General features: G+C 41.8%; 14 protein-coding genes and 2 long non-coding RNA genes across 17 annotated transcripts; 4 read left to right on the top strand and 12 right to left on the bottom strand.

Annotated features, from left to right (window-relative positions):
- The first annotated feature begins 13,782 nt into the window (after positions 1–13,782).
- gata2b (GATA binding protein 2b) lies at positions 13,783–23,685 on the top strand. Its single transcript, XM_070959664.1, has 6 exons — positions 13,783–13,924; positions 14,181–14,598; positions 15,239–15,826; positions 17,480–17,625; positions 20,429–20,554; positions 21,522–23,685. Exons 2-6 carry the CDS (start codon positions 14,373–14,375, stop codon positions 21,804–21,806), a joined length of 1,371 nt encoding a protein of 456 aa, XP_070815765.1. The 5' UTR covers positions 13,783–13,924; positions 14,181–14,372; the 3' UTR covers positions 21,807–23,685.
- Positions 23,686–78,010: 54,325 nt separating this feature from the next.
- eefsec (eukaryotic elongation factor, selenocysteine-tRNA-specific) lies at positions 78,011–89,151 on the bottom strand. Its single transcript, XM_070959922.1, has 7 exons — positions 88,343–89,151; positions 85,846–86,053; positions 85,477–85,573; positions 84,523–84,687; positions 82,656–83,291; positions 80,933–81,089; positions 78,011–78,872 (listed from the first exon to the last, which is right to left on the bottom strand). Exons 1-7 carry the CDS (start codon positions 88,644–88,646, stop codon positions 78,691–78,693), a joined length of 1,749 nt encoding a protein of 582 aa, XP_070816023.1. The 5' UTR covers positions 88,647–89,151; the 3' UTR covers positions 78,011–78,690.
- A 153-nt stretch (positions 89,152–89,304) lies between these two features.
- ruvbl1 (RuvB-like AAA ATPase 1) lies at positions 89,305–94,507 on the top strand. The gene is made up of 11 exons (XM_070959014.1): positions 89,305–89,594; positions 90,279–90,365; positions 90,457–90,589; positions 91,578–91,729; positions 91,882–91,971; positions 92,750–92,899; positions 93,008–93,071; positions 93,164–93,362; positions 93,474–93,576; positions 93,663–93,754; positions 94,122–94,507. The coding sequence occupies exons 1-11, from the start codon at positions 89,454–89,456 to the stop codon at positions 94,279–94,281; spliced, it is 1,371 nt and encodes a 456-aa protein (XP_070815115.1). The 5' UTR covers positions 89,305–89,453; the 3' UTR covers positions 94,282–94,507.
- A 1,046-nt stretch (positions 94,508–95,553) lies between these two features.
- On the bottom strand, positions 95,554–95,936 carry LOC139328931 (uncharacterized). Its single transcript, XR_011602047.1, has 2 exons — positions 95,810–95,936; positions 95,554–95,683 (listed from the first exon to the last, which is right to left on the bottom strand). It is a non-coding gene; the product is annotated as an uncharacterized lncRNA (long non-coding RNA).
- An 812-nt stretch (positions 95,937–96,748) lies between these two features.
- On the bottom strand, positions 96,749–100,216 carry rft1 (RFT1 homolog). Its single transcript, XM_070959015.1, has 10 exons — positions 99,870–100,216; positions 99,689–99,774; positions 99,425–99,547; positions 99,050–99,341; positions 98,828–98,962; positions 98,449–98,709; positions 98,209–98,353; positions 98,014–98,119; positions 97,671–97,920; positions 96,749–97,546 (listed from the first exon to the last, which is right to left on the bottom strand). The coding sequence occupies exons 1-10, from the start codon at positions 99,930–99,932 to the stop codon at positions 97,382–97,384; spliced, it is 1,626 nt and encodes a 541-aa protein (XP_070815116.1). The 5' UTR covers positions 99,933–100,216; the 3' UTR covers positions 96,749–97,381.
- Positions 100,217–100,631: 415 nt separating this feature from the next.
- Positions 100,632–116,571, bottom strand: prkcda (protein kinase C, delta a). The gene is made up of 18 exons (XM_070992578.1): positions 116,092–116,571; positions 112,733–112,862; positions 112,423–112,622; positions 112,266–112,332; positions 110,814–110,970; positions 110,308–110,339; positions 110,064–110,149; positions 109,375–109,504; positions 109,189–109,289; positions 108,065–108,161; positions 107,759–107,889; positions 107,407–107,580; positions 107,215–107,306; positions 103,548–103,610; positions 102,465–102,603; positions 102,151–102,339; positions 101,933–102,061; positions 100,632–101,823 (listed from the first exon to the last, which is right to left on the bottom strand). The coding sequence occupies exons 2-18, from the start codon at positions 112,839–112,841 to the stop codon at positions 101,665–101,667; spliced, it is 2,055 nt and encodes a 684-aa protein (XP_070848679.1). The 5' UTR covers positions 112,842–112,862; positions 116,092–116,571; the 3' UTR covers positions 100,632–101,664.
- Positions 116,572–120,659: 4,088 nt separating this feature from the next.
- On the bottom strand, positions 120,660–140,087 carry fgd5b (FYVE, RhoGEF and PH domain containing 5b). Of its 2 annotated transcripts, none has more exons than XM_070959819.1 (21): positions 139,869–140,087; positions 136,235–138,809; positions 132,274–132,427; positions 131,673–131,731; positions 131,529–131,559; positions 130,671–130,822; positions 130,337–130,493; positions 128,902–128,989; positions 128,748–128,798; positions 128,228–128,286; positions 127,263–127,334; positions 126,995–127,063; positions 124,933–125,016; positions 124,553–124,632; positions 124,272–124,368; positions 124,007–124,144; positions 123,753–123,855; positions 122,902–123,038; positions 122,632–122,757; positions 122,303–122,460; positions 120,660–121,735 (listed from the first exon to the last, which is right to left on the bottom strand). In XM_070959819.1, the coding sequence occupies exons 1-21, from the start codon at positions 139,876–139,878 to the stop codon at positions 121,699–121,701; spliced, it is 4,437 nt and encodes a 1,478-aa protein (XP_070815920.1). In that variant the 5' UTR covers positions 139,879–140,087; the 3' UTR covers positions 120,660–121,698. The 2 variants fall into 2 exon arrangements, with proteins under 2 accessions (XP_070815920.1, XP_070815921.1); XM_070959820.1 differs by having other exon boundaries at positions 121,563–121,735; positions 122,659–122,757.
- A 14,695-nt stretch (positions 140,088–154,782) lies between these two features.
- Positions 154,783–159,002, bottom strand: ccdc174 (coiled-coil domain containing 174). Its single transcript, XM_070958800.1, has 11 exons — positions 158,887–159,002; positions 158,568–158,675; positions 158,367–158,467; positions 158,213–158,271; positions 157,975–158,122; positions 157,603–157,698; positions 157,352–157,488; positions 157,163–157,257; positions 156,758–156,905; positions 156,446–156,598; positions 154,783–156,092 (listed from the first exon to the last, which is right to left on the bottom strand). Exons 1-11 carry the CDS (start codon positions 158,926–158,928, stop codon positions 155,512–155,514), a joined length of 1,668 nt encoding a protein of 555 aa, XP_070814901.1. The 5' UTR covers positions 158,929–159,002; the 3' UTR covers positions 154,783–155,511.
- Positions 159,003–160,400: 1,398 nt separating this feature from the next.
- ghrl (ghrelin/obestatin prepropeptide) lies at positions 160,401–161,493 on the top strand. The gene is given in 3 exon segments (XM_070957835.1): positions 160,401–160,514; positions 161,086–161,353; positions 161,474–161,493. Coding segments are annotated over 3 exon segments (402 nt in total).
- A 1,973-nt stretch (positions 161,494–163,466) lies between these two features.
- tatdn2 (TatD DNase domain containing 2) lies at positions 163,467–167,157 on the bottom strand. Its single transcript, XM_070959951.1, has 6 exons — positions 166,861–167,157; positions 166,305–166,730; positions 165,083–166,057; positions 164,780–164,907; positions 164,225–164,408; positions 163,467–163,607 (listed from the first exon to the last, which is right to left on the bottom strand). Exons 1-6 carry the CDS (start codon positions 167,155–167,157, stop codon positions 163,467–163,469), a joined length of 2,151 nt encoding a protein of 716 aa, XP_070816052.1.
- Positions 167,158–171,277: 4,120 nt separating this feature from the next.
- vhl (von Hippel-Lindau tumor suppressor) lies at positions 171,278–174,028 on the bottom strand. The gene is made up of 3 exons (XM_070959406.1): positions 173,842–174,028; positions 173,317–173,439; positions 171,278–172,400 (listed from the first exon to the last, which is right to left on the bottom strand). Exons 1-3 carry the CDS (start codon positions 174,026–174,028, stop codon positions 172,207–172,209), a joined length of 504 nt encoding a protein of 167 aa, XP_070815507.1. The 3' UTR covers positions 171,278–172,206.
- Positions 173,819–177,732, top strand: LOC139329216 (vasopressin V2 receptor-like). The gene is made up of 3 exons (XM_070959405.1): positions 173,819–175,437; positions 175,656–176,535; positions 176,708–177,732. Exons 2-3 carry the CDS (start codon positions 175,692–175,694, stop codon positions 176,914–176,916), a joined length of 1,053 nt encoding a protein of 350 aa, XP_070815506.1. The 5' UTR covers positions 173,819–175,437; positions 175,656–175,691; the 3' UTR covers positions 176,917–177,732.
- Positions 177,733–180,934: 3,202 nt separating this feature from the next.
- crbn (cereblon) lies at positions 180,935–194,236 on the bottom strand. The gene is made up of 11 exons (XM_070959731.1): positions 194,108–194,236; positions 193,710–193,822; positions 193,343–193,545; positions 192,647–192,796; positions 190,717–190,879; positions 189,409–189,471; positions 189,217–189,301; positions 188,964–189,079; positions 186,840–186,904; positions 184,511–184,642; positions 180,935–183,574 (listed from the first exon to the last, which is right to left on the bottom strand). The coding sequence occupies exons 1-11, from the start codon at positions 194,178–194,180 to the stop codon at positions 183,391–183,393; spliced, it is 1,347 nt and encodes a 448-aa protein (XP_070815832.1). The 5' UTR covers positions 194,181–194,236; the 3' UTR covers positions 180,935–183,390.
- Positions 194,237–196,009: 1,773 nt separating this feature from the next.
- Positions 196,010–197,919, bottom strand: LOC139329057 (uncharacterized). Its single transcript, XR_011602051.1, has 3 exons — positions 197,783–197,919; positions 197,270–197,292; positions 196,010–196,351 (listed from the first exon to the last, which is right to left on the bottom strand). It is a non-coding gene; the product is annotated as an uncharacterized lncRNA (long non-coding RNA).
- A 1,091-nt stretch (positions 197,920–199,010) lies between these two features.
- Positions 199,011–205,987, bottom strand: pa2g4a (proliferation-associated 2G4, a). Its single transcript, XM_070958359.1, has 13 exons — positions 205,784–205,987; positions 204,343–204,471; positions 203,957–204,062; positions 202,992–203,061; positions 202,796–202,888; positions 202,558–202,621; positions 202,257–202,335; positions 201,308–201,386; positions 201,062–201,195; positions 200,828–200,922; positions 200,603–200,730; positions 200,440–200,493; positions 199,011–200,339 (listed from the first exon to the last, which is right to left on the bottom strand). The coding sequence occupies exons 1-13, from the start codon at positions 205,863–205,865 to the stop codon at positions 200,277–200,279; spliced, it is 1,176 nt and encodes a 391-aa protein (XP_070814460.1). The 5' UTR covers positions 205,866–205,987; the 3' UTR covers positions 199,011–200,276.
- Positions 205,988–207,052: 1,065 nt separating this feature from the next.
- erbb3a (erb-b2 receptor tyrosine kinase 3a) lies at positions 207,053–224,037 on the bottom strand. The gene is made up of 28 exons (XM_070958358.1): positions 223,694–224,037; positions 217,420–217,577; positions 216,856–217,042; positions 216,374–216,499; positions 216,191–216,256; positions 215,911–216,029; positions 215,445–215,586; positions 215,165–215,278; positions 214,520–214,637; positions 214,309–214,382; positions 214,125–214,215; positions 213,093–213,310; positions 212,862–212,994; positions 212,623–212,716; positions 212,308–212,462; positions 212,170–212,223; positions 211,922–212,063; positions 211,722–211,841; positions 211,523–211,621; positions 210,796–210,981; positions 210,523–210,678; positions 210,140–210,215; positions 209,861–210,007; positions 209,459–209,556; positions 209,140–209,331; positions 208,977–209,045; positions 208,626–208,890; positions 207,053–208,186 (listed from the first exon to the last, which is right to left on the bottom strand). The coding sequence occupies exons 1-28, from the start codon at positions 223,782–223,784 to the stop codon at positions 207,408–207,410; spliced, it is 4,269 nt and encodes a 1,422-aa protein (XP_070814459.1). The 5' UTR covers positions 223,785–224,037; the 3' UTR covers positions 207,053–207,407.
- Between the last annotated feature and the right edge of the window lie 913 nt (positions 224,038–224,950).

Below are 224,950 nucleotides of genomic sequence, written 5' to 3' on the forward strand. Positions count from 1 at the left end.
ACAGAGAGCTGCTGGGGACTTTTTAAACCCCATTTCTGTCAACCCACAGTCCTGCAACTGTATTAATATAGAGCCAAAGCCAAAGCTCACAGTTTGACACCAACCAGACAGAGGTCCAGTTTTTGGAGAAACCATTTTTCTCACCTTACCTTGGTCATACTTTTCCAAGGTCTAAGCCTGACACACTGATGCTGACCGTTAGGTGTCTTCATACCACCAAACCACCCTCCGCCCACTACTATCAAGTCAAACACAGAAACACACACTCAGCCTCACCTGCTCTTTGGAGCTGGCGTCAGGCGGGCGGTGCCCTCTCTGGCTCTGCTTCACAAAGACTTTTCTGGGAGTTTAGAGTTGGTGTGTGAGGGCTGAGTTTGGCCGTGCAAGTGTGATGCTTGTCTGTGTGTGTGTGTGTGTGTGTGTGTGTGTGTGTGTGTGTGTGTGTGTGTGTGTGTGTGTGTGTGCGTGTGTTGATGTTCAGTGAGTGTGTGTGTCTCACTGTGTGTGTAAATGGCCTGCATCTATTTTAGCAGTGTTCACAATGAGCTGTCAGTCTCTTCAACAAGCAGTGTGTCTAATATTAACTAGTGAGGCGGGTGAACACACGGACACACCGCGGGCAGACTCTAGACCAGCCACGGTATTTCACATACACTACTTATACGCACTCTGGGACGAGCCTGTATCACGCAGAAACACACACACACACACACAGACACACACACACACACACACACACACACACACACACACACACACACACACACACACACACACACAGGTGACTTAGAGGTTCTCTCGGCAGAAAGGGAGGTGCAAGATGTGCTTGACTTCATTAAAACAAGTGCACGTAAGAAATAAAGTGGCTTCCATTAAAGACAGTTTGATCATGCCGCCTTAATTATTGTTATTCAGCCACAAGCTTCTTTTCCCTTCGTCTCTGTCTTATGCATATGCTTACACACACACAGGAGACAGTTAACCATAAGCAATCAAGACCAAGCACCCATATAAGCTATTATCCATATCAGCTTTCTCATTTGATTCTCTGTGTGTGTGTGTGTGTGTGTGTGTGTGTGTGTGTGTGTGTGTGTGTGTGTGTGTGTGTGTGTGTGTGTGTGTGTGTGTGTGTGTGTTATAATACTGGAGTGAACAAGGTTGAAAGCTAAAAGGCTCCATATTCTGCCCCCTGGTGGCTCCTGGTCATGTTGGAGATTCTGAGGAAATCTTTCCTTCAGCTGAAGATAACTGGTAAAATCTGCAGTGGGTCTATTTAGACACACTGAACACTGAGAGCACTGAACGCTGAACGTACTGGATAAAGTTTATGTTTCTGGATAATGACGAACATCTCAAATGCATCTCAATACCTAAGACAGAGATAATTCATTACTGATAGAAAAATAAATCACTAGTACTGACTCTGTCATTTTCTACTCATTTAGACCTTCATTTTTTTCTCTCATTCTGTCCCTCATTCTCAAATGATCCCCTCCCAAATAACATCAGAAATTCCATTCTTAATATTCTGAGCTGCTGCAAATTTAAATATCAACATGTCCTCTCTCTTTTCTCCTCTCCTCCTCTTTGCATCCATCAGTCTTGTTGACAAGGGAGGAACAGAGGCCCACGGTTGTGTCACCACAGTATCCTGGCACAGTGTCTGGAGTGGGGTGATAGTGGTGGTGCTGCAGGGTGTGAGGGGTACCGGCAGGCTCTGCTGCCCCAGGGCCGGAAGCCCAGCCTGGGCAGCGGTTAGCCAGCACATCCCTCTGAGAAACACCGCACTCCTCTGAGGGAAGTTCCTCTGTGACCTGTGAGTGTCATTCATAACCGTGTGCCACATCAGATTGAAAACAGAAGCCTAATTCATCCTTATACCTCCTGCCTGACCCTTATAGAGCACACTGAAAGCACCGTCCACACAGCTCGGCTATCATTTGATGCATGAGCTGATGCGAATAGTCACAATGGTCACAGAAACGTTAGAGATAACATGATCAAATCCCAGAATGGTCACATTTCCTGGACAAATCATCTATTTAATCAGGCGATACCCATTCAGACTTTAATGATGATACGCTTTACTGATCATCAAGCAATCAGTCTCACTTCAGTGACAATATCATGTCTGACTTCTCTGCATACTTAACATTTTCACTTAAGTAATTATTAAGGTCAAGTCCTTCCTCTGATTTAGTTCAGTAACAGAAAGAGCCTGTGTGGATCAAAAAAGGTAATCAGCTATTTCATATTGAGCAAGAATATGATCAGCTCTTATAGATCAATTATGACTATACTTTGAAACCCATCAGCTCTCATTTAGCCTCCTTTCACGCTGTGAACTGTATAAGTCTGTTTCTGTTTAACACCAGGTGGCAATGTTGCTTAGCGAAGGGAAAATCTGGAAAATGATTTTCCCTCTGTGTCTTCTGCACTTTCACATGAGAAACTCGGTCACAGGCACACCGAGGCAGAGATGTTCTGTGTATACAAAGAACAATACATATTGTGCTCTATATGAAAACAGTCTGAAACAATAACTCGGTCAAACATAATACGTTTATGTGAAAACTGCTGACATGTCTGTATTAAAGCTCTACATATATTGTAGTAAAAATCAGGGTGGTTGATGTCTTGGACTGATAAGTGCTGTAGAACTGCTGAAAAACAAGAGAGCTTTGACTTGCAAAATGTTCAAATTCAATTGTTTTGGTTTGAGGTTCAACTCAGAACCCAAATAAACCTCTTGGCATTGCATGTTTCTCAGCACTAGGGGCACTATAACTGCGATTGGAGGTCAAAGGACAAAACCAGGCAACAGTGACAAACGTCTGAGATAAAAAATTTGCTTATAACTTCATGATGCCGTTTTAAGTGCAATATCTACATTAGTGATGACGCAGGCTCAACATCAGTGTGTCTGCTGCAGAAAAGGAATCAGCGATGTGGAGAGAGCGTGAACGAGGCGGGAAGAGGAGACCAACTTTGTGGCCCGCAGTGGAAGCAACTTCTCATTCTTAAATCTGCTCTCATGGTGATAAGGGTGTGCATGTTTGCTGTCAGGGGTGAGGAGGATAGAAAGGCTCAGGGGGAGGAAGCAGGAGCGGGTGAGGTTTCAAAGGTGTGTGAGTATAACAGGCCGTTAGAGGCTCCCCCTCCCTGACCACAGGGCCACTGAGAGACAGCATGTGCCTGCTTTTAATACTGGTCCTGCAGAAAACCAGAGAAAGGCAGCGTTCCGTTTGAAACCGGAATTCACTAGAACAAGTGTATCCTGATGTGGTGAGGAGCTGGGGTGAGGAGGGGAGAGGAGGGAGGGGAGGACACAGAGGGCGCCATGTGGCAGGCCTCACTCCATCTCATGTCATTTCTAGATCTGCACATGAAAGTGGAGGCAAAAAGGTTTTTCAAGGAGGGGAAATAGACACTGGAGGCTGGGCTGTGTCTGTGAACTGAAAAAAAAAAGTAACAGAGAAACACTTAAATGAACTAAAATATCTGTGTGAGTAACAGTCAGCATGTGCAGCATCTGCTTGTTGTTGGCTTGATGCTGATACATTACATTAACTTTAATGGTGGCTGTCACACACTCCTGTGACACTGCAGAGACAGAGCTGGATTATTTGACTGATCAGTGCTTTGATACCGGACTGATGAGAATGAAAATAAATAATGAAAATAAAATAATAAGACTGGGGTATTGGACGCCCTCACCCATGACAGTGAATGACAGCACGGCAGATTGTCTGAAAGTGCAGGTCACATAAAATGTCATTTTTCAGTGTCTTTATTCCAGTCTGCTTGTCTCACAGCTTTTCTTTTAGGTGAACACTGAAGCTTTGTGTAGTCATCAAACTTTGAAGTCCAGATAATGAAGTTTTAAACTATCTTTTAATAAGTTTCTCTGGAGCAGAGAGAGCCCACTTACCTCAGAGAGAGCCCACTTACCTCGAGGCTTTCAGCACTTCATGGTGCAACAACTGTTCATTTTTAAATGAAAAATGTGATCATTTTCTACACTTTGTAAAAACAATCCACGTTCAGATTATCTTATCATGTCAGTTATGCTTTAAGAAATCACAGAGCTCTCATAGTTGTGTAAAAAGCACGACACAGTTAGATTAATTAGAGTTCCGGTTTAATAAGAGAGCTCTAATTGATTTATTTGTTCAAAGACTATTTGAAGCAGCTGTAATTAATATGTTTGTGTTAACAATGGATCACATGACTACTTGTCCGAAAAAGTCGCTCATTGTGATGAACCCACAGATAATCATCATCTGACTGCAGCTCCTCTCAGCACCATGTTACAGCATCTTTCAGCTCCTCGTTTAGCTGTCCGACACATAGTGGAGCATACGAGACAGGTATTTCACTCAGGAGTTGGTGGAGACCAAAAAAGGAGCTAAAAGAGACTGACTACTGGGCCAGCATCCATCAGGTGGATACAAACAAGACTAACGGCTTGCTAAGTTCAACACATCAGCTTAAAAGACGGTTATGTCAGTGTTGTGCTCACAGCTTGTTTCTGCTGCCCCCATGCTGTCAAACACTGAGTTATTGTAGTTTAAGTCAATCTTTTGTTCACTGTGAGGGAAGCTGACTCGCAAAGTAAATTTGTTACTACTCAAAATAATTTTGTGGCCAATTAAATTAAAGAAAAAAAATGTGTTTGTTTCCAGAAATACTGATTTAAACATTCATGCCAAAGACATTATGTGGTGATAATGCTGCACAGCAGCTTCCCTCTTTAATCCCCTTTTGTATCACAGTTTCTGGTGTTGACTGTCTCCATTATAATCCTCCAAACTGGAGAAAATACTGTAGCAAAAGGAAAGGTGAAGACATTGAGAATGCTGATCAGGCAGACTCTATTTCTGAAATCAAAGGGTTATCTAATCTGATAATGCAGACTGACACAAACACATGTGGAAGGAAACCACCAGCAGGTCAGAAGCAGCTCATCATAATCCATCCGAAACACCACGAGGACGTTTGACAATTAATAAAGCAACAGACATGCACGCTGTGCCTGTCAAAAATTATGAAACATGAACGGTGTGTGTGTGTGTGTGTGTGTGTGTGTGTGTGTGCGTGTGTGTGCTGGGGAAGAAGTGAAGTACAGTATGAAGGATGTGGTAAAGCAGCTTAATGGTCAGCTGTGTTTCTCTTCTTGTCTCTGTCGCATTCTCTCTTGCACCTGCAGAAAGCTGTGGCAGAGCGACAAAACATACACGAACACACATGCACGCACGCACGGGCACACACGCACGCACACAGTCATATTTCCATCACTTTAGGGGACATTACACAGACTAACATTCATTTCCTGGAGACGTACTCTCCATAACCACTTGCTTAACTCTCACCTTAACCCAAGTCAAGGAAGGTTGAGTACACACAATGTGACTGTAGAACAGACTGAAGAAGACAGAGGAGTGGTTGAGACGGATCAGATGTTGTTTATCTGCTGTGTGTGTGTGTGTGTGTGTGTGTGTGTGTGTGTGTGTGTGTGTGTGTGTGTGTGTGTGTGACAGGCAGGATGGGTTAGCTCTGGAGAATCAGCTTAAGCAAAGCAGCAGCAGTTTCTTCACAGGAGGATCAGAAACACACATCAGAACGAACAGAGAGGTGCACACAAAAACATAAAACAATGCACACACACACACACACACACTCACACACACACACACACACACACACACACACACACACACACACACACACACACACACACACACTCACACACACACACACACACACACACACACACACACACACACACACTCATTGTGCTGAAACTGCAAACACTCATTCTGCAGAAACTCGACCTTCAGACATTATAAAGCACACAGATGCTCTTATGTGCTGCAATGACGTCTTTGAAGGTGTGGACACGTGATTTTCCTTCAGCTGGAGGTCAATGTCAAAGCTGTCACGCACGCACGCACGCACGCATGCACATACACACACACAGTCTGTCTGACTGAGAGGAAACATGAGGAAAAACAAGAGACATCACTGGTCAGTCTGAACTCATTTTCATCTTTAGCCATGCTAACATGGACATGTGTCAGTCAGCCAGTCAGTTTGTCAGTCATCGGATGGACGCTATGAAATGTGGTACAAACATTCATGTTCTCTGGACAGTGAATCCTATTAACATCAGTGATTCCCTGTCTTTTCCTCTCATGCCACCTGTAAAGCTCATAGAGATGCCACCCTCTATTCATGGGTTCCCACACACTCCACGACTCCACTTGGCCCTGTTCATCCCCACACAATCGACCCCCTTTTCACCCTCTCTACGACCCCTTATCATCCCTGCAAACACATCCCCAATCCCATCATTCATGAACCCTCTGGTCATTCCAATTAAAATGACTTTTACACTGTTCAAATGCTGTGGTCTTTGTTAGTGCATTAGTGTTTATTCATCCTTGCCATTATTAATGGATTGTGTTTGAAACCATTAAATACAAATCACTGAACAAGTTACATCCCTCTTAAAGCCAAAGATGTTACATTTAAGTCTATATATAACGCCAAAATGCAAATGCATATAAAATATTGCACAGTAATGATAAACTATCTAGGAAGTGTAATACAACTTTTAGGAGGCCTTGGAAAAGGATGTAAACTCTGCAAATACTGCTACTAAAGTCACACTTTAGGAAAAACATGAGAATTCAAGTCACTACATGCAGCTTAAAAAGTTCTCTGGTCAGTTAGCACATATTTCCTAACCAGTATCCTTATAACGTGCATTTGAACATGTACACTTGCTCACCGGCGCACACACACACACACACACACACACACACACACACACACACACACACACACACAGGACCTGGATTCACGTGAAGACAAAACAAAGGCACAATGTCTGAGATTGATGAACACTCACAGGTTGAAAAAAAAAAAGGTGTTTTGAATTCTGCAACTCCCCGGACAGCTCCAGTGAAGCAGAGTTTGATTGACAGGTTGTTAGTGACAAGGTGTTGTAAACTTTCACTTCCTGCTGCTCTCTGGGCAGGAAGTGAAGTCGTGAACCTCTGACCTCTAATGACTTAGTAAAGATTCCTCTCACACAGTGAAATAAGAGATTGAGCAGGGACATTAAAAAGACACCAGAGAGACAGCAAATAAGTCTTTTAAACTTTCAGTGAGATGTGTGTGAGGCAGCTGTAACAGGAGAGTGTACTGTATGAGTCCAGTTTGGAAGAATGTGCAAATACTGTATAATTTAAGCTTTTGCAGTCATGGTAATCATGGTAAACCCTTCTTCCTCAAGAGTAAACACAGTATTTTTATCCCAGAGTGCGGACCTCTCTCTCTCTGTCTCTGACTGAATCCTACAAATTATCAGGTGGAACAAGTGCTCAGATCTTAGTATCAGCACCGCAGCATAGAAATACTCTGTTGCTAGTAAAACTCCTGCATTAAAATTCTAATGGACACGGCCTCCTCCACTGAAACTGCAGACGGATCACAAATTCAAACTGAAGCCAACATTAAGCGTCTCAGTGAGCGTGGTGAGAGTTAAGTCACCCAGAGTCAAAAGGAAACTAGAGGAATTTCTTCCAGCTGCTCCACGTTGTCACTTTTTCTATCAGTGCAGCAGCGCTGGAAACATGGACATGGCCATGGAGCAGCCGTTATCCAGTCAGTTGTTAAAATGTTCTGTTCCTCTTCTTCACATTCGGTGTTTAGATCAGTGCGCTGTCAAACATGCCGCTCCAAAATCTCCATAAATCTCTCATTTGAGTTGAACTCTGGTGACTGTGGTCATCATCATTATCATCATCATCATCATCATCGTCATCATTTTCATACTCAACCATTCAGTGACCTGTATATTGAGCCAGTCATTTATTCAGGTTTTCCATTCAGGTTTTTAATCTGTCTGTTTGGAATCTGGAGCAAAAAGCAGGAAGAAGAGCGAGAGCGCATCATCTCTACATATCATCGAGTGTCCGCATAGTGTCACGTCAAGTGCCAGGATGTAAAATTTAATAAATCAAAGATGGATTATTTGTAGTGCTGCGATTTGCTTGGAGTCAACACTTTGGGTAAATTCAGTGAGGAGGCAGCTGCATCTTCCACAGGGGTGTGTGAGGATGAAGAGAGCAGCTCCTCTCCTCTAGGTGTCACTGTCCGCCTGATTATTCAACATGCAGCACAGTCACAAAGTGTCCTCTGTTGGCATCAGGAATAAAAGTTTAGAGCAAGGAGTTTCCTTTTAAGAGCTTTCCACAAAGCAGCTGGGAGCAGCTCCTACGCCTGAAGGAGGGAGCTGATCCTGCTGATATGATGCTTCTGAATGAATTTACTCATCAAATCAAACTCAAAGAAAAAGAATGCAAAAGCAATAATGAAACATAAAATCAAACAAAACAGTTTAATTGAAATGAATGTGAATTATATCAATGAAAGTTATTTAAGACATAATATGAGTTTTAAATAAAAAATCACATTAAAAGCTACATTAAATCAAATAAAAAAATTAATTCCATTTTTAACAACAAATAAGTTGTTAAATAACAATTTTACTAAATAAGTAAAAAATGTATATTTAATGAAAATGTCAATTAACTGAAACTTTCAATCAAATCAATCAATTTTTAGTTCAGTTGAATTTCATCTGCTCGTTTGTGGACTGAACAAATCTTCCTCCTTTGATGGCGTAATTCCAAATTTATTCTAATCTATCACTGGCCATGAAATCAGTTTTATTTATGTCATTTGGTTATTATTTTCAGCGTATAAATGTCAAACAAATGTGGCTGTGAAGGACACGTGTTTGCTTTGAGGAGTCACTGTCACAGGCAGCTGAGTTCAGACGGTGCAGAGTGATGCAAACCGTCACCTCTGCTGCTTTTTGGATTGCTCTGATTTGTCTGTGCGTTGATTTGATGAACTCACAGCCATCTAAATAGACTTGAAAGAGTTCACTGTTGTACGTTTCTTCACCTCAGCACTAACTGTGAGCAGGTTTTGGTGACTCTGTGGTGCCTCCAGCTTCTCTCCACAGCCAAAATGCCTCGTCAATGACTCAGACCAGAAACTCACAGTGGGACTCTGAGAGTTAGGAATGACACGCCCCTCATTTTTAGGACTTTCTCCTGCCAGTTAGCTGATGTGAATACAGATTATAAGGCTGCTCCACCAGATATTCTCCAATCTTTGGATATGCAGCAACGATTACAGTGCTGCACGTACCTGCATATCACTGATGAGGTATTTTCTCATCTCATCTTTGTTTTTGTCTCTTGAGTCAAGAGAAAACAATGTCTGGCTCACCCTGAATAAAATGAGCTCTGCTTTTAGATGCATACGACTCAAGTGTAAGAGAAGAATATGATTATAGTGTGCAGAGATGGTTAAATCACTGTTCCCCACAAACGCATAGGCCTCTTACCAGAATATTAAAGGCAAATTCAGGGAGGTTTGTCGTATGCTGTGGGAGGTGTGCATCTATCAAAGCATGTCAGCAAAGGTCATCGCACTGGTTTAACTATAGATAGTATGAAAAAATGGGAAATGCTCTGTCACCGTAGGGGAAAGGAGGAGGAAGAGGAGGAGGAGCACTCCTGGTTGGCTTGACTTTATGTTTGACCTTTTCGGGAAGGAGAACTAATCCTTGAATATAATAGACTGTAAGATATGGAAAATGACTGTGCCGTTATCTGCGTTACCCTGGAGACCATCAGCAGCACCCAGGGCTGCTGCAGCTGCCAAGTTATTAAGCATCCAGTTTGTATATAATGGAAAAATACCTTTTCTGCCATCACTGGTCACTCCCCGCACACTCATGCACAATGCTTCAACACTACGTTATATAGGCTCCTCTTCATGCTTTGTGCCGAAGAGGACGCTGACTTCATTTGTGTTTTATCTTTGTGTGAGGCGTGCAATTACAGCTTTGGTGTTTGGGCAAAAAGTATTTCTTTTTTTTCTTTTCTTTTTTTCCAAAACTGTTTTCCTCTTATTCAGACATTTATTTCTAATGTGTGCCCACTGTTCACTTGAACTTGGAAAATAAAGGTTTACCAGTTTTCTTTTCCCCTTTCCTTTATTGAAATCTGGATAATAGGTGTTTTGGAGGAAATAATTACATAATAGTCAAAATAAGAGGCAGTTTATAGGGTTATAACACGACTAATTAATTGACTTTGGACAAAGCCTGAATCAAATCATCTTCATTCTTTTCATTATTTAAAAAAACACAATGCAATAAAGCACTGTAAGACCTAGACCATGATAAAACCAAAACCAAAACAAACAAACACAAAATAAAACAAACAAACAAACAAACAAACAAACAAACAGAAGAACTCGTGGCGTGTGAGTTTCAAATATCCAGTAAACCTTTCATGGCCTGTCAGTAAACAAACCGTTTTATTCCCGTGGCTTAATACCGTTTACTCGCATTTGCTATTTGCAAAATTTCCAACACATGAAAATATTATTCAAATAGTTTTTTCTCCCCGCGTGGAAGCGGCTGCGTCTGTTTAACTCTTATCCAGCAAAATCCAACATGAAAGAAATGAGATACCACAACAAAGAACCGGAACCTCAGATGGCTCCTGCAGATAACCTAAAAATAATGGAAAAGCGAGCTGTATTTATGCTGTCTAAATACACCGAATAAAGACTTTGCACATGCAGAACATTAAACTTGTAAATAATAGCCAACACCACGCTGCCCCCTCCTACGCAGCTCCCCTCTCTATCTATCTATCTATCATTTACACAGATCTGGTCCAGTAAATGATGCATTCCCTGCATTAGATGTATTTGTTGTGCGAGTTTGAAAAGGCGGCGATAATCTGGGAGAGAGAGATAAGAAATGCCATTTATTCCGCGGCACTTTGGAGCCTATTTCCCGGGCCGATCAGCCCCATTCTCCCCGACACCTCCAGCAGCTCGCTGATAACGATTAGGCTATTTATTATCTTCACAAAGAACAAAGATTAGCCAGCACCGATGAAAAATTACCCCGGGATGGGTTATAATCAGTGGATCCTAGCAGCATTGGATTTCTCTTTCTCTCTCTTTCAATCTGAACACGCGCGCGCGCACGCACGTGTCAATATAACGAACTCTTAGTGCAGAAAATAATTGTTTTAATGTGTTTAAAAGAGCAGCAAAAATAATACTGCTAGAAAAATGTAAAAAAAAAATAAAATGAAAAATTACTTCATACTAATAATAATAACAACAATAACAACCAATCATACTCCAAATTAATTGGGCTTTTAATTAAGATTATTGGGCTATTAACACAAATAATACGCGTAGATTTCTTGTTATTTTCTGTAGAATATAGTGACATTTCATTTTTATTTATCCTAACTGTGAGGTAAAACCACTTCCTTTCAATGGGAGTCCTATAATGAGATTCTCAGAGCTGACTCGGGCTGCGACCTCTTTCTCCTGTGCTCCTGTGAGAAAAAGAGCAATAAAAAAAGGGGGCGGATTGAATTAATGTCAAATCCTAAAATGGAAGTGGATGTTCGCCGCCGATAAGGTTTTATCGCCACGCCAGATCAAAAGGGCTCACACTCAAAGCATGTGTATTTCCACATTATCATGCTGATGAGCTCTAATACTGCCACACTTGTCCCTCCGGTATGTTCTGCTTTCTTCAGTCTGAACGGTGGATTTCCTCTTAATGCTGCTTGAAAAGAATCGCTGTCTCTGTAGAAATAATGACATTCAGTTCTCAACACTGCAGCCTGATTTCTCCATCTGAAGGTGCTGCTTGTGAAGTAGGACCGTGGAGGGCAGCTGATATTTAATAATTATTTCAGTAAATATGAGATAGATAGATAGATAGATAGATAGATAGATAGATAGATAGATAGATAGATAGATAGATAGATAGATAGATAGATAGATAGATAGATAGATAGATAGATAGATAGATAGATAGATAGATTTTGTTTGCACAGTGCAGCACCTGCACAGGAATTTGCGCCAACTAAGGCAAACGCAAATACTGCTTGCTTGCTTGGTGTAAATTTGGATTGTACATAATTTCACACTCCTTTCATGCGCTTCCTACATGATTTTTTCTGAGACCACTTCCATCACTCTGTCATCTGTGTCCGTCTGTCACATATTGCAAGTTCAGCTGCAAGTTCATTAACGAGAATAATTCGAGTCAGATGAAGCTATGCGTGAGCCGCAAAGGCCTCATATGTTTTGTTTTTGTACTTCGCAAACTGGGCATCATTTTTGACCATCAAACGTTTTATTAGTGTGGTATTAACATCGGTACTTAGCCTAATATTGAGAAAGGTGTCGAACGTGCCAGTGCACTTTTGCCACTTTTGCAAATCAGTCTGTCTGGACCTGTTGGATTTCCAAATTTACAGCACTCGTGAGCTACAAAATCCAACCCCCCCAAAAAGGGTCGTACCCGGTGGACAGCCTCTCTGTCTCTTTCTTTTTTCATGCATAAATTGCACTGACTGCAGGCTGCTTTACGGCAATGCTTTTTCTTGGGAGTTGAAAAAGAATTTCCTCATTGATGACTTTTGATTCGTCTAATCTAATCTAATCTAATCTAATCTAATCTAATCTGCAGTCTGTAGTCCACATTGGCGATAGTTCGCCATGCAGCGCGTGTTGGCCTGTTCTTCGAAATCACAGCAGGTCAGGAGGATGTACTTGATGTATTATTAATGTTGCCACAGTGTAAATATCAGTTGCAGTGTCCTTCCTAGAGTTCATCCGCTGGGACTGCAGCAGACTCCGGGCAACCCCCCCGCTCTTTGTGTGTGTGTGTGTGTGTGTGTGTGTGTGTGTGTGTGTGTGTGTGTGTGTGTGTGTGTGTGTGTGTGTGTGTGTGTGTGTGTGTTAGAAAAAAGTTCATGTCCTGATTCTGTTTTTTTCTTCTTCACTAAGATGCACTGACGTCAGGAAACGGCGTCAAGCAGGCGGCAGTGTCGGCCGACCGGGGCTGCACGCGCTCCCTCTCCAATTATTGTCTGTCAATCATGCGCGCGCGAGAGAGCGAGAGCGAGAGCGAGAGCGAGAGAGAGAGAGCGAGAGCGAGAGAGAGAGAGAGAGAGAGAGAGAGAGAGAGAGAGAGAGAGAGAGAGAGTGAGAGAGAGAGAGATTTCTACAAATGTAGCCTGAACTTTTATCCATTAAACGACCAGTAACAGACAATGAATCGGGTTTCTTCATTCAAATATGAAATTAATTTGTGAATAATTAAACATCTGGCGGTGAATTTATCTGATCACATTTCTTAAAACCGAACACGTCTGTGCACATTAAAACTCTTACATATGAGCGTTTTATGAGGACTGCACATCTCAAAGACACTGTGTCACATCTGTTTCACTGCTCAAGGTTTCCTGTAAGCACGAGATGAACGGCAGTGAGTCTGACTGTCCATACACTCTGTATTCCCAGCTCCACTTCTCTCTACTGGTGTGTCAGGAACAATTTTATTAAAAATGTTACCTGATGAAATCATTATTCATCGTTCGTCTGCATGCTGAGTCCTTATTAAAAGGCTGTCACAGACTAAAAGGCTTAAAAATAATGTGCACTCATTTTAAATTGCTATATTAAACATAAACTAGCAGCCAGACTGTACCTCTCCATATGAACGTTATAATAATATCTTAGTGATTTTCTGGTCTGGAGAACCGCCTCTGAGCTTTTGTTGAGGTGCTGTGCAATTGGCTGAGTCAAAGCTTTCATGGAGACTCCGCCTCTGAGGCTGACAAGCCTGGCCCCGCGCTGTCAGCCACAGTTAGACGTGTTGCTTTAAGTCCCGGTGGACAGAGTTTATTCTGACAGACACCAGCCAACCTGGAGAGGACCCACAGCAGCTGAAAGGGACACTTTTCCAAAGAGATGATCGGACGCTGTGGATAAAATAATACTGGCAGAGGTACGGCGTGTTTATTTTATTGTCATGTTGACTAAAGCATCGCCCGAGTTATGAGTGAAAATGCGTATTGGGCTGTGGGTATGTAATGAGAGAGTGATGTGGTAGTGAATATGGTGGGTGGAGATGATTTTTTTTTTTTTTAAGTTGCATCACTGCATGCACCACAGGAGATCTGCATTTAGAGAACTGATGAAAGCACAGGCTGCATAACACCCCCACCTTTAAAATATTAACATCTGATGTTCGCTGGTTGCAGGTTTCCAGAGTCAAACTCGACTCGCTCTCCAGGGGAAGAGAGGAATTTAAGTCAGAGGAAGAAAAGCAGAGCATTAGTCCTCCACTGTGAATGGACTCAGTGAGGATCTCGTGAAGGACAAGTATTTCAGAGCACCCCGTGCACCCTCCTTGGATATTCCTTGACTCTATAAAGCGCTCCAGAGTCACAGAGATGGATGTGGCGGCTGATCAGCCCCGCTGGATGCATCACCACGCCGTGCTGAACGGACAACACCCGGACTCTCACCACCCCGGGCTGGGGCACAACTACATGGAGCCCACGGCGCAGCTCCTGCCCCCGGATGAGGTGGATGTTTTCTTTAATCACCTGGACTCGCAGGGAAACCCGTACTACCACAACTCTGCCAGGGCCAGAGTGTCGTACAGCCAAGCGCACGGTAAGATGGAGCGACGCACACTGCGGTGCAACTTTAGCCGATGCATTCAAGACAGAAACTCATGACTGACTGTATGCTATGAGTAAAGGATGTGTTTTCTCTGGAAAAAAATGCATACAGGGTTTACTTTTATTTCTTACGATAACATTCAGGCTGTTATATCTACTTTATCAAAATCCTAAACACCAAACGTGCGTGTGACAGTTTCTGCTGTGTGAAAGGTTTTTTAAAAAAATGTGAATTATTTTCTGGCTTGATGCATACATACTTTGCTGGTTTATGAGTCTGATAAACTGTGGTTAGCTGTCACATTACATGAGCCTACAATGTTTGTGATTTTAAAATTTAAGTAAGACGAACAAGCAAGTAAAAAATATCTCAAGATTAAAATAGTAACAAAACTCAGGAAATGTATGTTTTTTTAAATGCATATTTTAGTCCTGGAAATACAGTTTTAATTGGATGAATTTAGGCTGCTTTGTTTACACGTTGAAATCAGGCCAGTGTGTCCAGTGAATCAACAAGTCTTATTTTTGCAAGCAACCTTTGGTGCCACAGGAATCACCGCAGCCCCACTAAACGCCCAACCAGCCTGTCACCATTTCTATAATTAATATTGTATTTCTGTGTTATTTCACAGCTCGTCTCACGGGGACTCAGGTCTGCCGGCCTCATCTCATCCACAGCCCGGGGATTTCATGGCTGGACGGAGGGAAAGCAGCCCTGTCGGCTCACCACCACAACGCCTGGGCCGTCAGCCCCTTCAGCAAGCCCAGCCTGCACCATCACGGCTCCGCGTCTCCCGGCGGCCTCTCCGCCGTCTACCCGTGCAGCAGCAACTCAAACACGGTCTCCGCGTCCTCGTTAACGCCGCCGTCCCACTCCAGCCCGCATCTGTACACTTTCCCCCCTACGCCACCAAAGGACGTATCACCGGACCCGGGGGCCGTGTCTCCCTCCGCCACCAGAATGGACGAGAAGGAATCTATCAAATACCAAGTGTCGTTACCGGAGGGCATGAAGATGGAGGGCTCCAGTCCGCTGAGGAGCAGCCTGGCCTCCATGAGCGCGCAGACCCCTTCCACCCACCATCCCATACCGACGTATCCAACATACTCGCTCCCAGCGGCGCATGAGTACGGCGGCAGTCTGTTTCACCCGGGCAGCCTGCTGGGAACATCATCCAGCTTCACCCACAAGAACAAAGGCAAGACACGGTCCTGTACCGGTGAGTCCACCGCAGACACAGACCAGGCCCAGAATAAAACAACAGACATGAAGCGTGAAAATATTCAGAGTGTTTGGGTAAAGGCACTTACTTCCACAGTAACTGAATACACATTCACACTGTCCTGTAGCGCTCTGCTGTGGATAATATGTGTTTATCTGTGCTACAAGGACATGTTTGGTTTTTTTTACCTGTGCAGCTTTGAAGCGGTTTTTTAATGCCACATTTATAATCCATATATTACTCTGTTAATATTCCTGTAAGAGGATTATTTCACGATCATCTGTTACATAACGTAAACACACACAATTATTAAAATCGAAGTCGTTTATGAATCCCAGCTGTAAGATTAATATCACACGACCTCAAATAATCAAAGAAAATAATTTAAAAAGCAACAACATTAACCACGAAAAACAAAAAACCTTGACGAGAAACTTATTATTTTACAAATGCAGCCTGCAGGACAGATATTTTCCTGTTAAATTAACAGATATGGTGTTCAAAATGACAGCAGCTTGTAAAACCCATTGAATACCATCCAAATGTAACCAGATGAACGTCTTTTGATTTACTCTGGGTGACTTTAAACGCGTCCAGCCCGCTGAAATGTGCAGACTGTGATTTGAGCATCAGGATTGTTTATAATTCCGGAAATGATCAGAGTGATAACAAATAATAAAACATTTTTTCGGTGAATGCTTTTAGAGGCCTGAGCCCGCACTCGACAGTCCTCCAACAACAGAGCGATTTTGATAATCCCCTTTTGTTAACCGTGACTCTGTAATTAGGCCTGATCTGGCTGCAGCAGCGCACTGAACTGGATCCAGCCCAGAGGTGTGAAAGGGAGATCCGCGGGCGCACAGAGCCAAAACCTCAGCATTTAGGCTGGGAGTCGCCTCTCTGTTACATATGACATTAATACGTTGTCCTGATTGTTATTTGATTACAGAGCAGGAGACTTCCAGCTGGAGCCTGATTGTGTTCGTTAACAGTGGAGGGTGACCTAAATGAATAACTTGTTATCTAATAAAGCTTAATGGCTGCAAAATGTATTCTAATGACTTTATCACAGCCCTAGGTTATATGACACTGGCTTTTATGATGATGTTGAAACTTTAAATTACATTTTTATGTAAAATTTAACCTAAACTTTGCTTTCTTTAATGATTGTTGTTTGCCTCATGAGCATGGATGGTTCAATTTATTTTGTGAAGTGGGATTAAAAAAATAAAATATTCTTCACCATCAGGCTGCTTAACGGGAAACTAAATCATTGGTGCTGAAGTGATGGAACAAAGGGAATTATATTTACTAAAGACTTGCTGTTTAGTCACTTTATATGCTGCTGCTGCTGCATGCACACAGTTTCTTTCTCTTCACCCTCACAAACTAAAGAGGCAATGGGTGAAATTGTGAAGCAGAACATGCACTTTAATCAGTAATTGAAGGTGTTTTTTGTGGAAAGGCATCGCTCACAGCTTGACAGAAAAAAAAAACTCTGACATGGGCACACAGATTAATCCAGAAAAGCACCAGAATATTTACAAATTCTGCAGTTTGGTGACCAGAAACATCATAGATCAATAAGCAGGGGGGATTTGTATTTCAGCTATATGAATTTCACAGATATGACTGTGTGTTCTTCATCAGAGGGCCGTGAGTGTGTAAACTGTGGTGCCACCTCCACACCTCTGTGGAGACGCGACAGCACCGGACACTACCTGTGCAACGCCTGCGGCCTGTACCACAAGATGAACGGCCAGAACAGACCACTCATCAAACCCAAACGCAGGCTGGTGAGTCCCCTCGGTGTATATAAGAGAAGTGTGTGTGAGTGTGTGTGTGTGGAGGAGGCAGTAAATAAAATGAGTGTAAGATGGAGGGAGAGAGGGGGAGGAGGTACAATTCCAGGAAAGTTATATTTTCCCAATCAGTTTCCGGGAATTGTGTTTCTCGCTCACCTCTGGCTCCTTCAGCTCAGGCTGTTAGCAGAGTGGAACTATCTGTGTTGTTTCTCTTATCATTATTACTACTTGTGATACTGTCATGGATAGCAGGCCACAACCTCATCCCTCATGACAGCACAGGGCCTCGCTGACACTGTATGGCTCATAATGCTGCTGTGTTTTTTGAAAAATTTCGGGCTGGGTTTGTTTTTATTTTGACATGTGGGCAGCAGAGCATCACCGTCCGGCGAAAAACACTTGTCTCCGAGTTTGGTGATTTTGAATTGTTCAAGTGAACTGAAGGATTAAGTGTCCCTTTGTGGGTTGAGAAAACTCTGCTTCATCTTAAGCTATAATAAGCCATTACAAAAGCAATTGGATTATGGGAAAATGCTTTGTCACAAAGCTGGAAACAGGGCTGTTTTCATAACTCATGAAAAGCTGACATTTTGGAGATAACACGGCATTCAAAGGACAGTGAGAATCTGTCTCTGTGTAAAGGGACACAGCAGCTTTGGAGCTGGTTTAAGTCAGATATTTCCCATCATGGCCTGCTTCAAACATCAGTGTTTCCGAGTGGATCAGATAGCCCAGTCAGCCCCAACTTCATGTCACGCTCATCCTGCAAAGAACTTTTAAACTGTTTAAAAACATGAGCCATTGTTCAGAAATGCAATACAGTCAGGGGAGTCACAATTTTAAAGGCTGAGATTTAATTTTAATAAAATATACTTGAAAGCCAAGCATCAAGTTTACTATAAACTCCTTAAATTGCACGATCATTTTGACATTTTTCCAACTTTGGCTGCTAAAATAATAATTTTGAAAATAATTATTCCTATTAAATAATAATTCTCCTAATAATTTCTAAATAAAGCAACGTATTTGCAGCCTCGGTGTATTCATGTGGCACCAGCTGTGTGTGCTGTGCTGTGCTGTGGTGCAGCAGGAGGCAGCTCTGAAATGAAGACAGTATTTGCAGAGTCAGCAGACTCTGCTCATTAAGTCAGCAGCAGCCTCATCAACAGCCAGTCAGATTAAAACCAGCGCTGGTGCAAACGGCTTCAAATTGTTTTAATTTGAAGGAACTCTGGACGAAGACGACAGGCCTAAAAGTAGAATTTGTTCCAATGAAAGCAGCATTTCTGCAACCAAAGAATCATCATTTATACTCATATGAAAAACGGAACAAAAGTGCGCAAGTTCACGCTCAATGAATGAAAAAAAAGGTAAATCGAGAAAAGGCACAGGTGAGCAAAGTAGGACTAGTTTATTCCTAAAGAATTTAGAGTCAACCATATTGATTAGTTTCAGATAAAAAGTATTTTCTATTCACCTGATCAGGTCTCTTGTTGACGCGTGTTGCAAGTCTACATCGCAGCGACCAGCAGGTCTAAATCTACCCGATACTGACCCGCATAGCACGTCCGCAAACATCTGTCTGCTTCACACAAAATATACGAGCAGTCGTGTCTGCGTCTCTCGGCTGTAACAGCGCACAGAGCCGTATGTCAGGCCTGGTTTCCGCACGGCTCGGCCGGGGATCGCAGCGCTCCGGAGCGCCTGTGTTCAGCGGCAGCAGCAGCCTTCCAGTTGTTTCCTATCCGGATATCTGACCGCTCCAGATAAAGCAGCGGGGCCAGCGCCTGTTTCCTCCCGCGGCCTCCTAACTATAGGACTAAGACCTCATTTCATAGTGGTCAAGCTCTCCGGCCATGAGAGAGAAAGTAAAACAGATGTGATCGCTGAAAAAAACGAGGATTGGGAAAGTTATGGAAGCTGAACAGGGCACGGACCACGGGCACTGCTGTCCTGACCTTTAGAGAATTAATATAAAAAATATAGAAAACAGTTCATGTTTTGTCAGATAACACATTTATTAGAACATTGTGTAGAGTAATGCATGGACTTCCTGTAGTGGAATTAGATTTTACTGAGTGAAAAGCATGAAAAAGTGAGGTGTGAGGTGTCCATCAGGATGAGACTCCGGCTGTCAGGACATCATTATCAGCTACAGACACAGACACAGACAGGGCACATGGGAACTGACCGTTTCTAATAACACCTTTACTGAATACAAATGACTTTCCCCATGTGACATCTTGTTTATGAATTTTATTTGAAAGCTGCTGTGAGAGCATGGAGGAGGTAACTCCCACAAACTGAATGTCTACAAATATGTCACCTAGAGCTCAATGATTGGTTGATTTGATCGATTTGCCACTGGACAGAAAATTAATGGGCAACAACTGTGACAATCGATTATGTGTTTAAGTCAGGTTTTAAACAAAAATGACAAATATTTAATGGTTCCAGCCTGTCAAATGTGAATATTTTCTGTTTTTCTTATTCTTCTTTGACGGTAAACTGAATATTGAGGTTTTGAACTGTGCAGGACATTTGAAACTGTCCTCATGGCCTCTGGGAACATGATGTGCATGTTCTATGAAGTGAATCATTAATCTATTGATGAGAAAATAATCTGTAGATTAATCAATAATGAAAGTAATCGGCAGTTGTGGCCATTGTGTCATGAAACTGTTCAGCCAACTCTAAAATATATTCTGAAATACATTCTTAAACTGACCCGTGTCGTCTGTCTGTGCTGTTAAGCTCTAATTAGATCCTAATTAATTTATATTTTTTCCCACAGTCTGCTGCCAGACGAGCAGGCACCTGTTGTGCTAACTGCCAGACGACCACCACCACACTCTGGCGACGCAATGCGAACGGAGACCCAGTGTGCAACGCCTGCGGCCTCTACTATAAATTGCATAACGTAAGTCTTTGGCTGCTGGGCCTGCACAAAGCCGGCAGGGTCAAGTAGACGGGAAGTAGGCAGGCGAGTTACACTGATTCTTGAGGGATAAGAGAAGCAGAAAAGAGAGCAAGGAGAGAGAGAGTGAAGGTTGTTTTACTCTCAGACACTGTTGGACTCATTGCTGTTTTCTTTCTTTGTGCTTTATTGTTTCCATGGTAGGCGTAATCCTCTTGAGAGACACAATGGTGGGACTGTTGTTGAGTGGGACTGCCATAAGGCCAGTCTCCTTATGAATAGCATTAAGACTGGAGACAACATAGGGATGTGTATTTTAAAGGGTCAGTCCGATGATATTCTATATTTCCTTATTGTCAACAAATCCTTTGAAAGGACAAAAACCAACAATTAATTGATCAACAAGTACTGTCTGTTTAGCCACAGCCTGATACAGCTCATTCCTCTGTGCCATAGAGCTCCATTGTTTTCCAAAAGCAGTTAAAAACACATCAGGGAGCCACACAATTCCACATCCACTGCTAAGAAATACTGACCAGAACACAAAGCGTATTAATCCGCAGCTGAAAATAGTCCCCAACAAAAGCATTATTCACTCCTCTTTGAATAACCTTTGCTCCAAACTACAGTGCCCGGCTGCTTTAGGAAACTATCGTCCTTTTTTTTAAAATTCATTACTAAAGTTTTACATTCTTAGACAGAAGCAGTGAGCTTGGGGCTGAGTGCAGTGAGTGACAGGATGAGGAAGTAGGAAAGTATTACGGGATGGATGAATGCATAGTTGGGTTTGGTCTTTCTTGGCAACAAAAATATCGAATATTTCTCGTCACAACCTTGAAGGACTTGCCAAACTCAACAAAAGATATCCCATGTTTAAAAATGTTTTTGTTCACATTTTCCTAAAATACACAACTTTCCCTCCAAACTTAAACCAAATCAGTCACCTCCTCCCTTCTCCCTCTCCACACAGGTGAATCGACCTCTGACCATGAAAAAGGAGGGAATACAGACCCGCAACCGAAAAATGTCCAACAAATCTAAAAAGAGCAAGCGGTGCAGCGATAGCTACGAGGAGTTTTCCAAAAGCCTGCACGACAAGACCTCTCCCTTCAGTGCCGCCTCTCTGGCTGGACCTATGTCCATGGGCCACTTGGGGCCTTTCAGCCATGCCGGACACATGCTTCCCACACCCACCCCCATACACCCTTCCTTTGGGCACCCGCACCATTCTAACATGGTGACGGCCATGGGCTGAGAGGGAGAGGAGAGGGGTTAACATGTAGGAATGCTGGGGAACCTGAGAGGGTTGCATTGAGCAGGGATGAGGGTCTCATAGAGGACAGTGTGTACAATGTTACAGACACAGTTTGTGGTGTCTTCATCTTTGATTGTCTCTTGATTGATTGCGCCAACATTACGTTGGAGAACAGATGTATTGTGGGAGGAAAGGACATTTTTTACTGCTAATCTATAGGTACATATTTTGATGGAGGAAGATATCCCGCTTCCTGCCGGCCAGGCACACACATGTAAACACAAAAATGTCATTGCACCTCATAGTTTTATCCCCGCTGACAGCCTGACTGACCGCCGTGTGGGTCAGTATGTGCCGAACAGGTTTAGAGTAACTGTGAATATTGTAAATGTATGAGACTGAGGGGGACAAGCCTTCAACAACATTAAATGAAATTATGCTGGATTCTTTTTTTTTTTTTTTTTCGTTGCTCATGGACAATTTTAAAGGAATTTTCACAAAAGAAACAAGCCAACAAAAAAGGTTTATGAATCCTAATTTGACACTGTTTATTATGATTATTGTTATTATAATTATTATTGTTATTCAGATAATTTATTTTCACTGCCTTGTCTTCTTTTACTATATCACCTGAATCATAATATGGATACTGTTATCCCAGTTATGAATATATTTTTAGCTGAAGCGCTTTCTCTGAGCTGGTCAACATTTATACTCGTAAGAAATAAAGAGATCAAGTTCATTATCGCATCTGCTCCTTCTATTCAATATCCACTGCTGAATGTTTAAGCCGTCATAATAGGAACAGATGAATACGGCTAATCGTGCTGTTCTCTGAGCCATACAGGGACAGGGTACCATGTTGAACTTGAGAAACAAAAAATTGTATGTCTTATAGATACAAATGTCTGTCTTCATTAAAGCACTATTAAACATTTAATTAATACAATTAAAAGCTGCAATGTCAGTCACACCTATTTGTTTATTTGTAACATTAAAACGGCTATCTTCTGTGCATCAAATGCTCTGTAGCTTTCTATACGTCCCTGTTCGTGTGACAGATTAAAGGAATAGTTCAACATTTTGGGAAATATTCTTACACACTCTCTTACCAAAAGTTAGACGAAAAGATAGTTTGACATCACTCTCGTGTCTGTTCATTAATATGAAGCTACAGCCACGAGCTTGTTAGCTTAGCTTAGTACAGAGACTGGAAACAGGGAAACAGAAAGTCCGGCTGTGTCTAAAAGTAACAAAATCCAACAACCAAGATAACTTCCTTCCAGTAAATTCCTGAAGACCCAGGCGTTACAGCACCAGGCCAAGAAATAAAACCACATTGTGTCATTTTCATTTCTTACATTGTTTTTTGTGTGGATGAAACCAACAAGCATTTCCTCATCTTTGGAAAGAGGCCAGCTGTGCCCTGGCTAGCTGTTTCCAGTTGTTGTGCTGAGCCAAGCTAAGCGTCTGCTGGCTGTAGCTCCAAACTTACACGAGCGTAGCGTCGAGCCTTTCATTGAAATCTCGGCAAGAAAGAAAGTGCACTTTCCAAAATGTCATACTACTCCTTTAATAGTTTTGTTTATTTGTTTGTTTGTTCTTTTTGGGGGGGTATCAGCAACTTTACTTTCCCAAACCTGCTCCAAAGGTGGTGCCATTGTCAGCATGTAAGGAACATCCTTACAGCTGAAGAAATGGTAAAATACTATGTATAGTACAACTTTCTATTAGCCTCTATATCACGACTTTTGATCAACATGTTTAACATCCTGCCAGTGTCAGAGAATCCATGCTTACTATTTACCACCTGTCACAAACAGCTGGAAATCCAGCAGCCATTGCAAACTGTTGATAATAAAGAAATCATATAAACTTGCAGTGATGATTGAGAAAAATTATTTCCTTTGGGATTCTGCAAAATTAAACATTGATAAGACAAAGAAAAACACTATAACATCTTCCCCAGCTGCCGTGGTAGTCATAGTATATATTAAACTTGATCTGACCAGGGAAAGGAGGAGCTTTAAAACACTTATCAAAACCTTCTTGAGCTGCACAAGAAGTCATCTCCTTCCAGGACAACCTTTTCAGTCATTCTCAACAGTAAGGTATCGATGCATTCAAGTCATCCCTCTAACCCTTGTTGACATGAACGACCACTTTCTAATAAACAGGTTACTCCACTGAGCAGTGGAGATAAGTGCTGTTGACAGAAATTGAGCAGGCTGAGCCATATGCTCCCACAATTACTTAACCAGTTACATCTGCTCATTGGATAATACTCTTACAAAACTGGCCTTCTCATTATCAGTCTTTTACATGATGCTATTACAGTGATGTAAGACATTTCCTTTTACACACTCAACCTTTGACTCTAAATGATTATGTACATTTTACATCATTGCTAACCATGATTCATATTTTTGAATGGGGGGGTCCCTTGTCTACAAGCGGCAGAGCTTCAGTCACTCTTTTAAATTATGAAAATTAACCCTTAAGCTAGCTTGAAAAGGTAGTTAATCACAGTGAACATCACATCTGCTTTAGGTTCAAAGAAACACCATCACTGAGTGGTAGTGCAGTGTAAAACCATTTAAATATCACATTTTTAAATGTACTACAACACAACAACACCTGCAACTGTCACACTACACACACACTGAGAAATATTACCTGTCTCAGGCAGGTTTAGAGCCTGTAAGTGACGGTTGAAAACCAGGATAAAATGCATGGAAATCACTGGAAACCAGCATGGCAACCCTTTAAAGAAGCACGACATAATTTGGGAATTGATAAGCAGTAATGTAAACCACACAGTCGATGAGAAATGAGGTAAACACATGCAACAACAATGTCAAATTGTTTCAGTCTGGTCTCATGATGCATATTTGAGGAGGATGCTGCTGTCCTGAGGCCATGGTGGGGAGCCTTGAGATGACACACAGTTAAAGGTCAACCCAAGTGCAGCATGCAGCCTCCTCAAGACTTCCCTGACCTCTCACCCTGGAAGCACTTAGTCTGCCATTCTTCCAGGCCCTCCCATACTGCACTCAGACTTATTCACAGATGCTTTTAAAATGTCACATCCTCGCCGAAAATATGAGCAAAAGAAACAAGACTTTGCTCATAAAGAGGAGATAAAAAGCAGTCAAGCGGTAAGAGTGAAGTCCTCTGGAGGTGAGCCTCTCTGAGGACCGTTGTGGAGGAGCAGTTTGGGGACTGGGTGGGCATCCTAAATCAGCTCACCAGTGAGATTTTTACTGTAGATCCCACCTCCTTAGACCATTTGTTTTTCTACCAAACTCAATTAGTGGAGTCAAAAACAAGGCCAGAAGTGACTTCAGAGGAGTGAGTTAGCAGAGAGATGGTGATAAAGGAGATGAAAGAGGAAGGAGCAGAGCTTTATCCAGTTCAGAGCTCTAATAATGATGAAGGGAGGGGGCACGTTGACCGAAAAACAACTCATCCACATGACATCTGGATCCTCAGATGGCAACATTAAGAGCTTCTACCCAACTAAAAGACAGCAGGTGGCGAAAACACAACTGAAAACAAGTGAAGAAGTTGTATTTTAGCACCGTTTTAGATTCTCTGCCTGGCCTCAGTTGTAGAAAACAAAAAAAATGCGGAAAATCAGATCCCTGTAAATTGGAATAAAACATGCGAGATACAAATGATCTTACTGCAGAGATCCTTGTTTCCCATGTATCACAGCAGTCATTCTATTGGGCAATCAAATCCACACGTGAGAGTACTCTGTGTTGATTAACTATTTCCTGTTGATGGTTGTGCAATAAAGGCCTGACTCTGCTAAGAGTGTGAAAATGTCATGAATCACTTTCAGTGCAGGCTGTTGTGTCATCATTTTAGAACCAGAGATTGAGTCATGCCTGAGGTTCTGGGAGGGTAATTTGCTAAACTGTCCCTTCATAAAAAAAATTGGAATAATCCATTTTTCTGTGTTGCTGTGATCATGAGCTGCTGATCAAATGCAGAATAAATTACAGGAGTGATGACGAGTGATACATGTAAATGTACACTGACATCTTCTCATCCAGAGCAAAAACATTTTCTCAGTCAACAGTGACCATGATTTTCTGAGTAACTTCAATTACTGAAGAACCTCAACTCTTTCTTTAAAAAAAGAGATATGTTTCAAAGGTGACCAATTGGAAAATTTTAGGAAATTGATTGTGAAGACATAAGATGATGTATATTGACTGTGACTTTTAGTTCATTATAATTGAAATTAATTCCTTCAACATACCTTTATGAGGCTTCTTAACTGTTATGGAAACCCCAGGCCTCTATTCAGTTCAATAACAAGTCTGCTGTATCATTAAAAAATGCTTAAAAAATTGCTGATATAACAATCAGACTGTTGTCCCGCACTGTATTTTACATACTTTTGCTGAAACAAAACTGTCATCCCTATATTAACCTGAAATGACCTTTTATAATCATCACATTTTCAACAGCATGGTCCCTCACTGGACTCTTAGAGGACCAGGGGATGTGAGACGTGTCCAGTCTGCCACAGTGGGACTTTGCTGCAATCTGGGATGAGTGTCAGTAAGATCTGGGTTTGACACGGAAAGGTATGGTCTCTGTTGGGATCTCAAGAGGATCGAAATGCTCAAAAACCAGAAAAAGGCAGAAAAAAAAGAAATCATGCTCAGAATTACATGACAGAATCTTTCCCAGAGGAGAAATAAAAGATACATCACTGACAAAACATTCATATCAGAGACACAATGTCACTGAGTCTCAACATGAGTGTGGATATGGAGAGTTCTAGTTTCCATCAAGGTACAGCACAGAGACTCTTATGAGGATATCATTACATAGACCTTACAAAGTCAGATAAAGCTTCCTCCAGACAGGAACTAAACAAAACGGGAAGAGGAAGATTTTCAGGAAAAATTAAGAAATAGGGGAGCAATCTGGTCGCATGTATCCCCATGTTACTACACCGGAAGAAGGATGCACATCACAGACACACACAGATGTGCACACTAACACTATACAGACACACACACTGTCAGTGCAGACTGGGCTCCACAGAAAAAGGTAAAACATGCTGACACACAGTGCATTCTCTCTGAAAAGTGGGACACCCTCCAACCACTCGATCCACAACCACTGACAAGTCCCTTTCAAACTGCTTTTCTTCTCCTGTCTGAGGCAGACAAATTCATCCCTCTTGTCTCCAAACAATCACCTCTTTTCTTCAGTCGGTTGCACCAATGAAAGAAGGAGGGAGGGTCCAGGAGAGAGGGAGAGAGAAATGCATCTGCCCCACAGAGCTGCACTGTAGGCACTAACCTAATGTCCTGTGTGTTAGGGCCCCTGGGACTGGGCGTCTGGGCCCCACTATCTTATGACACAGTTGACAAAAAGCCCAGGGCTCAACCCTCAGGAAATCTGAGAGGCGGGGTATGTAGGCCGGGAGGGCAGGAAAGAGGGAGGGTGGGACAAAACATCTCAGGTACGTTGCACCTACGCTGGCCCATATATGTCTGAACACCAGGGTTTGCCTGAAACAAACTAGTTTGTACAACGTGTCAAGACCACGTCAGGAGGCCACGGTGTTTGTACTTGATCCAAACAGCCATTTGAAGTCAGGGCTGAAAGCCTGCTACCACAAGTTTCCATCCAAATATAGGGCAACTTTTAATCAAATTTCCAAAGAAAATGGGACTGTATGCACTGCCATCCACTACTCTTAAGCAAACGTTAGGAGTCGGTGGCGCTAATTCTCCAGTCGGGTGTAATCAAACCATTGCAGAAGAAGAGGAAGCAAGGAGATGATGTAATTGAAAGAACATAAACAACATGATGGAAATATAGCAATATGGCCGTTTGTGGATGTTTCCACAGACGTAGCGAACTGTGCTGCATTTTGATTTTATTAATGCACAGACCTGCCGTTATGGGCGGACGCTGGGGGGCCCGGGCCACACTAAGAGAATCAGCTACATTTAGCAGTTTTGCAGATTCCAGTAATGGAACCAGACTAGCATTGATGTTGCCATCAAACTAGCAATTACAGAAGGGACATGTGCACTCACCATTAATTTCTTTTATCATCTCCTCTCCACTCGCCTCCACCACTACCGGGGCCTCAGTCGTCATTTTTGCCACCAGCGTTGGCTCTTCAAAGGGAAGAAAATGCACTTTTGCATTTCCAGTGGTACCAGTCCATGGTACCACAGTCATATTAGTCATATAATTTTTGTGTAAGTTGTTTTCCTGAATTTTCTTCCAGCTTTTAGGTGGTTGCATTTGCCAGTATAAAGTAATAGATATTTGAGAGTAGAGTAAAATGTTGCCTGAGCTGCATGCTGTCATAACATTGTTTATGCATAATATGCATTTAATGCATGCTTCATAGAGGTAACAGTAGTTATGTGAAGGATGAACAAGACTAAGCATCTAAAGCCATGCCAGCAGATCTGTGAGGCTGTGCAAGCACAACAGTTATTTGAGATCAATGCTACCATTAACATGCTAACATGCTCACAACGACAATGCTAACAGAGTGATTTTCAGCAGGTGTAATGTTTACCATGTTCACCATCTTAGTTAAGGGTGTTAGCATGCTAGCATGTTAATTAGCACCAAGCACAAAGCAAAAAAACTAAATAACAATGTGATTAACTGATTAGTCTATCGAAAGAAAATTACTCTGTACCAGTTATAATTAACTGTTTAATCATTTTTTAAGCAAAAATGCAAAAGTCCCATCTTCACAAATGTGAAGATTTTCTATTTTTGTATGTCTTCTGTGATTAAAAAAAAAAATGTATATATTTGGATTTTAGACTGTTGGTCAGAATTAACACACAAATTGAAAATGTCACTTTGGGCGTTGGGCATCTGTTAACCATTTTACAAACCAAAAGATGAATTGACTAATCAAGACAATGATTGGCAGATTACTTGTTGAGGAAAAGAATCGTTAGTTGCAGCCCACTTCACTGAAATGAAAAAATATCAACCTCACAGTGGTGCGAGATGAAAAGTTAGGCGACCGCCATCAGCATCATTGTTACACAAGCGCTTCTTTTGAAGCATACTGATACCTGTGACAAATGTGCCCAAATTCATTGTGGGTGAATCCAAAGAAGGAGACAAAATGATATATAATATTTTACAGGGAAGGGATAATGTGACAACCTTGTGACTGCAAAACACCTCAGCGCTCAGATCAGCTCCTGATCAGCACCTCAGCTGGCAGGCATTCACTCCAGCAGAGAGGAATCTGTGTGTCACTGCACACATGTAGACACACACACCAACAATGCACTCACTGTGGACTTTGCTCATTTCCCTCATTGTGTTTCATGTGTGTGCGAGGAGATGTGACAGAGGCAACAATGTGCCGCTGGTGTGCACGCATGCATACACACACACACACACACACACACACACACACACACACACACACACACACACACACACACACACACACACACACACACACACGCGCGCACGCGCGCGCGCAGCTACCTCAGGGTCTCTGGACACCATTGTTCCCTCAAGTCGAGGGATTTAATTGCTTTATTTACCTGTTTTACCCCACTACTATGTCACCATTTAACAGTTATTTTTCACTTTCACTTGCAGCATCCAACAGAAACAGCTTCCCTTGCTGTAAACTCTGACTTCAGCTCAGAGAGTGGAGATAATCATTGCTGGGGATTTATGCTGGAGGCCAAGTGTCTGCTGTTAATGTTGTCTCTCAGCTGACCTCCCAGTGACCTGCTGAGCACACAACAGCTCAGAGCAGAGGCCCCCTCTTTGCCTCGGGACCAATTATTGGACAGAAACATAGAAAGAGAGAACAAGACAAAAACAAAAAACATGTTCTGCCAAGAGAGTTGTCGTGGCGCAAAATAACGATAAAACAGTTGGAAAAAGGAAGACGCGTTGAAAGCCGAACAAGGGAAGCTGTGAGAGGAATAACAGCGAGTTTGTAAAAGAAGGAAGTGTGTGCTGGGGCTTGTGTTTGATGATTTAAGTGATGGGGATGTCTTGAGCAGGGCTGAACAGCATTAGAGGCTCAGTATTGAACTCACAGCATACAGCTCATATGTTGCAACCCAAGCGATTTTTTCAGCACTCACCTCCCCCCAGCAGATCACAGCTCTGATATCTCACTCTGCACTGGAAGTGACTGCAGTCAGAACTGATAATGAGCTAAATATGCAAAACTGGACATGCATACACCTACCCACCCACACACACACACACACACACACACACACACAAACACACACACATAAATCCATAAAGCTTTGATTCTTCTTCATAAGACTTTGATTGCAAAGGTATCCCGATGTGCCATGCATGCTGTTATCTCTTTCTTGTTCCTCACATCTCTTTCGTCTCACTTCTCTTCTTCACTTTTTTTTTAATTTGAGCTGATTGCCTTTTTGACAAGTGCACATCCTATCAACCTCCACCATCAAGCTGCTTTTCATTTCCTCTCCTTTTTATTGCTTTTCTCTTATTTTTTCTAATTTGTGTGGTGGGCCTTTTTAACCCCTCCACCACCCTGCTGAGCCCCGGTGCGTCTGGCATGAGTCAACTCATTTATCTTGTTTATTCTTTGCTCTTTCATACAGAATTGCAAAAGCCATACACATTATTTCATCTCACACGTTTTATCATCAAAAACATGCAGGTGGCCCTGTGTCGTCTGTGAAGAGGAGACAAAACTTTCACACACTTAGGTGGGGCGAGGGAGGGAAATCGGGCCAAGAGAAACTGGAGACATGGAGAAACAGAGGCAGTGAAAAAAGGAAAGAGAGTGACAGACATGGATCCGCCTCACCTGTGGCTTCTGCTGCTGCTTGAGTGTCGTATATAGCCCAGCAGACCCCCCCTCCTCTCCTCCTGCACTACCCCACCACAACTCTCTGTCACCGTTTCCACGCGGCCTCCAAAAGCTCCTTCACATCTTTGATTTCACTGCTATTGTTGCGGTGGCCAAAACACCCTGTTGCATTGTCCTTTATACAGCCCTGATAAAATGAGGCTGTTTTGTCCCCTGCAGAAAAGCCATTTTCTGCAGCTGCTACAACTTAATGAGTCCGTAGACAATGTGTGTTTCCTAAACAGTTTAACACCATTAACAAGTCACTCTCTCATACACAGACCTGCACACACACACGCACATACACCCCCCCCCCCACACACACACAGACAACTACATGCATAGGCATCTGAGATCTAATGAGACCATGTGAGAATATAAAGATGGATCATGCACAGCAAAACATCTGCATCTTAACCAGATCATTTAGTCTGTTATTGATTGACTCGATTAAACAAATAAGAGTCTATTAAATTATATGTGTCTCAGTCCACACTGGGACATTATGAGTACACACTCAGTACACAGGCAGTACACACTGATTGTCACACTAAGATGAATTCAATTTGAGCAAATAAAAATCTCCTCTGTTCTCAATAAATGTACTTCTGTGCCAGTGTCCCATCACTCACTCAGATTAGAGACACAAATATAATAAAATAACACCACAAAAGAATCTGCGGCAACGTATTTTGGAACAAATCAACTTGATTTTTCCAAATCTTCTGCCCTCACTATGCCTGCAGGTGCACAGCAATGCAGCGAGCTAAACACACTTGCAATAACGGTAGAAAACAGCAGTTGGTCAAAGTACAACTTGATTTATGTTCACTCAGAACGTTTTTTGTTCATACGAAGAGAAGTGCTAGTTCTTTAGTGAAAGGAAGAGCGCAAGACTTTGACATCTTAGATATGCACAATTTTACCTGAACTTTAATCTTAGACGCTGTCAGTACCTAAACGTCCTCCTTAATCATGTTTCCATGAGTAGCTAGCTTGCACAACACTGAATTGTTTCCTTGTTATGCTGATAAAAAAGTGTTACTCATGGGATTATGCCTCTCTCAAAATGCTTATTTGCTGCTAATTAGAGGTATATAAACCTAATTTCTTAGAGACAGGTGTGGAGCGGGAGAATAAAGAGCTGGAGTTGGGGGATACGACCTCCTGCAACATTCAGATATCAGGAAGTTTTACCCTTTCTTCCTCAATCTATCAAGCTCTCAGTGCAACTGAAGCCTTTTCACATTCCTCTCCATTCAAGTCCCTCTTCGGGTTTGTTCTCCTGACCTGCTGATGAGCGAGTTAGATAGCATCCAAGCGGCCTCCCTCCATGCTGTGCCACCACACCATGACCAGAGGCGGGTGGGGGTTAGGAGACTGGTTTTAGTACAATGTTTTTACTGTGTTGTGGGCAGACCTTGACCATTGTGAGGGTCCCGCAGTTACTGTGGGCTCAGGCTTCAGCAGTTACATCAGTCTGAGCTTGGAGTCTTTGACCTTTGCAATTAGACAATCACACGCACAAAATCTAATGTCAAACTCTGACAGGACAATATACCCTCCACAGCTGTGTGCAGAGGCACTGTGTGAGTTATAGCCACACGTCTATCATGTGAGCACAGATATTCATTTGGAGATTTTCACACAGTCATCCTGCTCATACTTCAGTGTAAGGAAATCCACCTCTCTCCTCTAAACTGGATCTTTTGTGAAACAAACATGATCAAACTGCTCGCTTACACCCTCTTATTGTGCTTTTTATTGTCATTTAAGAAAATACTTCCTTCATGAACCACTGCCCTGGGCCACATATGAGGACAATGCTGCTCAGATTGCTGTGACAACGCACCCAAGGAGCTCCGGCACAATCGCTGTGGATTGAGTGACGCTGTGAGGTTATTAGTCCATGTTCTGAAACCTCACCCTACTCACCTTCTCCGCTCATCTCCACCTATAAATTACACCTTGTACTGTGCTGTACTCCCGTTACACCTGCATATGAGTGCCTCAGATACCCTGTAAACTAGTGCGACTGCACATTAGACTGTCAGGACATCAAGTTTCCTGCTTTTCATTCAAATTAAAGGATGTATTCATCTTAAACTCAATTTACATTTAATACAATACATTAGCTGGAAAACATAAAATGCAGAACTGTCCAAAACCACCCTTATGGAGTCAAAAACAAGTTAGTTATGGACCTATGCTTACTGTAATTACTGTAATTCTGCAGCTTTTTCATGCATCTCAGATGCAAAATGCAGTACTTCATCTTTTATTTAAGAAAACGAGGAGAATAGAAGCAGTATTCATTATTTGAGAGCAGAGAGGAACTGATTGGAAGGTGTATTCATATTAAAATAGGCACAGTTAGGATAAGTTAGGTCCTTTCAAAGTGACCAAAATTTTGACCTCGCATAGCTTTTAAAACACCAACACTTACACTCTTACTTCAATAATTTTCAACACAATGTCACTTACACTTGAATGATATTCAAAGCATCCTTAATTCAGGCTGAAGGTTGTAAACACCAACATCTGGCATATTATCAACTGGTAAAGCTGGGATGGTGAGTGTATCAGCAAACAGTTGCTTATTATCCAGCAGACACGGAGAAACATGAAGATTTGTTTGAAACTGTGTTTGTGTCCACCTGAGGAATTTAGGTCCTGCTTTTAAGCTCTTCAGCTTTTGAGCTAGTTTTTGGCCTCCACCATCTCTGGAGGGAAATATCTGTATGAATTTAGTTGATCAATTCTCGAGCTTGTTCACCAGCTAGTTGCTAACTTTCTCTGTGTGCCCTTTGGTGCTGCTGGGTGGGTTTATCAAAGCTCTTTCTCTGAAACCAGCTGCCCGCTAGTCGGTGTCAGTGGTGGTGAGAGTAAACCAAGTTGTGTGCCGGAAAACCAAAACAATGAGCTGAAAGACAATGATCTGTAAAGCTGATGGGAACTGCAGAGTTGAGTGATAATTATGATAATAATTTGATCCACTGTGAATATGAAACATTGATTACTGCAGCTCTGTCACTAGCTGGGTTTCCATCCAAACATATTGCACTTCTGACAAAATTGGCAAAAGAAAATGCGAATGAATGCTTGTTTCCATCTACTTGATTCCATGTGATTATAAGGAGTCGGTTCAATGAGATGAGCAGTAGGTGGTGCCAATGATTTTATGGGTTTAGAAACCCATAATATCATTACAGAAGAAGAGATAATTAAAAGAGCGCCAGTCAAACTTCAAATAGAAAAAACACGATGACAGTCCTGTTTGTTTCATGTATTAATGTGAGGAAGTTCACATCAGATCTGTGAGAAACGACGAGGGGACGTTTTAATCTGCGGAAGCAGCTGAAGAGTCACGTGAGTTAAATATTCAAAGCATCAGAACTTATTCAGAGTGGATAAAAAAAACCTGCCTCACGCGAGTGTAAAAAACTTCATTATTTTTATTTTTTTCAAATTTTGCCTTTTCTAATGCGATAAAAAGTGTATGGAAACACGGCTACTGTCAGAGCTTCACTGTTTACTTTTTGACTTTTGGTATTCATGTGGAGTTACAAGGCTTGTAAACATAAATTTTAAACATTTGCGGCGTGTCACATGACACTATTCTTTGTGTTACGGCGATATCTTTGAGCCAGCACCTTGTGCGTGCGGGTCTGACATTACTCCACCCGTTCACCTTTCCCTCTCCATTTTGGCCAGTCCTGTTCTTTCTTGCATGTGGACTCTATTGTGTGAGCAAGCAGCGCACATACAGTATATCACATTCACAGACACACACACACACACACACACACACACACACACACACACACACACACACACACACACACACACACACACACACACACACTCACCTACAGATGGCTGCAGGGCTGCTGAGGGTGTGTGTGTCTGTGTGTGTGGGGAACGTGGTTCCGCGAATTTCTATAACAGGAAGCCGGCCTGGAGTCAGCCCACACACCAAGGATGCTGGGAGGCTGGAGGCCCTGGGCCCCAACCGTGGGAGAGAGAGAAGAGGTGAGAGGAAGTCAGCCTCAGCCCACTTAGTTCACCGTATATTAACTTATATCAGCCAGTCAGGGAAATCATGATTTGAAAAATAAAATACTGCAGAGGACTTTGATTCCAGCTGGGAGGAAAAGGAAGCAGTGACATGATTGACAGAAGGCGCATGTCCTCTATTAACACAAAACCCAGCTGCACCTCAGGCCACCTCATCCATCTCTCACCCCACTAATCCCTAAATGACAAACCAGTGAGAGGGAGAGTCAGCAGACAGCAGGAAAGAGAAGAGAGTGAAGACAACAGGAGTAAAGAAAAAAAAAAAACTGTGGTGAAGAGGCATAAAAGTTGACAGCAGTTGGACATCGGGACACCTACAGACGAGGCTGCGGAGGAACCATCAAATAAAGACGTTCACAGAAAAACGCATGTCAAACGTTGATTATTCTCCATATTGTTACAGCTGACCAGCTGCACTTGGAGACAAAGAAAGCGTTTGTGTGTCATTTGTGAGCACAAAGTCTGTGTGACTGTGTTTCAGTTGCATGTGTATGTGTATGTGTATGTGTATGTGTATGTGTATGTGTATGTGTATGTGTATGTGTATGTGTATGTGTATGTGTATGTGTATGTGTTGTTCACATTAATACTCCATTGTGAATGGAGAGGGAGGGCAGCAGGGGATCATGTGACAAGAGTCAGACTGAACCCCGGCGCCTACACGCTTCTCAGGGGTCACGCAGGGGTCGTCATGTGGCTACTGTGCCCGCTGCCACACACACACACACACACACACACACACACACACACACACACAAAGACATAAACCATAAGTGTGCACAGATGCACAAAAATACACGAGAGGCAAGAACAGAAATGAAATTTTAGAAGAGCGTGAGGCTAATTCTGACGACTGTGAGTACATTAATACATAAGACACATGTTCTTTTATTACCATGACATGTTTAACTGTTATTTTCTCAACTAGTCTTTATTTAATAAAATCATTTTCATTCATTTCCCCTCGTACCAATATCACATGACTAACGTATACCCCCCTTTCTCTCATGTCTTCTTCTGCTTCTACTGTGTTGGTCTCCCTTCTCTCCTGTTTTCCCCTCCTCATGTAACTCGAGATTCCCATGTTCTGTCCTTTCTGCATGTTACACCAAGCCATTAGTGACATCAACTCAGTTCAGATGTTGGCACACGGAAATCATGGGAAGGAGACACAGGGGAAATGATGGAGAAAGAGCGAGACGGAAGAAAAATATTCCACAGAGTAGAGAGAGACATCATTAAGATAGAAAGGAGAGAGCAGGGGAGAGGTGGTAGATCAGGTTTCAGTGTGTTTTCATGTTCTCTCCCCATTACAGTAATGTGCCGGGGCCACTTAACTAATGCATAAAAGCACTGTGATACCCACAATAAACAGCATTACACAACGAATTAGAGTGTGAGAGGCAGAGAGAGCCACTGAAAAATGTAGACTGTGCATACTTAACCCCCCCACCCCACCCACCACCACCCTTCCTCTCTCTAAACACACACAGTAAGATGACTAACTTCATTACCCTCCCCATTCCTCTTAGTGAGCGCAGCGAATTGAAACCTAATTACCACACCAGAGCCAAATTAAAAGCTTTTCCTCTCAATGGCTGCAATCCATCTCCTGACAAATGAACAGCGCCACTTCCACTGTGTTAATGCTCGCTTTCTCCCTCCCCGCATTCAGACATCTTCATTCATGCCAGCACACTTCCTTTCAAACAACACTGAAGCAACAGCTTTGATACCAGCGCCACATTATCTCACTTATACTAATATCAATCAAAGTTCTGAGACACAATATTGGGAATAAAAACCAAATCTGCCAGATCACATTTGTTATTCCATAGACTTCATGTAGTTGTTTGTAAAGCTTCCCTCCAGACCCTCAGTGAGAGATTACAGTCGCCCATTCTTAAGTCAGCTGTCATGTTGACATTTTCCTTTTCTCTCCTTACATTCATTTTGATCAATCATCCACTGGTGTCTGTTCATTGTATGTCGCTGCCCATCTCCAGTCCGACATACATCTGGCACTGAGGCAGCTAGCTCACTTTTTTGAATAGACTAACAGCCACTGTATACAGCTGTAGAGGCTAATGAGCAATCCTACAGATAAACAGGATTAGCAATACTTTCAAAAATGCAGAATTAGATTCAAATACACACAATAAACTAAACAATCCTCTGAACAATTGTTGACATTTGATGTTTGGATTGGATTCTTTCATCTTATTATGTTTAGCCATGCTTGCAGTGTGGCTGTAGGGAGGGAACTGTTGACCAGTCTGTCGCTCAGACTGGTCCAGGCTGAATTATCCCAACAAGTATTAAATGGATATGCAATTATGCAGTGAAATTTGGTGCAAACATGACTTTCCCTCTAGCACCATCATTTTTTGGTTCACATTTTTTTAGTTACTTATCTTTTCATTATCCATTTTACTTGTATGCCTCTCCTCGCAGCAAAATACGACTTTGATAATATGAACATCTCTCCACGAGGTTGCTGCATGTGTGAGCTTTGATCACACCTGCCATCAGACTCTTAAGGTGTGTTGGTTTTTTACAGCATCAAATTGTCCCAAGTGACAAGGATAGAAGTATTGGTTGACTGTGCAGACAGCACTCAGTGGAATAAATAAATAAATATAAAAACAACTCCACTCATATTCCCACTTTGTTACACATGATCAGTCATCTACATGTGATGAATAACTGCCACAGCCGTCAAATCATCCATGAATGTCCATCACAGCAATCAGATTCACAGAACTGTATGAAAAGTATTTGCACACGGCCTTCTGCCATTTCCAAAAGAATCCTTTGAAAAGCATAATGGTATCTAGAAAACGAGTATAAAGGTGCAGGTTACTGTAAAACCTTAAAATGTGCCTGGGATGAAGTGTAATCACCATTTTACCATCTGTCTAGCTGTAATTGCACTTCGTAATTAATAATGGCATGTATCAGTTAGAGATCAGATGTTTTGGGTTGTGGGAGGGTCTACTTAATCCAATGATGTCTTCTTTGAACAGATAGTGCAGGCTCCCAGACAGCAAGGTTATCAGACTGGCTCTCTGCTCACTGCCACTTAATGGAGATCTCAGGAGATTGCGTCTCACAAATTCACTATTACCGTTACATTCTGCTATCTTTTCTTGTCTCTGGTATTTCTACTTTCTACAGGGGGATTTCTGGCTGACTTATAGGAAACAGCCACCAGCCCCAGTTATTCTGGGAACAAAGCATGCTCCATGCTGAACACAATCCAGTCCGTCACTCCTCATTGCGCTGCTCAAAGCAAAGATGGTCAATGGAAAGCTGGTTAATGATGAGATTCCATCTGATTGATCTGCAGTGACCCAAACCTTTAAAAACAACCAATGCTAATACATGCAAAGAGTACTCTTTCCATCAGATCGTGAACGCTCCGCCTTAAAAATGTATGGTTATCACATGGAGGGCAAAGTGCTCTTCATTTGAAAGTCTTTATCACTAGTCAATCATGGCCGAATGGGTTTGGATTGACAACGGATCACTAGTGCTCAGTCTGCAGGTACTAATGCCATTATTTTCCTGCTGGTTCCATCTCCGTCTGTCCATCCTAATCCAGTTAGACACAATGAAACAGACCCAGAGGGGCACAGCAGAGGACCCATCCAAAACACATTACTACAGTTGCCCTCGTTTAAGCCACCGAAAGCTCTCTATTTCTTTATGGTATGTGCTATGTGGGCGATGTAATGATTTAAGAAACAAACAAAAAACTGACTGTGCCAGATCAACAAGTCATATTTTCTACAAGGCTTGGGGTTGATTGACACAGAAATCTCATCTTCCACAGACCCTGTGCATCCCATTACCCCGCCTTCATGCTGAATTCTGCCCTCCTATTTATTCGCTCCCCTGGGAGCTGCTTGTAACGGCATTTTGTAGCATCTGTCACATAGTGAATGAGTGATTGTGGTCACATTTAAATTACTCCAGCGACCTTAAACAGTCCCCAGGATTGTGTTTGTTTGTGGTTGTTCCGCTAAACACCACAGGCTTCATCTCATAGTTTTGACATCGTACGACATAATAACGGGTAAAAACCTACTGACGAAAAGAAAAAATACACATCAAATCAAGCCCACCTACATGGTTTCCAAATCTTCTATATAAGCTACAAAAACAATGAGATAAGAAGAAGATGCAGCACAGCGAGGAAGATGATGGTCGAGTAGGAGGAGAGAAGGAGCTGGAGAAGGTAGCAGGTGATGGGGGGGGGGGGTGTGAAACAACAAACGAAGAAGAAAAAGAGTGAAACAGCGCGTCCGGAACAAAGGGAAGGATATAGTGGGCACATTACACGACCGCCTGTTTTTTGTGCTTGCATATAGGGGTGCTTGATTTATGCAACTCCATGGTTTGTCATTTGAGTGCTCGCTCCGCTCTTTGTCATGCCAACAAAGCTCCTGGTGTATGCTGGGTAATCTTAGACTGGGCTGCTTGTTAAGACTGCCTACAGGTGGGGAGTAAAGGGGGGACAGGAGGATGCTTTTACTCACTATATGATTAACTGCGTGGCATTTAGCAAAGAATTACACTAGTAATGTAGAGCAGATGACAGATAAATGCAGGCTGATGAGTCCACTTTCCATGGCCATCCTTATCATGGAGATGGATCCACTGACATGCAAGTTCAGTTGTTTTAATTTCACTCATAATACTTTTAAGACTTCTCATCATTTAAGATAAACACGAAAGTTCACTCGACTTTGAAAATTATAGTTTGCCAAAAGAATCCCACTTCAAGGTTCATTTATTGGCTCCTTAAAGTTCATTTGGGCAAACTCTACAGCTTTCGATGGAGACTGCGTGATGTGGCTGAAAGCCTTGGACAAAGCTGACAAGTGGACCTTGAGCTGGGATTATTTTGAATACTTTAATATTTTGAAATATTTTGGAACTTGCCCTCATTCATGCTAAAGGAAGAGTTGAACATGTGGAAAATATGCTTCTTCATTCATGTCCAAGAGTCAGATGAGAAGCGCCAGCAGCTGGTTATTTCAGCACGTAGACTGGGAATGGAGAAACAGCTCGCCTGTCCAATGGTAATAAAATCCACCCAGCAGTTCTTCTAAAGCTCACTAATTACCATGCTATATTTAGTTTGTTTAACAAACAAACAAGTGTAACGTCAGACCAAAGTATTGAAACTACATATTGTGGTTTTATGGGGGCTTATGTACCAGACTATTTCTTGGTCGGATGCAGTAATTTTCTCATGTTGGCATAAAAGCTTCCTTTTATTTTGATTGGTACTGATACACTTTTTTCTGGCTACCAACTATGAATCAGTGGATTAGCATTAAATTTAGGACGTGATTTTGGCCTGCTTGCACAGCACAGGTGGTTTCCCGCCGTCTGCAGCAGGTTTTTTTCACAGTGTACTCTGCTCTGCTGTCACATACAGCCTCCTCTCTCCGAGAGGGTTGGAGGGTGGAGGGGAGGAGATGGGGAGAGATGAAAGACAGTTATATTTCATCTCCATGCAGCGTCTCTCCATGGGCAGCTCAGACACCAGCAGAGGTCCACGTCTTATATGGAGCTGCAGTCATCATCTCCTGTGTGTTGACCAACTAGCCCAAAACACTGAACCGCTCTCCCTCCTTCTCTCTGCTCTCGTCACTATAACCTTCTTTCACTTTGAGATAAGCGCTGTGAGTAATCTCCTGCTTTCCTTTCTCCTATTGCACCCTCTCATTTTCAGCTCTCCATTTTCACTTTTTATCTCAGTCATTCTCTTACTTCATCCATCCTGCTCCCCCGCTGAGACCTGCACAGCTCACACTCCACCTTAAACCCTCCAGCTGTCACAGTCGGAGACCAGCCTCGGCGGTGCCGCTGGGCGCAGAGCGGTAAACAGTAAACACTCAAAGTGAGGGAAGAGTGCATGGAAGGTGTGTGAATCAGGTCTTTGTGTCTGGCTATAGAAAGAGGTGTAAAAGGAGGAGGGATCTGCAGGGCTTTGTCCTGGCAACATGATACAGCCAGCGGAGTAAAAAGGAAAGTGGCCTCAATTCAGAAATTTATACCGTAGTATGCGTTTGCTGAGGCCATGACGGAGGATTTCATGACAGAAATCATTTCATTTGAAACTATCAGTGATTGTTTTTGAGGCTGTTTAAGTGGAAGCAAAAGCACAATGCAGCGAGTGAAACTGTAGACCCTGGTTTTGTGTTTATCAACAGAGCACCTCTGATCAGCTGATGTTAAAAGTCCAGGTGGAGGCCCAAGGCTCCGCTTCATGAACGTCCACCAGAGACGCCTGACAGAGGAGCTTTCACGCTGTAAAAAGTCTTGTAAACTCACCCTCTGATTTTATTATTCTAATCATTTAAAATTTAAATCCCGTGAAGTTGATTTACATGTAAACACATTTAGATCATTTCATCTTGAAGTTGCATTACTGTTCCACAAATTAAAAATTTAAAGCATTTATTAAATTCTATTTTAATTTTATTGAAAAAAAAAAAAAAGATTTAAAACCAGGTTTCGAGGCAGTTATGAAAAAGTAAAAATCAAGACTTTCATCTTGACAGAGGTCAGAACAGGGAGTGAGGACCATCAGTTTAGATCCTGTTTATCCTTCTCAAACACCAGTTGAAGAAAAACAAACATCTAAATTGACTGGAAATACTACCACACTGTTTGACCAGTTAAATTTAATAGCCTGATATTTTTCAAAACTAGTTATCATATTCAGGTGCTTCAGGGATAGAGGTGGCAGGTTTGCAAAGGTACTGTAGATAACAAATCACCCGTGTACAAAGATCACACGTCTGCTCTACAGCCACCGTTCAAGCTGCTCCTTATTGCTATGGCCAGGGGCTCAAGCTCTAGTTGTATCAAGAGAGGGACAGAGTGGACGCTGGTCTGGTGCCTTAGCAATCAGAAACAAGTTTGTCCATAAATATGGACTAATAATTCAATAAAATCTAACTTCATTTCACTTGTGTACAACAAAACATGTTTTTTCCACTTCTAAATGAAATAACAGAAAAGATGTTATAAGAAACAGAGCTGCACAATGAGGAGTCTCTTATTCAGCTAAAATATGAATCTTAACCTAAACTCCCACATTGTGTTTTGATCAGGTTTTGGTTGAGTTTTTTTTTATTGTTGTTGTTGTTGTTGTTGTTGTTTTACATTTTTTTTTAATTTTGGACAAACTAACTACTGATGTGCTGGTAAGCAATGAGTGGTGAAGCTACACCATTTTTTTTTATATAATAGTTTATTTATCTAAATTGAGAAACCAAAAGCTTTGATTAAATAAATTAAACTATTTCTTTAAAAGCAGGAGAAATGACAGACACTACAAATACTAATCTGATCCTTTTGTTAGAGAACTCATTGCTGACTTTTCTTTTATGATGCAGTTCAGCTGGATATTTTGAGCTTATGAGTTGGTCTCATTTTTAACAGTGCGCTTCACCTCGTCTCGGTTAACCGCACACGATCTGGAACAAATCCTCACCGCACACACAACACTTAACACTTGACCTCTAAGTCAGCGAGCAGTGCCACACACTGCGAGTCACAGGCTATTAGACAGGGATAAAAATAGTGAGAAGCAAAAGAGAACAGAGAGAAAGACGCAAGGCGTGAGAGGAGCGCATATGTCTTTCCACTTAATTCCCCTCACATTCAATCAGGGCTCTCTCTCCATTATCACACTATGGTAATTATGACTGTGATTATCTGTCAAAGATTGTACCTGCCTTTGTATTCTCTGTTCACCTGTGCCAACTGCGTGCACGTTTTCATTACAGATGTTCTGAATCAGATCATAAATTGGCATTAGTGCCTATAAAAGCCTCACTAGAGGAAAGATGAAAGCTTCTTCCACTCTTCCTTGTCCTCTCATTCATGCTCTGTCTTTGTCAAGTGACGGCCCAACTCTATTCATGGAGCTGTGACCTCTCTGCTGTGTGACAGAGGAGTAACAAGTTGTCAATACAAATGAACTGAGAGAGGGGGGAAAAGCAATTACAATCTCCTTTTAATCCCTAGCAGTTCCAAAAGTCAAAGATTTAGCCTGTCTTTGCTCACCTCACCTCCTCAGTGTGTGTGTGTGTGTGTGTGTGTGTGTGTGTGTGTGTGTGTGTGTGTGTGTGTGTGTGTGTGTGTGTGCATGTAGGTACTAATCAGGATATAGTGAACGGCGATCAAGTCTCTCTTTCACTGATCAGGATAACATGTCCAATTAATTCAATCTCAGGCTCTTGAATCTCCATTCAAACTGAAGGTGAGAAAGATGAACCTTTGAAAAGCCCCAATTCTTTTAAAAAGGGGACAAAACAGGTAGAAAGTGATTCAGCTGGTGTGAGACGGAGGTGGTGGGCGGATGTGTGGAGCAGGTCTGGATTAGTTTCTACCTATTCCCCACCCTCAGTCAGAGGAATTAGACAGGGGGGACGGGGAAGGAGGCTGATAGTTTTAACAGTCTGAAAGGAGCCCAGATAAGGAGCAGAGAGAGGCTGGGCGTGGAGGGGATCGAGACGGGAGGGAGAAGTTAATTACCTGAGCAGAGGGCATGGAGGGAGAGGTGATTGGAATGAGGGAGAGAGAGATATCTCACACAGCTACCCCTCCAGAGTCTCTGATGCATACAGAAACAGATTTAAGGGGGAGGAGAGGGAAGAGGCGCTTGTTTAAGTGGCATCATGGTCCTTCCAAGACCACAGACAACATTGGAATATTAAACAAGAATCAAAGGGAGACACTCATCTTTGGGCTATCTCCCGCCGAGCCACAGACCTGCAGCAATAAAAAGCATGAAGGAATGTTTTAAGTAAAGGTTGTTAAGGCTTGCTGTGAGGCACTAATGCAAAATAGATGCACTTTATACACTTGAATGGACTTTTTTTAATGCCTAGGAATATATCAAATATTTCTGACACATTTGTTCTGGGCGTATGAACCTCTATATAAACAGTGTGATCTCTTAAAGACTGTGCCTGGCAGAACAAAAGAGTTTCACCAGACATAAGGAGGAATGCAGGGATGGGGAGAATTAAAGGATATGAGAGGAAAAAGGAAAAGCAGAGTCCCATTAATAGAGCCAAACTTCAGAGCCAAATTACTGAGGCGCCGCAGAGATAGTGATCAGAGTGCGGCCCTGCACCCAGGGTCTGTTAACACAGCACTCAGTGCATTTACATCACCATCATTACCATCCCTATCATTAACATCGGTCAAAGCTACACATGAAGCCCATATAAAAGCCGTAATGGAGAACATTAGTCCACTTTGTGAGAGGTGAGCTCTTGGTCGGGTCCAAAGTCATCTCACAGAGAGGGGGAATACAAAAAAGTCAGCATTTTGGAGCCGCCAGTCCCCTTTTCTCCTTTCAAAGGAGGAAGTGGTAGAGCCGAGGCTCTCTATGATTGGTCCCTGCAGACCAGCCCCGCGGCTCATTCGCTGGCTGAGCCGTAATTTTGTTAAGGGCATGGGTTGCTTCCTGTGCTGGCTAAACATATCTGTGTAAATGAGGTTTGGGATGCCTGAGGGGAGCCGAGGAGGGGGGGGGGGGTCCCAGTTATGGAGCCAGTTGAACAGAACACCACTGGGAGACAGAAGGTGGGGAGGGGGGGGTTGAGGAGGGAGGACAGGGACATGGAATGAGGAAGCAAGGCCGAGGTAATGGGGGTTAAATGAAGTGGAGATAGAGGGAGAAATACAGCTGCATCAAACTTGCATTAGCTTTGATTAACAGGCCTGGTTTGAGTTACCGCTCTAACATTTCCAGACGTCAAACAAAGTTGACCCAGCAAGCTGAGAGCTGTGTTCTCGCTGACCTCCAGGGTCACAACCACCCTAATGTCTGTCACAAAGCAGAACAAAAACAAACACGCCACGGTCTTCAACGGCTCAAACTGCACTGACTCTTGCCTGTCCTTAACCTCAATAAAACCGTCAATCATCCGAAGAGTTTCAGTTCAACAAAACCTTCTCTCACTCTTAAATGGAAATATGTTAAAACTCTATGCAGAGCTGCGCAGGAAGTGCTATTGAAAGACTTGGAGTAATTGTTCTAACAGTTTAAGAGATACAAAGAAAGACTGAGCTCTGAGCTGAGCAGCTGTTTTATGTTTGCCAATAAAGACTGATCAGATCACGTCTCCTGCTCGAAGTCTGGATGGCAGGGACAACTCTGCCCCATGGTCCACTCCAAATGCAATTACAGCTGAGCAGTGACAGTTAGCGGCCCACGAGCCAGGTACCCTCCACTCCCCCATCCCCTGAGGCCGACACGCCCCTCTCTCCATCCCATCCGTCCCTCCCCGGGCTCCATTGAGCCCCTCGCAGGACCATAATTGGATTGGTCACCAGTTAACTCCATTACAGCCGAGGCAGTCAGGCACTTGATATTTCCAAGTTGTTGGCAGTAATTTGCTCCTATTAGCAGCTTTTACTGAGAATAAGAGTCACCGCGTAAACAATAAACTAAGTTTCAATGTCCAGTTTATGCGTGTTTGTGTGTATGCTCATGTGCGTAAAAGGGTGTTTGTTTCAGAGGGAGATTCAATTTGAGGAGTCAAATCTAATCAGAGGCCACAGAAGTCTTACAGGACAGCCTGTGTTGAAGTGGGTGTCAGAGGGACCTGTAGGCTCTGGTTACCCCAGAAGTGATGCAGTAATGGGGCTGAGAGGCTGGCGGAAGGTGCACTGTACTGTAGTCAGGCTGTAGACGGAGACGAGGATGTAGACGTGATATTTGAATAGTGTGTGTGCAACTGTGTGTAGGAAAATTAAAATCACAATGCAAATATGCTCAAAAGATGCTTCAAGGCAATATTTCATTGTCAGTGTCTTTGCCATAATATAGAGTGAAATGATGGGTTTATGTTTGAATATGAAAAGATTGGATAAAAAAATGAATAATATATTTGTTACATTTAATGTTTAAAAATGGCTATGATTTATCTTCTTTTTCTTTAACCGGGCTTTCATAACCAGGGGTGCACAAAGCTTTTTTAGTCCGGTACTCATATGAGTACCAGGATATGGTGTTTGGTGCTCACCTCATACATCTACAGTCTTAATAAACTCAATCTTGCTGATGGTCCTCCTCTTCTTTCATGGTAGATGATGAAGGTGCACTCCCTGGTCCCTGGTTGGGTCTGTATTCACCATCTCCATCCACAGGTCAGCAGCTGGTCTTGGGTCAAACGTCTCTGTGGTCATCTTTGACAGGTGAACGTGCATCAGGGGCGAGTGTGTGACAGATGAGATCTGTACTTGGTTTTTATTATGTTGAGATGTGAGAATCTTCTTAGCACATCTTGGACCCACAATCCAGAAAAAAGACTTTTCATCTGCTCCAGTTCAGTTCTTTGTAGGTGATGGAACACCAGAGTAGCCGATTACTGCCTATTATTTTTGACGTCACAATAGGTTACTTCATTGTTACTTCACTGACGAGAAACATGTGTAGACAGGAAATGTGTATTGATGACCAATGACAGTTGCTGCCTGACACACAAAGGCACATTTTGCAACAACATATTTTGGACTTTTGTACCTGCATATCAGTTGTGTGCACCCCTGGTCATAGTCACCGAGTATGTTGTTGGCTTCAAGGTATTTAAGCAGGATTTTAACTTAGAAAAGCAGGTACAGTATCGCGTAAGAGCAAAAATCACAGAGACAATTCTGACTTGTAACTAAAATCCCCAGTTACTGGAATACATAGAAGCCTGGATAAATAAATAGGACAACATGTTTGCCAAAGTCCATCAATGCTGTAATTAATTTTGTTATTGCAGCTAAAGAAGCCAAAGACTTAAATGTAAATGAAATATATAGGTGCTGCCTTTAAAATATTTAAGATATTTAGTGTTCTGTTCTGCCATTTAATACATTTAATTTGGGTTAGAATTCCTTTATTATATCCATCAATATCTGATATCTGTTATATGATATCTGTTATCTGATCAATTTAAAAAAGCTGATTGCCATTAATAGGCGCGGTATGCTGCATTTCATTCCTGTTGAGTGTCATTTATTTGTCATTATTTTATTGTGCAGGTTGTTTGTATTCATGTTAACAGATTTGTGGTTTATGGTTTTGAGTTAATACAACATGGATTTGATCTTGGAAGGCCACCATGAAATCCTTCATTAATTTACAGTACAACATACAGTAAGATAATGTAGAAAGAGGGGAATTGTACATATATATACTGAACGAATAAGGAAATGAGGAAACAATTTGACTCACAGTCTCAATGAGTGGCTATTTACCCATTTTAGCATATTAGACTGTTTACACTAATGTTGTAAACTGGATCTATTGTTGGGTTCATTGTGTGTGGATAGTAATAATTTGGCCTTATGCTTCATTCAGGAGCATTAGGAACATAAAACTGAGAGCAGAGGCAGCTCCAGGTCTCTACAGGAAGCAATAATCTAACTGACGATAACAATCTGAGTGAAGGAAAGAGGGTGGTGGGTGGATGGGGGATGAGGGAAGCTGACAGTAGAGGGTTTTTTTTTTTTTTTTTTTTTATCCAGCTCTACTTGAGACAGGTTATTTCTCCAGTTTAACCTGGAGAAATACCTGTCTAACTTCTTGCTGAGGCAGATTGAATGAATCGGTGCTGGGGACGGGAGGCCGGGTTTTTTTTCCTGAAACACCCTGACAGTCCATCTGCAGAAGAATGGGAATATCTCTATGTGTGGTGACAATGGTGTCCAAGCCCAATCCATCAGACGGAGGAAGAAAATTGCCAAGAGGAAGAAAATAAAAGGAAATGCCTGGACTCTTGTTCTCATGTTAAATCAACCTTTTCTCTCCAGTTTGTCTACCTCCCTTTCTCATCTGCTCACCATGTGCCGAGAGAAAAGAGGAGAGCAGTTTCCTGACATTCGTTTTTCAGACACAGAGTGAGGGGAAACTTGAAAGAGTGGGAACAGGCAGGGTGTAGTGTGGTGGCGGAAAGACTAGTTGAGGGAGGGAGACAGGTTGACGAGGGGGGTTTGGGGTTGTGTCTGGGTGTCTGTCTCTGAGGAGGACCTCTCCACCTGTCCGAGCCCACATTCCTGCACATTCCAGGCATCCCATAGACAAAGCGTGGTGAGAGGGCCAGGAACTGACCTTGGCTCTGCCTGTCAACAGCAGATCTCTCTGATAGAAATTGCAAGGGACCCATACTCTCATGTGCATGATACAAGAATACATAAGAAAAACACATGCATGGCCAGGCGTGTGCACATAATGCACACACACACACACACACACACACACACACACACACACACACACACACACACACACACACACACACACACACACCCCAACACATAAAGAAAAAAAATACACTTTCCACTTTTGATTTCAGTTAGATTTTTGGAAGCAAATTACAGATTTTTCATTGGAAGCCTGGATGATGAGTTGCCAAATGAATAGTCTGACATTTTGGCAAATGCACTTATTGGCTTTCTTGCACAGAGCAAGATGAAAAGATCAATAGCACTCTAATGTCCGCATGAACCTACAGCCTGAAACTGGTTAGCTTAACAAAAAGACTGAAACTGGTCCACAACACATCGTTTTCACACTTCAGATTAAACAAACAAGATATGGCACGTTAATTAGTGAGCTTTAGAGGTGCTGGTCGGCAGATTTGTTAGCTTTGAGCAGGACAAGGCTAGCTGTTCATTCTTAATGCTGAGCTAATCCACATATTTACTGTACAAACATGAGAGTGGTGTTAAACTTTTCATCTCATTCTTTGCAAGAAAAAAGCGCATTCAAAAATGTCAAAATATTGCTTTAAAATATGAGTTGTATGGCTTTTAAAATTCAAGTTGAGGTTGAAGTCAATTGAGGTTTCCAGTCATGAAGCAAAACTGACAAGTGACAAAGTCATCCTAGAGGTTCAGCGTGAGCAAAACTTGAATTATGTGCAGTATTTTTTTAGAGCTGAGACAATTTTGACAATACATTCTTATAATTATTCTGATATTCAATGTTTTTTAATGAAAAATGCTATATATTTACTAGCTCCAGTCTTTCAAATCGAGGATTTGTTACTTTTCTTTGTTGCTTAACTTTTTTCTGATGTTTTATAAAAACAAATAATTCATGGATTAGTTGATAAAATAATCAGTAGTGAAAAAAATGAATTGCAGCTTCAATATGTTTATGATGACTATAACATGGTGGTGTGATCAACTACTAAATCCACTGGTGAATGTCAACAGTATCCAGGGTTAGGGATGGTCAGATCTTCACACACTGTGCGGCATATTCAAATCAGGAGAGCAGGAAAGTAAAGCCACAGAAGGCTGCAGCTCCACACGGATGGAGAATATCCTGAGGCTGTCTATCATATTGCTGTCTGTCCACCTCACTTTCATACCACTATGAGCTCTGAGCAGTGTAGCGTTTCAGCTGTTAACAGAGTGGAGGGATAGCAGTGAGAGGTGGGGCCAGGAGTGTGGAGGGTGCAGAAGCTTATGAATGGAGTTCATTCTCCCTGAGAGGACTTCAAACAGGCCCGCATCAATCAGCCAGGTGGAGCACCGGTGGCTGAGCCATGCCTGCCGGCCGTCAGCCCGGAGGTTTCAGATGCACCGAGCATGCCCTCTCACACGACAGACTGACTGACACACTGACCGGGAGAGAGCCAACTGGACTGCAGTCACACACAAACACAGCAGAGGCTCCAACACACACACATACACACCTCCACCCAAATCCTCAGGTCCTCTGGGACCCTGGCAGCAGCTTGGACGTGCCAAGGATGGCTCAATGTCACATCTCACCCCCATCACTTGTATGTTTTTCCTAACGCTACTGTCAGACAATAGCGCTGATATTGGACAATGTGGCAATTTTTTTTTAAATTCTTGCTTTCTACAATATCTGCACATTTCACTAAGGGAGACATTTAAGTTAGGGAGAGATTGTGGTAATGGTCAATTTAAAAGGTGAGCCTTTGTTACAGGTCTGTGACGGAAGGCAAACTCCTGTTTCAACCACACCCTCGCATTACAGTGACAGATAAATGTTGGAATACACATACGGGCACGTCAATATCATTGGGTTAGGGTTAGACACACCTGAAGAAACCTGAACCTATCTTTTAATGCTAGCCCCTATATCATTGCTTCAGAGGTGCCTGCATGAACCACAATTATCCTTCATCTATATTCATCTATCTATCCATCTATCTATCTTTTTTTAACTTTCCAACAGGTATCTGTGCTTCCTTCTTCCTTCTATGGAAAACAGTGCTACAACTTCCTTTGCCTCCAGGCTTTAACCAGCCAACAATAGATAATAGATCAAACAAACACAACGGACAGACACACTACTGTACAGCTTCTCGAAGGTCGAACTGCCACAACGGCTGGGCCTCTCAGTGGGCTCGTCTTTGTGTTTGTGCTGCAATTATGCGCTCTCTCTCATCCACCCTGCTCCCTGTGTGACCTCTGGGTAAGGGGTCAACATCCAAGACGTCCCCTCCAACATACACAATGGACCTCCATTCACAAGCCAGGGGAGGACAGAGAGAAGGAGGAGAAGAATGTTCTCTCAGACATCAGACTCCCTATCGCTCCATCTCTCCATCACTTCCCCTCATCTGTCTGAGCGGAGCGGGCCGCACAGACTCTACCCACATCCTCCTGCAGCTACGAGACCCCCTGTCTGCCGCCCCTTCTCTCAAATAAACCCACTCAGCCCATATCCCTCTGCTCTACAAGACCAGGCTGTAGGCTGTGAGTGAACCCGTGCCAAAGCACACTGGGAACGGCCTGCAGCACAGAGCTCATCGAACAAACTCCACCATGGTAGCTTGCGTTGTAAAAACACACAATCCGTCTTTTTTCCTGAACAGCAGCTGATTCCAAAGCATCCATGTGTCACCTGCTGCCCTGTGTGAATTCAGCCTGATGCCACCGTCACAGTCAGACTGGGGTGGTGGGGGGTGGTGGTGGAGGGGTGAGGGAGGAGAGAGTGGACCCTCAGGGCCGGGGAGGGGGGCATCAGTGGAGGGTGGTGGTGGGTGTACAGGGCTGGTGTTGATGGGTGGGCGGGGAGGCAGCAAGGATTTAAATGGAGATTGACGCCCCAGGGGTAACCTGGCAACAGGCAGGAGCTGCTGTCAGATTAGGATCTGAAAGAGAGAGATAACCACTTTACTGCCCCCTGGACTGAGGAGAGCTGGAGGGCTGCAGCGTGTGTGTGTGTGTGTGTGTGTGTGTGTGTGTGTGTGTGTGTGTGTGTGTGTGTGTGTGTGTGTGCCTGCCTGTGTGTGTGTGCTTAACCCACAGTGCCATGTAGCAGGAGGCAGCTGCAGAGTTGTTTCTAAAGACCTGGTTAAAATGCCACACAGCAACGCATATCCATCCATCACTGACTGCATCACTTCAATCTCTGAGACATAATATATGGACACACACACACACACACACACACACACACACACACACACACACACACACACACACACACACACACACACACACACACACACACACACAAAACATTAAATATCTAATGTACAACCTGCGTCAGAGTTAGAGCAAGAGTGTACATATCAGATACTTCATGTGTGTGATATTTAAACATGTAAGAACATGAAGTTAAATGAATCCTGTCTTGATTTGAGTTTCATCACAGACAGCAGACCACCAGCAGCCTGTGTTTACATGACAATAGACTACCAGCACGGTTTTATAACGTCCTAACAACGGCAAAGACAAACAGCAACCTCGCTACATAGTGTGAAAGGGGAAAGGTCATGCATGAAAAGCCTGTTGAAACCTGGGATTCTGAATAGAGATGAGCCTCTAAGCAAAATGATATGCAGTTGCATTATTGATGAAAATAATTGTACGACAGTGCCTGAATATTTCAACAAACATCTGATCGATTTTAATTAAACTTTATGCAGACATTCATGCTCCCCTGTGGATGAATCCTACTGACTTTGGTGACCCCGATTTTACCGTAAGCACCACTTTGACCTTAACATCTGTGGTTTTGAAATATGTGAACAATTATTGGATGGATTGACATGAAATTTGGTTCAGAGATTCATGTTCTTGTTTATTGGTTTTTGACTAAATGCCTGCTGAACTGATGGCATTTCCATCGGCCTCTGCTACACTTTGTTCAGCGCTAATTAGCAAAAGTCAGTATGCTAACATGCTAAACTAAGATGCTGAACATGGTAAACATTATATGAACTAAGTTAGCAGTCATTCTGAGCATACAGACATTAGCATTCAGCTCCAAGCACTGCTGTGCCTACATACAGCCTTACAGAGGCTCCTTTTCTGCTTGAGTTAGCAATAAATGCTGCAACATATCGAATTTTACAAAGGGGGAATTTTAACCTAATCTACTAAATAGATATTAGTCTTTGGTGAAACTTTTTTTTTTTTGACTAAAAAAAGAGATAAGATGGATTTATAGTAAGACTGATCCACGTGATAGACATAATGATTGATGAAGATTGACAAACTGATCAGACAGAGGATTGATGAACGCAACAAGCTGGCTCAAAACAAACTTGAGTCTAATGTTCAATACATTGACTAGGTCTCTAAGTCAATCAATTGAGTGTGTGACTCTTTTTAAAAGCAGTAATCAATGAATTCTCCTCTTGATCCAAAGGACAAACAGCATTAAAATAACCATGAATAATTATTGAAGTAGCTATGAAGAAAAGCTGAAATAGACCCAACATTCAGGCTGCATGACAGATCCACATACACACAAATGCAAAAACTGGAAAATATAGTGACACGCACACACGCACACACGCACACACGCACACACGCACACACGCACACACACACTCCAAAACTGAGGACAGTTTCAAAGACACACACAAGCCCACTCGGGGCCTGCTGGCTGGCGGATTGAGAGGGATTTGTTGGACGGCACGCGACTGTGTCATGGCAGCGCCTCCACCTCCTGTCAGCTGTGTTTGTGCAGTGACTGGGGTTGGGGGGGGTTGGGGTGGGTCTACAGAGGAGGACAGTCTATGCATGAAGAGCCAGAAAAAAAGGAGCATGTAAATCTTCTCGACAAGGAAGAGGGCCGGAGAGAGAGAAAAGAGGGGCCACGGGTGAAAGTTGAAACAATCACTTGTTCTTTTGTGCAGGTGTTTTTGTGTGTGCACGAGTGTAAAAGAGAGAGAGAGAAAAGACGGGCTGTGTGGAGCGTGGATGACACACACAGACTTAATGGCATTAACCAAATAAGCCGAGTTCAGACGTCCTTTAACTTCGTGATGATTTGCATTTGCCCTTTAGCAACTGCAAACATTGAATATGTGTATGTTTGTGTGAGCGACTGTGTGTGGAAAGTAGATAAATGAGATGCATCTTTGTTTAGGTTTGATAAAAACAACTGTTTGATAAAATAAGGCTGCAATCTATGACATGTTCATAAAACAGCCAAATGAACCCACAAATGGAAGCAAAGAAGAATTACAACTGAAAACCAAACGAAGACCAATAAAGCAGCAGAGGCACATCTAAATGAAGATGAGTGTTTTATAGTGGAGCTATAAAACCTAATTTATCCCCAGACTATAAACCTAATCTACCATCAGAGCCACAAGTGTGGTCCGAGAATCTTCAAAGTACATTCAGCAGATATGAATGTTTTAGTTTAGTGAGTGCCTGTTGCTTTGTAATGTTGTAACCAATCAAGCTTTCTTTACCAAGATATGTGTGTTCAAATCTGTATTATGCAAAAGGTGGATCTGTCCAGACAATGCAATGAATCAACCAGGTGTTCAAGTCTAAAAAGGCACAGAAGAATCTTCTTTATTGACTATGATGTTGCCAAATGTTTGAAAAGCCTGCACTTATGGATGGATCATAGCCGTGATCACAGTAAGTAATGGACCCTCTCTCTGGTATCTTTGCTGTAATCACACACTTTTACAACTTACTGTAAAACGTACAGGTAAAGAAGATAGCTGTGCAGATCTGCTGGCCTACAGCTGATTTGCCTGTAACAGATGTAGTCGTGACTACAGACAGATTTGCATTGACAAAGGATCTGAAAATAAGGCTTCATCATGTAGAAACTCTTTCGTTTTAACTTGACTTTTTGTTTCTGAGTGTAGATAAATGGAAAAACAACAAAAAAAAACCCTACGAAAACATCTCAGTGCAAATTAAGTTGTCTTTAAATATTAGATATGAATAATTTATTTAGTGGTGTAAAGTAACAAATTACATTTACTCAAGTACTGTATTTAAGGACAGATCCTAGGTACTGTTACGTTACTTTACACTACTATATACTTGTACAACTCAGAGGGAAATATTTTGTTTTACTCGACTCCATATATCCAACATATATCTACATATATCCTATATAGCCAATTGCCAATTAAGATTTCAGAAACCTATAATGAGCATATGAGGCATAATGCATTTTAATACAATAAATTATGTAACCAAAGGTACATTGAAGAGGTAGAATTAGCTCCACTGCAGCCAGTTGCAACAGCAAAATGCATGTTATTGCATCAGTAATAATAATCCCATAGCATACTGTAGTATATAAAATGCAACCCTGGCGAGGCCAATCCACAGCACAATGTGAACCTTTATGTTTATACTAAGTATCGCATACATTTTGATGAAAACACTTGTATAGTTACACTTAGGCAACATTTTGATTGTAAGACCTTTACTTGTATATTTGCTCTCTGGTAATGCTACTTTTACTTAAAGGACCAGTGTTTAGGATTTAGGGGCACCTTGCAGTGAGGTTCCAGATTGCAACTGACTGAACACCCTTCGCCTCACCCTCCCTTTCCAAGCATAGGAGAACCTATGGTGGCCAAGAAACACTGTGAAAGGCGCTCTCTAGAGTCATTGCTTGGTTGTCGGTTCTGGGCTACTGTAGAAACATTGCAGTGCAATATTTTCGTCATTAAGAAAGAAAAATAACTCCATGTACCCTTCTGCAGCTCCTCTGCACAGCGTCTGCAGCTGAAAGAAGAAAGCAGAAAGGATTTTGACAACGTCACAAATACAGTAAATAACGTGTAGCATTCATTATTTGATCATCAATATTCAACATAAAGCAGGGATGGAAGGAGGCTGTAAAGATGAGGGGATAAAAGAACGAGAGGCCTCTCTGGTTCTCATTTCCAGTCTGTGGACATTACCGCTTCATTAGCAGGCAGCATGTGCTAAATATTATTCTGACTCTGATGGCTATCACACTCCTATGTAATGAGATACAGGCCCTCTGAACACACACATCTTAGACATTTTCCCTTCCCCTCTAACACCTCCTGACCCTCCTTTTACCTCTGAGCAAGTGCACATGTTAATGTGTCTGTGTGAGTACATGAACATACAGTACACTTACGAAGGCTGTGGTGCAAACACCAGAGATATACAAGTGGAAGGAGAAGGAAAAAGAGAGTGAAACGAATGATGCAGATCCCTAAACTCTAATCCATATCATAGGCTACTACTGTACGTCTCCCTCCCTGTGATACCCTGATCTCATTTCAGTTCCAGGACTTTAGGACCTCACTCTCCACTCTGATATCTCCCTCTGGCCGATTTAGGAGAATTATTCAAATGAAGGAGAAACTTTGTCCGATAAAGACCCTCAGATGTTCTTTTAAGGACCTTTGAAGGTTGCAGATGGAAAAGGGATTCCTCTAGAGTCGTTCCCTCATTAAGAATGATAATTGAGATCTGGATGTGTTTGATATACACCATTAAACTAAAGGTCTGAGCTGGTTACTGAGGGAGAGAATAGTCGAGTTCGGGGCAAAGGAAAATTTTCCACTGTGGAAAACCTCATGAGCATTGTAAATGATTTGTCATACAGCTCAGTTCAACTCTGTTCAACATTTGCAACTATAGTCCACAAATTTGCGATATTAAATGAAAAGCTCTAAAAAAAAAAGAGAGAGATTTAAAGGCAAATAACAAAACAGATGTGGCTGATCTAGTGTGCAATCACATATTACTGAATTAATTATAATGTACAGCTGTGTTAGCTCTAGTAAATTCATATATAGGATGAGGAAAGACACATTTTCTTCTCATTAAACCTTTTAAGAACATTTGTGACTGCTCACTCAATGTGAATTTGTTATATGTGGGAAGTCAGTATCAAATGTGCTCCATCCTAAGTGAAAAGCCTGCATTCCTGATTTTACTTAAGTAAAAGTACATAAATATTCGCAAAGACATTACAGTATAAAAGATATTCATTATGCAGAATGGCTCCTGTCTGTTTTATATTATTGAATGATTATTATTGATGCAGTGACATTTAAGCACTCCACTTTAGTGGAAGGGAAGGGAACTACTTTATGTCCTTTGGTAATTCAAACTCATAATCAGCGACTCTAAGTTGATGTTTTTTATGTAAAATCAAATCTGAAAAGCAACTGAACTACAGCTGTGAAAACAAACACTACATTTTGAAGAGAACATTTTTAAACAGTGCTCAGTGGACTGAGCGGGCAGGGGAGGACTCATCCTCAGCACAGGCTACATACATTCACTATGTCCACAGTCATTTATGGTCATTTAAATTACCAGTAAACAGGATGCACAATTACAGCAAACAGAATCACTGATCATTAATCTGTCTAAGCTCTCTGACAGTAAAAACAATAATTTCCAGAGCAGCATTTGGAGAATAAGAGTGTCTGTGTTTGATGTGGATGCACGGCATCCACTGAAAAAATTCAGCTGGTCCTTTTTTTCTCCTCATTTACATCTTCTCTTTTTATTTTCTCTCTTTACAGAAAAGCACACACACACACACACACACACACACACACACACACACACACACACACACACACACACACACACACACACACACTAATCAGTCACTTCACTAACCATTCTTGATTACTACTACCCCCTAGAGGTACATATTTCAGTACAGGAATATCTTGAGGACAAAAGAGGGACCTGCTGAAGGAAACTTTATTTCCTTTAGGAAACAATATTTCCCAAAGAACAATTAAACAACACTTGGATTCACATCAGACACAAAAATGGTTTCAGAGCTGAGAATTTCAAATTTGGTGGGTTGAGATTTTCAATCCTAAATCTGTGTTCACTCACTGGCTAATATATGAAACATACCAATTCTGGCAAGATGCAACCAGAAATGTGAGCTGTTATAATGACAGAATGGAGTGAATTTATACATGTATAACTCATATCAGCTGAAAATCAGCATATCACATAACACTGGAATAATCAAATGTGCCACTGTCAGCAAGTAGTGGAGGAGGAAGTACTCAGATTCTTTCTTTACTAAAAGTACTGCAATATAAAAATACTCTATGCAAGTAAAAGTCCTGCATTGTCAGTTCTAAGTGAAGGTACATGAGTATAATTAGCAAAATAAATGTAGTAAGTGTTATACTACTGTATATAATGTTATTCAATCATTATTACTGATTCATTATTGTGTAAGTAACATTTTACAGCTGTAGGTGGAGTTAACTGTAACTCATATACTGTTTAATACTGAGCTTAATCTATATGCATCACACTGTAAAAGTTTATCATTATGTTTCGTGTGTAAAATCAAAATCTGTAAATTCACCAGTAACTAAAGCTAAAGCAGGAGTGAAAAGTAAAATATTTCCATTTGAAATGTAGTGGAGAAGTATAAAGTACCACAACATGAAAATATATGAGTAAAGTACATGAACTCCATAATCTAACCAGGTGTACTCACATTTATCGATCTACTCCAGAAAAAAAGTGCATTAGTCTTAATTAAAAGCTACATTCAGTTCATATACTGAACTCGTTAAATGACACGTTACGTAACATTAAAAGCAAAGTGGGACTGTGTGTGGATGGAGAGGACGAGGACCTGGAGGAAACAGGATGAGGGTCACAATATAATGCTGAGCATTATCAGTGTGTTGGGGCTGAACTCTGCTATCAGTGTGTTATCGGGCTATTTATGCTCCATTGCAATAAAGCATATGACCTCCCAATCAGAGCTGTGCTCAGAGATAAAGGCCAATCAGAGCTCAGAGGGCTGATAAAAGCCAATCAGAGAAGTACAAAGTGATAAGAAAGCAGACCTGGCCCTGCAGGTGATGAGCTCCAGCCTGAGAGCCACGCAAACCACATGCAAATCCACACACACACACACACACGCACGCACGCACGCACGCACGCACGCACGCACGCACGCACACACACACACACACACACACACACACACGCTAGTCAACTATACAGTGAGCACTTTTCTTCTACTGTGCATAGTATTGTAGGTGAAGTTTGTATTTAATAGTTGGTTCGATGAAAACTGGTCTTATTACAGTAAAATACAGTCCAGAATGAAGACTTTTTAACAGCAAAATATTCTGTTTTAATTAGTCATAGCTATTAAATTGGAACTTATAACAATTCCCACAAATCTGCTGTTTATATTCAGTGTATTTAAAACATGAGCAAACCTCTAAAACTCTGACCACATAAATACGCTTGTTATGAAAAGGACTCTTTGTGTCAGCCCAAGCTTATCAGACCAGCTGTATTTTAATCTTGAAGTCTGATTAAAGGCCACTCAATGCAAAATATTGATGCGCTTAGCTTTAAACAGATATGTAACCCATAGAAGAGAGTGCAGAATATAAAATTATGATCATTTAAAACACCGATTTTCTCTTTGGTCTGAGATTTAAATGTTTGTGAACACTGTATGAAGCAGTGACAAAACACAGGTCATACTTAAACCACACCTTAGCTCCATATCTCATACATTTTGTATTCCGCTGCCTCACGCCAGTACAAACTTACAACAAAGCATGTTTTGTTTTGAAAGCTCCGAGTCTATAATATATTCAAATGATCTCAAATTACTCCCCTCCCCCTCTCGCCCAGAGCAGCAGTCGACAAAGTACAGAAATGTCAAGTAGAATACAACAGGAATCAAACATTATCGAGACTGATTCACTGCTTGGTTTGTCAGTGTTTACAATAAATCACAAATGTAGTGCAAACACAGGCCCTGCACTGCTCAGTTAGTGCTCTCTCAAGGAACACCCTGATTTTCTTTTCAAGTATGTGAAGTGAAGGGGTTGAAGGGTGTCAACAGGCTGAAGGAGAACATTTGAAAGACCTTAAAAAAAAAAAAGAAAGCTCAGCCAGAAAGAGATCACAGGCTGCAATTACAATAGCCCGCTGCAGCGATGGAGGTGATAACACGCACTCTGGGCCGAACACAAAGCTGGCCCTCTGAACCTCAGCTCACCCCGTCTTCCTCCACCTCGAGCCCAAAGCGGCTGAGCAGAAGTCCTTGACTTCTTTCAAAGGGGTCTCCCGGAGGTCAGGCAAAGGTCTCGTACAGGAAGGAGCAGGGAAGTGCACGATGCAATCAGAACTCCTCATCTGATGGTGAGTCTACTCCATTTTTTCTGTGTTTTTTGTCTTTTCCATTTTGGTTGATTTTTCTGTGTTTTTTGTGGCTGACACTTGCTGGCAGAAGTTTCCTTGCAGGCGTGTACTGCACGGTGAGTCACCCTCTTACGGCGAACACTGAGGACTATATCTGCTGCTTTAAAATGCAGTCAAAGCGAAGATCAGAAAAAAAATAGCTGTTGCAGAAAGCAGATTTTGAATTAAAACTCTTCTGTTAAAGGGGCTCTAAGTGTGTGTGTGTAAAAATTTAAAACAAAAAAGGATGAGAGGAAGCGGACAGTCTGGTCTGCTGCCATGGCAACCTCCTCTCCAGTTTGTCTGTATTTCAAGTTGCAAAATGCACAATACTAAATATGAATTAAGGACGTCCTGTGGAGTTTTCATGCAAACTTATGTATATTTTCAGCGTTACTCATTATACTTGTAGTGTGCATCCCTGAGGCCTGTTGAATACATGTCCTCATGCATGTGTATGACACAAACTAAAACGGGATGCACCCCTAGTACTACTAGCAGTCAAAAATGCCACAGGGTACCTTCAAATACTGCATTTCACCCTGTACATCACAGCACAAACTGTATGTACTGTATGCCTGCATGTGCACACACAAGCAAACCCTCACATCCATGTGCACGCACTCACAATTCACCTCCCTCTCACCCCTCTTCCCTGGGTGGGAGTCCATTTCCGTCTCCTGATACATAAATAAATAAAGGGGTATATAGTGCCCCAGGACTGAGATGGAAGAGAAGGAGTGTTAAAGCGAGAGAGAGAAAGAAAAGAATAGTGGTGGACAGACGGAGGAGAAATGAGGAGGAGGAGGGAGGAGGAGGGTTGTAATTGTTTCCCAGCTCAGGGAAGTTCAGTCCCGATGCGACCGGGCCGTCTCTCCCCGCGGAGCCCACCTCCCCTCTCTCCCAGACATGAGAGGGAGGCCTCAATCAAACATACGAGCCACAGAACATGACCTGGCAAGTTCAGCAGGAAAAGAGGGGAGGAGGAGAGAGTTAGTGTGAATTGATTGAATTACACTTGGCCAAAAACACCATGTGTGGGGCTGAAAGTGGAGAGACTGACAGGCTGCGGTTAGTAACGACTCTTTACGCTGCTTAAGACTGTTGTTACAACTGCTTATTTAACATTAATGCTAGACTATTACCAGCACAGTCACAGCGTCTGAGCCAGGTACACATGTCTGTGTGTGTATGCTTTGAGGGAGTCCTCTAGAAATCAAGAATTAAGAGGGAGAAATAAGGTTAATTGAGTTTGTTTTGTTTGGAGCCAATCTAATGACGGGTGAAAGAAATAAAGCTATGCCTATCGGGGACTGAAGGAGAAACAGAAGAAGTGAAAAAAAAAGTGAGATTTTGAGCAAATACATCTGCATTTGTCTTCTAGGGATCATATATCATTTCCCGTTTTCTCATCTCATCCCTCACTTTCCCATAGAGGAGAATAATAGCTCAAAGCGCCAAAAATAATTAAGCTTCCAAATTTATTCATCTAATTTAAAATGGCCATCCGCACAGAAGCATTGTACACGGTAGAAAGGGGTTTCCTTACACTAATTCTTGCTGTAAGTGTTGTTTGTTGTCGTATCTCTCGCGGTCGTATCAGTGTGGGCAACAGAGGCAAACTTCACCTGCCAATCATAAACAACCCGTCAGCTACATTCATTACAGAGGACACAGGCTGCATCACAACACAGTCACTGCATCCATGTCAACACCACGACTGCAAAGTATCTGCAGTCTACCAAAATTAGTCAAACTGCAATTATAATTCATGTGTGTTAAGAAATCATTATCCTTAATACTGAACACAGCACTGCATGTGCAGGGGCCTGACACTAGCACACTATCAGGGGTTGAAATAACTTCCAGGAAAAGTAATGTCTGGAGGGAATCAGTACTAACATGAGCAAGCTAGGTTAACTAGCATGCTAGCGTCCACTTTCAAAGGTCCACCCAAACGCTAACTGTTGTAAAAGGGCTTAAATTGCCTGTGGCACATAAACAGACTTACATGAGGGGGGTCAACTTTAAACTTTACATTTAAAACATTTGACCTTTGCAACAGAATATTGTCTTGCGAAACAGAGGTCCATTCAGGGGTGGGGGGTGGGATATGATGCAAGTCCACCAGTTGGGCCAGTTCTAATTACAGCCTGCAAGAGCCAACAGATAGCACATTGTTGCTGTATTTGCTTAGATTTGCATGGGCCTTATTTTTGGCCTGGGACATCCAGACCACATGAAGTCGCCATTGTTCGTAATTGCTGCATTAAACACCTCAGAACATTTAAGCGTAAGCAGAAACTCCCCTCAGGCGCTCTCCGTGGAACAGAACAGAATTAAAATCCAAGATCATGGAGTCTGACTGACCAAAGAAAGGACTAACTTGGCCACAGAGTGTTAAATCTCCACTACAGCGCAAAATTAGTGACAGCGAGCACCAGCCTTGTCAAAAACTGGGCCATACAAACATTTTTTGTCCTGTGAGACTCTAGAAAATCCAGTGCAGCAGTCATCTCCAAATCTCCAGCATCAGTGGGGATATTGGGGTTTGAATGTAATTACTCTATGACCACTTAGTTCAGGCTGTCACTGCTAAGGTCACATGAATAAGCCTCCATATTTGTCTCTAATCGAGCCACTAATCTGAAAGATCTAAGAGCCTGAATCAATCCTCCATTCTGCCTTTATTGATCTCATCTCCTCCGTCTACCAGTTTCACTCCGGCTTTTCCGTCTCTGTCTCCTCCCCAGCATGCTCTTTGCAGTAATGGATACTGAAGATGTCAGGCAGATTTAACATTTATTGCTTATTTAAAACGGCCTCTGACCCACACACAATACCCTCCACCACATCCCTGCAGACATGCCTAAAAAAGAGAAAGCAGTGCATCTCAGTGGGTGCAGTTAACATTAAGGGGCTGTCACTCTTATTGTTGCAGTAGCCATGAAATGAACGAGCTTGGCTAATGGCTGCCTTATCTCTGCAGCAGGCTTAATAATGGCTGTTCAAATCCTGCTTCTCCAGGTGGGAGTTATGTCATTTAGCCTCAATATTACACTTAGACCCAACCACAATAACCATATGGTCTGAGCTTAGAGCGAGATACCGCAAGGTTTTCAAAGCCTGGAGGTCTGGACTGATGGATCAAAGTAGGGAAACCTGATTGTAAATGTCTACATGTGTCTGTTGCTCCTGTGTTAGCAATTATGTGCATGCCTATTTATGTGTGTACAGTTACACTCATGTCGCTTCATACCTTGCCTGCAGTGTTTTCACAGGCTGCTGAAGTGATTGAAATTACCTTCGTTTTTTCAACATGTTCAAATTAATCCACTTGCACACAATCCAACTGCGTTGTTTCATTCAAATTTATACAAAAGAAACAGTCATTTAAAAAAACCCTGGGGGGAGGGGGAATCATCCATGCTACACACTAACAAAATACAGCAGAGGGATGGTGAATGGAGGCTCAAGGCACTCCAAGATTGAGTGACAGAGTGAGGGATGCAAGGGTTAAGACTCGGAAAAGGGTAAGAATTGATGTTAAAGAGTGTTTGAGCAGGAGACGAGGGTGGACAGAGGACAGAAAAGAATAAAGTGGATGGATAAAGATGGAGAGCGCTGTTTGTTTTTCAGAGCTGTGTCATCTGTCAGTGAACAGCATGGACTCCTCTTTCATCCCTCCATCCAAACTGGAGTAGGAGGGCAGGAGCTGAAGCAGAAAATGCTGTGGGTGGGTGGGTGTGTGTATGTGGGTGGGTGCGTGAGTGTTTGGTGAACTTACATTGCACGCCCTCTGTAATCTATAGTCTCTCCACAGAATAATACAAACAGGGCACACTAAGTCTAAGTTGTCTCACTTTAAGTATGCAGCTCACATGCACATACAGCATACACACACACACACACACACACACACACACACACACACACACACACACACACACACACTGATGCAATTCGGAGTGAGAAAAACATGTTTAGAAGTACTAGTGCCACTTTAGATTTTTCATAACCAAGATATATGTATATGTGTTTATATAATCAATATAAGTTCAGTTAGTTCAGCCTCAGCAAACACAAACAGCCATGTTCTGCATCAGCTTCAGGCTGTTCATGTCCTTAACTCCTAACCTAGCAGAGTGTGGATATCACTTTTGTCCATAAGACACAGTAATAGCTTAGAACTATAGTTTACATTATATGTGTTTTGTGGAGCTGATACCCTCCCAATGGGAATTTTTTTTATTTATTCAGTATTTTATTATTGTTTTTATTAGTGTTTTATGCTGATTTTTTTAGGGGTGACTCTCGTCATTAAATGTTTTTAGTACTGGTTTCATGTCTTGGTGTAGTTTTTATTGATTTGAATTTTATGTGGGGTGACCAAAGCAAAGCATTACATCTGCAGTACTTCCATTTCTAATCTATGTGTTACTGTTAATGTCAATTACTTCTATTCCAACATGTCACCAACAACTCTCTGCTGGTGTTATTTTATAACTGTTATGTCGCTCTGTCGTGCATTGTAATTGTGAATCAGGATTGACTTTACTGGACATGTACGCTAACACATAAGAAGAATTTGGATTCAGTTTGTTAGTTCTCAATAAACTTATACACAATATAGTGTAATAAATGCACAGGAAGATATATAAGCAACTAGAACGAGCTAACAAAGATGAGATAAATATAAACATACAAAGGTATCAAAATATATGCATACATAATGTGTTGAATAATTTGTAAATACAGGGTTGTGGTGTGGTTAGTAACGTTCAAGTAGAGCAAAAGCATAAAGTATATAACTCATACTGTGTGTACAAGACTGATTACATGTTTAGATTTATTGTTATCCTGGTGATTGCATGACTGTAATGTGTCTTTAAATAGCATTAACAACAATAGTGTGAGGAGAAATGCATAAATACAGTTGCCTTTAGAACTGATGTTTGACGGAGGTTAGTGTCAGAGACGACTGGGCTAAATTTGACTTCAGGGTTGACAGCGACTCACAAAAAGACAAATGTTTCATTGCTGAACATCTACTTTTTGTCGCTGATAGTTAAGAATCAGCACAGGACTATCAAAATAAAGTGTTACCAAAAAATGTGAGGAGAAGCAGAGAAGGAGGAGAGAGAGTGGAGGAACGCCTCCGCTGACAGAAGGAGAAAGAAGAGAGGAGCAGAGCAGCCATGTTTGAGTTTGAAAACAGTTTTGCTTCATTAGGATGAAAAGGAAAGAAAAGATCAGCAAAAGGAAGAAAATGAATGAGTGAATCAAGATGTGTCTTCCATAAGTCAAAACTACAACCAGATGAGCAGGTCAGTGAGCCAACCCGCTCCATGTGAAATGATCCCAGTGTGTACTCTGCCCTCCGAGTTCACCGAGGCTTCAAATCAACTGCACGTTTTATTAAACAGATCCGGAGAGAACGGGGATCAATGCACAGAGAGAGCGGTGGATGGAGCGCGATCAGACCAGACAACGACCAGCATGGCTGGGGTTGAGTGTGGTATTTACATGAAGTCTGGGTAAAGCCAAATCACTGCTGCAAAAACATACACTGCAAAACCAAAACATACAGTGCTGCAGTGCTAAATATGAATGTGTCAGCTTCTAGTCTCTGCGATGGTGGATGAGGGACATTCCTCAGTGTTTCATTACTGGTGTTTACATAAAACACAATCAGTAACAAAACCCGTGTACAGCAGCTGTTTTACAGTTTGTATTCATCACGTCAGCAACCTGAGAGGGAGGTTTGTCAGATCTACAAGTGACAGTTTACTTCTGCATTCTTACTTTGTTTGGCCTGAAAACACGTTCTCTCTTCCTCCTACACCATCACTTCCTACCATAGGTTGCCTCAGATCATCATTTCAAAGATATAGAGATATAGAGTTATTAATAAGAACTATACATATTATTTACAGCATTTTATTTCACCATTGGATGTTTCGCATATTCTTTCTAGGGCTGCAACTAGCCAACAACTGATTATTTTGATTATTGATTCATCTGTCCATCACTTTTCAAATTAGCCATGAAACATTTCATACCTCAAGTGTCACATAATAATAATCACCGTCATAATTTTTACAGAGAAAAAGGTGACTTCCTCTTTTGTCTCTTGTAGTTTTGTACAACAGTCCTAACCCCAAAGATGCTGAATTTAAAGCTGAATTTGAGCCAGAAACCGGAAAATCTACTTTTTTTTTATCAGTGGATTCCAAAAATTGTTGGCCATTAATTATTGTAGTATTTCCACCATCTTTGATTAAGCTCAGCAAACTAAGTTAAGACAGCGTGAAGAACTAATGACTAATGGCCTTTACTGTGCTACGGTAAAACAATATATCCAAAGGAAAACCAGAACATGTCGTCTCTTTCTCGACTTTCTGCAGCTGTGATTCACAGCAGAGCTTCTTGTTGTGGGTTGAGTTTGTTTTGGTGATTCTGTGCTACTGAGCTGTGTCTAAACAAGGCCTCCACTCTTCATCACCCCTCATCTATGCTGTGCGATTGCTCACCTCCTCGCTGTCTGGATCACAACTCACATCAAAGGCCTGCTCGGCGCACCAATCCGTGCCCCGTGCTGGCTGATAAAGCAACACCTCATCCGTAACTTCAACCACATCCCTCACTTCTGTGCAATCTTGCTATCTTCTCGAAACCAGCCTATACTTGTACGGCTGGGGCTTATTTTCAAGAACACAAAACAAAAACCGCAGATGAGTGCTGGAAGGTGGAAAGCGATGGCAGAAGAGAGAAGGCGACTGCGTAACTTCACTGTCTGTCTGTGACAAGAAGAGATCCAGTTACATGCTTGAACTACTGTCTGGACAAATCGGGAGCATTCACGACAACGAACCCCCTCCCAAATATTGCTGATTAAATAACGAAGCCATGATAATTGAAGCAGCATTGCTGTTTATGAAATGTAACTCACAGGCTGGTCCACCACAGGGGCTGTCATCCTGCCCCCCTAAATCATTCCCAAACAGTCTGCCTGACTTCTGCACCCCATACCAAATGCAGAGAAGGAAAAGGGGAAGGAGAAAAATAAATAAATCCTCAATTTTAATGGCTCATTTCCGTGGGACACTACCCTGAAGCATCGGGCCCGACATCAGTAAAGAGACAACCCCTCAACCCCAATCCTCAATTAAATCTCTCTGTCCACACACACTGTGAGCACGCACAAGAGTCGGGGTATGTCTAATCTGATTTTTCAGTTTGGTCCTCCTCTCCAGAGAGCAGACAGACAGTTGGAGCCACTGGTGGCATGATTACTTATTTATATGCTTGCTCGTGTTTGTTTGTTTGTTTGTTTGTGTCTGGGCAAATTGGCTGTAAAAGTATACAAACTGAGTTTCTTGGAACATACAAAAAGAGATAAGAAGTGTGTGAGTAATGGTTCATTTGTAAAAGTAGTATTTTCCGAACTTTTATTTTTGGCAATATAAATGATGCTGTTGGTAAATACAGGGATGAATAACTGAGGAGTTTGAGAAACATGTTGCTTGTCTGTTTGTTAACTTGATCAGAATTAATAAAATAAAAAAAATAATAGAGCAACAAAGGAAAAAAGGAGGGAATAAACAACATTTACAGAAATAAATGAGCCATTGCCATGTTCACATATTCAGGAGAAAATGTGAGCTGATTGAGCTCAGTGAAAGAGATTTTAACAATGAAAACGGTCTGTCATTTCATCTTTTTAAAAAGATAAGAACTACAGAAAAATGCTTAATGCCATTTCCAAAACATAATGATAGCTGAGGAAAAGCACTGCTGTATTTCAGAATAAACCTCTGTGATAATTTGATAATGATTCTGTAACTGTGAGATTAAATGTCTAGGTATTTTAGGTTATCTCACTGTATCATCTGCAGAAGCTGACTTTGCTGCTGACGTGGGCTTAAAGTCCACTGAAACATTATACATGTGATACTGGAGTGGACCAACAAACCTGACCTCATACAGCTGTCAAAATATAAAATATCACAAATTACTTTATCACTAGCATTTATAAGCAGTTAAACATTAATAAATGCTAATAAATTGTAGCGTCATCGGAAGCAGTGCTACTGAAAATTTGAAAGGTCCAGTGTGTGTGGCTTTTAGGGGATCTATGGGCAGAAATGCAATATAATATTCATAAGTATGTTTTCTTTAGTGTATAATCACTCGAAAATAAGAATCACTGTGTTTTGATGCCTTAGATTGAGCTCTTCATGTACCGCGGGAACAACCATAGAGTCCGCCATATTGCACTGCCATGTTTGTCTTTCTGGTCTACAGTAGCCCAGAACAGACAAACCAAACACTGGATCTAAAGAGGGCCTTTCCACAGCCTTTCCAAGCTCTACATCTCTTCTTTATCATAAAAAAACACACATTTTTAAACCTGCCTGTGAATGATTTGTGAAAAAACAGTTAATAAATGTTAGAATCTGTTCATGTGTGAAATCATGTACCATAAATCTGATTAAAGCAATATTGTGTTATCAGTCATTCATTGTTTATTTATCAGTTATGGAAGTAAATTAAGTAAATTAATGAACCTGAACACGTTTGTATATCTGCTTACAACTACTTGACAATGTGTTCTAAATCCTTATTAAGTGTTAATATACGGCTCATAAATGCTAAATATGGGGGGTTGAAGTAAATAATCAGCAGAAAAGTAGATACATATCTTAAATACATGTGTCATATAACCCGTGTGTACTGATACGTCCTAGAAGACAAACGTCATAAACGGGCACATTTGATGCTTCCAGACGCAGATGTGGAATCAGATGAAGAAAAAAGAGAGCTGGATATTTTGTTCTGCGCTATCAGTCACTGTATCTGCCGTTCAGTGTCACTCTCCAATGACCTCTGCTCCTCTGTTGTCTCCACGCCGCCGTGCGCCTCCTCGCAATGATGTTATGTACACACACCTGATGATTACTATGCAGCGACGAAAGCAGGGAAAAGAGGAGCGAGGGGTAGAAGAAAAACAGAGGGGAGAAAGGCCTGATGGGAATCTTTTCGGGACAGTAAACACTGCATGAATTAACCTATCAGAGCGCTGACAACATGAGGCGTGACCAGGAAACAAATGAGGAGAGAGAATATGCAATAGTCTATATATAACAATAACACGCTGCCCATAAAAACAGGATCGGGGACAATCAAGTTTTTGAGGATTATTAGTTTAATTCATGTGATATATTGCTAGCATTACAGATATTACGCAAGTCAGAGATATATTGTTTTACAGAATGCTTATGCATGCATGTGTGTATAAGTGTGTAGTGTGTACTCAATGTCAGTCAAGACCGTTTCTAATTAAGAGTTGCTGTGCAAGGTTAGCGATTGTTGCCAGGGAAGGAAATCACTATCAGCGTCCCATTTTCATATGAATGAGCTCTTTTAATTAGACTGAACAGCTAATGAGAGCCTATATCAAAATAATAGAATGTTTTACCAGCTATGTAAGAAGTGAACAAAAAAAAAAACGGCAGATGATGACATATAGGACGAAAAGGAGCTGAAGAGAAGAACAAATAGAGCGAAAGGCAGGGAGATTAACTGGTTCTGAGCAGAAAACAGATATCTGTTGTCTTTGAACCTGTAATGTTATTTCTGCGCTGACAGAAGTTGAAAGAATCCGGAGGCCGAGATTGAGTCAGACTTTGGTGCACAAAAGGAACGAGAGAGAATAAAATGTCGACTTGCATGTTGTAAGTGTGGTGTGTGTGTGTGTGTGTGTGTGTGTGTGTGTGTGTCTGAGAGAGAAAGAAGCAGGAAGGGAGATCTCAGATGAAAAGCAAAGAAGAAAAACTCTCCTCCATTGTTGGAGTCTGTGTGTTCGTGCGTGCGGCTGTCGAGCGTGCACGCATACTTGTGTGCCTGCTATAATTTCTCCATTTGAAGGTTAATTAACGCTTGAAGTAAAAGCTACAGGACTGCAAATCAAAGACAGTAAACAGTCTTCCAGCCGCCTCAGGGGATTATTAGAAAAATAAATGAAAGCTGCATAAAACAATTAAAATATTTGAAATGTGAACTTTGAGGAGCAGTTTTCCCTCCGCTTTCCTTTGATAACACTAAAATGATCAAGGACAAGTGAAATAAACTTGGAGCTAAAGTGTGTGAGCAATAGACCGTAGCGTGGACGCTGCCATGGCAATGCATTAATGACAACCAATGTATTAAAACAAAACACGTTTGGAGAGGGTTTCCATGAGGAACTGGACAACCTCTGCAAAATACAGGAAACGTAAACTTCGTTTCAAATATAGAACATGACAATATAATAAACATATTAGGTCGTAGGTTCTGAAGCTGCCACTTCAAAGAGAAAACAACAAGCCAGTAGGCAGGCAACAAACAAAGGGCACAGAAATGCACTTTAGGCTCCTTGAAAGACGCAGAAGTAAGAAAGCGTGTGTGGTGTTAGTGGTTGGGAGGGCAGTGCATATATGTTTGATTTGGGGCTGTGCCGTGTGCATGTCAACACCCCCAATCTGGCAAACCAGAGGGATATGAGCTAATTAAGGAGGAAGACAACCGAAGGGGCAAAACAGAGGGAAGAAATCAAATTAAAGGCGGGGGGGGGGGAGATTAGTGAGAGAGGCAAAGTACTTACTACTTTTCCTAGTTTAGCTGAAACATTTGGAAGAAAGGGAACAAGACAAAGTGGGGCGGCGAGCAGGGAATGAAGGGTTGAAGAGACAGATAAAGAGGGCTTTTTCTACAAACTGATTTGGAAGTTATTTCAGACCACATTTGCATCAAATGAACTCCCCCTTCCCTGTTTTTATATGTTCCGTTTGTCAAACTGTCCACTTCTTCTTGTCGTTTTCTTTGTCTTTGTCCGTCTCTGCATGTCCTTTTAGCTCTCTCAGAGGAGCTGTCCCTGTCCCAGCCCCGGAGCTCGTATCTGATGGGCAGCGAGCCACTGTTTTCATAAACACAGTTTTTGGAGGGCTAGCATACATACATAAACAGCAGCACCACAGGCTGCAGTGTCAGATCTCCTCTAAACCTCCGTCACTCACTCTGCTCTTCTAAAAGCCCCATCAGGCAGTGTTTGGGCCAGCCTGACAGTGCCGGGCTTTCAGATGGGTCCCAGACAGAACCAGAGCCATATCTGGGTCCCCCTGCAGACACTGAGCCCCCCAGCCCGTCAGAACCCCACTGTCCCTGCCTGTCAGTCCAGGATTAACTCTGTATACACACTGGGCCATTACAGTACACACAGCGTAGACCTCAGGGCACAATAAATATCCTTTAATCTGATAACCTTGTGTTTGCTTAAAAAAGAAAGTTATTCAGAGGTTTTTGTGGGTTTAAAATTGTATGTTAGCATATTACTCTGTGAAGAACCTCTAAATCTGTAAACAGTTTCTCCTCTGATCATTAAAGAACCATTTGTGGTTTCCTAAAGCTGAGATCCTGAGGTTCTTAAGTGTGCTTTTGGTTTTCTGTGGCACCAAAACCTTTGCATGGCACTGCAACAGCTGTCCCATCAGAATACATTTCAAAAATCTCTCCACGGTCATGACAATAGCAGCCAAGCCACGCAGTCTCCAAGGATAGAACTGTTGTCAGACCACTTGTGCAACAGTGAGGGTTTTAAAAATCATTCAAAGCTGCTATTATCAATATTTCTACATTCACAACGGTTCAAATCTGTATGAGAAAGAGTCGCATGTAATGATAGACAATTATCATTCAACTCTTCCTTTAAGCTCTATGGAGCATTTTACCAGTAGTAGCAGATGTTTTCAGCAAAAAGCTCTTAAAACGCACTGTTTTCATATCTACTCAGCACCAAACAGGACACAAAGTTAATGACGATCATAGTGGAGCATTAGCAGCTAAAGAGACTGCCGTTTGCCTTAGGGGGTGGTAGAGACCAAGAACAGAGCTAAAAGAAGACCGACTGTGTATTTGACTTACATTCACCAGGTGAGACGAACACTGGATGAATGAATGAATGAATGAATGAATGAATGAATGAATGAATGAATGAATGAATGAATGCTAATATGCATGTTGCTTTGTGTCTTCTCTGTGTGTAAATAACTTTTAGCTAAGAAGTTCTTCATATCAACTTAACAGTTGAAAATATATCAGTGGTGTTTACAGCACGTTTGTGCTGCCCCCAAATGGCCAAAAAAAAACATGCAAGGTAGATTTACTAAAAATAGCAACAATAATAAATAATAATAGAATCATAAAGGGGATCTATGAGCAGAAATGCCAGAATTGTGAAGAATTGTGAAGAATTGTCTTAAATTTAAGCAGCAGGACATGTGCTCCTGTTATTGATTAACAACATTTCTACCCATTAAGATTAACTTGCAGCTACAACCACTGTGATAGAGAGAAACTTCTTAAAATATAATCCATTGTTATAAGTGAAACTATCAAATAATGTGTGATTAAAATGAACAACACCTCCACCAGCTTCATCAGTGAAATACTACTAATACATTAATGCATCAGTCATAATAATAATCTAAAAATATACAATAGTATACCACTCACCTCTGCACACGGAGTACATTTAATTTTGACTTGATCATTTTGTTAATAATGCTTTCAGTTATGTACCATTTTCAGTACAAGATTTTTTGCCTTTAACAGAGTATTTTTACAACATAGTATCACTACTTTTGCTTAAATACTGTCAGTGATCAGAATACTTGCTCCACCACTGAACAGCTACGTGTCAGTGGTCACTTAAGTCATGACATTTTACTTGGAATAAACAGCCATTATAAAACACCTGTGTCAACCATTTCTCACAGGTTTTCACTGCTTACACAGCAAAACAAAGATCACACTGTGATGCTGTTAAATACTCCTTTTTTTCTGAGATAATTCACAGTTCAGACACTTTTATGTTTGACACTTTGACACGAACATGATACTGTTAGCACAACTCTAATAAATCAAATAATTCACTAAATATATTTTAGACTCAGTGGATTCAGAAAGCTGCATGACTCATAATGGATGAGTTAGGACTGGTTTCTTTGTTTAGGACGATGTATGTATGTTTGGTGACTAATCTAAACATAACATCTACCTCTGGGTTGCAGCAGACCAAACAGACTCCCCAAGGCTCCCTGCAGACATTTCATTAGATTGTAAAACAAGCATGAAAATCCAGGAATAGTTGACATCTCTTTGACATCTTTTACAAGGTTATCCAGAGTGGAAGTGACTTTTCACATGACCCTACACATCGCATGACCCCACCAGCAGCAATTTTAATTGAACTGGACCCCCAGTTTTAAGCGCTCCTCCCTGCAGCATGAAGTCCCCTCAGTAGTAACACAATGCTGGAAAGGGAACAGCTTCAGGCCTTTCCTTCAAATTCATTACTGTGTTGGTTTAACATAATTACTGGGAACATTTTTGAGCCTGCACAGGACTTCAACCCGAAACCTAGTAGTTTAATAATAGATAAGGCTCTATGACCTGAAATGTTGCCTGACAAAAACTCAGATTAAGAGAGAAAAGCAAAGTTGTTTTGGAAAAAACAGACTTTTGATTTACTTAAATGAAATCAGCAGGTGATAAATGGCAATGTGTCTTGTGTGCTGCCAGGGACGTACTTTTCTGCTTATTTTTCATTTCATCATCATTTTAGCAATGAGTATTTTTTTGATAAACACAATCTCATCAACTCACACAAAATCAACATATTGATTAGAGGCCAACTGACAGTGAACTTTAAATAAAATATGTTGACACTTGACCTGATATTTGAGAATTGGAAAAAAAAAAAAACTGAATATAAATCAACAGATTATTTTTTTACACAAATATATTACATAACACTTTTGATAAGGATATGTGCTGAGCAGAGCATCCTAGAGATGAAAAGTGTACTTGCTTTTTGGTATATAGCTGTAATAAGCAGCTGTTGGTCATTTTAGTTGGTCACTATATTGGCTCGGCCAAATTATTGGTTGGGTATGAAATCTGATCTTATATCAAACGTGAAACAACAAATAAAACACTTCCCTATAATGTCTTATGTCTATTTATAGCATATGAGGACAAAAAACAATAGTTAGAGCATAATTTAACCAAATGGCAGCAGTAGTTTTTAACTGTTTTTTAGCTGTTTGTTTTCTTAAATATTTGAAAAGTGAAGAGAGGCTCCTCCATCTTTTTCTCTGAATCATCAGCTTCCTCACCGCTTTCACTCGTCACCTCAATCTCTGAGTCACAACTGTCTAGATTGTGTTCGCTTATATCTCTGCCCCCAACCCCCCTTCTGTATGTGAAGGTGAGCCACAGACAACATGACATCGGCAGCCGTGCACACTATTGGCTGGCATTTTCAAGGTGACGCGGCAGGTGACCTCTGACCCGAACAACTGGACTCTGCTGAGCTCAGCCGTAACGATCGACTGTTATTCTTCAGCCTCCAGCCTCTGCCTTTAACTGACTGTCCCCTCGTCCTGAAGTGATGAGGAGGGAGACGAGAGGATGACAGGGGCAGTAAAAACAGACAGTTGTTTGTGTTGTGTTGTGTTGTGTTGTGTTGTGTTGTGTTGTGTTGTGTTGTGTTGTGTTGTGTTGTGTTGTGTTGTGTTGTGTTGTGTGTCTCAGGCTATGGAAGCAGTATATCAATACATTGCTTTATTGAGGTGCCAGCACTGATTTGCATGCTTTTTTTTCCCTCTCTGTACAAATGAGACAGGAATAGATATGCAAACAACTCAGTGGTGATGGGAGAACAATGGTTTTCTTGAGGTGTTTCTGTCATTAGGGTGTGCTGCTTGCCCCCTGCAACAATTCTGTGGACGTATCAGCCAATGAGCCACTTTAATATGCAAAGGAAATACAGAATTTGGATTTAGTAGCCAATTGCAGAATTCACAGTCTTTTCTTAAACTGAGTGACACAGAAAAATCTAATTACATTGAATTTGAAATGTTTACTATGGCCATTCAGAATTTAATTTGGAGGTTAAATAGTCAGATTAAAACTAATTTTAACAATAAAATACAGAGCAACAGACAGGTGCAGGTGATCCTGAATGGACCAGGATCATAAAGATCACTGGTCTCGTCTTTTGCTCTCATCATTTTATAACACCCATCCCATTGAGTTAAACAGGTTAATTATTTTCCTCCTTTTCAGTCTCATTTATGCAACTTGCAGTCTGCTTTTTAAGTACTTGTTTAGGGTTACGTGCTTGCTGACATTTATCTACCCCTGATATATGCTGCAAAACAAAGCTGAGTAAAAAACTATAAAAATCTAATCTGGTCTCTTTGTAATTAAATTAAGATGATGCACTGAAAATTCTACAAGTTGTTTCAAAGCAGCTTTTATTTTGCTTCAAATACACAAAGAAACAAGTAACATCATACACTTTTTAGGCACTAATACTTTGCTTTTGAAACCTTGTACCTCTAAACCACCTTTTTTTTTATCCTGCTTTTATTCACAGATGCTGTATATTATTAACAAAAAACACTAAGAATGAAAGAAAATGATGCATTGCTAATACATCAGTAATGATGAAGATAGTTTTACAGTATTAATGAAACACTCTGAAAAGAGGCCATTCTTTATGATGAGAGATAGTGTCTGGTACGTTTTTAGAGCACATAATCCTGTGTGTTTAATTCAGAGAATTACTATTTTTTTCATTATGGTGATCTTAATTCATCTTTCATTAGCAGAATTTACAAATAATGCCAGAGATACATTATACTACAACTATTTTAGCAGAAGTGAATTCTGACCATACAGCTCAACAATGTCGGCTCACACCAGCTTACATCAAAAACAAAAAACAACTAGAGGGACTTCACACAGCTGACGGGGGGATGGGAGATAAGCTGCACCGGAAATGGAGAAGTCGACTGAAAGAGGCTGCGATGGTATTAATTAAACAATGCCCATTTTAATCATAGCTAATTATATTTGCAGGCGAGGGTTGAGAGGAGTGAAGGGGGCTGAGGGAGATTCTATCTGTGTCCCTGCTCATTAGGACGGTGGAGCTGTCTCACACAGCTCCTGTCATCAAATAATCACCAATAAACGTCATCTCTATCAGAGGACGGCGATACTGTTAAAACAGTCATTATATAGGAGAGGTTAAGGAAAAAACCAACAGCAGCACCTGAATGGAGCTGACTGGGTATCAACCAAGTGCCTCTGGAGCTGCTTTCAAGCAAAGAAAACGCACTGTCAGACAATAAAGACCGGAAGATAATAGTCTGAAGTAAGCTAGGAATTTATTTGAGCAAAAGAGAGCACATTGGCAGCCTAACCACCTCCCCACTGGTTAAATTGTTAATTAATGTGGCACCCATTTATCAGTCAAATGGCTGCTAATTAGTCTTTTCAATCTCCTCTGCCTTGAACCACATTTTAAACTCTTTTCTTGCCCTCCTCCTCTGCCTTGTCAATAATCCAGCCAGCAGTCTTCCCTCTGTTTCTTTCTCTTACAGGGCTGCCTGTTATCTCTGCTGATTCTTCATCTATAAACATTGAGGAGCTCAGATGTTGACCCTCGGCTCCTGGCTGACCTGGAGGTCACCAGCAAAAAGGACAGAGGTTCTAAAGGGAAATCATTACAGCTGCATCTTATCTCTATGGAGGGAGAGGAGAGATTTAAATAGAGGAAAATATAGGGAGTCTTATGGGAGATGGGAGTTCAGAACATGAGCACTGGGCTCCAAATGCAGGCCAAAATGAACCAGAAAAACAGGAGGTGTGACTGCTTTCCCACATCAGGTGTCTATCTCTTGTCCTGGCTTGGTGACGGTGTGTGTGAGATGAGCTGAGGTGAGAACACACTCCCAGCTGCAGTCCCATAGCCTCCCTGGCTGTTTCCTCCTGCCACAATCAGCTACAGCTCTAAAAGCGGATTATGCAGTTCGCCTAAAACCTCCTCACCTAAGCTCAGAAAAGGACAGTAGTGTCTCTCTTTCTTTCTCTCTCTCTCTCTCTCTCTCTCTCTCTCTCACACAACAGGATTAGCATGCGTGTTAAAACATAGCGGGGGAAACGCAGTGCACCCACACTCCAGCATGTGTATCAATGAAACGCAAGAGGATCTTTATCAAGACGAGGATGAAAACAGTCTTCCTCTAACAAGACACGCTGGCAAATTGATTTAGTGTTGAGAGTTAAGGCATAATGCATTTTATTTTTTCAATTAAGTTGTAATGGCAGACGGCTAATTTGTATATTAGTGCATATGCATTTTTTTTTTAATTCTTTAGAGGATTACATGCAGATGAAGATACAGCTGAGATATTAGATATGGACATGGATGGAATATGTGCATCGTCCTGCTCTGCCTGTGAAATTATGACATTAAGGGAAATGTTTGGGACCTTAAAAGATGATTCCCATTACTCTCTCATGATGAGACATCAGGCCAGTAATGGACAGAGAAAAGGGTTTTCAATAAAAAATAGAATGGATGGAGAATGAAAGAGGGGGTGGAGCGAGAAAGAGAAATTGGAGAGACACAGGAGTAAAAAGCGACAGAGGGTTTTTTTTTTTTTTCCTGTCTGGTTTTCTATAAGAGGAACGAGGGGAGATAAGACTAAAAGGACTGTCACTCAGAGGAACAATCCTTCCAGTGTCCCCTCTTGCTCCTGCTGCTCCTCCCTCCTCCCTCTCTCTCTCTCTCCAATTTCCACAGATTCCTGCTGAGATAGAGTTGCTGTTCACAGGGACAGTATGCTGACATCATCCGCTACATACTGAGTGTCCTGCACTCTCACTGCCCCGCCCCACAACACCCACACTGTGACAGGCCAGGCAAACACACAGAGACGCAGAGACACAATCATCCCCCCTGTACAGATCTCTGTGACTGCCTAATCAATCACCTACAATATCGATAATAACAGTTACATTCGTTTTGCTTGTTTTCTCATTCACACATGAAACATTTTACATTGAAAGAGAAGGAATTTAAAACACATGCAGAGTAAAATCTTCATCTGCTGTTTACAGTGATCATGTAGATAATGTTCACCTCTAAAGACTCAAATATATGACTTTTTCAATCCAAATAGTACATTTAAAACCTACTAAAACTACTCCAAAATAGAGTACATAAAAGATTAGCCAGCGATCCCTTTTCTAAATCTCTAAATCTCACACGGTGTATTGATCATGCTTTTGCAGAGCGGCGTAATACGATTCAGCAGGCAGTTTCATACCACATGCCACAGTAGTAGGTACACTTGTTATGGATATTAGTTACAGCTGGGATTGTATATGTATCAAATTGTTTCTGCACAGAGTGTGACATCAGGAAAACGTCTGAAGAGAATTATAAGGTAAAATGTGCCCATTATGCTGCACAATGCAGATGACAGCAGAACAAACCAGCCACAGAGAAGCACAGGTTGGACACACATTTAAGTTTAGGGTTCAGTTTGTACAACCTGCAAAGACAAAGTGTTCTTCAGCCCACATCATTTACCTGTGCAATGTTCCAAACAGGTGTTTTTGGAGCATTCCACATCTTTCCCAGTCTTTAGTTGCTCTTGTCCCGACTTGTAGCACACATACAAACTGCAGCTAGCATGGGCAGGACATCATACAAATCAAAAACATTGGTTTTGTATAATTTACTGAGGAATTCAGCTTGCTCTACAAATAATTTTGGGAACACAGCTATTAAATCGATGTTATTATATTCTTAATGTATGCATCGAGATCATTACTAACAACCTAACAGAAAATAAGAGTCAGAAACAGAGTTTCAGCATAGGTTTGCTTTATTTGTCTTTCTGAAAAGATCAGTGTTCAGTTCAACTCAAGCATCCTCTGGTATAATGCATCCTCTGTAGAGCTGCATTTTTCTGAGTAAAATGCAGCTCTACAAACATTAAAGTAAATCAAAGGAAAATACTGAGATATGAACAAAATACTTTTGAAATCACACAGCAACTGCCAGTGAATCCAAGCCTAAAACATAACACGGCCTTTATGCCAGCAGACAGTGAGAGCAGAGACCCGAGCGAACCAGTGAGTGCAGTATTCCTATAGCGCTTGCTAATGTGTTTACGCCAATTAAGGCTCAACTGAATTAGAAATATACTATGCTGCAAGTCAAAAGAACTGATTAGGAAGAAAAAAAGTACTGATTTATTTTATACAACTCAAAGCATCAGAAGCAGCAGAGACCCTTCCACCCTTGTGATGATGCAAACTGGATTAAGTCCATCTCCATACAGAGAGATAAAACAATCAATGTTTCACATGCGTTCAGCATTCCACAATCACTGCATTTCAGCAGACTCCATCCCCAGAAAAAGAGGCAGACAGGAGAAAGTTTTCACACCCCTGAAACAGAGGCCGGTATTCCTCTCTCCTCTCCAAGACCTCTGAATCTGCCCGTTTGAAGCACAGCAACACAGTGACAGGCTGAGATGGTCAAGACTGAACCATCTTTTTATGGGGATCAAAGACATACCGTTTGAAATGTAAGTGAATGCTAACAGGCTGAGAATCTGTTTTAGGCTCCTCTTCGCTTGCCGGTCCGCCTTTACCTCCACCCTTGCCTTTCTTCTTAGAGGTGGAGGATAACAACTGCTTGGTTTCTGGGCAAAGACCCTCTGAAGAAAAGATAAACAGGCAGGTCAAGGTAAAAAGGTTCATTATCTGTGGTTGAGAAAAAAACAAACAATTGAGAAACATTGTATAAATAAATCCCCTTAAGTAATAACCTAAATCCTACTGTCCCAGTGTGTACGGTGCTTAGGTGAACTTAATCATCTCAGTGTAGGTGTATCTGATGCTTGATAGAGATCTTCTCTTCCCTGTTATGTGTGCATGAGGTGCCATATCGGTGCTTCTGTGTGCTGACCTCGAGATCAACTGATGCCTTCATCCTCCTGACGTAACTGATGAAAATGTGCAGAGAACCAGGTCTCAGTTGCTGCGTGAGTCTCTGCGTTAGTCTGGCTCATCCTGACTCTCCAGAATCAGGTCTCCTCTATCTGCTCATACATAACTCCTCGACTTGGCCTCGTTCTCAGCCACACCGAGCCGTGTTCCCGGTGAACGCTGAGCTCCTGTTCGACGCACCTCATGCATGCACTGCGAATTCTTTGATGCCATCCAGTGTGTTTCTGTATGCGTGTGTTCTCCAGGACAGAAACTGGCTGCTTGTTTGCTGTTTTGCACACGGATGGTAAGAAATGTTCTGGGTTCATTGCTTTACACGCAGGCTGTCTGACCTCACATACAAAACGGCGCCAGCATTCTTCTTGTTATCATTATGCCAATGTGAGGGTTGTTATGGTTGCAGCGCAGCCAGAAATCTCTTCTTCTTATCTACCATCAGCTGAAAATGTCGGTTTACCACCACAAAGCACACTCACACACCCAGGCTTAAATGATTTGTGTTCACCTACACGAGACACGTACGAATTGCACTTAAACACGCTGGTCCTGAAATATATTTTTAGGTATTTGTGTATAAAAAAAAAAAAATTATTACATCTACTATATAGAAAAATGCTGCACAGACTTCAGGGGAAATGCCACCATCACTGAAGCCTTGGAATCTAGATAAGTTCATGTGAAACATTAGGGACTACTGGCACACTCATCAGGCCCAATAAGCAAAGCAAACAGTCTGCAGATTAAAAGATAATGAGAATAATAATTGATTGCTGCCCTTGAAAGAATGCAGGTATGAGCAGTAGGTATGAACAGATAAACATAGTGACGTCTGCATGAGAGCAGACAACACTCTCTACTCGTCTTATGCATGTGTCCTTAAGGAAAGGCAGAATATGAAAGGCAGGGAACTCAAAGGAAGTAGCCAAGTCTTACTCATCGTGTGAAGAGGAAAAACACTTCTTCACTCACTGTCACATGAAGTGTTCTCGGTTTTATATACAACTGGAATAAAACCACTTCAGACAGTTGTAACATGTACATTTGTGCCATTGTGGAAATGGAAAGCTTTCAAAAGGCTAAACTCACAGAAAGCCAAACTTCAGAGTTAAAATGTCAGCAGTTACGAATAAATACACTTAGACCTGCCATGACATTGATGCTAGTGTATTGATGAAGTATTGTAAGATATATGGCCATATAAAGGATTTAACCTACCCCTTATCTGCAGAATAGTGCCATTTTTGTCCTAATGCCCGCAGGGACTCTCACATGAACACAGCTGGAAATCTGCGTTATGTTCATACATGAAGATGTGTGTGTGTGTCAGCGTGTCTGAGGCTTTTGAGTATATGCAAGTGTGAGGCAGCGAAGAGGATGTAGGTGAGGTTCTCTTTCTAAATGTTTTTGTTTTCTCTTCCCTCCCGGTGTGGAGCAGTGGGTTCGGAGCAACAGAAGGTAAAATAAACACAGAGCAGACTTCCCCCGGAACACAGGCAATCCCCAGAGGAATCCCGGGAATGTGGCTCAGGATGTCGGGCCTACCACTCTTACCGCATCCTGAGAACTGTCCGCCGAGCCCCAGAATCCAAGGAAAGATGGAAAAAGGGTGCGTGTGTGTACTGATAAAGAGGGAGACTTGTCGATGCTGTCAGACCGAGCAACCGTGATGATGATACGTGTGACTCAGTCTCTAGTAAACAGCAACAGTGTACAGGTGTGACACAGGTGATAAAGCAAACTGTTTTGCCTCACTTCAGGTCATCCTTACCTTGTACCCGAATCTTGAACTTGCCGCTCTGTCCGAAGCCACCCTCGATAACGCCAGTCTCCCCTGTTGACAACGTGACCTTCAACCCAACAAAGAGCTGGAGGTTGGTCTCCTTCTTGAACAAGTTGCGGCCAATCACAGTATACTCGTCAGTCACCTGAGCACAAGATAGAGGGAAAGAGCCTTATGAGCGGCAGCACTCATGACAGATATGAAAGCTTAAAATATGAAAAACGTGATCAGAAGAAGTCAAATGGTGTAGGAGCATGTGATCCAATTATGTGAGAAAATGTCAGGATGTGTTTCAGTGTGACCTCCTGTTTCCTTCCTCTGGTGCCTAGATCTTGTGCTTTGCCATGATTTCACTCATTATCATGATGGCATGAGGAAGAAGAGCTGATGATCTGCCCTGGGCCCTCACCAACTGCATCACTCGCCGTCAGACACATTCTTCGAGGCTCGTCGCCTGGCTGTCTCGCTCTCTCTCTTTCATCCTCCTGCACATTTTATGCTATATTTGTTTGTATTTCTTTCTTATCATCCATCACTAAGTCGATCTTAACCCGGCACTAATCTGATAACAGGAGGGCACCGCTCTGTCTCCTACTACAGCTTGGCCTCTCTCTTCTGCCTAACCCTCATTCATTCTTGAACATTTGACCCTGACGTCCCTCAAGCGTGACTGATGCGCTGATAAAAAAAAAAATACAGTTGCTGTACACGTCTGGCAGACCGCATGAATTGTGACTGGACGAGACCGTCATATCTCAACAATGCCAGTAATGTGTTCTTTTGCAAAAAAGGAATTCTTAAGTCTTGAAGCATAACTGCCTCTTTCTCGGAGACAGATGAATGACAAAGTCACATGACCATGGTCTGACCTCGTGCACACGCTGGTCTACTCCTGAGTCAGTGACTGGAGCTGTCAACAGCCTGAGGTGCTAACAGCAGGAAACTAGTTCACACACTTGACCCCTGACCTAAATGTGACCCTGCACGAGTGTGCACAAAGAGAGAAACTTAACTGTACAGCACAGAATGACAAGAGTCATAACATATTCAGTGTGCCCATACATGAAAACACAAACAGTGCGAGGTCGCTGGGTATTGACTTTTTGAAAAATTGTCAAATCAGATGTTAAAATGAACAAGAAAAGAATTAAATAGCACCAGATATGGATCACTACAAACTGGAGCTCAGGATTTAGGACACAACTTAACAGCAATAATACAAATAACATTAATCAAAATGGCATGTGTGTGAGAGAGAGGAGCAGGGTGAGAGAGAGAAAGATGCTGAGCCACAGAGGTGAAGGTGAACTCACACAGTCATGTGGGTATTCCTGTGCCACTCAGGTGTGTCCAAACAGTGTCAGCCTCTGACAACTAGACAGGGCTAGTGGCGTCAGGCGGCCACCCACGCACACCTCTGTGTCGCAGCACATGCTAAGGCATGCGCACCCACTCATGCCTTAAACACGACTCACCCGGGCTGCACATGCATACTTGTTTGTGTGTACGTGTCTGTTTACGAATATACAATAGGGGCTCTGTCTGAGAGGCACGCTCCAGTGCCACCAGCAATGACAAAAATCCAAAGAAGGGCCAGAGGCAGAGGACGGAGTACAATGTGTCAGGGAGGGCAGAGGAGCAGGGACAACACTCAAGGTTAGGCAGGAGGACAGTCAGAAAAACACTGATAAACTGTGGAGTGTACACTCACCCTCTCCACCTGTCCCTCCTTGTGTTTCGTCTTGTAGATGCGCAGACGAGGCAGGGCAGTCTCAGCGTAACCTTTGTCTTCAAACCCCTGGAGCAGACGGCCTTGGAAGGCCAACCGGCATGCATTGGCGTGGATGTCTGTGTCCAGCTTGGAACCAATCACCAGGCAGAGTGAGGGGCATGTGACTGGCCGCTCAAACTCCAATAAAGCCCATTGCTCTGGGTCAGGTCCTGAACTCGCCTCTCCCTGACCGGTGGCATATTCATCTTGGTAGAAGTACTCCTTTTCGAAGGTGAAGGGTGTTTGGAGTGAGCGGGGCTGTGGTTTAATGTCTGAAGGAGGCTCTGAGGCACCCAAAGGTGGCAGGCCAAAGAAAGTGACCCTCGCCATGACTGTCTCGTGTCCCACAGTGATGTGGAACTTGGCACGAGTGGCTAGAGAGCCCTTGAAGTAGCCTATCTTTCTCACAGAGATGACAGCTGCGTAGAGTGTGCGTAGGGACCCTGGGGTGCACACAACACCCCGCTCTAACAGTTTAGGGTCAAACTGTGTCACACACACACCCACACGATCCCCCTGCATGGCCCCAGAGACTGGCTTCCGAAACATCTGCACTGACTTTATCTTCTTGGTCACCTGAAGTCAGAGAGCATAGAGATCCAATAAACAACAAAGATTTCTAACATTTAATCTATCTAATTTAACATGAGTAGAATGGATTCAGAAAACAATTCACGAGGAAAAGTTAAAAGTACATAAATTCTTGCTGCTAAACATTTTGTAGCTCACAATGTTTGAGCATGCATGTTTAAATGTGTGTGTTGCTTTGTTTTGTTTTAACCATTTTCCAATACTTCTTCAGGTTCAACTTCATTTTTTTTCATTTAAACCACTGAAACTAAATACGGACTACAGTCCGAGATTAAATCCAGAAAAAACACATCAGTTTTTATCTCCACGGTACAGGGACACTTTATAAGATGTTTAAGGGGAAAGGCTCTATAGGGGATTAGGATTTTCTGCCAATAAACATGCAGATACAGAAGTAACAGCTCATTAAATATGCTCAACTTGCAGTTTAAGCTTCCTTTATGTATACACACACACACACACACACACACACACACACACACACACACACACACACACACACAATGCTTTAAAAAGTCTCATGTTGTGTCTTTGTGAAGGAAAAAAAATGACAATTTGGCAAAAAATCAGTTGAACACACACATATATATATATATATATATATATATATATATATATATATATATATATATATATATTTAAATGATATCAAGCTTTGATAAAAACTTAATTACAGCCTGAATGATGTGCTTTGTTTTGTTGAAACTACAGACCTCTGAACAAATCACAAGTCTACAAATTAACAATTAAAAGATATCTATCTAACTACCTGTCCATCTCCCCATCTATGATTGTGGGATCTGGCATACCACAATGTCTCTGTGGTTGTTTTTGTTGTGTATTAACAGACACTGACCAAATCAACAACAGTGGCACAGATCAAGGCTCTGTCACAAATGATAATTCAACCATTTGCTGCCACCAAGAGGTGAACATGAAAACTGCAGATGAAACTGCTGAGCCTGGCTGAAAGTGTGCATCTGGACTCTATTACCCAACTCGTGCGCTGCCAGTCCACCCCCAGTGCCTCATCCTTCCCTCACATTAAACTGACACATCCTCTGAACCAACTCGGCCATCCCTCCCTCCGTCTGCCCACTTTCAGTCAACTTCTGAACTTCCGAAAGCTCTGTGGTTTCTGCAAAAGAATTTCCAGCACCCTGGTATGCTACTTGCTTGTAAATACTGTGTCAGAGATTCAATTTTTGGAGCATACCTTTAGTGCTGGGATTTCCACAGTGTCATTGATGGTCAACGACCCCTGCAGGATGGTTCCAGTCATGACTGTTCCCTGACCACGGATGGAGAAGCAATGGTCTACAGCCATCAGAAGGTCACCTGCGGGGTCTCTCTGAGGGAGGTATGTCTGTTTCTTCAAAAGCTGAGAATAACAATCAAAAGGGCAAGAAGACAGACTCATTAACCTACACCCAAAAGATAACCGCTATCATAATACTGCAAGGTCATGCATACACAAATTTGAAACCAGATAAAAAAGAGGGACAGGCACTAATTAGATCCATAGCTAGCTAGTGCAGTCTGACTTTGTGGTGGCTTTACAAACACTGCCTGGTACACACTGTCTCTGGTGTTCTAAGTGCTGGTCTGACCCTGATGTGTGAGTCCACAGCTGTTTCTCACACCAAAGGAAGAAAGCATATAACCTCTTCCACTGCAGCATACTGTCAGTTCAGGTTCCACAACTACTTTTTTTTTACATTTTCATTCTTTTCTGAGCTTGCTGAATCTGACAGAGCTTGAGAACAGTGCAGCCTGACCGATAAACACGCCTGATGATGTTTCCCTGTTTTCTGATGATGCCATGATACAAGATTTTTAACTATTTTTAATACTAAGATGTGTTGGCCTAAAAATCAGCATCAGTCAGTCTACAGATAAGCAACAAAACAACACTGCCTTCAATCTGTTTGAATTTCTTAAAGTACGGCTTCTCCTTGATTATTTGAATCATTATCTGCCGTGAGATTAACAATCTGTTTTTCAGGAGTTAAGTTTAGTTCCAGTTGTGCGTTAAGTAACACAGCCGAGGTCTTGCTGCACTTTTTTACCACCACTTGAACGATGTCAACTGACTTAAGTCAGAACTTCTGTGCTCTTTTGAGCTAAATTAGTAACATTGGAGGGGGACCACTGTGTTTCTGAAATGTACCTCTATTAACTCTGACACTCCATGTGGCTCCTCCGACTCAGCAGCCTCCGGGCCCCCAGGCTTCGCTGCCACAGCAATCACGGGACATTCCTTAAATCTGACCAACAGAGAAAAAGCCATATTGGAATTACTTCATGCTTTGATGCTGAGGTAACAATTAAAGTTAGTTCAAATAAAAAACAATTGGGCCTGACAGACAGACTGCTGGAATGCAGACAGAATGTGTAATGAATGAGGAAGTTTGACAAGAGATTCAATCCTGAGCCAATGGGAACTACACAGGATGCCCTAGCCCACTTAGCTGTCTGGGCCTACATTACACAGCCACTACCTGTACACATATATACTCTTATACTATTAAATACAGACCTGGTGCTCTCCAGTGTTTTGTGAATTCTCTTGGTCATTTTCTCTATGGCATTCTGTCTCTTGTTGGCCGGTAGCAAGTCAGTTTTGTTCAGGACGACCACCATGCGAGGACAGGTCAGCTCTCCTATCAGCAGACACTCTGCAGTCTGAGTCTGCACCCCTTTCACCACATCCACCACCAGCATCATGAGGTCAATGATTTGGGCACCTAGAGAAGGTTAACACACAAACAATCATCAAGAAGATGTGAGATGTTCCTGACGTGGAAGAAAAGCAGAGAGCTGAAGTGGAACAACAACAATAGCAATTTGCTGTGAAAGATATTCCAGCAATTAATGTACTGGCGAGGCTTCTGTACCTGTTCCAGAGTCTACCGGTGGAGGTATCAGGAAAAGAATTGAGGGAATGGAATAAAATGATCTCTAGATATATCTGGCAGGGGCAGATGTACATTATGGAAAAAAAAACCCTAGTTCATAGCTACAGAAGTTGGAATGTTTTGTTTCTTTTTATTTTATTTCATTTTACTTTACTATACTCGCTACACTGGTAACGTAGTAAAATTCTGTTAGTTTAACTGGTCAGAATACATGGTAGAATGTAAATAACCACTATGTCCTGGGCATAATTTTATTTATGTACATGAAAAGGTATGGCCATTTTTTATTTTGATTCAAAGTAAAAGACTGAGGAATTTCCTCCCTTTTTTTTCTCTTTTTTGGAGTGTCATGTTAAATTTAAAGATACTGCATTTGAAAGAAAAAAAAATCCAAAAACACTCAGTCATTGTGTACCAGCTGTATGCAAAATGTATGTTATAGTGTTCAATAAAAAGAAAATTAAAAAAAAAAATTCCAGCTTTCCTGTTGTGCATCTATTCAAGGATATAAGAAACGCGAGTAGAGACTGCAAAGAGACTATGAAGCTGAGAGCAGCAATGCAAACAGGAATGGACACAGATGCCCAAAAATAAGAGTAGAACGAGAAGAGAAATTAAGGGAGGGGTGCACAACGGCAAAGAAAGAGCAAAAGGCTAGAGGGTTGAAACTAGAGCTGCCGCTCACTTGGTTGTCTTTCCTTTCCCTCTTTTCTTTTCCTGACTTTGGCAGTCTCTCTTTCCTGTGCTCTCCCCACATGGGACAGGAGGGAAGTTTAATACATACCCCAATCCCCATACTTTCCTTCCTCCCTAATCTACAGCATGTGCCACCCCACTGGCTCATAGGCTTCATTTAGTATGTTGGTTATGGCAGCATTCAGTGTCCAAGTGCCTCTAGTCTGTTTCAATACCTTGACCACTTCAACCTCAGTCTGCTTATGTCACACCCTTCAAGTTTAAACATTTTGGATCTTGGTTGTTCATTTATGTGACAAACAAAAAGGACTTAAAGAAAAAGCAGGTAATAGAAACAGTGTCCCTCCAATTATCCCCTCTGGACAGCTGTACCACCGTGGTTATTTCTCCTCAAGTAAAGTCAACCATGGACACCCAAGTCATGAAACATTATCATTAAGTCATAATCAATCTAGCTATTTGCAGAGAAAAGGCGCCCTCTGCTGGAGAGGTCAAATTTGTGCGTATTATAAGAGAGGATGTGGTTTAAGCATCCCGCTGTCTGCAGCATTTAGACAGTCAGTCATCTTTGTCTTGAACAGGGAATGGGACATGTAGTAACGTATCATCTCATGTTCTATTGAAATGTGTTTTTTTGACAAACTGCTACTAATAGATCTTTTGATATTGTTGCTGATACAAACTGACACCAAGTAGTACCAGTGGGCATTACATTTCACAATTTTTAATTTTAATCTTTTCAGATTAAAAGTCATTTCTGTTTTGTTTTGTTTTGTTTTGTTTTGTTTTGTTTGTCAGTTATGCCATTTCCACATTAAGGCTGTTTTGCATTTGGCTGATGGTGTGTGTCTGTAGATAAGGTGACGAGACTACATGCACTTTGGCCTCAGGGTCCTGGTGTTGTGCATTCTTGCTCAGTGTCACTCTCTCATGGCTTACTGACACTTGAATGGAACGGAGTCATCTTTCATGTTAATAATAACACCTGTGCTTTTCCTGCTGACAGGAGTCTCCTGAGAAAAAGGCCAATTTAAGAGGGCACCTAGCTGAAACTAATGCAGTCTAATTCAACAGTCCTGCAATAAATCATAGCTGCATAGTATAGTGTATATCAGTATAGTGAGAGGTATTTCTCATATTTTCTCGAACTTCACTGATATAAATGGGCTGGTCAAAAAATTATTCACAAAGATTAGAAAATGACCACCAAGTTGAATCAACACCTTTGTAAAAACAGTTCAAAACAAACCTTATAATCTTCATAAAGGTAGAACATATTTCAGGGCTGATGTGGTGAACTGCATGCGTGTAGCTGGTGAGATGTGGCTGCTGTCAACAGCCAAACAGTGGTCAAAGTATCCTGACAGTATCCTATGCGTTTACCACCGTTTACACCTATTATCCAAACTTAAGAGAGCTCACCCCCAATGATGGTCCGAATAAGAGAGGCGTGTCCCGGGCAATCCACCAGGGTGAACTGCAGGCTGTCATACTGCTGCTGGCCTCCGCTGGCCCGCAGGTGATCAGGAAGATCCACCGTGAAGGAGGAGAAACCGAGGTCCAACGTGATGCCTCTCTCACGGGACTGCGGGTTCTTGTCGAAGGCAGCGGTGGATGCGGTGCTGCTCAGCGCTCTGGCGAGCGACGTCTTCCCACTGTCTACATGTCCGAGCACCCCGATGTTGAAATTTAACGTTTTGGTGCGACTGTCAGCAGATTCTGACATTTTGACACCAGTTTGATGTAATGTTAACCAGAGCGCGTATTTTCCTTTACTCTGAGCTGGACCTTGAACTCAGCTCCAACGGAAACATTACACGATGTTACTTGCTGTCCACTGTATTTTCGTTTGTTAATAACCGCTTATGAAACCCAAAACACATTCAGTAAGACGCTGTTTTAGTTTGTTTCAGGTTTACAAAACTGAGTGAGCCATAATTAAGACTTTCGCGTTACTTCAGGGTGTTGACAGAAACGTCTTCCCTGGTGTCAGCACACTCCATCCTCACGACAACACGCTGAAACGGAACGTTTTCTTTAGCTAACAAAAGTAAAAGGAGGAAGGCTGACCTTCCATATTGACTCTGTGATTAAAAAATACTGTAAAATATCGATGGTGGGAGCAAACCCTCCAATTTTTGTATTTCTGTATTCTTTTGATACTCTTATTGCGCTTGACAAGTTTCTAGCAGTTTCTACAACGACAAAGCTACAGAAGCACAAACGGAACTGAAAACTATCGTGGGCGGGGTTTTAATTGAAGGAAATTAGTGACAGAAATTTGAGCCAATGAATGCGTTGTATCTGTCGACAAGATCCAATAGTTTTGCTAGGTAGTCCAAATAGGCGGTACTTCAGGGTATCACTTCCGCTGATTTTCCCTAGTAACCCACATGGAAACCGATTTCCCTGTGTTTTGAGTTTCGGCGCCGATTACGGCGGTGAGAAATAATTTGAGAAAAAGGAGACATTTTCTTCACCGTGAAGTCGCCTTTTATTTTTTACATCACATATTTATAGAGTAACAGTCACTATGAAGATCGAGGAGGTTAAGAGCACCACGAAAACACAGCGGATCGCCTCTCACAGTCATGTCAAAGGACTCGGGCTAGACGAGGCCGGGAATGCTAAACAGTCAGCATGTGGTCTGGTGGGTCAGGAGGCTGCAAGAGAGGTAATATTCACGTTTTGCTGCGCCTACGTTATTCTTGCATTATTTGGAGAAGTTACTTCGAGTTCCGAGGTTTTTTTTGCAAGCCATATTTCACTCATAGCAGGCGTTACGGTGCACCAACAAGCTAGCTGATTTCTGTTAGCACGGCGGTGTCGCTGTTTCCTACTTAAGTTGGGGTGAGAGAAAGGGAAAGTCCACCTTAAATAGAAGTTACATTCATTCATCCCTGATTTGTGACATTTTAACTGAACTTCTCCGTAGCTGATAATCAAAGATATTCAGTGTATTGATACCTGAAACCAATAGGTTTGCAATAATGCTACGGTAATAACAGCAGCCAATGGTGGTTTTATTGAAATTTTGTCAGTCAAGTGGAGGACCTGCATTCAAATGAAATTAACCAAGATGTTACCTCAAGAAAAATGTGAATGCGTTACCAATTCAGTGACACAGGACCAGTTTCAACAGATATAGATATGTAGTGTTGATGCTCTGATTACCGTACTGTCTAAACATTTTAAATAAAACAACAATAATTCAATAATTGTTTTTTTTTTTTCTCCCACTACGGCAATATAGTAACACATATGGACAGATTAACAGATTGGTCAGGGGATCCCACTACCAGCTACTTGTATTGCAGTTGAGTCCCATTGACATTTTCCCATTGTATGTCCACTCCAGGCTTGTGGCATCATCGTCGAGCTGATCCGTTCAAAGAAGATGGCAGGAAGGGCAGTGCTGCTGGCAGGGCCACCGGGTACAGGAAAGGTAAGTGTACAGTGTTCATTCACTGGCAGTAGAGTTTATTTGAATGCAGATTGTGACTCTTATATTCCTTTTCTGCTTCTGCTTCCTTCAGACTGCCCTCGCTTTGGCTGTAGCACAGGAGTTGGGAAACAAGGTGCCTTTCTGCCCCATGGTTGGCAGTGAGGTCTACTCATCTGAGATCAAAAAAACAGAAGTACTGATGGAGAATTTCAGGAGGGCCATTGGTGAGTGGCAGTTGAATGTGATTTGGTTCCTTGGCCATAGCTGTAACCCCTAAAATACATCACTTGTGCCTGGGGCTTTGAAAAGTTAATGATTTGTTACACACAAACATGTACACAAATGTCATTTTGAATACTGGCAAACCGTTAAAAGATTACAGTCCGTGCTATAGAAATCAGATTTTGAAAAATGGACAAAGTTGTATAACCACCAGACTTTTGAATGAAAAAGGTCTCTGTGAAAACAAATGAGAGGTCAGTAAAAACTGTTCCATCCATCCACCTCCATTGCTTTATGTTGGGGCAGCATAATTGTTAGAGAAAGCCATTTCAAAAACTCAGTACATAAAACCGACTTTGTTCATCTCTTGGTACAAAGACAGAGAGAGCTCAACTCATCCCCTCAGTGAGGAGTCCTTGGGCAGGAAGAACAAGGTGTCCTGCTCACATCAAGCTCATGGGCTGAAATGTACACTTGACAGCGGCTTTATGAGAATGGTGTTGAGAAGGAAGGAAGGCTGGAGAGGGGGGAGGTTTTTGTCTGACTGCTGATGGTACCTGTCGCAGGGAAGGAAATGGAGCTTAGTCAGAGGGAGAGGTGGTCATCAGCACCTTTGCTCCTCCCCCAGGACAGGATCCACGGGGGGTCATTTTGAAGTTGTCATCACTCTGTCGATAAGAGCGCCATGACGGACGGTCCCTGCTTTAAGTGTTGCCCTCTGACCCTCACCACAGCAGATCAGCCACCTGTGTGCTGCTCGTACTCAGTGCCACAAGCTGCATGAAAGAGGGACAAGAGTGTGATCATGTTACACAAGATGATGCACCGACATTTCATGGGCACACGCACACACGTTCCGCCTCTGTAATAAAATGCGTTGTTCGGTAGACTGAAGGATGTGCCGGCTTAGTTGATAGAGGAATATAAAGGCCCAATTGAGTCCTCACTCTGTACTGTGTGTGTGTATGTTGTAATGTCACCCACATTCAGGACTGCGTATCAAAGAAACAAAGGAGGTGTATGAAGGGGAGGTGACTGAGCTGACCCCCTGTGAGACTGAGAATCCCATGGGCGGCTACGGAAAAACCATCAGCCATGTCATCATCGGTCTGAAGACGGGCAAAGGCACGAAGCAGCTCAAGGTCAGACTGGCAGCTAACCCCCCCCCCCTTTTTTTTTTTGATGTGCTTTAAAATGTCATTAGATTTAATGTTCAAATGTTCACTGGGAACATTAATTTAAAGTTCAGAACCGGTGTCTTTCTTAAAAAAAATCTCTCGTCTCTTTTCCTTAGCTGGACCCCAGTATTTATGAGAGTCTTCAGAAAGAGCGTGTGGAAGTGGGAGATGTCATCTACATTGAAGCCAACAGTGGAGCTGTCAAGGTATCGCTGTAGTGCCTTCATGTGTTACACTTTTACACCTTGTATTTTCGCTGTGTGGTATTAGTACTTTTACTTAAAGATCCGAACATTTCTTCCACTGCTGTTCCCTCACAACTGTCACAAATTCGGATTAGTCAGTCAAAGTACATGCTAGACTTTAATTCACCAAAGAGTTAAATTTATAAGCTCACAACTGAAATATTTCAAATCAAAACCTTCACAAATATTTGGTTAGACCAAAGGTCAGTTTTTTCTGTCCTGCACGTCCCCTTCAGTCCTTCATGGTGGCGTCCTTTCATCTCTTTCAGCTCTGCATGAAAGCTCTGCTGCATTTCTACTGTACTCTGGAATGAGGCTCTCTCATTCCTGCAGCTCTTCATGCTCCCTTTATCTCTCCATCTCCCACAATGCCTCTTTTACAGCAGAGGGGCTTGTGGCCTGCGTTGACAGGCCGCGATGAAGGCTCCTTTAATCGGTGCAGGTGGGCCGGGGGCGCAGGTCGGCTCTAGTCAGAGGCCAGAGGAGGAGGGCTGGACGACACATTTGTTACTGTTGACAGCCATATCATGACCTGCCCTCTGAGACTCTTTCATCCATCAGCCACATGCCCTCCTCTCTGTCACGGGCTGGCACCGGCTTCAATCACACACCTGCTCCCCTGTACTGTCTTCTGTTTCACTGTTGTCCAGAGCAATGTGAGACATTTGTTTCTGTTTAAGGGTGGCTGGATATTAAAGATATTATTAAAACGCATTTTGCTGGTACTGTGTCTTTGCAGAGACAAGGTCGCTGTGACACTTTTGCTACAGAGTTCGACCTGGAGGCAGAGGAGTATGTGCCACTGCCCAAAGGTGATGTCCACAAAAAGAAGGAGATCGTCCAAGATGTCACACTGCATGACCTGGACGTTGCAAATGCCAGACCACAGGTAAGTCACTGCAGATGTGAGCTAATATCAGAGCAGCTGTTTACATCTTAAAATACTGCCAGCTGCAGCGTAATCCCTGATAAATAATTGCTTATTATTTGATCTCAGGGAGGCCAGGACATTCTGTCCATGATGGGACAGCTGATGAAGCCCAAAAAGACAGAAATCACAGGTAGAGAAAACTTTCCAGCTCACCTCACCAGCTGGCTTCACCACTACTTGAAGTTTATCGATCATCTGTCACTGTTTTCTCTCATGTTTAAGACAAGCTGCGTGCTGAGATCAACAAGGTGGTGAATCGCTACATCGACCAAGGCATAGCTGAGCTCGTACCCGGCGTGCTGTTTGTGGATGAGGTGCACATGCTGGACATCGAATGCTTCACGTACCTCCATCGAGCACTGGAGAGCACCATCGCCCCCATTGTCGTGTTCGCCTCCAACAGAGGAAACTGTTTAATCAGGTTGGAGTTGTAAAATCAGTTTTATGGAGAGAAACACAACATGCAACAGAAAACATTTTTCTTGCTAAGATGTAAGATTTTCAGCATTAACGATCATTTGTTGCTCACCAGGGGGACAGAGGACATCAGCTCTCCACACGGCATTCCTCTGGACTTGCTGGACAGAGTCATGATAATCCGCACCATGTTGTACACACCACAGGAGATGAAGCAGGTGAGTCTGAGCATCAAAGTATCTTCATGTGTGACACATGACACCTGCATCTGTGCATGTCTCGCTAATGACGCTGCGGTTTATAGATCATCAAGATCCGCGCTCAGACTGAGGGGATCAATATCAGCGAGGAAGCTCTTACACACCTGGCAGAGATCGGCACCAAGACCACCCTCAGGTATGGATGCGCACTGTGTATCAGACAAGACATGAGCAGTCTGATATTGAGTGGCCACAGTGGTCTAGTCTTTCTTCAGAAAGTGATACAACAATTATCAACTAAAGAAAAAGCAGGAGAGCAACAGCAGACGAGGCTCATGGGTACCACAATATTTAGTGCAATTTGGTACCAAACCAAAAAGAGGAAAGCTATATTTGAAGGAGTAACATATCCCTATAGTACTGTTATACAGGAGCAACCCTGAGGTTGAAATTTAAGGTCAAATACAAAGGGAAATGTATAGTGTATAAAAATACTCTAAGGTATACTGTATGTGTAAATGTGCGAGTATACTGAGTGGCTCTTACTTCCTGTCTCCTCTCAGGTACGCTGTACAGCTGCTGACGCCTGCCAGCCTGCTGGGCCGTGTTCAGGGAAAAGAGACCGTGGAACGAGAGCAGGTAGAGGAAATCAACGAGCTGTTCTACGACGCCAAGTCTTCTGCTAAAATCCTTCAAGACCAACATCACAAGTTTATGAAATAAAACTGGATTTCCACCTTTTTTTATAACTCGCAGGGCTGGTTTTCACAGCCAGTTCTCATATGGTTCACGCTGATTCTTCTTCCATCCTTTTTTTTTTTTTGCCTTTTCCCATCTGTCCTCTCTGCACCATGGCTCATTCTAGTGCCCCCGCTTCATGTCATTGTCGTAGTTTTGTTCTAATAAATTTAAAGTTTTATTCTTTCTTTTTGTTGAAGATAATTTTTTGAATAAAAAGAAAAAACACAGATTGACTCAGTTTTCTTTAATGTTTTTGGAATGATGTGTTACATTTACTGGCTCCAGTGGCCGTGAAACACAGGATGGATGACACCAAATTTGAATATTTTTAAGATATTTTAAAGGTTATTTTAACTTTTGACAAGCCATCACAGTCAAGGCACAACTGTGCAGACCACTTAAAGATTTTTAATTTATTAAGAAAATTATTTAAGGCTATTTGTTCAAAAGTATAAATTACAGTATTGCACAAATGCAGCTTTCATCTCCTTTCACTATGATACCTGCAGTTTAAAACTGGGTGTTAGTGCTGGTTTGTCAATCAGTAATAACCGATAAATGAATTATGAAAAAGTGATTTACTGTTTAGTAGAAATTCTTTGATGTTTAAGAAAGTGAATTATCAGCTTAATATAAGTGCAATTACAAAACAATGTAGTGCAAAAACAAGTGTGACTTTTCCAAAGAGCAAAAAGCTTCTAAAAAAAGGCTAAAACAAGGTTTTTCATTTGACTGAAGTACAGCTGGAAAACAGCTGATACCAAACCCTTAACACGGAACAGGTGTTGTCCAGTCACGGTCAGGCGGTCCCTGACCTGCTACTTCCTGACTGGTCGAGCTGAGCGTGTGTTCAAAACGGTCTCCGTTCCAGATCTCCCTCCACTGAACACAGACGGAGCAGTTTTACCCATTTTCTCTGTGAAGAAAGATGGACAGCAGCCACAATATTTCACTGTCAGTGAGGCAGTAAGACGGCTTATGTAAGACTGTATAAACACACACACTCCATTTTTCATCCCACTGGGCGAGAGAGAAGACTGACAGGAATCCCCCCATCATTACGAGCCTCCTCTCCTCTCTGTATATGGAGTGGAAACTTGAGCATCATGGGAAACGCCCCTCACACTAACTCACAGCCAGAATGTGATCATAGCTTACCCATATCCAGAAAACAAAAGACTGTTTCCTTTCAGTTTTACCTGGAAAACAAGAGCCAAATCCTATGTCCCAGTGTGTGTGTGTGTGTGTCCTCACCACACTCCTCCATCACTTGAAATGTCTTGCTCTTCGCTGGCCCGCTCAAACCCAGTTTGTTCTTTGCTTCGGTCAGCTCCTCTTCTCTCACCTCAGGGTGCTGCATGTGTTCAACTTCTTGCTGTCCTGGCTGAAGGGCAGTAAAAGAATGAGGAAATGTACCGACACACATCTGTGACCTCTAGCTCTCCCAGCCCGTACAAAGTCCTCGAAACAGCATGAGAAAATAACATCTTTTTAAAAACAGTGGTCTTACTTGAGACATGTTGGCTGAGCAGTTGAAGAGATGCTCTCCTTTCTCTCTTTTTCTCTTGAAAGTCAAGTCGAACACACACTCACTCATATATACACAACCCAGCAGTGATTCCCTCGGTGGACAATAAACCTGTTCTTGAGACTAATAAATGACGTAATGAACGTGTGAGCTCCTCCTCCTTTCTGTCTCTCTGCCCCTGGTTCTTCTCATGACCTGCTGTGCTCTGTGCTGCTTCATTAGAAAATGATGAGATCACTGCCACAACGTCTGGCATTACATACCCTCAAATAAATCCCAGAGGTGCAGAAATATGACAAATGCCTGTCTGTGTGTCCTCCCCCTCCCTCCTGCAGCCAAACCCTTGCTTTCCAACAGCAAGCCACACAAAGTGGACTCAAAGTTCAAAAGACATGACTTCAAAAATAAGTAGCTGTCCATCCTAAGACGTCAAACTTGCCAGCAAACTTCATACCATGTCTGCTTCACATACATGTTAAAAAAGGGGGAGCAGAGGGAAGAATAAGCATTGCCCGGCTTTGAAAGAATGCTGTCCCCACCCCTTCCTGCTCATTTTCCATAATTACATCATTATTCAGCCTTAAGGGACCTTAAACTCTCTGGCGACTGGTACAGAGGAAGGAGCAAACTAATGAATTGAAAGTGTTTCCAAGCAACATGTCACAAGACCACTGAACTCAAACCCGCTGAAAGTAAAACATGACAAAAAGCCTTTCGCTGGGGCGAACCAGTGCTCTGCGTCCTCACAGGATCTGTAGCAATGAAAATATCATGTTGTCAAAAACAAAGGTAATGTGAACATTTTATGAGCTGACTCATTTCCTAAATGAAAGCGCCGAATCATGAGAGACAGAACATACACGAACCAGCTGTGAAATAAAGTCCAACCGGTCTTCATAGACAAACCCAACACAAGATCTTGATAGTCTCATCTCTGCAAATTTTAATTTGTCAAATTTAATCAAATGTGCCTCAATCAAGCTTTTTTAACAGGTTTAATAGAGAATATTTAGAATTTCAAGTCATGTTATCATGTGTTATTGAGTAAAATGGTACTTTCAGTTTTTTGCTGAAATGCATTTCAGTCTTAAAAACAGCTGAGCTCCTCCAAAACAGTGATCTGATGACAGATCCTTTGGACTGCATGAGGTTTTCACAATATTAACTTGATCACCCCACATGTGAATTAGGCTGCCTTGTTTATGTGTCGGACAATCAAACAAATTCAACTGTTTCCTTAAAAAACATTCATTTTCTTTAATCACCCACAATTACGCTCCAAAACGGCCGTGACATGTTTGTTCATATTTGATTGTCCCAACACAGGAATGATCCAGTGAAAACATACCAGCATCAGACACACACACACACACACACACACACACACACACACACACACACACACACACACACACACACACACACACACACACACACACACACACACACACACACAGGGCCTATTTCAAAAAGCTGTTCCCTCGTTGCTTTCACACAGTCAGTAACAGTCCGTCAGTGTGAAAGCTCCTGTTTGAAGCTTTCTTCCGGTCCAGTTTAAGTGCGTTTCTTTGCGTATCGGGGCAGAAGCTGAGTCCTCACAAACTGAACCAGCCGAGTTTCTGTGAGAAGAACAGCCACAAGCACACCGAGCAGACACGCTGCTCCCACGCCGATGTGGACCAGCCTGAGCAACCAACCGCTGTCACAGCAGAACACACCCTGAAGCCGGAGAATAAAGAAGCTTAAGCTGATTGGTACAATTCAATACAAATCATACTGGCTAAAAATGTGATGTATTGGTTCATATTTAGAGATAATATGAAGAGACATAATCTTCTTGTACCTCAGACAGCGCTGTGACAACAGCACTGACAGCAAGTGCCAGCAGCAGGAGCGGGGAGGGCAACAGGCCTCGCAGAGGTTTCCACTGACTGGACTGGAAGTAGTGCTGTATGTAAAGCAGGCTGTGCAAGATGCGGAGGCCCATGTTAAGGCAGTTTGCCAGTATGAAGCCCACAGCGCCAGCCCACCATGTCAGTATGTAGGACAGGAACAGGAAAGATACAGACAGAGCCAGCATCACAAAGTTATACCTGAGGACAAAACACAAGCACAGCGTTAACTGACAGGTGACATGATGTGTCATGACCGAATATATCTGACTGTGTACATTTTTGGATTCTTACTTGTCGACGTCTTCTTGGCTCATGGCAGCAAAGACAAAACACTCTGTAATACCGTTGACAGCCAGCAGGAGGACATAGCCGCTGTAGCATTTCAGCAAAGTGGGCCCTTTAACAAAAAAATAATCAGAAAACCAGCTGTGACTAAGAACAACCTGCACAGCAGAATATGTCACATATACCCAATAAAACACTTACCAGCGCCACTGCTCAGAAGAGAGCCGCCATAAATGTCCAGAGCCAGGTGAGCGTAGGCGTAGCCAAACACTGTGATGATCAGACCAATCACCAGCACCAGTTTCAGCAGACACTCCAGGACCTCAGCTGCAATGGCAACATCGTCCTGCAAACAAAATCCTGGGCGTGAAGAAAAACCCTCGACCATTTCTTCCGAGCCATTCACAAAGAAGTGTTTGCGTTCATGTCCAAGACTCACACCTGTTTCTGACTTCTGACATCACGTCCTCGCTCCAGCACTTTGGCAAAGAAGATGTAGAAGCTTTCCTCGATAGGCAAGAAGATGAAGCGGGCCACCATGGAGCCCAGATTGTTGACGATATCATAAACTCCCTGGTCTCCAAAGCTGAGGACGTTGAAGAAGGTCATGACGTAGCGCTCACCCTCTGTGAGGATCTGCTTCAGGAAGGACTGCTTGAAGAAGCTCCATGTGAGCCGGGCCAGAGTCCAATCAATCAGCGGCTGTAAACAACAGACGAGGATCATTAAGCCTGTATGGTGACAGTTCATCTTGTGACTCATCAGTTTGATTTTGTGAAGATGGCTCATAAACAACAAACAGCAGTATATGTCCTTCTACCTCTCCATCAGCTCTGCCGGGCAGGAGATCTCCGACGCGGCGCAGAGGGAAACTCTTCTCAGCTGCCTCTTTTGAGCCCAAGAAACGAATGAAGTAAACAGCATAGCACAGCACCAGGAATCCTGTGTACACCAACTAAAGAAACATCCACAGCTTAAAATCATTACATAGAGAGGGTGTAAGTCTAGGAATAATGCAGAAAGACTTCAGCTCATCTCTTACATGAGCAGCAGAGAAGATGTAAAGGCCCCATTCACGGCAAAACACCACCAGCACCACAGTTACGCTGCACTTGGCGATCATTGCTAAACTCTCGCCGACCACCTTCAATCGGACAAACATGTGAGCCTGAGCCAGGACCCAGAGGGGCTCAGCCAGGAGCTCCTGCACTCCTGACAAGGCGAACAACACCACAGCAGGGCCGTAGAAAGGGACAGTCTGGGGGTCCGGGACCTCCAGGAGCCACAGCCAAACACAAGCCAGCAGGGCTGCCCATAACACACCCAAGGGCAACCTGAGAGGTAAACAAGGCAGGATAGGACACAAGGGCTGCACACACAAAATCAAAAAGTTCATCCTTTTGTAAAGTCAACTCACGTCAGCCACAGCAGGTTGATAACTTGTCTCCAGCTGTGGTTCGTCCCAGATACCCCACTCAGACAGGCTCTCCGGAAAGCTTCTCTGGCTAAAAACACTAATGTGGAGTACAGCAGTGTAAGCCTGCGTGATAAACACACACACACACACACACACACACACACACACACACACATACATGTTACAGGAGCTGGCGCAGTGAAATATGTTGGCATTGTGTTCTGCATTATCCTGGCTGGCGCCTCTGATATCAGTCATCTCTACCTGACATTGACGACGCCAATCAGCTCTTTGGACACAAAGCGCAGTGTGAATGCGTTCAGCAGGAAGGTGAGGACACGGAACGTCACCTGAGATAAAACACGAGAAAACATGTGAACCATTAAACAGTCTGGACAGAAGTATTAGCTGACTGAGCCTTTAAGCACTGCGTGTGTTCATGTACCTGCAGCAACACATTATACGATGCTAAAGTGGACGCACTCTTCAGTACATCCTGAGAGCTCATTTTGGACTTCCTCTGACTCGCTGGAAAACTTTATCAAGCGTGAATTTGACAACCTGTCTGCTGCTTCCTACGAAGGGAAATCATTTTACAGTCACACTGTGAAAACCGTCACTGTGATTGCCGAAAAAGAGATAACACTAGCGCCTAATTCCGAATGAGCAAGTGCAAAGCGAGGCGAGTCAGCGAAGTGCGAGATAACATTTGCCGGATAGCAACAAAAGCTAGAAGTTCTAGTCGTCGTAGTGGAAACACTTCCGTATACATTGTACGGAAGCTCGTTGCGCGGTGACGTCAAAGTACGTCGTGTCCGCCGCTGCGTCGCTAGAGGGCGTATGCATCCCTCTGATAATCTGAGCGAGGCGACTGTGGTGTTTGGCCCACACACATCAGAAAGTCCCTCCTCCATGAAATCACCAAATGTTTGTCACCAACATATTGACTCTAATCAGGTAAAATCTACATTCATAAAATGAACTGTGGTGTTTCCAAGGATATTGTTTTTTTAGATTTATGTTTTATTTATGGATTCACAAAACACAGTAAATCCAATGATATGTTTCAGTGAGAAGTTATTTTCAACATGATACAAGATGATAAAAACCAAGTCAGACAAAAAACATTCACACAATAAATACAATAAAAATACCAAAATACATGAAGACAAACTAGTCGCAAAAAGAACAAACCATATGATAATACTAGAGTACAACAAATCTTCACTGGTTACCTGTCACTTTGCACCATGGATAAGCCCTGATTTGACTAAACTTTCTACACTTTCCTGTTTTTGAGAACTTAATTTTTCATATTATGCAGACAGATTAAACTGCAGAGGTTTCAAAAACAGCACATCAGATTTGGGAGTTGATGCTTTTTTAATCAGATGTAAAAGATGGAGACAGTAAAAAAAGTACAACCTTAGCGAACCAATATACATGTTACAACAATATACATATACATTGTTTATATACAGCATTTCAGTAACTTCCCACTCACTGTTTTAAGTCCCGTACCTTTACTGAAGTTTTTGCACCCCTGGGTGCATCCAGTCACAGACAGGTGCTTTCAACACAGCTGACATCAGCTGTTACTTTACATTTGTTCTTTACATGGCACTGTTGAATCACACAACCAGAAGTTGTTCTTTGTCAGCAAGACATGATTTATCCAGTCAAAGGCAAGAATTCCAATGTTCTGAGACAGATAACATTCATTATTAATCTATATTTAAAGACGATTAGATTTCTGTTGGTCTGATCTCTAGACATGCAGTCACCTCATTCACACATCTACATTTGAAGTTTACAGTATAATTTATTCCTACAGGCTTCTTCCTCTCCCTTCTCCTGTTCACAACTTTTCACCCCGTGGGTTTGACTGAACTTATCGAAAAGGGACACAAAATGGCTGCAGATGGAAGCAGTGACGTCACGTGGAATGTAAGGATTTTCAACCTCCCACCCTAATATTATTATTCATACAGGTCTTCACAACCTAGACAAACAATACGCATGCACACAAATACAATAACATCAGTATATACAGTACAAGGGCCCGTTTCTACTCCTATTTCTACACGTACCCAAGGAGAATAGTTTGTGCTTAAAATAAGGTCACAAAAATACTGATCGTAGAACAGCTCACTCTTTTGCAAGTTTAACAATGTGACAGAATAAGGGAACTGTCCGGTCACAGTAGGGATGTGACCCAGGTCAGACTGTCATTACAATGGTCACTTTTCTAAAAGGTGCTCCATCTTAGGGTTGATGAACGAGAAGCCGGAGAACGCTGTCTGATCCATGGAGTCGATGAAGTTCTTATCGCTGTGGGAGAGACGAGGCTTCTCGCTGAGGAACTCGCGATCAAAGTTGCTGCAATCATTCGCCGCTTTCTGCAACAGAGAACATAATAAAACATCACAGATTATATACACATGGAAACACAGCACATGATCTGTATTTCTTGATAATTTAATCCTGTGACTTGTGTGTGGGTCATACCACTTTGGGTTTGAAGGGCGGTTCAACCTCTCTCCTCTCCAAGGCCTGCCAGTTAATGGTCTTGAAAAAGGGGTGTAAACGGATATTACCCACGACTCCTAGCCTGCGAGTGGGGTCTCTCTCAAACAACTGCAGGGAGTCAGTAAGGGTAAGTAAGGACTGTGCACCATTACATCTCAAATGACAGATTTATTTTGTATGAAAGGTATGGTACAGACCCGCTCAAGCAGGTCCTTGGCCTCCTTGTTGATCCAGCGAGGATAGTGCGGAGTATCCATGCGGATGGACTCAAACAACTCATCCTCATCGTCTCCATGGAAAGGCGACTGACCAATCAGCATTTCATATAGCAGCACCCCAAACGACCACCAGTCAACAGAGAAGGAGTATTTCTGTCCCAGCAGGATCTAAGTTGCAATGTAATATTAGAAATAGAACATATTTTAGGCAGACACTGACACTTGTTTGCACGTAGAATGAGAAAAGCAAATCGAGTGCAGAATTGAAAATCTTAGGAAAGTATGGAACACACCTCCGGAGCGATATAGTCAGGAGTCCCACAGAAAGTCGTAGCACGATTATCTCCAAACAAGTTCTCCTTACACATGCCAAAGTCAGCGATCTTTATGTGTCCCTCATGATCCAGCATCACATTGTCTAACTTCAGATCTCTGGAAAAAAAATCAATCACAGCAGGACTGGAAATAAATATGAATGACTGTGAGTTTGTAGCTGTATTGTGATCATCAGAATCAAGTCAGACTGACACTTAATGCTTGTTTTAAATGACCTTCTTGGATTAAACGTGATTTTTTTAAAAAGTGCAAGCTCAACTGTGAAATCTTGAATGCTGACTGCATTCGAGCCAGGAAGAACCTTACAACTCAAGATTTACAAAATTTTTGGAAGAACCACACCCGTGGTTGTGCATGTTTTTTGCATTTATGCTGTCATATTGCTAACCATTTAACTTTAATTCTTATTTCCATGCAGCCATCAGTTTCACTTCATTTCACGATTTAAATCTGACAGCAATCCAAAACTTGCCTGAGATTGGTAATCCATCAAAGTGAATATTTAGTTCACTGTTGTGTTCATTTACAAATGTAAAAAAGGACATTTTGTAAAAGTTATATTATTCTTACATAATCATGCAATTGCAAGCAGTTTCACTATTCCTGAGATTTTTAAAACATCTTTGTTACCATAAGAAATGAACAAATTCACATTTTCTTCCTCACAAACAAAACATTCCATTGTTTTTCTTCTGAACTGGATTTTTTAGGGTCGACTGCACCCACAGGGACAGTTTTCTAAACAGTCCCAGCAAACAACTGCAAAACCACACAATGATAATGAAACTTTCAGGGAAAAAAAAGTGACAAAATGCGTGGGATTACCTAACCAAGCAAGTTTAGACTCTCTTCAAGTTCATTTTCACCTCACACTTGCAACTGCACTGAAACCAACGGTCTTGTGGAACGTAGGAAAATAATCCAAAAGTGTCAGCTGTTATGTAAAGAATGTAGTAATCAAGCAGACATGAACAATTACAGTGTGGTCATTTAAGTGTATGTACTGTACATCCAGATGTGATACATATTTTAGCTCTGACCTGTAGATGATCCCTTTGGAATGTAAGAACTGAAGACCACAAATGATCTCAGCTGAGTAGAACCTGGGAAGACAAACATAGCAGAGACAGACAGATATCAGCAAGTCATCTCTGGGGAAAAGCTACATGTCCACACTGCAGCTACCTTGCAGCGGAGTTGGCAGCTGAACACTGGTGTCCCTGCAGAGTGCAGACTCATTTCAGTGTAGAGGTAAATTATTGAGGAGGACATCTGTATGGAGTAGGAGACAGGTGAATAACGCTCTAATAATGTGAAACCTGAGCACTGCGTGAGCCGAAAGATTAGCCTATCTCTGACATGCTTCTCTTGTCATCTGTGTCAGGTGAAACGAATGAGTCCTGAGAGGAGATAGAGTAGCCTCCGCTCGAACCCAATAACTTGTCGTTCACTGTACAGGACCAAACAACAAGAAACTGAATAGGCTGTCAGGGTTCATCTATTGATCATCTCATCTCATCTCATCAACTCTCACTTCTTCGAGTCTTACAAGAACAAGTTAGAAAATGCAAAACAGAACGCAAAATTAAGTCTAGATATGAGGAAGTACGTGTGAGTATGTGAGGAATGCTGAGATGTTGGACTAGACTCTCTACGGACCGGGTCAACAGGTTAGCAGTGGCCACTGGGAGAACAGGGCCTTTGTGCTGACAAAGAGGTCACCGGAAACTCTGCAGTTCAGCTGCTGCCTAAGGAAAAATATTACATAACCAAAATTCAGGAGACAATTTCCAATCCTCTGTGACAACTTGTGCAGCAACACACAAGCTGATTTACTATATTTTAACATATATATAAACAAGCATGCAGACACCCGTTTTTTTGATGAATGCATTGTGAGGTAATGAAAAGACCCACTTCTCTTTTTCCCTCGTTCACTGAGGGTAAGTTTTCCATCCAGGCTGAATACAGTCATTGAATGAGGAGGACTGTAGTGGATGCCAACACAAGATCAGATGTCTGTGTTTGTAAAGTAGAGAATTACTCCTGTCATCTCGTGAGTCCAGGACACAGCCTCCAGTTTAACTACAGGAAATGTACTGGAAGACCACTTTTTAACATCAGTGTCTGTGCTCTCATGTGAAACCTGTTTTTTAAACCTACACCAGTACATTAAAAAATACTACTGTGTACTAGCTTATAAGAAATATAATGCCTTCAAAACATAAAACTAAAGAAGTCTACTGTACATATGTCTGTCCTCTGATATCTAGAATCAAAGCAAACTAGCTTTGCTTCACCTAGACAACAAAGCTCCAGAAAAGCAGGGGGCTATAAGCTGATGGTTCTCGTAGTGAGGGTGTTTTCTCAAATGCAACTGGTCCTCTTCAAGAAGGTGAAATCCAGATCCAGATCCAGGTGTCACCATTTAGAGGGAAAAACATTTCATAAAAGAAGGTACTTCAAGTTTTTGGAAATTAGCTCAAAGCTTTTTTGCTTGTATTATTAAACTTTTATCTGTTGCCTTGAAGCTCGAGTGTGTGTGTGTAACAGCAACTGTGAAGAAATGTTTCACTTTCATCTCCGTGTTTGCAAATGTGAGACTTTTTAAAACTTGAGTTGGCTGTGGTACAGGTGCCACCAAGCTTTAGACTCCAGAATACTCTTCCATTAGTGAGCCATTGTTTTTTTTCTGGAGGGATTCCCACAGAGTGTTGAGTAGAGAGGTGGGTGGTAGTAACTGATACGTCCCTTTACAAACAGCACAGAGGCACTAAGAGCTGTTTGCTCCTTACAAAGCCAGTCTGCTAGTGAGCAGCAGCTAATGGACACCAGTGCCCATCAGGGCTCAGTATGTTATGTCAAAGGGAAAAGCCACCATGGGAGAGAGACATAGGGAGAATAAATACAGACTCTTCTTTATCAGCTTTCCCTCATCTCATTGATTCTGTAAGCGTGAGTCTACACACAGCTACAGCAGGACGAGAGCACAGAGTAAAGATGGCAGGTAGTGTGTGTGTGTGTGTGTGTTTTAGGCTGAATCCCATTTCACCCCTTGGCCCTACCCCTCCGTTTTGCGCGTTCACGTGGAGGGGTAGGGGTGTCCCAATTCCCATTATGACGGAGGGGTAGGGGGAAGTGGTAGGGCTATGTACCCCTCCAAACGGAGATTTTTCCGAGGCACACTCCAAACGGAGGGGTACGACAGATTTCTCAGAATGCCTTGCAAGACCGGTATTTTCTCCATGAATGAAGTTTTAAAATGTACGAAAACCACTTTATTGTCTATTTTAACGTTGTTTCAATGTGTAGTGGTCATTTTCCTCATAAAAAAACCCCCGAAAAAAATCGGTAGTAGTCAAGGCTTCAGTTACATGGTTACCGTTGCCAGGCTGAATGCCACTAGCGGTGCTCTGTGGGCAGCCCTGATGATAATCTGCAATAATATCAATAATATATATAATATATATAATAATATATATAATATATATAATATATATATATTATCAATAATAACTTTGGCAACCTCGCTGCTGGTATTCAGTTACATTGATAGCGTTGTGGGATACAACATGCAGGAATTAGAGGTAAGATCTTAAGCCCGAGCCCGAGCCCGAGCCCGAGCCCGAGCCCGAGCCCGAGCCCGAGCCCGAGCCCGAGCCCGAGCCCGAGCCCGAGCCCGAGCCCGAGCCTGAGCCCGAGCCGGCCCGAATTAATATCAATTATTAACTTTGGGTCGGGTCGGGCCGGGCTTCTCTCTCGCTAATTTTTTTTAATAAATATATATTTATTTGAAGTCTGTAATAACCAAATACACGGCTCGGAACACGTGCGCGCTTTACGCAGCGCTCAATGCCAGATATTCAAGAGGACGAAACCCGAGACTGAACTCCCGCACAATACGCACTTTACACCGAGATGACCGCCCTGGACCACCTACCTCAGCAGGTCTGACTTCTGCAAACAGCAGCTGGTCCAGAAACATGTATGAATGGATTCATCCGTGCGCGCAGTCTCCAGCGGAGGATTTTTAAAGTCTGTTTGTTTCCGCCTTTGGTAACGAAGACTATAGTGAACCTGCTGCGCTCTGGAGGCTTTACCCCGTGTATCTCAGATGCCCTTCCTTGTGATCTACAATGAAGCCCAGAGACCTGCTCCTGCTGCTGTTCCTCTCCTTGTCAGAGAGGCGCGTCCATGTGAGCACAATATCACACACAGAAATATCTTTAACAAACTTTTCCAGCGTTATTTCATTGTGTAAATGCATTTATAATGATCATAAAAATATGTAGATTATTTTAACATTAAGAAAACTTGCGATATAAAATTTCGGGTTTGTTTCGGGCTCGGGCCTGCAAATCAAGTTAATTGATCGGGCTCGGGCCGGGTCGGGCTTTAATACCCGCGGGCCTGGGTCGGGTCGGGCTGGATTTTTTTGGGCCGATCTTACCTCTAGCAGGAATGTCATACACAAATCGAATGTGACGGTAGCATTAGCTTGTCGCATCTGCCTACGTAAGAGGCAGCGACGACTGCTGATGACGTACGCAATTGTCGAAGGGGTGTCCCAATTCGGAGGGGTTGACTTTCGGCCCTACCCCTTGGCACTCCATTTCAAGGGGCAAGGGACAAGGGGTAGGGCTAAGGGGTAGGGGTAGAAAAGAGAAATGGGATTCACCCTTAGTCTGTGTGGCGGGTGTGACTCACGTGGCTCTGTAGAGTTCAAAGCGGCCTTTCTCCTGAATATGAAACATCAAGTCTCCTCCGTTCAGATACTCCATCACAAAGAACAGATGCTCCTGTTGACAAGTTTCATTTTGAGTATTGAGGGTCCAACCAATGACAACGACGAGTCAGAGAAAAAGTGGCACAGGCATTACTGAGGTGGAAAGGGACTACCTTGGTCTGGAAGGTGGAGTAAAGGTGTGTGAGGAAAGGGTTTTCCCAGGCTAAAGCCAAGACTCTCTTCTCTACCATAGTGCACTCCACATCGTCATCCATCAGTACCACATCTTTCTTAAGAGCCTTCACTGCAAAGTACTCTCCACGACCCTTCAGCTCTGCCAGGAGAACCTGAGAGAAGAAGATGGATTAATATTGGCATGGTATTATTTCTATTGGAGGCCTGCAATTGCCAGTGTGTTTATGACAGTGTTGTTGATTTACTCATGGTTATCCTCTCACTCTCGGGTTGGGCTTTTTAAAACAGCAGTCTCACAGTTTAATTCACACTGACATTGTTTCTTTGTACCTTGCCAAAGCTGCCTTTTCCCAAGACCTTGTGGAAGACGAAGTTGTCCACATTGATGCGGGTCAGATGGGTAATACGAGACTGAGGCCGTGGGCTGGACCCTTCCCACAGTCTGCCATATGGAGATCCATCTGATGGACAAGCAAATGCCACACATAGAAATTACTCAGTGGAGAGGTTGTTCATATAATCATCTTAAACACTGAAGACTTTTGCATATATATCTGCAAGCATTATCATCAGTATAGAGCCTATACCGCTTAAATGAATGCATCTACAAGCACATAGAGAATAACACTCACTGACCATTAACCTCCAGTCCAGCAAGCTTGTTAACTTCATCATAGATTCCAATATCAGGCAGATTTGGCAGGTTTGGATCTGAACGGCGGGTGGATGATTTCTGATGGAATAGCAAATGCAATAAGAAATATAAGCATGAAACAGGCAGACCAATGGATTCCCAGCAATGTGAACACATTTGGTCTGACAATTATTGTGTGGTCTGATGCCCCCCCCCCCCCCAGGACAGAAAGCTCAGGTTTCTATTGAGGTCAGGTGTCACTCTCAACAATTGTATCAATACACACGGGGGATTGGAAGTTTCACGTTCAAGTGGCACTGAGGCATTGATGGTTAAACTTCATTTTGATAGTCCATTGATTGTCCATTGTGATCAACTTATTATCAAGGGAATATAAAGACAGTAAACAATGAACTGAGTGTCAGGTGATACTCTACTGTGATGGGCACTGATAGATATGCTCTGGCTGAGTTAGTGCTGGGATTGATGTTAGAGAGGCCCAGGTAAGGATGCGATTTAGGGCTGAAGTCAGATCAAGGTTACATGTGAGATAGGGGTCAGTTTAACATCATGGTTATGATCAACAATGACACTGTGTTAACAATGAGTATGTCATTCTGACAAATTAAAACACAGGATGATTGATTTACCATTACATTAATTCACACACAACACTGTCAATAATCACATGCAGACCACCTGTAATAGACAGTAAGGGGTTTCTGCTGTTGCCTCTGAGACCTGTCACACACTTTCACATGATCTTTTAACAGGTAATATAATGCAAACATACAGATCTCAGGATGTTTTGATGGTAGTTAAAAATATTCTTACGTTTTTTTCCATTAATCATGATTTCATCATTAAGAAGGTAAAATTTGTGTATTTTTGACTTCCACAATTGGAATAATCTTATAAAAATGACAATAATCAAGTGCTGGTCCACCATTGTGGCTCTAATGTGATCGTCCAGCTTCATTAGTATCTAACCCATTTCAGTAGATAAGTAAGATATAATGTAATCTGATAATGGCTGCTGTGTCTGAAAGAGCCATGTTATGATTGAATTAGGCGGCATGATGTTTGACTTGACTTGACCAAACATTGAAAGTCTCCGTGAACTCACCTGGCTGACTTGTGTAAGTGCTTCAGCTAGTAGTTTCTGGTTGATGCCACAAAGGTTGGCTACTTTATCTTGACACTTGTGATGGACATTCATGGTACAGTCTACACACAGAACGAAACAAACGCATGTTAAAGGACAAAAGCACACTTATACTCCAACAAGAAGTCAATCATATCTGCACTGTACCTTCACACTTGAGGCCTTGTTTGACCAGACCCCACAGCAGACTTCCACAGTGGTCACAGAAGGTGGGACTCATGTAGTTGTTGGTCTTGAAACGGTGTGGCATGTCAATTTTAAAGCGCTCCTTCTGGAACTGCGGGGACAAACAGGATTTATCACCTCCATGAATGTCCGGCAGCAAAGGAATCCTAATCAGTGGCCTGTGCCACTTCACAGGCCTGCGCACCTGCTTCATTTTTATTTCTTTGCTCTGTCTTCTGCTTCTCTCTCTGAGATTATCCTGTCAGAAGTGAGGGCACTGCTGAATAAAAAGGTCAGCCTCTACTGTGATTTAAGGAGCCTCTCTGAGACCACACCCCATGTATTATTCACCTCACGGGTGGGTGTGTGTGCTTGATCATTTACATGTAACCATTATCTATGTCAGTTGGTCTTTGATCGTCTTTATCTACCAATATTGATCACTGAAAAGAGCATCTAATTGGATGTGGACCCTGACTGGTGTCTGCCTTTGTATCAAACTCTGACACAGCAACAGCTTCCAGTCCAATGATATTACCATCATTGTTCATACTGATACAGTACTACACCAGCAGAAAACAGTGTGAGAGAAGCCCACACCGAACTGAATTTCGAGACATATGGCGAGCACTCACAGTACATGGTGTACTGCACAAATATGTGATACGTACCACAGTATCCCGACTGTTGGCAGCAGTACCGGTACATCTGCCGATGATTTTGTCTATGCATTTCTTGTGGATGGCTGCATTGCATTCTACATAAAAATGTAAAGATAAAAGAGATTTGTATACTTTGATCCCGAATCTGGCCACAAAATCCTTACAAAAGAAAAACTATTGTTATTCATGGTTAAGTACACATTTTTAACATATAACAGCCTCTATTTCAAGTGACAAATTATTGTAGACTTACGTCTGCATTTATAACCTTGCTTGTTGAGTCCCCTGTGAGAGAAAAGGTGACACAAATGGGTCACTTGGCATCATTTTTTAATCATGTAAATAGTTTGCTGATTAATCACTTGTTAGTCATCATAGTTGGGCAGAATACAGCCAGCCTGATTTGCATATCAGGGTTTCCTTTTTCTACAAACTTCCTCCAAAAAGGTCTTCAAAGCAAATAGATTCGTGGAGATCTGTAGTCATCAAAAGTTGACAAAAACAATAATTTCTACAGGCATTACATCTTAATCTTATTGTTTTTATCAATACAATCACAAGTGAAAAGGTTATCTTACTCAGAAATCAACCAACTCAGACAGTGTTAAACCCTGCCAAATATGAGGAAGTTCCTTACACTACAGTATGTCAATCAGCATGACTGGGGTTTTAGTTTGTGTATCTGATCATTGGTTTATGAGTTCCCTTTTATCAGCTCTGAAGGTTTGTTTATAGGACTGAAGCACAGGGCACACTGACCAGACAAATTCTCTGCAGACGGAGCAGAAAGTGGGCTGTCTGAAAAACGTGGCGATGAACTCGTGGTTCTTTATGAAGTGGATCTTGGCCTGCTTAATGGCCCCTCGTCTACGGTTCAGGGTAGGAGCCTCTTCCTCCTTCACAGTCTGCTTACTCTCTTCCAGACAAACAGAGAAACACAGATCAGTCATCCCATACCACTGTAATGGAAAAACAAAGGTCATTTTGTATAGGCCTCAAATTGACTGCCTTAATGATAAGGGAACCCACAGGAATTGCTCATGTGAATGCTTGTGAATGATAAGATTAAATTAGCAAGGACAAATATTGACTAGTGGTTGTGCAGTCTGTCTAGATATATAGGTGCTAAAGATTAAGTTGGATCAACCTGGTATTTGTGTATTTGCTGAATGCTTAAGAGACAGATTATTGCTATCATTTAGCATAGATTTTATATTATTCACCCACTTCCTTACCCTAATCTGTTTCTCAATCATCTGTCTATGTGTTATGGGGTCCTACATTAACATGACATTTTCTGCTAATTAGGACATTCATGGTTGTTTCATGTGAGTGCTTCCTGCAATTGTGTTTTTGTGATGTGCTCTGGTTTGAAGTGTGTGGATCGAAGTGAGAAAAAAGGTGCTGTCACATATGTCTGTGCACAAATCAGAATTGAGCAACAGAATCTGATTCAGAGTGAAGGGTTGTCTGCGAATGTTTAATGTCTGATGAAACCAAACCCACACAGGCCTGACAAAGCATTTATCAAACTCTTAGTAAATAATAATAAAGGATGTTTTTTGGAGAGTTGCTCCAAAGCTTTTATTATCAGATTTATTATCAGATTTAATGCTTATAGAGATTTGAAACCAAGTTTACATGGGCTTTAGTGGCAACATGGCACATGCTAAACCAGGGAAAACAAAGCATCCACACAACTACAGAACATATGGATTACAGAAAAAAGTCCTTAGGAAAGGGCTACGAACAGTGTTGAACAGTAGAAATGTGGATGGATTCTTGACTAATTTTGCGATTTTCAGGTGATCTTGTAAATCGAGCTGCCTCATGTGATTTGGGTAGTAGGACTGCTTACCACGCTTTAACACGATGTGAGAGCAACAGTTGGTGGCAGTAATGCATCTCTAAACTGGCATGCCAACCGCCAAAGAAAAGGCAGACAAGAAAAAATGGAGGAGGAGAGTGAAATTGTAAATACATACAAAAAGGGGTGTGACATCTGTTGTGTGGACATGGTTTAGATTTAGAAGATTTGACATGTTCTGACTGTTTCTTGAATTAATTTACAGAATGAATACTGTATCCTGATATAAACTGTTACTGTGGAATAAAATTAGATATGTACAGTGAGAGAAGATTTTAGCCACACCACCCACCCCAAGCTGAGAGCAGAGGAAAGTAGAGAACTTTCTATTTTATTTCCTTTACCTGTATCCCCTCCCTCCAGAAAATACTGCACTGCCATCATCACTTTCCCAGAAGGATGGAGATCCACCTGAACACACAGTGTGACACACAGGCAGTTACACACAAACAGTCAGAAATATAGCTCTACAGGGACAAAGGACAGTCTGTAATGTCCTACCCAGAACTCAGCACGCCCATTCGCTTTCTTGCAGCGCTCAGCAAGGACAGACACTCCAACAGTGACCTCAGCCAGCGGCTCTTCGGCTGTCTTCATCAGCAGTACCTCGATCACACGACCTTCATAGATGTGCGCATCAAAACTGGCTTTCCAAGCCGGGTACATGGTGGGTTTCCGCTGAACCAGGGTCTTACCTCGTTCTAGGAACAGGAAGATGGACAAAGAGGAGGAGATAAGAAGTAACATCTTTTTTTACTCAAGTGAAATTTCTGTAAAGCACAGGGTGGAGTAGGCTTTTGAAGTTTCGCACCAGTTGTCAAGGCCTCCTTCATCTTGATTGCACAGAAAGGCGGGTCGACCAGAGAAGGCAGGCCGCCCAAGTCGTACGAATTAAAGGCGATCCTCAAGAAAGGAGCCATGGTGACGAGTACCAAGGTCACCTGCTCCCAGAGATGGACAAACACAGTGTTACCCAGGTAACATTTATCTACTGTATAATGACATGTTAGTTACACACACAGTTCAAAATCATATCCACTTATTATAGTGCATACATACACACAGTTGCATATAGGTCTTTGTAAAACTGTGAAACCTCTACATACATTGTGAAGTCCACCAATATCAGAAAAGAAAAGAAAAGAAAAGAAAAGAAAAGAAAAGAAAAGAAAGAAAAGAAAAGAAAAGAAAAGAAAAGAAAAGAAAAGAAAAGAAAAGAAAAGAAAAGAAAAGAAAAGAAAAGAAGATTTAACTCATGTTTGAGAAATACATTTAGAACATAATCATGACACCCTGTCAGACTGCACTCACACACACTTGTGATGAACCACATTAATAATCACAAAAATGGGGAACAAATTGCTTCTTTCTCACTTTGAGTCATTGCTATGCAGTCACACCTCAATGGAGGAGAAACGCAAAACACTGTCGCTGACCTTTTTCCGTCAACGACGAGGGCCATCTATTGCAGGTTTTTTGTATCTGATTTCAAAGCTGGTTGTGTGGGTTAAAAGAAAAAAACATCACGATTGCATGACGAGTGTTGTTTCATACATATTTTGTATTTCATACTTTTCCAGTGTGACATTTTTTATATCTGACTTTTTTGGGGAAAAGGCTTGTGCTGGTAAATTGAATATGTTAAGGTTTTTCCCCCTGCCAGTAAGAAAAAATAAAAAACACATTGTTTTGGGCTCTTGTGATCGGTATTTTGTATTTCTGTAATAGAGATTTTATAGACCTAATTAACTGATTATGAAGATTCAATATATTAAAAGACGATGAAAACGAGTTGCATTCCTCATATTGTAGAGATAAAATATGCACTGATAGTGTCAAATTGGGGAAAAATCAATATCACTCTTCATGCTGGACACTAGCTGCTGCATGCAAGATTTACTACTTACATAAGTTTACATGTGCTACATATGGAGCTACAACTTTTTTCTACAGCAACCTATGCACCACCAGTGTCTGTATGTGCAATGCAAAAGGTGACGCCCACCAATTTCATATGTTGGCCAGGCACTTCACGCACACCCATGCTGTCTTACATGCCTAATCTATTAATTCCACACCTCATTGTGTAAAATACACCGCAATGTCAAATTTTCCAGCATCATTTGCGCCTCTGCCACTAGTCTGGCTCCTTGTGTCACTGCGGTGTGTGTCACCGTGTAGTTCCTGAAAGGTTGTAGCTGCAGCAGTAGAAGTGTTTGCCTGTACTACAAAGGCAGAGCAAGCCTCAACATGCCGCTAATCCAAATTCAAGCATGCAGTGCACCACAGTAGGCCTAGCTGGCATTCACAATCCTAAAACTGTAACCGCCCACACTGAGACCAGAAAAGTAAGACACAGGAAAAAAAAAGTGTGCACTAAGAGGGGCGGGTGATAAACGCCCATGTTCACTTACTCACTCGCTCGCTGCTGTGAGTTGTGATGTCAGGGTTTTGGGAGTTAATCAATACCAAGCACACTGTGTGATTGAGGGCGGTAGTGATTGATTACCAAGCACACTGTTCATGCACTGTTTCGATTTGTCCCATCTGTTAAATTCAGTAGTAATGTCTCTTGCACCAGTATATTGTAAATTGTAAACTTCCGCCTAACTTCCTAATATTCATTTCATTATATAGGCCACTTCCTGATACTGTCATTAACCAACATAAAAGTGTGTTTTGTAGCATGAGTAGCATTGTACAATTGCTAAGGCTAAATTATGTTATTTTATTACTACACCTAGAATCTGATCTTGGAGGCTATCCATCACACACAAAAACACTTGTGCATATATGATTGTATCTGAACACCGGATATTTACATACAGTTGCAGCATCAGCTTCTCTTTTTCAAGCCTGAGTCCTGGAGATTGAACCGAGCACTCACACGTTAAGTCATCTGAAATAATAATGATACTAAGTGAAGGAGAGAGAAAAAGTACCCATGCTCCACTGTGACAGGAGGACAGAGTGAAGGGAAATACAGGAAAAGTTAGGCAGCCTGGCCCTGCATGGACGTGACTACAACTCCAAACTACTTCAGAGCACCTCACACTGTAAGCATCAAATAATCAGCCCGTCTGTATCAAACTACACTGACTGCTGGGAATGGAAACATGTCCTGCACATACCTCTCTGAGACACACACACACACACGTAGTGGAAGTGTAACAGCTAAAAACATACTGTAAAGAGTTTTACATCCTGTACATGACATCCAAAGACAAAAACGCTATGCAAATCACCATGACAGTCCGAAAGTACAGAGCAGATGTTAAAGTGAGTTACAACGCAACAGTGAGCACGCAGTCAACTGAAGACATTCAGCATGGACCGAGAATCAGTCAGCGCTTCTGATTTGCTTTATGCAACACCGCTGTTTCTGAAGGATGTGGTCGATCGGTTCCCTGAAGGCAGATGTCTGACTCAGTTTGCAACCACACTCTCATTCTGACAAATAAATGCAGCGGTTCATTTAAAAACACTTGTCTGTCTTTGCTGTCCGGACCTGCCCGCATTCCGCCTCACGCCCGGTGCTGGAGCACGCTCTGTGACCCGTGAGCTCCTGTGACCTGACCTGGAATTCCACATCGCCCAACACAAATGTTGCGTGGCTGACAGTGTTTTAATAGCTGAGCAAATTGAATTCAAGCCAGATCGGAAAACACATTTTGAGAGCATAAAGTGGTGGAGCCCGGATGAATTGCCTTTGAGGCATTGCCTGTCAATGTTTGATCAACCACCAGGCTTTTTTCCATACTTGACCCCGTAGCGCATTAAGATCTGACAGCTCAGATTCCGTCGCACAATTTCAGTTAAAATCCTTTTAAAACGAGGCAACAATATCCTAAAAAGTTGGTGGGGATAATAATTTCAATCAGAACAGCTCGCTAGGCAGTGAAAATAATGATTTCAGTGGCCACAGATAAGGCGTAGAGTTAACAATACTGTAAGTTATCGCTAGTAAGTTATCTTAGCTAACGTTAGCACCAACGGTCCCGGCTGGACGAGTCTCTCGTTACAGTTTATCTCCCCGAAGATGAAAGACGAAAAATAAAAAGAGGGGGCACGGCTTCTTGGTCTTTGAGCAACTTTCTGCAAACGCCAAACGTTTAAGACCCCAGCTCTGTGGAAAAAGTCGATGAAGAATTGTTAAAACGGCAGTCTCACCTCGTCCCGCAAACTCGGTGCTGTCGATTTTCAACGCAGCTCGACGAAAGTTGCTCTTTTCTCTTCCTCTCGTTTTTTCGCTCTGTGATTCCGTCGATTGAGGAAGTGTGGCGCGCGCTCGCAGAGGCTCGGCAAGCTGTGACGTTTACCTGCCACACACACACACACACACACAGAGAGCGGTCGCAGTACCCAATTGCCCTATTTTGAATAAAGGACCTGTCAGTAAGGCTATTTTAATGTATTTTTCCACTTGAGTTGTATTTTCCCTCATCATACACACATGAATATATATCTGTATTTTTCCATCGAAGCTCCCTCGGTTGATAAACATGTTGTGGGTTCATCACTGCAGACCTGTTGATATTCTGAACTTAAAAAAAACTTGTTCAGGCAATAGTAACTGTAGATAAAGATCTGCATTGCTGGCGAGTGTGCCCTAGATTACAGCAGCATAGCCCTGAATGTGGGGGAAGACATGTTTTTTTGTTTTTTTTTTTTCCTTTTCACTTAAAGTGTTTGTGTGGCAGGGGATGGGGTCACGTGGTTCTGTAGGCTGCGGGGGTAGTTTTGAGGTTTGAGCAAGGCTTTGCTGCTGAGGAGGTGGCACATTTGGCTCCATGCAATGAGCTTTTCTTGTCCTAAACTAACACAAGCGCTCAAAATTATCCATATCCTGTATTTATGTCATGCCTGCATTCACCCCCTCACACACGCACACACCCCTAAATATGCACTATGTGTGCGCAACTGAGCAAGGGCAGCTATTCTCATCAGTGACACTAATGAAATATTGGCTGAAGTGAAGACCTAAATGAGGAAATGCGGCCGATAAATTCCTGCAGTCTGACTCATAATTAAATATTTAGGTGCAGTTTAAAAGTATGAGACTGTATGTGGTGCTGCAGCACAGAGTGAATGTGGAGTGAAACCTGCCAGGAACAGGCTGACAGAGCACAGGTGTGTCAGTGTTCCTCTCTCCTCTGTGGAGTTATATAAGAGCCAGATTGTGACTCATGGTTGACACAGGAAGTCTACAGTGGAGACTAGGTGTGTGCATTAAGGAGTTCACTGCTCAGCTGGCCTCCTCTGACTCTGACAGATGTACATTCAGAGTTTGAGGAACCCTCTCCTTCTGTTCTTCCTCTAGCAAACACATTCACATCCGCACATACCTTCTGTGATGAGCCAACCGTGGGATGTATAGGCTGCAGAACAAGCGGATGTTAAATGTATCATACAGAGCTTAAAGTGAACCAGACAAAAATCCACACAGAAACTCCCTGCATGGAGCTGACACACATAGCTCTGCTGGGCTGCTGTCAAGAGAAAGTTGCAACATTTGTAGTTAAATTTGTTATGTGTTTTGATATATGAATATGTATATGACTGATACAGCCAATAGCCAGTAGTGTGTTTGATTTTAATTTTAATTAAATTGCTTACCAATTATATAAAAACTAAAGTGATTAAGGGTCAAGTATAAATTGGTTCATATTAGGGCTCACAAATCAAAAATTTTGGGAAGCACTGACTTCAGCCATTATTTTAATTCAGAGAAATTGAAATACATTTAAAGCAGCTGCACATGTTAAAAAGAATCTCCCTTTTTTTTCTAACTCTTTACCCCCAACCAGAACATTTTCACAGAAAACACAAAAATTATATTCATACTTTACCCTGGTAACCACTGATTTAAACATTATAGCGTCATTTCTAAAATAGGCAGATGAAGAAACACAGGTGGATCTTAAAGGACACAGGAGAATGTGAGTAAAGTGGACAGGTCAGAGCATGTTGAGTAAGGCTGAGTGATTAGCTGATCAATGCAAGAGTCACGTCAGAGAAGAATGATGCATCAAGTCTGACAAGATGACCAAAAGTGTCTCCTTGCAATGTTTTAAGGGCAGTAAACAAGAAGTTGTTTTGCTAATAAAATAATAAGGAAAGCTACTCCCCTTGAGAGTCCGCAGCCATGCCAGTGGGTTAATGTTTCTGGCAATCATGCTGCTACTACTAGCAAATACTGACTCATAACTTAAAGTTTCTTTAAATAAAGTTGTTTTTAATGGTAAGACTGTATAAAATGTTCTGCCATAAGAAAAATAATGCCATCTAAAACAAACAATTCAACATTTTGGGAAATGTAGTAGGATGGATCAGAAGATGAGAAGTCTGTCTGTTAAATATGAAGCTGTAGCGGAGCTCATGTACAGGCTGGAGACAAGGGGAAACAGCTAGTAGCTCAATGGAAACAAAAATGCACCGACCAGCATGTATAATGCCCATTAATCTCATTAAAAGATCTATTGGCGTCTCTGCTTGTTGCCCACTGCTCCTGACAAAGAAGCAGTCCAACATATAATCCCCCATCACACAAAATTTGTCAGTTTACACAAACAAGATATAACGTGTTGATTAGTCAGAACTCCTGTTCCTTTGTTAACTCTGGACCGAGCCAGACTAGCTTTCTCTGACTGTTTCCAGGCTTTATGCTAAGCTAAGCTAACCAGCTGCTGGCACTAGCTTCATATTGAACAGACAAACATGCAAGTAGTATTAGTCATCTCTTCTGTCCTCAAGAGAGCTATAAAGCGGATTACCCAAAATGTCAATTAGTCCATTCAGTACAAAAGAAAAAACCAACACCTTGACCATTTTTGCTTTGGCTCAAAGGCTCCAGACAGATCTTACATCTCTCAGTGACAACTACCTGCCCTGCTGACACGTGTTTATACTTCTCTCTCTGACAGGTTGAGATGGTTGTCGATGACAGAATGGTCACGGGAGAATGGAAAGCATGATGCTGACTCCATGTTTAGGCAACAGGGCTGATAGATGTTCAGTCAGAGGTGCAGAGTGTGCTGAAGACTCTCTGTTTTTCTCTGTTTGTCCTGTTGAGGGAGAGTGGGCTATTTAAAGCTTTAGGGGAGGTGGAATAGGTGTAACATTGACTTGGCAGTGTAGGCTGCAAAGAGTTAGCAAAGTGGGACATAAGAGTGCCTCTATTCTTGCAGCCTCTCCACATCTTTTTCTCTCCCTTGCCCCATCTGTGAAGGGTGCCGAGAGACACAGGACAAGGTGCAAACCCAGAAATGTCAAACCAATGTCAAGGACACAGATCCCCCCACCCCCCCACCCCCTATGTCCTATTTCTTAGTCTTTTTATTAAAATCTCGAGCTATTACACAATAAAATCTTTCCTTTTCCCCGGAGGACATGCTGCCCACACAACACTATGAAAGATGAGAAGGCATTCTTTTGCATCTCACGACATCAACACAAACACTGCATTGCCTGCTCAGACTAAAGCTGAAAATGACCAGAAGGTTTGCTGGCGTGAGTTTGTCATTAAAAAAACTACAGAGTTCACGCAAATCGGGCATTAAAAAAAATATCATAGATCAGCTCAGACATAATATTTCAGCTTTTATCAGTTGATAATGATTCCTGCATCTGAGCACATATAACAGAGCTGAATGCATCCGACCTTATTGAGTAGGCTGTGTGTGCATGATTGATTATTTGCTTCTCTCTGCATTGCTCCTGCCTGCAGCGATATGGAAGTAAGCGTGGGTTATGACACTGTTGCTGCACTGTAAAGAAAAAGCCTATCTTTTCCGCCATCAGCCCCACAGCAAGCTTTCATCATTATTATTATTATTATTATTTTTTAATTCAATCATGCCATTGAGAATCCTTTAAAGTGCGACTGGACTTTCCATTTTGCATCTTGTCTACTTTTCCATCAGCTCAAATTAAGATTTCCTGTTTCTTGCTGCTGTGCTGAGACCAGAAGAACCATAAGCAGACGTACAGTAAAGAGACAAACATGAAAGCTTTATTTTACAAATAGAGCCAATCAGACAACACTTTTTTGCTCAGGCAAACTGAGTATCACTGCCACAGCCAGTTGAAAGAAGTTCTTCCAGCAGAGGGATTCAGTGTGAAGGACCAGGTGTAAGATGTGTGGGATGATGAATACCTCGAAAAACTGTCACTTGTAAGGAATTTGTGTATCGTGTCATAACCAACAGCAACATAGAGAAACACTGCAAAGATTTGAAAAAGAAGAAGAGAGAAGCAACAGAGGAGGGAAAAAAAACAGAATTGGGGCTAGAGAGGGAGAGCAGAGTGATGAATGATCTGTCCTCTATATAGGACGAGGTGTCTGCAACTTTTCAGGAGCCCCAGAAAGCAAACTTTCTGCCTGATATTATTCTGGGTCAGGAAGCCTCAGGGGGGGAATGAGAAGCAGAGCAGGCCTGGCCTTTCTTTGGCCGCACAGCACACTGGTCTGTGTGTCACCCAGTCCCTGGTGTCTTCCCAAACAGCTCAAAGTGTGATCTGAAATGCTCACCAGCTTCATCAGAAGCATCATCTGCATGTCAGTGCAGACAAGATATGCTCATACAGGGAGTGCTACATGTGTAATGCTTCCATTTTTCTATTTACTGAGCTTTATCAGCAAGGACACAGTGACAGGAAGTCAATGACAGCCTGTTGTACTTTAATGTTTAGCCCACTTGCCATCTAGAGGACAGGAAGTGAATAAAGAGAAAACACAGACACAAACTGTTTCCATCATAGCCTCTTTACTTGATTTCAAAATAACACTGTTAGAAATTTAAACGTAATAATCATTAAGTACAGTACAAAGTCCAAGATCAGTGAGATCAGTGATTCATGGTTCAGTCCAGGGCAAAACAATCTGCGCACAACTGGATGTGACGTCTTTATGCAAAGAAGAATTTACATTATGCCTGTTTCAGGTATTAAGACGAAATTGGCAACAGTTTCCTCAGTTAAAAACAAATGTGTTAAGTAAGTTAAGTACAGTAGCTGAAGCTTTTGGCCTCTATGATGAAAGTACACTCATATTTCTTCATTCCTTTTATATCAGTGCAAAATGCATAGAAACTATTTTTCCACTGGCAGGATCATCTCCAACAATACAGTACATGGCAAAGCGACAGTCACTTCTAGACATATAAAATTCCTCATTCTTTGATACAGCCTGTGCTTCAAAGTATTAGTCATAGAGAGGCATTTAATCCAGTGGAGGAACATATGTTGGAATGAAGGCATAACTAATTCATCATGGAACTGAAGATCAAGCCATTCCACTTTTGGGCATGTTTGAGGGAGGATTAAATTTGTTACAGTTTTTCAGCCTCCGTGGAAATGACAGTAAAATAGCTGTAGTTAAAATGTGTGTTTGCTTGTTATTGAAATGTTTCATCTTTCTGTACAATTTTCCTAATGATTTGGAAGAGAGTTGCTGATCAGCTGCTGGGGGAAATACAGGTCACATCAATGTAATGTTCCACACTGGCAGGTATTTGGGCCAACACCTCTTGTGGTTCTCAGCATCACACCTGCTGTAGCAGCAGGCAGGAGACGCTGGAGGTTGACAAAGTAGGTAATCGTGTCCGCTCTCAAAAGAACACCGTGTCTTCTTTTATCCAGTCCAGCCAGGTAAGTAACAACTTGCAGACATAGTCAAATGTTATGTTTCATTCCCTGTGTGTCTGTCTTGGTTTCACAGTCTGTTTGAAGAAGAGGAAAGACAGCACACTTCTATTTTTGGAAACCCACCTTTTCACCCTATAAAACGGTGGCTTCCTCCATGGCATTAACCCACCTGCATGAGGAGAGGACAAAACAACATGAACTGCAGATGTGCTAAAGAGTCATTTTAGTCTGCTTCACCCCAAAACTACCAATTATGTGCCTGTCAGCATGACATACAGCTGCATTATTAACTGAGCTCATTTTTATAGCTTGCTCCTGTATATGAAACATTATAGTATTTTGCCCAGAGGAATGATTTTAATTAACTTTTCTGTTTCGTGAAACTCAGTCCACACATTGCTGCTCAGAGAAAACACTTTAACTCCAAATTTTGGTGATGTCATATCCCACCCCTCTCCAAAGGTTTTTTCTTTCTTTCTTGAAAGTGAAAAACTTAGCAGCGACTTATCAGTAGCAGCCCCGTGAGTCATTCATACTGGCAGAGACATCAGCTTATGGTGAGCCTTGTTTCACTTCCATCAGCAAGACAGATATCCACACTACAGTAAGACTCATGATTGCACAGTGTTTCAAACTGCAGTCAGACTAATATCTTGAATGGTCAATGTCTAAAACAGATGTCTAAAACATCTTGAACTTAGCTATCAAGTGATAGCCAAGCTATCAAGCTTCTCACCTCTGGGCGGTGTGGTTGTCCACAGCTTTGAATGTATAGTACAAAGTGTTTTTGTGGTAAAGCTGGAAGATGTTGGCCTCCACCTCCTCTCCCTCCTGCTTGTCAGGCAGTTTCACTGTGAAGCCCAGCAGAGGTAAAGTCTCTGATGCTACTTTCTCCTGCAGACAGAAACGTGATCGGCGGAACAGAAGTGGATTATAAGATACTGTGATGTAACTGGACATTTCGGCACTTTTAGTTATTTTTAGACAACTGGTGGCGACAGACCTCACTGTCTAAGTGTGAATATGTGCTTTTCAGGTTAAAGGGGAGTGCATGTTTCCCCTCACCTCTTGGGCTCGGTAGGTGTAAAGCACCTTGTCTTTTAGGAGGAACCATAGTCTCTTCCAGCTCCTCTTGCTCTTCTTGCTGCGCTGTAGACTGCCGCTAATGGAGCCTTCCTCTGACATGGTCACCTGCACAAATAGGAGCAGGAGAGGACCAATAAGTGGAAATGTTGCTTAGAAAACATGGCATAGCTGTCATCCACATCATCAGTAAGTCTCAATGTGAGCAGGGCCCTCTCTGCAAAAAAAGAAAGGCACGTGTTGCAGGTGTACCTGAGTGAAGGAGGCAGTGCCTTTCCGATGCCTCCAGATGTTGGGAGGATGAATGTTTTGGAACACAGCGGAGAGAGGACGACTGGAGCGGTTTGGACGGGGGCTGTTCTTACCTGACAGCTCAGATGCATCTCCCCCTGCAGAAATATACAAATGCTGTTTAACTACAGCAGAAAACAGGAACCAGACTGTAACACCCACACTAAGTAACAGCAGGCTGCTGTCTGAACTATACTGCAGCAGAGGCTGATTACCAATGGGTGCTACACAACAAATCAGCATTCAAGAGGTATTTTTTTTCCACAAATGTAAAATGTTATTGGAAAGAATTCCATTTTTTAAAATAAGGACAATAAATGAAAAGTTTTCCTTAACTCATGAAAGTGACATGAAACTGTACATCACATGCATATTGCACATACAGGAGCGTAATCTCTTAACACAAAGGTGCAACACACTGATCATCATACATTTAATATAATCCTCATCATATACCAAATGTCCTTTGAACCTACAACATAACTATAAAAGGCCCATCACTTCTTGCTTTTATTTCCACATATTTTACTTACTTTCCAAATGTGCTACTTAATCTATTTTCTGAACATATTTCCTGTGAATAAATGAATTTTTCCACACTCTGCCAGCTCTGCCTGATTCTGGTCCATTGTAAGTGGGGCACTCCTCCTGTATTTAACCTAGCCTGACGCAGGGCTCCCCACTGATATCAGTTAGCGATGTAGTTAACCAGTTCAGGGTTAAATGGCTACAATAAGAATAAACTAAAATATGAGCTCTGAGTCAAACTGATTGATGAATCCTAAAAATGTACTCAAGCAGGGTTTTCCCACCTCTCTTCTTTAGCTCGTTGTAACAGTGATCGCACACTTTTGCCATGCGGTCCTTCATGTATTTCAGTGGATATCTGTTCCTGGAGCAGCTCCGACAAACAATCTGTGTCAAACAACAGAAATTCATCACAGATTACATTACATACACATTAAAAAGCTCAGGAAACAGTAAGCACATTCAGGACCCTAAACACTACATTAAAGGCAAAATTTGTGTATCATTAAACACTGTGTTTTATTTCTGAGTGACTGACTCTTCCGCAGCCATGGCAGTGGTGTCTACGCAGAGTGAGGCTGAAATCTGAGGTGCAGTTCATGCACATCATCACTTGCGAGACTGGAACAAGTGTGGGAGCCTTCTCTCCCAGAGACAGGTGCAAACGATCTCTGGCCTGGAACAAACACAGAAAAGAACATGATGCATCACACTGCGGAGACTGATGATGGCAACTGATAAAATGAAAAATGATCTTCAGTAATAACTCAATAGATGAATACAGAGAAGCAGAGTTTGCTCACCTCTCCTGAGCAGCTGCTGAATGCTACAGATCCCCTGGTGTGATCAGTCACAGTGCGGCTTAGAGTGTAAAACCAGTCCTCTCTTTCTATGAAGGAACTGCAAAAAACACACACAAAATCACTACAACATTATTACTAAGATGTCATTCAGTAATTGAAGCCATTCTAAAGTCATAACACCAAATGTGTAAAACATCAGCTGCAGCAGTTAACATTTTACACGTTTATGGTTTTAGAGGTTTGAAAATGAGGTATTATCCTAATAGGACACGTTGACACACCTTGCTGACAAAGTGATGGAGATGTCTGTTCCTTCAATCCTGAGTGCATTTTGGACATTTTCTATGATCGGTTTACTGACCTGCAAAATCAGTAAAATCACACAATAAAGACCAGAAATACAGAAAGAGAAATAAAGGGCAAAGACATTGAATCTGGAAAAAACATATTTTTCCAATATCACATTCTCTGTACACTGTAAACACATTAATCATTTTAATTAGAAATATTTTGTTAATATTTGTGGCTGTGGTTTTAATATGTGTTGCAAGAAGTACTTCCAGCTTTTATTGCCAATCAGCTGGGGGAGGATTTTGAAAGGAAAACAGTGTTAGAAAATGAAGGGACTGTGGCATTAGGCAACTTAATGAAAGACACTGACCTTCAACCCAGTGAGTGGCAGAGTATTCTTCAGCCTGTATTTCCCGTCCTGCTGAGGGTAAGTGTACAGCAGCACATCATTCATCTAACAACAGAAAAAGATAACATTCATTATTCACAGTCACTCTGCAGAACAGACAAGTAAATGCAGATCAAAGGACATGCTGAGAAGATAAGACAAATTAGATAAAATAGTCTGAATAGTCAGCTGTCCAGACCTTATTATTCATGTACATGCAGCGATTGTCCAGTAGGTGGCACTCAAAGCTAATACAAAAACTTGACTTCAAGGCGCTGACACAGTTGACTCAGTGCTGGGTAAAACTCACACCAAACTGTATGGATTTTTTCTCATATTTTTGGTCAGGTGGTAAACAGTTACAGGCCCACTGTAAACACAATAATCACAACATACTGTACGTCTACCAGCTCTCTCACACACAAACACACTGACACACACACACAGTCACCCCCTAAAGGAACCCAATCCCCCATCTCCACCCCCTGCCCACTCCACACTCAGAATTCAAATGTTAAACAAGGCCCCCTCAATATAAAAACAAAGTTTCTCTGTGCTCACCTTAAATCTGAAGACATGTACCTACATGCATGAATATTGTGACATCACAACTAGTATGGGGGCCAATCGTGGTCCAGCATAATACGAGGTTAGCGGAGACGCTGCTGTAGCATCAGTCACAGAAGAAGAGCAAAGAACAGCGCTGGGGGCTTTTCTCCATGGTAAACATGTTTTTGCTCATCTCCTGACTGGTCTCGACAAGAGTCCTACTTCTAAGTCATATGGTTCATTGATCTGATTGATTGCAGTTAGTCCGTGATAGATGGTGATTCATCCAATCATCTGCCAAGTATTTTTGAAAGTGTTGACCCTTTTACAAACAGTTTCAGGGCGAACTCCCATCTGGCGCATCATTTTAAAGGAGTGGATGTCATTTTAAGAATTTTAAAATGATCATTCCCAGCACATCTAAAAACTCTTGGGAGGGGGGATTTACAAATTTAGAACCCCATACCTTGAATCTTTATGATCATGCACAAGTGGGATACTTCAGTGTTTAGTTATCAAAGATGGTATCAAACTGGATCATTAACCTCTGTACCATGTTTCCAGTGAATCAATTTACTCCCTGTCCACATGTGTTTAACAGTTTTGTTGTGAGACTGGCAGCTCCTGAGGACTTGTTTTATCATGCTGTCTCCAACATTAATAATAGCTGATAACACGTGATCACCGCCTGGATGGGTAAACTGGCAGGGTAGAACATACGCAGCAATGATTACCAACATTCCTCCAGAAGAGACATTTACGAGCTCTTTTAGTGTCGATCCCGGACCACAAATTTCAAAAACACCACAGGAGGGGAAAGCAGCACACTTTGATGATGCTCTATGGATAATCTGCGAAGGCGTTTAATTTTCTAATCTCTCTTGATTAGAACATTTCTGGGCTCTCTCTATGTTAAGATTTCACAAACTGAATGTTTAGTGCAGTGTGTGCTCTGTCTCTTTGACTCTTTTCACACTCTCTCTTTCATGAAATAAATGACATTGTCTTAACGTGGCTGGGACAGGCAGTGAAAAATGACATTGTTACATGCTTCATATATAACTTTACCAATTAGATCCTGCTTCCCTCCCTCTACATCCTGCTCCCTGTTAAGTTTAGCATTAGCTTAGCTGAACGCACTGTATATTACAGGTGCTGAAGACACATCGGACTAACATTTAGCTTACAGAACCGAAGCCATAAAAGTTCACAGGTGTACATGGATCCTTCAGTTTCTAAGGAGCTGTTATTGACCTTCCCTGTGCTGTCAGTAAAGAACTGGCTCAGGAAGTCAGCATTCAGAAACATCCTGCCAGGAAGCCCTGCTCTTAATAGCTCAGTCTGGACAGAGAAACAGACCAGACAGAAAATGCCTGACTCTACAGTTCACACAAAGATGTCTTAAAAACTCCCTGGAGTTACATGATGAAACAAATATAATGATTATAAAAAATAACACAGTACTTAAATACAAGAAACAGGAAGCAGCGTTTACCAAAAACAGATGGCGGGGCTGCCGACTCTTCCTGCTGACCTTCATCAGGGTGCCCTCCTTTACAAAGACCTGATTAAAAAATACACAGAAACGTCACAAGTCATGACACACAGAGGGCATCTGCAATAATTAATGTTGTTTTTAAGAGCAGGCTGGCTGGGGATTCCCGGCTGAATGATTGTGTAAAGGGCAATGCAGGCGTGGTGCAGGGCAGACAGGGTGGGCTGCCAATCGACAGACAGGAACAATGCTCTTATCAGAGTCCTACCCTGCCAGGCTGCAGCAGGTCCCGCTGGCCACGAACGCTATACTCTATGTTAACCAGACGCAACAAGTTCTCCTGAGACACAAAGAGAGAAAAGAACAGAGAGACAGGGGAAAAAATGAGACGCCAAAAGAAGAGAAACAATGACAGAGCATTACCAGAAACTATTTTCATGACTCCATGCCTTTTTAGACAGAGTATCACCTGGATGGGGCAGGTATATCACATATTGTTCTCTTTAAAGTAAGTCAGACTATTCAGAAATGTTATCGTTTGTTGTGTCTAACTACTGTACTGGTAGCCACCAAAAACAAGAGTCTCCAGCCATGCTAACGGCTCTTTGAGGCTGTACGTAGACACCACAGTGCTTTGAGCCAAAGGCTACATCAGCATGCTAACAGACTCAAAATGACAATGCTGACAGGCTGGTCCCCATCTCAGGACACAGTAGAGCTCAATCTGAAAACTGCAAATGTGTAAAATGTAGAATGTGAGGTTAAACTGGAACATTTGAGTTTGGTTTCCTGAACGTAGTCTCAACCTTAAGTAGAGAGTATGATTTATACTTATAATCTAATATTCATCATATCGATATCATTCTGATCATTTGTTTGGGTGAAGCTGCTTTCATATTTTTTGTTCAGTGTACATTCAATTTAATCTGTGCTGTGAAAAGTAACGGTACATTTACTCAGGAAGCAGTTCACTTTCAATCCTAAATAATCCGTTTAAGCCCTAAATGTGGATGACTAGGCAGGAAATGTCTTGAAGTTTACATGAATTTACAGAATTAGACCAAACCAGACATTTCTGACACACAGACACAACCAACATTGATGGAATTACTAATCTGAGGAATCCTATAGATATGTGTTTTAATGCCTGTGTGTTCAGTGCTGACCGAGGTTTAGGCTAAAAATAAGATATCTAATTGTGGATACAAAAGTTTGTCTGCACATGACACTTACCCCATGTTTTAAGCTGTCATTTGCTTGATCTGCAATGTCAGACACTACTGCCACAGCAGCTGTATGGGACAAACACAGAGAGAGAAATCAGGAAAGACACTTCATGTTCAGAAGTGAACACATCCATTATGAATATTTCTAATTGATGAGAAGCGTCTTTGTTCTCTGTAGATGTAGAAAGTCACCAAACATAAAACTCAAAATGAGTCACGGGCCCGGACATGTCTCCAAGCCAGGACTGGGGGAGCTCCCTTATCGGAGATAAGAGATAGTGTTGGTGCAACTGGCCTTCTCATGAATTACACATTACAGTTTTCAAACAGAGGAGAGCTGAAATGACTGCCTGGTGGGTTTCCAGCATGAACAAAAAGAATCTAAATTGGCTCTCTCATGGCCATCTCTCCATGCCAGATGAGAGGGAATAAATCCCCTGTAAACACAGAGCCGCAAACACAGGCCGGTAAGGCTCTCCTGTGACTAACAGAGAGCAGCCTCTGACCACACTCTTTGTTTATGGTACCTTGGGTGTCTTCATATTCCTTGGAATCAGGGGAGAGGTTGTTCAGATAATCTGTAAGAGGAGTGAGAGCGAATGAATGCAACCATTATGAGTGAAATGATAGATTTTTACTCAGTAAAAATCCAAAATCATGTCGTGGTTACAGGAGCCTCACCAGTGAGGAGCATTCGGTACTGAGCCACACGCACAATGACCTGCAGGAGCCGATGCTTCAGAGACACGTTCTCCCCAGCTGGACTCTGCTGCTGAGACAAACAAACCAAATTTAGCATTTTCACTGTATTATTGCTGCTCGTTAGGGCCAGATGTACTGTATAAATCCAGGTGAACTTTGGCCAAACAACATGTCAGATTCATCAGAACAGTCAAGGGGTCCCTCTGAATGATTAAAAAAAGACTCAAAGAAAATTAAAGCTGTGCTGAGAAACAAATTATATACAACAACACTGGACCTTTGAGTGGAACCACCAGCAACAGTTTAAGTGTGAGCAAGAGCCACTGACACAGACTGCTGCTCAGCACAGTGCCTTGTAAGATAACAAGTGTTCATTTTTGTGTGTGTGCTATAATCACAGTCTTAATAATCAATAATCTCTCTTTCACACACATATTCAAAGTGAAAATAGAAGTAATATTTAACCTAGTGCTTTCCGTTTTTGGTCCTTCAACAGATTTAATTTAAAGGCATGAAAAACTATTCTGTCAGCAGTTTCCTATTCAAAAAGTTACAAAGTCATAATGATGAAAGGCAAACAGAAAAAAGAGCTTACTGCACTGACATCAACACACAACGTGCTTAGGAGAATCTAAGGACTTTGAAACATGGGTGCTCTTAAATCAGACAGAGAAAACTGCCCAGCTCTGCAAAGACTTCTCCTCCGTGGTCTATAAACTGGAGGGAAAATATTGAAAACTCCTTTGTCCATGGCTGGATAATATCTGATTGTAAATTAAAAAGTGGAAAGTGAACAGATGCTGCATCTCCCTCTGGAACTGTCAAGCATACCATCACACCCTGTTCTTTTATACTGTACGTTTCATATTCCAGATTTAATAGCTTCTCTGGCTGACTGGTTTGAAAAACGCTGTCTTGTGTCTGGTCATTTAACGGAGGCTAATTATGACTCCTCACTAATGTGCATTGTTCGGCTATGTTGTGGAGCTCAGAAAACCTGCTGGGAAACACTACCAATGTAAACTTTAAGATTCCCCTGTTTTTAAAGAGAAGTTCAATGGTTGTTCTGAGTGGCTCACACCAAACATGTTCTCAACATCTGAACATACAGTCTATGTCTATGCAGTTGTTGCTTTAAACTGAATTATTACTGCCTTTTGCTTGAGCCTTTTAAAAGTTTCTATCTTTTCCTTTTACTCACAATGCTCTCTCACTGACTGACACACATAGGGCAGATCTTTGCTACCATAAAACTTCACCTTTGTCTTTGCACATAAGAAACAACACACAAACACAAACTGAACTCTAACCATCAGATGTGTGAGGCTTGATTTTAAATGTGTTTTAAATATTGATTTGATTGATTGATTACATTATGTGTGTGTTTAGAGTTAGAGATCACTGTAGGTCTCACCTCAAACTGTTTAACAATGGCTGCAAAGGCAGGTGAAGTTCGGCAGCTTTCCTCCAGCAGGCTCATATTTCGGTCGTAGTGGCCGATATAAGTGGTAAAAACCAAGAACTCTGCTTTTCTGGACAGGAAGATGTCTGCAATCTTCTGGCTTTCCTCCCTGAATGAAGAAACAGAGGTGAATGAATGGAGGAGAAGCAGCATGCACCCGTCCTCAGGTTACACGAAATGCGTGCACTCGGTGGAGGAAGAGGGACGAGTGTGGAAGATAATTCCATTCTAGTCATAGCGTATGCACATGCAGCGTGAACAGCATCCAGCGGCGCACGCGTCTCACCAGTGTCGGATTCGATTCTCCAGCTCGCTGAGGATTCTGCGGTGCAGGGTGTAAACATCGGGCAGCTCATTGAGAATCTCTCGAAGCCTCTCTTCGTTCAATACGGGTTCCCCCTCGTCCCCAACTGCTGCCCCCACCGCTTCCCGAAAGTCCTGGCACACGGAGGTGGAGGCATGGTTATCTTTCATACTTCATGTGAAAATATTAGTAAATTTACAATTTCACAATAAACTCTCCATTTCTCCCCTGTTTTTCCTTCCATCTTTCTGCAATAATATAAAAAGATAATATCTGACAGCGGGGCATACATGAGCTATTATATCAAGAAAGCTGATCACTGATAAGCACGCTGCAGCAGTGGTGGTTTAATCCACACCGGAGGGATTAAGTCTAGGAAGGGAAGCGAGAGGGCAACACTTGTTCCTCCCTCATTATCACTGCTGAGGTGCCCTTGAGCAAGGCACAAATGCCCTAACTGTCCTGATGAAGCTGCTCAGCATCCAACAGATCAGACTGTGCTTGTAGCATGCAGCTTTTAGCGGTGAATGTGAGTGGAACAAATGTTCCAGGAAATGAGCATTCACGGTTGAATAAAGAACAGACCCACAGTGAAAACAGTATTTAATAAAAGTGAATTTGCTTAAGGAAGCACATAAGCATACAAAGATGTTTATATTGGAGTTGATTGAAAAAATAAAATGTAAACCAAAGGTATGGAACATGACCTGCCTTTCTTAAATTTGTAACTGCAATTTCAGCTCTGAAACTACTGTGATTCCCTCCCATAGACACTCGATACATACATGAGAATTATACTGCAATAGTAAATTGAAGGAGATTAGAGAGCACATCACTTACTTCCTGGAGGAGCTTGAGGGCTTTCACATGTCTGAGGACAGAGAAATAAATACACAATTAAACAGGAAAGTGAAGGGAACCTGATTAGTTTTAACAGATAAGCAGAGATGTTTGATGGGAGCAATTAGTTCACATGTAACTTACAATCTCTCCGTATCCACCAGCTCTTTCACGATGTAAAAGGCTCTGGATCGGCCGTCAGGCTGCAGACAATCATATTAATTACTTGTAAAAAGCCCAGGGTTAGGAAGAGCTAAAGCATTTTGGCAGCAGTTCAACAAATATAGCTGGCAAATTCCCTCTCCACATCGTCTCCAAGCAGCAATCAAATTCTAAATAATGAGGACAGCCTTGTAGTAGCCCATTAACCTCCATTAACCCACATTAAAATCTAGGCTTGTGAGGGCAATTGTGCAATTGCCCAAGGTGAAAAATGGTTCACTTTGTTATATTTTGTTTTCGTCTCTTCTTCAAATAAGTCATTATTTCTGCCCATTTGTTCAAATGTGACACCTCTGCTTACAAAGTGACAGCAAAAAAATATAACAAATTATGTCACTTTTTCATTGATTGATGGGAACAGTCCTAGAAGATAGGGGAAAAAGACTGAACGACAATATCAACTAACAATTGATGAAGTTTGATTTACTTATAACCCACACAGGATATGTACTATTTCACAATAGGAAAAAAAAATCCTAAAACATTTTGCAGAATTGCTTCGTGCAGAAAATTCATAACTAACCTGTCTGTCATAATTACTGTCTGCACCTCCCTCTTCCTCCTCTGAGGTACGTCCGTGGTCCTCCTCACCCGCCGTCTCTCCCCTGACATCACCCTCTGAAGCAGTCTGTGGAGCGACAGCCAGCGAGCATACGTTGTAGGCTTCTGTATAGGCACTGATGAGAAACAGGGGGTACTGTGGTGAATTATAGCCTACACACAGTGCATGCATACAATAAATGATGTGTACACAGGCACATAACTGAGTGAGTGACTCCTGACAAAGTCAAACTGGCATGTCAGACATCAAGTACATCCATTACGATATCTGGTCTTGTGATGGTTCCCAGCCTTTACAGCTTGTGGCCCTCTAATCACTAGTTAAGGCCTTAGTGTGGACATGTTTGGGGAGCGTTTTTCATTTTAAAAGAATAGTTTGACATTTTTTGTAAATACTTTTTGAGCTCTCTTATCAAGAGTTATATAAAAAGACTGATACCACTCTCATATCTATGAAACGAACACGCAGCAGGAGCAGTTAGCTTAGCTTACCAGCCCACAAATCGTCTGGCACCCAGCAAAAAGGAAATTATAATTTTCCACATTTGGCTTATGTGTGGATTAAACAAAAGAGATACATCATATATAATTTAGTGAGCTTCATGGTGCTAGTTGGCAGATTTTGCTTGGACAGAGCCAGGCTAACCCTAACCCTAACCCAGGCTGTGTCCCAGTTTCCAGTCTTTATGCTGAGCTAAGCAAATCGGCTATCAGCTGTAGCTTTATATTTACTGTAAGTAAAATAGATCTTCTCATCTCTGCCAGAAAGCTAATACTTGTATTTCCCAAATGCCCAACTACACCTTTAATGTTTTCTAAGGGCCCTGAAGATGTTAAAGTATTCAGTATTTCTAAGGATAAAATGTATAATGAGAGAAGCATTTTAAAAAACCCAACTTTGTGCTAGAGAAATATACTGCGTGTTCTTCCTGCTTAATCAGCTTTTGACCCCTCGGTGGGGTCTCAAAGCCCAGGCTGGGAACCACTGGTCTAGTATGCAGCGTTTCAGCTTTTGCCATAAACTGTATGGTTTTTACCACAACTTTGACTTAGTGGTCTTGTAATAAGAACAGTGTTCAGTCCCCAAACCTTCATTCATGTGAGAGTAAATCAGATGAATTTCATTTAACCGTCCAAACCATCTTTATGGTCCTTTATGGTCGTCTATGTTGAAATATATCGCTATAATAAACATATTCAGCGTTAGAAGCAAATGTGAATAGATAAAACATTGCAGGTCTAGAGAAACCAATAAACTGATCCTGAAGGCCCTGCAGTGACAACTGTACCCAACCAGGGACGCATGTCGGTGTTTTATGCTACAAGATTCTCTTCTGCAGGGAGCCCAAATGAATATGCTAATGGCTGCAGCTCAGTGGGGAGTGTAAGCTATGCAAATAAAAACACGTCCTTAAGTTACAGTAGTGATGCAGTAGTCCTCTGTGTGACCAATTGCCTTGCCAGTGTTCCTGCCATGTTTCACTCCAAGCACCAGTGGATTTAACCCCACTGAGATGCAAATTGCCTACATATGACCAACATATGTGAGCAGTTCAGATCTCTGCATCACACACATTAGAGCTGCATGGCCCATTACTGCTCAAGGGATCAAACTTTGGATGAGATACCAGGGGGTGTTTGAACCACAAATTACATGCACAGTTTCTATATTAGGCTTTTATATCACTCCCCTAGAAACTACCTCTGTCACCTCTCACAGACCTGCTACGTTGTGTGACAGCTCAAGGCAAAATCTATGGAGATAAATTACGGAGGGAGATAAGAAATAGCCATTTTCTTTTCGCCTCAGGTTCATTGGTGAGCCTCTTTGCTCCACTGACAGGAATGATGGGGCAAAGACACCAATGATCTCCAAACTATAATGTGCTAATATTGCCCCTTCAGGCTACTGCAAAACTAACAGCCTAAACCAGTGACTCTGCTGTCCATCCGGATATCTCTTTGCTGTGATTACTGGCGCTGCATTCACTGAGAGCTCAAAGTGTGGAAAATGAGAATCATACTGCTGTCTTTATTTGATACTAGCATTGCGAGCTCAGGCTCTCACATAGAGGCATGTTAACTTTTGAAAATGTGTATTTTGCGGTGGAAAAGCACTATAATAATGAAACCTAGTGCTAAATGACATATTTAACTTTGTAGTGTTACCTAAGCTAATTAGCAGTAGTACAGTATTAGTAGCAGTGGAGAGACCTCAGATTTACATTGAGGTTTGTTGACTCAGGCCATGGTTACGTGCTATGGAATACAAATAAAACAGGTAATACAATGATGACAAAATATGGCACTAAAGACGAATAAAGTCCAAGACAACTTGAACAAAAGTTTACATTCTCCAAGAAGGCACCAGTTTGCATATCTGACTGTAATAACAAGACTATTTTTAGTAGCAGAGGGGACCTGGTGATTAATCTCCCCATTATTTCCTTGATTAATTAATTTATCCTTTGGTCTACAGAATGGCTAAAAATTTAAAAAATGTCCATCACAGTTTTCTTAAGCCCAGAATGACATTACAATTGCTTGCTTTGATATATGATTAGAAACCTTTATTCATCCCACAGCAGGAAAATCTGCACATAAACAAAGAAAATCTGAAAACTATAGTGCAATTGCGCTCATTGTGAAGGCTGATATTTACCTATCGATATTCAGCAGAACAAGTGTACTATTAAGCTGTGTGATAGGATCAATTAAATACCCATTTGCGCTTCATAAATGAAAAAAAAAAAAAAAAAAATCACACATTTTCTGATAGTGAATTTAATTTGATGAAAAAAAAAATCCCCCCAAATGTTAAACTCACTCACTTGAGAAAAGACTAATAGGGGACTTAATTGTCTTGCTGTTGTGACTGAAGCTACAGCAGAGTGAATTAGAGGGGGAAAAAATGAGGATTGAGTATTTACTTGTATTTATTGAATTGTACTTTAACCTTTTTGTGTACTTGAGGAAATACAAACATCGAGTTTTAAAATCAAGCCAAACGTTTGTCCTCCACTTAACAAAAACATGTATTTTAATGCCTTTGCCAAACAGTTTTTCTTGCACACATGACCATAACGATGAGAGGGGACCGTTTCAGTGCGCAACTGCTGACTGCAGAACACACTGAGATTGTATCTTGGCCTGTTGTTCCTGACTAGGTGGAGAAGAGCAACCACTCCACAATGCCCTGACTATTAATCATCCTAAGCGGCCTGTATGATATGGCACAGCCAACAGGAATGCAGGGGGGATGGGTTAATGTCAGCACAGCAGGGTTGATCATACCAACAAACACCACCACAGCAGGGAGACGAGAGGCTCTACCTACAGCATCAACACAAGAACCTGTTCTTACCCCTAAAAAGATGATTTATGAATGAAACCAGCCTGTTTTCACTTACAGCAGATCTGAAGAGACCACCCCCATCCCCACCACCTCCACCTCCACCGTTTCCTTCCCTACCATCCAACATGCCCCGACAACACACAGACACATCACAGCTTAGTACATCTCATTGCATAGCAAGAGGGAAGCTAGTGCACAGTCCTCCCTACTGTGCCACTGATCATCACATCCATGTCTGCTGTGATTGCAGCATCAGGGGACTCAACATAATAAATAGTTGTAAATTCTCCTCCCCCGGGGCATTGTTAAACCCTCATAGTGGTCAAGCAATAATAAAAAAGACTTGTGCTGAGTGTAAATGATGTCAAAGATCACTGATATTATGTCTAGAAGGATCAATCTAGCAATCAGAATATCAAAGCAGTTCTAATAACACACTATTCTAAGATGGTAACCATTATATCTGCTAAACATTAGCATGTTAGCATTATCGTTTTGAGCATTTAGCTCAAGTACATCCTCACATTGCTGCAAGCATGGCTGTAGGCTCTCTGTCTTGTTTACATACCTTTCTGTTTCCTGCTCAGGTGACTGAGTTTTACTCTTGAACCCAGGGAGGCTGCTCATGTCTACATAACCGTCAGTCTCGTTGGCAGAGGACAGCACCCGACTGGGACGATCAAAGAAGTCTGTGAATGGCGCCTGTCGGACAGGCCTCCGCTGTGGGACCTGAAGGTTCTCGTAATCCGAGCTGATGGCAGGGACATTCTCGTAGTCTGAGGTATCTGTGTTGGGGAAGGAGATGGAGCGAGGCTTGGTCAGGGGAAGAGGAATGAAAGGTACCCGGGAGCGGTCCTCAAAAGACTCCACCCGGACAACACTGCGATTGAGAAAGGCCACAGAGCTCCCTGGTCTTTTATTGTCCCTGTAGAACAAGAATTTTGAGGCAGGTTCAGGTGAAACATGAAGTTTGCTAGCAGAGCGGGAGTTGAGCTGTGGAGAACTACTTATGCTGTGTCTATCTAGATCCAGCAGTCTGCTGGGCGTGTGGTGGCTGGATTCTGCTGATGGTTTAAAGGAGGACAGGTTGACATCCACCACGGGCTTGCTGTCTGTTTTCCGTCTAAATTTAAGCATCAGGAAACGCTTAAGGGAGGATTTCTTTTTCCTGTTTTTTTCCGACGAGTCTCCTTCAATGAAAAGCGAAGGGGAACTCTTTGTGATGGGTCTCTTGGTGATGTAGGCCAACTCAAACGGAGGAGGGATATCCACGACAGATGTTGGAGTGGACAGGCCACTGGATGACAGCGGTGAGCACCGGGAGAAGCTTCCAGATGAACAAATGGCACCTCCCTGTCTTGGGGATCCTTCCCTGTAGCCGTAGACACCCAGAGACGTATCCTGTCCCTCCATGGAGAGGGAGCGTGGATACAGGGACAAATAGTGGGGTTTGGCATAGCTCTTGTGCAGCATTGAGCTTAACATGGGGCTGCTGCTCAGTGCAGGTTGTCCAAATCCCCTCATGTAGGGGCTCTGAACGAACTGCATTCCCTTCTCAGTCACAGTGTTATTAATGCGGTGTGACAGTGATCGGGAGCGCATCTCTGCTGACCTCTTATGAAAAGGAAAAACATTTTCATTCTCCGAGCTGTGCCCTGGCTCCTCGTACACATGCTCATCACTGATGTCCTGCTCCGTGTCAGTGGAGTCCTCCAGAAAAGGCACTATGTGACCCTCCAGGTCTTCATCATCACTGAAGACATCAGAGTCATTTGGGGAGAGCAGCTGGCTTTCTGAGAGAGAAGATGTCAGCGAGGTGTCGGGGTCCGTCGGCACTGAGATGGACACCAGCCTGAGCCTCGGCTGGCTGTCCAGATGATTCAGCAAGGCCTCCGCTGTCTGAGCTTTTTCCGTTTTCGTCGTCCATTTCTGAAATGTTCTTTCATCACTGTCGTGGCAGCTGTACCCATTGTTACCAATCTCTACGTAATCCTCAGAGGAATGTCCATTTTCTGCTGTTTCCTTATGTTTCCCTGCTGATACTCCACTGCTGTTCATGGACAAAAGTTTCTGTGGTGTGAGCGGACTCTCTGGTAGTCCATGAGCTGTGTTATTCCTTGGCATCATCTCTCTATTAATAATGTCCTCTGAAGAGACATAATAAGGCTCATGAGCTGGATCATCCTCCACAGTAACATGTCTCTCAGTTGTATCATAGACCTGTTTGTGGTCTTCAGGAGCAAAGTCATAAAAACTAATGTTCTGCAGGTTTTCACCCTTTTCCTTTGTTTTATGGGCACATCTAAACTTCAGGATGCTGCACGTGATGCCACAATCAGGAGCAGATTCCTCTTCTTTCTCCTCTCCATCTGTTAGGAAAACTTGCGTGTCTTTGTCATTGATGAGGAGACGCGGATCGTCTGTGAGAGACTCAGTTAAATCATCTGCTGTACACTCGCCTGTCTCATCGTCCCCGACTCGGAGCTTCTCCTTCATGTGTCGATTTTCAGCAGAATAGCAGCCTGCCTCCTCATCAATGCTATTAACAGAAATGTCTCCCACTGACAGGCCATCTGTGTCAGCCAGCGCCTCACCTGCGTCACAACCTTCAGCATCCATGTCCTCCGTCATGTCTGTGTCAACCATCTCCACCAACTCCTCAGAGTCAACTGTGAGTCCGGCATCACTGACCCACAGTGTTTCCAGGGAGTCCACCTCCTCTGTTAGAGCGCTGTCAGTTAACCTCCAGTCCTCGTCCATCTTCTGAATCACGTCTTCTTCCTCTTCCTTTTCCTCCTCCTGTGTCACCTCTCCATCCTCCACCCCCTGTGACACATTCTCAACATCTTTTTGTGGTGATTTGAGGATGTAGGCGTTCAATTGTTTCTCTGGTGGCAACCTGTCTGCAATCACTTTGTTTAGGCTGAGCTCTGCCTCGTGCTCTTCATCTACCTCGCCATCGGAAGTTAGTAGGCTGCCATTGATGCAGCCTCCCTGGTTGCCATTAAGTTCTGGTGTGACTTTAGGTTTCGGGGCTACAGAAGGTTTGGGACCCCTGGCTGCAGACATGAGAGGGGAGTGCAGCTTCAGGCTGGCGTGACAAACAAACCTTGGCTTTGGAGCAACAGAGGGCTTGGTGCAGTCTGAAAGAACAACAGGAAAAGGAAACTGTAAGATTATGCGCTTTAAAATAGCTTACAGGTCATTTGTATTGTGTCCCTGACCTAAAACTGCACAGATATTCTTGTCATGTTGTCACAGATTGACCATTTTCTCCACAAAATGCATACAGTATCCATTAATAAAACGAATCTGGCAACGTATGTAATGTCGGTCAGCTTTCTTCCAGAAACAGCAACCCAAACTAAAAATCTGGTAATAAAAGGACACAATAATGGACTTTAAATGAGCAATGTTCGCTGTTACATCCTTTGAGAAAGAACACAAAATAATCTAAGGGATTTCCCTGACTCATTTCCTGTGATTCAAGAGAAACACATCTCAGGCTGCCTTTACTGCTTTGAGAATAATACTTTAGAGGCAGCAGAGGACAGTGACAAAAAAGCAACACGTGTAATTAATGTGGCCCATATTCAAGACATTTAACTCATTCAAAACATACATCACTTTTAACGAGATCAATCTTTTTTTGGTATAAGGTGTGAATATCTACCTCTTCTTTATTTTATATATATATATATATATATATATATATATATATATATATATATATATATATATATATATATATATATATATATATATATATATATATATATATATATATATATAAAGACTTTATTCTGTTTAAAAAATAATGGGCAGCAGACCTGGATGACTGCAAGGCTGGCTGAGAACTCCAAATAATTTACACCCAAATGCGCTCCAGTGGTGTTAAATCACGTTGATATGTCTTGACTCTCAGAAAGGTATAAAGTGAATAATTTGCCAACATTACACTGCCCTCAGCTCTGTCATGAGAAACGTTAAACACACTTCACATCCTGTGCCACCGCTGGAGTCTCCATGCATTCACAGGGTTGTAGAAAAGTCAAAGATAACTTATATAAATGCGCTCTGCCCAGCTCTATGTATAACAGGCTACGCGCTTTCTCAAAATATACTAATTATCCAACACACAGTGAAATATAAGCTTTGAAGACCAACGATTCACCCTTGCCCCTTAAATTGAATCATCTCACCTGTGTTCATTTTGGCGGATCGACCGTCTCCAACATCTCGTCCACGGAAGCAGCTTCGATACACACAATTTTCAAAAGCATGAGGAAAAAAAACAAAAAATAAAAAACAGCCAAACTCAAGTTGAACTGTCCTAACAGAGGGTGAGTGAGCCGGACTGAACACAGCTCTGTCTGATCTTCCTCTGAGAGGAAAACGCTGCTCAGCTGATCGCTTGTGCGTCCAACAGCGCGCAGGACGCGACTGGAATCCAAATGGAGAGAAAGCTGGATTCGCGCTCACCATCACACCGCCCTCCAGGATCCGTCCAACGCCCGCAGCAGCTTCAGGCCCACTCAAGTGCTGGAAATGTTAACATCAGGCTGAAATGTAAGTCATTACTGCAAAATGTTAGCACTGCTAAGGATGTGATGTGGATGTGGTAAAGTGAGTTAAAGATCTGTCATATTTCAGCCAAATGTCTAACAAAACCTGCCAATAAGAAGGCTTCTTGATCATAAACCAAACTACATGCAAACATAACTTTTGGTGACAGAATATAATAGAAATAATTCTTCCTTTTATGAAGGATATATTAGTTCTAATTGAATTATTGCTGGTAGATTAATGTGTACTGATGCTTTATAGATTAGTCATAAGCCTTCAATAAGTACAATTTTGGGGTTGCCAGGTTGTGAATAGCAATTGACCACCCACATTTAAACTATTTGATTGATAGAAGAAAAACATTCATTAGTGAATGTGACTTAACATTTATATTTGTACATGAGCATTTGTTTTTGAATTCCCAGCATTATGTACTGCATTTTTACCAAATAAAAAGGTTAAATACCATTTACATAAGTGATCAGACCCTTCACTTGGTGCTAGGTTGAAGCACCTTTGGCAGCAATGACAGTCTCCAGACTTCTTGCAAATGTTTTGGGTCATTGTTGTGAAATGTAAACCTTTGTTGCAACCTGAGGTCATGATGATGATGAGCATGATGCTGTGGCCCAAGAATTTAATCTTCAATTCATCGGACCATTGCTATCACGGTCTGAGAGTCATTCAGTTCAGCTCAGTCCTGCAAACTCCAGCAGGCTATCATGTGCCTTTTTAGTGAGGAATGACTTCAGTCTGTCCACTCGACCACAAAGGCCTGACTGGTGGAGTGCTGTACTGATGGTTGTAAGGTTCACCCATCTCCACAAAGGACCTCTGGATCTCATTCATTGTGACCATTGGCTTCTTGGTTACCTGTATGACCAAAACTCTCCATCCATGATTGCTCAGTTTGGCTGGGCGAGCAGATCAGCGAAGACTGATGGAGGCTACCGTGGTCTTGGGCATTTTCAGTGCTGCAGAAGTGTTCCTCCCCACATCTGTGCCGTGACACATCCTGTCTCGCAGGTCTGTGAAATCAAAGCTTCTCCTCATGCTTTTTACAATTTCTGTAATTTGGTTAAATTTTTGAAGTTTGGATCAAGTTATGAGGTGAAGAAAATACAGATCCCTGTTTTTTCTGAACGATATTATCATAAAGCCTTATTTCTCTATATTACTGATCATGTCTCTTTAAAATATATCTGTGCTCTTAAACCAGCTCTCTTTTATTGATAAACCAGCCTTGTTTTCCCTGCACACTATCTGACAGTCTGATTGGTGTACAACAGCCTCGTTTCTGCATAACAGGAAACTGCTCTCCCTGTTTCCTGCACAGCCCAACTTCACATCCTTATGCTCACATTTAACCCCTCTGTGAATTCACTGTGACTCACTGGTGGTGAAGTCAGGGAGGCTATTTTTACTCTTGAATTGTGGTCAGCTGGTGAAGATTTATTGTACTCTAAAAAGTGTCTGTGCTGTGTATCACAGATTGAGTGGCAACAATCAGGAGCATGAAAATGGGGAGTGGCTCTGACGGGGGTCAGTAGGAAGGAGAAAAAAGGGAGTCAGGTCTTCCAGGTTGTTTTGACTCCAAACTCAACACACAGCAACAGCAGCATGTAAATGGACACACCTTTTTCAGGCCATGAAACATGAGTGTGATTAGATTTCATCCCAGCATTACGCATATATGGCAAACTGCTTGAAGACAGGGTAATCCTGGCTTAACAGCCCAGCGAAGTGTGAGTCTTCCTGGGAAAGTGGCGCTCTCTCAGGCACCATACTGAGGCTTTCTGTGTTGATGCGTCTGTGCAGGACAATGGTGAACAGGCTCTCCTTCTATTCTTGTGTATAACACTGTAACAAAGTAACTGTACAAAGGGAAATCTAGGCACATTGGTCGACAGCTACTGGCACATGATTGTGAATATTCTGTCTACGATGGGCTTCCTGAAACTTTACTGCATCAGTTAATGGGTCACACTGTCACTGTCTGTCTTACATGACCAACTGTCTCAGTGTTTATTTAAAAATAATTTGCTTTCATATTTAAGTTGTGCTGATAAATGTTATTGCTGCCTGCATTATGTTCTGAGTTAGTGTTTGTTTGACTGAATGAAACATTACATTTTATGTACTACGCTGGAGTCGCAGGGAGGCAGGCAGGGCAGATGGTGGACATACAAAATACAGGACCGAGACACCAGGGTCCAGGTTTCATGTCCAGTCTGTGTTTAGGCAACAAAAGCACTTTGGCTGAGGTTAGGGAATGATCGTGATGGCTGCTGACTTTTTCTGTATTAAAATAGAGCGTTATCTTTCCCTAACATTAAAAAAGTGCCGTCAGTGCCCAAACATAACCATATAAAGCTGAATAACTCTGCAGTCACTACGAGTGGGTAGTATGATGAATATGTTATCAGCTGAGATGCGTTCAATGTCAAAATTTTTGCAATTTGCCAAGTTGTTAATCAACAGCATTTCCTCATTATGTTTATACAAAACATGATTAGGATGAACGCACAGCTCTAACTAATTAGTTTAAACAATAATGAGCCACAATATCTGGTTCAGCGTGCTGCTCTTGAGACTGTACACACTATGTCACTAACAGACTGTTTGGCTCATTGAAAATATCATGTAATGCACTTTTGACCACATTTTTGTTGGTGCAATAATTGCGTTTTCATATTGAGTCAATAAAGGGGAGGAAGGTGGGCCCTGCAGTCTGCAGCGCGAGAGACTAATGCCAGATCTCCCCCCTCCAAACACACACACAATAAAAATGGTTAACGCATAAGGCTGGCGATACGCTGACATGTAAAGACCAGAACAAACATCGTGATCTCCTTCAGTGCGACTTCCTCTGCAGCCTGTCTGTGGCTCTTCTTTTTGAAAAAAGACACGCCTGGCCACTGTAGTTTTTACCTTACTCAAGCAGGAGTTAATGGCACATTTGTTGGGGACTACTTTCAGCCGAGGATGAATACACAGTTGTGCTCGAGTGAGTATTAACAGTGACGGGACAGTTAGGGTCATTTTATTACTGGTTTTGGTCTTATTAATGGGACTTGTCAACAATAAGAAAAATATAAAATATCTCCAGACTTTAAAAGCCTACTATAACTATTGGAACAGAGCAGAAGTATTTCGAAAACTAATTATTATAATCTGCTGCATGAGGATGCAATGGATTGTGCCTTCAAATTAAAATCAATCTGTGTATTTATTGATTAGGAGCTCAACACTAAATCAATAAACTGTCATCTATGTGGAGATTCAGGTCAGACATGTATACAGCCATGACATATTGGATGTGTACAGTAACAGCACTGAACAATGTCAGTATGTTTTCAGCAATAGATTAGAAAACAATGAGAAGCCTGAGGTGAATCTCCGTCTTTGTGTCTCCTGTTTGCGTCAGGCGAGGAAAGAGTGCGTCTCCTCCTCTCTCCTGCTCTGAGGTGAAACAATAAGGCTGGGGCTTAAAAAAGGAACTCCATCTTGATATACTCCTTCCTGCCACTGTTTTCAGGTCTTTCAGCAAAGCTCAAGCACGGAGGGCGTAGTCACCAAGCTTTATGGATAATTCCAGTTATTTTCAACCTGGGGCTCATTGTCCTAATTTTTGAAAATATCCCGGGTTTCTAAGGTTTTTAAAAAAATCGGCGCTTGCTTCACTTTGTGTCTCCAGTTGACAGGAATCACCAAATTATATCTGACTAATTTTTTGTCTCTTTCATCTTGTAATATATCAGAAGAATTAGGGTCCAAAAACACAAGAAGGTTAATTTAATAGTTTTTCTTCTTTGAAGCATATCTGTGTAATTCTAAATTCTATATTTTTATCAATACAAAAGGAAGTGGCTGTAAGTGTAAGGTCATGTTCTCTTACAAAACACATGAACATAACATAAAGTAGAAAAAACACAGAAGCACATTTGTGAATCCTTGGAAAGTATTGTTGATTTGTGCGGTCTTTGGCAACACTGAATCCTGCAAACTGAACCAATAGGACGCAGGAACAAACTCTTGTGTCACGGCTGTCTAATTTTAGGTTCCCTTCACATCATGACAAGGAAGAAAACACAGCTGGAGGATTGTTTTTGTTCTTCTGTGAGAACTTTCTGACAAGTGCACAATGGGATATGTTCTGACAAAGGAGAGCTGTAAAAATAAGATTTATGATGTACAGAAAAATGTGAAAACTATTATCATATCTTTGTAGACTTTTGTTTCTCACTGTGCTTCATTCCACATACAGACTTGTGTATGACCGCTGTTTGAATAATAAACTGGACTCACTTGTGGACCACAGGGAGAAAAACTGTGGCAGAACTGTGGCTAATGGGGATCCTGATAACTCAAATAAACTAAAACAATAAACTGAATATGAGGAAACAGTGTCTGTATCATAGTTTAATCCTGATTAGCTTCACATTTTCTTCAATACATTATCGGCAAACATACATGTACATTCAGTATTTGTACACTGGTTTTGACATTAAATATGCTAAAGAAATTCAATAGTATTATGCACATCGAAGCACTTGCTGAGATTTATTCATTGGCTTTGACGTTCAGTAAATTAATCACTGTTGATTTAAGTGGCAGCCATTACCTGAGACTGAACGATGCATCCATCAGGTTGTCGTCATGGGAAGCAATAATGACCATATTTATGTGAGCACAGATCACACATCACTGTAAAACCGCACTGGATTAACCTGAACTGGCCCTCTGTCGTGGGTGTTATGTGTGTCCTCAATAACTTGTCAGTGTGTATATTTGTATGGAAAAGACAGGTTTAACTTTTCAGGCAGTGGAGCTTAATTCAACACAAGAATGTCAGACAGTCCCTTCACTGATTACATTTACAAATAAGTTCCCTGAAGCGTTCTTTGTGTCCATAAATATGCATCCTACTCTCACTTGTCTGTGCTTGCTGTGTGTATAAAATCAGACATTTACTTTGCTTTGGTAAAGTGCCATTTCAGTTGCATTAATAATGAAGAGAAATTCAGGGGGGATAGAGTCTGTGTTTTTTAGAGGCAACATTAATCTTCTACTGAAGGACACATTGAGATGCAAGTAGCCCCTTAACAGCCCCTGCATCTAACAATCAATACTGGCCATGTGACACTGGAGCGAGCAAGAGTGACATTGGTGCTGCCAAGAAACATTGCCTCCTCCCTTTAGAGCATCTAATCTAGGCAAAGTCACTGACAGACACATTTCACCATCAACTTTACCTCAGTGGCCTGATCTGACAACACCGAGCACATTTTAAACTGTCACTTACCATTCAGCTGCTGCCTCTTCCTCACGCGTTGCTCACAAATCTACCTCAAATGAAGTTTGACAGCTTGACGAAGATGTTGTAAACCCATGCTCGCTGATTTGCCCTTTACAGATAGAACAATTTGGAGCATGAAATATAAATTAAACCAGGAAATCCACTGATATTTAATAGATATTAGCAGGTTGCTTTAAAATGTGACAGAGACATTGCTCCAGGCTCAAGCTTTCAGTTTTATTAAAAAAAATCATCATCAGGAGAAGGTCTAATAAATATCAGGTGTGCTAGCTAATTACATCAATTAGGCTGATAGTGTCACAGGGTCACACAGCTTGGAGGAACAATCAAAACAACACATAAAACAACTTCAGCTCCTCAGAAGCAACATAGTGAACTCAAACATCCGACTGATGTTAAGAAACTTGACACCTCTATAAAACTCATGATAAAGACAGAACACAGAAATAAATGATCAAAATAAATTGTAATATCTACAAACAGATATCTGCTTTGAATGTAGAATCTGTAGGCAGAGACAGGATTTTGGTATCAGAAGCGTTCTGGTTTCTGTTTGTCGTCTGAGTAGTGTTGATCAATCATGGTCGAGCATGCAGATAAACAGTCCGTGTGGGAGCAAAGGAGGCCAAAATGCTGTCGTCCGATGACAATTTAAGTTTTACATTCAGTCATTTGCAGGTATCAAGTTGTCAGTCGGACTGTAAACAATGACCAGCACACAGAAGAGGAAATCTTGTGGTGGATATTAGTTATTATTTAACAAATGTCAGAATTTAACCCTGAAAAACTCAGCTTTGATTCACAGTGGCGACACAGAGAGCTGAAGTGAAACAAACTTCTGAGTTGTAAAATTGTAATGCTGTCAACTAAAAATCCAGTTCTCCTGACTTACTCTCACCACAGAGAGACTTCAGCTCATTCAAAGCTCTGCAGCTCAGCTATTAACCAGATACACAAGGACATTAGTCCAGTTGTAGCTGCTCTGCACTGGCTTCCTATAACAGTCAGAATTGATTTTAAGGTTTTCCTCCTTGTACACGAAGGCCTTAATGGGCTAGGACCAAGCTATATTGCCAAGTCCCTTGTTCACTATTTGCGTTGAAGAACACTATGATTGTCTACTGCTAGTTTATTGGAGGTTCCCAACAATGGGCGAAAGAAAATTGGGATGCAGCCTTTGTCTGTAATAACAGCAGGATAGAGAGACCTGAACAGTGCTGAAGTTTTTAGACAGCAGAGATTACTAAGCTAATGAAACAGAGGCTTGTGATATGACATCAGGACTTCGGCTCTCTAGAAGCAAACAACCCTAACTCCACTTACAAAGGTAGATGCTTTCAGAAAGTATGCACAAATTTGGCATTTTCTACATAATATCCTGTCCAGAATCAGTGCTTTACAAAGGTGTTACTTCACTAAATATATATATAACCACAGTATGAAGCAGCCCTGAGTGTACTGCAGGTAGGAAGCATGCTGGGTGGTTTGGAGCAGGCAGAGAGTGAGAGTGGACTGCCAATGAGTCCACAGTCCCTTCCTGCCTTTTTCACTCCCTTTCTCCCTTTCACACGAGCAGAATTTATGAGGCCATTACGAGTGTGCATGCAGTGTCAACAGTGTCCAGCTAATATCTTTATCCAACACCACAAGGAGCCGGCGGGGGGGCTGTCGGACAACGCATACACTGCCCAAGAGACAAACTGCCCTCCCAGCTCACAGTTCAGCTGAACACAAACGTAAACACTTAAGACATTTAACATGCCTCAGCGTTTCAAACACATTTGCTCACTTCTTTAAGGTAGCCAACAACTTAAATCATGAATTCAGCCCAGGCCCTCACTTATTATGAACAAATCAGTTCATGTAGGGAGGAAGCTGAAACCTGGTCAGACGCCCAGAGGACTAAAGTCAACGCACTGCAAAAAATCCAGTCAAGTATATGATAAGTATTGCTGGGTGTCTTTTAGTACTGCACAAAATGTGCCCATCTGGAGTATTGAAAGTATTGTCTGGACAGATATGTAATGTTGTTTGCTTATTTTTTGATCAGATAGTTCCACATTTTAAAAGATAAATCTGAAGTTATTCGATAAAATCTCTTTTTTTCAACAAATTTCGTGAGAAGACCAGAAAAAATGATGCATAAGTCACTTACACTTTCTGACTTCCCTGCCATGTCTGTTCCTCAGTTGGTTCCTCTGAAGACATAAATCTTTAATAGCAAGTCACAAATAGAATAGTTTTTTTTATTAGAAAAAGCTAAATCATTCCTAAAACACCTGGGAAGTGTAGTTTTTAAAAAGCATCATCAAACAGGAGCAGTCAGTGTATTTGTTGTTGACTATTTCCAGCTGCAAATGTATACACATTTGGTAATCTAATGAATATTTACAGCAGCAGGGACGAAAAGTAATTCTTGGGGCACCAAGTTCCACCAAAGAGACAGCTCTCCTCTAAACTTCTCAGATGGTTTCATTTAAATAATTTTTTGAGACACAAAAAATGTAAGTATAGTAAATTTTTCCAAAAAACAAATAGTCCAAAATCCTCAGACAAATTTAGCTTCTTCTTTTTTTGTGCCACATGAATTATCTCATGACCCCTCAGGTATATCTCGTCACTCTGAGGACTGTGCCTCACCCCTAAGTTTGGAGCCACTGGCATAATGATAAAAGTCATAAAGCCATATATCACAGGGGCCATTTTTCTATGTGATCAGTACTTTCACTTTTGATACTATAAGTATGTTTTAATGATAATACTTCTGTATTTTTAATTAAGTAAAACAGGACTTTTACCTCTAATGGGGTATTTTCACATTAATGTATTGGTGCTGTCACTGAATCTGAAAACGTCTTTCAATCCTGTCAGCCAGTGCAACAGTGTGGTTCAATGTTATAATTTTGTTTTTGGACAACAGAGGAGGTCTATGGCACAAAGATCCCCCTAAATTCTACACACTGGACCTTGAACTGGGGCGCGTTTATGTTTCTCAAAGAAACGTATCAGCATCAGGACCAAAATTCAGGTATTGTGTCAACACCAGAGCTGAAGATTTTCAAGTGATACCCAGCCCCACTATATGGTTAACAGAGAGCAACGGTGTTATTTACAACATAAATTCAGCCACCTCACGTTGTGAGTTGAACTGCAGCCAAATGCTGTCATTTGAGACTTCACGGGGCCTTTGTCCCTCTTCCTGTGATCCATCTGCTGCTGGGGAGAACTGCAGCAGGCCTGCCATCAAGCTCACTGGCACCAGTCTGTTTTGCATGTGGCTGTTTGACACAACACAGCAGGAGTGGCATTATGGCCTGGTGGCAAGAGCAGCTCAATAGCTGTGGCAGTATTAGCTCTCATTATGCACACGCCAACTCATTACAGCTCACCGTGGGGTGATGCTGACAGAGGGGACCCGGACCTCCATCTGATGCACATCGCCTCACAGTGTGGAGGTGGCAATCCACGGCAGCACATGATGCTATTCACTGATGGACCATTAAAGAAGCCTACAGCAGCAAAACAGTGCTCGCACGGAGCAGTGTGGGATGTTGAGGCAATAATGGGTTTTAATTGTCTGCCCTATGAACACCAGCATGTGATTAAATAAGTTTGTCTAATTTTTTGGTCTTATTTCTTAGGAATTGTTCTCTTTCTATTATGTGCAGATTTTGTTGACGAAATTATGAAAAATGTATTTCAAAGAGCCAATTTTTAATTGTGTTTGGTGACATTATTCATTTTTATGAAGTTGTAGTGACGGCGCCATGAATTTTATGAGCAATGTTTTTGGGGATGATTGTAATAACTGTAGCAGAAGCAGTAACAGCAAAAACTGGCTCAGAAACCAACACTGGCTGCCATTCCTCTCTGCGGATCTTTAGATTTCAGCTCCCCCCTGCTTTTCATGTGGTTTATATCATGTGGCATTTCTATGAGGACTCTGACAAAAGACAGCAAGTGAAACTCCTGCAGCGCTCCACAGCTGAGATAAGCACACAGAAGAACAACTTGCATCCCAAAGCGAGAATCACGTCACGCTGAAAGGAAATGAAACCATGCAGCTGTCCATCTCAGGTGGTACAGTACAGAAGGTGAAATTAATTTAGATGGATAAACCTGCTTACGTATCAGAAATGAAATGTAATAAGCTCTAATGAATGTTAAGATTTTGCACTTGTCTCTTTCAGTCTTGCCGGACCTCACAAAAAGCCCCCTATTGTTTTATGACCACTAAAAAACTCATCATAAAGTTACTTTACTACTTGTCTGGCAGTTTTTGTTTTGTTTTTTTAATCAATGTTCCCTTATACTAGTGTGTGCCTTTCTTTCCTCTGAATTCCGCATGTTTTTAAAAGTTTTGTATGATTTATAAGTCCACAACACTTTAAAATCCAACAAAAATTCAAGTGCTATAAGCCATTTTCACACTGTGGTGAAGCTCGAATGCTGTTAATGAAATGCTGCACTGCTGTGTTCCAGGTTGTAAAACATATAAACATTGGGAACATGCCAAATCGGTACCATTCAACCGCTTCCTTATTGATTAGTAACTGAAAAGGCAAAATTCGGGGGCAAACTGGGCCATATTTCAAGGTGAAACAACATAAGTGAATACTGCTTAGCTACCATTAGACAACAGCTAATGTTAGCACTGGCTAACATTACTGATTGATAGCGTTAAACGACACAATGTAAAAAGTGTAAATTAATTCTGAAATATAAGCACACATCTTTGACACATTCATTTAAGCCTGTAAATACAACACACTGGATAATCAAGCTTACAGTTTGTCTAACAAGCTTTATTGTAGAACACTACCGAATAGTAATGTTAGCTAGGAAGAGGTTGAATGCTAAGCTCTTGTCTTATGGGTTATCAAATATGTTTAATCTTTAAATATGGCCTGATTGTAACTATCCTGTGTCTTTTCCTTTGCTGATTAATCAGGTGAAATGATAAAATGATGACGGTGAAATCAGATTCTCTATGTTCATAAAACTGGCAACGTGGAACACAGCAGTATGACATTTCCTTTTGATAGAGCATTTGAGTCTCCCATCCTGAGTGTGGCATCAGAGGAGAATGGCCGCTGTATGAATGTGACCCATCATTTAGGATAATTTGCATTGTCTCCACATCTTAAATCCTGAACAAATCCTCATAAAGCTGCATTTGTTTTTTATGTGCATTAGGATCCCCCTTCTTGTAGTGGATGTAAACATCACATCCTGCTTTTGAGAAACCTGCCTGCTGGAGTTCTGGAGTAAATACAAAAATAACATTTGTGGTCAGGGCGCATAAATGTTTTGGGATAAATTAGAGTGTGTGAGAAAACTTGACCTGAAAACTGCAGCGGCCCTTTCAGACTGTATTATTTGTTCATTCTTTTATAAACTTCTCAGTATCCTGTTGTAGTTGTCTGAATTTGTTTGTTGGCCCAATATGCCGATCGAGTCTTTATGGCCTATTATCCTTAATGGAGCCAGTAGTATTCCCTTCACTTGTTTTTATGTTAATGTTGGTAATTTAAAGAAGAATCCTAAACTGATCCTAAAAGCTCAAAATGCTGTCTCTTTGGGCTATTTTTGTGTCTTTTTTTTGCAGTCTAAAATGGCACTGCTCTTTTGTTGAGTAACCCTTCCAATATCAAAGACTCTTCCAGCTCAGTGAACTTACAGCTGTAGCATCTGCACTGGGATTGACAATTTATGAGTTTGATTCCCTCTCCCAGTTTGTGAGTTCAGTCCCCAGATGGGTCATTGAAACTCTGTATCATAAAACTGCCCCAAGAATTAAAAACCTCTTCTAGACAAGTGTCTTATCTGAGCTTGTAGCGCATCTGGGTCTCACAGGGGCTACGCCAGCGGTAAACTGTGCGCAGTTTCAGTGGAGGACGTCTGGCATGTTGGAGCACAAGTGAAGCAAAGAGACTCCAGGAAGTTAGTGCTCCCAGCATAAAATGGAGAACATTTGTTTTTACACTTTGGTTTCTGTAAAGTTAAAACAAATGCAAAAACACTAATTTACTGTGTTAATTAGTGAGCTTTATGGTGCTTGTTTTTGCATTTGTTTTACCTTTGGAGAGGGCCGGGGTAAGCTGTTTCATTCTGTTTGCAGTCGTTATGCTAAGCTAAGCTAATTGCATATTGTCTGTATTTAACAGGCAGATATGAGAGTAGCATCAATCTTCTTATCTATGTCTCCAATAGAAGGCAAGTATATTTTGCCATAGTATAATTCTAATTATTTTAGAAAAAGATACACTAGAGTACTTTGCGGTGTGTGTGAATATGAATATTTTTAATACAAATAAGGTCTGTGAAGGGATATATTTGATCTTACTGTGTCTGAAGTTTAATTTTGCTAATAGCAGGGGGTAAACATCACAGCTTATTGTCTAGGCCATTCCTTAGTCGCCTTTTATCCCAGTAAAACTGCATTAAAAAGGGGCCAGCTCTGCCCCTCCCTCCGTTCATCTCTGGATCAATGTCCTGCAGTGCCATAAAGGCAACAATGATTGCCTGCCCAGGTCTAAAGGACATAAGACAGGATTACTGAGGAACAAGAGTCAGACACCATATTCGCTTCATATCCTTCCTCATAAAGGCTCCATTAGCTCCTGCGCTACAGTAGATTTATAGCTGCACTGTAAGGATTATCAACAGTAAACTGACACCAGCACTGTGTGTGTGACAGCATGTCTGAACAGTGCATAATTGACTGCTGGCTATACAGATAATACTTTCTAAAAAAAATCAATAAAACTGAACTACTTTAATATATTACATCTGCAGCCGTTTCCACACGCTGAAGATAATTTATTTTCTATTATGAAAACAGCAGGTTGCCATTTTCCTTAGCCACAGCAGGATTAAACTGCCACAACTAAATGCAGAGATCATTTCTCAGTGGAGCTGGTGCCTGAGAGGAGGGTGGAGACACACCTTCCTGTCACTAATAAGTCATTAGACTCATTAAAGTGGTGAGTCAGCAAGTCACATTGAGCTGAGAAGAGGCATGTTTTTCTTATTTTTCTTTTAGTTTTTTTGTGCCGTGGTAATTTGTACAGAAGAGAACGTCAGGATGCTTCTTGCTCTTCTCAGTGCAGGGTGGACGGTCAGCATGAAGCTAAAAGAAGCTGCTCTGAGCGCTACAGCCCCTACTTGTTCTGTCTGTACAAGAAAACACACTATTGTCCACATACAGAGCCTGCAGTCATGCTAACAACTCTGCAGTGTTTTGAGCTAAACTCTGACATTGTGATGCTAACATTCTGATGTTGAGCATGTGTAATGTTTACCATATGTTCACTGCCTTAGTTTAGCATTAGCATTTAGCATAGCAGATTTGAATTCTTGCTGTTTGCTCATCTGCATATATACATGCAATTGCATTTCATTGCATCCAATCTGTCATAATATTGGTATGGTTGAAGTGATGAGAGTACAGATTTGGTTTAGCATGGCTAAGTGTCTACAGGCATGCTAGCTGCTCTGTGAGGCTGCACTTTGCTAAATGCTAACATGTTCACCATGACAGTGCTGGAACAACAGCATGCTAATGTTTAGCAGTTATGATGTTAACCATCTTAATTTATAATTTTAGCATGCTAGCATTTGCTAATTAGCAGAAACACAATCACATGAATTTGGATGATCATCAAAGTCATCCTCAGAGGTAAATGAATGTCCATAAATCCCATGGTGGTCAATCAAATAGTTGGGACATTTCATTCAAAACCACAAATAACCTCATGGTGGTGCTGGGGGAAAAGTGAGAGAATCATTGAAGTCATTAGGATTTATCCTGTGGAAACCATGAATGCCTGTACAACAATTCAACAATTCCAGTTTATACAATATATTTCAGTAATATTTGAGTCTGGACCAAAGTGGACTGACCAACCAACATTGCTGTGGGTAAAAAGAAAAGCCTAACCACAAACTAAATTAGGCTGCCTCTGTGTGCTCTCATTTTTTAGGGATTATTCTGTTGTAAACCTCATTAGACAGAGCTTTTCTTCATTGTTACACGTACTGCAGTAAGTACTGCATTATGTAGGCGATGTGCGTAAGAGCATTTTTAAATCCCTGTATGACTATCACTCTGTGAGGTCTTGCCACTGTATCAGCATCATCCCACCTCCTAGGAAGCAAATTTAGTCAGGCGTCAAATTGGCTTCAACAATTCAAACAAACAGACACACTTACTGTATATGAACACACACACACACATACTGTGTATATACATACACACCTACCGGGGGGCAGTATCTGAGCGTGTGTTTCTCACTCTGCTTGGACTGGTCTAACTTGAGGCTGCAGGAACAAATAGGGGAAAAAACACAGTGTTTAAGGTCACAGTGGGGTCAGCAATCCTCCACATCAGGAAGAGAACCACCTCTTCATACAGGAGATCCACAAAACACACTGACTGCCAAACTACCTATTCTCCTGCCTGAGAGAGGAAACAAGAGAGCCAGACATCAAGCCAAATGTCTAATTAAGAGGATAATGGGCTGATCTGATCTTTGATCTGTGGTCAAGTTATAGTTCTAGATATTATAAATCAAACTGCTGGCAACTATCAACTCCTCTGAATAGTTCCCCTCGCTTCCTGACGTGCCTCAGGTCTCACGCTGTTCCTGTGGACCAGGACAAGGGCAGAGGTCGGAGTCAGACAATTGACTGCGTCTGTGTCACATTTCAACACATGTAAAACAATGTAATCCACTGTCCTTTGTCACTGAAGACTACATGTCTGAAATTTCTGCATTGATGTTATCAGGCACAAGACTCAGACACCGTCCGTTTTGTTTTGTTAACATTAATTGAAACCTCTAACATTCAGCCTTCTGAATCACACAAAGCCAGTTGTACAGCTTCAATGCTGTGATATACAGTGAGTTTATACTGGTAACAGTATGAGACTGAGAAGTTATGAATCCATCTTCTACTATTAGGTTACACATGACGATCTTCACTGGCAGCATGGTAATATTTCACAACAGAAAACACAGACCTTTGAGTGTGGTAGCCATAGCTGAGGGGAAACGGGTTCATCTCGAGCATTATTTATCACTTACATTATTTGGATGTTACTCTGATTAAACCGTGAGGAGCATGTGAGACTTGCTGCCTTTTCCCAGCTGTCATGACTTAACGCAGTTTGAGAAATTAGGCAATATAGACTATTTATACATTTGATAATAAAAAGGCAAGTCTTTGAAATATTTGCATCATAATTCAAACACTTGTACATAGATTTATAGATTTACATTGAGCTATAATGCTCAGCTGATTGGCAGCACAATCATCCCCATTTTGATAATAAAAAAAGGGTTTATGTTAGATTTTAAGTAAAAAAGATTTCCTGGTTCCACTTTTTTTGTGATGAATTGCAGCTTTTCCTTTGTCTTCTGTGATAATAAACTGAATATCTTAGGGTTGCGAACAGCTGGAAAGACACATCAATATCTCTGAAGACGTCATCTTGAACTCCGGAAAACAGTCACTGACATTTTTCACTTTTACAAAACAATCATTTAATGGGGAAAATAATGAGCAGATCAATCAATAATGATAATAACTGCAGCTCTAGAAGGATTTCCTTTACCAGTTCATATAAATAACCACAGAACACAAGCCTGCTTACTTGCACTCTCTCAACATGATGTACAGCACCACCTGGTGGATATTTTCCACAGCATTTAATTTCGTTTGATAAGTTTATGATCTGACTACAAACACGTGAAATGGTGGAGGATCTATATGTATGAGAGCTCAACTAAAATTAACAGTGTTTTTCACAAAGCAAAAATTATAATAATAAAAAATAATTAAATATTAAAACTCCACAGAGCTCAGGTTCTGGTGTTTCTGCAATTTCCTCAAAAAAGGCAATATTTACACTCACAATAGGAACCAACTACACAGAAAACACAACAGCTCAGAGATCAGGAAGAGTTCCTGTAAAAGGAAAGCATGTCATCTAGACTCTGAGCAGGCTGCTGGGCATCTGCAGTCTGGGGGGGCTGCTGAGATGGATACTGTGGATGATACTGGGGATGGTACTGGGGATGGTACTGGGGATGGTACTGGGGATGGTACTGGTTTGGGTACTGTGGGGGAAATGGAGGAAACAGGTGAGGTGGTCCAGCAAACTGAGAAGGAGGAAATGGAGGATAAAATGGAGGAGGGGGATACTGAGGATTAAAAGGGGGAGCAGACACAGGAGCTGAATGTGCTGGGTGATCTGAAGGGGATGACTGTGGTGAGCTCTGTGGTTGTGGAGCAGCTGGAGAATTTTGTTGAGGTGGAGGAGGTGAGGGAGCAGCTTTAGACTGTGGTTCCTCCTCACACTCAGAGTTTCCTCCTGGGCCTTTGGACCACTTGAAGGATATCTTGGCTTCATTCTCCTGAGTTTTAATCTTTCCCGGTGTTTGCCTCTTTCCTTCGTTAAAGTACGCAGAGGGAGGTGCAAATTCTGACTCTCGCTCGTCACGACGGCGAGTTTTCCACTCACTAAACATGAACTCTGTAAGAAACAGTAAAAAGATGGCGTTAAAGAAGTCCATTATTTGACAAGGTACAGAAACAATAACTTTAACCTTGAAAACAAAATTCATACTTTAGTTTGAATTACGCTCTCATCCACAACACATTATAGCTATCTAAACACAACTCTATAACAAAGGACCACAAAAAGTGCAGTGAGAGATGACAGTCTAACTAATAACTACATAACCCACGACTTTTTATCACATGGTCACATCTCAAAGAGAATGAAGAGGAAGCACCTACATGTACAGTGAAGTGTCTCAAGTCTTAACTGAAGTCCTGATGTAAGAGATGAATTCTTAATGTGAACATTTAAATAATCAGGCGTACCTTTGCCTCTGTCCCATTCTCTGACATGAGGAACACCTGGTTTGGTGTCTCTCCTTTCCTGGATCTCCACTTCCACCTTCTTGATTGTGCTGACCTCTGGGAACTCCTCTGGTGGAGGCGAGGGTCCTATTAATTCACCTTCGCCCTCCTCTCCTAGGACAAACAATTCATGACAATCCCTCATTAACATTCATGTGATCACTGAACTGCAGCATGCAAACAGACTTTGTATACAAACAGCTCCAATTCTATAATATCAAGATAAGCAGCAGCTGGGACTGATTTGATGTGAGGGTAGGAGTGGATACTAACCTTCATTCTCCTCCTCCTCCTGCTTGTCCTCTGTGCCATCCAGCTTGGCCTTCTTCATCTTCCTCTGCCTCACCTTGGCCAGTCGGGCCTGCAGGATGGCCTGCCTCTTTTCCTTCAGATGTTCCCTCTTAGTGCGCTGCTCTGTTGTCTGAAAGACAGGACAGGTGTAAAAGAGAGTATAGTATAGGGTACTCATAAGTATAGAAGGACTCATAAGTGTGTAGCAACACTGCCAACACTGGGAACAGTGATGATATATGGACAACATATGTGTGTCAGTCTAGTGCAGTGTGGATATACAGTATGTGTTAAAAGTCCATAATGTAAGAGTATCCTTGTAGTGTGGGGTGGTTTAAATGCACAAGTATGCCTGTGCTTATATCTGTCCAGTGATCAGCAGCTCACCTGGTCTCTGAGCATGTCCAGAGTTTCTCTCTGCTTTCTGCGCTGCTCTCCATCCTTAGAGAACGCAAAGTAACCCACACCAAGGTCCCGAGCCTCTGAGATGAACAAACAGACAAAACACGTCTTACAAACCAAAACATTTGATTTCGTGGTTGTGCGGAAATGTTTCAGAACTGTTTAAACAGTTACCTTGTCCCCTGATATCCTCATAGTGGATCGGTCCAACAGGCTTCTTCATAGCCTCCTCTTCCTCCCTTTCCCACTCCTGCCTCTGAAGCTCTCGACGCATGTCTTCTGAGAGTAATGTCTTGTCAGCTGAGGATTTCCTTTATGGAATAATCACATCCAAAAGAGTTGAAGTTCCCAGCACAACACCAACCTTCAATTTTAAGAAAGCATCGCCTGCATCTTTAAAAAGTCGTTACTTTTAAAATGTTTACCCTTTTCCTTGAAATTCTTGGTCCATTTTCTTAAAACTTGGCAGGTCTTTCTTCATGCATCTTCGAGATCGTCCCAAAGCATCCACATAATCCACCCTTCACAAAAACAATTCATTAGGAGAACACTTTAATAACAGGGTTTAAGTTGTGGCATTATACTGCGTATACATTTTCACATTTATTTGTACTTTTTTCATTTTAACTAGCACTCCAGGTTAGTAATAGTGGTGGCAGTGGGAGCACTACTTCTTATATCACCGGGATTTGTCAGTGCTTTTATGTTTTCCTTATACAGTTCAAGTGTATACTTTTGAACAACTTCCTAACTAAACTACATGTTTCCAGACCATTGAAAATGAATGAAGCAGTTACCATTCCTCATCCGGGTGTTGAGGAGGAGGGACAGGAGATGGGTTGTCTCTTTCCTCGTAATCTGTTTCCTTCTGTGCAAATGTTTCTCTCTTTTTGTCAATAATCTTCTGGGTGAAGTCAACCAGGAACAGACCCTCTGTTTCTTCATCTGACATATCACAGCACACGTTTATTACACATTAACTACATTTTGTCATGCAGCCAAATATTAGGAAGATGTAATTTACATTTCACCAACCGGGAAAATCTCCTTTTGTCATTTGCTCGTAGAGCTTAGCCTTCTCCTCCAACTTCCGTCTGTTTTAAGAAGATAAATGAGGAGTCAGCAGTTGGGTCACCATTATATTATGACAGTGAATGTCCTGCGCACCTGCACAATATGTTCAACTCACTTTGATGTATCGAGGCTCCTCTGCTCCTCAGACATCTGCTCCGCGTCTTTCTCAGCTCTTGCTGAAACACCAGCATTTTGTTTGCTCCAGACATTAGGTTTCTACACAGAAGCATGAAGACAGGACACGGTCTGTAATCTCAATCTGTAAATACACAAGCAAGAAAAAAAAAAAATCCCCTAAAAAACACAGATCCTGTACCTTGACTTTGGATTTTGATGTGAATCCAGCACCATCGTTTTCTTGCCCGAGTTTGTCCTGTTTGAATTGTTCTTGCTTTCTGTACAATTCAGCTTTAAGATCTACAAGCTGTAAGAAGAAAAGCATAACCAAAATGCAGATTAAGAACACGATGCAAATGTTTATTCTTTGCTACCAACACAACTTTAACGGTTTGCTAATTATTAGCCTGACAGCAAGTTAGCTAACGTTAGCTCTTATTATCGTTTGAATAAAAAGTTCCACCGCCACACAGGGCATCAATAAAATGTTTATAAAGCTGCTTCTCAATGTAACTCACCGATGAAGCAGTCACGTCGAAGGGTTTCTTCTTTTTATCCATGTTTACCAACTCTCTTCTACGCCATCATCTCCATACTACTACTACCTTGACTAAGCCCGACTTCTTCGTTGGTGGTTTTCTCTCTAGGATGTCGCTTTACCGCCAACTAGTGGCGTTTATTCTGTAAACACAATAGCTGTGTATGTATGTATGTATGTATGTATGTATGTATGTATGTATGTATGTATGTATGTATGTATGTATGTATGTATGTATGTATGTGTACACCTCACAACAACACAGATGTGGGGCCAAAGTCGTCTCCATCTGCCAAGAAGACTGAGGTCCTTTGGAGTATGTAGGTAAAAACATTTTCTGACACTGCGGTGGCATCTGCAATCTTCTATAAAGTGGTCTGCTGGGGCTGTCACGATAAATCGACACAACACTCATATAGGGCTTACTATACTTGAGTTTTTTATGCTAAAAGAAAGTAAGAAGCTTTAAATATTACATCCTTCAATACTGATTGGAAAATTAGAAAGTAGTGATAAAGTTTGATGAAGTTGTGAAATATCACAATTTCACTGACAACAAATTCAGAACAATGATTTACTAAGGACTTTTGTTTGCTGTATAATGATCTGCTGTTACAGTATCTTTCAAAAAACGTAACTTCCAGACTACATGTGGATGTGTTTACACACACAGACTAAAGCATCATGTAGTAAACAGTGTGTAAATAGCAGCTTTGAACACTGAATGTGTGACTCATATAAAGGTTGCATGGATTTGGATCTGTTTTAAACCCACAATTAAAAAAAAAAAAAAAAAAAAAGGTAGGCTTTGGGTCAGTCAGTATACTCAGTTTTTAGGTTAGTTTAGTTCATTTTGAATAGGGTTTTCTCCAATTAAACTTTTAAAAATTGATAGCATTACCTGTTCATAAAATATACATTCAGTTTGATGCACATAAGACTTCTTAAAAGAGAATTCTTTATGGTTCAACCAGTGTGATTTCAACCAGTGTTTAATATTGATCTTTATATTTAACTGTGTTGATACAAAGTGAGTTTTCTCGCTGTGCAAACACTATTTGTATTGCACTGTTCCTGGGAATAACAGCTCAATATTGGTATGCTGCTGTAAGCATGCATAATAGGCCCAATCAGTCCCATTTATCTGTATCTCTATGACAGCAATACTATTACCTCCATCAGTGCATTGAAAAGGTAAGATGATCAACAGGGTTGCTATCAGGTCACAACAGAGAAATGTCTACTTTGTTATCAATTCAAACATTTGAACAGTCCAGTGCTACCATGAAAAGACAGCACAAGTGTCTGTCACTGTTATGTTGAATGCATTTTAAACCAAAATGAAAAAGGATGAAAGGTATATAAAGGTATGAAGCCAGAAGCTGAACTCACAGAGTCAGTGACCAGCAGATCAATATTTTTGACCATTTACATGGTAAACTGCTTCATTACACTGCCTTCAGTAAAGCGAGCAGCTGAGATTTTTATCCCACCATGTTTTTGAAAAGAAACAGCTGTTTACTGGTGTTTCTGCTGTGTTCTCTGGCCTTGTGGTGCAAGTCGACCAGCGCAGGCTCCAGCTTCCTCAGCCCTTCACAAAAACCTCAGGTAAAGGAGCTTTTTGGATGAACTCTTTTAGAAGAAACATCATAACTGAATGATGCGTGTATCTGTCGTCTTTATATTCTGCTGTTTTAAATATGAAGCCATCATCACTTTAAACATGAGGAAGATTGAGTCAGTAATAAGTCAACAATTAATTGGCTGTGAGATTTTTTTTCTTCGTCTTCATACTTAGAATATAACAAGCTTATTTAACCTTGTGCTATCCTACTGAGCCCAATGGACAACTTCTGACAAATTTCTGAATTTAAGCAATGTTACAGAGTTGTGTAGATGTCAGTCCTATGACTGAAATGTTCACATTCTTATTGTCTGCAGGCATTTTCTTTACCATATGGCGCAAGTTTCTAAATTTGGAGGAGTAAAACAAGGGAAATTTGACACATCACCAGATGAATTAAGGGCTATATTGTGCACTTATAGTTAGAACTTCAAATAAAGTGACTACACTGTTTACTATACTTTATTCAAGCAGAGAAGCATGTAAATCTGCATTTGAACTTCTGACATAAAGCTGAATGGGTTACATTCATGAGATTTCTCCGTTCAACCACAGAACAGGGGGAGGTCTTACAGGGTCGGCCGCCAAGTCATGGAGGAGCCGAGTCCACCAAATGAGGACCACCACATTACAGTTAGTGGACATCACACTCGTGACTACAGAACACCACAAAAATGTGATCCCTTTGACTTCATGGTCTTCCTCTCCCCTAAGTAGATAACCGCTCCCTTTGAAATTGGCGTCACCATGAAAGAAGAGGACTTCGAGGAGTACGCTGTGGCACTGCAGGAGATCATTCAGCGTCTGCTGGGGAACACAGCAGGTTTGCCTAATTCCTCTGTTTTAGACATAAAAAAGGTGTGTTCCCTTCAGCCAATATATAGTAAAATAATTAACCTTACAATTACAGTTGTTGTTTTGAACATGTGTCTTCACCTTACAGAGAGACCACCACAACTCTGAAGACCATGGAGAACTTCAAAACTTCCACACCTTCCAATTTCAACTTCATTAGATAGTGATCCTTAAAACACTGCAAGCAGAGGCATGCTGGTCTCATTTCTTTAAACATTTTATGTACCCTTTAGCTCAGGGCTCTTAAAACATTGCTACTTGGACTGGGGCTAATTAAGTTATGGTCTGTACCACTGAATCTTAGAGAAATGCCAGATGTCCAGATAATTTCCAACTGAAACATTAACCTGTTTAGCAGGTGACACCATGTGAAAATAACCTGAACTCATAATCATTTTTGGAGCTTTCAACCACATCACAGTCTTCATCAATCATGAGAGTTGGTTCAACTGTCATCATCATCGCTATGACCTTACTGTGGAGCTTAATTGGTGAAAACATGGCTGAATTTAATACTAAACAGTTAGTTGAAAAAGTTGAAAATGGTTACTTAAAATGATTTTGTCAAACTACTGGTCTCAAGGTTAAGGATGTGTAAAACTGGAGAGAAATGAATAGAAATTTCATAGACATTGATCACACTGTAGTCTAACATTGGAATCTATCTTTATTAGTAAAACTCTCCTGTGTCAGCAGATGAGTCATTCAAATTGTTACCTGTGTAATTTAACATAACAGCACAGTATGTACTGAACAACCAGCACTTATTTGTCATCAGAGACCCACGTGTGCCCATAAAAATAAAGCATCAATTAAACTTTTGTCTCTCTGTCTCATCTTTGGACAATTTTATATAAAATAATTATAATTAAGGTCAAATGCGGGAATGGACAGGAGTCCTTTATCGTCCCTTTCATCAGGTTATAAATGGAGAAGGCTTTAGGCTCTCATGTTGTGATATAACTCTACAAAAAAAATGTACCTAAAAATAACAATAAATCTGTTCACAACAGTTACGGTCACAAAGTCTGCTGCTTTGGCAACTTCCTGAGACCTTTAGGGCCACAATTCCAGAAGTAAGTGTTGTTTTATTCAAGGGGCAAACACCAAATGGATCGAACAAGGTTGCATAACTTCATGTTCAAAATAGAAGAACTAAGTCAAACACAGCAAAGCACATAGTGCTCTGTGTACCATCTTGTAGCTTTTAATGAGTACAGATACACGACCACGAACACAGCATACTCTGGAATTACTGGAAACTAGGCTTTCATCAAAAACTTGGAAAAGCTGAAATGTACACATTTTAATGCACCCCTCTTGTCAAAGCTGACATACAAGAGACGCATCTATCCATCTGCCACTAATTGAATCCTCAGATGGCACACTCTAAGCACCTGTAAAAGTAGGCCAGGCTTTTCACTCTCAAAACACAAAGCACTTGAGCTGAATGTGTGTCATACATGGCGGTATCAAAGCAAGCTAATGGACTAGTCTCACGGCCACTTCCTTTCTTCAAGGTGGAAATAAGATTTGCTCACACACACCACGTTTGCATCACTGTATTACAGACAGTACTCTCTTCCCCTTCACATCTTCACGTGCTCTTCACACAGCACTTCTGTGCATAAATTCAACAAAGCATAGCTGTTGAATAAAAAAAACTTTCAACTGTATCAAACCAAACTAGATCGCACGAAAGAGCCAAACAGACAAACATCCTGACAAGTTAGAACAAGGAAAGGGATGTCAAATTATGGCAACACAGTAAAAATTACAACGTAAAAACCACAAATGCTGAGGAATTAATTCCTTCGATGAACAATGACATTCAGCATTTCCATCAGACAAGAGACATTCTCACATCAGCTTTTTTTCCCTTTTTCGGCCTTTTATTCAGTTCAAGTTCAGGATCTCGTCTTTCAGGTCGTTTAAAAATGAGACAACCCTCTCCATATTCTGACATCTCTACATGGAGGATTAATAAATCTAAAACAAAAAGCCACATAAAATGTTTGTGTCACAAACCAGCTCCATAACCTTTGTGCTCTCTCCTTAGTTTTTACCATCATCTCTGAGGATCATATGCCGTAGAGCTGGGTGGTGTTGCTTCGAATGGTAGCGACAACCGTGTCCATGTCTTCCCCCTTGAGCAGACTCAGCTCCTGCAGCGTGTGGATGCCCATTCCAGGATGTGAAAACCGGCAGACATCTTTATTCACCTGTCAACAGTGAGACACACTTATCATATGTATGGAGTCAAAATCTTATCTGTTTAAGTGCACCAGTGCTGTCAACAGTACAACACCGACCCTCTTGTGGAGAGCACCTCAAATCTGACAAAAAAGGGGTTTATGCAAAGGTTTGACAAGTATACTGTAGGTTTCTGAAAATCCCTCCAACTAGTTTTGGACCTTACAACCCAATTTATTTGCCGCGGGCATTTTCCTTGGAAAAACAAAAAAAATACACAATGAATTAATTGTCTAAAATGGTGGCTGATTGGAGTGTCCTCATTGCTGACCTGGTAAATGTGCACCCCATGTACTTTTTCTTAATAGATGTTTGCTGAACATTCATAAAAACCCCAATTCTTCACTGAATGGGGAACAGTTGTGTGGTAAGAGTTCTTATATGAGCTGACATCAGCGTCACAATCAGTCACAAACAAAGTGACTTCACCAGCTGTGATTATGATACACATTTAGCTTGTTCAATGTATAATTTGTAATAATTAGCAGTTATTCATTGTAGTAAAAACTGGAAAAAAGCTTGCCAATCATTAATGACATGAGAGCAGAGTCTGTGTTTTCCTGGTTCTAGCTGGATTTAAACCTACCTGTCTGGGCAGGAAATATGGTGCGTCAGTCTCCAACACAATGCGGTTCAGAGGGATCTGGCGGACAGCATCTCGGGCCTCAGTGGCCCTCAAATAAGTGATCAGGGCTGTGAAGCCCACGTACAGGTTGGGGAACTCTGTCAGGAAGGGCTCGATCACTGGATAACTGTTTGTGAAACAGTGCCTGGAAACCACAAATGCAAGCAAGAAAGAAAATGCACAGAATGAATGCATAAAGGTTACACTCTGATGGACCTGGAAGTTTTAATTCTCAAGATTTTGGTCTCATTTGATTTGGCAAAAATAAGCAAAAAGAAAAATAATCTGAAACAAAATGACATTTCTCATGAAATTTCTCAAAAATGAAAACTAGGAGAGATACTTACTGAATGGAAATAAATGAAATGGATTTTGCAGAAAAATGGTAACCATAAGCAGCATCAAAAATGTGGTTTGATTTCATTTTTTTCATTTAAACTGAACAGAACAGTTGCTACTTTCGATAAAGAAAAAAAAAAATGTGACATTAAATGAGAATAATTCCTCCACACTCACCTGTGAATTTTGTGTTCTCTAGGGACACACTTCTTCATGATTGCCAGCAGGTCATCATCTGCATCCCTGCAGTGGATCACCAGAGGCTTCTGCATGGCCACAGCCAAACGCAGCTGACGCTCAAACACCTTCACAGAGAAACAAAACATGGACCTTAATCCTTATATTACAATTTCACCATTCTATTCCACACTATATATTCCTGACCACTTCACAGTTATGAAGGTCTGTCTAGTTTAAGATAAATTGTTACATTCAATACAATTGTTTATTAAAATGAGACAATGTCAAACTAGGCCTTGCCTCTTTTTGCCTGGAGGCGCCGGTGGAGTTTTTGTGGGAGTAGTCCAAACCCATCTCACCAAATGCCACAGCTTTTGGATGCCGCATGGCCATCAGTATACTGCGCTCATGGACACTTGAGTAGTATTTGGCAAAGTGGGGGTGGCACCCAAATGCCCCCCATACTGAGTCTTCAGCCAGCAAGCCTTCCCACAGGGCCTCCTTCACCATGATCCCTGGGTTGCAGAAGTTGGTAATACAGCCTCTGAACTGTGGAGGAAAGCTGTTTTGGTACAGCTTTTGAAAGCTTCTGAATGTCCCGCAGAACCCGAGTTTTCCATAGAGCATGTCTAGATGGCAGTGTGTGTCTATGAAACCAACCTGATTGGCCAGGTGCGGGTAACTGGTCCATATAGGTTGTGATCCCATGGATAATCGCTTCGGAGTGCTATGAGGAGCAAAGGAGCAGGAGGGGTAACGCATGGAAGAGCCACCATCTGAGTGTCTGCGTGTGTTTGAGGAGTTCAAGCACGGGTTCAGTACTCCTCTGTTTGACTGTAGTGGCAGAGCAAATGGATCCAATAAATGGGCCATCATGTCGGAGGAATGACAATTCTCAGTCTCGACGGTGGATGTATTTGAAGGGCTTGTGTTTGGCGGATGGGGCTGCTTCAATGAGACAAAAACTTCCCTCGGCATCTCCATGTCTCCAGGAGCTGCCTGGATGGTCGTTTCATCAGTGGATAAAAGGGTGACAGAGGAAGCTGTAGCTCTCTGGGTGTTCACTGACGGTCTTTCCCATTGTTGGCTGCCACTCTGATGAGACGTGAAACAAGAGGAAGAATCTGGGATATACTCCAGAGCGGGGAGGGATGAGTCACAATCCTCAGCTTCTGGTATATTTCCAAATAACTTGTCTTGAGAGGCTGTCTCGACAAACACAGACTCCTGATCACCAAAAGTCTTGGGTGAATCTTCTCCTTTCATCACAACACTCTGAAAAACATAAAAAGCATCTCCTGTGAGCTTGGTGACAACTCTATGGTCACAAGATTTCAAGAAGTCAATTTTCTGGCTTCTGTACAAAAGTTACAGTTGCTTTTGATTAAAAAAAAAAAGAAACATAAGCTAACTGAACAAAAATGAAATCACGGGCAAGAAAATGAACACATTATATGCAAATGAAACATTTTAAATTATACATAAGCAAACAAGACTGATTCCTTGGCGTTATCCGACTTACCCTTCTGTCTGTTTTTGGCTCTGAGTGGTCATCTAGCACTTCTGTGTCCTCAAGCACATGAAAGGAGGACCACTGATCTTCCGGGGCAGAGCTGTTGTTCTTGGATTTATTCTCACGTTTGGTCAAGGAACGGTTAATATTCATGACCATTCTGTCGAGTGACACTGGGCTGGGCACTTCAGTCTTCACTGGTGAGGATTCAAATGGCAAAGGGCTGTTTGTGCTAGTGTTGGGGGTATTAGTAGTGCTGCATCTTGCTTTTGTGTTGCCAATGGCTGCAATCAATGCCATCCTGTAGATAGCCTTTGATCCCTCCTCGGGTGTCCTCTCTTTCTTTTTCAAGATAAATGAGTGAGACTGAGGTGGCAATAATTGCTGGCTCTCTGCGGACTCCAGCTGCTTGGATGACTTGTCGATAGGTTTTTCCTGATAGTTATGGTGCAAAAAGAACAGATAAATCAGTAATTTCTTAACAAGAACTGAATGTAATGCATGTGATAGCAGGTTTGAGACTCTAGTTTTGATATAAGAAAGAAGATCGACAATAAATAGTTACCTTTGAGTGCAAGAAATATTCATTATTTTTCTTGGAGAGCTTTCTCAGCTTAACTTTTCCAAAAGAGAGCACACTTCCACCAAGCACATTTGCTTTTCTCTTGGGAGTGTCCAGACTCAGTGCTCCAAGGCCGTCGGGTCCTGGAGAGTCAGTGAGGGACAAAGTGTTTGAATCTTCATTCGGCGACATGTTCGAGCGAGGTGTGCAAGAGTCAGCATCTCTTCCCTGAAGATGCACAGGCGAGGTGACTGCAGTTTGCCGCCACTTGAATATTATCTTCTTTCTCCTGCTGTCCATGTTGAAGATCCTAAATCAATACATGGTTGGAAAAGTAATGAACAGATCTGTATGACCATCAAGTACAGCATGCGAGCAACACGATGAAAACATGAAAGCATCACTGTTAAAATAATGAAGTCAAACAAGGCGGTGTTCGATCATTTTCCCAACAATAAGAGGACATGCATTGTCTGATGATCAATTTAGTGAGCAGATGAAGACATAAACAATGGCAACTCTCATTAAATATACAGTGCACGAGCCATGCCACTACTTCTGTATTTTCTTTAAAACGTTAGCTAAGACCACATCTTTCTAAACTGCCTTAACCAAGTCTGTTTATTTAAATCCTGCTAGATATTATTTAGCTAATTTATCTGGGTTTAAATTTTAATGGATAACTGTATTAGTTTAAGGCACTCGAGAAGAGTGCTATTCAAATGAAGATATTATCAATTTTATATTGATAAAGGCGTTATCAGGTTCATATGACGTTGGTAGAGGTAGTCTTTGTTTCAGATGAGGTGACCCTTAAGCAGAGTTACCAAGAGCTGGGGTTCTTATCAGAAAAGCCTTTATTGCCAAGTACGGTTTTACACATATGAGGAATTTGCTTTGGTGAAGTTGGTGCATGACACATCTAGAAAAAAATAAGCAATTAAAGTAGTATATAAATATATATACACAAGTCTGTCAAGTGGGATTTGCTTTCTTACCTGATCCTGAGACTCTGTCTTGAAGAGAAAAAATGTGACCAAATCTAGTTTTCAGGCTTAGCATTACAAATTTTGCTTTCAAGGTGCATTTTCTTATACAGATGACTACATAGCAAACCAGGGGCCAGGTCGTATTCCAACAATCAAAGGCCCCAGGAAGAGTTGCTGTTGCCAAAATAACAACTAATGTTCAATAAAATAAAAGCCTGCCTCCATTACAAAGTACTGCATGAAACCTGATTAATGTGATACCTTTAATTAACTGATCAAACTTATTCTTTAATGATCGAAGTTCAAAACTGTAAAATTTCTATCAATCAATTTCAGTTGCTCATATGTTTGCCGAAATTAAAAGTAAAACCCAGATTAACTTCAACGATTTGGGCCCTGACTGCGACAGAGTTTATGGGTTTTGCGCAGCTGTGAAGGAGCCTGACCGGCCTCGCTGGAAGAGACGCCGAACCTGCACAGACATTGGTGACATTTTGGCACTCGGCTAACGCTAGCGCCTTCACTTTAGCCAATTAACACTGAGTGCTAGCTAACCTGTTTCACTTGTTGGTTCAAACTGCAACACAAAATTAGCCAAATGTTCTGGCTTCAAAAATAACGCCAGGCTTAGTAGCCGCTGTTGTTTTTATTATGACTTTAAACTTATTTATGACACATATAGTTGGTTAGCAGCTATGCTAAATTTATGTAGCTGACTTGATGTTGAAGAGTTAAATTACCTTTTCAGACTCGGCACAGTAGAAACGGCAGGAACTGCGTATGAAGTCAAGTTGTCACTTTATCCGCGTTATTTCAGTCAGTGTGTACTCATTAGCTTAAATTACCTCTTGCAAAAAGCCTGTCTGAACTAAGATAATATATGAAAACGTTCTTTGTCGTGTTTTATTTTGGATTTAAATTTTTACAATTTGCATTTGAATGAATCGCTAGATAGCGATAAAGGCCTGTTTGGGAGCGTTCGTAGCAAACAAGAGCACAGATTATGTAACATCTCGCGATATCAATTCTACCAACGAGAGTTGACGAGTAAACGACAAACCACTATGAAAAGAGCTGGAGGGTAAAAACTGAGATTATTCCGTTTGCAAGACAAATGAATATATATAACACAACACTGCATACATTTAAAATTTAACAGAAACTGTGTCCTGTTTGGAATTTAAGATTAATTTCTGATATTTATAAAATGAAAATGAATACATTGAAAAAAAAGTAATAAAAAGAGATGAGAATACACACTTTATGTATTTAATTATTATTGTGTTTTTTTTTTATTCAGCACACTATAGGTAGATAAGGTACTGTACACATTATCCTAAGCACAGTGTTGCACTCACTACAAAGTTTAATATTGTTAAAACAGCATTTCCACTGAAAGACAAATCACCCCTCAGGTTCTTACAATTGTCTTTACATCTTTTGTGTATGGACACAATATGGTAAGGTCATTATCATGTGGTTTTAAGTAATTTAAACAAATTTGGGCTTAGTGTTAAAAAACAATCTCAAACAGTGACTCTTCTTGTTAGACTTTTGGTAATCCCAGAGAGGTCTTGTAGGCACCAAAGCTGTATCCTTTATCTGTAAGGAAGGAGTGAAGATACATCAGTTGTTTATCAGTCATTGTTTAACATACAACAGTTGTTTAAACCGATCATATTGTGAAGTGACATGAGTTGCTCTAAAATAGAAAGACATGTAGTTGTTCTTCCTAAAAATGCTGCTGCTGACAGACATTTAGAAGTGTTGGCATTCATTATATGGAACGCAGAGGATGCTGATTATCTGTTCAGATGCACACGTGCAGCAGATTTTGATCCTGAGCCCCCAAAACTCCACTAATAGACCAACACAATATGATAAGCATGCAGACAAGGAGGTCTGTGATGCACAAATGAGGGTTGGGATACTATAATCTAAAGGTCTCAAGGCTGAACCACTGCTCACAACAGTGCAGTAAGGTCAGTCAGTAGTACAGAGCTGAGAGGGATTTCTGTCATCTTTAAATACTTTAAAGCTTTAGCAGCAGAATCCTCCTCCAAACCACATGTGCCTGTGAATGTCACGTCAAGCCAATACTTATTGTATAGGCGACATTTTGCTGTAGTCAAAGCATAAATTAGTGCTTACAGGATGAGCCCTTCTTTTCAACGAGCCAGTAGCAGAAGTCCCTCCTGGCACGGTCATTGAACACATTCCTGTACCGGAGCATGTTCTGAGGTGAGGTTTTTGGTGTGTTTTGATGTACGCCTAAAGAAAAGCATATAATAATGAAACAGAAGGGAAGCGAATAAATAAAAATACTGAAACAATTCCTGTTAATGTGGGACCTACTGTATCCTTGCACCATGGAGGGAGCAGGATCATGAACTGTGGTTTCACCTTGAGTCAGAGGAGGCAACAGTCGGCTGGTGGTAGTACAGTTTACAGCATCTTCATGTGATTCATACACTAGAGCACGTAATAAAGCTGAATTAGAGACGCATTTGTCTTTAAATTACAAAATGCTCACCTTTTCACTTCCTGCTTTTATATTATCTGGTAAATAAGGTTATTAAATAGGGCTATTTGTCAAATAGGTTTAATTTCACAAACCTGTGTCCCTCAACAAGGCGACTGGAAAAGATGCAAGATAAACTGGAACCTATAGGTGGGAATAACTGTGCGTAATATCACAAGAATACAAAGAAGCTTGTGTGTTTGTTATTAATCAATCAAGAAAAGAAGAAAAAGGGTTTGTTTCATTACCATTGCTTTCATTTTACTCCAGTGGTCTGTCTGGAGATGCGGAAACATGACTGGATGACTCCTTGACCAAGAGGTCATGCTGGTGAAGAAAGCCATGAAAATTAGTTACCGTCTATTCCTTCAGCCCAGCAAAGCCACATCATGCACAACACTGGATCCCAACTGCAAAACAAATCCTATGTGTGGGACAGAGAAAGCTCTTGACTGCACTTACTGCCCTCGCCTGAAACGACTCGAGTCCCAGGTTTTCTTCTTTTCCCCTGCCTGCATGTTGCAGATATTACTGCACCCGGCCCTCACCTCCACTCACACATACAAAGACGGGTTGTGTTACTCTGTGGCTTAGCAACGCTTTTGGCAACAGAACTCCTCCTGTGGTAAACTGGAGCTGGTTTTAATTTCACAATGTGACATGTCACTTGGACTGGACATCCCATCTGTGAGCTTATGCAGTTGGCAGATTTGTGTTAATTATGTAAGTTACAGATTATGATCTATTACAGAAGAACATTTCTCCACACTGGCATAATAAGACATTGTTAAAAGATTAATCAATTTACATTATTTCAGACATTTTAGTCTATATGTTCATAATAGTTCATAATCAAATGCTGTTAGACTGAGCAAGTAACTAAAATAACAATACTTTTCAAAGTGTCTTTCAGTAAGAAATATATATGTGTTTATTACACAAATAGACAAAGTCTTTCAGATACAGTAGCAATGTAAGAATTTAAAACAGGAAAGAAGAAGAAGAGGCAAAGAATTAACAAAGTAGGCAAAAATAAAAAGCATACGGTCCTCAGTCACAGTGTTTCACAGCCTAAGGTTAATCATGAACTTTTCACTACAGGAAATGACCTGCAAGACAAAATTATAGAAGAGATTCTGCCCAGTTATGGTGGTAGGTACAGCATATTTTGAAAAAGTCTATAATTACAAGAATAGGCCACCTTGATGATGATTGCTGAACAATTCAGTCTTGGATAAACTGCTCAGTAACAGCAAAGTATTAACAGCAAAGTATTTTCAATGGAGATGTGCAAGGAACTGGATTAGTTAATATAATCTTATCTCAGGCATTCTCAATAAGAATATTAACCACATGTAGCTCTCTGACAGTCCTATCTAATGTAGCTACATATTCATTTAATGTCCTTTGTAAATGATATTATTTAGGGCAGAAGATCATTTATAACACTGTGTCCAGGACAAAAACATTCTTCTAAGTTTTCTTTCTTGTGCAAATGATCGAAAAGGATTTTTTAGAGGGAGCTTACATTTGACAACCTGAACATATGGCAAAACCAAAGTAAAAAAATATCATAGTCAGACTTGCATCAAAGGCTCTTGTGGCCTTCCAGGAATACACACTGAAATCCTTAAATGACATTTTAGAGGACAAACAATACTTTTTGATTGAAGATGATGTAGCATTGTGTGTCCTTTAAAATTAGGACATTTTCTGGACAAAGAGCTGCTCCCTCACTGATAATTCCCAATGCTTTATCTTACATTATCTTTGCTCTCTGATAGTGTGGAGTACAATATTGCTGTCCATAAGTGACCGTTATCAAACCAGTTTCATGCTTCACTCCTCTTGGCCTTGGATCCTCTCCAGCAAATGCTGCTCTACTCGCTGGTTCATGCGGTGGAGATCTTTCAACACACTGGGCTGATCTTCCAGCTCCTCATGGAGACAGCGCGCTATTTCCAACCTCCTGTAGTCTTCTGGTCGTACCAGACGCCGAATAACCTGAAGAGCACGATCCTTGAGGCTGTAAACTGTATACACCAAACAAGTGTTTGTCAAATGTTAAGAAGAGACCTCTCTCCTCATGTGATCTCTTATTTAAACATTTACAACAATTTACAACAACCAAAGAATTATATCAGTGTAAAGCGAAAAGCAGCAGGTTGCACTGCACTCTGGATGAAATCAAATTTCACGTGTCTTCATGCAGATGGAATATTTGCAACTAAAACAAAGAGCTGTGTTTGGTTTCAATCACCTCAATGCGCACTGACTCGACAGCACAAGTTGCTTAAATAAGCACACACACTCTCATTTACCACCCACGCCGCTCTGTCTGTTGCCAGCAAAAGGTCGACCTGCCGTTTGACTTGCTGTAATTTTTATGTTGTGCTTAAAGGCCCAATCCAATGGCAGCATCATTTTGAGGTATGAATCAAACATTATTGATAATGCAGTCCCTGAATTAAAACACCTGCCAATCAATGTTTTCTAAATTGTAGCACACAAAACTCTCAGGGAAAACAGCACGATCTGTTGATTATGCTTTGTAACCCCTGTATGTCTGTAAAATATCTGGGTCAGGAATCTTTCAGGAGTCACTTTGTGATGCTTTGACCACCACAAGCCAAATTCCTTTCACAAAGAAAAAAAAAGGACATCTTAAAACACTGCCAAATACAGCTGAAACTACCTTCATGACCTTCAAGGCAAGTGGAAAGCTACGACTACTATTTTTGTAATGAGTCTACAGCTTTTGAAAATACACAAATAGAATTTATTCTTGAACCAACAACCAGCCTAAGTGTGCTCAGGTGCAGTCTACAGTGAAAAAGGATTATTACACAGCTCATTATTAATATACTGTTGGTTGTATGTGTGTGTGAGTAGTTATGAATCACATATGATGGAAATGGCTAATATTTTGAGTCACTTCGCTAATCTTACCTGGCAAGGTGATATTAGCAAACGTAGCATTTCCACCCTCTGCTGGTTTAGGAAGAAACAGTTCTTTGCAGTTCACCCTCAGTGGCTCATCAGTCTCTGCGTCTCTGAACATCCATGGGTGACCTTAGAAAACCATACAAAAAGGTTTTTTTAGTGTGTGTACTACACGGTGAACGAGTGACACCACTGCACCGGCAGCTATCAAACTGTCTCCATAAACTGCAAACCAAAGCATCAAGACTTGGAACTAAATGCCATCAGGTCACACTTTTTGGTGCTTGGTCCACTGACACGAACTGGCGACCGACTTTGTGGTTCATACTGTTTTTGTCCTACATGCTACATTCGTGTGAGTTTCAGTTGAACATGAGGTTTACAGTTGTGTCAGAATCAGAAAATGTGTGTCGGTGAAATGATCACAGTAGCTCTAGATGACCTAGATGACCTCTCATTATAGGAAACGTAACCCAAGTCTGAGCAAAGTATCTACGCTTGTTCTAACACTTTACGGAAACGCTGCCTTACCGATGAAGGTATTCATTTCTCGTCCCGTCCCTGGCTGGATGTCGCAGTAAGCCTGAGGTTCCCCAAAGAAATCTATCCATAGCGGCCGCACGACACGAGGACTGCGGTTACAGAACACCGTCTTAATGGGTATTCGACTGTTCAGGGAGCGAACCAGGGGAAGAATCTGCTCTCCCTCTTGAGGCATTGGTGCTGGTTGCTAATTTCGCTAAATTGTTAGCGCTGTGAGATTAGCTGTTTAGCTAACGCTAGCTAGCAGCTAGCTGGCAAGATATCCATGTATGTTGGCTGTTGTCCACAGACGGAGACTGTCGAATCAATAAGTGTATCACTTAATATTTCCAATTAGATCACATCATTTTTAAAAGTACGACGAGCAACTATTTCAGCGAGAGCCGCCAACTGTCACTTCTTCTAAGTCTCAACTGTTTTGTTTACATTTAGTCTTCCGGTTGGAAGTTGTGGGACGTCAAAGTATTCTGTACCTTGATTGGTCGAGAGGCATGATGACATCACCTGTCTCGCAGAAGTCGCGTTTCAGATGTGCTTTAATATAGCAAGCCATCCCTGTTATGGCAAGCCACCCCTCATGGCTTGCCATAGCTTACGTGCTGTTAAACAGACAGTACAATACATACTACTATGTATGCACAGCACAGACGATGAAAAGCAAGAAAAGTTATTACAACCGTATCTTCAAACAAACACAAACAAACAAACAAAAGGTGATTGCTTGTGGTCTCATTTCAAATACAGAGCAGGTTCCTTTGCAGCAAAGAGTTCAGTATCACTGGCTGGATGACAGCAGTGTAATTTATAGGTGCAGTTGCATACCTTTACTGAAGCACTGTTTAATTATAAAGTCAAAACTTTATTTGTTCTGCTACTTACAACTTTGCAGACAAAGATTTTACATACAAAACATGTGATCGGTTTATAGAATATGATAAAATGTTAAGATTAAACTGCCCAACTGTATACAAATACCAGCCAGCTACAGCATTAAGATGCTGTTTAAATCTTTAAGAATTAGTAATATTAATCCAATATGCAAATAAAATATGTAAGAATGAAACACTGACAGGGGTCATTTTGCATAATGGGTTCCTTTGGTGACAATGCCTCTGTGCTTTTTACTGGAGTACAATGCTGAATACAGTCCTTGTAATAGTATTTCTACACTGTGTGCATTGTTATTTTTACTGCAGTGAAGTATCTGAATACTTTGTCACCACTGCTAATTAACATATTATTGCAGGAACATGAAATGTTATTATAGCCTATCCTATTATTTTATGAAGCAACCCAGGTTTAATTAAGGGTTTGATGAAAATGTCAGTAAACTTGAGTGAAAAACAATCACCTCAACGTCCATTTCTAACTATTCAGGAGTTTCATCATACCACCTGTACAGGTTTAAAATAATAAGGCTTATTTGCCAGTTAATCACAGTACTGAAAGAATCTTAGCTCCACCCAGTTTCATCCTCACATAAAACACAGGGACACAGCTGTGAGACCTTCTCGAAGACCCTCCTCTCTGGAGATTGTTTCCAAGCTGAACTGGGCCTAGAGTCGAGCTTCAATTCACCTGCAGGTAGGTAGGACTATTTGTTTTAAGATACCTTTCTGTCACCACTGTTTTAATATATAACCTTATTTCATAGGTCCTTTATACCAAACGCAACTTTTCTTCAGTTCTTAGGTTCTCAGTGATTATGTAACAGACATGGTCCTTAGTTTTCATAATAGTGTTTGTTTTAGAAAAACGTCAAGTTGCAATATAACTGGAGCATCTGTTCTTTCATTCCCCAGCAGTCTGTTTTCGGCCAGTTGGTAAGTCTAACTACAATGCGTCCTCTGAACGACAGTGACTTTATGGATGCAGGGGACGTGGCGAGAGATGAGATTCTCGCCAAGGTGGAGATCGCGCTGCTCAGTATCATCTTTGTCAGCGCCGCCACCCTCAACACCGTCCTGCTGCTCGTCCTCTGGAGACAGCGCAAACAGATGTCTAGGATGCGCGTCTTCGTCTTCCACCTGTGCTTGGCGGATCTGGTGGTTGCCTTCTTCCAGGTGTGCCCGCAGCTCATGTGGGATATCACGGACAGATTCGTCGGCCCAGACCTGGTGTGCCGCCTGGTGAAGTACCTGCAAGTTTTCGGCATGTTTTCTTCCACTTACATGATAGTAGTGATGACAGTTGACAGATACCAAGCTGTCTGCAATCCGATGGTGAAATTCCAGCGGGCGCGCACGAGACTGAACATCCCCGTGTGCATCGCGTGGGGGATTTCTCTGCTGGGCAGCCTGCCACAGGCTTTTATTTTCTCACAGGTCGAGGTTGCACCCGGTGTGTTTGACTGCTGGGCTAAATTCATGCAGCCGTGGGGCCTGCAGACTTACATCACCTGGACCACGCTGGTCATTTTTGTGTTACCTGTTATTGCAGTTGTTGTTTGTCAGGTGCGCATCTGCCGGGCCATCCGGATCAACCTGTACCAAAAGATTCAGCAGCAGTGCGGCGTGGGTCTCCATCTTCCATCCAGAGGCAGCGGCGTGGCCGGCATGTCCAAGGCCAGGGTCAAGACGCTGAAGATGACCATGGTCATCGTGCTGGCTTACATTATCTGCTGGGCTCCCTTCTTTACAGTCCAGCTCTGGTCTGCCTGGGACTCTAATGCGCCTAAAGAAAGTACGTCATTAAGTGTTTCTAACTCGTGCTCAGTTTTTTTTAAATTTTATAATTTTACTAGTTTATTTTGATTGTTGACAGTTTTACGCACACACCTACGACATATTAGTAAGGTGGTAAAAGACACTTCTTTGCAAACACATGACGCTTTGCTCTTCTCATGTCTTTCCAGCTGCGACTTTCACCATCCTGATGTTGCTGGCCAGTCTGAACAGCTGCGCCAATCCTTGCATTTACCTTCTGTTCAGCGGTCAGTTTCCCAAGAAACTGCTGACGCTCCTCTGCCGGCGCCAGCCCGACGGCAAGGATTCAATGCAAGACGAGGCGACACTTGTCAGTGCGTTGTACACGAGCTTCAAACATGTCTCGGAATCCAAATGAGGGCAACGCGTTATAATCTGGAAACGGAAAAAGCCTGCAGGGGAAAGCGTGCGCAGCCGCTGCGCCTCGCGAAGTCTGAGCTCTCTCTGCATTTGAACGACTCTTTCATCTGAACAGGAGATATGGAGACAAGGTGATCTGTATCCATTTGGATCCCTGACATATGAAAATATGGCATAGAGGCATTCACCAAAAGCAAACCTGAACTGGGTGGCAATGAGTGAGACCAGCGCTCCAGATGTTATTGAATGTTGACGGATGTCAACGGATTCAAAGCTCTTTGGGAGCAAAGATTCAGTACAGACTCCGTAAACAACTGCTGTGGGTCATGTCATCACATTGTTTTAACTGTGACAGTTTAGATGTGATTCTTGAAGTATCCTTTACGTTTAAAAGCTGGATTTGGACTTCAGGAAGACTTTTGAATTTTTAGACAGATTCGATGATTGAAATTCAGATAATGTTGTTCAAGAGAAACCTAAGAATTCAGTTGTATTGTTACGTTGTGTATCGAAGTATAACGCAGTACAATAAAATGATACCACAGTCCTTCCAGTTGAGCTCAGAAATCTTGAGGTGATACTGTATCTATAGCTTCATTTTTCAAAGAGTGAAAGCAAGAACAACTCTAATGAAATACAAACTTGTTGTTTAAGTCATGAAATGCAATATGCGCTCCCCTCCATGAAACACTCTCACTTCTATAAATGTTCTCTGTGGTGAATAACTGTTTTAAAGTCACACACTAATTTGTGAAGTCTTGTTCAGGTTGTAAACGTTGTAAAAAGCAAGTGTGTAATAAAGTCATACTCTCACAACTGTTTTGTCTTTTACTTGTGTGTAAGTACACATTTTGCACAATGCGTTTAAAACCATCCACCAGTGACCAAACAGAAGCACAACTATGATATTCAAAGACTATTTAGTAAACTTGTACATTGTAATGAGCCACATGAGTTTAATTTGTTGGAACCATTTTAAGCCTCACTTAATCAAGAACCACATCGTCCACGTTGTGAATGCATTTTTTTTTGTTTGTTTGTTTTTGTTTTTTTGCACATTTATATTAAAGTAATGTAAAGATATTAGCCAGATGTAAACCTGGCGTATGTGTTTGCATGATCTGCTGGTCAATAGATCCAGGGCCAGATGCATAAACTGTAGATCTATGAATAAAACTGCGTGCGCACAGACAGAAATCTGCAAATGCATTCTTCTCGTCAGATTCATAAAGCTGTGCGCGTTCGCCTCATTCTTTTATAAATCTGGAAACCGCTGCACGAGCTTCATTTCCACTCCACTCCGACAATTATCCACAAAAGGAATGTCGAAACGCTCTAAAAAATGTTTTCCTTTCGATACCTGTGCCCGCCCCACGACTCTTTACACCTGTCGATGAGAAGAACGGCAAACAAGAAAAAGTGTCATTTAAATCACTGTGTCACCAGCGAGGTTTTCCAACAGAACAGCCGTCATTACGCGCCACCGTTACGCACGGCTGAGTGTATTTTTAGCGCACCGTACCATTAATCATATGCACATCATATTTCATGTTCACCTCATCATTCCACCTGCAGCGAGCTCTTGAAAACTGGCGGCAGGTCATTAAGTCTGTTGCCGGTCTGTCTGTCCATCTGACATTGTGAAGATGTACAACAGTGGAAGCGTGCAGTCACGGTGGAAAAATTATTGTCAGTGTTACTATGGCAGCTTCATCAGTCAGTCTCTCTGACAATGATAATATGACACAATCCTTTGACCCTCATGACAATACCTGAAGTCTGTAAACAGCTTTGAGTCCGCAGATTCCAGCAGTTACATAACCTCATTGTATCTGATGGTAATGTCTGTTGATGTTGCTGTCTGTTTTAGGTTAGGTGCTAGAATTGGTATCCTAACAGAGCTTTGCAACAGCTGTCTGATTATTATAAACCAAACGCTTAAGTAATCCACAGCATACTGCAGCAATGTGTTGTGCAAGTGTGGTTGAGGGTTTCTGGTGTGGGTTACTTGTGGCACAAAGGAGTTTGTGTAGCTTCCTCCTCTTGGTTCTTCATCCACAGACAGGTCAGAGCTCTCTGATGCTTTTACTCCAGAGACCTAAAAAGTTGCTCAATGACACTTCAGCAGGGCAAGTGGTGGTCAACACGATGGCTTGAAGCAACATCCTGCTGTTGGAGAGCAATCCACCAACAGGTCACATTACCCTGCATGTTTCTCTGCCAGCTTCATCTCTCCTGGAGCAGTAACATGATGATAATGGTGAGTTTTCAGATTTTCATCACCATGATGAGTATCAGAAAACCTTTTCACTTACTTTTGTCTTAAAAAGTACAATTAAAGTAGTTATAAAGTAAGTGTGTGTTAGTCGAACTGCTTGTTAAACTGCCTGTTTGAAGGTCTGTGTTGTCCACCGTCAGGCCAGCTGCTCATGTAAAGAATACATTTTCACTCATTTCCTTTTTTCCTGTGTCCTTTTAAGGAAAACACATTTTGCACATTCATGGGCTGCACTGTATTATCTGTTCACATGTTTAGCTGTGATTACATAAGCCCGTACAGCTCAATCAAGCCTCAGACATCATTTACAGCATGCACAGTGGGTTGTAATTGAACATAATGAAGCCTAGTACAGTACGTGCTTGCATCACTTCAGCACGCATAAATGCAGTAACATTGCACATCACACATACATGAGTGTGTCATTGCCCACAAAAACTGCAGCATGTGGTGATGACAGAACAACTTGCACTTAAGGTCCACTTACTCAGTTATTCTGGAGCTTTTGATTGTCACACTGTCTTCATCAGATGGAGTTTGCTCAGTTATCTCTGAATGATCAAGCTTCAGGATTAAATTCTTGACCTTGGAAACAGCATCTGACAAAAGCAATCTCAAATCAAGGTAAAGTTACTCAATGGTTGTGGAGCTTTCGACCATATCACGTCGAGCTCAACCTCCAAGTTTACGTCTGCTCAGAAAAGAAGTCACAAAGCACTCAGAATGAGGGAATGAGGGAAACGTCTACACTTCTGTGATCAATGGTAGTGCTTGAACAATTAGTCCATTTGTTAAAATAAAAACCTAATTTAAAGGAGGCTATATGAAGAGGAGGGTACCTGGCAAAACTTGTACTCACAGCCAGAAAAAAGAGAAAGATAAAAAAACCTACAGCAGGAAAATGGTGTAAAGCTGAGTCTGCAGGGAAAGAGCAATGGTTTGAAACAACTTAACCGTTTGAATATGCTATAACTGGAAAATATAATGTATACTGAGTAGCAATTTTGATAATTGATTGCTAACACAATAAATCAAGCAAAGCTCCCAAACATTCCCTGGTTCCAGGACTTGCAGCTGATGTGTGATTTTTATGGTTTATGGATCAAACAGAACAAGGAATTCCTTTTTTTTTTTTTTTGTGATGGCCATCATTGTCTGACATTTTAACACTTAACACAAATTAAATAATCACTGAACGATGACTCTGTAATGACAGCTATATTGACTCAAGCCTCGATCAAAACAAAAGACCTTTCAACGTGTAATAATTCAATAAAGCACCAGTTTGTCAGTCTGTGACACAAGCAACAGCAAAAATTAATTACAAAACAGATTCATATGACAAGACACCACTTGACAGAAGCAGAGAGGCACAACAGACGCTACAACCACAAAACAAGTCAGCCGTATTTCAGGTTTTCACATGTTGCATGTCCCAAACTCTGTCCACATTCTTACTACGAATGCTCTTCTCTGAGGGACCCCACATGGTCGAACGGTGCCTCCATTCACAAAGACTCATTACACTCTAATTACGATCGATCCTCTGTTCACGTGGATCTGCACAAAAGATTAATAAAGTGCAAACTGATGGATGCAGACACACGATAGCACGGTGAATTCACCACCTCACGTTTCTAGCTTTACACACACGTGTTGTCTGAACCATCAAATTGATGCCTCTTGATGCGCCTCCTTCCTCACATGTTCTGCTGAAATATGTAAATCAGAAGAGAGTCACAGGATATCTGCATGTTTATTTTACTCTGTGGTACACTGAATCTCATGGGAAAACAAGCAAAGACCTTCTCTGGTAATCAAGCCATTGATTTCTTCAGTGAAGCATCCATTTTAATTGTTGGGGATGAATGAAAGTCCGACAGCCCGGCAAACACCGACAGACTCACTGATATGACAGAGAACACACCTGACAGAGGTGTGACATGGGATTTTACATTTCACTATTCTCATGGTGAAAACTTCCCCAGAATGAATCAAAGTCACATGATGATATGAAACTGCTGATCAGCCCAACAGACAATTATAAGTAAAAGATTTCAAATGTGAATGTGATTTTTTAAGAATCCTGATTCTTAAAGGGGAACACTATGAGTGTAACACACCCTGACCAAATAGTCACCAGTCAGGTTGCATTGTGGGTAACGTGGGGCCAGGTTTAAATGAGGAAAAAGAAGAAATGGAATAAAAATCAAAGATATTTGATTCCATTTTTATACTTTCACTTTTATAACTGTCCATCAGTTGTCCTATCCTACAGGAGCGCGATGCTAAATAGGTGCAGTACTGTTTTAAGGGAAGACCATGAGTACATGAGGGTAAATGAAAATATTAAAAACAAGCTCTGCAGAACAGTTAACCCATGTGACACCTCGCTTAGGCCATAAAAATAACATGTCAGAATTTCTAAATTGACAGGCCTCGCCCTTTACAGAATAGTCCTGACATTTTGAGAATCACACTTTATTATTTTAGAGTCAAAGATTATGTGAGAAGAAGAAGAGCCACAACCAGCAGCCAGTTAGCTTAACTTAGCATAACGACTGAAAACAGGGGGAAACAGCCAGCCTGGCTTTGTCTGGAGGTAATAAAGAAATCTGCCTACCAGCACCTCTAAAGCTCACTAATTAGCAGGTTATATCTCATCTGTTTAACTTGTACAAAAATAATTACAGCTGGACAAAGCCAGCCAAGCTGTTTCCGTCTTTCTGCTAACCGAAGCTAACAAGCTGCTGGTGGTAGCTCAGTTTATCCTTATCATACATGAGGGTGGTCTCTATCTCCTCCACATAACAAATGCATTTCCCACAATGTCAAACTACTCCTTTGAGAAAATGGCCAATCACATTTAGACGTACCAACATCTTCACTACTTCTTATTGCAACCAAATACTTTGCTTACCGATGAAAAAAATATTCTCTCTGCATGAAGAGATCTGAGAAATAAGAGTCCGATCCACCAGTTATATTACACAACAAATGCTATAACTGCCTCTTATTTACAGTTACATTTATACAAACATGAGCCAGCACCTTGCAACAAAATCGCAAGAAGTAAAACTCTGAAAACTCTGAGACTGAAAACCAAAGAGAGCCCTAAAAAACTTAAACAATTAAAAATAAACCTATTCATTACTTTCCCATTTACAATCTTTCATCCAGGTCTGTGTTCCAGTGACTGGACAAACTTTTAAAAGACACTGAGCTGGGGCGTAGGCACAGCATTTTAACAAGCCACACAGCATGAGCAAACTCAGTGAAGACGGGGAAATGCTCCTCTCACTGTCTGCGTTAATCAGCTTTGACCTTTAGGAAAATAAGAAAAAAACATTTCTAATTTTCACTCGTCCAACCAGAGATAACGTTTGTTATGACACCGATTACGTTGAGTATACTACATGTTTGCGTTATTGTCACCTCAGCCTTTTCTTTATTACATAAAAAAACTGGTGTGATCATAAACAGCACAATGTCTCCACACATGGATGAGTAATTACTTTTCAATCTTCCAATACATCCGATTTCTTTCCAGGATTCAAAATATCCCCTCGAGTGGCAGATCTACACGTACAAGTTTCCTCCACTGACCTATGGCAGCTGAAATGACATCTGAAAACATGTGAGAAACACACACACGATCTGAACGCTAAGTGAATGCGCATCAACTGGTTGGTTTTATAACAGATTAAAGATCACCTGCTTGCCGACGATGTATCAACTGCATGCAGTCACACTCTCCGTCATACAGAGGAAAAGAGCAGAAGTATAATTATGCATTAAGCTTTTGTGTCCATGTGTTTGCAGCTACCATGAAACCAGCAGGGTGGGGGTGCAGATTGGGGAGCTGCATGCGAGGATGTTACCACGTGTTATGGAATCAATCCATTACTCTCCATATATTTCTCACTTTATTACGATGTAATGAGTCTCTCTGCGTCCTCCACATGTCAAGAGCCTTTAAGAACAATCCTTCCTGCTCGTTTTGCTCTTAGTGCCATTTAAAGGTTGAATGACTTTTCCATGAATATGATGGATTTGCTGTCAGGTGGTGTGTGATGCGCTGATTACTGAAGGTAATTGCAGCCGGAGTGCCTATCGATCCACGCTTGGGAGGTTTGCGGTTTTTTTTTTGTTTTGTTTTGTTTTTTTTTAACACGGGAAAATGATGGTCTGACATCACAGGCAGAAGAGACGAGAGCCCTCTCTCCCCTCCTCCCCCTCGCCCTGGGGGATACGGGGGAGCATAGCTGAACGGGTCAGACCCCAGAAACGAGGTGGAGACAAGTCCTTCTTAGTGGCTGTGAACTTCCAACCCATGTGAGATCCACACGTTCGGCACTGAGCAACTGTCCAGGCGTACCTGAGAGCAGAGGAAGAGGAAGAGGAAGAGGACATTTTCTTAAAGATCACCGTCACACGTGTGTATAAAAATAATCTGCTTGGAATTTGTGAATCATTTGGTTTTTTTCCACTTCACTGTCAAACCCACAGTCAGTGTTTGTGCACTGGAGGGTTCATGTTTCCTTGTCACATATTTGTTCAGTTGCATACTGCAGCAGGATTGGCTTCTTGTGATGTCACAAAACCCTGCTCGTACGTAAATGTCTTTCACTACTAACTACTTCCTACTTTAAAAACCCACAATAAGCCAGCTGTGGCACAATGATGTCTCTTAAAGCTTCCCAATAAACCATCTAAAAACCTGCAGCAGACATTCCTGTGGCGCTTGAGCTACATGTCGGTCCACACGGGTCAATTTTGTTCAGTTTAACTCTTTAATCGTAAACCAGATGTCTCACAGTCCATATCAGTGATACACATTTACAGCATCTACTCTCTACGATCTCTTAAAAAAATGTGAATAGCAACAGTAAATGAATCATGGTTGCATGTTATTAGAAGAGCAGATTTGACACAGAGAGTGATTTACTCTCCCCGATGCTCTCTTTAGAAGCTCCATTGATAAGAAAGACACTACCACTACTACCACTACTACTATTACTACTACAACTACTACTAATACTACTTGATTTTGACGCGACACAGTACGACCAAAGGCTTCTACATTCAGGCTCTGAACAGCATCACAGTGGATTACAGCTACACCAAATATGGTATCAAATATGGTGCCATGGGTCAGAGGCATGTCTCACATTTATTTAAAAAGATGCATTTATGAGAGCACTGAAAGGCACAGTGAGGGGTCCGAGTCAATCTGTGTATGCTATGTGTTGTGTTGTGTTGTTCAACAGTCTGAGGGAGGAGCGTGAGCTTAATGCCACGTGCATTGCGTTACCCTGGAAACCAGCTGTGGAGCGTGGATGGCCTGCCGGCCAGGTTGAGGTTGTTGGCTTTGTAGACAGTCAGAGTTTCATGGACGTAACCGTGCGGGTTGACGTATGCAGCCATGGGGCCGTACAGAGACAGGCTGCAGGGGGAGAGGAGGCAGGTGGGACACATCGTCAGCAGTGATTGTGACTTCAGTTCACAGTTCAGCCAAAAAACAAACCATCACAACGATCCTTCGAAAGAAAGAATGAAGCTGACTGACGAGAAACTCCATAAAAGGTATAAAAGGAGGAAGACTGCGTTTAAATTGCAAATTTTAATTCTGCAGCCTCTTTGAACCCAGCATCAAAACAAATTCACATTGCAAAACAAAACAACAACAAAGCTCTAACCCATAAACTTTAAATTCTTCAAAAAAGACACCATGCTATGCGTCGAGGGTAAAACTTCATCGCAGCAGAGCCGTGAGTCTGGAGTGAAAACCAGAATGTATTTCTGAACAGGATCAGTTTGGAACATCGACATGCAACTTTACATTTCAGTCACAGCTGTTTCTTCGCTGTAGCAGGCAGCTGTTTTCTACTCTGATAAAATCTAATGTACACTACCTGCCGGCACCGAACTAGGTGCTGAGCACAGTGGATCATTTAGCAGCTAAAGAGCCACAAACAGGAGCTGATGGAGACCAAAGCAGAGCTAAAAGGAGACGGAATATTGGACTTTCATTCATCAGGTGCTCAGAGACATGACTGACTGATAATGCTGCTCCAAATCTGAATGTGTAAAGAAAGTATGACCATTCATAAATCAAAACGATGCTGAAAAACAAATTAATTTCTTTATTTCAAGCCAACTCAATTACTGTAACAAGAAACACTGAGAAACTTCAGCTCTTTTCCCATTCTTATGTGAATTTTATGTCTTTTTGATATGAAATACTTGGTGCATGTGATTTCTTCATTGTAAAGCACCTAAAGCTGCATTTCTTATATGAGAGGTGCTATACAAATACAGTTTATTATTAATATTATTAATATTAAATAAGCAACTGTTTCTTAACACCTACGCCACATCAAATTAATGTGGCAATAATGTGTCATTTTTGTGTTTACAGCCTCTGGAGATGCCCCTAAGTAGTCAAAAATAAATAAATAAATGAATAAATAACATGATATGAATTCAGGTTTAAACAATCTGAGGTAAAACTGAAGTTAAAATTCTGCGTTCAAGCCATTAAAACATGCTTTTCATCAGTGGCTTGAAACTAATTCAGTGCTGTCTATGTGCGGTGATTCTCGAAATACAAAACAGAAGCTCAAAAGCTCAGACTTGAGGATGTAAAATTTTGTTCTCAACCAAGATAATTACTTAACCCTGCAGGTCCTTGCTTCCAAAAAACACAAATTAAAAATCCATCCGCGCCAAAACTTCATTTTCAGTCAATTTCCTCAGTTTTACTTTGCTGTACACCAGTTCTGGTTTGGGTCTCTGATTGAAAATGCATTAGCTACGTTCGTAGTTTTGTTCTTCAGAGGAAGTGTGTTTTAAAAGTCACTCACATTTTCTGGATGTTCTCTGAAAAATCAGTAAATGCACTTTTCTTATGAGTGTATGATGAGGCTCTGGACTGTTTCATGGGTGTTAAGGTAACTGTGTGTCACTCTGGGACAGACACATTAACCGTCACACAACAGTGACAGTCAGATAATTACATTACATAACAGTGTGTGTGTGTGTGTGTGTGTGTGTGTGTGTGTGTGTGACAGTGAGAGAGAGAGAGAGAGAGAGTGAGTGGAGGTGCCACTTATTGTCATGATGTAACTTCAGACTGCATGCAACTTCCAGGCAGACAGTCAAATCAGTGTCGACTTTAATGATTACACTGATTACTGCCATTAAGGTCAATACAAAAACGGTAATTATGAATAGGAGCACTTTTATCATAAAGAGTAAACTGCAACATTTCTGCTTTTCAGTGAAATAAAAAGATGTGAAACCAAAACAATAGCACTCACATTAAAAGTAAGAGCCATGAGCGCTTCAACAACAGAAATCAGAATCATGCATTTAGCTTTAAATTGCTGGTACTGCTGTTCAGACTGTACGCAGCTTTCAGAGATTTTCCCCTCCGTGTTTTGGTTACCTGCCAGACTGGTAAAGAAGAGTGATATTCACAGGGATGAATTATCTCTCTCAAACAAATGTCAAGTCTGCTGAAGTTTGCGTAACAATGCGGTGAAAAGCTACAACAGCAACAGTTCTAATGTGGATGGTTTTTATACAAAAAACCCCCCCAAACCCCCGGCTGCCTTTAAAGGAACAAAACAAGTCCTCACCTGAAGATCTCATTCTTCGTGGTGATTTCTGTGTCCTGGCACTGCTTACAGCACAGCGAGGTGCACTGAAGAGGAGAGGTAATAAAGTGAAACGAAGGGTGTATAAGTCAGATGTTCTCAGTGAAACGTATTCCCATTGTGGAGGCTCATTGAAGACGCTGTAATAATCTGCCCAATGGTTTATGCTTCCACAAGAGCCACTCGCTGGATGACAAGAGGTCAGGGCTTCAGTAACCAGCGAGACACATTAAGGAGGATTATTATCCTCAATCACACAGGAGGAAAAAAGCAGATAATAAGCAGCCACATTTAAGAAGCCCTTCACACATCCAGCGACAGCTTTACTTTCTGGTGATGTAACAGCAGTTCAACATGCTAAGAGTGTCTGCATTGATGTGTGTTTTCAGTTTAATCAATCAATCAATCAATGCAACCAGGTTTGAGATGGCTGGCATTTCTCAACTGGAATATCTGCCATTTCTGTCGTTATGACATTAAAATGTAAATGTTACTGAGTGAAGGTGAAGGTCCATGTTACCTAATTTGGTTGATCAAAGAAAGACAACGTTAATTGTCATTAAGGTAAATCCCCTCACGGTGCTCCAGTAAGACCCACATTAAATGACTGATGTTAGCAGGTATGTGTGTGTGTTTTTGACTATGAGAACTAGTCAAAAACTGGGACACGCATTCTCATTCATTGTTATTCCTTAATTATTTTCTACATTGTATATTAACACTGAAAATACCAAAACTATGAAATAACACGTGAAATTATGTGGTAAACCATTCAGTGTAGACACAGTGGAATATGTTTTAAGTCGCCACCTTTGATGACAGATTTGCACACTGTTGGTACTCTCTCAGTCATTCATGAGGTTGTCACCTGGGATGGCTTTCAGTGAGGAGGTGCCTTCTCAAAAGTGAATTATTTCTTGCCTTCTTAAGGCATGTGTGAGAGGTTGTGTTGGCATACGGTAAACAGCCATATTCAACTACTCATCCACATTATGGCAAGAGTGACTCAACTAAGCAATGACAGTCCATCGGTGCTTTAAGACATGAAGGTCAGTCAATCTGGAAAAGTTCAAGAGGTATCTTCAAGTGCCGTCACAAAAACCATCAAACATTATGATGAAACTGGCTCGCATGAGGACCGCCCGAGGACAGGACAGTTCATAGCGGCTACCCACCTCAGAAACCACCAATTAACAGCACCTCAGATTAGAAGCCACATCAGTGCTCCACAGAGTTCAAGCAGCATGCCATTCAGTCCGGTTTGTGCTTTGTGGGAGCATCATTTGTTTTTCAACAGGACAAGAAACACACCACCAGGCTACGTGAAGAAGGAGAGTGTTGGAGTGCTGCAGCCAGCAAGTTCTCATCTTATATGAGAACTCCTTCAAGACCGTTGAAAAGCTTTCCGCATGACGACCTCATGAAGCCAACAGTGTGCAAAGCTTTAATCAAGAGGAATCAAAGGTGCAAAACACATTTTCCTTTGTTTAATTTGTATAATTCCATAAGTGTTGTTTCATAGATTGAATGTCTTCAGCATTAAGCTAGAATATAGAATGTACTTTTGACTGGCACTGTGTGTGTGTGTGTGTGTGTGTGTGTGTGTGTGTGTGTGTGTGTGTGTGTGTGTGTGTGTGTGTGTGTGTGTGTGTGTAGTGAGGACTGAGTGGGGATATTTTGGGAAGTGAGGATGTTTCCTCACAACTTCACTGTGCATTTATATACCCACCAAATATGATATGGTTCTCACATATTAAATGAGACATCGGCTATGTACACAGCCTGTTTACTAAAGATCTTTTGAAGTTCATTGTTAAAATTGCTAAAATCAAACCATCTTTGCTGAGACTAAATGACTTCTCAACACGTTTCACTCTGAAGGCCAACTTTGGACTGAAGTATCACAGTAACAACACGTGTGTCGGCGCCTGACAAACATGGTTAAATATAACAAAGGAGATTAGAGGGAAAAGCAGAGAAAGTCTGCACACAAGTAAGAACACCAGATCTTATCACACCGTAAAGGAAACGATGGCGATGACTGCAGGGACAAAGGAGGCTGACGTGTTTGGGCAGAGCAGAGGGTTACTGATGATCTTTCCTTACCCTGTCCATAATGTCCAGCTCACAGCGGAGTCTCTGGATGGCACTCCCGATCTTCAGCAGCTGGAGCCGCAGAGCGTCATCTATTGGTAGACAGGCCGCCACTCGGTAGGAGAAGTCTGACAGAAACCAGACAGAAGGGAAAGAGAGGGATGAAAGGAGGAAGGAAAGTACAAAGAACACAAACAGAAAGACGTACATGTGCATGCGTGTACGCGTCTGCAGTCCATCTGTAATACACTGAACAGAGACAGACCTATGGCGTTCGTGGGGAGAGAGTCATCCTTCAGATTCTCGTCCCATTCATGGAGCTGTTTCTTCACTCTGTTCATGAGTGACTCCTGCGAGGAGAAACACGGGAAGCAGATTTTTTGGTTTACATTCACTGCTACGTGATGTTTATATATGTAGGAATGTCCAAGTTTGGCACAGAGGCTGCAGTACTCACAGAGTCGTAGAGTGCGTAGACCCAGGGTGGCCATGGCGTCAGACTGGCACAGTGAAACTTCCTCTGTGATGATCAACAGAGGCACCATGAGCGAATTAAATCTACATATAATGATTAGCGAAGAATCCAAACAGCCACACAGCTTGTCTTCCCTTCTCACAATACTGTTACTGACTGACAATATGGCCAAAAGTATATGGACATCCAAACATTATACTCATATATGACAATGAACAAAGACGTGGAAAAAGGGTCTTTGCCATGTTACCATAAAGCTGGAAGCACAATATTGTTTAATACTGATGTCAACACAAGTAATTTCTTGGTCAAATAAGTCCTGCATTTTTGTTTTAACAAGTTTGTTAAAGCAACATTATGTAACTATGTTACCTTAAAATAGCAACTTCAAAATCTTTTTGATGGTACACTGACTTGAAATAGAGAGAGTGGCACCTCGTTCACTCTGCACCCCAAACGGCTGTTCTCACACTGTGGAACTTGGGTGAGCAGGTGCAATCTGCCATGAGCACAGCGTTAACGCTTTAGGGCACATACCGCCAACAATGTTGCTGAAACTGGATCCTATCTTATGGAGAAAATGTTTTCTGGTTTTCCCTCCAGCAGTCCTCTGGCTGCTCTGGCTCAACTGTCATTCACAGAGTTTCCTGATGGATGGATGGATGGCTTTACATGTTGCTGACTGCTGCTAACGCTAGCTGCCGTGACCAAGTTAGCTCAGTTAGCGCTGCAGATAGCTGACTTTGCCTGGACTGGGAGCTCGTAGCTAGCACCACAGGTTTGGACCGTTAGGAGGATGAGGTTTTCAGGCCAAGAGAAGGGGTGACTGAACCAGAGCTTGGCTCTGCAGCCTCTACGAACATCATGACAGAGGTGAAGACATAGAAGAGGAGGTTGACAGAGAAAGCTAAGAGGAGACCGAGCAAGAAGCCGAACGAGAGGAAATCTCAGCCTGACTTTCAGTCGTTGTTGAGAGCTTTGCGAAATAAAGCTGGTTTTCTTGCCGTTGGACTAGAAAGTAACATCAGCCGGCTTGCTAAGTTATGTCTCGTGTTGTTTCACTTTCTTGATGTTTGCTGACTCCCTGGTTATAATCATTAGTAATGTAATCATAACAAATGCAAGTGGAAATAAGAAATAAATTAGATTGTTGTCTTCATTTACACTCTGATCAGATGTATGTGGCACCTCAAATTTCTGTTTCCGTGTGATTGACTACAGTTTTAAATGACACAAGATGTTGCATGAAATTGCTGTACATGTACGTTGCGAGGTGTTTGTGTGTCTGACCTGTTGGTAGTTATTCCACCAGCACTGGGCCTGTTTGCAGCTCTGAGTCGGGGGTTTGGAGGAGGGGTGCATGTGGAGCCTGGAGAGGGGTGTTAGCTGGACAGCAGAGAGGGGATCTGGAAGGATTCGTTCTGGAAGGATCTGTACTTTGGCTTGCCTAATCCTGAGGAGAAAAACAAAGGGAGACAATGACACGGGTGGTGGAAAAAAACACAGGCGAGGCGGGAAATGTGAAAGAGAGTAGCACAAGATGAGTAAAACCCAGCAGATGAACAACAGATTAAACAAACGGTGCGCTGGCTGAGTGTCATCTGATGTATGACAGGATGTTTGTAAATCTGAGATGATCATAAAAGAGTGCTGTCTGTACATTTTGTCCGTCAGCAGTAAGAAAAACTCCCTCACCCGAGACGAACTCAGTGAACTTCGCGGAGCTCAGACAAACAAATGTTCACAAAGCAACAGCACATATATATATATCAAAAAAAAAAAAAAAAAAACGCTAAAAAGGCATTCAGTTCAATCCCACCAAAGGACAACATCCATCCATCCATCCATTTTCTATGCCGCTTATCTCTTTCGGGTGGCGGGGGGGCCGGAGCCTATCTCGGCTGTCAGCGGGCGGGAGGCGGGGTACACCCGGGACCGGGTGCACCCCTCGCAGGGCACACCCGGGACCGGGTGCACCCCTCGCAGGGCACACCCGGGACCGGGTGCACCCCTCGCAGGGCACAAACACACAACCATTCACACTCACACTCACACCTAGGGGCAATTTAGAGTCACCAATCAACCTAATGAGCATGTTTTTGGTCTGTGGTAGGAAGCCGGAGTGCCCGGGGAGAACCCACGCATGCACGGGAAGAACATGCAAACTTCACACAGAAAGGCCCGACCCAGGAATCGAACCGGCGACCTTCTTGCTGTGAGGCACGCGCACTACCTGCTGCGGCACCGTGCAGCCCCCAAAGGAAAATATTCAATGTTTAATTTCTATCTTTTTAAAACACATGACTATATTTAGTGCATATTACCTGATGTCACCTCGGAGGAGATGACATCAGATCCCACTGAAGTCAGTAAGAACTTCAATTCTTTGCTTTCTGGAGTCACTTGCAGTACATAAAGAGGTCAACAGACTAATTGATGGCAACCAATTAACGTGCATTACGCAACAGCAACTAGAGAAAGCAATGTGTCTTTATGAAGGCTCAGCTTTATGGACAGTAAACGTCAGCAATTTCCTGAACGGTGGAGGATGTAAGTAGATGTGATCTATAGCATGACAGTAACAGTTAAAGAGGCGGTTTTTCTCCATAGATGCTTCTACAGTTTACTGCACCCTGGAACAAGAGGAGGCATACAGACTGGGCTCTACATAGTCTTGTGATGATTAAGAACAAACTAAAACCTCTCAAGAGCATTGGAGTATATAAGCAGAAACACTGTAACGCAGCCTCCTGTACAGATCCTGTACAACAACTTGAATGTGTATGTTTACAGTACAGGCAGCAGCACACCACATACACGATGATGACAGTTTCTATTTATGTCATGATGATGACAGTAAATAGAGTTAGTCTGCCCTCTACCTGTGAACTATGAAAGCACCGCATCATTCATTTTGAAGAAAACGTCTTATTGCATAATCGGCCGCTGGTCAAACACTGAGATGTGATGTCATCGTCTTTAAGTCAGTACACATCACATACGCTTCATGTAAAAAAACTCACTTTGATTGCTTATATCAGAGCATACTTGCACGAAAGATTCATATGAATACAAATGTTAAGAGTATACACACACACACACACACACACACACACACACACACACAGTGTTTAGATTAGGCTGTTCCGCTGATCTTAGTCCAGAGATGTGCACATGCGTTTTGTCCTAACCTTTGGTTTATGGGTTTAATTTGACTTACCCGTCTGCTTGAGTTCTTATCTCATGGACCTTGAATCTTTGCCTTCCCACAGCTTTCACTTTGACCGTTTCAATGCCATATTCCTGTTCCTCTCGGTATGCATAGATTTCAGCTGTTGTACCAAACTCTGCCTCTGGCTCAACTGCATCACTGCAGAGACAGATGTCAAATAAAATAATAATTAAAAAAAAACTACAAAAACAGTTTAAAGGGGTGATCCAGTGATTTACTGCTGCACTTCTATAAGCTGGGGGGCCTACAAGAGACATACAAAAACAGTGGTAAAAAATTAAAGCACCAGAGGCAGAAATATCCTGATTTTATGTCCCTTGTTTGGGTCAAACTTCAAAAACAGTGGATCCCTTGTTACCCATAATGCAACTTCACAGCATCTTTTTTATTAAAACCTCCAACCAAGCCTTGTGAAATGTCAAGATCATTTGCTCTTTGTAAGTTTGTAACAAAGGCTTTTTGTTATAAATCTGAAGTATCAAGGCTCAAGTAAAGCTCATGATATCATCTGGATTACTTTCTCGGACTTTAAGACACTATACAGTGTCACAGCAATCATTATGCAACAGTTTTCATGGGTTAAAAAGAAATCCTTGTGACTAGTGAACCAACATGTGTGAATCATCAGTGGACTGCCCCTTTCAGTTCTGTGATGTTCATCAATGGAGGCAGAGTCATCTCTACCTGTGTGCCAGCACAGCAAAGGTGCGGTCCCTCTGGATGACACTCCGCATCATGCTGACCTCCTGCGGCCTGAAGAGCTGCAGAGGCAGCGTCTGACCCGGCACCAGCATCACAGCCGTGTGAGGCAGCACGGGGATGGTCTGACAGCTGTCGTCGTCATGGACTGTACGACCGTGAAACTCCTCCATGTCTGAGCCCAGGTACTGCCACCAGAGGGGTCACCGTCAACACAACACAACAAGACCACAACTGCTGCAGACAACGAACTACAGTTTTCTGACAACTCAAACGAGTACTGGGAGGGTAAAAGTACACATGATTGGTAGAAAAGGTACACAGAACCAAAGGGAGCTGTGGCATCACTCACAGCATGTGATGTGGGAAGACTGGGGTCAAAGGTGATAATGTTGGGCTTCTCGGCCTCCTCACTGTCTCGGTCTTCAGTCTCCATGTCATCTTCCTCCTCCTCTTCCTCATTATCTGTCATGGCACAGCATTAAGCATTAAGGCTCACAGTGGGGCTAATTAGCTCTTTTAGTGTCTCCTAGCCAAAATGCAACTGCAACTTTATCATCTTGGTCAGTTACTCTGATGGTAGAAACGAAAAGAAAGTGAAAGCAGAGGCTCAGAAGATGTGCTGTCTGACAGTGGCCTGTTGTGAGGAAATGTTAGCTAACGTTAGCTGTTAGCATGGAGAGGCGACAGACGCTGTCCTGGTGAAAGGTCGAGCAGACCGACCGGTCATCCGGCGGGTTTGACTGTTACCTGGTAAGAGCTGTAACTGGTTCCCCATGTTGTCGTTAATGTTGTCTTCGCCTCCACCCCTCTCGTCAGCCATATCCTTGTGTTTACAATACTAACTCTTCTTCTACGGCGTCTTCTGCGTGCAGTTTCAAGACTGAGCCCGAGCGCCCCCTGGCGACCTCTCAAGAACAAAAATGGGTTATACGGACTCCACTTTGAAAGCTGCATATATTGCTTATACTGCAGTGACTCTTTAAGTACACTTTTGAGATACTTAAACTTCACTTGAGTATCTCCATTTATGTAACTTCTCCCTCTATTTCACAACATTGCAGCAGCAACTATTGTACTTTTTACTCCCCTACATTTATCTGACGGTCACTAACTCAAGAAGAGGGTCTGAATACTTTTAAATACTATTGATATTAATTGCAAACAAAAGCATGACACAGGCCCACACACATAGATGCATGATGTGTGATAGAAAGCAACTAAATACATTTCCTCAAGTACTGTAAAGAGCAATTTTGAGGTACCTTTACTTCTATTAATTACTTTTATTTCATGCTACTTTAAACTTCTACTTCAATGCATTTAAGAGAAAAATATTGTACATTTTACTCCCCTGTATCTATCTGACAGCTATAGTTACTAGGCATTTTACAAAATAAGATTTTGCTTGGGAATGGTTTGGGAATTTCCAGATGAAATGACCTCACTGTGGACGTCACCTGGAGTAGCTACAGAAACACTACTTACACACTGATGCATCAGTATTAACAGTCATATTAACAGTAATGATATATTAGTCACAGGGGCCATTTTACTGCAGAACCAGTACTTTAACAAACTATACTTGAAGTACATTTTTCTGATAATATTCATGTACTTTTACTAATGTAGGATTTTGAATGCAAAACTTAACTTGTCATTGAGTATTTTACATTCATGTAGAAATGTAGCAATGCTCAGAGGGATTTAATACCATAACACATGGCAGCAATTTGACCAAGAGAGACACAGAGAAAGGATTACTGTGAAGCATCTTTCTACACCAAAACAAGCAATGATGTTGCAGGTTTACCATGAGAAACAAGCAGCAGAAATAACTGGAGAAATTAAGTACCAGATCAACCTAAATTCAGAAATATAGAAATAGAAACTGGAGTTGACAAAAGATGTCAAAATGACAGCAGACGAGCTGTAGTTGCAACCAAAACTGATTGAGAAAATCCCACCAGGACCCAGTTTCAGCTTGAATGTGCCCCCTTTATCACAGAGATTTTGTCTCAGGTGGGCAGTGATGAGGTTTCTATTAAAATTCTGTAGCTTTAAACATGTTAGTACAGAGCCTCTCTTGACCTTGTCTCCACACAGACACAAGGTTCAGCTGCTATTCAAGATAAATGTTCAAATGCCAGCTTTGTGCCCGAGATAAGTCTGTTATTAACATGTAAGGGAGGGTTGGGGTTGACATTACCCTAGGCAATGACTCAGCAGGATGTCTGTATGACCTACATGAACACTTTAAGAGGGTCACTTCTTTGGTCTCAAGTGCTGTACTGATGTAAAACTGAGCTGTCTGGTGATCTTGTAGCGTGCTTGAGAGCAGAAACTGGTGCCACACCTGAGCAAGAAACCCTCTCCTGGATGATCCCTTGAATAAATTACTGCAATAAAAAAAAATGAATAAAAAAAAATACAGTACAGTACTGTGCCAAATGCATGCTGGCATCTTTAATTTTAAAATTTGGAGATTTTCTAGCTTTCATACACCTGAAGTGACTGAAACCAGTTATACTGATTAGTTACAAAACCAGAGCCACGGTGTAAACGATTAATTGACACTGGTCCCTGCATTTTGTGCAATACATATGACACCGAGACTAATCCTGTAATAACAAATAATTCAAGAGGCTGAAATTTGTGGTCAACTTTTAACAGTTTGTTTATTGTTCAATACACCACATGACAGTTGTTGGGTAAACTTAAGTATTATGGTCCATGAACAAAGCAGCTGTTGCTCTGATATTGAGAGATCTGTCCAGCGTCTTTGCCACCTTCCAGAGAGACATCCACAGTTGGTTCCATGAAACGCGCAGTCATCTGAAGTCAGGTTTGATGTCTTTATCCCACTGATGGAGGCTCACGATCCACTTCAGCCACATGCATCAGTCATCTGGAGAGGCACTGACGGGATCACAGCTGGCAGGGATGAGGGCTTACTTTGACCTCTGCCTCATCTTTCTCCTTTTACGCTTCAGCCTGAGTGGGGAGAGAACAGAAACCATGAGGGGGAAACACAGGAATTTGCTGCTCAATGCCCATTTAACAATGTAGATATGACTGATGAGGAAACACACAAATCTACACTTTTAATAGCTTTTTTCACATGTTTTTAACATTTGTACAGTTCTCTCAACAGAGCCCTGAATCAGCTTTAGGTCTCACAGTTCAAAACATCACTTGGCCATTGCACCAGCAAAAAGCAAGTCTTTCTGCATAAATGCTGAATTTACAGCTTTTGTCACATTCAACCATCTCAGTTTTTAACTTTTAAATGCAAATTCAGTATTTGGCATGACTGCAAAAACACTTCTTAGGCAACTCATAACATGTTCAGAAAGACTCTTCTCAAAAGAGATTAATGGTTGTGCTTCAAAGTCATATTGGGGAAACAAATGGCTAATGTTAATATGGTAAGTTTCAAATATCAAGTTAGGGTTGTTACACTGACAGCTATGATTCAATCTATGAAGCTGTATCTGATGATGTTAACATGGACACTTGGAATAGGCTCCTGTCCTGCCTGTTGAACTAGACTGAGTGGTAAACTGAGTGACAACTTAACAGTGAACTCCTTACATGAAGTATTTAAATTTCACAGTGGTATCAAAGGCATCATTGCAGGCGTGTTTAAATGCACACAACACTGCTGATACTGGCTTTAATCAATATGAAAGCCATGTGTTGATAAGAAATGGCCCTTACAGCACACAAGGCATTAGAGACTGATCAAAAGCTAGTGCTGAATTCAACTGCACTACATTGACAATTTTTAGTTACAATTTTCCTGTTCTGTGTGCACACTGGACTATTTTTCAAATGTATGCATCAAAATCCTCAAGACAAGTTCTGGCAGTTAGTAATTTGTATAGAGGATATTGGATCATTACTGCTTACCTGCGCATACGCTTCTTCCTCCACTAGAAGACAAGAGAGAGATATTAATGAGTGCAGTAAGTATGCCATGTGTGCGCTCCCACTGACTGTCACGTGTGCTGTGATGCAGAAAAAAATAACAGCCAGCACTGCAAACTACATTAGTACTGAAAACTTTGAACAAATGTTGAAGCTCAAAGGAACTGGCTCTTTTTTTTTTTTCCTTTTTAAGTCATGAACACACAGCAACTTCGGCTCCTTGGTCTTGCACAGTTAGCATTATTAGCATGTGCCAAAGCGGGTTTTCCTATTAACACAACTCACATTTCATGAGATATTGAAAGCTTCACGTTTACATTAGCATTGTTAGAATAACTGAAGAAGAAATACAGGAGAATGACTGAAGAGATACAGAGGACAGAATAACATTTATAGCCAATAATGAAAAGCAGCACAGGCGGTGTTGTTCAGATGCTAGCTAGCACCATTGGAACAGGAAGACATGAAAATACTGATATTGGTAGACTATTTTACCTTGGCTCTCATCGTGTGGAGAAGTTTCTGTGAAAAGGAAACAAGTACAATTATTAGTGACGACTGATGACTTGTAAAACTTAATGATTAGTTTGGATTCGGTCTGCGGCGATGTAGTTTCTCATACCTCAAAGCGAAAAGAGCAACGGAAAGAGGATGTGACGAAGAAAGAAGGCGCAATTTATACAGGCGTCAACGTCATCTTTAAGCGCCAACTGCGTTTCCTTAGCTCGTGGGAAATGTAGTCCAGATGATCATAATATCGACTTTTCAAGACGATACACTAAACCTGAGCACAGGACCTTTGACGAAAATTGTCTAATACCCTGGAAATAAATAGACCTTTTGTTTTCTGTTTTGTTACATATCTACCAACTGAATTAATAATAGAAAAATCATTATAATTCTGCAGCAGCTAGTTCTGCAATATGGCAGCTTTGACCCTGGGCAGTAGGGACTGACTCAAACAGTGCGCTGGTAGTGTTAGTAAAATTTCCACATCATAACACACAAATCAATGTAATGTTAATTTATAGCAAAGTTAATTATTGACCTTGAAACTTGCAGCTTGCATTACAATCCCACCTCAAGGCCCATTGAGATGTGCCTTATTACAGAGTCTTTGTCAGCAGATGAAGTCCTGGATGTGCTCAGTCATGGAAAGGGAAGCTGAGGAACGTTAACCTGCTGAAGATCATGTGATATGGTCAAAAGCTCCAGTACAATTACTAAATTGACCTTAGGGTGAGATTTTTAAATTCAAAATCTATTTTAACATCAAAATCTTTTCTTTCTAACTGATCATAATATAACTAATTTAATCTAAATTTGATTCATGCACAAAGCCATCCTGATGCTTAAGGATGATATTGATTAAATCCTCTGTTGAGGTATATGTAATTTAATATTGTGCTTTGAATGTCTATCATGACGTGATAAAGTAATTGGAAAAACAAATAAAAACAAGCTGTTTGGGAAAACCATCAAATTACATACCCACAATGTCAACTTACTTCATTACATTGATTCAAAAGTCATACATCTAAATATCCAGCATTGCCATAAAGAGGGTCTGATCTTTGATTTCCAACTTATTGATCAATCGCACTGATGCTGTATCTCTTTTCTCTCCTTCAACACCACTGACACCACGTCTGAACTTATGATTTCATTACAGGTATTTCAAATACTGAACTTTGACAGAAGAAAACATCACAGAAAACAAACAAATGTATGAAAATGCTTTTATTTCTTTAGGTGTAAAGTTCAATTGCCCGCTGACGGAGCTACAAAGCAGAGTTTTTCTTTTCTCAATACTGTCTCAGACCTCAAGACGAAACTCAGGCCTGAACTGATCTCTTACTGGTCCAACTCCACTAAAGACGCTCATAAAACCTTCAGCTTCAGCTTTCATGCGTCACAACACTAATGACGTAGTAAAGCAAGTAACAGGTGTCACTAATAGAAAAGTTTTTCAAAACTGGAACGCAAAGATTTCTCTCTTTTCATAAAATTCAAGGGGAATGGCAGTAAATGTGGCAGTTTTGTTCCCTAAAGTCAAACTGATTACAACTGTGTTTTTTTGCTTGTATACTTAAAAATATTCCAGTCTTCTGCTCAGGTTATTGCTTTTAAAAAACATCTAGTGTGGTTATAACGTTAACATGGTCACACAGCATAACCAGAAACCTTCACTACATGAACTCTGATGCCATCTAGTATGTTACGGTCCCTGTAATTGACCGTCAATTGTGTTACACTTTTTAGGTTGTCATTTTGTGAGTGAGACAAATATAGAATTTAACCCTTTACTGCATGCTGTCACTCAAGAAGTCACAAAATGCTTTTTAACCTTTCAATAGAGTATCTGGATATTTGCTTTTGTTTTTTTTTTTTATACATTTTGTTTACATATAAACAAGTTTAGGTAATTTAGTTAAAACATCTCAAGCAACCGGAGAACCCAAGATAGCCTCAGATACATGATGCCTTCAAGGAAACAGACTGAGTTCATGAATGTGTCACAGGTTTGTGTCATTCAATAATCCTTCACATGCAGCTGGATGTCAAACAGAGACTGATCCATTTGCATTAATGCCCACTGAAAGCTTGAGTTTTACTTGAAATGTTCAGCTGCAGATAGGAAGGACAGAAGATTCTTCATGTTTAAACATCAGGCACCAGTCACACAGTCATTTGGCAACAAGTCTTTTCAAAGATGTAAAAGTATTTGCAAATATTCTTCATTTCCTCCTCAAGTTAGGAACGAAAAAGCAAGACTCTTCCTATGGTACTTTCAACTAATGCAGTAAAGGGTTAAACATCCGTGTTGGATCTTTAATTTAATTCCAAAGATCTTATGAAATCGTCAGTTTAATTTGTGAAATCAACTCTATTAAGTGTACAACAGGCAGAAAGTTTGGGGCAATTTGTCACATTTTCTCTTGCTTCTCTTTGCGTTGCGGTCTTGCGTGTGTGGAGAGGCAGTATTCATTTATTCGACGGCTTCTGTGTCCTCGGTTGGCTGTCCAGTGGCATTTTCTGCCGTCTTTGAGGCCTGTGGGATGTGAAAAGGGACATCCAGATCAGTGAACGCAGGACCATTGAAGTGAATAGGCGCTAGTTTTGTTGATGGCCTGCACAGATTATTAATTCACCTTCTTTTTCTTTTTCTTCTGTGTTTTACGGCTCGCAGAGCTCTGTAGTAAAGTCTAGGGAAGAGGAGAGACGTTTCAGTGTAAAGGGAATAAAATGTTGAATGCAGCCAGTTTGTGTGTGTGAGATGCAGGAGCTCCATGAAAGTGAATTCACAAAGTCTACCTTTAGCTCTGCATCCTGGACTTCATGCTCTGACTTATATAGCTCTGGATCGAAGGGCCCGTTGGTGATTCTGTGTGGCCCGTTGGCCATCAGCAGCACTGTGAACTTAAACTGAGCGACACACTCTCCTGAAGACAAAGACACAGAGGGAGGGGCGGCGGTAAATAAAAACAGTGAGAGCTGTTAAAAATAAAAAACATGATAAGCAGAGAAGTAAACACTCACCCTCCTTCTCGTGTAACACACTGAAGGGCTGTAGCAGTTCATGTTTGGCACACTCCACCACACCCAGACGGGCTTTGGCTTCATCCTCGAACGCCCTGATGGAAAATTGATGGTGGTATTAAATACGTGCTTATGCAAAAGTACATTAATATTCAACTTGCTGTCAGTGTTTTTACAATCTCAGCATGTGGTGGACTGTTTATTTTAATGGCTACATGTAGAGTGTGGTCAGACCTCAGAGTAAAAGGCATGGCATCAAAGCGTCGCTCCACTTCGCTGAAGAATGTGCGGGAAGTTTTCATCTTCAAGCCGTACTGCTTACTGGGGTCCCTCTTGTAAATGGTGGTCCTCAGACCTCCATCTCTGGCCTAATTATAAACAACAGAGGGTGAATGTCCCTTCTTTACATTAACATGGTTACTGCCTACAGCAGAAGCCTGCGCATTCGGCAGCTATGTGCAGTGAAGACAAGACACTGACCTTCCCTTCTCCGGTGCTAATCAACACGTCCACAGCGTAGACTTCGTGGACCTCAAACTCTGCCTTCTCGTGGTCCTTCCTGAAAATGAGTCAGTGGAAAAGATGAAGAACATGTTTTGTTCATACTGAAGTTCGGAGAAGCCACTCAAGATAGTTACAGTAAATCGGGTCTTCAGGATAATCCACAGATGGTCCCGCAAATAGTTTTAAGAACTACAGTGACCGTAGACGATTTACTGTGGAGTTTTCCTGAATGTAATTGTCGTTGGTTGGTTTCACCACCACAAGCCAAATTCCATTCATTTCCATGATACTGGTGCTGTGGCACAAGTCTCAGACAGAGATCTCCAAACCTCACCACATCAAACGGAAAATTACTGTCTGGCCAGACAGGGATAAGTAGGAAATATGTATTTTTGTGAACTGGGTGACCAACCCTTAACGTTGTCAAGTTTGCAGTCATTAAGGTTACATACAAAATGTTAAAAATGAATCAACGCTTTCTATACGCAGCTTGGCTGTTTACGTCTCCCTGTGAGAGTTGACAGCTCGTGTTTTACGCACAGCAACTGACTGTGTGATATTCCAACACTATTTCTGTTCAAAACGACACCTGACCTTAAATATCGCGGCTCAAACTGGTAAGAGGTCAACAGAAAATTCTCATGTTTACCAGCAGATGGTAAATTGAAAGAAAATCACAGGGAAATAAAGAGCAATCAATATTTCTATGGAGAGAAATGGAAATTAGAGCATCTGAACAAACAGACAAGCCCCATTATTTGTCAATACATGCAAGTATTATCCATCATTAAATGTTGTGTTCGTGTACATGGACACAAACTGTGACAGACTCCAGTTCAGCTCCAGTTGAACAGTATCTTTGTGGTTTAAAATCAAAACACCCACCAAGTGCCTCACATTCCCCTCCCTTCCTTCCCAAAAGTACCTTTGCTGGTCTGTCGGGTTCTGAATGATGGTCTTCTCTCCATCTATGACATGTTGCTTCAGCTGATGAGACAGCATACCTTTAAAACACAGAGCCCAGAGTATTAAAAACACTAAACATTAACCATTTCAGTGAAAACATCCACTTGCATGTTCTGAATCTGCAACAGTGACCACATTCATGTTATGTAAACAGATCTAAAGAGATTCAAGATGGAACTTTAATGACAAAAGTCATGCAAGTATGATCCTCTCGTGAGGTGAACACACTGAGAGGCGCAAACTTTTAATGAGATGCTCACCCTCAATTGGTGAGCATTTGAATGACTGAGCGATCTTGTTCCAGGCTTCTGTCACTTGAGTGTTCTGAGACGGAGAAAAATGAATTACTTTCATATGCAAAATACAGTTTGGCTTTAACTGACCTATTTATAATAAAAAAAAACAACCCACATGGATCCAGAGAGGAGGGACCAGCAGCAGAGAAGGACTATTTCACACATTTCACACAGTGACACACACAGAAGTGGTGACATGTACCTGGTTTCCAGGTTTAACAAGGCGGAGAGCTGCTTCTGCACACAGATGAGCCGCTTTGATTACGTCAGCTTTTCGGCCTGTGATGGGGTTCTCCTGCAGACATAAGACACAGCAAGAAGAGGACTTAAAGCTGTGCTCTCATGACAGGACGCGAAACCGGGCCTAAAGCAGCGTTTTGTTTAAAAAAGGATCTCACCTTACTGGCTCCCACCACAAAGCTGTGAGCAACATTAGCAATGAAGCCGTCAACATGAACCCCGAGATCACTACACAAAATAAGAGGGAAAGAAGAGATGAGAGTGTGAAATATCAATGAAACTAATTTAACTGAACATGTCACATTTATTGCTAGTTTAACTGTCACCCAGCTGTCAAGATTACTGATGTTGACACAGGACAGAATCAATCAAATCGACTTGACAAGGACAAAATGTCGACTATCCCACACTTTGGAAAATGAAACTAATAAAGACTTAACAATAACAAGAGACCAAACTCAAAAAAATTTAATCTGGTACGGCCATTAAATGGAAGATATACTCCAAGGTGAATTGCTTTTTGGCTGTACATCAGCAAGAATACAGTGAAGGACTTATTGTGAATTCAAGGGAGCAGCACGACAGACTGAATGAATGAATTGAACAGACATGCCCAGCCAGAAGGTTTGGCTAGGAGTCTGTGAAAAGTGACAAACATACAGACCTTGTGTGTGCAACCACATCAGCATGAGCAAAAACAAACATCTTTAAAACAGTGCAGATCTACACGAAGCACAAAAGACGTTACAGGACGCAGACATACGTGGCAACGCAACAACTAAGATGAGCTGACTTCCTCTTTCAAAGCTCAGCATTGCGGTAGAAAAATGTGATTAATTGGATTTAGCAGATGGGTGGCCATCAAAGCTAAAATCCAACATATCACCTTGGAAAAAAGCAAAAACGCCCGTTCCAAAAATGTCCAACCTTACTTGTCGTTTGCCACAGAGGACAGACAGGAAGACGAGACCTCACTGATGAAGCAGACAGCCAACAGCAAAGAGAAAACCCTCACATACAAGCCAAGATATCACATGTAGAGAAGGGAAGACAACACAGTGGGAGACTCAAGACACACGGGGGAGAAGAGGGAGGTGACATTACTGCAGAGCGTGGTGCCTACATTTTGACCAGATCCCCATCTTTAAGTGTGTAGTCAGGGTCACTCTTCAGGGGAGAGAAGTGGCAAACACAGTTATTGACTGAGACGCTGGTGGGAAAGGCAATGCCTAGAAGAGGGAAAAGAGAACCACCAAGTCTTCATTTGGAAATCATCCACAAGTTTAGCAAGAACACTGTACAAGGATGGAGGACTGACACTTGGATCACCTAACAACCTTACGCTGTCACACTCTGCCACCATATTAGTTGTTTTAATATCCCTGCTGATATCAAGGCTAATTAAGTTCATGTGGACTTGCACACAAACACACTACCAACGTGACTGCATATACACTCTTCTTGATGGATCCACCCGAATAACAACAGACGCACAGGTCTTTGCCTCACCTTTCTTCATTTCCTTTTCCTTCTTGAAGACCTTCCCAGTCTCAGCCATGATGTAGGCATCCCCCTTCTGACAGAGGCTCAGCACCGACACCCCGGGCTTGGCTGCTTCCACGACCAGACGAAGAGCCTCTGGACGAGACAAACAGCGAGACAAAATGATTCATGGGAGCAGAAGAGGGAGCACAGCAGAGAAGGCAGATAAATCAGTGCAGTATTTATAATGTGATATGAGACTAGATATCATCTAAGATCAGTTATTTATCAGTTAGTTATTTGATGGTTAAAATTGAGTAAAAACATACCTGATTGCCCACACATGATTTCTGATTTTTGTTTTTGAGTCACATCAACCAACCCCTAGTTTAACACCATCAGCTGTCATCTGACTCAAAACTACTGTCATTATCTGATTCTGTCAATATTGTCCAACTTGGTGATAGTGTGCATAGGACAGTCAGACTTTAAACAATGGTTGGCTGTTATGATGATGATGTATAGTATAGATTTGTCTACCATCAGAGTATTTGAACTGTGGGGAAGCCTCCTTTAATCAGCAGGCAATGAACTGCTTTAAAATGCAAATTTGATGTTTACACAATTTTGGTGTCAGTGTGATAACGTAATGTGATTTGTTAAATATTTAATGTGCTGGATATGCAAACAAAAATATTACTGTCTGAGTATTTTTATCTGTAAAAATCCTCAAATTCGTTTTTCCCTGAAAACATACTGATATAATGGCACAAAATGGTAACATATGATTTTAGCAATATCCTAATTTCAAGTAAGTCATTATTTATTCTCAGTGGATGACTCATGTTAAGTAGTGTCATATTACAAATAACCCAGAATGCAAGAAGATAACTGGATTACGTTTGAATAACATGCACACTGCAGTCCTCAAATTATTCCTGTCGCAGGTATATCAGCTTGTCATGTTTTATGTCAATTAAGCGGAGCTTCACCAACAAAAGTTAAGGAGAAACTAACACAAAGAGTTCAGCCTAGTGATGGTGGTAAGAAAGCGAGCCGTGACCATGTAACTGACGCTGAAGTGGCTTCATATCTGAGGCTGCCTGCTTATCTTTCAGCTCCAAACGTTGAACATTTAGCTAGCTGACTGTGCTGGGCAACAGGCTGAGCTATGTTAGCTGGTTAGTTAGCATCCAAAGATAGTTAAATAGACAGACAGTCCCTCCAGTCAAGCCCAACGTCAACGTTGAGCAGCGGGTCAGAGGCGCTAGCTTTAGCTAAAACTGAACCAGCTGCACCTGCTAGCTAACCAGCTAGCTAGCCAGGGAGGATAGCATATGTGTGGCTCGCATGTAAACCACATGGCTGCTGCTGTGTGGGGAAACTAACGTTAGCTGCTGTACGACAGGCCGAAAGGAGCCGATTATCTCATCCAGACCCCAACAGCTACTCGTTTAAATTTACTTACGGTTGGCGATGTCACCACCCATCTTGTACTTGGTGACCACCAGATCCTCGGCTATGGTCTGCTCTTGCTCGTCGTCCGACATCTTGGCAGTGAAGTTTCAGTCGCTAGCCGGCCCGACGTAACGACGCCTTCCCGCAGTTCACTTCGGCTCTGACCGCTGCTGCTAACACTGGCGCCCCGCTGCCCTCCAAGCTCCGCCCACTACACGGTGACGCTCATGAAGTCACGGCGAGCCCAGCCCGCCAAAATATGAGAAGGGATGGTGGCCTTGAGGTACTAAGTTTTGAAACATTAAATAATACTTTCAAAGTTAAATGGTTAACTAATTTGATCAAAGAAAAAGACAATATATGGAATACTTTCCCTAAGCATATCTTTAACTCAATTGGTGGTCTAAAATTTTTGTTACAGTGTGACTATAAGATTGAAAAATTACCTGTTAAATTAGCAAATTTTTATAAACAAGCGCTGCTGGCCTGGAAAATGGTGTACAAACATAATTTCTCGTCAAATAGGTATTACATCTGGAATAACAAGAATATTCAATATAAAAATAAATCATTGTACTATGAAAAATGGGTTGAGAATGGTATTGTTTTAGTTAAATAACTTGTGAATGCTGAGGGACAGTTACTGATGTATGGTGAATTTCTGGATAAATTCAGGTTGCCAATTAGCCCAAAGGAATATGCAGTGGTCTTCGATGCCATACCGAGGAGTGTACTGCAGTTGTTTAGAGGATCAACAACCACGTCTCTGTGATAGATCCACTCAGTAGTGGTTTGTTTCTCTGTGGTAATGACATCACTAAGAATAAATGCTCAAATAAATTCATCAGGAGCCTCATGCTGACTGTAACAGTGCCCTCAGCAAAATCCTTTTGGACCCCATGATGTGGGGCAATCGAAAAATTATCCAGCAAAAAAAAAAAACAAAACCTTGTAGCGATTTAAGTTGAATGTTGAATATTCTTGTTTCTGTGGAACAGAAAAATAAACGGTTTGCCATCTGTTCTATCACTGTGCGTATTCTAGAAGTGCTAACCTAACCTGGGTATGTGACCCAGTTCATAGAGTGTGGCAGGAGCAGCCCTTGTTATACACACAGTGTACAGAAGAACATATGGTTTGTAAGCCCCATAATGGCAATGACAGCAAAAGAGGACAAAATAAAACTAGTGCTTATTTTCAGAGGTCAGAAAAAAATGCAAATCGATATTGAAAATATTTTTATTGAGTAGAAAATGTATTTCATCTTTATATCATCATTAAAAGAGGTCTGCAAACATCAAGGTTCAACCTCCAAATGAATGAATTTGTTCTCAAAAACAGGATTTGTTCATTTCAAAATGTAAACAGAAAAGTATATAGCTTGTAATCTGTTAATTTCAGTTAGTGCTTTCAACACTCAGTGCTGTTATTTCTGGAAATGCCCAAAATCACAGGCCTACATACACAACATAATGCCAGTCTGTAACAGACAACACAGCTGTGAAAAAGTGTCAGTTGGGTTTTTGAAATTGTGTCATAGGCTACATTATCAACATGGCTTTTGATTGCATTTTCTGTTTCGGGTCCTTCATGAATACGTCTCAGAGGCAAGTTCAAGCGATTTAATATATTCTTCATGTAGGCACTGCTTTGGGCTTCAGGAACATCCTGCTGTGCCAGTAGTCTGGATTGTCATAAGATCTGTCCGCTGCAGGTTCCCCTATCCCAACTCCAGCTCGCACTTTTACGTAGGGTTCAAACCCAGATTGATGTGCCTCTGTGCCCCCTACTGCTCCCTCCAGTTCCTGTTGCACATTCTGGTACACCACTGCATCACCGGGCCGCAGGGTAGCAAAGCAGTCCATGTCCTCATACTCATACGCTTCGTCCCTTCCCTGTGTCTCCAGCTCCTTCCTGTCTTGAAGAGCTTGTCGCAGCCTCGGCTGTCTGTTTGTGTAATGGTAGTTACTGTCCTCCACATATGCATCCTCCTCCTCCTCCTCCTCCTCCTCCTCCTCCTCATCCTCCAAGTCTCTGCTCATCCTTGCTGGCGTGGGAGGAGGAGGAAGGTCATGTGCTGGAGGGCTTTCATCTTTTTCATTTCCCCTGATGTCCATGTATTCATATTCAACTTCATTAGATCCCTGCTGCTCTGAATCTGAGTTGTGACTTCCCCGGACCTCCACAGATGGTGTGGTGTCACCTGAGCATGCTGTCATGTATGATGATATGGAGGAAGTGTGCTTCTTGTTTGGCTTCAGCCACTGGCTGTTGTTCCTGGGCAAGACAGGTGTCACACACGTCTGCTTGTTCATGTACTCATATTCTTCATCGTCCGGGTCATCCAACAGACCCCCCGAATGAGACTTGCCCATCCTGCCAGAAGTAGTTCGAGATATGGAAAGTAGGGTTTCTAAAAAAAAAGAAAAAGAAAAATGGATTAAATGACGTTTGCGGTGCTTGATGAAGGTGTCCAAAACCTTATAGCTGTATCTTTTCAGTGTAAAGGCATCTTTTAGCTTGATGTTGCTTTTGTCTTTTTGCCAACACATTTGTTATTATATTGAGATGTTCATGGCTTCTTTTGTTTGTTTTTGTTTTTACCCTTTAGCCTTTTCTTTTACAGCAAAAATATAATATTATACAAGTTGGAAATTTAACTGCACTCTATTAACAGAAATAATGAAAGGAATACTTTGCCACTTACACTTATTTGTTTTCTTGTCGAGAGTTACATCAGAAGAATGATACCATTTTCATGTCTCAGGTAACTATGATGCTACCTCCAGCAGCCGGATAGATTAATTTAGCACCATTTTTCAAAGGGTAAGAAATAAGAATGATGCTCTTACCTCTCTCTGGGCTGTCTCCAGGAAGCACATATCCGTTCTGATCTTCTTCCTCCATCTCCGGTGATGGTGACTCTGGTGGCCCACCGGACATGCTGTCCCTCTGCGACATGTAAGCGCTGTCCTCACGATGACGATGTCTCTTCAAGCTGCCTGCTGGAGAAAAGTCCTCAATCATCTCCAGCTCCACTGCTGTGCCGCAGCCCTCTGAGCTCTCAGATACGGTGCGGGCTGAGTTTAGGCGAGAGCGTGACTGCCACATGGCCTGCTGAAGACAGCACAAACAGACTGGTATCAGTAAAGAGTTAGAAAATACAGCTGGATGATGGTGTTTGATGATGGCGCTTTAGCTACCTGTCCTGGGTTGTCAACACCTGGGGTCATAGGCAGGTATCCAGCCACATTTGATGGACTAAGAACCACCTGTCCAAGAAAAAACAGAAGTGAAATTTAGAACCAGGAGGTGACAGAAAAGGCCTTTCCATGCATAAAACTGACAGTAAGCGATATCATTTACTCTGTGAGTGTCCATCCTTGAGAGGCGACTGAGGCTCCTGGACTGAGACAGATAACGGGGAGCTGGAGTTATGCCATCTACCACTCCATCCTCCTGGTCTACCATCTCAATGTCTAAATCATCCAGGTCATCTAGGTCTGCACTGCGCTGGGCAAGTTCATCTGGGGCTGCCTCCTGTTGGCTGCAGTCCTCCTGGCGGACAGAGGTAAGAAATAGACTTATGTATTGCCTGTGTGCTTTTATTGACGCTCCACAATAAACAGAACATTTCAGTCCACAGTAGAAAATATGTACTGTATAAACACACAGGCTTTCTTACTTTGATCACCAGGTAGCGAGGCGGGTCTCTGGCCATTCTGGTGAATTCATTAGCCAGCTCTTTGAATGTTGGACGGACATTCTCATCAATCATCCAACCTGGAAATGAAAAATAAGAGCCATAGTTTATAGCCATGTAGTTCTATAGAGTTGTTGAGACTCATGCACAATAAAAAGCATCTGAAACTAACTAAAATGCTAAAATATGAATTAAACTAAGAGTCCACAGCCATGTCTGCAGCTCTGTGAGGCTGATGCTTTGAGCTAAATGCTAACATTATCAGCTAACATGCTCACAAGGACAATGCTATTGCTAAGTAAATATAATGTTAACCATGCTCACCATGCCGCTATAGCATGGCTAAAAAGCATCTTAAAACAGGGGTAGAAGACAGGCACTCACACTTGACCATGACCATGTAGACATCAATGGTGCAAATTTGTGGCTGGGACAGACGCTCGCCCTTTTCTAGCAAATCAGGAACTTCCATTGGACGCATTGTAGCGTATGGTTCTGCTCCATAGGACATCATCTCCCATACTGTCACACCTGAATGAAGGTGACAGATTTCGTGAGGCGTGAAACAGCATGACTGGTGCATCTGAAGCATCCACACCTCCATTACAGTTTTCATAAATAATCTGAACCAAACTAAGACTCGTGAGGTGGTTTAAAACTCACCATAACTCCAGACATCGCTCTGATGTGTGTATCTGCCAAACAGGATGCTCTCCAGAGCCATCCATTTGATCGGTGCCTAAAAATATAAACAAGCAATGCATAGTGGTCACATATATCCGAATACCTTAAAAGTGCTGGACCAAAAGAAGTCAGCGGTGAAAACATGAAAACATCACTGGCTGATGTGCCATTAAATTGCACTTTTTCATGTAAACACTTTCATAAAAAATGTCTGTATTTGTCACTTCAGTGATCAGTGAATGTGAGAAAACAGGATCATGTCTCTCAGTGTGCAAAATAAATTCATGTCATTGGCTCTCCTAATGAACTTTGGTCATTATACTGAGTGCACATTTGTTTATCTGTTCTGGCAGGTCACGGACCTTAACCTCATTGTAAAAGTACTTCTTGTCATCTGGATAAAGCAGGTCTGCAATGCCGTAGTCGGAGATCTGGGCGGTGTAACCGTTCTTCAGGAGCACATTTCTGGCGGCCAGGTTCCTGTGGACGACCCTGTTCTCCTCCAGATAATACATACCCTAAAGGGAAAGGGTAACAATGCTTTTCAGTGCCTGGGCTGTCACCAAACCACATGCAAATGTACAAAAAAAATAGCTTACACGTGTACAGACACACAAAAAAGATTGGTCCTTTACCTTCGCCATTTGAACACACCAGTTGAGCAGTCTCTGTGGGCTGAGTTTGTTCCTGCAGTTCCTGACGTGCTCCAGCAGCGAGCCGTGGCTGCTGAGCTGCATGACGAGCTGCAGACTGTCTCCAGGACAGATACCCTGGATCCTGACAACGTTAGCGTGGTCCAAGCTTCCCATCGTCATCATGTGCTGCAGGTTTAATCATCGAAGATTATTAAAAAGAAATGTCAACCTTTAATTCAGGTTTTAAAGGAATACTCCGACGAAAATCTAATGTTTAAGTATGAAATATTCACTTCTTGTAGATAGATGACTCTGAAAAGTTTGAGGATTGCTCGTCATGGAGGAATGCAGGTGTCCATATACACCTTTTAAACTTCTTAAGGTTCTGCAACATTATAGATGAATAGGTGTACGTTCACCATATCACAAATTAATAATCATCACATGGCCAATATTTAGTGTATTCCACTGTGTTGTGGAGAAAATGAGTACATGCATATACACAGACCACCAGCAGAGAAGTGCTGCAGGAGTAATTTTAAAAGTTTCCTGAAGTAATGTTTGTCATGTTATTTTGGGTCGCCAAAGGAATCCATTGCAACTTCTGTGAATTCAAGATGACTCTGCAAAGAAGCAGGCTACAAACCTTTCAGAGCCACCTCTCAAGCCTACCATCAGTGAGCCATTGATACACAAAATATACTTCCTTTATGTCACATTTTCTTACATCTGTAATCTTATTGAAGGTGTGCCGTCCAGTGCGATCATGAATCACTTTTATGGCCACAGGAAGCTTCACTGTATCGCCCTCAGGAATCCAAATGCCCTGTGAGGGAAGAAACAGATTCGTTCAAGAGACGGACTCATAGTTTGCCAAACAAATATCTAATATGCAAGAGGATGATCATGTAGAGAATCATCATTACCTTATGCACCGATCCAAACACTCCGTTACCCAGCAGCTTGATCTTACGCAGCTCAGTGGGCTTCAGGATCCGAACATGGACTTTAGCCCCTTTCTCTCCAGGATCCAGAGGCTCAAAGCTCTGTAGGCACGTAGAGAACATGTCAAAACAAACTTATCTGAAACATAACAGCATCATGAGGACTTAACACTCAGACTGACCTCTCCGCTCTCCATGTATCTCCTCATAGCTCGTTTGCGACGAATGGCGAGACCTCGGCGGTAGAGGACAGTCAGCACGAAAGAAGAGAACAAAATGAAGAGAAGGGCAATCGCTCCAAGTACGATGAATGTGGTCGCTTGTCTAATGACAGATAAAGAGGAAGAAGAGACGCCACATTGTCAGTACTTTATACTGAATATAATGTCTCAGCTATTTAAAAGAAGTCAGATTGAGAGGAGCAACTTACCCAGAAATGTACCGGGATGACCCAACGCAGTCTCCAATACCTGGCCCAGAGCATCTAAACACAAAACACAGAAAAGAGATTAATTTGAAATAAGCATACGTAGGAATACAGACAGAGAAAGCTCTAGTCAGTCCTTACCCCTGGGTACAGTTGACGTGGCACGATTCACAGTGACCTTGCTTGTTGGGGTATTTGAAGATGACTTCCTCCCCTCCCATCACGCCCTCAGGACACGAGGAGACGCAGTGTGGACCATCCTGCAGGCTGGCACATGCTACACACTGATCTGCCCCCTTAAAACAAGGAGAGACACTTTAAGTTTACAAGCAATTTGAAAGAGAACACAATTGTTCACAGTCAGTGGCAATATGGGGCATAATTGCTGTATACTGTGTCTACAGTAAAGCCACTAGGTGGCAGCAACACACTGAAAGAAAATAGAGAAAACCATACTGGGCCTGTGCAGGTCTCCTTTCCCTCCTGGACCTTACACTCAGGGTGACATGGCATGCACTCCCCTGATTGAGTGGCAAACTCCCGCCTCTCTCTGCATTCAGAGCAAAAGGTTACTCACTTTCAAAATCTTTGAACAGACTGCAGATAAGATTGAAGCACTTTAGGACTGCTACACCACAGCAAACATTACTCACATTAAGGCAAACACTGTCAGTATTATAATTCATATTACTGACCCCGTTAAGAACATGCAGTCTGACACACAAGTTCCTCCCCTGCTGTATTTCTGACAGGACACGCACTGGTTTGGCCCCGGACCCCAGCAGCCATCAGAGGAGCACAGGGGGTCGCACACACGGCCCTCACTGACTGCAGAACATGAACAGAACAAAAACTACTGCATCATTATCATCATCAGCAGCAGCACTGACAAGAGAGCTGCTTCCAAATGATCCACCCTCACTCACCACACTGAGCTGTTGGTCTGTTCTCCTTGACGTCAATGTGCTTCTGGCGCCGCTGTGGTCGGAAGCTGCTGGACAAGATACGAGTCCAGTTGACAGTGTCATGGTAGCAGAGCTTCTTGTTTCCTGTGATGTAGACGCCGCCGTCATTTATTTTCCGCAGCGAGCGTAACCCCAAGGAGGTCAAAGAGGAGATCTTCATCACCGTAAGAGAGTAGCCCCTGAAACAAAAGGCAGTGAATAGATGTGTTAGAAATGGATATTCACCAATATTTTTGATTTAACTATATTAGCAAAGAAAGGACTTAATAATAAGAATTTTATGGGCAGCTGAATATTTCACTTTGAAGGCCATCTTTTTGAATTTATGAGGTTTTAAGTGAGACTTGATAATATTTGCAATCCCACAGTACTACTGGAAATTTCAAAGAGAAATTAAATAACACATAAATTCATATTTACTTTCATTGTAAACTATTTCAAAACTACAGCATAAACTCTGTGGTATGTACATTTTAGTCCATAGTGGTTAAATTTCACAGTTATTGAAATTTTTATGTCCTTTCTTTGCTTCCATTAACACAACCAGACTCTCAGATTCCCAGACCACCTTAAATCAGAAACAGCATGCAAGTAAACCAGATGAAGTGATTAAAGAGTTGAACCATCACCACCTCAATCACACAGCCCGAGTACTGAATATGCCCTGTAATATGGAATAATAATATCTAAACCAAGTCAAACCATTTCACACTGATATGGTGTACATGAAGAGACAGATACAGGCGGCCATGTGAAATATTTACTGTACCTTCTAGAGGTCACTCCTCTACATGGGGGAAAAAATGAGGTCCAACAAGGGAAGGAAGAGATACAAGATACAAAAAGACAATCAGATTCAGTCCATTAGATCAGTGATGGTTTAGTCTGTGATGCAGTGGATAATACAACAACATGATAGTGTCATGACCTGAGTCAACAAGAGAAACAAAAACAATGTTAGAACAATGTGAGGGGAAAAAAATAACTGCTCACTTGTAAAGTGTCCTGCCCTCAATTGTCTGGAGGTTGGAGAAGACTGACAGGTCAGACATGTTTTTAGGCCACGACTGGATACTGAGGATGTCTGAAATTAGGAAGATTGTGTGTCAGAGGCTTTAACCAGACTGCAAACACTGTGACGTGACATTAAAACCAAAACACACACTCAAACACACACCTGTAATCTCCCTCACAGTGTTGAAGATTTTCAGTTTCTCTGGATCGAGGGCGGGAACACCATTGTAATCATCACTTTAAAGAGAGAAAAACGAGGGGAAGATAAAGGCCTATTCCAAAAAGCATCCATGAAGCACAGATGAAAATATTTAATAATCTACTAAATACACTAAAAGCTTTGTCGTGTCTCACAAAACCTGTTATAGGTTTACCCTTTGATCCCAGTCACCAGGAAGTGCAGACTGCCCTGGATCTTGGTGCAGTTTATGAAGCTGTCAATGTTCAGAGCATCAACAGTCTGTCTGGATAGACTTCCTGTGCCAATGCAAGCTGGGAGGAAGATGACAAAAAGGAGGAAAAAAAGGATAAGGAAGAAAAGGATAAGGTCATATGTCAACTTGGACCAACCAGCGGAAAATTTGGTGGTGAAAAGTACCCGAAGCCATTCTTTTGGGAAACATCAGACTTTTTACTAGAATACGTTTATTTGACAGCTAAGAGTGCAGTTACTTAAGATTTTACATACAAAACACATGATCAACAAATAAAATCTCACCGTTTTATAGATTAAACTACCCAGACAGCATTACATTCAGCATACATAGCAGTTAAAATCAACTCATTCTCAATCAGCTACACATTTTTTTATTGTATCTCTGCACTTTAATTAAGTGATATTTTGATTGCAGAACGTTTGCTGGCACTACTACACTGCTTTCTACTTTTTCTTTAGTAAAGGATACTTCTGAGACCACTGCTGACCAGAGTGGTTGAGGGTTAGCTTAGCTTCTATCTCAGCTCCATGAAATGACTGACTTGAATGAATTGCCAAGCACCACTTGAATTTTCTTAAATACCTTTCGGACAGAGGCCTCCGCAGGGTTCACACCTTTTTACTCCATTTTTCTCCACCTCCATCTTATCAGACGGGCAACTGCTCACACACGAGCTGCCGTCCACCACAAAGTTTGCTGGAAAAAAGAACAAAAAAATGTGTCAAATGACCACAAATATACATAAGCAGGTTAAGATACAAGTAGTGTTTTACATTAGTGTACAATGCAACTTGTGCAACTGTGTGAAAACTGTGAGTCTGTATGAACATGTGGCTATAAAGCAGCGAGGGTGGGGACTCACTGGGGCACTGGGCCACACAGATGGAGCCATACTGGTACTTGGCATTGGGGTTGGGCTCCAGTTTGAATGTGTGCTTGTTGTAGATGAGGGTCTGGGGACACAGAGGCACGCAAGAGCCGGAGTTGTTGAAGTTCCTGCAAGCCTGTAAAACATCATATAACTCAGTCAGCAGCATGCTAATAGATTTGTATTTATGACAGACCTTTTTCACTACGTTTTGACTTGTCATGGCAGGAAAAGTGCAGGTGTTACAATTAACATTAACAATGGCTGTGTTGTATTTAAGTCTCCTAGTCAGCCATGGCAGTGTGACAGAATGGCACAGTACCAGCAAGCCTCTGAAGCCGAAGCAGCTAAATGGAATTCAGTCATCATCAGTTTTATCATTTACACCTGTGCTTTTCCTACTGCACTATGCCAAAACATCTCCTGTGAATAAAAGATGTATTTGAAGCTGCTGACTCACAAAGCAGTTTGTATCCAGGGGACCAGTGCAGCCTCCAGCACACTCAATGTGGCAACACTCGCTCGGGTTTCGACCAAAACATCGGCCGTTACACTGAGGGGCGCACACAGTCTTTGTCACTGAAAGAAAGTTGAGAAAGTGTTAATTTCTTCATTTGCTGTGGTTCCAAATTTTTCTTTTTGAACCAAAGCACCCTTTCATAGTGTTTTGTTTTTCAACACCCGCTTGACAACCACTGCCCGACGGAACTGATGCATGGGAAGATGCTGATGTCACTCACAGATCTGGCACGTGTCATTTCCTGGACCCCAACATGGGACGTCTCTACATGCTTTGTTGCAAGGCTCTGAAATAAAATTTCATTATCAGTACGTGCATTTTTGCATTTTAAATCAGATTTTAATGTCCGACATCAAAATAGAAGGTGATTATGCTCATATCTGTTATCATCCTTTCCACTCACTTTCAGGCCCATTGCTGTTAATCATAATATCAGCTGTTCCATTCTTCACTATGTCCAGCCAGTTCACCTGCGGGGCGTAGCTCAGGTACTTGTTCTGAATGATCTTGACTCCTCCCTCCAGTATCTCTGTGGGTGGCACACAAACACTTAAATAGGGAAAGACAATTGGCAAAGCAAGCCCGAGCAGGCCCATGATTCATCCTATCGAGCTCTGCCATTCGCTGTTTACTACAACACGTACAAACTCAGTATAATGAGCTGAAGCTCATGTTACACTGGCAGTTGAGCAGTTGAGTACATGAGACATTCCTGGGACTTCACAGAGCGACTGCTGCTGTCCGACGACAGGTGAGGGTGTGGCTGCACTGTGTGGGTGTGAGAGCTCCAACAGTAACCAAGTGTCACATCCAGGCCGAGCGCTTATCTGCTGCACTCCAGCCTCCCACACTTAAACACACTAACGTGCGTGACTTCCTGCGTACCTGTGAGGTGTGTCAGGCCCAGTTCTTGCAGGCCATGCTGCCCTTCCTTCTGGTAGTTGATCATCACAGCCAAAGCGTAGCGGTTCTCATAGAGTGTGGTGCCTCTGATGACGCGCAGGTGGTCCAAAGGAATATGGCTGAATTCATTGAGGGCGAACAGGATGTAGCCTGTCACCTCCTTGATAGACTGCAGGGTTAAAGAAAGGAAAATTAAATAAAATACAGGTAGCTTCTTTCGTTCTTTTTCTTAGTCATAGATAATCAGGGTCACAACCCAGCAGCAGAGGCGTGTTTTGCTTGTGTGGTTAGTCACCATGACTGTAGTGCAGTGATGGATTTGGAAAAGGACTTGGAAGGGGACATACAGTAAATGAGCTCATTGTGCAACTGACATAGACACATCATCCACTATAGACAGTAATAAACAGCTTGTTTTTGTTTCTGACTTCAGGTTGATTCACATCCCTGTCTGGACTGGTTACTATACAGTCCTTCTCAGTGACACACATACTGTACCGGTAATGTGCACTCTACAGCGTTGTTTTTGTGTGTTCAAAGCCTCACCTGCAGGAAGGAGAAGTCTCTGGTGTGCTCCATCATTGTAATCTCAAGGTTGCCCATCACAATCTCGCAGCCGGTGTACATCTCCTTCATCCAGTTGTACTGGATCCCTGTATTTCCCGTCATGCTCAGAAGATTCTGGGTGCCTGAACAAACCACCACTGGAATAGCAAAGAATGAACTCTTGTTAATGAGTGTCTTCAATGTCAGAGCTGATTAGAAACTCAACAGTAAGTTATATCATTACACTGTGTGACACGTTCCCTCATCACCATGAACGTGGACGTTGTCCTGCTGTTGTAAATACTCACTCGCACCCCAATGTCTATTAACCTTCAGCTGAAACTAGTACCCAACAAAAACACTATTTACTCCTGTTTGAGTCACGTTTGATAAAAGATACAGTGCCCAGAAAGTTGAAAGAATGACTTTTTTATGTTTTATGGATATGGACAAAACCAAGTGACAGTGACGTAAGCACCAGCACATGCCGGCGTCCAGACCTTTGAAGGGAGCTGTAGTTTTTCTGTGCTTATTGTTTAACTCTGTTAGAGATTACAAAGGTTTCAGTTTCTTATAGCAACTGCTGTGGTGGATGGTGATTTGTCTAAGAACATGGAAAGTACACCTCAGGTACATGTTTCATTTTCATACAGACCAGTGAAAGAAATGCTGATTACAGCTTGTGTGGAGTTAAAGAAGCTAATGGAACAGAGGCTAGCCCTGATGTGACGTCATGACTTCAGCTGTCTTTATTTTCCTGAGCACAAATCACAGCTGCGAACGCTAAAAAACATATAACACCATCTCAAGCCTTCATTCTTTAAGTCACTGCATTTTACAGACAATTTTACAGCTGTCACGTTTAATGTTCATGCAGCAGATCTTAATGAAAGTAAAACTACGCACATTATATCAAAGCATTGAGGAAACAGTGTAAGCCCTCATAAAGGCTGTTTTATGCCATTTACTACAAGCAACTTTGCTTTGCTCAATATCAATGAATGTTCTGTAACAGTGCTTAACAAGCTGAGGATTGTATACAGGGCATGTTCTCCTCTGAGACAGACATACAAGGCCTTGTTTATGGTCTGTGGGAGTTCAGCCATTCAGCGTCGCTTGAAGGCTGCTTTGCTATTCAAATGTCAGACAGGAGGAAAAGCAGCAGAGAAAATGGAAGAAAGAGACAGGCGGAGGGACAGACTATTGAACCATGACTGGTGATCTCAATCACATGTTGCATCAACAAAAAATACAAACACTATACACATACATACACAATATGTCCACATAGTTTTGGTCAGGGGTCATCGCTCATGAAAAGTGGCTGCTGTTACAGCAGCACATTAATCCCCAGTGTTTCCTTTGAATATCCACATGCTTTAGACCATGAAGTGTAAATCTGCATCGATAAAGGCTTTGCTCATCTCCTGCCAACTAACTGAACTTTAGCCTTAAAGACACTTTTCTTCACTTTGGGTTTTATTTGATCAAGATTCTGCGATTATCTACCCACAAGATGCTTTTACACTGACGGTGAATGCCATTTAATTACACAACAAAACAAATATCAACAACAGCATGTCTCTCCAGAAGCAGTCACATTTATTCTGGATAATCCACAGAAAACAGTTTATAGGCACTATTTCTTCTTCCTGTTAGACATGTTACTTTACTGACACTTTAACCTCAGTCTAAGCACAATCATCAACCCAGTCAGCTTTGAGCATATATTTACTATTATGTGTGGAATTAAAGTCCACATTATACTTGTTGATTTCGGTGTACCTGGATCTGAGTAGTGCGTGTTAAACCACACTCACACAGCAGGTCACACACACAAGGCATGCTCAGCACACAAACACATTCCATCTGCTGACACCAGAGTCAATATAGAGCCCAGCAGAACAACAGGATCAACAAGGGCATAAAAAGGCTAATGATTATTAACATCACAGCACAGAAGGGGACTCAAATCACAGTGTGTGTGTGTGTGTGTGTGTGTGTGTGTGTGTGTGTGTGTGTGTGTGTGTGTGTGTGTGTGTGTGTGTGTGTGTGTGTGTGTGTGTGTGTGAGAGAGAGAGAGAGAGAGAGAGAGAGAGAGAGAGTGACAACGTCCTACATCTATAAAGTCCTGATAAGAGACTTTGTAGATTAAGATTTAACACCGAGTTCACAAGAGCTGTCTCTGCATGAACCAATACTAAAGTCCATTTCACTCTAATCACAAAAACACTCATTTCCCTGTCGCACAGTGTCTAAGCATGCAGATAGCTTTCGTTTCATCTGAAGATACTTTTAAAAATCTTGTCAGGAAAGTCATGTGCACCAGCACAATAAGACAGAGGTGAAAGGAATTTTGTTTACACCTCAAGGCGTCCTTTTCAGAAATAATGTCTCACTCATTACAGCAGCGCCTGTGGACCATCGAGAATGACCAGGACATCGTTTCTGGGAAGACACACCGTGTTTAATTTCTCTAAATGTCATCTTAAATTTGGCGAGCCACACAAACACGACTTGCGTTCAAGTGTTAGTGGAGTGGAGGCTGGAGGCTCAGGTGATTTAATATCTTCAAATCTGGACACATGATGATGTCATCAGGGTTATTTGGCCTTGAGGAGATGGTGACATTTTAACAGAAACCCTGTGTTTCAAGCTGGCCATCTAGTTTGATCTGTTATATGTGAAGCAACAGCTGAAGCCTGAAGCCAAAATTCAGCACCTCTAAAGCCCACTTCTTACACATTAAAAATCGTAGTGTAGCCGTTGTATAAAACGACAATTCGCCGTTTCACCATGGGTTACGTGCGACACTGTGTGTTGGCTTTGAGGAGTTGCCAGGTGACCAAACTCCAGGACTGCTCCATGCCAAAATGTCAAACTTTGATATGTTATTCAATCCAACTGCCAGCATTGGCAGCTTTGCAGCTATGTCCCAGAAGCTTTTTGTCAATTCTCTGTAGTTTTCATCAATGGAAGACATCACAGCTGTCAGAAATTACAGACTTAAAATTAAGAGGCTGATGTGAAGGTTATTTTTTTCACTTGGTGCCACATAATTACGTAAACACAGCATAACAAAGTCCATCAACTTTACACAAGTGAAATCAGTGGAGGACCCCCTCATTGATACAGGACATGTAACATTTACAGCTACGCATGCACAAGCTCGCACAAGCATTTCTGTGTATTGCTCCATCTCAGGGTTATCACATTGAGCTGCCATGACTAAGTCTTGATGAATTTGTTTTCAGAGACTTTTCCTCATTAAAAGCCGTTCAATTGAGACGATGTCAGTTTATGAGCTGCTCAAGGGTGCCACTCTTTATCAGTGTTATCAGTGGATGGCTTGAGCTGTTGAGCTTGTGAAATATCAAGAACCTTCCACACACTACAGTATGTACAGTATGCATACAGCGCAGGCACAACCCACTCCAAAGGTGGCAAACCGGTGTGGACACATGCAACACAGTATGTGACAAAATGGTATGTCAACCAAACAGTCTGTGCACAAGCTGCAGCTGTGGAAGTTGAAAATCTCAACAGGCTGAGTGGGTTTTCTCTGTCAAAGGAGGACTTTCAGTGTTGGCAGATGGATGATGGAGAAAAAGGAATGGGGTGGAGGGTTGAGAGTCAACACACACACACACACACACACACACACACACAAGCACAAGCAAACAATGGCCCTATTTTGAGAGTCCAAAACAAGTGTTGTAGTGTATCAAGATGTGTCTGCGCTGACACATTACTGTCTGTGTCACGCTTCACAAACACTGCACTATGTCTGCTTATTCTATTACTATCATATACTGCACATGAACTCAAAGCAAAATGGTGTCATTGTCCTCGACAGTGAAGCGTAACCCAACACATGACGAAAACACAACGCGGATCAGGTTCAGCTGTTATTTTCATTCGTCTGTTACCAGGGTTTCAATCCTGAAAAAGAAAAGAGGGAGAGAAAGAAAAGAAAAGAGGGAGGAGGAGATAAACAAGCTCAATAAAGCGGTTGAGACTGAGGTAAACAGAAACTTGGCACAGGATGGCCAGAGATTACTGCATACCTGGCAGGTGAGCACGCACACACAAACACACACACACACGCATGCAAACACAAAGACAAGCACCTGAGCACATCAACTATTCATTTCATAGTGCCTTCACTGGTTCACAGCCAGAGGTTGTGAACAAATGAACTAGCAGTGTACAGGACTGCTCCTTCAAGCTTCAGTGAGCAGGCCGCGGCCAGTGAGGGGAGTTGCATAACGTCACACTTTGGCGACGGGAGCAACAGCATATTTGCTTTTTGACACATCAGTTATACTTGGATGTCACACCTGTAGAAGTACAGAAGCACATTGAAGAGGCACCACCTGTTATTGTTTTCTCCAAAGATGTGAAATCAATTTGAGCTCTTACAAGCTGAGACCCCACTGATGCATCCTGCAGTTTGTCATGAGGATTATATTTGTGGAAATGAAATTCACTTGTCCTTGCTGTATTTGAAAATGTTTTTAAAATGTATGTAAAATGTATGTATTTAAAAAGTTGTACAAGTTGGTAATAGCTGCAATGTTTAATTACAGCTTGATCATGTTTGTGTAACGTCTGCCCGTCTTACAGTGTTTTCTCTGCATAGTCAAACTTGTGCAGAAAAATGCAGCAAGGATCTAAAATAACGATTGGCATTGAAGTAAAAAGACCCTGAATGCCTCACTTCATGTCAAAACTATACTACCCTTAGTTAATCCTTTATCACTGGACAGTTATTATCCTCATATGTTACAGCTGATATGTTGACACAAAGGTTGGCGTACAGTGCACCTCTCTACATTAACAAAACAACAGCACCTCTTTCATACCTGCCTGGTTACTGCACAAAGCTCTGTCACCTGAGGATCAGCTGCCTAAAGATCGATGATCTCATGTCCACATTGTTTTTCTCAAACTCAGAGCGCCTCCCTGCTCACCTGCCACCAGGTGACAGCAACAAGACCACAAGGTCAAAGTTCACAGAGTCTCACTGCAATTCAAATCACAACACCTCTCTCTGCCTCAAACACATCACTGCCCTCAGCGCTGGAAAGTCACAGAGTGCATTTCACTTGAGCGCTGCACTCAAGTACGGTTTTAACATACTTTCCAAGTTATTCTTCTTTCTACTTCTACTGCACTATATTTCAGGGGGAAGTACTGTATTAGTTTTTACTTCAGTGCTTTTATTCGAGTCATACTTAGCGACTAACTGAAGGAATCAATTGATTAATTGATCAGTCCATCAACAGAATATTAATGTGTAACTGTTTTGATAATCTATTTATCATTTTTTCATACAAAAATACAAAACATTACCAAACTCCAGTCGTCCAGTTGTGTACTTTTCTTTGTCTTATGTGATAGCGAACTGAATACCTTTCAGTTTTGGACTCAAACACAAGCAATTTTAAGATATCAGCCTGGCTCTGGGAAAATATGAGGGGTATTTTTCACTTTTTTCTAATATTCTATAGACCAAATGATTAATCTGTTAATCTGGAAAACAACTGGGATACCACTGCATAATGAAAATAATCATTAGCCACTGCCCTAGTTACTTCAAAGATAACAATTTTTCATACAAAACCTGTGATCGGTTTCTAAAATTAAACACATTTTTGTAGATTACCCAACAGTATACAAAACAGCTAAAGTTATCTTCACTTCAGCCAGCTTAAACATTCAAATACTGTTCACAATACATTTTGTTATCACTTGAGTACTTTTATTACGCCTCTTAAAGCAGGACTTTGGAGTGTTTTTACATCGTGATGGTATTACTTTTACTTTCATAAATAGGAATACTTCTCCCCCCACTGACTGTACAGTGAAAAAAGAGATCAAACAGAGCTAAAGTTTTCCACTGCAAAGCAAAGATCTTTTGGGCTGACTGTCAGTCAGCAGGCGGTGAAAGGTTGGGCATTGTCGAAAAACCTTGAAACAATTGAGACACACATGATAAAGCACACGGAGAGTCGTGGGAGAGGTACAGGTGACTCAGTGCAAACAAGTTTTACGTGTGCGGAACAGGTTCTGGTGTCTGGGGTTTATGAGGTAGGACAGGTGTTTGCCTACATCAGAGCACCAGGTGTAGTAAGCAGCTGTAATCCAGGTGTTAGGGGGGATTTGTCAAAAGTGCAGCGCAAAGGTCGACGCATGTTCGGGGGTTATTTGAGTATAAAAAGTGGACAGTAAAGTTGATCTTGTGCGTGCGTGTGTGTGTGGTTGAACCCACCTCCTTGTGTCTGTGCGCAGCAGAGCTGGAGAGCACACGGCAACAGGACGCACAGCACCTGCTGCACCTTCCTCATGAGGCCGGTCATCATCCTCACTCAAATTCCGGAGCTGGTGGCGTTTTAAGCAAACATAACAATCATATTAACAAAAAGAAGAGCGTCCTCTCCTCATCAAAAATCGTCCTCGGTCGTTTCAATCCCAGAGAGTCCATTTAGACGCAGTAGTTGAAATAATCCCGATTGTCCGGCGCTTCCTTGTTCCTTTCCTTCGCCTTCTTCCACTCAAATGAAAAAATAAATCCGCTCTGATATTGAAAACCTGTTTGTGTTTTCTCTGTGTGGATTTAACTGAACCACAACTTTACAAGCCGCCCGCTCCGGTTTGTGAGAGAGGAATCACTACAGCTCAGTGATTGGAGCGCAGCGCGGAGCCAATCAGCGGCAGGAGCGTCTGTTTCTCTGGCACTGATTTATGTGGGAGGGCCCTGCCTGCGGCCACACGGCTACACAGATCACGTAGCTGCTTACAAAGCCTGCAAAGCCCATGGAAAGCTTGAAAACACTTTGGAAGATGCATGAGCACATACTGCAAGCTTGTTTTTACTATGTCCCGATGGGAAAATATGAAAAATATGGATGGATGTCACAACAGCGCCCTCTATCATCATCATCATCATCATCATCATCATCATCATCATCATCATCATCATCATCATTTAAAAAAAATGCTTTTCCTCCGTTATATTTAGCCCTCTTGGTCAATAATTATTTTTAAAATACAAATATGTATCTTTCTTTGATATATCATGTAAATGTATGAGGCTTTGGATGTTGTAATGAGCAGTGGGGCTGCAGAATATGCAATAGAGGAAGTTATTCATATACCACTTTTCAAAACAAAGGTTAGCCTACAAAGTGCTTCACAATAAAAGCATTGAATATTAAGCAGACAGAACCAAACACAAGAGCATAACAAACATCCATCCATCCATTATCTATACCGCCTATCCCTTTCGGGGTTGCAGGGGGCTGGAGCCTATCCCAGCTACAATGGGCGAGAGGCGGGGTACACCCTGAACCGGTCGCCAGCCGATTGCAGGGCCACATGCAAGGACAAACAACCATTCACACTCACACTCACACCTACAGACAATTTAGAGTCATCAATTAACCTAATGAGCATGTTTTTGGTCTGTGGGAGGAAGCCGGAGTACCCGGAGAGAACCCACGCATGCACGGGAAGAACATGCAAACTT

Source organism: Chaetodon trifascialis, chromosome 3 (genome assembly GCF_039877785.1).
Source record: "Chaetodon trifascialis isolate fChaTrf1 chromosome 3, fChaTrf1.hap1, whole genome shotgun sequence".
NCBI classification, from domain to species: domain Eukaryota; kingdom Metazoa; phylum Chordata; class Actinopteri; order Chaetodontiformes; family Chaetodontidae; genus Chaetodon; species Chaetodon trifascialis.

Coding starts and splice junctions, on each gene's coding strand:
- rft1 (XM_070959015.1), bottom strand. CDS start 99,932: ATGAGCTCTCAGGATGTACTGAAGAGTGCGTCCACTTTAGCATCGTAT. Junction 99,342..99,424: donor ATCAACCTGCTGTGGCTGAC/GTGAGTTGACTT, acceptor TTTACCTCTCAG/GTTGCCCTTGGGTGTGTTAT. Junction 97,921..98,013: donor AGCCAAGAAGACGTCGACAA/GTAAGAATCCAA, acceptor TTTTGTCCTCAG/GTATAACTTTGTGATGCTGG.
- gata2b (XM_070959664.1), top strand. CDS start 14,373: ATGGATGTGGCGGCTGATCAGCCCCGCTGGATGCATCACCACGCCGTG. Junction 15,827..17,479: donor CAAGACACGGTCCTGTACCG/GTGAGTCCACCG, acceptor GTTCTTCATCAG/AGGGCCGTGAGTGTGTAAAC. Junction 20,555..21,521: donor TCTACTATAAATTGCATAAC/GTAAGTCTTTGG, acceptor CTCTCCACACAG/GTGAATCGACCTCTGACCAT.
- crbn (XM_070959731.1), bottom strand. CDS start 194,180: ATGGCTGACGAGAGGGGTGGAGGCGAAGACAACATTAACGACAACATG. Junction 193,823..194,107: donor CCAGTTACAGCTCTTACCAG/GTAACAGTCAAA, acceptor GTGCCATGACAG/ATAATGAGGAAGAGGAGGAG. Junction 189,472..190,716: donor GGTGGAATAACTACCAACAG/GTCAGACACACA, acceptor TGATCATCACAG/AGGAAGTTTCACTGTGCCAG.
- LOC139329216 (XM_070959405.1), top strand. CDS start 175,692: ATGCGTCCTCTGAACGACAGTGACTTTATGGATGCAGGGGACGTGGCG. Junction 176,536..176,707: donor CTCTAATGCGCCTAAAGAAA/GTACGTCATTAA, acceptor ATGTCTTTCCAG/CTGCGACTTTCACCATCCTG.
- fgd5b (XM_070959819.1), bottom strand. Junction 128,990..130,336: donor CCATTGTTAAACAGTTTGAG/GTGAGACCTACA, acceptor TTGTCTCAGCAG/CAGAGTCCAGCTGGGGAGAA. Junction 122,461..122,631: donor ACACCTACCGAGCCCAAGAG/GTGAGGGGAAAC, acceptor TTCTGTCTGCAG/GAGAAAGTAGCATCAGAGAC.
- ruvbl1 (XM_070959014.1), top strand. CDS start 89,454: ATGAAGATCGAGGAGGTTAAGAGCACCACGAAAACACAGCGGATCGCC. Junction 90,366..90,456: donor GGCCACCGGGTACAGGAAAG/GTAAGTGTACAG, acceptor TGCTTCCTTCAG/ACTGCCCTCGCTTTGGCTGT. Junction 91,730..91,881: donor AAGGCACGAAGCAGCTCAAG/GTCAGACTGGCA, acceptor TCTTTTCCTTAG/CTGGACCCCAGTATTTATGA.
- tatdn2 (XM_070959951.1), bottom strand. CDS start 167,157: ATGGACAGCAGGAGAAAGAAGATAATATTCAAGTGGCGGCAAACTGCA. Junction 166,731..166,860: donor AATATTTCTTGCACTCAAAG/GTAACTATTTAT, acceptor CATAACTATCAG/GAAAAACCTATCGACAAGTC. Junction 163,608..164,224: donor CATATTTCCTGCCCAGACAG/GTAGGTTTAAAT, acceptor CACTGTTGACAG/GTGAATAAAGATGTCTGCCG.
- pa2g4a (XM_070958359.1), bottom strand. CDS start 205,865: ATGTCGGACGACGAGCAAGAGCAGACCATAGCCGAGGATCTGGTGGTC. Junction 202,889..202,991: donor TTGTGGTGGGAGCCAGTAAG/GTGAGATCCTTT, acceptor TTATGTCTGCAG/GAGAACCCCATCACAGGCCG. Junction 200,923..201,061: donor GCCATGCCTTTTACTCTGAG/GTCTGACCACAC, acceptor ATTTTCCATCAG/GGCGTTCGAGGATGAAGCCA.
- prkcda (XM_070992578.1), bottom strand. CDS start 112,841: ATGGCTCCTTTCTTGAGGATCGCCTTTAATTCGTACGACTTGGGCGGC. Junction 108,162..109,188: donor CACTTACACAAGTCAGCCAG/GTGAGTTCACGG, acceptor CTATTCCATCAG/AAATCATCCACCCGCCGTTC. Junction 101,824..101,932: donor CGCCCTTCAAACCCAAAGTG/GTATGACCCACA, acceptor TCTCTGTTGCAG/AAAGCGGCGAATGATTGCAG.
- erbb3a (XM_070958358.1), bottom strand. CDS start 223,784: ATGATGACCGGCCTCATGAGGAAGGTGCAGCAGGTGCTGTGCGTCCTG. Junction 215,587..215,910: donor CCCTGGATACAAACTGCTTT/GTGAGTCAGCAG, acceptor GATGTTTTACAG/GCTTGCAGGAACTTCAACAA. Junction 215,279..215,444: donor CTGTGTGGCCCAGTGCCCCA/GTGAGTCCCCAC, acceptor TCTTTTTTCCAG/CAAACTTTGTGGTGGACGGC.
- vhl (XM_070959406.1), bottom strand. CDS start 174,028: ATGCCTCAAGAGGGAGAGCAGATTCTTCCCCTGGTTCGCTCCCTGAAC. Junction 173,440..173,841: donor AGAAATGAATACCTTCATCG/GTAAGGCAGCGT, acceptor TGGTTTTCTAAG/GTCACCCATGGATGTTCAGA. Junction 172,401..173,316: donor TGCTAATATCACCTTGCCAG/GTAAGATTAGCG, acceptor TGGTGTATACAG/TTTACAGCCTCAAGGATCGT.
- ccdc174 (XM_070958800.1), bottom strand. CDS start 158,928: ATGGATAAAAAGAAGAAACCCTTCGACGTGACTGCTTCATCG. Junction 158,468..158,567: donor CATCAAAATCCAAAGTCAAG/GTACAGGATCTG, acceptor GCTTCTGTGTAG/AAACCTAATGTCTGGAGCAA. Junction 157,489..157,602: donor CAAGAATTTCAAGGAAAAGG/GTAAACATTTTA, acceptor TATTCCATAAAG/GAAATCCTCAGCTGACAAGA.
- eefsec (XM_070959922.1), bottom strand. CDS start 88,646: ATGTCAGAATCTGCTGACAGTCGCACCAAAACGTTAAATTTCAACATC. Junction 84,688..85,476: donor GAGTGTCAGAGTTAATAGAG/GTACATTTCAGA, acceptor TGTTATTCTCAG/CTTTTGAAGAAACAGACATA. Junction 81,090..82,655: donor AGGAGGGACAGGTGGAGAGG/GTGAGTGTACAC, acceptor TCTTGTGCTCAG/GTGACTGACGAGTATACTGT.